Here is a 254,169-nt window from a genome sequence, read left to right as displayed (position 1 = left end):
TGCTAAATTTCTCCACACCGCATCTCTCCTTAACCTCACGTATAACAAGGAGAAGTGCGTGTTCCGCACAGGCCGTTTGGCCATCCTCAGCTACGTTGTCCAAAACGGACTACTGGGGCCCGATCCTGACCGTATGCGCCCCCTCATGGAGCTTCCCCTCCCCCACTGCCCCAAGGCTCTCAAACGATGCCTGGAGTTCTTTTCTTATTACGCCCAGTGGGTCCCACAATACGCGGACAAGGCCCGCCCACTAATCCAGTCCACACAACTTCCCCTCACGGCCGAGGCACAACAGGCCTTCGCTCGTATTCGCTCTGACATAGCCAAGGCCGGGATGCACCCAGTAGATGAGACACTGCCTTTCCAAGTAGAGAGCGACGCCTCAGATGTCGCCCTTGCCGCCACGCTGAAGCAGGCAGGCAGACCCGTGGCATTCTTTTCCCGCACCCTCCACGCCTCCGAAACTCGACATTCGTCTGTTGAAAAGGAGGCCCAGGCAATCGTTGAAGCAGTGTGGCACTGGAGGCATTACCTGGCCAGCAGGAGATTCACTCTCCTCTCTGACCAACGGTCGGTAGCCTTCATGTTTAACAACACACAGCGGAGCAAGATCAAAAATGACAAAATCTTGCGGTGGAGGATCGAGCTCTCCACCTATAACCACGAGATCTTGTATTGCCCCGGCAAGCTCAACGAGCCCCCAGACGCCCTCTCCTGAGGTACATGTGCCAGTGCACAAGTGAACCAGCTCCATGCCTTGCACGAGACCCTTTGCCATCCAGGGGTCACTCGTTTGTACCACCTAATCAAAGCCCACAAACTGCCCTACTCCGTCGAGGAAGTACAGACAGTCACCAGAGACTGCCAGGTCTGTGCGGAGTGCAAGCCGCATTTCTACCGGCCAGACCTCGCGCGCCTGGTGAAAGCGTCCCGTTCCTTTGAACGCCTCAGCATAGATTTCAAAGCGCCCCTCCCCTCCACCGACCAAAACACCTACATCCTTAGTGTGGTCGATGAATTCTCTACGTTCCCCTTCGCCATCCCATGCCCGGATATGACGTCTGCCACCGTCATCAAGGCCGTTCATTCCATATTCGCTCTGTTCGGTTTCCCCGACTATATCCTCAGTGACAGGGGATGCTCATTCATGAGCGATGAGCTGCATCAGTTCCTGCTCAGCAGGGGTATCGCCTCCAGCAGGACGACCAGCTACAACCCCCGGGGAAACGGGCAGGTAGAGAGGGAGAACGGAATGCCGGAGGTGATGGACATTCTTGGTGAGTTCGGGACTTTCTCGGGATATAAATTGAACCTGGGCAAGAGTGAGCTGTTTGTCATACACCTGGGAGATCAGGAGGAGGGGATTGGTAGGCTCCCGCTAAAGAGGGCAGTGTGGAGTTTTAGGTACCTAGGGGTTCAGGTGGCTAGGAGCTGGGAGACTCTGCACAAGCTCAATTTTACTAGGTTGGTGGAGCAGAGGGAGGAGGAATTTAAAAGGTGGGACATGCTGCCGTTGTCGTTGGCAGGTAGAGTACAGTCCGTTAAAATGACGGTGCTCCCGAGGTTTTTGTTTTTGTTTCAGTGCCTCCCCATTTTCGTTCCGAGGGCCTTTTTTAGGAGGGTGAACAGCAGCATTCTGGGATTTGTTTGGGCGCACGGGACTCCGAGGGTAAGGAGGGCCTTTTTGGAGCGGGGCAGGGATAGAGTGGGGCTGGCACTGCCCAACCTCTCTGGGTACTATTGGGCGGCTTACGTCTCGATGGTACGTAAGTGGGTAATGGATGGGGAGGGGGCACCATGGAAACGGATAGAGATGGCGTCCTGTGGAGGCACGAGCCTGAAGGCACTGGTAACGGCGCCGCTGCCGCTCCCTCCATCGAGGTACACTACGAGCCCGGTGGTGGCGGCTGCCCTCAAAATTTGGGGGCAGTGGAGGCGACACAGGGGGGGAAGTGGGGGGCTCGGTGGAGGCCCCACTGCGGGGGAACCACCGGTTTGTCCCAGGGAACATGGATGGCAGGTTCCTGGGTTGGCACAGGGCGGGCAACAGTAAGTTGGGAGACCTGTTTATTGACGGGAGGTTTGCGAGCTTTGGTGAACTGGAGAAGTTTGAGCTCCCCCCCGGGGAATGTGTTCAGGTACCTTCAGGTCAAGGCCTTTGCTAGGCGACAGGTGTAGGGGTTCCCTTTGCTGCTCCCGCGGGGGGTAAGGGATAGGGTGCTTTCGGGGGTGTGGGTCAGGGATGGGATGGTGTTTGACATCTATCAGGTAATGCAGGAGGAGGGGGAGGCGTCGGTAGAGGAGCTGAAGGCTAAGTGGGAGGTGGAGTTGGGGGAGCAGATTGAGGAGGGGACATGGGCGGACGCCCTGGAGAGTGTGAACTCCTCCTCTTCATGTGCGAGGCTTAGCCTCATCCAGTTCAAGGTGCTGCACCGGGCCCACATGTCCGGGTCTAGGATGAGTAGGTTCTTTGGGGGTGAAGACAGGTGCGTCAGGTGTTCGGGGAATCCAGCAAACCATGCCCATATGTTCTGGGCATGCCCGGCACTGGAGGAGTTCTGGAAGGGGGTGGCGAGGACGGTATCGAGGGTGGTGGGATCCAGGGCCAAGCCAGGCTGGGGACTCGAGATATTTGGGGTTGGGGTGGAGCCGGGAATGCAGGAGGCGAAAGAGGCCGATGTCTTGGCCTTTGCGTCCCTAGACCTGGATTAATGACATGGCGGGATTCATTCAGTTGGAGAGGGTCAAATTCGCCCTGAGGGGGTCGGTACAAGGGTTCTTTAGGAGGTGGCAGCCTTTCCTCGACTTTCTGGCTCAACGATAAGGTACTAGGTCAGCAGTAGCAACCCGGGGGAGAGGGGGGGGGGTTTAGGGGGATAGTGTTTAAGTTAATTTGCTTATTGTTAATTTATTTTGTTGTTTATTGGGGTTGGGGGGCGTGGGGGGGGGGTTTATTACTATTATTGTTATTGTTATTATTGTTTTGTTGATATATATTTTTCAAAAAATTCCAATAAAAATTATTTTTTTTAAAAATGAAAGGGAGAACGGGACGGTATGGAGGGCTGTCCAGTTGGCCCTATGGTCCAGGAACCTCCCAGCCGCTCGCTGGCAGCAGGTCCTCCCTTACGCGCTCCATTCCATTCGGTCACTACTGTGCACCGCGACTAACCACACACCCCATGAATGTGTTTTTGCCTTCCCTAGGAAGTCTACATCCGGGGTGTCGCTCCCGACTTGGCTCACGACTCTGGGCCCAGTCTTTCTTCGTAGGCATGTCAGGCATCACAAGGCAGAACCCCTGGTGGACAGGGTATGCCTGCTCAACGCGAACCCCCAGTATGCCTACGTGGAGTTCCCCGACGGCCGCCAGGACACAGTCTCGCTCCGGGACCTGGCTCCCTCGGGTGCCGATCCCATGCCCACGCCCCCCTCCCCCCCCCGCGCCACCCTCCTTTTCCCCGGCGCCCCCGTATTCGTCCCCACCAGGTCCATCCCTCGTTCCCCTGCCCATGCTGGAGGACATGGAAGATTTTGGCTCGCTCCCAGAGTCATCCCGCCACTGGCCAGCACCAACACCGCCAGCACCTGCACCGTCGTCACCAACGCCGCCTGTGCCGACGTCGCCACCACAGATACATCGCTCGCAACGGAACATTCGATCGCCGATCCGACTCAACCTGTGACCGGATTGCCTGATGGACTCTTGGTTTTCTTTTGTTTTTCCCATTTGTACATAGATCACTTTATGTATTATAGTTCCACGTCACCCCCGCCAGACTCATTTTTTACAGGGGGTGAATGTGGTGATCCAAACACTGTATATATGTGTGCTTGCAGTAGGGGGATGTATGGCCGTACCTGTATTACAGGTTTCTCCGGTAAGCCCCTGCCGGCTAGCTCCGCCCACAGGGATATTCGTAAGTTTCACTAAGATGCCATTCTACAGCTGCCGCCGGAGGAATAGCATCTCACTGTAATAAAGCCTCTCTTGTAGTTCATTCGAGTCTTTGTGTACAATTGTTAGCGCCACGTGCGGCAATGCCAGGGTACTAATGACTGGGCATGCCCCTCAGCTCCCTAGGGTCCATGCTTACCTGTGCACCCCCGGCGGGTTTCCTGCGCCTGGGTAGCGTCTTGCAAAACCAGCTGTAAACCTCACTGACATGAAATCACACCAGTGAGACGGGAATACTTAACGTGAGGGGAACATACAGCAGGGAAGCTCTTCAATTTGAGGAAAATTCATGGAAATTAGGTTTCTGGCTGGGAACCTCATTACATCACTGGTGGGGCAAGTGGGGAAAAGCTGAAAATAAGATCTCGTGGCCCCACAAGTCTTTCCACTATTGTTGCCATTTTCACCCATGGTGATCGGCAGCAGAAAACACCAGCCTTCATTTTAAAAGGCACAATTGCACACAAATATATACATTGACACAATCACACACATACATACTCTCACACTGTCATACATTCTACAAATTATCAGAGACCCTCTCACACACAGTCACACATTTTGAAGAGATTTTTAATGGAAGGGAGTAAACTTGGAGGAAGCTGATTTGAGAATTCCACAGTGCAAATGGGTGATGGCTGAAGGCACTGTCATCGATAGTTAAACAGTGTTGGGATTGGAGGAAACATGCAGCAGGTCAAAATCAGGAGAGAACAATAAATGTTCGAGCGTGTGTTGGGGTGACTGTTGATCAATACTTGATCTGGCATAATGGTGATACTTCCACAGCCCAAGAACTATGGGTGGTCAGTCTTTGGCATCCTCTTCTGCAAAGAGAGGTGAAGGCTGTGTCGTTGAACACAGTCAAAGCCGAATTAGACAGATTTCTAATCGGTGAGGGAGGAGTGTGTGGTGAATCACAGTCTGTGTAATTCACACTGTTATTATCTATGATGTACTGTGTCTGTGTAAGCTTGGTATACAAGCAGTTGCGCGGCTCTGCCCATAGGGGGAGATGAGGAGTTTGTACTGGGCTTCACCCTTGGCTCCGCCCATGGCCCCGCCCATGGCTCCTCCCACTAACCGGAAGTATAAAGCCTGGCAGTCTGAGCCAGCCTGACAGTTCATCTCGTCGCAGGCAGGCTCCGTTGTAACATCATTAAAACCACTGTTCACTTCCAACAACGTGTTGTGTGAATTGATGGTCACATCAGAGTGGTCGAGGGTTATGGAGGGACAGACAGGAAACTGGGGTTCAGGTCACGTCAGATCAGCAAGCAGAGTAAGTGGCCATGTGGTTGGGCAATCGGGTAAGTCACTGTGAGGTTGGGGAGGCAGGTGAATGGGGCGCAGGCTGCACAAGCGTACTTTGTGTGGGCCAAGGGAATGTCCTGAGGCTCCTGACCCCACAAATGTAACCTTTGAACTTAGCCTTTGGTGCCTCTGTTGGGTGACAGATCTAGTGATGGAATCAATGGCAGGGGAGGGGAGTTCAAAGGTGTCAGGGGAGGTTATGCCTTGTCCCTTGCAAATTTCCAAACATTTAGATGTCAACCAATGTGGCTTCATCTTCGGCCTCAACTTTCCACTCCCATTTTCAGTCTCCATTTTAAGTCAGCATGTTTGATGTTTCGCGGCTCAGTCTATTGATACTCTGATTCCCAGCTTGTCCTCCTTCCTGTCAAATTGGCTAAATCTCAAATTGGACAACTGCCCTATCCCCACTCAACAGGCTGACAAACCCCAGCTTGGTCACCGAGTGAAGGATCCATCGGAACTTTCCTCTCAGTGAGACAATTACCATACCAATTTGCGTACATTCTCCTCAGTGGCATCGATACTGTAACAATGCCAAAACAAAGGGTGGCACAGTAGTAGAATAGTGAGCACCGTTGCTTCACAGCTCTAGGGGCCCAGGTTCGATTCCCGGCTTGGGTCACTGTCTGTGCGGAGTCTGCACATTCTCCCCGTGTCTGCGTGGGTTTCCTCCGGGTGCTCCGGATTCTTCCCACAGTCCAAAGATGTACAGGTTAGGTGGATTGGCCATGTTAAATTGCCCTTGGTCTCCAAGAACGTCAGGTGGTGTTACTGGGTTATGGGTGGAGGTGTGGGTTTAAGTGGGGTGCTCTTTCCAAGGGCCGGTGCAGACTCGATGGACCAAATGGCTTCCTTCTGCACTGTAAATTCTATGATTCTATGAAAGCAATAGGGTCATCACTTGGCAATTAACCTCCATTAGGTTCCACCAAGCAGAGGGAGTGAAAGTGCACCCTCACCCCACACCACACATTTTCTCACGGGATGTTGGCATCACTGACCAGGGTAGCCTTTATTGCCAATCCCATCATTGCCCTTGAGAAGGTGGTGGTGAGCTGCCTTCATAAACCACAGCAGTCCATGTGGTGTAGGTACAGCCACAGTGCTGTTAGGAAGGGAATTCCAGGATTTTGACCCAGTGACAGTGAATGAACGGTGATGCATTTTCAAGTCAGGATGGTGAGTGACTTGGAGAAGAATTTGTAGCTGCTGCCCCTATCCTTCTATGTGGTAGATGTTGTCAGTTCTGAAGGTGCTGTTGAAGGAACCTTGCTGAGTTGCAGCAGTGCATCTTATAGATGGTATACACGGCTGCCACTGTGCGTCAGTGATGGAGGGAGTGAATGTTAAAGGTAATGGATGAGGTGAGAACCAAGCGGGCTGCTTTGTCCTGGATGCAGTCCGACTTCTTGAATGTTATTGGAGCCACACTCATCCAGGCAAGGATTTTACATTAAGCAGAATAATTTTTTCCCAGATTGGACAAGCACAATCCTTTTAGTATCCATTTCGTTCCATTACTATTGGTTTAATACGGAAAAGGTCAGTCAATAATTTTATTTGGTTTGTATAAAAGTACAAATCAATGGTTTTTCACTTCACAAAGTGAATGATACAAGGTGATTGCTTTGACAAATTGTCCTTCAAAGAAGGTTAGATTTACCTTTACCTCTGATTTCCCTGCAATGCCTTTAGTGACACCAACTGTCTTTTTTCTCCCCAAAATGCCCTGTTCCTCTACTGACGGCAGTGACTCACACTGAGACTCTGCTTCATCTCTGTTGGTATAACCATTTCCCATGTGTGAATCTATACAATGAGGTATGAGCTTAGAGACTCTGATCCGGGAGCTGAGGGGCACTGAGAATGAGATATGATGGTGTCAGGGACTAATATTCTCATTTGTGCCCCTTGGCGCGTCGGTTTCATTGCCAGGAGCTGAGTCTGCAAAACAATTACTCCAATGGGTGTTGTCAGGCTCTGTGATTGTGGAGCTTCACATTTAACTCAATCCCATTATCCCCTGTTGTTCACACAAGGCCAACCTCAATATCAAGAACATGGTAGAACCTTCCCTCCCTAGCCCAAGACAGAGTATAATTGTAGAAAACCCCAGCCCATCCCACCACCCCACACCTCTGTTTTCGCTGACCACTATTTAATTCAGTACTCATCAGGGTAGGCCCAGGGGTCCCCCCAAGCTTTTGGGGGAAGGACATCAACAACTTTTATTCTGGTAGGATTTGAGACACAATCTTCCTCCAGCCCACTTGGTACCATCCCGCAATTGGGAGGACACCAGGCAGTGTCGAAGCCATGACGACGCCATGTCTTCTGATATGGGTGTCCTTGATAATCAATCTTTATGACTTTTCCCACATTCACCCTTAACTTAAGCACAGCCTTCTGATTGTCATACAGCTCCATTGGATATCTGCTGGCTTTCCTAATGTCTCTACTGACATAGACTCCAGGGCCCAGCATGCCATCCTTGGATCGTTGGAGACCATTTTTGAGAATGGAATCGACATTACTGGCAGAGGTTCCATGGTACATCACATAGATCCTGCCATTCTCTGGTGCTATATAGCTTTGAAGCTTTGGTGGAACAAAACAAGGCCCATCCTCTTCAGCCCACATATCTCTGTAATCAGCCATGGTAATCCGGTCAACTTGTCAACTTAACCTTTAACAAAGGAAAGAAAACTTAAATGCAGAAAATACATTTTTAATTCTGTATTGAATTTTCCACAATTTGACATTGCTGTACATTTCCCTGATGCTATTAGTGCTCACTGGTGAACTCCTCCAATGACACTTACACTTAAAAATGCACAGACATAGAGCGTGGATTTAATAATAATAAAATTAATAATAATAATCACTTATCCTCACATGAGGCTTCAATGAAATTACTATGAAAAGCCCCTACTCACCACATTTTGGCACCTGTTCGGGGAGGCTGGTACAGGAATTGAAGCTGCGCTGCTGGCCTTGTTCTGCATTACAAGCCAGCTGTTTAGCCCACGGTGTTAAACCAGCCCCTGGTTTTGATCCCAAAATTGTGCTGAATTAAGAAACTTAACTGCATCGGGTGGATGCTACTCTTATTTTTGCTCATCTCTAACAATTAGGGTGAAACAGTAAGACCAGAAGAGATAGGAGCAGAATTAGGTCAGTTGGCCCATCAACGAATGGCCTCCTTCTGCACTGTAAATTCTATGATAAGTCTGCCCTGCCATTCAATTGTGGCTGATATTTTCTCATCCCCATTCTCCTGCCTTCTCCCTATAACCTCTGATCTCTTGCAATCTCTGCTTTTGATCACTTGCTGAAAAGCACTTCCTGGCATGAATATCGAGTAAAGACAGGATTCGGTTTAATTGTGAGGCCCCAGTAGCAGAATATCCTACCTGGCACTCGCCGCTATAGCTCACATATAAAGAATGAGCACGCAGGGGATTAGGGTGAGGGCTGCCAGCACCCTTGGATTAAACAAAATTGGAGGGAAATAAAGGAAATGATCGACAGCATTAAGAAGCTGTTCGAGGCATCGTGATACATTCCCGACCATCAGCAGCAATATTTATCACTCAACCAACATCACAGAAACAGGTTATCAGGTGGTTGTTACCTTGCTGGAGTTTGCTACACGCAAATTGGCAGCCACATTTTGTATATTTTAACAGTGACTACATTTCAAAAGTACTTAATTAACTGGAAAGTACTTTGACAGGTCCAGCTGTTGTGAAAGGCTGACATAAATTAATATATTTCATTTAACTATGACACGCGATTTCAGTCTTTCCTCTGCAGAAGAATATGTTTAAGTTGTCTTTGTAATAAAGAGGAGAAATTTCTCAGAATATGCAGTTTTGAAGCTTGATATTCCAATTGTTAATCACTGATTAAGTCACTATTCTCAGAGGTCCACCGTTCAGTAACGGCGGGATCCTCTCTTCCCGCCACTTATCCCCGTGAGTGGCGGGAACAGAGAATCCCAACAGCCGGAGAATTCCAGCCTCCAATGACTTCAGCGGGAGCGTAAAATCCCACCCGTGGAAAGTTCCGACATATTTGCAAGTGGTGACTCACTATGATTTACAGTTTAGCTGCCTTTGAAGTCTAGCTTGCCTCACAACACTTGTCCTTAATAACGATTACACCAAGTTTGTAAGATGTTGCACTCATTGCACAGCCAACTTCATACTCGTCCCTATTCGAACGGGAATGTAAAATTAGGAAATGCAAAAACCATATCACGGAAAGTTTAATAGCAACTGCCATAATAATAAGAATAATCTTTATTATTGTCACAAGTAGGCTTACATTAACAATGCAGTGAAGTTACTGTGAAAAGCCCCGAGTCGCCACATTCGGGTGCACAGTGGAAGAATTCAGAATGTCCAATTCACCAAACAAACGCGTCTTTTGGGACTTGTGGAAGGAAACCGGAGTGCCCGGAGGAAACCTACGCAGACACGGGGAGAACATATAGACTCCGCACAGATAGTGACCCAAGCCGGGAATTGAACCTGGGATCCTGGCGCTGTGAAGTATAGCACAACATAACTTCAAAATGTACAAGTATAAAATTTAACCTCCATAATATTTCGAACAGGAAACTGAGTTCAATACTATGAACAATGTTCCCTCTAAACCATGTGTGCGCACAGCAATCCGAAATGTACTTTGCAGTGGACCCAACAGGTATGCAACATCCCAGAGATGCATAAATGCTCAGCCCACCACCTGATGCAATAAATAAACCACAAAAACAATTGAAAGAACATTGGCTGTATTTAAACTGTGATCTAGAGGAGAGAAATAAAGACACCACCCCCAATAAATAAATGTTTTCTCAGGGATTAAACCCAGCTATCAACTTTTTAACCATATCTCTGAGTCACTTCTCTCTCTTACATTCAGTGCCTTCCCTGGTAACTAATCTCACAATGACCATCGTTAGTCTGAAAGACTGATATAGAATCTCGATAGTTCAGACGGAAGTTATTCACTCATCAAGTTAACACCGACCCATGTCCACACGCCTATCCACCCCTCCTTATCCCCGTAACTCCATAACCTAACCTGCGCATCCCTGGACACTAAGGGTCATTTTATCATGGCCAATCCACCTCACGTACCCACCTTTGAACTGTGGAACGAAACCGGAGCACCCGGAGGAAATCCATGCACACACGGAGAGAACGTGCAAACGCCACACAGACAATCACCCAAGGCCGGAATCAAACCCGGGTCCTTGCGTTGTGAGGCAACAGTGCTAACCACTGCACCTCCGTGATATCTCACAGTTCCTCTGAACTTCCTCATTTTAAATTCATAATCCTTCACCATGCGGGACAATTGAGCTACAGAAACTCCTCACACCGTTTCATGAATTGAAGACTTCAATTCTCTCAGCACAAAGATGGGTAACTTTCTTAGCTGTTTTAATCCCAGGGGACATAATTCCCTTTGTTGCTCTTCTCTCGATATTATCAAGTTAACAAAACACCACACACTATTCCAGATGGGGTCGATTGCATTATACAACAACACTATCAGTAAATCTTAGAATTAACAGCACAGAAACAGGCTTTGAACGAACGATCCAATCAATGCCACTCCCTTCTTTTTCCTCACAGTGCTGCACTCTTTTGCATTTCAAATATTTAATAATTTCCTTTTGAAAGTTATTAAATCTGCTTTCACCGTTCTTTCTGGCACAGCACTCACTGCAGGAAAAACTGTTTTCTATATCTCCCTTTTAGTTCTTTCATAGTTTATCAGGAACTGAAATGTAGGGAGTTCACGCACTCACCTCTCCCCTCGATCTGTGACACTGCAGTGAGATATGCACACATCTGGACTTTATAACCTAATGTTCAAAGTTTCAGTTTCAATTCCTCCAAAAGACCGTTACGTAGTCGATAACATCCTTGAGGTACGGTTGAATGGTGGAGATGCAAAGCAAGTTCCGCACCCTTCACATGTTTTAACAAGTTTAATAAATTTTACAGAAACCCCCCACTTCCTGCCAGCAATCCGACAGATAGGGGAGATATGCCAGTACTCTCTGTCCTTCACTTTGTCAGCATTCTTTTTTCTTTTCATTGACTGAAATGTTTTTTTATTTGTATTTGACCAATAAAATAATCAGAAATTGGGATTAAAGAGCCAATGATGGCAACACTGATCCCTGATCCTTTGGCCAGACATTGTCCACAACAGACTGGTATAGTTGTAATAAACAGCTCCAACATAATGGGCGCGATTCTCCGGCCTCATAGCAATCTCGCTCAAACGGAACGAGGCTGCTGAATAGCGGGAAGCCAAAATCTAGACCCGCGTCTAGTGTTGGGAGTGGGGGGGCCGGGGGGGGGGGGGGGGGGGGGGGGGGTGATTGGGGGAGGTGCCCGGGGTGGGAGCCAACACTGTTTGTTAGTCTAACACCTTCTCCCAATGCCTTACAGATATTGACACCACCACTATTCTTACAATTCCCCCAGACCAAAAAGGGTCAATTTATTCTAGATGGTGAGCAGGGATTCTCACTCCCTAACTCCTACGCAGACTTCGGCGGGTGCTATTCGGGTAAAACTAGTGTTTCAAGTTATTCCCCGGCATAACCTGTATGTTCATAGAAGAATTTTATTTACTTAGCACTTAGTAACTTACACACGGGTCCGGCTTGCTAAGTGAAGTAAAGTAAACTTTCTAAAGAAAATTATAATGACCACTCTTTCACGTTATCAATTTGAACTTAACTTTATGTTCAAGTCAAAAGAGAATAAGTACTTTTACAGAAAGGTAAAAAGATCTTTTCTTGTTCGGACCAGTTGCAGACTTTCACGTCTCTCTTGACAATCAGTTTTCTTTAACTTTTGGTTTCCTGCTCGCTTCTCTGGGCTGCTCGGTCTGTCGATGTTGCTTGTCCCATCACCGAGGAAGATTCTGATTATCTGCTCATTTTCCCCAGTTTCTATAGCAATTTGGGGCCCCTTAACCTGTGCACCTGACACCCTTCAGACTGCCTGCTTGACCGTTTGAAAGCTAAGTTTTATCGGTTTAGAAGCGTGGCGCTACTTTAACAGCGACAGTGCAGCTTCATCCTCACCAGCTCTCCATTCCTGACTGGAACTTTCTCGCTTTGCTTAACATGCAATTAATTTGTCTGTGTCTTAGACAGCACCCTTTTGGATTTATGTCCTTTTTAATGGGTTTTCTCAGATTCAACCCGGGTCATCTTTGGGTTAAGCTACTGTCATGTTAGGGTTATCCCCTCTTGTCTCTAACTTTATCTGCCTTGGCCATCTTCTAAAAGGTTTTAACTTCAAAAATGATAGACGTTATAGTGTAACTTTGTCACCTTCTCGTTTTCTTAATTTGTAAATCAGTTGTTTCACTTTATTACCAGTGTCAGCAACTTTTCACACTTAACAGTTGTTCCTTATCTTATACTTTAGATTCTGGCTGCTTTTCTTAATTGTTCAAAAATAATTCATTGCTTAAAGATTAGTGAAATACTGTTCCCTTCCATATAACTTTAAGAGTTTAAGTCAAACAAATGACTTTTCTAACTTGTAAATTAAAATGAAGCTCCTATCTGTTTTCTTCCCTGTCTGTGAAGTTGTCTGCTTTCAAAACAGGCTGCTGCTGTTAACCCCTTGTGGGACTTCTCCCTTTCATTTAAAAAGCCTCAGGCATTCTCAGTGTTACTTTCATGTTTCAAATGTCATATCCTTCCGAGTTTTCACAACATAGCCCTAGTGGTGTTGGGGCTACGCGATGCGGACAGATGACGGAGATGGCGGTAGCAGCGGCAGCAGATGCTCAAGGCAGCGGCCCATGTGCCGTACCCTGCCCCACACCCTGAGGACCCGGCCGCCCATCAGGTCAAGGAGGGGCCCGGAGGGGGGAGTCCCATGATGGCCAAGGGTGTACAGGGGCTGCTGTTCATACAAACAGATGACGGACAGCGCGTGCCGCAGGAGGCTCCGCCTCAATAGGAAATGGTGCAACACCTGTCCCATGTCCTTGCGGACTTGGCACCACGTGGAGGAGGTGGACACCCACCCCCTGTGGCAGGCCACGGCTACCGCAGCCCTGAACGTTTATGCCACGGGATTATCCCAGGGCTCAAGCGGGGACCTGTGTAGTATCTCACAGGCCACAACCCGCCGAAAGGTAACGGATGCTCTGTATGCCCGGGTGGAAGACTACATCATCTTTGACATGGACTAAGCCCAGCAAGATGCCCGGACAGTAGGTTCGTCCATCATCGCTGGGATGGCCCAGGTCCAGGGGGTAATAGATTCCACGCATGTTGCCCTGTGCTCACCGGGTCATATGGAGGTGCCCCATGTTAACTGAAAGAGGTTCCACTCCCTCAGCTTACAGCTCGTGTGCGACCACCAGATGAAGATAATGCAGGTGTGTGCACGCTTCCCGGGGCGTGTGCACGACAGTTAAATCCTGGGGAGGTCAGACATCCCTTCCCTCTTTGAGGGGCACGCCAGGGTAGGCAGCTGGCTCTTGGGGGATAAGGGGTATCTGCTGAGGACCTGGCTATTGAGGCCAAGACAGAGGCCGGAGACCGAAGCGGAGACCCGCTACAACAAGACCCAATCAGCCAGCCGGACTGTCACCGAGCGGTGCATCAGACTCCTCAAGATGCGGTTCCGATGCCTTGACCGCCCCGGCGGTGCCCTGCGGTACACCGCGTGGAGGGTCGTCCACTTTGTTGTGGTCTGCACGACCTGGCACAACAGCGGGGCGACGTGCCGGAGGTTGGTAATGCTGAACATGTGGCCACCTCTGAAGAGGATAAGGACGAGCACGAGGAGGTTGAGCACGAGGAGGCAGCGCCTGGTCCATCATCGCTACCTGACCCATCCCGCCACCCCCATTTCCCACTCCCCCAGGGTAGATGTCACCTCACTCCAGAGGGGCTGGGACGGTGTCGGCCGCATCAGAAGGCCACTGTCGAGGGCAGGAGGGTGATGGTAACCTGCAGAGGGCTGAGCGCTGGTGCTCCTCAATCTATGCTACAGTCTGACCCCTGCCTGTCTGCTGAGTGCTCGCTCACACCCATCACCTGCATGTGCATTGCGGAAGGGAAGTGACAGAGGCTTCCTACTGGTTGTGCCCAAGGTTGTTTCATGTTTTATACCAGACCCTACTCTCCCGATGGTGTCGCCCACCCCCACCCACCCTGCCAACCGCCTCCCTCGACACCCCTCTCACCACCTACCTATCCCCCGAGCCCACCCCCTCTCCCCCAGTGCTCTAAGTGATCTGCGCTGTATCAGGTCCTCCCAGCTCCACCACTATGTCTAGGTGTTTCCCCAGGACGCACAGCAGCAGTGGAGGGTGCCAGCTGCTTAACTTGTCCTGCGGCCTTCAATGCCCCTGGCGGGTATCCTCTGGCAGCTCTGGGACCGGCCCCAGCTCACTTGTCGACGCACATGCACAGTCGTGCCACTCTGTCCCGTGTGCTGAGTCCAAAGCGCGGCCTCATCAGAGGGGTGGAACCCGGGGGAGCTGGAGGCCAACGTCAAAACTCCTGGGGCGGGTCCAGGTTGGCACCCAGCGCCACCTCTCTTCCCGGTCAGTACCCCCTGGAGGTGGAGGGGCAGCTGGTTCGAGCTCCAGCTGCCCCTGTATCGTCTGGCTTAGCCAGCCCTGGCGGATCCCCATGATCCGCACCATCGTGCCAACACCCTCGGTGATGGTCGTCTGTGACTGAGACATGCTCTGCAGCGCCTCAGCAATCCCCATCTGAGACTGGGAGAAGCACCGCAGCGCCTCGGCCATGCCCACCTGAGAGCGGGACGTGACCCGCAGAAACTCACCAAGGTCGGCCTGGTGCTGGATGGCATCCCCCGCCAAGGCAGACATTCAGCCGAGACACTCAGCTATGGCCATCACCAACTGTGCGATGCCTTGGACACCTTCACTAATGGCCCTGACGTTGTGCACCAAGCTCTCCACCGCAGTCGCCACCTTAGCAGTGTTGGCCTCAGTGCCATGCATTGCCAGCGCCATCTCCTGTGCCCGTAGCCTCTGGGACTCCTCTAATCGGCTATGGACCTGTTGGAGTGAAACTGCCTTCTCTCTCTGAATGTCCCAGCCGCTCCCTATCGTCTCCATCAGCTCCAGGTAACCCAATGCCACAGGCTAAGCATCAGGCTGGGACCCAGCTGGATCCTGGGATCCAGCAGAACTCCGAGTGCTGTACTAAATATAAGACTTGTGCCTGTACTTAACGCACGTGTGGAAAGGTGGAGGTGCAATTTAGTGAGAATATGGAATCATTCAGTCTGTGGGATATTGTAGCTGCAGACGATAGGATGTTGAGCTTCAACATGTTGGGATTCAAGGGACTGTACAGGTGTGAATGGATGGAGGACGCCATGGTTGAGGGATGGTTGACCACCAGATTTGTGGACTGTACAATCAGGGGAGGTTATACCTTATCCCCTGCCAATTTCCAACCATTTAGATGTCAACCAATGTGGCGTTGTCTGCAGCCTCGATATTCCAGCCCCATTCTCAGCCTGCATTTTAAATCAGCATGTTTATAAGAATAATAATCTTTATTGTCACAAGTAGGCTTACATTAACACTGCAATGAAGTTACTGTGAAAATCCCCTAGTCACCACATTCCGGCATTTGTCGGTACAGAAAGGGAGAGTTCAGAATGCCCAAATGACCTAACAGCACGTCTTTCGTGGCTTGTGGGAGTAAACCGGAGCACCCGCAGGAAACCCACGCAGACACAGCGAGAACGTGCAGACTCCGCACAGACAGTGACCCAAGCCAGGGATTGAACCGCGGACCCCGGCACTGTGAAGCAACAGTGCTAATCACTGTGCTACCATGTTGTCCAACTGTTTGCAGCTTCCCGGTTCGATCTATTGATCCTCTGAGTCTCAGCTTGCCATCCTTCCTATCAAGTTGGGTAACTCTCAAGTTGGACATCTGCCCCATCCCCACTCAACAGGCTGACAAACCCCAGCTTGGTCACCGAGTGAAGGATCCATCGGAACTTTCCACTCAGTGAGACAATTACAATCCTAATTTGCGTACGTTCTCCTCAGTACTGTGCGTACTTGCGTACATTCTCGGCAACACTGTGACAAGGTGAAAACAAAACATTCGAATCATCGCTCAGCGATTAACCTCCATTAGTTTCCACCAAGCAGAGGGAGTAAAAGTGCACCCTCACCCCACACCACACATTTGCTCACGGGATGTTGGCATCACTGACCAGGGCAGCATCTATTGCCCATCCCTTCATTGCCCTTGAGAAGGTGGTGGTGAGCTGCCTTTGTAAACCACAGCAGTCCATGTGGTGTAGGTACACCCACAGTGCTGTTAGGAAGGGAATTCCAGGATTTTGACCCAGTGACAGTGAATGAACGGTGATGTATTTCCAAGTCAGGATGGTGAGTGACTTGGAGGCGACGTTGTAGCTGCTGCCCTTGTCCTTCTATGTGGTAGATGTTGTCAGTTCTCAAGGTGCTGTTGAAGGAACCTTGCTGAGTTGCAGCAGTGCATCTTATAGATGGTATACACGGCTGCCACTGTGCGTCAGTGATGGAGGGAGTGAATGTTAAAGGTGATGGATGAGGTGAGAACTAAGCGGGCTGCTTTGTCCTGGATGCTGTCCAACTTTCAGAGTGTTGTTGGAGCCACACTCATCCAGGCAAGACCTTTTATGTTAATCAGAATTTTTTTTTTTACAGATTGGACAAGCACAATTCTTTTAGTATCCATTTCATTCCAGTGCTATTGGTTTATTACAGAAAAAGACAGTCAATAATTTTATTTGGTTTGTATGAAACATTAAGTACAAATCGATGGTTTTTCACATCACAAAGTGAATGATACAAAGTGATTGCTTTGACAAATTGTCCTTCAAAGAAGGTTAGATTTACCTTTACCTCTGATTTCCCTGTATTGCCTTCAGTGACATCAACTGTCTTTTTTCTCCCCAAAATGCCCTGTTCCTCTACTGACGGCAGTGACTCACACGGAGACTCTGCTTCATCTGAATTGGTATAACCATTTCTCATGTGTGAATCTATATAATGAGGTATGAGCTCAGGGACTCTGATCCGGGAGCTGAGGGGCGCTGAGAATGAGATATGATGGTGTCAGGGACTAATATTCTCATTTGTGCCCCTTAGCGCATAGGTTTCATTGCCAGGAGCTGAGTCTGCAAAACAATTACTCCAATGGGTGTTGTCAGGCTCTGTGATTGTGGAGCTTCACATTTAACTCAATTCCATTATCCCCTGTTGTTCACACAAGGCCAACCTCAATAGCAAGAACATGGCAGAACCTTCCCTCGCTAGCCCTAGACAGAGTATAGAAATCCCCTTCCCATCCCACCACCCCACACCTCTGTTTTCGCTGACCACTATTTAATTCAGTACTCATCAGGGTAGGCCCAGGGGTCCCCCCAAGCTTTTGGGCGAAGGACTTCAAGAACTTTTATTCTGGTCGGATTTGAGACACAATCTTCCTCCAGCCCACTTGGTACCATCCCACAATTGGGAGGACACCAGGCAGTGTCGTAGCCATGACTACGCCATGTCTTCTGATATGGGTGTCGTTGATAATTTATCTTTATGACTTTTCCCACATTCACTCTTAACTTAAGCACAGCCTTCTGACTGTCACGCAGATCCAGTGGATATCTGCTGGCTTTCCTAATGTCTCTACTGACATAGACTCCAGGGCCCAGCATGCCATCCTTGGATCGTTGGAAACCATTTTTGCGAATGGAATCGACATCACTGGCACGGGTTCCATGGTACATCACATAGATCTTGTCATCTTGTGGTGCTATACAACTTTGAAGTTTTGTTGGAACAAAACCAGGTCCATCCTCTTCAGCCCAAATATTTCTGTAATCAGCCATGGTAATCCAGTCAACTTGTCAACTTGACCTTGAACAAAGGAAAGAAAACTTAAATGCAGAAAATACATTTTTAATTCTGTATTGAATTTTCCACAATTTGATATTGCTGTACATTTCCCTGATGCTATTAGTGCTCACTGGTGAACTCCTCCAATGACACTTACACTTAAAAGTGCACAGACATAGAGCGTGGATTTTAAAATAATAAAATTAATAATAATAATCACTTATCCTCACATGAGGCTTCAATGAAATTACTATGAAAAGCCCCTACACACCACATTTTGGCGCATGTTCGGGGAGGCTGGTACAAGAATTGAACCTGCGCTGCTGGCCTTGTTCTGCATTACAAGCCAGCTGTTTAGCCCACTGTGCTAAACTAGCCCCTGGTTTTGATCCCAAAATTGTGCTGAATTAAGAAACTTAACTGCATCGGTGGGATGCTACTCTTATTTTTGCTCATCTCTAACAATAAGGATGAAACAGTAAGACCATAAGAGATAGGAGCAGAATTAGGTCATTTGGCCCATCAATGAATGGCCTCCTTCTGCACTGTAAATTCCATGATAAGTCTGCCCCGCCATTCAATCGTGGCTGATATTTTCTCATCCCCATTCTCCTGCCTTCTCCCTATAACCTCTGATCTCCTGCAATCTCTGCTTTCGATCACTTGCTGAAAAGCACTTCCTGGCATGAATATCGAGTAAAGACAGGATTCGGTTTAATTGTGAGGCCCCAGTAGCAGAATATCCTACCTGGCACTCGTCGCTATAGCTCACATATAAAGAATGAGCACGGAGGGGATTAGGGTGAGGGCTGCCAGCACCCTTGGATTAAACACAATTGGAGGGAAATAAAGGAAATGACCGACAGCATTAAGAAGCTGTTCGAGGCATCGTGATACATTCCCGACCATCAGCAGCAATATTTATCACTCAACCAACATCACAGAAACAGGTTATCAGGTGGTTGTTACCTTGCTGGAGTTTGCTACACGCAAATTGGCAGCCACATTTTGTATATTTTAACAGTGACTACATTTCAAAAGTACCTAATTAACTGGAAAGTACTTTGACAGGTCCAGCTGTTGTGAAAGGCTGACATAAATTAATATATTTCATTTAACTATGACACGCGATTTCAGTCTTTCCTCTGCAGAAGAATATGTTTAAATTGTCTTTGTAATAATGAGGAGAAATTTCTCAGAATACGCAGTTTTGAAGCTTGATATTCCAATTGTTAATCACTGATTAAGTCACTATTCTCAGAGGTCCACCGTTCAGTAACGGCGGGATCCTCTCTTCCCGCCACTTATCCCCGTGAGTGGCGGGAACAGAGAATCCCAACAGCCGGAGAATTCCAGCCTCCATTGACTTCAGCGGGAGCGTAAAACCCCACCCGTGGAAAGTTCTGACATTATTTGCAAGTGGTGACTCTCTATGATTTACAGTTTAGCTGCCTTTGAAGTCTAGCTTGCCTCACAACACTTGTCCTTAATAATGATTACACCAAGTTTGTAAGATGTTGCACTCATTGCACAGCCAACTTCATACTCGTCCCTATTCTAACGGGAATGCAAAATTAGGAAATGCAAAAACTATATCACGGAAAGTTTAATAGCAACTGCCATAATAATAAGAATAATCTTTATTATTGTCACAAGTAGGCTTACATTAACAATGCAATGAAGTTACTGTGAAAAGCCCCGAGTCACCACATTCAGGTGCACAGAGGAAGAATTCAGAATGTCTAATTCACCAAACAAACGCGTCTTTTGGGACTTGTGGGAGGAAACCGGAGTGCCCGGAGGAAACCCACGCAGACACGGGGAGAACATATAGACTCCGCACAGATAGTGACCCAAGCCGGGAATTGAACCTGGGATCCTGGCGCTGTGAAGTATAGCACAGCATAACTTCAAAATGTACAAGTATAAAGATTAACCTCCGTAATATTTCGAACAGGAAACTGAGTTCAATACTATGAACAATGTTCCCTCTAAACCATGTGTGCGCACAGCAATCCGAAATGTTCTTTGCAGTGGACCCAACAGGTATGCAACATCCCAGAGATGCATAAATGCTCAGCCCACCACCTGATGCAATAAATAAACCACAAAAACAATTGAAAGAACATTGGCTGTATTTAAACTGTTATCTGGAGTAGAGAAATAAAGACACCACCACCAATAAATAAATGTTTTCTCATGGATTAAACCCAGCTATCAACCTTTTAACCATATCTCTGAGTCACTTCTCTCTCTTACATTCAGTGCCTTCCCTGGTAACTAATCTCACAATGACCATCGTTAGTCTGAAATACTGATATAGAATCTCGATAGTTCAGACGGAAGTTATTCACTCATCAAGTTAGCACCGACCCATGTCCACACGCCTATCCACCCCTCCTTATCCCCGTAACTCCATAACCTAACCTGCACATCCCTGGACACTAAGGGTCATTTTAACATGGCCAATCCACCTCACGTACCCACCTTTGAACTGTGGAACGAAACCGGAGCACCCGGAGGAAATCCATGCACACACGGAGAGAACGTGCAAACTTCACACAGACAATCACCCAAGGCCGGAATCAAACCCGGGTCCTTGCGTTGTGAGGCAACAGTGCTAACCACTGCACCTCCGTGATATCTCACAATTCCTCTGAACTTCCTCATTTTAAATTCATAATCCTTCACCATGCGGGACAATTGAGCTACAGAAACTCCTCACACCGTTTCATGAATTGAAGACTTCAATTCTCTCAGCACAAAGATGGGTAACTTTCTTAGCTGTTTTAATCCCAGGGGACATAATTCCCTTTGTTGCTCTTCTCTCGATATTATCAAGTTAACAAAACACCACACACTATTCCAGATGGGGTCGATTGCATTATACAACAACACTATCAGTAAATCTTAGAATTAACAGCACAGAAACAGGCTTTGAACGAACGATCCAATAATGCCACTCCCTTCTTTTTCCTCACAGTGCTGCACTCTTTTGTATTTCAAATATTTAATAATTTCCTTTTGAAAGTTATTAAATCTGCTTTCACCGTTCTTTCTGGCACAGCACTCACTGCAGGAAAAACTGTTTTCTATATCTCCCTTTTAGTTCTTTCATAGTTTATCAGGAACTGAAATGTAGGGAGTTCACGCACTCACCTCTCCCCTCGATCTGTGACACTGCAGTGAGATATGCACACATCTGGACTTTATAACCTAATGTTCAAAGTTTCAGTTTCAATTCCTCCAAAAGACCGTTACGTAGTCGATAACATCCTTGAGGGACGGTCAAAGGGTGGAGATGCAAAGCAAGTTCCGCACCCTTCACATGTTTTAACAAGTTTAATAAATTTTACAGAAACCCCCCACTTCCTGCCAGCAATCTGTCAGATGGGGGAGATATGCCAGTACTCTCTGTCCTTCACTTTGTCAGCATTCTTTTTTCTTCCCATTGACTGAAATGTTTTTTTATTTGTATTTGACCAATTAAATAATCAGAAATTGGGATTAAAGAGCCAATGATGGCAACACTGATCCCTGATCCTTTGGCCAGACATTGTCCACAACAGACTGGTATAGTTGTAATAAACAGCTCCAACATAATGGGCGCGATTCTCCGGCCTCATAGCAATCTCGCTCAAACGAAACGAGGCTGCTGAATAGCGGGAAGCCAAAATCTAGACCGGGGCCAGGCGCCAAACAGATTACGATGCAACCGACCCGCTCCCGTAGGTGAAATCTGGATCTTGCCGTAGCAAGGGCAGAAGCCAATTATCACCACTTAAGCCCTATTTACCGACATTTTAAAACAGCCACCCCATATCCAACAGCCTCCCATCTTTGAGCGGCCTCCCCAGAAAGTGGTCACGCCGGCGCCGATTAGCACTCCTTTTGTAAAATGGGAACCTGGCAGAATGGCTTCTGTGGGGAGCCAAGGAGGTGAGCAGCCATCTTTGCCCACAGGCTTGGTGGGGCATGGTGGACCCTGGGCTGGTGGTGGGGGACACTTGGCTGGGGGTGGGCCACGATGGGAGGTTGGGGAGGGAAGCGCTCTGGGGGCAACCAGGAGGTAACTGCTTGCGGCACCACCACGCCAACCCCTGGATCATGTGTACACGTTCAGGCAGCAAACCTTGTCTCTGCCCGTCTGCCCCACCGACCACCCATAACCCATGCCAACTGCTGAGGCCTCTGGCCGTACAGCTGAAGGCAATTGCTTATAGGGAATTGGCAATTCTAGTTAAGTGACCACTTCACACATCCCAAGTGGATTCCCATGGGTAGGGGGGGCCATGTACCATGTGGGAGTCATTGCCCAGTATCCTGAACACTGTGGGAGGCAACACCTCACACACAGCAGCCAACACCCTAACACCCAGGGGATGGGACGCAGCTCCAAGGACATGTCCACGGGCGGAGGGTGTGTGAGTGCAACGAGCAAGGGGTCAGCGCCTGGTCTGGGTGATGTTGTGAGCGGCTGTCCGGAGTACCTGTATGTTCATAGAAGAATTTTATTTACTTAGCACTTAGTAACTTACACACGGGTCCGGCTTGCTAAGTGAAGTAAAGTAAACTTTCTAAAGAAAATTATAATGACCACTCTTTCACGTTATCAATTTGAACTTAACATTATGTTCAAGTCAAAAGAGAATAACTACTTTTACAGAAAGGTAAAAAGATATTTTCTTGTTCGGACCAGTTGCAGACTTTCACGTCTCTCTTGACAATCAGTTTTCTTTAACTTTTGGTCTCCTGCTCGCTTCTCTGGGCTGCTCGGTCTGTCGATGTTGCTTGTCCCATCACCGAGGAAGATTCTGATTATCTGCTCATTTTCCCCAGTTTCTATGGCAATTTAGGGCCCCTTAACCTGTGCACCTGACACCCTTCAGACTGCCTGCTTGACCGTTTGAAAGCTAAGTTTTATCGGTTTAGAAGCGTGGCGCTACTTTAACAGCGACAGTGCAGCTTCATGCTCACCAGCTCTCCATTCCTGACTGGAACTTTCTCGCTTTGCTTAACATGTAATTAATTTGTCTGTGTCTTATACAGCACCCTTTTGGATTTATGTCCTTTTTAATGGGTTTTCTCAGATTCAACCCGGGTCATCTTTGGGTTAAGCTACTGTCACGTTAGGGTTATCCCCTCTTGTCTCTAACTTTATCTGCTTTGGCCATCTTCTAAAAGGTTTTAACTTCAAAAATGATATACGTTATAGTGTAACTTTGTCACCTTCTCGTTTTCTTAATTTGTAAATCAGTTGTTTCACTTTATTACCAGTGTCAGCAACTTTTCACACTTAACAGTTGTTCCTTATCTTATACTTTAGATTCTGGCTGCTTTTCTTAATTGTTCAAAAATAATTCATTGCTTAAAGATTAGTGAAATACTGTTCCCTTTCATATAACTTTAAGAGTTTAAGTCAAACAAATGACTTTTCTAACTTTTTTCTTTTCCTATCTGTTTTCTTCCCTGTCTGTGAAGTTGTCTGCTTTCAAAACAGGCTGCTGCTGTTAACCCCTTGTGGGACTTCTCCCTTTCATTTAAAAAGCCTCAGGCATTCTCAGTGTTACTTTAATGTTTCAAATGTCATCTTCTTCCGAGTTTTCACAACATAGCCCTAGTGGTGTTGGAATGAAAATCGCTTATTGTCACAAGTAGGCTTCAATGAAGTTACTGTGAAAAGCCCCTAGTCGCCACATTCCGGCGCCTGTCCGGGGAGGCTGGTACGAGAATCGGACCGTGCTGCTGGCCTGCTTGATCTGCTTTATAAGCCAGCGATTTAGCCCAGTGTGCTTAACCAGCCCTTTACAAATAAACCGTCAAAAGTGACCTGATTGGTATTCCGGGCTGAATTTTACAGTCTCGCCATGGAGGGAAGTTGGATTGGAAAATGCGGCGAACCATTGGAAAATCCAGATTGTCCGGTTGCCCGGCTGTGTGTTTCTTGGAGGCGCGCCGTTCGCTGACGGCGGGATTCTCTACTCCAGCCGCTTGCCAATGAGATTTTCCAATGAAGCCAACCCCATGCTTGCCTGGAAACCCGTGTATGGGTGGGCGCTGCCGGCGGCAAAAGAAGATCCCAACGTCCGGAGAATTCCAGCCGCCATTGACTTCAGCGGGAGCGTAAACTCCCACCAGTGGAAAGTTCCGACAATTATTTGCAAGTGGTGACTCACTGTGATTTACAGTTTAGCTGCCTTTGAAGTCTAGCTTGCCTCACAACACCTGTCCTGAATAATGATTGCACCAAGTTTGTAAGATGTTGCACTCATTGCACAGCCAACTTCATACTCGTCCCTATTCTAACGGGAATGTAAAACTAGGAAATGCAAAAACTGTATCAAATAAAGTTTAATAGCAACTACCAACAGGTTATGCAACATTCGTTTTGATGCATAAATGCTCAGTCAACCAACGCCCACCACATGGTGCAATAAATAGACCATACACAAAAGCAATTGAAGGAACATTGGCTGCAAGTCTGTGTTCACAATTATGAGCTGGAAGGGAAAAATAAAAACACTGGGATGGATTCTCCGTCGGCGGGATCCTCCGTTTTGCCGGCAGCGCGCTCACTCCCGTGGATTTCCCGACGGCATTGGAGTGCCCACAGTGGAAAACCCCATTGGCCAGCTGCCGGAACGGTGGTTCCCGCTGCAGGCGGGGGGGCAGATCACCCCAGGGAACAGGTGCAGCGGGATGGAGAATCCCACCTACCATCATCAATAACTAAATGTTTTCTCAGGGATTAAACCAAACTACCAACATTTCAGCCACATCTTTCAGTCACTTCTCTCTCTTCTATTCAGTGCCTTCTCTGGTAACAAATCTCACAATGACCATCGTTAGTCTGAAAAATTGATATCATAGAATCTCTACAGTTCAGAAGGAGGCCATTCAGCCCATCAAGTCAGCACCGACCCATGTCCACTCGCCCATCCACCCCCTCCTTATCCACATAACTCCATAACCTAACTTGTACATCCCTGGACACTAAGGGCAATTTAGCATGGCCAATCCACCTAATCTGCACATCTTTGGACTGTGGGAGGAAACCGGAGCACCCGGAGGAAGCACACGCAGACATGGAGAGAACGTGCAGACTCCGCACAGACAGTGACCCAGTGGGGAATCGAACCTGGGACCCTGGAGCTGTGAAGCAACAGTGCTAACCACTGCTCCACCGTGATACCTGTTATCTGCATATCTTCCTCTGAACTTTCTTATTTTAAATTTATGATCCTTCACCATGCGGAACAATTGACCTACGGAAACTCCTCAAACCATTTCATGAACTTGAGGACTTAAGTTCTCTCAGCACAAAGATGGGTAACTTTCTTAGCTGTTTAAATTCCAGGGGACATAATTACTTTTGTTGCTCTTTTCTCGTTATTGTCAAATTAACAAAACACCACACACTATTCCAGATGGGGTTGACTGCATTATACAACAACACTATCAGTAAATCTTAGAATTAACAGCACAGAAACAGGCTTTGAGCAAACTATCCAATTGATACCACTCCTTTCCTTTTCCTCACAGGCCTGCATCCTTTTTCAATTCAAATATTTAATAATTTCTTTTTTAAAGTTATTGAATCTGCTTTCACTGTTCCTTCTGGCAGTGCACTCGCTGCAGGAAGAAATATTTTCTACAAGTCCCTTCCAGTTCTTTTACAATTTATCAGGAACAGAACTTTAGGGAGTTCACGCACTCATCTTGCCCCTCAGCTAGTAACTCTGCAGTGAGATGTGCACACAGCTGGTCTTTATAATGTAATTTTCAAAGTTTCAGTTTCAATTCCCTCAAAACAGCGTTACGTTGTCGAAAGCATCCTTGAATCGAAACAATTGAGGGACAATCAAATGGAGGTGCTGCTAATCAAGTACCACACCCTTAACATTTTTAACAGTTTAATAAATTTTAAGGAAACCCTATCACGACCCCTCACTTTTTGCCAGCGATCCGTCAGAAGAGGGAGACATGCCTATTTGTGACAATATTCAATATAAATATTCTCTGTCCTTCACGTTTTCAACATTCTTATTAGTTTCTTTCAACATTCATCGAACCTAACAATTTTTTTTAATTTTTTTTTTAAATTTAGATTACCCAATTATTTTTTCCAATTAAGGGGCAATTTAGCGTGGCCAATCCACCTACTCTGCACATCTTTGGGTTGTGGGGGCGAAACCCACGCAGACACGGGGAGAATGTGCAAACTCCACACGGGTAGTGACCCAGAGCCGGGATCGAACCTGGGACCTCAGCGCTGTGAGGCGGTTGTGCTAACCACTAGGCCACCGTGCTGCCCTTCTAACAATTTATTTTAAGATTTTAAACACCTCGATCAGTTCACTGATCAAACTCTAAGTGGAGCTTACAAGATTGAAGTAGATTTTTGTTAGTTAACTGTGTCAATGGATGGGCAGCACGGTGGCCTAGTGGTTAGCACAACCGCCTCACGGCGCTGAGGTCCCAGGTTCGATCCTGGCTCTGGGTCACTGTCCGTGTGGAGTTTGCACATTCTCCCCGTGTCTGCAAGGGTTTCGCCCCCACAACCCAAAAATGTGCAGAGTAGGTGGATTGGCCATGCTAAATTGCCCCTTAATTGGAAAAAATAATTGGGTAATCTAAATTTATTTTAAAAAACTGTGTCAATGGATATCAAAGAAAGTCAGGTTAATGGAGAGAAGGTAGAAATCTGCCTCATCTAATTGGTCGCTGGAAAACCTTGAGCGGCTGAAAAGTCTACACTTGGCCCCATCTCATCAAAATGATGACACTCACTCAGTCCTGCTCTGTGTCAGCCAGGCAATGCTTTTGTGGGCCTTGAACCCCCAATTTCCTTCCTCAGACACAAGAAAATTCCCACCGTACTAAAATAAAACTTGTGCCTGTACTTAATGGACCTGTGGAAAAGTGGAGGTGTGATTTAGTGAGGATGTGGATTCATTTGGGCTGCGGGATATTGTAGCTGCAGACTATAGGATGTTGAGCTGTGGGATTCAAGGGACTGTGCAGGTGTGAATGGATGGAGGATTCCATGGTTGAGGGATGGTTGACCATCAACTTTGTGGACTGTACAATCAGGGGAGGTTATACCTTTGCAAACATTTTGATGTCATCCAATGTGGCTACGTCTGCAGCCTCGATATTCCAGTCCCATTTTCAGCCGCCATTTTAAGTCAGCATGTTTATAATAATAATGATCTTTATTGTCACAAGTAGGCTGGCATTAACACTGCAATGAAGTTACTGTGAAAAGCCCCTAGTCGCCACATTCCGGCGCCTGTTCGGGTACACAGAGGGAGAGTTCAGAATTTTCAAATTACCTAACAGCTCAACATTTGTGACTTGTGGGAGGAAACCGGAGCACCCGGAGGAAACCTACGCAGACACTGGGAGAATGTACAGACTCCGCACAGTCATGACCCAAGCCGAGAATCGAACCTGGGACCCTGGAGCGATGAAGCAACTGTGCTAACTATTTTGCTACCGTGCCACCCAACTGTTCGCAGCTTCCTGGCTCCGTCTATTGATCCTCTGTTTCCCAGCTTGCCCTACTTCCTGTCAAGTTGGCTAAATCTCAAGTTGGACATCTGCCCCATCCCCACTCAACAGGCTGACAAACCCCAGCTTGGTCACCGAGTGAAGGATCCATCGGAACTTTCCTCTCAGTGAGACAATTACAGTCCTAATTTGCGGACATTCTCCTCAGTACTGTGCGCACTTGCGTACATTCTCGGCAACACTGTGACAAGGTGAAAACAAAGCATTAGGGTCATCGCTGAGCGATTAACCTCCATTAGTTTCCACCAAGCAGAGAGAGTGAAAGTGCACCCTCACCCCACACCCCACATTTGCTCACGGGATGTTGGCATCACTGACCAGGGCAGCATCTATTGCCCATCCTTTCGTTGCCCTTGAGAAGGTGGTGGTGAGCTGCCTTCATAAGCCACTGCAGCCCATGTGGTGTAGGTACACCCAAGGTGCTGTTCGGAAGGAAATACCAGGACGTTGACCCTGTGACAGTGAATGAACAATGATTCATTTTCAAGTCAAGATGGTGAGTGACTTGGAGGAGAAGTTGTAGCTGCTGCCCTTGACCTTCTATGTGGTAGATGTTGTAGGTTCGGAAGGTGCTGTTGAAGAAACCTTGTTGAGTTGCAGCAGTGCATCTTACAGATGGTACACACGGCGACCACTGCGCGTCGGTGATGGAGGGAGTGATGGATGAGGTGAGAACCAAGCGGGCTGCTTTGTCCTGGATGCTGTCCAACTTCCAGAGTGTTGCTGGAGCCACACTCATCCAGGCAAGACCTTTTACATTAAGAAGAAGAATTTTTTCACAGATTGGACAAGCACAATTCTTTTAGTATCCATTTCATTCCATTACTATTGGTTTACTACAGAAAAGGACAGTCAATAATTTTATTTGTTTTGTAGAAAACATTAAGTACAACAATTAATAGTTTTCACATCACAAAGTGAATGATACAAAGTGATTGCTTTGACAAATTGTCCTTCAAAGAAGGTTAGATTTACCTTTACCTCTGATTTTTCTGCAAAGCCTTTAGTGACATCAACTGTCTTTTTTCTCCCCAAAATACCCTGTTCCTCTACTGACGGCAGTGACTCACACTGAGACTCTGCTCCATCTGTATTGGTATAACCATTTCTCATGTGTGAATCTCTATAATGAGGTATGAGCTCAGAGCCTTTGATCCAGGAGCTGAGGGGCACTGAGAATGGGATATGGTGGCATCAGTGACCAATATTCTCATTTGTGCCCCTTGGCGCGTAGGTTTCATTGCCAGGAGCTGAGTCTGCAAAACAATTACTCCTATGAGTGTTGTCAGGCTCTGTGATTGTGGAGCTTCACATTTAACTCAATCCCATTATCCCCTGTTGTTCACACAAGGCCAACCTCAATAGCAAGAACATGGTAGAACCTTCCCTCCCTAGCCCAAGACAGAGTATAATTGTAGAAAACCCCAGCCCATCCCACCACCCCACACCTCTGTTTTCGCTGACCACTATTTAATTCAGTACTCTTCAGGGTAGTCCCAGGGGTCCCCACAAGCTTTTGGGTGAAGGACTTCAACAACTTTTATTCTGGTAGGATTTGAGACACAATCTTCCTCCAGCCCACTTGGTACCATCCCACAATTGGGAGGACACCAGGCAGTGTCGTAGCCATGACTACGCCATGTCTTCTGATATGGGTGTCCTTGACGATCAATCTTTTTGACTTTTCCCACATTTACCCTTAACTTAAGCACAGCCTTCTGACTGTCATGCAGATTCAGTGGATACCTGCTGGCTTTCCTAATGTCTCTACTGACATAGACTCCAGGGCCCAGCATGCCATCCTTGGATCGTTGGAAACCATTTTTGCGAATGGAATCGACATCACTGGCACGGGTTCCATGGTACATCACATAGATCTTGTCATCTCGTGGTGCTGTACAACTTTGAAGTTGTATTGGAACAAAACCAGGTCCATCCTCTTCAGCCCAAATATTTCTGTAATCAGCCATGGTAACCCGGACAACTTGTCAACTTGACCTTGAACAAAAGAAAGAAAATTTAAAGCAGAAAATAAATTTTTAATTCAGTTGCAAATCTTCAGCAATTTCACATTGTTAGGGCCTCTCATAACCCTTATACTTGAAAATGCACTGACATAGAACGTGGATTTGACCCCACAATTGTGCTGAATTAAGCAATGCCTTTAGTGGCATCACGGTAGCATGGTGGTTAGCAACAATGCTTCACAGCTCCAGGGTCCCAGGTTCGATTCCCAGCTGGGTCACTGTCTGTGTGGAGTCTGCACGTCCTCCCCATGTGTGCGTGGGTTTCCTCCGGGTGCTCTGGTTTCCTCCCACAGTCCAAAGATGTGCAGGTTAGGTGGATTGGCCATGCTAAATTGCCCGTAGTGTAAGGTTAATGGGGGGATTGTTGGGTTACGGGTATACAGGTTACGTGGGTTAAGTGGGGTGATCATTGCTCGGCACAACATCGAGGGCCGAAGGGCCTGTTCTGTGCTGTACTGTTCTATGTGTAACTGTCTTTTTTCTCCCCAAAATACCACAATTGTGCTGAATTAAGAAACTTAATTACACCGGTGGGACGCTACTCTTATTTTTGATAATCTCAAACAACATGGATGAAACCGTAAAACCATAAGACATAGGAGCAGAATTAGGCCATTCGGCCCATCGAGTCTGCTCCGCCATTCAATCATGGCTGATATTTTCTCATCCCCATTCTCCTTCCTTCTCCCCATAACCCCTGATCTGCAATCTCTGCTCTCAATCACTTGCTGAAAAGCCCATCCTGCCATGAATATAGAGTAAAGACAGGATTTGGTTTAATGGTGATGCCCCAGTAGTAGAATATCCTACCTGGCACCCGCCGCTATAGCTCACATATAAAGAACGGTTATGCAGGGGATTAGGGTGAGGGCTGCCAGCACCCTTAGATTAAACACAATTGGAGGGAAATAAAGGAAATAATCTTAAGCATTATGAAGCTGTTCGAGGCATCGTGATACATTCTTGACCATCAGCAGCAATATTTATCACTCAACCAACATCACAGAAACAGGTTACCAGGTCGTTGTCACGTTGCTGGAGTTTGCTACACGCAAATTGGCAGCCACATTTTGTATATTTTAACAGTGACTACATTTCAAAAGTACTTAATTAACTGGAAAGTGCTTTGACAGGTCCAGCTGTTGTGAAAGGTCGACATAAATGAATATATTTAATTTAATTATGACTAGCGATTTCAGTCTTTCCTTTGTAGAAGAATATGTTTAAATTGTCTTTGTAATAATGAGGTGAAATTTCTCAGAATACACAATTTTGAAGCTCGACATTCCAATTGTTAAGTCAATAATTATAAGTGAAAAGTAGGTATTTTCCATTCAAATTCTTCCTTGTCCCTTGGTAAAATTCACTAAAAACACTCAAGATTTCACGCAACAATCTAAATGTAGTTTCACCAACCTGTTGTACGTCAATTTCCAACCTCCTGACACTCACCAGAAAACAGCAGGAAGAAAGCATTGCTCAGGTTGAGAGGACATTCCTTTGGACTAACAGAGAAAATGCTTACCTTTTTTTACAGGCTGCACAAAGCTTGAAAACAACCCTCAAAGAATGAAATTAACCATGATCATTTGGGGTGGGGAGGAGCAGCTAAAAATGGATTAGAAAGTGACAAATGAACCGTCAACGGTGACGTGATTGGTATTCGGGGCTGAATTTTATAGCCCCATCATGGATTGGAAAATGCGGCGAGCCATTGAAAAATCCAGATTCCCCGGTCGCCCAGCCGTGTGTTTCTCGGAGGTCCACCGTTCAGTAACGGCGGGATTCTCTCTTCCCACTGCTTGTCAATGAGATTTCCCATTGAAGCCGCGCCACATCACCTGGAAACCCGTGTATGGGTGGGCACTGCCGGCGGGAACAGAGAATTCCAACGTCTGGAGATTTCCGACCTCCATTGACTTCAGCGGTCGGGTAAAATCCCACCGGTGGAAAATTCCGACTGTGGTGAATGTAACTCCGTAATTCACACTGTATTGTATATACATGAGAACATGCATTTGTAAGCGCAGTTGCGTTGCCCGACAACTAGGGGGAGTAGCGCTGGGAATGCTTAGGCGTTTGTACAGGGGTCCACCCTTGGCTCCGCCCACGACTCCTCCCCCTGGACGGCTGTATAAATACCAATGCTCAGAGCCAGTCGTTCAGTTCATCGAGAGTTCAACGCGGAACAGGCTGGCTCTGTTGTAAGTCGATTAAAACCACTGTTCATATCTTAAAGCACGTGTCTAGTGAATTGATGGTTCCATCACCGACCTTATTTGAAAGTGGTGACTCACTGTGATTTACAGTTTAGCTGCCTTTGAAGTCGAGCTTGCCTCACACCACCTGTCCTTAATAATGATTGCACCAAGTATGTAAGATGTTGCACACATTGCACAGCCAACTTCACACTCGTTCCTATTCTAGCGGAATGTAAAATTAGGAAACGCAAAAACTATATCAAGTAAAGTTTAATGTAAACTGCCATAATATTAATAATAAGAATCTTTATTATTGTCACAAGTAGGCTTACATTAACACTGCAATGAAGTTACTGTGAAAATCCCCTAGTCATGTTTGGGTGCACAGAGGGAGAATTCAGAATGTCCAATTCACCTAATAAGCATGTCTTTTGGGACTTGTGGGAGGAAACCGGAGCATCCGGAGGAAACCCACGCAGACACGGGGAGAACGTGCAGACTCCGCACAGAGAGTGACCCAGCGGGGAATTGAAGCATAACACAACATAACTTCAAAATGTACGAGTATAAAGTATAACCTCAACAATATTTTGAATAGGAAACTGAGTTGAATACTATGAACAATGTTCCCTCTAAACCATGCGTGTGCACAGCAATCAGAAATGTCCTTTGCAGTGGAACTAACAGGTTATACAACATTCATTAAGATGCATAAATGCTCAGTCAACTAACGCCCACCACCTGATACAATAAATAGACAATACACAAAAACAATTGAAGGAACATTGGCTGTATTTGAACTGTGATCTGGAGGACACCACCCCCGATAAATACATTTTTTCTCAGGGATTGAACCCAACTGCCAACCTTATAACCATATCTCTCAGTCACTTCTCTCGCTTAAATTCAGTGCCTTCCCTGGTAACATATTTCACAATGTCTCCCATCGTCAGGCTGAAAAACTGACATCATAGAATCCCTACAGTTACGAAGGAGGCCATTCAGCCCATCAATTCACCACCGACACATGTCCACTCGCCCATCCACCCCCTCCTTATCCACATAACTCCATAACCTAACTTGTACATCCCTGGACACTAAGGGGCAATTTAGCATGGCCAATCCACCTCACCTGCACACCTTTGGACTGTGGGAGGAAACCGGAGCACCCAGAGGAAACCCATGCAGAGACGGTGAGAGCGTGAAGACTCCGCACAGACAGTGACCCAGGACCCGAATTGAACCCAGGTCCCTGGAGCTGTGAGGCAGCAGTGCTCACCACTGCGCCACTGTGATATCTCATATCTACCTTTGAACTTTCTTATTTTAAATTTATGATCCTTCACCATGCGGAACAATTGATCTACGGAAACTCCTCAAACCGTTTCATGAACTTGAGGACTTCAATTCTCTCAGCACAAAGATGGTTAAATTTCTTAGCTGTTTAAATCCCAGGGGACATTATTATTTTTGTTGCTCTTCCCTCCTTATTACCAAGTTAACAAAACACCACCAACGATTCCAGATGGGGTCGATTGCATTATACAACAACACTATCAGTAAGTCTTAGAATTAACAGCACAGAAACAGATTTTGAACGAACGATCCAATCGATGCCACTCCCTTCTTTTTCCTCACAGGCCTGGATTCTTTTTCAATTCAAATATTTAATCGTTTCTTTTTCAAAGTTATTGAATCTGCTTTCACCGTTCCTTCTGGCAGTGCACTCGCTGCAGGAAGAAATATTTTCTACAAGTCCCTTCCAGTTCTTTTACAACATATCAGGAATTGGAATGCAAGGAGTTCACGCACTCACCTCACTGCTCGGTTAGTACCTCTGCAGTGAGATGTGCACACAGCTGGTCTTTATAATGTAATTTTCAAAGTTTCAGTTTCAATTCCCCGCAAAACAGCGTTACATTGTCGAAAGCATCCTTGAATCAAAACAATTCAGGGATGATCAAAATGGAGGTGCTGCTAATCAAGTACCACACCCTTAACATTTTTTAACAGTTTAATAAATTTTACGGAAACCCTATCACGACCCCTCACTTCCTGCCAGCAATCCGTCAGAAGAGGGAGACATGCCTATTTGTGACAATATTCAATATAAATATTCTATGTCCTTCACGTTTTCAACATTCTTTTTTTTCCCGCTGACCGAAAATGTTTCTTTTATTGTATTTGACCAAATTAATTGCAGTCCTTAAATGAGCAGAAATTGGGATTAAAGAGCCAATGATGGCAACACTTATGTTTTGGCTAGACATTGTCCATAACAGACTGGTAAAGTTGTAATGAAGAGCTACAACATAATATGTAACCCATGAGTGGAGCTGACGGTCGGTCAGTCAACTCAGCACTTGTATTTGTATCGCAACTTCTAGACCTTTGCTGCCAATGACATACGTTTAAAAGTGTAATGATTGATCTACAATAGCGAACACTGGAGACAATTTGTGCCCAGCACGATCTCACAAACAGTTGTGGAAATAAGTGGGAATGAAATTGGTCTCGGTGCAAGGAGGGGCTATGACAAATCTTCAGCTAGTTTTATGTTTTTACCATTTTTCTTGCTCAGTTTGATCAATGTAAATTAGAATAAGATGCCAGACAATAGTGGCTGCCGATTTGCAATCATTGGGCTTGATTCTTCGGTCCCCCGGCCGCGTGTTTCCCGGCTGTGCGGCGTTCACTGGCGGCGGGATTCTCTATTCCCGTCGCTTGTCGATGCGATTTCCCATCGAAGCTACCCCACGCCGCTGGGAATGCTGCGGGTGGGAGTGCACTGCCAGCGGGAACAGTGAATCCCAACGGCCGGAGAATTCCAGTCATTGTTTTTGCGTTGCCGCTCAAGATCAGTTTCAACTGCTCTCTGTGTTTAGTCTTGGTTGAGGCACAAAGGTTGGTCAGATCATCAGGAAATCTCAAGGCGAGAGCAAACTGCTGCAGACACTGGAAATCTAAAATAAACGTAGGAAATGCTGGAAAAACTGAGATGCAGCACCTGTGGAGAGAGCAACAGAGTAAATGTTTCATGTTGATGGCATTCCATCAGAATGACCATATCTAACCTAACAATTTCTTTTAAGATTTTAAAGACCTCGATCAGATCATTGATCAAACTCCAAGTGGAGTTATCAAGACTGAAGTAGATTTTCGTTAGGTAAGTGTGTCAATGGGTATGGAAGAAAGTCAGGTTAATGGAGAAAAGGTAAAAATCTGCCTCATCTAATTGGACGCTGGAAAATCTTGAGCGGCAGAAAAGTCTGCACTTGGCCCTATCTCATCAAAATGATGACACTCACTCAGGCCTGCTTTGACAAAGAGTCATCGGACGCGAAAGGTTAGCTCTTTTCTCTCCCTACAGATGCTGCCAGACTTGCTGAGATTTTCCAACATTTTCCCTTTCATTTCAGGCCTGCTCTGTGTCAGCCAGGAGACTCGTGTGTGGGCCTTGAACCCCCAACTTCCTTCCTCAGACGCAAGAAAATTGCCGCCGTACTTGTGCCTGTACTTAATGGACCTGTGGAAAAGTGGAGGTGTGATTTAGTGAGGATGTGGATTCATTTGGGCTGCGGGATATTGTAGCTGCAGACTATAGGATGTTGAGCTGTGGGATTCAAGGGACTGTGCGGGTGTGAATGGATGGAGGATGCCATGGTTGAGGGATGGGTTGACCATCAGCTTTGTAGACTGTACAATCAGGGGGGGTTACACCTTTGCAAACATTTAGAAGTCATCTATTGTGGCTACGTCTGCAGCCTCGATATTCCAGCCCCATTTTCAGCCTCCATTTTAAGTCAGCACGTTTATAATAATAATGATCTTTATTGTCACAAGTAGGCTGGCATTAACACTGCAATGAAGTTACTGTGAAAAGCCCCTAGTCGCCACATTTAGGCGCCTGTTCGGGTACACAGAGGGAGCGTTCAGAATGTTCAAATTACCTAACAGTACAACTTTTGGGACTTGTGGGAGGAAACCGGAGCACCCAGAGGAAACCTACGCAGACACAGGGAGAATGTACAGACTCCGCACAATCATGACCCAAACCAGGAATCGAACCCGGGTCCCTGGAGCTATGAAGCAACAATGCTAACCATTGTACTACCGTGCTGCCCAATTGTTTGCAGCTTCCTGTCTCCGTCTATTGATCCTCTGTTTCCCAGCTTGCCTTACTTCCTGTCAAGTTGGCTAAATCTCAAGTTGGACATCTGCCCCATCCCCACTCAACAAGTTGACAAACCCCAGCTTGGTCACCGAGTGAAGGGTCCATCGGAGCTTTCCTCTCAGTGAGACAATTACAATCCTAATTTGCGGACATTCTCCTCAGTACTGTGCGTACTTGCCTACATTCTCAGCAACACTGTAACAAGGTGAAAACAAAGCATTAGGGTCATCGCTTAGCGATTAACCTCCATTAATTTCCAACAAGCAGAGGGAGTAAAAGTGCACCGTCACCCCACACCACACATTTGCTCACGGGATGTTGGCATCACTGACCAGGGCAGCATTTATTGCCCATCCCTTCATTGCCCTTGAGAAGGTGGTGGTGAGTTGCCTTCATAAGCCACTGCAGTCCATGTGGTGTAGGTACACCCAAGGTGCTGTTCGGAAGGGAATTCCAGGACGTTGACCTCGTGACAGTGAATGAACAATGATTCATTTTCAAGTCAGGATGGTGAGTGACTTGGAGGCGACGTTGTAGCTGCTGCCCTTGTCCTTCTATGTGGTAAATGTTGTAGGTTCGGAAGGTGCTTTTGAAGAAACCTTGTTGAGTTGCAGCAGTGCATCTTACAGATGGTACACACGGCAACCACTGTGCGTCAGTGATGGAGGGAGTGAATGTTAAAGGTAATGGAAGAGGTGTGAACTAAGCGGGCTGCTTTGTCCTGGATGCTGTCCAACATCTAGAGTGTTGTTGGAGCCACACTCATCCAGGGAAGACCTTTTATGTTAAACAGAATATTTTATTTTACAGATTGGACAAGCACAATTCTTTTAGTGTCCATTTCATTCCATTACTATTGGTTTACTACAGAAAAGGACAGTCAATAATTTTATTTGGTTTGTATAAAAGTACAAATCAATGGTTTTTCACATCACAAAGTGAATGATACAAAGTGATTGCTTTGACAAATTGTCCTTCAAAGAAGGTTAGATTTACCTTCACCTCTGAGTTTTCTGCAATGCCTTTAGTGACATCAGCCGACTTTTTTCTCCCCAAAATACCCTGTTCCTCTACTGACGGCAGTGACTCACACTGAGACTCTGCTTCATCTGTGTTGGTATAACCATTTCTCATGTGTGAATCTATACAATGAGGTATGAGCTTAGAGACTCTGATCCGGGAGCTGAGGGGCACTGAGAATGGGATATGATGGCGTCAGTGACCAATATTCTCATTTGTGCCCCTTGGCGCGTAGGTTTCATTGCCAGGAGCTGAGTCTGCAAAACAATTACTCCAATGGGTGTTGTCAGGCTCTGTGATTGTGGAGCTTCACATTTAACTCAATCCCATTATCCCCTGTTGTTCACACAAGGCCAACCTCAATAGCAAGAACATGGTAGAACCTTCCCTCCCTAGCCCAAGACAGAGTATAATTGTAGAAATCCCCTGCCCATCCCACCACCCCACACCTCTGTTTTCGCTGACCACTATTTAATTCAGTACTCATCAGGGTAGGCCCCGGGGTCCCCCCAACGTTTTGGGCGAAGGACTTCAACAAATTTTATTCTGGTAGGATCTGAGACACAATCTTCCTCCAGCCCACTTGGTACCATCCCACAATTGAGAGGACACCAGGCAGTGTCGTAGCCATGACTACGCCATGTCTTCTAATATGGGTGTCCTTGATAATTTATCTTTATTCCACCGTGGGAGGAGGCAGGGGTGCCCCCTGTCCCCCTGGCTTTTTGCGCTAGCTATAGAGCCTCTTGCCATGGCTCTCAGGGAGTCAAGGAGGTGGAGGGGTTTGGTGCGAGGTGGGGAGGAGCACCGAGTGTCGCTGTATGCGGATGACTTGCTGTTGTATGTAGCAGACCCGGTGGGGGGAATGCCGGAGGTGATGGAGATTCTTGCTGAGTTCGGGAGTTTCTCGGGATATAAATTGAACCTGGGCAAGAGTGAGCTGTTTGTCGTGCACCCGGGAGATCAGGAGGAGGGGATTGGTAGGCTCCCGCTAAAGAGGGCAGTGAGGAGTTTTAGGTACCTGGGGGTTCAGGTGGCTAGGAGCTGGGGGACTCTGCACAAGCTCAATTTTACTAGGTTGGTGGAGCAGATGGAGGAGGAATTTAAAAGGTGGGACATGCTGCCGTTGTCGTTGGCGCGTAGAGTACAGTCCGTTAAAATGACGGTGCTCCCGAGGTTTTTGTTTTTGTTTCAGTGCCTCCCCATTTTTGTTCCGAGGGCCTTTTTAGGAGGGTGAACAGCAGCATTCTGGGATTTGTTTGGGCGCACGGGACTCCGAGGGTCAGGAGGGTCTTTTTGGAGCGGGGCAGGGATAGAGGGGGGCTGGCGCTGCCCAACCTCTCTGGGTACAATTGGGCGGCTAATGTCTCTATGGTACGCAAGTGGGTAATGGAGGGGGAGGGAGCAGCGTGGAAAAGGATGGAGATGGCTTCCTGCGGAGGCACGAGCCTGAAGGCACTGGTAACGGCTCCGTTGCCGCTCCCTCCAACGAGGTACACCACGAGCCCGGTGGTGGCAGCCACCCTAAAAATTTGCGGGCAATGGAGGCGACACAGGGGGGAAGTGGGGGGCTCGGTGGAAGATCCGCGCTGCGGGGGAACCACCGGTTTGTCCCAGGGAACATGGATGGTGGGTTCCTGGGGTGGCACAGGGCGGGCATTAGGAAGTTGGGAGACCGGTTTATTGACGGGAGGTTCGCGAGCCTTGGTGAACTGGAGGAGAGGTTTGAGCTCCCCCCGGGGAATATGTTCAGGTACCTTCAGGTCAAGGCGTTTGCTAGACGACAGGTGGAGGGGTTCCCTTTGCTGCCCCCGCGGAGGGTAAGGGATAGGGTGCTTTCGGGGGTGTGGGTCGGGGATGGGTAGGTGTCTGACATCTACCAGGTAATGCAGGAGGTGGGGGAGGCATCGGTAGAGGAGCTGAAGGCTAAGTGGGAGGTGGAGCTGGGGGAGCAGATTGAGGAGGGGACATGGGCGGACGCCCTGGAGAGGGTGAACTCCTCCTCTGCATGTGCGAGGCTTAGTCTCATCCAGTTCAAGGTGCTACACCGGGCCCACATGTCCGGATCTAGGATGAGTAGGTTCTTTGGGGGCGAAGACCAGTGCATCAGGTATTCGGGGAGTCCAGCGAACCATGCCCATATGTTCTGGGCATGTCCGGCACTGGAGGAGTTCTGGAAGGGGGTGGCGGGGACGGTGTCGAGGGTGGTGGGATCCAGGGCCAAGCCAGGCTGGGGACTCGCGATATTTGGGGTTGGGGTGGAGCCGGGAGTGCAGGAGGCGAAAGAAGCCGATGTCTTGGCCTTTGCGTCCCTAGTAGCCCGGCGGAGGATCTTGCTGCAGTGGAAAGATGCGAGACCTCCGAGTGTGGAGACTTGGATTAATGACATGGCGGGATTCATTAAGTTGGAGAGGGTTATGTTCGCCCTGAGGGGGTCGGTACAAGTGTTCTTTAGGAGGTGGCAGCTTTTCCTCGACTTTCTGGCTCAACGACAAGGTACTAGGTCAGCAGCAGCAACCCGGGGGGGAGGGTGGGAAAAGGGGATGGGGGGTTTAGGGGGATAGTGTTTAAGTTAATTTGCTTATTGTTAATTTATTCTGTTGTTTATTGGAGTTGGGGGGGTGTGGGGGGTTTGTTATATGCGTTGTTACGGATGCCGGGGGTGTTTATTATTATTATTGTTATTATTGTTTTGTTGATATATATTTTTCAAAATATTCCAATAAAAATTATTTTAAGAAAAAGATAATTTATCTTTATGGCTTTTCCCACATTCACTCTTAACTTAAGCACAGCCTTCTGACTGTCCCGCAGACCCAGTGGATATCTGCTGGCTTCCCTAATGTCTCTACTGACATAGACTCCAGGGCCCAGCATGCCACCTTTGGATTGTTGGAAACTAATTTTGCGAATGGAATCGACATCACTGGCACGGGTTCCATGGTACATCACATAGATCTTGTCATCTCGTGGTGCTGTACAACTTTGAAGTTTTGTTGGAACAAAACCAGGTCCATCCTCTTCAGCCCAAATATCTCTGTAATCAGCCATGGTAATCCGGTCAACTTGTCAACTTAACCTTTAACAAAGGAAAGAAAATTTAAAGCAGAAAAAACATTTTTAATTCAAATGCAAATCTTCAGCAATTTCACACAATCATCACCCTTATACTTGAAAATGCACTGACTAAGAATGTGGATTTTACCCCACAATTGTGCTGAATTAAGCAATGCCTTTAGTGGTATCAACTGTCTTTTTTCTCCCCAAAGTACCACAATTGTGCTGAATTAAGAAACTTAATTACATCGGTGGGACGCTACTCTTATTTTTGATAATCTCAAACAACATGGATGAAACCGTAAAACCATAAGACATAGGAGCAGAATTAGGCCACTCGGCCCATCGAGTCTGCCCCGCCATTCAATCATGGCTGATATTTTCTCATCCCCATTCTCCTTCCTTCTCCACGTAACCCCTGATCTGCAATCTCTGCTTTCGATCACTTGCTGAAAAGCCCATCCTGCCATGAATATAGAGTAAAGACAGGATTTGGTTTAATGGTGATGCCCCAGTAGTAGAATATCCTACCTGGCACTCGTCACTATAGCTCACATATAAAGAATGGTTATGCAGGGGATTAGGGTGAGGGCTGCCAGCACCCTTGGATTAAACACAATTGGAGGGAAATAAAGGAAATAATCTTAAGCATTATGAAGCTGTTCGAGGCATCGTGATACATTCCTGACCCAGAGGGAGGTGGTTTGATTCACGCCGGCGGGACAGGCATTACAGCAGCGGGACTTCAGCCCATCGCGGGCCGGAGAATCGCCGGGGGGGGGGGGGGGGGGGGGGGGGGGGGGGCAACCGGTGCGGCGCAATTACCATCCCCTGCAGAATATCCGGTGCCGGAGAATTCGGCGGCTGGTGGGGGCGGGATTGACGCTGCCCCCTGGCGATTCTCTGACCCGGCGGGGGGGGTCGGAGAATCCAGCCCCATGTTTGAGAAAGGAATTGACATTATTGCCATTCTCTGGTGCTATATAGCTTTGAAGCTTTGGTGGAACAAAACCAGGCCCATCCTCTTCAGCCCACATATCTCTGTAATCAGCCATGGTAATCCGGTGAACTTGTTAACTTAACCTTGAACAAAGGAAAGAAAACTTAAATGCAGAAAATACATTTTTAATTCTGTATTGAATTTTCCGCAATTTTAAATTGATGTACATTTCCCTGATGCTATTAGTGCTCACTGGTGAAACCCTCCAATAACCCTTACACTTAAAAATGCACTGATATAGAGCGTGGATTTGACATTCTGGCGCCTGTTCGGGTAGGCCAGTACGGGAATTGAACCCGCGCTGCTGTTCTGCATTACAAGCCAGCTGTTTAACCCACTGTGCTAAACCAGTCCCTGGATTTGATCCCAAAATTGTGCTGAATTAAGAAACTTAACTACATCGGTGGGGCGCTACTCTTATTTTTGCTCATCTCAAACAATAAGACATAGGAGCCGAAATAGGCCATTTGGCCCATCGAGTCTGCTCCACCATTCAATCATGGCTGATATGTTTCTCATCCCCATTCTCCTGCCTTCTCCTCATAACCCTGATCCCCTACAATCTCTGCTTTCAATCATTTGATGAAAAGCACTTCCTGCCATGAATATCGAGTAAAGGCAGGATTCGCTTTAACTGTGATGCCCCAGTAGCAGAATATCCTACCTGGCACTCGTCGCTATAGCTCACATATAAAGAATGGGCACGCAGGGGATGAGGGTGAGGGCTGCCAGCACCCCTGGATTAAACACAATTGGAGGGAAATAAAGGAAATGATCCTAAGCATTAAGAAACTGTTCAATATGATACATTTCTGACCATCAACAGCAGAGCACAGCAGGTCATTTAAAGAAGATTTTTAATTGTACTTTGTGGTGTATTATTTTTAAAAGAAAATTGGATGAATTGTGGGCTTCATGTCAGCTCCTTTGGTAGAACCCTTCTCTCTCAGTGACACTTCAACTTCCATTTCAGCTTCAGCACTGAGGGAGTGTCACACTGTTGGAGGCATCGTCCTTTGAGTGAAATGTTAAATTGACACCGCGTCTGCCTGCTTGAGTCGATGCAAAAGATCCCATGGCACAATTTCAAAGAAGAACAGGGGAGTTATCCAATATTTATCACTCAGCAACATCACAAAAATAGGTTACCAGGTCATTGTTACGTTGCTGGTGTTTGCTACACACAAATTGTCTGCCCCATTTTGTATATTTTATCAGTGACTACATTTCAAAAGTACCTAATTGACTGGAAAGTGCTTTGACTGGTCCAGCTGTTGTGAAAGGCCGACATAAACAAATTTCCTTAATTTAATTCTGACTAGCAATTTCAGTCTTTCCTCTGTAGAAGAATATGTTTAAGTTGTCTTTGTAATAATGAGGTGAAATTTCTCAGAATACACAGTTTTGAAGCTTGATATTCCAATTGTTAAGTCAATAATTATAAGTGAAAAGTAGGTATTTTTCATTCAGATGTTTCCTTGTCCCGTGGTAAAATTTACTAAAAATGCTCCAGATTTCACGCAACAACCTAAATATAGTTTCACCAACCTGTTGTACACCAATCTTCAGCCTCCTGACACTCAGCAGAAAACAGCAGGAAGAAAGCATTGCTCAGGTTGAGAGGACATTCCTTTGAACTAACTGAGAAAATGCTTACTTTATTTTTACAGGCTGTACAAAGCTTGAAAACAACCCTCAAAGAATGAAATTAGCCATGATCATTTGGGGTAGGGGAGGGGTAACTAAAAATGGATTAGAAAGAAAATGAAATGAAAAAAAATGAAAATCGCTTATTGTCACGAGTAGGCTTCAATGAAGTTACTGTGAAAAGCCCCTAGTCGCCACATTCTGCCGCCTGTTCGGGGAGGCTGGTACAGGAATCGAACCGTGCTGCTGGCCTGCTTGGTCTGCTTTAAAAGCCAGCGATTTAGCTGAGTGTGCTTAACCAGCCCTTTACAAATAAACCATCAAAGGTGACCTGATTGGTATTCCGGGCTGAATTTTACAGTCCCGTCATGGAGGGAAGTTGGATTGGAAAATGCGGCGAACCATTGGACAATCCAGATTGTCCGGTTGCCCGGCTGTGTGTTTCTTGGAGGCGCGTCGTTCGCTGACGGCGGGATTCTCTACTCCAGCCGCTTGCCAATGAGATTTCCCATTGAAGCCAACCCCATGCTTGCCTGGAAACCCGTGTATGGGTGGGCGCTGCCGGCGGGAACAGCGAATCCCAACGTCCGGAGAATTCCAGCCGCCATTGACGGTAGCGTAAAATCCCAACGGTGGAAAATTCCGACATTATTTGCAAGTGGTGACTCACTGTGATTTACAGTTTAGCTGCCTTTGAAGTCTAGCTTGCCTCACAACATTTGTGCTTAATAATGATTACACCAAGTTAGTAAGATGTTGCACTCATTGCCCAGCCAACTTCATACTTGTCCCCATTTTAGCAGAAATGTAAAAGTAGGAAATGCAAAAACTGTATCAAGTAAAGTTTAATAGAAACTGCCAAATAATAATAATCTTCATTATTGTCACAAGTAGGCTTACATTAACACTGCAATAAAGTGACTGTGAAAACTCCCTCGTCACCACATTCGGGAGCACAGAGGGAGAATTCAGAATGTCCAATTCACCTAATAAGCACGTCTTTCGGGACTTTGTGGGAGGAAACCGGAGCACCCGGAGGAAACTCACGCAGACTCTGCACAGATGGTCACTCAAGCGGGAATCGAAACCGTGGCCCTGGTAAAGACACCACACCTGATAAATAAATGTTTTCTCAGGGATTAGGCCCAACTACCAAACTTTCAACCATATTTCTCAGTCACTTCTCTCTCTTACACTCCATGTCTTCCCTGGAAAAAAACCTCACAATGTCTACCTTCGTCAATCTGAAAACTCGAACCTGGATCCCTGGCACTGTGAGGCAGCAGTGCTAACCACTGCACCACCGTGATATCTCATATCGTCCTCTGAACTTTCTCATTTTAAATTTCTGATCCTTCACCATGCGGAACAATTAAGCTACAGAAACTCCTCACACTGTTTCATGAACTTGAAGATTTCAATTCTCTCTGCACAAAGACCCTTAACATTTCTTAGCTGTAGAAATCACAGGGGACATAATTACTCTTGTTCCTCTTTTCTTGTTATTACCAAGTTTATTTTTATAAATTTAGAGTACTTAATTCTTTTTTTCCAATTAAGGGGCAATTTAGCATGGCCAATCCACCTACCCTGCACATCTTTGGGTTGTGGGGGTGAGACCCAAGCAGACACGGGGAGAATGTGCAAACTCCACATGGACAGTGACCCGGGGCCGGGGTCGAACCCGGGTTCTTGGCGCCGTGAGGCAGCAGTGCTAACTACCGTTATTACCAAGTTAACAAAACAGCACATACCATTCCAAATGGGGTCAATTGCATTATACAACAACACGATCAGTAAATCTTAGAATTATCAGCACAGAAATGATCCAATTGAACGAACGATCCAATTCAGACCACTCCCTTCTTTTTCTTCATACCCCTGCATTCTTTCTCATTTCAAATATTTACAATTTCCTTTTGAAAGTTATTAAATCTGCTTTCACCGTTCTTTCTGGCAGTGCACGCGCTGCGGACCTTGAACCCCCAACTTCCTTCCTCAGACACAAGAAAATTGCCACCGTACTAAAATAGAACTTCTGCCTGTACTTAATGGACCTGTGGAAAAGTGGAGGTGCGATTTAGTGAACATATGGATTCATTTGGGCTGAAGGATATTGTAGCTGTAGACTATAGGATGTTGAGCTGTGGGATTCAAGGGACTGTGCGGGTGTGAATGGATGGAGGATGCCATGGTTGAGGGATGGTTGACCACCAGCTTTGTGTGTGGTACAATATTTTGAATGTTGAATGATGAGGCTTTGAATTAGCAGGTATGTTGAAAAGTACTTTATTTTAATATGCAAATGCATATGCAAATAGGCACAACATCCCAGCTACATTCCTATCCAGTGTTGGAACTGCCCCCTCCTTTACTGCTATATTGACAATGTCTTCCTGTGTTTCTGAAGACCTGCGATAGTAGCTTCATATTGCAGGCCAGGTGGCCTATTGTCGATGGCAAGGCAATATTCAGATAATGGCCTTCTTTGGTGTATCACTCTCTGGTTCTATGATGTTACTGCCACAACTGGTTCACTGATGTCTTTCAGGAAATGAAACCTAATATTTAATCACAGAATCAATAATACAGTCCAGAAGAGGATCTTTGGCCTATTGAGTTTGCACCGAGGCATGAAAGACACCTGACCTACCTACCTAATCCCATTTGCCAGCACCTGGCCCATAGCCTTGAACGCTATGATGTGCCATGTGCTCATCCACATGGTTTCAAAGGATGTGAGGCAACCCAGCTCTACCACCCTCCCAGGCAGCGCATTCCAGACCACCACCACCCTCTGGGTAAAGAAGATTTTCCTCAAATCCCCCCTGAATCTCATGCCCCTCACCTTGAACTTCTGTCCCCTCATAACTGACCCTTCAACGTGGCATGGTGGCGCAGTGGTTAGCACTGCTGCCTACAGCGCTGAGGTCCCAGGTTCGATCCCAGCTCCCGGTCACTCTCCGTGTGGAGTTTGCACATTCTCCCCGTGTTTGTGTGGGTTTCGCCCCACAAACCATAGATGTGCAGGGTAGGTGGATTGGCCATGCCAAATTGCCCCTTAATTGGAAGAAAAATAATTGGGTACTCTAAATTTTTTTTTAAAAGAACTAAGGGGAACAGCTGCTCCCTAGTTTAACTAGTTTATACCTAGTCTACCTTACATGTCACTCAATCCTACACTGTACAGGTGCTGGACAACTGAACACGGGCAATAAATGCTGCTTTTTCCAGCAACCCTCGATTACCAAAAATCAACTGTAAAAATGGGTTTATTCACAGAATGTCCAAGTTAGACCAAAGAAGTCAAAAGAATCTAACTTTAACTTTTTTGAATTTGAAACTAAAGAAGAAAAGTTAGCCTGTGTGCAGCAGGCCAATCAATTGGCAAGGAAAAAGCAGTTCATGGCAAAGAGCCTGGACTTGGAAGGGGTAGTATCCAGTCGGATTCTAGTAGGATTCTCAAAGCTGACCATTGGCCGCTACTTCATGCCAGAATGTGTGCAGCTGAGCACGTACGGCCAGGATTGAATTTAGGCGGAGGGCTACATCATATACCCGTGCCAGCTGGCACACAAATGAAGAGTGGCCTCTTGGAGAAAATGTGTCAAGATTGCCATTGGCTGGGGGAAACAGAACCAGCTGTAGCTCCTGGAGAGGACGATGAACTCAAATTGTGGAAGCAAAAATTGTACTCAGCAGTGGTTGCGCACCCCTGTTTTTAATTAACTGAGAACCAAAATATGTCACATCATGAAACTATGTTCATTCCGAAATAGACACTGTCATTTAGCTGAATTGAAAGTGAAACATTGCTGTTCAGGAGAAAAGAAACCCCACCCAGTGGGTGAAAAAACAGATGTTTCCTGTTGCTAACAGCTTACTTCTTAACATAAGCACTCACATTATAGAATTAAGACCTTATTTGATGCCTTTAATTTGATTCTGATCTTATTTATTCTACGAAACCGTGAATATTTAAGTTTTTTATTTTGCAGTGTTGAATTAACCCATTGCTGCATAATGGCTGTCACGTTGATTCACCAGATAGCTTACCTCTCTGTGCCAAGCTGCGGTAAACAGGCACTTCCGCAGCCTGCAAGCAATAACCGAGCATTACCCTTGCATCTCCAACAAATTCATGTTTCTCCTTTGCCTCCCTATCACACATCATCCTTTATCACTGGTCATTTCTTTAGCGTTGCATCCAAAAATGGGGAACCTCACACAATGCAGCAGTCCCTCTGTGGCACACTGGGCTGTCAGGCTACATTATGGTCTACTATACATTATGGGGTGGCACAGTCACACAGTGGTTAGCACTGTTGCTTCACAGCACCAGGGTCCCAGGTTCAATTCCCGGCTTGGGTCACTGTCTGTGTGAGGAGTCTGCACATTCTCAACGTGTCTGCGTGGGTTTCCCCCGGGTGCTCCGATTTCCTCCCACAAGTCGCGAAAGACGTGCTGTTCGGTAATTTGGACATTCTGAATTCTCCCTCTGTGTACCCGAACAGGAACCGGAATGTGGCAACAGGGGGCTTTTCACAGTAATTTAATTGAAGTGTTAGTGCAAGCCTACTTGTGACAATAAAGATTATTATTATCAATAATGGGTTATTTGGTGGAGGTCAGAGGAGCCATAAACCTGTGATTATGAGTTTGAGGCCTCAATCGTGAAGAAAAACTGAAATGGAACTTGGGCAACACCATGTTGAATGAAGCAGTCTGAGAGGTGACGGTATACAGGTCCTCAAGATAGTAAACCATGTGGAAGAGGTCAACCTGGGGAGCTACTTTTCACTAAATTATGAGGGAGGGACAAGGAGGACACTAGGTTAAACTGGCAAAATGTAAATTTCGGACTGGCATACGCACATAAGGTGTCGACCATGTTCCCCATTGAATCTGCTCTATGGTTTAATAAAATCATGACTGATTTTCTGCAACAAACTCACCTCACCTCCTGATCCCTGTATTCCTTGATTCCCTTTGTGCCCAAGCATCTTGGATCTCAGTCTTGAATATACTCAATGGATGAGCACCCACAACCCTCCGGAGAATTACAAAGATTCACAACCATCTGAGTGAAGAAATTACTTCTCATCTAAGTCTTAAATGGTCAGTCCCCTCATCCCGAGAATGTGGCCCATGTTTCCGGATTGTTTCTTCTCAGGGGCTACCATGCCAAACCTGCTAGGTATTTGAAACCTTCCCATTACCTCTTATGGCATACCTTCCATTAGGTAGTACGGTAACACAAGTGGATGGCAGCACGGTAGCACAAGTGGATAGCACTGTGGCATCACAGCGCCAGGGTCCCAGGTTCGATGCCCCGCTGGGTCACTGACTGTGCGGAATCTGCATGTTCTCCCCGTGTCTGCGTGGGTTTCCTCCGGGTGCTCCGGTTTCCTCCCACAGTCCAAAGATGTGCAGGTTAGGTGGATTGGCCATGATAAATAACTAAAAAGGTCAGAAGAGGTCATTGGGTTACGGGGTTCGGGTGGAAGCAAGGGCTTAAATGGGTCGGTGCAGACTCAATGGGCTGAATGGCCTCCTTCTGCACTGTATGATCTATGTTCTCTAATTCTCCTAAATTCCAGTGGATATTGATGTATTTTACCCAATCTCTCCTCAATGGCCAAACCTCTTATCCCAGGAATCAATCAAATGAACTTTTATTGCAGCCATTCCTTCCACCCACCCTCTCTAAGGCAAATATATTCTTCCATACATCAGACCAAACTGTACTCAGCACTACAGGTCTGTCCTCAACAAAACAACATATAATTGCAGCAAGCCATCCTTATTCTTACTTTCCAACTGCTTTGAAATAAAGGCTTCTCCAAATTAAGTTCCTTTTCACTCACAGGACCACCATTTATTTCGATTTGGTCCGCACTTCGAATGGATTTTATGGTGCAAAACTTGGCGACATTAAGGGTAACCCACTGAACCGTATTAGTTTAAATTTGCCCCAGACTACTCCTCGAAAAACAGCATCAGCCGTCCCGGCATATTTATCTGCACGCCATCACACACGGGTCGACATTAGCAATCATTGTGCCCTTCGCCGAAATGAGTCTTTGTGTAAAATTGAACTCTGGGGAAAGGGTTAAATAGAAGTTCCAATTTAGGAATGTGTGCCCTTGGAAGAGAAGAATGTGGCACGTACAGAGTCCGTTCCTGTTGTGTCAGGAGATACCATTTTGCTTTTCTGTCCTGATTTGTATTACTTTAAAATAATTGTCGTCATTTAAAATAAAGTGTAATGCTTAATACTAGTCGTGAACTGTCAGATAAAGTACATGAATTGTATGTACAGTCGTTGTACTGAGATGGCTTTCTGATATGCGACGTTATATATGAATAGTATCTTTTTCCTGTCGGGTGAAAAACCACTTCTGATCCAAGTAAGATTTTAGAAGCAACTTTGAGAAAGGAATTTAATGGTCACAGGCAAAGAAATGAGAGGAATCTAGAGGACCAGTAAGGATGACTGATGAATCAATCCCTCGGGTCTTGGGAAGCACCATGTTCTGTGTTGGAACTTTGAGAACGAGATTGTGAAGGAAAATAACTGATTAAAAGTAAAACAATCTTGAGGCTGGTTTGCAAATTGAAGAGACCCACCCATACATGGACAAGCATCTCTGGGTGTAACCACTGGGAAATGCAGAGGGGAGGGGTGTGCAGAGGCAGGGTTGTGGCCAGGTGCAAAAAGTGCACAATATTCTGTGACTCCCCACCCAAGATGGACTGAAAAATTGTCAGGGTCACGGAAACACACTCTTAAATGCATTTATAGAGAATACATTTCATAATTCACTATGTCTTTGCAGAAAGAGCAATTTTGTCTTTCCATAGCTTCATAGAATGATGTGGCACAGAAGGAGGCCATTCTGCCCATCTTGCCTGTGGCAGTTCCTCAAAAGAATGATTCAATTTGTGTCACAGCCCTGCAGTTTCCTCTCTGCTCTGTAATTTTAAAGGGATGTGTGAAGTTCTCACTTAACTACGAGTGCCAATTGCCTCTTAGCAATAGCCTCCAGCCGCATGGCCAGAGCCCTCACAATCAGTGGGGGTTATGGGTGGTCAGTGGGGCAGACAGGCAGGGACAAGGTTTGCCCCGGGAACGGGTACACACAATCTAGGGGTTGGCGTGGCATAGGTTCCCCTCCCCCCCCCCTCTGCGGAGCACCCCTTTCCCCCCCCCCCCCCCTCCCGAGCTCTGAACCCCCATAGCGGAGCACCCCAGCCAAGGGTGGATCCCCCCCCCCCAACCCAGTTGCCCTCCACCACTCTCCGAGGACAGGGGCATCAAGGCCAATGCCCCCGGGCTCAATGTCTGTGAGCGATGATGGCTACTCACCTCCTCGGACCTCCGCAACAACCCTTCTACCATTGTCACGTTCTAAAAAGGAGTACTAATTGGTGCCAGCGTGACCACTTGCTGGGGGGGGGGGGGGGGGGGTGAATGACGGGAGGCTGTTGGATTTGGGGGTGACTCCCGTTAATTGCATGGAAATGGGGTTTAAGTGGTGGTAATTGGTTTCTCATCATGCTACGGTGGAATTCCAATTTCGCCTACAGGAGCGGGCTGGTTGCATTGCAAATGGTTTGGCGCCCAGAGCGAATCTTGTTTTTGGCCTCTCTTGCTCGAGCACAATGAGCCCACTGAATCACGGCCCTCGTTTCAGTAATTCAGAATTTTTTTTTCCAGCCTTGTATTCATATTAATAAGAAATCCAACCACAACATCAAAATAGCTCGCATATTTATTAAAGATTTTAAGTTACAAATACTCATGTCTGCACACAATGTTACATAACATGTATCATAGAAAATAATCTCTTACGGCAGCTCATTTCAGTTTACTCATTCTCATCTTTTCCCCTCAAGTTATGATCTAATTTTATTTTTATTAACCCTAAGTGGTGCCAATTTAAATCCTAGGGGTTACCATTGACCAGAAACTGAACTGGACTAGCCATATTAATACTGTGGCTACCACGGCAGGTCAAAGGCTAGGGATCCCACAGCGAGTAACTCATCTCCTCACCCCCCCCCCTCGCCTGTCCACCATCTATAAGGCACAAGTCAGGAGTGTAATGGAATAATCTCCACTTTCCTGGATGAGTGCAGCTCCAACAACACTCAAGAAGCTCAACACCATCCAGGACAAAGCAGCCCGCTTGATTGCTCCCCCTTCCACAAACTTTCACTCCCTCCACACCGACACACTGTAGCAGCCGTGTGTACAATCTACAAGCTGCACTGCAGGAACTCACCAAGGGGTCCCTTAGGCAACACCTTCCAAACCCACAACCACTACCACCTAGAAGGACAAGAGCAGCAGATACCTGGGATCACCCCCACCTGGAGGTTCCCTCCAAGTCACTCACGATCCTGATTTGGAAATATATTGCCGTTCCTTCACTGTCACTGGGGCAAAACTCCTGGATCTCTCTCCCTAGCAGCACTGCTGTTGTACCTACACTCCAGGGACTGTAGCGGTTCAAGAAAGCAACTCCCACCACCTTCTCAAAGGCAACTAGGGATGGACAATAAATGTTGGCCTAGCTAGTGGTGCCCACATCCCAGTAACAAATTTTTAAAAAACTATTATATTTGGATGAAGTCAGTGTTCGGTCCAACCCCATATCCAAATATCCAACACCTATTCCCAAAGTTCCGAGAAAGATTGGCTTAGAAAGGCCTCGCAATAGAATCAAGTCTCTAGTTGGCAGTAATAAAGTGAATCGAAATGTGCCATCTGGACTTGGAGAAGGTTATAATATTGTCCTTGGCACAGATTTATCTTTTCATGTTGTCTTCCTAGTTTAGGATTCTTTAATGAAATGAAAATGAAAATCGCTTATTGTCACGAGTAGGCTTCAATGAAGTTACTGTGAAAAGCCCCTAGTCGCCACATTCCGGCGCCTGTCCGGGGAGGCTGGTACGGGAATCGAACCGTGCTGCTGGCCTGCTTGGTCTGCTTTATAAGCCAGCGATTTAGCCTTGTGAGCTAAACCAGCCCCTTGAGCTAAACCAGCCCCTTGAGCTAAACCAGCCCCTTTAACTACAGAAGTAGTCTAAAAATATAATGGATTATAGTGCAGTCTCATTATTTCAGGTAATATCCCTGGCTGGCGGGATTCTCTGTTCCCCGGCGGTGTGGGGTGTCTTCAATAGGAAATTCCATTGGCAAGCGGCGGGAATAGAGAATGACACGCCGCCGGGAGAAATACGCTGCTGGGGGGGGGGGGGGGGGGGGGGGGGGATCCAGCCTAGTGTTTCCACTGCCAGATTTCAAACTTAATCTTCAACATTTCTCCCCGTTGTGAGAACTCATATTGCTGGATAATAATAACTAATCTTCAGAACTTAAAACATGATCCTCCAGCACTGTTGCTATTATCCACATCAGATGTTATTTTAATATAATGATCCTTCTTCCTTGTCATAAATTTTTCCAATTGTGGGTCAGTGACTCGGGGAAACCCTGGGGATGTAAACGCGATATCACATACCAATAGCCACCCTCCAACTGGCAGTAAGCGGCTTCGAATTACATCATAATTGACTCATTGATCCAAACACAGAAATTCAAAATTGCTGATTGGACGCATGACGTTCGCATGATTAAACAGCTTTGATTTGGATTTGGTTAATGTCAGGTCTACCGAGGTACAGTGAAAAGTATTGTTCTGCGTACAGTCCAGACGGATCATTCCATACATGAAAAATGCGGAGGGCAAACATAAAATACACAATGCCAAGAGAACATAAAAGAGAACTCTTAATGATAGGGTTGGTGTTAGAAGTAAGGCTTGGTGTTAGAAGTAGGTTTTAAGAGATTAGTACGGTTATAGGAGGTGTAGGAAGAGGATCTGTGTGAGAGAGCTCGCAGAGAGTCTCCATGCTCAAATTGTTTATGCAATAAGTATCTTTGTCCGTTTCAACTGCTTTGGGATGTCCTGAATTTGTGAAAGGTGCTGCTTAAAGGCAGTTTCTGTATTTCTCAAAATTCTCAGCAATTCAAGAGGAATTTCTCGATCCAGGGTCAAGCCAGGCTGGGGACTCGCGATTTTTGGGGTTGGGGTGGAGCCGGGAGTGCAGGAGGCGAAAGAGGCCGGTGTGCTGGCCTTTGCGTCCCTAGTAGCCCGGCGAAGGATCTTGCTACAATGGAAGGATGCGAGGCCCCCAAGCGTGGAGACCTGGATCAATGACATGGCGGGTTTTATTAAGCTAGAGAAGGTCAAATTCACCCTGAGAGGATCGGTACAAGGGTTCTTTAGGCGGTGGCAACCTTTCCTCGACTTCCTGGCTCAATGATAGGGTACTGGGACAGCAGCAGCAGCAACCCGGGGGGGAGGGGGGGAGGAGGGGGTGGGAAAAGGGGGGGGGAACGATGACTATGTTTGTTTATTTAATTTTAATTTATTTTTAAGTTCTGTTGTTGTTCACTGGGTTTGGGGGGTGGGGGGGATGTGATACATGCGTTGATACGGTCTTGGGGGTGTTACAGTTATTATGGGGTTATTTTGTTGCATTTCATTGTTTGTTGTCATATTTTCTGTAAAAAAATCCAATAAAAATTATTTTTTAAAAAAGAGGGATTTCCCGGTTTCCCTTAATTGTGGACAGAATCTACCCCAGCAAAGTGCCTTTGATTAAACTTTGCCTGACTTATTTTGATCTGCAGGATATCAGATTCACTGCGTCGGACAGTTCCAGTTTCCACACCTCCAAGAGCCAAGCCAATCATAACTCTCTTTTCAAGGGCAATGAACCAGCAGACATGGCCAACAGGGGAGAAAGGTAAATGTGCCGAGCCAAGATTCCCAGCAGTATTTCGTTAAGCAGGCAATGTCAAAGCTGTGGAGAAAAAGACTGAAAAATAGAGGCAGGTGGCGGTCCCATCGGGTCGAGATGGTTTCAATTCGACTCGCAGAAATGACTTCCCATAAAAGGGCAGATGGTCTGTCCACACCCCCAGCAGGTCTGCAACAGGTGAGGAGGCGCCATGGTGCTTTTACAGACACCGCAGTGCTCAGCTGTCTCTGACTCAGGCGCAGGGTTACTGTACGATCTTGCTTGAAGCAAATCTTTCAACTGCTGTGTTGTTCCCGGATTGGGGGAATTTATTACATCGACTACCCGGATTCTTTGTGGATCCCAAACACAGTCTTCCTCCAATCCACTGGGAACATTTCTCATCCCACAGTTGGGAGGGACCCAAGCTGTATCATACCCCTGTTGATACCAAGTCTTTGCCATAGGATGATTTTCTTTATCTATTATCTTGACCTTTCCGACTTGTACTTTTAACACTAAGATTACTCTATCGCTTGGACTACTAATTGGATACCTCTTAGCTTTCTCTTTGTCTCTGCTAATATAGACTCCAGGGCCTAGCATGCCCTTGCTTGATTGCCTGAAGCCTGTTTGTATGATAGACCTTGCATTACTGACTGTGGTGCCATGGTACATGATGTATTCTGTCCCATTCTTCGGTTCCTGATTTGACAGCAAATGATGATTATTGTCATAAATAGTCTCCCATCCAAAAAATGTCAACGCCATCTCGCCACTTGTTCTGACTGCTCAATAGGGACCTGTAACGAAGAAAACAAAAATAAATTCAACTGTAAAATTGAACAGATATATCACCTTGAAGATTTCTTGATCTTACAATTGTATAATTTGGATAAAATCTACTCTAAAAAGGGTAGGGTACATGTGCATGTAAAAAGATTGTTATGTGATGCTGTGAACACTCTCATGTTGTGTATGTAGCTTGTTTGTGAATGTCTGTATGAATTACAATGCTAAATGTGCATGTTAGAAACATTACTTGTAAAAATTGATGTGTGTGATCAGGTACATGCCTGTGGCTGTGTGAGGCATCTTTGCTCACAAGCAAAGAACCCGGGGGAGCTGGGCTTGCCGCCCCAGTGCTTGATGGGGGGGGTGTTGGACGGTCGGCTAGGGGTGGACCACCATGGGAGGTTTTGGGGGGCGCTGGGGGGGGAATCCAAGAGGCAACCGCTCGCGGCACCATCAGCCAACTCCTGGATCGTGTGTACCTGTTCCAGGGGAAACGCTTGTTTTTGTCTGTCCGCCCCAGCCGACCACCCATGAGCCCCGCCAACTGCCGAGGCCTCTGGCCGTACAGCTGAAGGCAATTGCTTAGCGGAAATTGGTAATCGTGGTTCAGTGAGCACTTCGCACATCCCAAGTGGATTCCCATGGGTTGACGGGCCATGTAGCACGTCATTACCTAGCATCCCAATCAGACGGCTGAGACCAGAAGTGAACCGTGCCGTCAGGAACTCGGCCCATCAGAGGCTGTCTCAGTGGCGTGTGGCGCGCGACTTGACGATGCCGTTTGGGAGGAGGCGGAGCATACAAAACCTGCATTAAACAGGTGCCGTCCCCGATTTCACCGTCAAAAGGGATTCTTCTCCCGATCGTCAATTACAAAATCGGCTTCGGGGAACGGAAATCCCGCCCAAGGTTTCCACTGTTGGAGAGTTGGCAACGGTCAAAATAATCTGAGGGAAAATGAGGAGGTATCTGTATGTAGTGAGCAGTCATTAATATACTGCCTGGAAGAGTGTTGAAAAGAGATTCAATAATACTAACTCTAAAAAAGAGTTTTGATATGTAATTGAAAGGGAAACATTTGCAGGGCTTTTAGAATAGAATGGGGCTTGAGACTGTCTGGAAATCTCTTTCAAGATGCTGAAAGAGGCACGATGGGTCAAGAAGCTGCTTTCTCTACTGAAAAACTCTGCACTTGATCTTAGCCAAAAGGGCGAGAAGCGATTCTACTGAAACACTCTGCAATTCCTCGAGAATATTTATATTGCTGGGTTACTAGCTAATTAGCTGCATAAATTTCTCTCCAGTTGCACTTGTTGATTGAAGCCAGGGTACTATTTCCCGGCTGTCAAACCTACTCACCCTCCACAATGATTACCAGTGTCATAATATACACATAAGTATATGATGGTGCATAGACACACACTGACTGACACACTGCAAGACCAATCAACACACACAACACAGCAGCCAATCACCAGATTGGGCACGGTCACTATAAAGCCAGAGGGCACTAGTTTTCCCGCTCATTCGGGATGCAGCCTCTGAGACAGACAGAGCCCGCAGTCAGTAGCACAAACATCTACCATGTGCTAGCAGTATAGGCTGGTCAGGTTAGCCATAGGTCTTCAGTCAACCTAACATAGTGTAGGGCAGCACGGTGGCACAGTGGTTAGCATTGCTGCCTACGGCGCTGAGGACCCGGGTTCGAATCCCGGCCCTGGGTCACTGTCCGTGTGGAGTTTGCACATTCTCCCCGTGTCTGCGTGGGTTTCACCCCCACAACCCAAAGATGTGCAGGATAGGTAGATTGGCCACTCTAAATTGCCCCTTAATTGGAAAAAATAATTGGGTTCTCTAAATTTAAAAAAAAAACCTAACATAGTGTCAACCCACAGTGCAAGTATGTTTAACAGCTCGTAGTTAAATAAAATAGAGTTGTACTTCTACAAGTGTTGGTAGCCTGTCTATGTTACTGCTGAGGTAAACGCAGTCTCCACAGATCCAGAGTACCCAACACATCAGTAAGATATTCAACTGTTCAGATCATCATTACAAAACCGGTTCTTGGTTTCATCTGATCATTGCATTTTGTCAGGAAACTCCTCAGGATCATAATCGGGAACAAAAAGCCTGATTGTTTGTCTTGTCTGGGCACCGTGACTGATTGTAGCCCCACCCCAGTTAGAGTAGATCACTCAACACGGTGGGGAATTTTACCTGATACTTCCTGGTTTGTTAAGCCCCTGTTCAGAATATTTATGCACTAAATCAGCACCTGTGCAACACTTAGAAAACAAAACACAAAATGATTCCATGTATTGAACGGTAAAACATGTACATCAAGCAGCTGCAATGAAGGAAATATCAGGAAGTAATCATACATGTCTGCAGTGGCCACAGCTTTCAGACACCAATCAGTAAACAGTGTAAAATATTGATATTTAAAATATCAGTATACTCACCCACTTGATTTGAATTGTATTAGTGGATAAAAAACTTTGTTAGAGTAGATTCCTTTTAAAGAGAAGCACTTAGACTTCGCTCACACTAGCAATATTTAACTTTCAATTTCAGTATCCTAAAATAGAAAAAAATGCCTGCCTCGTTCTGATGCTTAAAGAGCCCAGCCATGCATTCAAAGAGGCTGGAGCTAAGTGGGAGCTGGAGGGCTGCTAATAGCAGACTTGGATCTCGGTCCCAACATCTGCCTTCGCCTTCCCTCAAACTCCAAGGGCTTGACTACCCCTCAAGATATGCAGAGGGATTTTCCTGCTTATTAATTTTGTCCCCTCCTTCAGCTGAAGGTGCTGTTAACTCTTTGCTGGGGTTCTGCTCTATGGATACCGATAGCCTTGTCCATATGGATTTTATCCCACCCTAGGCTCGACTTAAGTGTTGATCAGTTTTCTGCTCATGGGAATGTTGGGCATGAGGCTCATAATCCTGACCACACTTACTGTCCGCATACAGAATGGTTGATCTTTCCAATGCAGAAGACCATTCGGCCCGCTGCACAATGCCAGCTCTCAACAACATTCCAATAAGTGATGTTCCCCTGCCCCATCTTTTGTCTACTTTTCTTCTTCAAATATTGCTCATTTCGTTTTTAAACACTTTTCCCAACTTCTCTCTTCATACTAAGATCTTAAATTCAAGCCCTTCATTTGTTAACTCATCAACTATAGATCCTGACCAAAGTTCAGCACCTTGAAATCTTGCTGTCAGATCTTTCAACATTCTCTGCTCCAATGAAAATTTCTGGCCTTATTTCTGCCTTTGGGTTTTCAATAGCGATTGATATATGGTGCTGGTTTAGCACAGTGGGCTAAACAGCTGGCTTGTAATGCAGAACAAGCCAGCAGCGCGAGTTTAATTGGCCTCCCTGAACAGGCACCAGAATGTGGTGACTGGCGGCTTTTCACAGTAACTTCACTGAAGCTTACTTGAGGCAATAAGCAATTATTATTATTATGGTGGTCTAGTCATACTCATGTGCAGTTTCCCCAGCCAGCTTTCCCTCTTTTCTGCAACAGGTTCTGAGGCCAATTAATAATAATCTTTATTGTCACAAGTAGGCTCACATTAACACTGCAATGAAGTTACTGTGAAAATCTCCTCGTCGCCACATTCAGGCGCCTGTTCGGGTACACAGGGAGAATTCAGAATGTCCAAATTCCAGCCCTTCTATCATTTATCTTACTGACTCATCATAAAATAAAGTTTGATCCTTGGAGGCCCTATGCCTGTTGGATTTAGCTGGTCACTTGCAGGCCACTGCGGAGCATTTTCTCACACTATCCATGTGCTTACGGACACAGTGTGCAGAAGGTTGGCCAGAGAGGGAGAAAGAAAACAGGGGCAGAGTGATATAGCGGTAATGCTGCAGAACTGGTAATCCAGCGGCTGGCCTAACGCTTCACAGAGCTGATTTCAAATCTGAGCACACCTTGAGGGCATTTAAATTTCATGAATAAATGTGGAATAAAATGCGAGTGTCTTTAATAATGGTCACGAAACTACCGGAACGTTGTAAAAACTCATCATGTTCACGAATGTCCTTACGGGAGAAAATCAACCATCCTTGTGTAGTCTGGCCTACATGTGGCTGGTTTAGCTCACCAGGCTAAATCGCTGGCTTTTAAAGCAGGCCAGCAGCACGGTTCAATTCCCGTACCAGCCTCCCCGGACAGGTGCCTGGAATGTGGCGACGAGGTGATTTTCACAGTAACTTCATTGCAATTGTTATAGGTGAAAATATTCACACGAAGGCCTTTTGATGAGCAAAGAAGCAGTTTATTATATCAGAATTCTGGGAGAAAGGCCTGAGGCTCCGCAGCCTTTAGACTTCTCACTTGAGCTAAGGTTCACACGGGTTAATATACAGATTCGAAAGCGAAATCAGTTTGTAATCTCATTTACATACAGCCAATCACCTTTATTCGCATCACAATTCATTACATGCAACTAATTAGTCCTCCATTATCTCAGTCCATGCCATAAATGGTTACTAGTTTGTAATCTACAGCCTTTTCCTGTTGTTGTGAATTCTTCAGCTTGTGGCTAGCTGGGCAGAGCAGGGATATCTTCAGGCATTCAGACCTTGGGCAAAGTTTGTTAATAGTCCATTGTCTCTGAGTACGCACCTGGTGATGAGTCATTTGTTTTGCACACAGGGCTGTTATTCCAGCAGCAGACATGGAAAGTACAGCAAACTGCAGAGTTAGATACAATTTGCAACATAGTTAAGAATTAGTTATATATTGTAAAAAGCAGGATTTCCTGCCAATATGTCCCACAATCAATGTTAATGCAATAAGCCTTCTTGTGACACTAATAAAGGTGATTTTTTTTTTTTAGACACAATCAGTGGAACTGTATGCCATGGTCACTATATATATATTTTATTCGTCCATGGGATGTTGGCATCGCAGGCTGGGCCAGCATTTATTGCCCATTCCTATTTGCCCTTGAAGAGCAGTTAAGTGACCCACATTGCTGTGGGTCTGGAGTCACAAGTAGGCCAGACCAGGTAAGGACGACAGATTTCCTTCCCTAAAGGACATTAATAAATCAGATGGGTTTTTCCGACAATAGACAATGGTTTCACGGTCATCAATAGACTTTAAATTCCAGATTTTTTTATTGAATTCAAATTTCACCATCTGCAGTGGCGGGATTTGAAGCTGGGTCCCCAGAACATTACTCTGTGTCTCTGGTCTACTAGTCCAGTGACAATTCTGCCTCACTATGGAGAAGGGCCAGAAAATGCCGCAAACTGTTCAAAACTCCATTGACTCCGGGAGGAGCCATAGAATTCGGCCCAATGCCTCACCTGCAAGTGATGACATGATCCCAAAGTTATTTTTATGTCCTTCAGCTAAATAAGGGGCCCAATTTAGCTTAGTTGGCTGGACAGCTGGCTTGTAATGAGCGAGGCCAGCAGCGAGGGTTCAATTCCAGTACCGGCTGAGGTTATTCAACCTTTCCCCTCATCTGAGGTGTGGTGACCCTCAGGTTAAATCACCACCAGTCAGCTCTGTCCCTCGAAGGGGATAGCAGCCTATGGTCGTCTGGGACAATGGCGACTTTACTTCACAAATAAAACAAATGGAAAATGCTTAGACAAGAACTTTTTCACCAAAGCTGCGCTCCTTTCCCAGGATTGAGCTGTGACAATATTGAACACAAGATGACTCAAACTTGATTTCCTCTGACATTTTAATGCAGTTTTACAATATAGGCAGTGGTAATTTGCAATTGAAAAGGCAAATCATTGCAGAAAGTGGTACATCTTTGAAAATATGCATGCAGGTTATATATAACAGGTTATTAAGAGTGTATGAATTTAGTGTTGGGTTTATCTCCTCAGAACTCAGGGTTAAATTCCCCTGATGGCAGTTACGTTAATTCATGTATGTCATGCATGTGAAATTATCTTGTCAACTGTTTAACTGTTATTTGAAACAGGTTAAGAAACTATTCTGCTGTTATAAAATTGCCCCTCAGTATCCAAAAAAAAGATGTGTAAGTTAGGTTAAAGGGTTATTAGGATAGGGTGGGGGAGTGAGCTTGGGCGGAGTGCTCCTTCAGAGGCCGCTGCAGACTCGATGGGCCAAATGGCCTCCTTCTGCACTGTAGGGATTCTATGATATACCCTGGCGTTAATATTATATGCTTGGTGTAAAATGTAATTAATGTTGCTTCTCATTCTGACAACAATAGAAGGCAGTTTAGTTGAGGCTGTAAACTTGATATTGTATATGGCACAACACTATTGTAAGAGGAAAGCACTTCCACGCCTTGTGTTTCGGAGCTGTAACTGGCACTGAAACACAATCCGTACAAAGCAGTTATCACAATGGCCCAGGCCTTTGTGTGTCTTGCTCTGCTACAATTTTCTCCCTCCTCCTCTTGTTGGGGTGCACCGCCCCACTTATGGCCAGGCATCCAGTGGCCGTTGATTGTGTGTTCACTTAAATAGTCAGAGCTGGCTGTTTAACCATGGTGGGGCGTCACAACTAGGTCCAACCCATTATTTTCCTGCCTATGCACGATTCCATGGATCAGACTGGATGGTTATCACAGAAACGTTACAGCACAGAAGGAGGCCATTTGGCCCATCTTGTCCATGCCAGGCCAAGTACACCCAGGTGTTCTTTCTAATTCCACCTTCCTGCACCCGATCCATAGGCCTGTAGCTTACAGCACTTAAGGTGCAGATCCAGATACTTTTTAAAGAGTTTCTGCCTCCACCGCCAACTGGGGCAGTGAATTCCAAACTCACACTACCCTCTGCGTGAAAAAGTTCTTCCCATGTCCCCTCTACACCCTCTGCCACTGATCTTGAATCTATGTTCCTGGTTCTACAATTCTCCGTGGAGGGAAACAATTGTATCCTGTCCACTCTACCACTTCCCCTCATAATTTTGTACATCTCAATTAAGTCACCCCTCAACCTTCTTTGTTCCAAGGAAAATAACCCCAACCTATCCAATCTCTCCTCATAGCCACACTTTTCCAGCCCTGACGACATTCATCTAAACCTCCTCTGCACTCTCTCCACAGCAATAACGTACTTCCTGTAATGTGGTGACCAGAACTGCACGCAATACTCCAGTTATGGCCTCACCAGTGTTTATACAATTCCAACATTATATCCTGACTTTTATATTCTATACCTCTGCCAATGAAGGAGAGCATTCCAGATGCTTTCTTTATAACCTTGTCTACTTGAACTGCTGTCTTTAGGGGCCTGTGTACTTGTACTCCAAGATCATAAGCAGGACCCGAGCTGATGTTTCTCCTCCTACCCCAAGGTTGATTAAGCAATTGAAATGAAATGAAAATGAAAATCGCTTATTGTCACGAGTAGGCTTCAATGAAGTTACTGTGAAAAGCCCCTAGTCGCCACATTCCGGCACCTGTTTGGGGAGGCTGTTACAGGAATTGAACCATGCTCCTGGCCTGCCTTGGTTTGCTTTGCAAAACCAGCGATTTAGCTCAGTGTGCTAACAACAACCAGAGAATCACTCCATCTGAAAACTAGGGTATTGAGTCTGAAACATCCTGGGACTGTACAACTTAGTGGCATGTACAATTTGTTTGTTAACTCTTTAGGGAAGGACTTCTGCTGCTTATGTATGTTACATTTATAATTTCTTCCAGTGTGAAAACTTACCACATGGCAGTTAATATTTAAGATAAACTCTCAGGGGTTCATTTGTTGTGGTTTTGCACAGGTTAATGCACTCAATGTATCTCTTTGTATGTTTCCTCCACATAGGCAAACAAGCACTTCGAGTGGCAAGTGCAAAATAGTATAAAAAGTGTGGCCACAACCCCACCATGTCTCACCATGGGCGTGATTCTCCCAAAAGGGAACAAGGTCCCCTCGCGAGCGTGTTTAGCCGCGTGTTTCCCGATGCTCGCAGTGCCGTCTCGCTTACTGCCTTGCTCTAATGTGCAGATTTGCCAAAACGTGATCCCATTCTGGGCGGGATTTACATTGCAACATCTCGCAAGATCGCATTGGATCTCGCAAGACGTTGCGAAATGGGTAGATCCCGGGAGCAGGATCATCGGCCACGCTGCGCCACGGCGAGCTGCTGTTCGGGCACAGCGTGGCTGTTGGATCACATCCCGTGTCTCAAAGATTGGCAGGACTGCACCAGCAAGCTTAACAACCAGCTTGTAGTGAAAGGTACATTATTGGAAGGATGTTAGACATCGTTATCCAGATAGATTGGGATCTATAGTCAATATTGAGAGAAATTCTCAACACATATCAAGTCAAGCCTGTATCTGCTATATAAAAACATCTGTGATGCAGAGAAGGGAGAATGACATGAATAGAAAATGTATGTGTAAGACTGTGGGTATGTGTGGATACATGTACATATATATTTGTATATGTTTGTGTGTGCACAGATACACCACGTTGTGTGTGCATATGTGTGTTTTTTTGTTCATTCATGGATTGTGGGCATTGCTGGCTGGGCTAGCATTTATTGCCCATCCCTGAGGGCATTTAAGAGTCAACCACATTGCTGTGGGTCTGGAGTCACATGTAGGCCAGACCAGGTATGGACGGCAGATTTCCTTCCCTAAAGGACATTAGTGAACCAGATGGGTTTTTACGACAATCGACAATGGTTTCCTGGTCATCCTTAGACTTTTAATTCCAGATTTTTTTATTGAATTCAAGTTTTATCATCTGCAGTGGTGGGATTGGAACCCTGGTCCTCAGAGTATTATTACCCCGGGTGTCTGCATTACTAATCCAGCGACAACCATTGACCACGGCCTCCCTGAGGCAGTGAAGGAGGTGTTCATGAAACATTTAGAAGTTTGGGCTGAGAACGAAAGTCCCATTTATTAGTCCAAAAGGGGTTAAACTGTCTGCGACATAGGTAATTCCAATATAGAAATGAGCCCATGCTGCAATCAAATATGTTTCTGCAAAGGGACAGAATTGGTGGAAATGGTGAGAAGCGGTGAAGTGGGGTTCAGCTCTGAAAAATACAGCTCGTTGGATGTAAAGACGTTTTTCTTGTTCCTATATTCTTAATATTAATAGAGAAGAGAAAGCGTAGGACTGAAGAGACAAATAATATTCAGAAATAATGATTGAAAGAGAGCTCCCACTAAATCTATCTCCCTTTTTTACAAACATGTTTGCTCATAAAAGGGCAGACGACCGTCTCACAACCCCAGCATTTCTGAATTTCATGAGATGAATATTGTCGGTGGCCACAGACGTTGCATTGATCCTTGACATCCGCTTCCTTGGCCATCGTCTGTTCGCTTATCAGCTTCCTCAGATCTTTCTTGACCAGGTCATTTGCGTAGGCGATATCCACCACCGTTATCCGTTTGGGGTCCCAGACGCAGTCTTCTTCTTTTTGACTCGGAATGGACTGCATCCCGCAATTTGGTGGGACCCAGGCACAGTCGTAGCCTTGCTGATGCCAGGTTTTTTGCAGGGGATGGTTATCCTTGTCTATTTTCTTCACTTTTCCAACTCTAACTTTCAGCTTGAAGACCACTCTGTCAGTTTTCGGTACTGTCTTTGGGTACACCCTTGCTTTATTCCTATCTCTGCTAATGTATACCCCTGGACCCAGGAGTCCATCTACGGATGGTACAAACCCTGAACATATTATTTTTGCGGCATTGTTTTTGTGGGTCCCGTGGTACATGGTATAGCCTCTACCATCTTGAAGCTTTTGCCCCGGTTTCAGATGCCCTTTATCCTCATTGATGGCCTCCCAGCCGTAAAATGTAATGGACATTTTTTGGTATTTATCACCTTCTCCTGCAGTCGCGTGAGACCTGTAATGGAAAACATTTACATGGTATTGCTAAGGTCTCGGCCACAGACATAAGTACACTGATGCTGATGTTTAACTCCTGGCCTAGGTGATTGGTTTATTTATGGTTGACTGACAGATTAATAGATACTTTTAGATTTCCTTGGGGAGCATGCACCCTTGTTCTCGACTGTCGCCAGGTGAGGGAATTGTTTCTATCTATCTTTCCTCTCAAATCCTTCAATTGCATTAAACAGCAGGATTAGAACATTCCATAATATTCCATACATGTCTAGACTGTGTAACCTGCACTCCTGATTTAATCCTTTTAGTCCCAGTGCTTTACCAGGATGTTGCTTGGTCTGGACCGTATCAGCTATGAGGAGAGATTGGACAAACTCGGATTGTTTTCGCTGGAATGAAGGAGGTTGAGGGGGTGACCTGTTGGAGGTTTACAAAATTATGAAGGGCATGGACAGAGTGGATAGTCAGGATCTTTTTCCGAGGGTGGAAGTCAATTACCAGGCGACATAGGTTTAAGGTGAAGGGGGAAAGTTTAAAGGAGATGTGCGAGGCAAGTTTCTTTACACAGAGGGTGGCAAGTGCCTGGAACTCGCTGCTGGTGAATACGGTGGAAGCAGATATGATGGCGATGTTTAAGAGGTGCCTTGACAAATATATGAGGAGGGTGGGAATAGAGGGATACAGACCCCGGAAGTGCAGAGGTTTTAATTTATACCGGCATCATGATCCTGTTCCTGTGCTGTTCTTTGTTGTTCTTTGCCTTTTTGGTGAATATTTGAACTCCTGGGATTACTCCACTGTCAGAGATTGAGCATGCTCAATACTGTACTTCACACAGGGTGAAGACAATAGGCGGGAGGTCGGAGAATCGCCTGGGGCCGGCGTCAATCCCGCCCCCGCCGTGTCCCGAATTGTCCGCCCCCCGAGATTCTGCGGGGGCGGGAATCGCGCCGCGCCAGTCGGCAGGCCCCCCGCAGTGATTCTCCGGCCCGCAATGGGCCGAAGTCCCACCGCTGACAGGCCTCTCCCGCCGGCGTGGAGTAAACAACCTACATGACTGGTGGGATTGGCGGCGCGGGCGGGATCCGGGGTTCTGGGGGTTGTGCGGGGCGTTCTGACCCCGGGGGGTGCCCCCACGGTGGCCTGACCCAGAATCAGGGCCCACCGATCGCCGGCGGGCCTGTGCCGTGGGGGCACTTTTTTTCTTCCACCTTCGCCATGGTCTTCACCATGGCGGAGGCGGAAGAGACCCACTCCTCTGCGCATGTGCCGGTATGACGTCTGCAGCCGCGCATGCGCGGACTTACGCCGGCTGGCGAAGTCCTTTGGGCCCCGGCTGCCGTGGCACCAAAGGCCATTCACGCCAGCCGGCGGAGTGGGAACCACTCAGGCGCAGGCCTAGCCCCTCAATGTGAGGGTTTGGCCCCTAAAGGTGCGGAAGATTCTGGCCTCGGGTCACTGTCTGTAGGGAGTTTGCTCGTTCTCCCCGTGTCTGCGTCAGTTTCCTCCGGGTGCTCCGGTTTCCTCCCACAGTCCAAAGATGTGCAGGTTAGGTGGATTGGCCATGCTAAATTGCCCCATAGTGTCCAAAAGGTTAGGTGGGGTTACTGGGATAGTGGGCCTAGGTCGGGTACTCTTTCAGAGGATCGGTGCAGACTCGATGGGCTGAATGGCCTCCTTCGGCACTGTAAGGATTCTATGATATTTTTTAAATTTAGAGAACCCAATTCATTTTTTCCAATTAAGCGGCAATTTAGCGTGGCCAATCCACCTACCTTGCACATCTTTGGGCTGTGGGAGCGAAACCCACGCAAACATGCGAGAATGTGCAAACTCCACACGGACAGTGACCCAGAGCCGGGACCGAACCTGAGAAATTGGCGCCATGAGACAGCAGTGCTAACCACTGCACCACCATACTGCCCCAGGGATTCTATGATAAGGCAGCCCAGCCCAGCCCCTGTGGGGCCAAACGGGCACAGGTGGTGTTGAGGATAGCAGTGGATACATCATGCTCCCTCTCTCCAGGGGCACCCGGCTCTGAATGCAGCCGTGGTAGAGGGGTACACAGCTGGGTGTGGGCAGAGTATTATCGCGGCCTATTGGCTTGTTCACAAGCTTAATGACCCTTGATTATTTATTTGAATAGGGCAGGCGGGCTGTGGATTTCAGTTCCCACTCATCCCAAGCATCACGGGGACAAGTTTGGGGGGTGGGTGAAGGATGGTGGAGTTGGCACCCACCTTATTTTACGTGCCCTCCCCTGTCGAAAGCACGGCCAGAGGGGCACAAAACTGCAGCCTCAAGGTGATCACTGTTAATAAGGAATTCAGTCAGGAGAAACCTCCTTACTCCAAAGAGAGGTGAGGAACTCATTGCCCCAGGAATGGATGAAGTAATGGAAACAGGTGAATTTCAGTGGGATCCAGGTAGGTACAAGAGGGGGAGAAGGTAGAGAAGGATATGCTGATAGGGTGGATGAGAGACCGAGAGGAGTGAAGCACAAACAGGCCTATTTCTGTGCTGCAGAATTCAGTACAACCTACCCCCCCCCCTCCCCCCCCCCGTGTTAGTCAAGTTAACTATCCCAAATGCATCAACCAGCAAAATTAACAAAAACGTCAGACAGGAACCCGGGCGGGTTGGATACAAGAAGTTGCAGAAAGTTGTTCAAAAGTTCTCAGAGAGGAGCGGGTCTGAGAAATAGCCCATGTCTGCCACACACACACACACACACACACACAACTTTCTCAGCCTCAGTCAGTGAGACGTGTTGTCTGATGGGGTAACGAATGGTTCCTGTGGCATTTGCAACATCCCATTTTCCACTCTCTGCAATTCAGCACATCTACCCGGGAATTTAAACATCCTTACCGCTGCCAACCTTTAAACGGGTCGATTTCCCGCTCAGTGTAAAATAGCGACAGTCACCTAAAAGCTCTTTCCAAAATTCAGAATGAAAACCCCACTTTACCTCCGGCTTGGCTATTCCTGCCGACACTGATCAGAGACGGAAAACGAAACCAACTTTGTTCTCCAAACCGATTTACTTTCGGTTCTGCCAGGACAGACCTTCAATTGGCCACGATTGCAGCAATGTTGGTTCACGCTACCGATTTCCAATTGATTTCCAAATCTTTCCCTGTGATTTTTATTTCCAGTGCTCCAAATGTGCTGCACTTTGTCCTTGAAATTGAACCTTGTAAAGAGAACAGTGATCCTATTTTACAAACACCGACCCCCCCCCCCCCCCCTTCCCCTCCCTGGAGGGTACATTCAGATGTGAGCAGGAGAGAGGTTTACCACAGATTCCAGGGGTGAGAAATTTCAGTTACGAGGCACAGTAACTTCATTGCAGTGTTAATGTAAGATTACTTGTGACAGTCAAGATTATTATTAGAGATTGGAGGGGTTCAATTCCAGCTGTCTGTGCAGAGTTTGCACATTCTCCGCATGTCTGGGTGGGTTTCCTCCCACAGTCCAACCATGTGCCGGTTAGGTGGATTGGCCAGGCTAAAATTGCACCCTCGTGTCCAAGGATGTTCAAGTCAAGTAGATTGGCCATGATCAATGCACAGGGTTACAGGGATAGGGTGGCGGACTGAGCCTGGGTAGAGAGCTTTTTCGGAGGCTCGGTACAGACTTGATGTCCCAAATAGCACATAGAACAGTACAGCACAGAACAGGCCCTTCGGCCCTCAATGTTGTGCCGAGCCATGGTCACCCTACTCAAACCCACGTATCCACCCTATACCCGTAACCCAACAACCCCCCCCCCCCCCTTAACCTTACTTTATTTAGGACACTACGGGCAATTTAGCATGGCCAATCCACCTAACCCGCACATCTTTGGACTGTGGGAGGAAACCGGAGCACCCGGAGGAAACTCATGCACACAGGGGGAGGACGTGCAGACTCCACACAGACAGTGACCCAGCCGGGAATCGAACCTGGGACCCTGGAGCTGTGAAGCATTTCACCTCATTCTGCACTGTAAAGAATCTATGGATCCGATTGGGTAATGAGTCTTTTTGCTTTACAATTGGCGTAAGAAGGCAGTGAGTTGCAAGGGCGGATGTGTTGGCCGACTAATGGCTGAAACCTGGAAATAGGGGCAGGATTCTCTGATCCAGGGGCGGAACGGTGGCACAGTGGTTAGCATTGCTGCCTACGGCCCTGAGGACCCGGGTTCGAATCCCGGCCCTGGGCCACTGTCTGTGAGGAGTTTGCACATTCTCCCCGTGTCTGCGTGGGTTTCACCCCCACAACCCAAAGATGTGCAGGTTAGGTGGATTGGCCATGTTAAATTGCTCCTTACTTGAAAAAAATGAATTGGATATTCTAAATTTTTTTTAAAAAGGATTCTCTGATCCTGAGGCTAAGTGTTCACATCGTCGTAAACAGAACAAGAACAGAACAGAACACACAGTGCAGAAGGAGGCCATTCTGCCCATCGAGTCTGCACCGACCCACATAAGCCCTCACTTCCACCCGATCCCAATAACCCCTCCTAACCTTTTTTTTGGTCACTAAGGGCAATTTATCACGGCCAATCCACCTACCCTGCACATCTTTGGACTGTGGGAGGAAACCGGAGCACCCGGAGGAAACCCACGCACACACGGGGAGAACGCGCAGACTCCGCACAGACAGTCACCCAGCGGGGAATCGAACCTGGGACCCTGGAGCTGTGAAGCCACAGTGTTAACCACTTGTGCTACCATGCTGCCCGTTTCCCAACAGCGTCAACATGGCCTCAGGTTCAGCAATTCTGGCCCCTACAGGGGGCCAGCATGGCACTGGAGTGGCCCACGCCCCTCAAGCTGCCGATTCTGGCATCAATTGAGTGCCGCGGGGTACGTGCATGTGCAGTGGCCCTGGCACCAATGCACGCACGCGCAGTGGCTCCCTTCTCCGCGCTGTCCCCAACGCAACATGGCGTAGGGTTAAAGGGGCCGGCGCGGTAGAAAAGAGGCCCCCAGCCCGAGAGGCCGGCCCGCCAATCAGTGGGCCCCAATCATGGGCCAGGCCACAGTGGAGGCCCCCCCCCCTCCCCAGGGTCCGGATACACCCCCACCGGCCGTCCCCGGACCCTTACACGCTGAGGTCCCGCCGGTTAAGACCACACCTGGACGACGCTGCCGGGACTCGGATTTTTTGTTTCGGCTGCACGGCCCATCCCAGGCCGAGAATCGGCGGTGGAGGCCGCATAGAGCGGCCCCCGACCTGCACTGCGCCGACCACGCTGGTGCGATTGGCGCCGATACTCCACGCTGCGGAGAATCGCGTCCCGGCATCGGGGCATGGTGGCGCGATTCGCACCGGTCGCGGCAATTCTCCAGCCCTGCCCCGGGCTGAGAGAATCCCGCCCCTGATACCTGAAAACTCCAGGAATACATTTAATAACAGTTGGCAACCCTATTCCAATGCCTTCACCCAGTGCCCATACCATAATTAGTGTGTGCCTTAGATAGCGGCTTTGGCAAGTTATGAAATCCTTTAGAAAGAGAGATTTGAATTTATCTAGCACCGGATCGAATCCCAAATACACTTTACAGCCAATGAAGTACTTCAGGAAGTATAGTCACTGTTTAATATGAAAATGTGGCAGCTGATTTGTGCACAGCAATGACTGGGTAACCTGTTTGACCGCGACTGCTGGTGGAATAGATATTAGCCAGGATGCCTGGGAGAACATATCTGCTCTTCCTCAAAATATTCTGCCTGAGAGAGCACACTGATCTTCAGATTAACTTCTCCTCTGAAAGGTAACATCACCTGCAAACTCAATTCCAAGTCAAATGCCACCCTGTCTTGGATCAATGCGGCTGTTTCTCAGCGGCGTGCCTTTCTCTGGCGACGGGATTCTCCACTCCCGCCGCTTGTTAATGGGATTTCCCATTGAAGCCCCCCCACGTCACTGGGAAACGTTCCGGGAAGTGGGGTGCGCTGCCAACGGGAACAGAGAATCAGCTAGAGAATTCCGGCCATTGTTTTTAACATTAAAAGTAACCTTAAAATCTGTACTTTGCCTCCTACTGCTCATTTGTTAATGGGATTTCCCATTGAAGCCCCCCCACGTCACTGGGAAACGTTCCGGGAAGTGGGGTGCGCTGCCAACGGGAACAGAGAATCAGCTAGAGAATTCCGGCCATTGTTTTTAACATTAAAAGTAACCTTAAAATCTGTACTTTGCCTCCTACTGCTCATTTTGAAGATAAGGAGCAAGTTCCTAAGATACAGGCTTTATTTGGTCGATAATCTACATGTTCGGTTGCTTTGATCTGGAAAGATGGACAAGGCAACCTGACCACAATTGGATGCCTTTCCTTGCACTGGATAGTTACCCGCCTCTGTAGGCGGATTTAAAATATCAATAAGATATGAAATGATCCCTCTGGATCCACATTATACTTTCAGTTTGTTTGCCTATTCCTATGGATCACATTCCTGCAATCCTCTAAGACTCTCCTCAAAACCCACCCCCAAGCTAATGGCCACCTGCTTCTTGCACATATTGCACCCATTTTTAATTGCGTCTCGATGAATTGCTTTGTGGTTTTTTTTCCCTGTGTTAAAGGTATTATATAAGAAAAGTTGTTTTTGTTGCGATATGTTTTGGCCTTTCAGTTAATTGCATTCACGTGTCCTCTGTATTTGTTACTTCCAGCATAAACAAAGATGCTTAAATAGTGCAAATGGCTGTTATTCCACTTTGTTTAATTAGGGGATAATGGAGCTGCTGAAAGCTTCATTGTGTTGAGAGAGGAAATTAATTGATTGCCTGTAAGAAGTTCAGGTTTGCTTGTCAATACTGGCATCTTCAAAATCGAATCAGCTCACACGCCTGCCGATTTATAAATGATTTTTCAAAATGTAAACACTCCAAATCTGAAATAAAATAGGACACACAGAAAATTAACTACAGGCCAATAGCAGAGTAATGGGCAGCACGGTAGCACAGTGGTCAGCAATGTTGCTTCACAGCTCCAGGGTCCCAGGTTCGATTTCCCGGCTTGGGTCACTCTGTGCGGAGTCTGCACGTTCTCCCCGTGTCTGCGTGGGTTTCCTCCGGGTACTCCGGTTTCCTCCCACAGTCCAAAGATGTGCGGGTTAGGTGGATTGGCCATGTTAAATTGCCCATAGTGTCCAAAAAAAGGTTAGGTGCGATTACGGGGATAGGGTGGAGGTGTCGGGATAGGGTAGAGGTGTAGGCTTAGGTAGGGTGCTCTTTCCAAGGGCTGGTTCAGACTCGATGGGCCGAATGGCCTCCTTCTGCACTGTAAGTTCTATGATCCTATGAAAAACACTGTTGAATATTAGGGGGATGTGGTGGGGAATCAAGCGAAAAAGTTCAGATCTGAGATTGATAGATCTTTGTTAACCGGGAGTATTCGAGGTTACAAAACCAAGGTGGGTGAATGGAGTTAAGGTTTCATTTCAACTGAATGGTGGAAAAGGCTGGAGAGATTGAATGGCCTATTTCGTCTCCATGTTTCTAAGTGTTGAGAAGACATTCCCATCATTGTTATGACCCACCTCTGGTGAAATATAACAGGCCTGAAGTATTAACTCAATTTTTCTCTCCACAGGCGCTGACTGGCCTGCTGAATACTTCCAGCATTTTCTGTTTCTATTTCGGATTTCCAGAAGTATTTTGCTTTTGTTTCATACTTGTTACATTACCGAAAGGCAGCGACGTCGAGCGATTTACATAGAATCAATCCATAGAAACAATCCAATTGGTATCATAATTGCACAGAAGATGGCGCGCATTTTGCAGATGGCGTGCATTTTTCGGACAGAGAGGTCTCATTTCCCGCTGAATGAAGGGGTCAGCGGGAGCACATCCCTACCGATTCTGAGTGTCCCAGAGACATTTCATGCTCAAATGAGCATTAAGTGGCCGTAGGTGGTCTGCAGTGACCAATGAGATTGGCTGGCCATTGTCCATTCTTCACAGCAACAGCATTGCCGTGTTCGGAAGGAGAAACGCCAGAGAATGCCTGAGAGTAAGTCCGAGCTCCGCGGGCCCAGGTAAGTTTAAGGGGTTCCAGGTGGGTAGGGTAGGGAAGGCCTTGGGGGATGCGAAGGAGGCGATTGGGGTCTCTGGATAAAGGCCGGGCAGTGGAGGAGTGGGAGAGGGGGGGTGGGCCAAAGGCCATGGATCTTGACGAATAGGGGTACTCACCTTCAAAAGGGGGTTTCTGATGGGCGCAGCTACCCCTTCCCTTCCCGTCCAAGGTCAAACTCTGTTGAACATAGAACATTGAAAAATACAGCACAGAACAGGCCCTTCGGCCCACAATGTTGTGTCGAACCTTTGTCCTAGATTAATCATAGATTATCATAGAATTTACAGTGCAGAAGGAGGCCATTCGGCCCATCGAGTCTGCACCAGCTCTTGGAAAGAGCACCCTACTTAAGGTCAACACCTCCACCCTATCCCCATAACCCAGTAACCCCACCCAACACTAAGGGTAATTTTGGACACTAAGGGCAATTTATCATGGCCAATCCACCTAACCTGCACATCTTTGGACTGTGGGAGGAAACCGGAGCACCCGGAGGAAACCCACGCACACACAGGGAGGATGTACAGACTCCGCACAGACAGTGCCCCCAAGCCGGAATCGAACCTGGGACCCTGGAGCTGTGAAGCAATTATGCTATCCACAATGCTACCGTGCTGACTTCCGGCTTTCCCCCACACACTTTCAATCCTACTGCCAGTTATAAAATTTGAGGCTGGGTGGAAAACGGCCCTTAAGTGGCCTCAAGTGGGCCAAGTGAAAGCTTCCCGTCCAAGGGCAGCACGGTAGCATTGTGGATAGCACAATCGCTTCACAGCTCCAGGGTCCCAGGTTCGATTCCGGCTTGGGTCACTGTCTGTGCGGAGTCTGCACATCCTCCCCGTGTGTGCGTGGGTTTCCTCCGGGTGCTCCGGTTTCCTCCCACAGTCCAAAGATGTGCAGGTTAGGTGGATTGGCCATGATAAATTGCCCTTAGAGTTCAAAATTGCCCTTAGTGTTGGGTGGGGTTACTGGGTTATGGGGATAGGGTGGAGTTGTTGACCTTGGGTAGGGTGCTCTTTCCAAGAGCCGGTGCAGACTCGATGGGCTGAATGATCTCCTTCTGCACTGTAAATTCTATGATTCTATGAAGACCTTGTCTGCCCCAATATAAAATCACTGTGCTGTCAGGGCTGGCTAAAATATGAAGGTAATCCCAACATTTCAATTTTATATCCCCCTGCCTAAAATCCTGCTGGTGGAGGAGTAAGTTTCTGACCACAGCTGTAAGAATAAATAATAATCTTTATTGTTGTCACAATAGGCTTGCAGTGAAGTTACTGTGAAAATCCCCTCGTGGCCACATTCCGGTGCCAGTTCCGGCGCATGAATCAATTGCTGCTATAAAGGTCGCGGTGCAAGATGTGCAAAGTGCAGCGCGTGTGGTAGCGACTCCAAGTGCCACATCTTTGTGTAAAGCCCCAGAACCTGTGAAAAAAATACAATATGTGTGAAAGGAAATAAAGAAACTCTGCAACTCGAAGGTGCATCCAGATAAACGCCTCACAACGTGGTACAGCGATTTTTTAAAATGCGCCAAGTGAATGGTTCATTCTGAGGGCCATGCATGCACGATGGGCTGAATGGCCTTCTTCTGCACTGTGATGATTCCTGTTTTAAATGTGGAATGCGAATTAGTCACAAAAGGGTGAAATGGAGAAGGGTGGTTGAAATAAACAAGATCCATGGCAGTGTTGTCTCGGAACACTGTTTATTTAGCATATGAGGACTATTTCCAGTAATCTACAGCAGTGTCCTGTCTGATGATGAACGGATGGTGTATATGAGTCATCAAATAGAGTAATTGAGTCTTACAGCATGGAAAGAGTCCTTTTGGCCCATTGGAGCCATGATGCCTTTTTGTAAAAAGGTATTCATTTAGAGCCTTGCTTTTTCCTCATAACCCGGTGAAATTATTTTTTCACCTATTTAGCCAATTCCCTTTTGACAGTAATGACTGGATCTGTTTTTGCCACCCTTTCGAACAGTATATTCCTCAACTGCCCTCTTATTCATTCACCAATTACCTTAATTCTGTGTTGTTTGGCTACCGACATTTATGGCCTGTGGGAACAGTTTATCTCTATCTATGCTCCTCATAATTTTGAACACTTCTATTATGCCTCCTAATGGATATTGAGACAGCGCACAGTTCAGCAAACAGCATAAATTAGAAGGTAGGCAAAGATGAATGAAGGAAATGTGGTGTCGTTGCTGTTCCACTAGAGGTCCCCAGTATCATACGCCATCAGGTTTAATGAGTGGTAGTGCAGGAGGCGAAAGAGGCCGGCATTCTGGCCTTTGCGTCCCTAGTAGCCCGGCAGAGGATTCTTCTTCAGTGGAAGGATGCGAGGCCCCCAAGCGTGGAGGCCTGGGTCAACGATATGGCGGGGTTTATTAAATTAGAGAAGGTGAAATATGCCCTAAGGGGATCAGTGCGGGGGTTTTCAGGAGGTGGCAGCCATTTCTGGATTTCCTGGCTGAACAATAGGAAAAGGCCGGCAGCAGCAGCAGCCCCGGGGGAGGGGGGGGGTCGTTTCTTTGTTTTGGACCAAAGGGACGGGCATAGCTGTTCTATGCTAATGACGGGCGTTAATTTATTTCTTTGTTTATGTGTACATGGGGGGGGGGGGGGGGGGGGGGGCTCTGTCCTTTCTGCTGAAGAACGTGCGCGTGTTTTGTGCGAATGACGGGTGTTACTTTGTCTCTTCCTTTGTCTATGCACGGGGGGGGGGATGCTTTTATTTTTGTTCTACGTAAAACTTTTTGTTTCTTTCTGTTGTTGATATTTTATGAAAATTTGAATAAAAATTATTTTTAAAAAAGGTTTAATGAGTGGTGCTGTACGTTACTATTCACTTAGTGGCAACTTGCACATTTTACATGTATGTTGCCATCCGGAGCTATGGTGAAGCGATTGCAGATATTCCAACTTTCTTGCCCCATCACACAGCTGACCAGGAACCTGTCCCTGTTTTTGCCACCTCCCACTGGCGTGTGTTGGAAGGATTTGCAGGTTGTTAATTAGCCTGGTGTAAACAGGGCGGCACAGCAATGGTTAGCACTGCTGCCTCGCGGGTAGCTGTTGGGTGGGGTTACTGGGTTATGGGGATAGGGTGAAGGTGTTAACCTTGGGTAGGCTGCTCTTTCCAAGAGCCGGGGCCGAATGGCCTCCTGCTGCACTGTAGATTCTATGGACCCGGGTTCGATTCCGGCCCTGGGTCATTGTCCGTGTGGCGTTTGCACATTCTTCCCGTGTCTCACCCCCCACAACCCAAAGATGTGCAGGGTAGGTGCACTGGCCACATTAAATTGCCCCTTAATTGGGAAAAAAAATTGGGTACTCTAAAAAAAAATTTTTTTAAACCTGATGTGTGTCATGATATGCAGGCACACACACACATAATGATATACAGACAAGCAGCTAATGGACACAGAGAACAGGACATGACCAATAAGCAGGCAGTACACTCAGGGGTGGGATTTGACTATAAAAGACAAGAGGCAGCCACACTCCGCCTCTTTCCACTGATGAACATCTAGAGAGTCAGTCAGGGCTGTTGTTACAATCTCACACCTACAACACGTGGCTAAGAGCTAGTCTGGTTCAGTCAGGCAGAGTAACCACACTTAAGTTAGCAGAGAGTCAAATTCACAGAGAACTGTGCTAACTGTGCTATTAGTTCAATAAATCTGATTGAACTAACTTCAAGGTCTGGGGTATCTTTCTGATCTAAGCTGCATCCTGTTGCAACCAGTGTTAGACCAGTGTACCTCACACAACTTGACACCAGGAGACTACTAATTTAAGGTGGCTTACCTCAATCCGTTCTGTGATGACCAGCGAATGTATCCCGGCACCATGGAGAAGATTCAGGCTCTTCACCAGCTCAGGACCTCCGGCAATCTCAGTGCCATATGGCGGATATTCAAGCAAAGGTTTCTGCTGTACATCGAAGCCTCAGACCTCGAGGGTGCGTCTGATGCAAGAAAGATTGCGCTTCTCCTCTCAACAGCGGGTGATCAAGCCATCGAACGCTTCAACTCATTTAACTTCACCGAAGGCCAGGACAAGACAAAGTTTCAGCCCATCCTGGACAAGTTCGATAGTCACTGTGAAGTGGACACCAATGAAATCTTCAAGCGCTACATATTCAAACAAAGCTTTCAAGGTAAAGTTGAATCTTTCAATGCTTTCTTAACTAGCCTCCACCTGCTAGCGCTGTCCTGCAATGTTGGTGATATTGCTGACTCCATGATCAGAGACCAAATCGTGTTTGGAGTTCACTCTGATCCTCTGAGAGAGCAGCTACTGAAAATCAAGCATATGATCCTGCCAGTCACGATTGAAACATGTACAGTACATGAGCACGCAAAAAATCAGTATTCCCAATACAAATCAGCCGAAAATGAGAAACTTGCCTCCCACGAGGCAGTGAGTGTGCAGGCCATCTCCCGGATGCAGCGCCTCAGCATTGAAGACAGCGGCCATCTCGCGCCCTTTTCCCGGAGCCCCACGCATGCGCGATGCGAACGGGATAACGAAGCAGCCGACACCCACACTGCGCAGGTGCAGACGTCTGCCGACTGCACTGCGCATGTGCGACGACGTACACCATGTCACGACGCCGACATCATGACGTGCCCGAACTGTGGCAACGCCCACTTAAAGGGACACTGCCCTGCAAGAGGCAGGCGATGTTTAAACTGCGGGAAGCCTGGACACTATGCCGCCTTGTGCAGGTCTGCACCACCAGTCAGGGTCCAGTGCTCCCAATTCCGACGACGGCGTGTCCAGAATGTGCAACGACGATTACAGGATTCTGATCCTGGCAGTACAACGGATCCAGAGGACGAGTGCCTGGAGTCCGCCTACCGAGTGGGCATCATTACCACACGTGAACATGCCACACCTAACTCATCTCGCATTCAGTCCATCCTCACTGTGGATTCGGAGGACGAATGGCGTGCAGTGATGTAGGTCAACCACTGCTCCATCCGGTTCAAGCTGGACACAGGTGCTTCTACCAACCTCCTCTCACAGGCAGATTTCAAACACATCAAGAAGCCCCCCAAGGTCCTTCCTGCAGCCTGCCAGCTCCTTGACTATAATGGTAATGCCATCACGGCACTGGGGTCCTGCCATCCACTCGTCTCCAACCGGAGCACCCGTGCATGGCTAACGTTTGAAATTGTCAAGCCGGACAGGGCATCCCTACTGGGCGCGCATTCCTGCAAAAAGCTAAACCTGGTGCAGCGGGTTTATTCAACGACATCCTCCAACGTGGATCTTCAAGCTGGCATTGACGACATCCTCGCTCAGTATCCAGATGTGTTTGATGGGATGGGCACTTTGCCATATCGGTACAAGATCCTACTGCGACCTGATGTCAAGCCAGTGGTCCACGCACCACGCCGGGTCTCGGCTCCGCTGAAGGAGCGCCTGAAGGAACAGCTCAAGGAGCTGTAGCAGTAGGGGATCATTTCCAGGGTAACTGAACCAACTGACTGGGTCAGCTCGATGGGGGTGGTCAAAAAACCCTCTGGAGACCTGCACATCTGCATTGATCCCAAGGATCTCAACCAGAATATAATGCGTGAACACTACCCAATCCAGAAGAGGGAGGAACTCACCAGTCAGATGGCACATGCATGGTTTTTCACGAAGTTAGATGCGTCACATGGATTTTGGCAAATCCAGCTGGATGAGTCCAGCAGAAGGCTCTGCACCTTCCACACACCGTTTGGCAGATACTGCTATAACCGTATGCCGTTCGGCATCGTCTCGGCATCGGAGATATTTCATCGCATCATGGAGCAGACGATGGAGGGCATTGAAGGGGTTCGTGTGTACGTGGACGACGACATCATATGGTCCATGACCCCTGAGCAGCATGTTACCCGTCTCCAGCAGGTATTCCGCCATGTCCATGCCAATGGCCTGAAGCTGAACAGGGCCAAATGTTACTTTGGCATGTCGACACTCAAGTTCCTAGGAGACCAGATCTCTCAGCAGGGCATGTGCCCCAACACAGACAAGGTCAAGGCCATCGCAGCCATGAAGGTCCCGGAAGACAAGGAGACGGTATTGCACTTCCTGGGTCAATTTTCTGGGCAAGTGCATCCCAAACATGGCTTCACATACCACGGCCCTATGAAACCTAGTGAAGAAGTCCACTGCCTTCGAGTGAAAGGTGGCCCATCAGGCAGAGTGGTTGGAGCTGAAAGCCAAGCTCATCACTGCACCCGTATTGGCATTTTTCGACCCAAACAGGGAAACGAAAATCTCGATAGTTGCGAGCCAGGATGGCATCGGTGCGGTCCTGCTGCAACTCGATTACACTTCCTCCTGGGCACCAGTTGCCTACACATCAAGGGCAATGACGTCCACCAAACAAACGTATGCACAAATCGAGAAGGAATGCCTGGGCCTTCTCACTGGCATTCTCAAGTTTCACGACTATGTCTACGGTCTGCCGACATTCACAGTCGAGATGGATCACAGGCCTCTGGTCCGCATTATCCACAAGGACCTTAATGACATGACGCCTCGGTTGCAGCACATTCTCCTCAAACTCAGAAGGTATGACTCTGACCTGGTCTACACGCCTGGCAAGGAACTCATTATTGCCAATACACTGTCCCGCTCCATCACCATGCCTAGTGAACCACCGAATGTCATCCGGCAAATTGGGTCACAGGTTGAGTGACAGGTGCAGCTGTGCGCTAGCACCCTCCCGGCATCTGATGAGAAGGTGATTCATATCCGTGAGGAGACAGCCAAAGACCCCCTCTTGCAGCGTGTAATGCAACACCTAGCCAATGGCTGGCAAAATGGGCAGTGCCATCAATTTTTCAATGTAAAGGACGACCTGACGGTGGTTGATTGTATCCTCCTCAAACTGGACTGGATTGTAATTCCACGCAGTCTCCAGAGCTCCGTCAAATCCATGAGGGCCACCTGGGTGTGGAAAAGTGCAGACGCAGAGCCAGGCAGGCTGTCTACTGGCCTGGGATCAGCCAGGACATCGTGAACATGGTCCTTAACTGTGCGACCTGCCAACGCTTCCAGCCAGCGCAGAGTAAGGAGACAGCATGAAATCAAAACCTCGCCGTCGTCCAAGGCTGGCATCGACCTCTTTCATGCAAATGGTTGTGATTACGTGTTAATCATTGATTACTTTTCCAATTACCCTGAAGTCGTGAAGCTCTCAGACCTCACATCTCAGGCCGTCATCAATGCCTGTAATTGGGCATTGGTATGGTATCCAGGCATGGTATCCCACTCACTGTCATGAGTGACAATGGCCCGTGCTTCAGCAGCCATGAATGGTCCCTGTTTGCTCAGTCGTATCAGTTCAAACACGTCAGTTCCAGCCCACACTATCCGCAGTCAAACAGAAAAGTTTAGAAAAGGGTACACATAGTAAAGCAGCTCATCTGCAAGGCCGCAGATTCTGCGTCTGGCATTCACCTTGCGCTGCTTGCGTACAGGGCAACCCCACTGTCCACTGGCATGTCACCGGCTCAACTCCTGATGAACAGCAACCTGCGAACGACACTTCCAGCCATACACGTGCCCGACCTGGATCACCTCCCGGTGCTGCAGAAGGTGCAGCAACTCTGAGACCAGCAATAACAGGGCAAAGATTCTCATGCCACCGATTTGCCCGTGTTATCGCCGTCAGACACTGTTTGGGTCAAGATCCCTGATGGAGGCTGGTCAGCTCCAGCTGTCGTTGCTCGACAGGCTGCCCCCCACTCGTATGTTGTGCGTCTGGCTGATAGTTCTCTTGTGCGATGAAACAGACGGGCACTGCGGAAAGTTGCCTGCCCGCAACCACATTCTTCTCCGTTTCCTTCTGTTGTTTTGCCACCTCCTGATACCTCGACTCACGAGGCCACCAGTCAGGCTTCAATCCCGCCTGTCAAGGCACTTTCGTCCCCACCACCACCTCTCCGACGGTCGACCAGGATCAGACACAAGCCACAGAGACTGGACTTATGAACATTTGTTCTGTTTGTTATGTTCTGTGTTCTCGCATTAGATAGCTGTTTTCACATGTACATATGTTCACATCCACTGCATGTATATATGTTAATATTGGCCTATTCTTGTAAATACGCTCACATATGTCATCCAAACATAAAAAAAAGGGGAGATGTCATGATATGCAGGCACACACACTCACACACACACACATAATGATATACAGACAGGCAGCTAATGGACACAGAGAAACGGACATGACCAATAAGCAGGCAGGACACTCAGGGGTGGGATCTGACTATAAAAGACACGAGGCACTCACACTCCACCTCTTTCCACTGATGAACATCTAGAGAGTCAGTCAAGGGTGTTGTTACAATCTCACACCTCCACCACGTGGCTAAGAGCTAGTCTGGTTCAGTCAGGCAGAGTAACCACACTTAAGTTAGCAGAGAGTCAAACTCACAGAGAACTGTGCTAACCGTGCTATAGTTCAATAAACCTGATTGAACTAACTTCAAGGTCTGGAATATCTTTCTGATCTAAGCTGCATCCTGTTGCCAGTGTTAGACCAGTGTACCTAACACGACAATGTGAACACACATTCCTTGGCCATCAGGTCCTGGGGTGGGACCCAAACATGGAGCCTCTAGCTCAGGGGCAGAGATACTATCCAGTGCGTCACAAGGCCTCCGCAGTTCCATCGAAACGCCCAAATAATTTCTGAAGAAAAGTAAGTGAGAGTCAGAATATGCATCCATCGGGACTCAGAGACTTTCAATTCCTTGGACTATCAAAACCATTTCTCTCTCACTTAGCAACCGGAGAGAGCAATTAAATTGAATTACAGCTTTCTTTCCGACTCCTCAGCACTTTTTGTTACATTTCGGAACTGGGTGAAATGCCTAGGCCTAAATAACAGCACACACCATTAAGGGTTGAAAGAATAAAAGAGAGGAGCTAAATCAATAAGCTGTGGTTTCTTGAGAACAAGCTTTGTGTTTTAAAAGCCTATATATTGGAGGAGGGAGTGGAAACGCAAGAACATAGGGACAGAGGAACAGGAGTAGGCCATTCAGCCCCTCGAGCCTGCTCTGCCATTCAATGGGTGATCTGTGGCTTTGTTCCATATCCCTTCATATCTTTGCTGAACAAAAATCTATCTATCCCCGCTTTGAAACTAAGAACTGACTTAGCATCAATTGCCTTTTCTGGGAGAGAGTTTCAACCCTTTGAGTGAAGAAGTTCTTCCTAGCATCTTCCTTGAACGGTCTGGCCCTAATGTTTAGACTATGCCCCCGAGTTTTAGAATCTCCAACCAGTGGAAGCAGTTTACCGTCATCACCCCTGTCTTTTCTTGTTAATATCTTGAAGACTTCATAGAACATAGAACACTACAGCGCAATACGGGCCACTTCGGCCCTCGATGTTGCACCGACCTGTGAAACCATCTGAAGCCTATCTGACCTACACTATTCCATTTTCATCCATATGTCTATCCAGTGACCACTTAAATGCCCTTAAAGTTGGCGAGTCTACTACTGTTGCAGGCAGGGCGTTCCACACCCCTACTACTCTCTGAGTAAAGAAACTGCCTCTGACATATGTCCTATATCTATCACCCCTCAATTTAAAGCTATGTCCCCTCGTGTTTGGTCATCACCATCCGAGGAAAAAGACTCTCACTGTCCACCCTATCTAACCCTCTGACTATCTTATATGTCTCTATTAAGTCACCTCTCAGCCTTCTCCTCTCTAACGAAAACAACCTCAATTCCCTGAGCCTTTCCTCGTAACACCTTCCCTCCATACCAGGCAACATCCAAGTAAATCTCCTCTGAACCCTTTCCAAAGCTTCCACATCCTTCCAATAATGTGGTGACCAGAACTGCACGCAGTACTCCAGGTACGGCTGCACCAGAGTTATGTACAGCTGCAGCATGACCTTGTGGTTCCGAAACTCAATCCCCCTGCTGATAAAGGCTAGCACACCATATGCCTTCTTAACAGCCCTATTAACCTGGGTGGCAACTTTCAGGGATTTATGTACCTAGATGCCGAGATCTCTCTGTTCATCTACACTACCAAGAATCTTGCCATTAGCCCAGTACTCTGCATTCCTGTTACTCCTTCCAAAGTGAACCACCTCACACTTTTCCGCATTAAACTCCATCTGCCACCTCTCAGCCCAGCTCTGCAGCTTATCTATGTCCCTCTGTATCCTATAACATCCTTCAGCACTATCCACAACTCCACCGACCTTCGTGTCATCTGCAAATTTACTAACCCATCCTTCTACACCCTCTTCCAGGTCATTTATAAAAATGACAAACAGCAGTAGCCCCAAAACAGATCCTTGCGGTACACCACTAGTAACTGAACTCCAGGATGAACATTTGCCATCAACCACCACCCTCTGTCTTCTTTCAGCTAGCCAATTACTGATCCAAACCGCTAAATCACCTTCAATTCCATACTTCCTTATTTTCTGCAATAGCCTACCGTGGGGAACCTTATCAAACGCCTTACTGAAATCCATATATACCACATCAACAGTTTTACCCTGATCCACCTGTTTGGTCACCTTCTCAAAAAACTCAATAAGGTTTGTGAGGCATGACCTACCCTTCACAAAACCGTGTTGACTATCGCTAATCAACTTGTTCTTTTCAAGATGATTATAAACCCTATCTCTTATAACCTTTTCCAACATTTTACCCACAACCGAAGTAAGGCTCACAGGTCTATAATTACCAGGGTTGTCTCTACTCCCCTTCTTGAACAAGGGGACAACATTTGCTATCCTCCAGTCTTCCGGCACTATTCCTGTCGACAAAGACGACATAAAGATCAAGGACAAAGGCTCTGCAATCTCCTCCCTGGCTTCCCAGAGAATCCTAGGATAAATCCCATCTGGCCCAGGGGACTTATCTATTTTGACATTTTCCAAAATTGCTAACACCTCCTCCTTTTGAACCTCAATTCCATCTAGCCTGGTCGACTGAACCTGAGTGTTCTCCTCGACAACATTGTCTTTCTCCAGTGTAAACACTGACGAAAAATATCCATTTAACGCTTCCCCTATCTCCTCTGATTCCACACACAACTTTCCACTACTATCCTTGATTGGCCCTAATCTTACTCTAGTCATTCTTTTGTTCCTGATATGCCTATAGAAAGCCTTAGGGTTTTCCTTGATCCTATCCGCCAACGACTTTTCGTGTCCTCTCCTCGCTCTTCTTAACTCTCCCTTTAGGTACTTCCTGGCTAACTTGTAACTCTCAAGTGCCCTAACTGAACCTTCATGTCTCATCCTAACATAAGCCTTCTTCTTCCTCTTGACAAGAATCAGGCAGATGATCCAGAAATGAAAAAGGATTTTCCTAGTTGGGGGAATGTAAAATCTTTGAAACAACAGCGAATTTGAAGCATTACTCTCAGCTCTTCAGACACGAGCAAGGGCAACATTTATTGCTCAGCCCTTAGTCCAACCATCTCCATCTATTTAATCAATAACCTTCTCTCGACCATACGGTTAGAAGTGAGGATTTTTCGGGCTTGGGAGGGGAATAAGCTGCGGATTTACCAGAACCCAGGTGCGGAGCTGGCCAAGCCGGGTACAATTGGATAAAGGCTGCCCTCTACAAGAAGGGGTGAAGTCCAGGGTTTTGTACACTGCCCTCTTGTGGGCGGCGCCTTAAAAGCAAGAATTTTATATTGACTTGCCAGAGGAGGCGATGGACTTTATGAGAGACGATGGACTGGGAGGAGTGTGAGGACATTGACCTTTGGGCAGGAGGTCTGTACAAACTGGGGACATATTAGGTGGGTGGATTTGGGAAGGCTACGGGTGGAGGAGTTGGTAGTGGGGCATGAGGATTGGTTGACCTCGATGGAGGGGGTGATGGGGAAGGTGACGAGCAGCCAGAAGAGGCTGATAGATAAGCTGAAGGACCTTGAGAACCGCCCCAGGAGGCAAAATTTGAGGATCGTTGGGATGCCCGATGGCAACAAAGGTGCGGAAGCGGCAAGGTTTGTGGCAAGCGTGTTGGAGAAGGTGACGGGGGGGGGGGGGGCCTGTGACCGTCGCCTCGAGGTGGATCGGACACACAGGGTGCTGAGGGGCATGCCGGGCGCGATGGTGGTGAGGCTGCATTGGTTCCTGGATGAGGAGAAGATTTGGAGATGGGCACGGCAGACCAATAAATGCATTTGGGAGGGGAGTGAGCTGCGGAGCTGGTGAAGCAGAGGGCTGGGCACAATCGGATAAAGGCTGCCCTCTCCAAGAAGGGGTGAAGTCCAGGGTTTTGCACACTGCCCTCTTGTGGGCGGCGCATTAAAAGCAGGAATTTTATTTTGACTTGCCAGAGGAGGCGATGGACTTCATGAAAGACGATGGACTTGGGAGGAGTGTGAGGACATTGAACTTTGGGGAGGAGTTCTGTGTAAATTGGGGACATATTGGGTGGGTGGATTGGGAAGGATGCAACTGGGGAGCGACGATAGTGAGTGTGCCTATTGTTTCTCTTTGTTTGTTGGTGGTTGGGAGGGTTGTGGGGGAGGGGTGGACTGTGAGGGGAAGTCAGAGGCCTTGGGCGGGGCCACCGTGCTAGCTGGATGAGTTAGTTAACGGTGTTAAGTGGGGGTTGTCAGGATAAAGGTATGGGGGGGGAGAGGAATTGGGTTGTTTTTTGTTTGGTTGGGAGGGAGGAGGTTTGCTGACATGGGTGTGGTTGGTGTGGCGCAGTTGGGAAGGGAGAGATGACGGCAGACATCTGGGGGCGGGCCTGGAGGGATGCGTGACACGGCCCAAGGTCTGGCTTAGAAAGGGGTATAGCTGATCGGCAGGGGGCCAGGGAGCCCCTTGACCAGGCTGGCCGTGAGGATGTGCGAGGGTTGAATGGGCCTGTGAAGCGATCATGTGTTTTCATGTACTTGAGGAGCTTGAAGGCGGACGTTGGGTGCTTCCAGGAGACACATTTGAAGTTGAGGGATCAGACGAGGCTGAGAAAGGGATGGGTGGGGCAGGTGTTCCACTTGGGGTTGGACATGAAGGCGAGGGGGATGGAGGTAATGGTTAATAAGAGAGTGGCTTTTGAGGTGGGGAGCATTGTGGCCGATCCGGGGGTAGATATGTGATGATCAGTGGGAGGGGATGCCAGTGTTTCTTGTGAATGTTTATGCCCCGAATTGGGACGACGGGGACTTTATGAGCCTGGTGTTAGGGAGGATCCCGGACCTGGGCACACATAGTCTGGTTATGGCGGGCAATTTCAATATGGTCTCCGATCTGAGTTTTGACTGGTTGAGTCCGAAGCATCAACAGGTGTCGGCGGTGGCTACAGAGTTTAGGAGGTTCATGGATCGCATGGTGGGGGGCGAACCTGTGAAGGTTTGGGACGCCGAGGGCGAAGGAGTTCTCATTTTTCTCATATGTGCACTGGGTGGACACCTGGATCGGCTTCTTTGTGATGGATAAAGCGCTGCTGGCGGGGGAGGTCGACTCTGAGTGCTCGGCGATGGTGGTTTCTGACCATGCGTTGCATAGGGTGGATTTGCGGATAGTTCAGGGAGAAGCCCAACAGCCACAGTGAAGGTTTGATGTGGAGCTGTCGAGGGAGCGTGTAAGTGGGCGAGGGCTGCCATTCCAGATTATGTGGAGTTGAACGACATGGGGAAGGTCATGGCCGCCAAGCTGTGGGAGTCACTTAAGGCGGTAGTTAGGGGTAAATTTATGTTGATCCGGATGCCCAGGGAGCAGGTGAAACAAGAGGAGAGGGTAAGGCTGAGGAGAATCTGAGGCTGGATCGGAGGTACTCGGATGCGCCAGAGGAGGGGTTGTTGAAGGAGAGGCAGAAGCTCCAGATGGAGTTTCGTAAGTGCCCACGGTGAAGGCGGTGGGGCAGTTGCGGGGGGCAATAGGGGCAGTGTTAGAATGTGGGGAAAAGGCGAGTGGGATGCTGGCCCATCAGCTGAGGAAGCAGGCAGCGGATAGGGAGATTGGTAGGGTGAGGGACGAGAGGGTTTAGCTGGTGATGTACCCAGAGGGGGTGAATGGCGCAATTGATGCCTTCTGCAGGAGGCTGTACGAGTCAGAGCCCCTGCCTGGGGGGGGGGTGGGGGGGGGGGGGGGGGGGGGGTGGGGGGGGGGGGGGGGGGGGGCAGGGTAAGAGATGTTCCAGGACGGATTGGATTCCCAAAGGTGGAGGAGGAGAGGGCGCAGAGGCTGGGGGCTCCAATAGGGCTGAGGGAGGTGATGGATGCCGTGGGTGAGTTGTAGGTACAGAAGGCCCGGACCGGACAGGTTCCAGTAGTTTTCTAAGAAGTTCGGTGAGCAGCTGTGGCTGCTGCTAGTGAGGATGTACCATGTGGCGAGGGATAGGGGGTGTTCCCCCCCACACTGTCGCAGGCTTCCATCTCGCTGCTTTTGAAGAAGGATAAGGACCCGGAGCAGTGTGGATCGTACAGTCCGATATCCCAGCTTAATGCTGATACAAAGTTGTTGGTGACGGTGTAGATGTCGCGGGATAGAGGGCTGTGTGCCGGGGGTGATAGGAGACGACCAGACGGGATTTGTGAAGGGGAGGTAGTTGTCAGCAAATGTGCGTCGGTTACTTGATGTGATTATGATGCCCTCGGAGGGGGAGGTGGTAGAAGTAGTTGTGACGATGGACGCAATGAAGGCTTTTGATCGGGTGGAGTGGGCGTATTTGTTGGAGCTGTTGGGCTAGTTTGGATTTGGCCAGGGGTTAGTGAATTGGGTTCAGTTGTTGTACAGGGCGACAATGGCGAGCTTTTGGATGAACAGGGTGAGTTTGGGGTACTTCAAGTTGCATGGGGGGACAAGGCAGGGGGGCCCACTCTCCCCTTTTCTTTTCACCTTGGCAATTGAGCTGTTGGCAATTGCACTTAGGGCGCCGAGCAGATAGAGCCGGGTTTGGGGGGGGGGGGGGGGGGGGGGGGGGGGTGCCGAGCTTAGAGTTTGAACATGGGCAAGAGCAAGATTTTCCCGATTAATGCTAGGGGGCAGGATTAATGCTAGGGGCGGCTCTGGCATTGCTGAATTTGATAAATTATTATTGGGTGGAGAATATTGCAATGGTGAGGAAATGGGCGATGGAGGAGGGTTCGCTGTGGGGGCGGATGGAGGCAACGTTGTGTAGGGGGGCGTGTTTGAGGGCACTGTTGTTTTGCGCCCCTTTCCGTTCTTGCCAGTCAGATACTCCGTGAACCTAGCGGTGGTTTCGGCGTTGTGGGTGTGGAGCAGTGCAGGAAACATTTTGGGTTGGAGGGCATGTCGTTGGGCACCAAGATGTGACAACCATAGGTTTGTGCCAGTGGAGCTGGATGCCAGGTTCCGGGGTGACAGCAGGTGGGTGTGTCCATAGAGGGCAAGTTTGCAGGTCTGGAGGAGTATGAGGAAATGTATGAATTGCCCAAAGGGAATGGTTTTAGATACCTGCAGGTGAGCGATATTTTGAGGAGAGAGATGCCGTCCTTCCCGGGCTGCCGTCTCCGATGTTGCAGGACCAGCTATTGTCGGAGGATGATATTGGGAAGGGGAGGGTGTCGGACATCTACAGTGAGATGATGGAGAGGAACGAAGCTCCAGTGGAGGAGATTAAGCATAAATAGGAGGAGGAGTTGGGAGGGGAGGTGAGGGCCGGGGCCTGGGAAGAGGCCTTGCAGAGGGTGAACGCATCCTCGTCATGGGCGAGGCTGAGTTTCATCCAGTTTAAGGTGATGCATAAGGCCCACATGACGGTGGCGAGGATGAGCCGGTTCTTTGCAGGGGTGGAGGAGAGGTGTGGGCAGAGGGGCCCGCGAATCCCGTCCATATGTTTTGGGCATATCCAAAGCTGAGGGGGTTCTGGCAGGGGTTCTCGGTGTGTCGCAAGATCCGGGAGTCCAGGTGGGAAGAGAGGCTGATGTATTGGACTCTGACTCCCTGATAGCCCGGAGACGGATCTTGTGTTGGTGGGACTCGGAGCCGTCGAAGGCGGGGGTGTGGGTGAGTGACCTGGCAAAATTCCTACAGTTGGAGAAGGTCAAGTTCGCTTTCGGGTTTCGGAGGAGGGGTTCACCTGGAGGAGGAAACCGTTCATTGATTTCTTCAAGGTGGATTGATGGATCAACAGGGGGAGAGTGGGGGGGGGGGGGGGGGGGGGATGTTTAGCATCATTCACAACTTCTCAGATACAGAAGCAGTCCAAGTCCTTGTCCAGGTGCAGCAAGATCTGGGCAACATTCAGGCTTTGGCTGATACGTGGTAAGTAACATTCATGCCACACAAGTGCCAGGCAATGACCATCTCCAACAAGAGAGAACCCAATTATATCCCCCTTGACAATGGCATTACCATCGCTGAATTCCCCACTATCAATGTCCTGGGGGGTTACCATTGAGCAGAAAATGAACAGGACCAGATATAAAGACTGTGGCCACAAAACCTTGTCAGAGGCCGAAATTCTGTGGTGCGCAACTCACCTCCTGACTCCCCAAAGCCTGTCTACCATCTACAAGGAACAAGTCAGGGGTATGATGGAATACTCTCCCCTTGCCTTGATGAGTGCAGCTCCAACAACACTCAAGAAACTCGACACCATCCAGGACAAAGCAGCCCGCTTCATTCTCACCTCATCCCCCACTTTCATATTCACTCTCTCCAACACCGAGGTACAGTGGCAGCTGTATGTACCACCTGCAAGATGCACTGTGCGACTCGCCAACAGCATCTTCCAAACATGTCATCTCTGCCACCTAGAAGAACAAGAGCAGCAGATGCACATGGAAGTTGCCCTCCAAGACATACACCATCCTGACTTGGAAATATATCGGCGGTTCCTTCACTGTCACTGGGTCAAAATCCTGGAACTCCCTCCCTAACAGCACAGTGGGTGTACCTTCACTGCATGGACTGGCGGGTTTCAAGAAGGCAGCTTAGCACCACCTTCTCAAGGACAATTTGGGATGGGCAATAAATGCTGACCTAGCCAGTGATGCCTATACCCTGTGAAGAGATTTTAAAACCTAGTTGCTCAGTTAGGCACCATTGAGTGGTTGGCAAGGGTACAACTGGGAATCAATGATATTAGTGTGAGACTGGAATCCACAGACAAGGATAGCAGCTATGTTTCTCCAAAGGAGATTCGCTAAACAGGTGATTTTATGACATAAAATAGCTTCATTATCACTTTTACAAATACCCATTTTTCGAATGCATAAACTGAATTCCAGAATTAACATGGTGGGATTTGACCTCACGTTCTCTGGGGTAACAAGGGTAGGCTTTCTGGGCTTTTAGCCCAGTAACATGACCACAATGCTATCTGACCCATGATCACCGCAGAGCAGAAGAGTTTACAGGTGAGGCTTTGAGGGGACGGACATGATCAAATAGGGCGAGACACGGCAGCACAGGAGTTAGCACTGTTGCTTCACAGCGCCAAGATCCCAGGTTCGATTCTCGGCTTGGGTCACTGTCTGTATGGAGTCTCCCCGTGTCTGTGTGGGTTTCCGGGTGCTCCGGTTTCCTCCCACAAGTCCTGAAAGACGGCGCTGTTAGGTGAACTGGACATTCTGAATTCTCCCTCCGTGTACCCGAACAGGCGCCAGAGTGTGGCAACTAGGGAATTTTCACAGTAACTTAATTGCAATGTTACTGTAAGCCTACTTATGACAATAATAAATATTATTATTAGGATGCAATCCACAGTTGAATAGCCACTTCAGTGGAGTGGGGGGGGGGGGTTGCTGTGCAGTTATGCCTAAGCACCAATTAACGCCTACCAGTGTAACAAGGAAGGAAAGTAGAGAGAGAGAGAGAGGGGGGGGGGGGGGGGGGGGGGGGAGGAAAGAGAGATAGTACTGCTGGTTTCCACCTGCAGAAAGGCAGGGGCGAACGCAGATTCTATTGCTGTAAAATATTGAATCTGCGCCTGGATCCTCGATGAATCCATATCATCAGCGCGCTCGTGTGTGATGCTTGGCTCAAATCTCCGGGACATTAAAAGCATTCACTTCGTGGGTGATTAAAGAGAAAAACCCTCTTTTGCTGCACCCAAAAGCGACAGAAACACAGAGAGACCTCGGGAATCTGTCCGGGGTACCAGAGTAACCCTCATGGCATCGTCTTGTTTCATCTCTGCCATATCTCCCAACAGAAAGGTGCAGTATGGAATATTTTTGATGTGCATACATATTGGATGCAGAAAAGAATTGAGCATCGCAATCTTTGCAAACCCCGCAAATGTATTCTGAAAACTGTGCTTATTAAAATTGAGGGGGGGGGGGGGGGGTAGTTTAATGTGTTGTTGATACTGAGAACGGAGTGTTTACAGTATATGCATGCATATAAACATTGAGATAATCTACCATTTGGTGGCTATACCCAAGTTAAGTGTTGAAGCTTGCAATGCGTTTCTAGTGGAAATACATTTTATACAATGTCACACAAATGTATCCAATCCTTTATTTTGCGGTTTGCGCAGAATTAATGCTGCCCCAATATTTTAGTGGGTTGTCCTTCCCTCTTTCCTATTTATTGCGCCTCTCCGCTGGGGATTACAGGTTGCAGACAAGCGAGGGCTGGTGACCGAGAGTAACCCCGGATTTCTTTCTTGACCGAGAGTAACCCCGCGGTCTGCAGAGAGTTGCAGATGGAGAGAAGCTCCTATCAGCCGCTTGGCACATTAGAGCGCATCGTTCGGTCCACTTCCAGCCCGATACCAGGCTGGGTCTCTGACCTGGGAGGTGGATACCAGGCTGGGTCTCTGACCTGGGTGGTGGTCGGTCTGTGGCTGGTCCAGAGACCCTGGGGCAGTCCTCTGGGGACCTGGCTTCCAATCATAGAATTTACAGTGCAGGTGGAGGCCATTCGGCCCATCGAGTCTGCACCGGCCCTTGGAAAGAGCACCCTACTTAAGCCTCCACCCCCCCATCCCTGTAACCCCGTAACCCCACCATAACATTGTTGGACACTTAAGGGGCAATTTATCATGGCCAATCCACCTAAACCTGTGCATCTTTGGATTGCGGGAGGGCAGCACGGTAGCATTGTGGATAGCACAATCGCTTCACAGCTCCAGGGTCCCATGTTCGATTCTGGCTTGGGTCACTGTCTGTGCGGCGTCTGCACATCCTCTCCATGGGTGCGTGGGTTTCCTCCGGGTGCTCCGGTTTCCTCCCACAGTCCATAGATGTGCAGGTTAGGTGGATTGGACATGATAAATTGCCCTTAGTGTCCAAAATTGCCCTTAGTGTTGGGTGGGGTTACTGGGTTGTGGGGATAGGGTGGAGGTGTTGACCTTGGGTGGGGTGCTCTTTCCAGGAGCTGGTGCAGACTCGATGGGCCGAATGGCCTCCTTCTGCACTGTAAATTCTATGATCTATAAACCGGAGCACCCGGAGGAAACCCACGCAGACACGGGGAGAACGTGCAGACTCCGCACAGACAGTGACCTAAGCCGGGAATCGAACCTGAGACCCTGGAGCCGTGAAGCAATAGGGATAACCACTGTGCCACCTTGCTGCCCCGGTGGAGTTTATACTCCCAAGAAGAACATCCAGGTGTCAAGAAAAATCTTAACCCAACCACCACCGGTTGCTGTTGAAAACCCCTCCGGTTCACCTTCGGGCAGGGAATGTGGCGCTGCCCTTGTGGGTGACTCCAGACCCACGGCCAAATGCCCTCTGGTATGGCCCGGCACCCCACTACGTTGTATTCAACCGCTACAGACGAATGAAATTGGACAGACCGCCTGGCAACCGACAACAGCAAACTGTTAGTGGCTGGCGGCACAGTGGTATACAGTCGGGAGGGAGTTGCCCTGAGAGTCCTCAGCATCGATCATGAAGTCTCGTGGCTTCAGGTTAAACATGGGCAAAGAAACCAGATTTTCCGCTCCCTCCACCCCAGCTGATGAATTAGTAATGAAATGAAAATGAAAATCGCTTATTGTTACAAGTAGGCTTCAAATGAAGTTACTGTGAAAAGCTCCTAGTCACCACATTCCAGCGCCTGTTCGGGGAGGCTGGTACAAGAATTGGATCGTGCTGCTGGCTTGCCTTGGTCTGCTTTCAAAGCCAGCGATTTAGCCCTGTGCTGAAAACTACTTAGGTTGCAAGTGCGCAGAATGTACTCTGGGTGAGAAACGTCAATGCCCATCACCATGAGCGGCTGGGTAGTACCACCACAGACCGAGCTGGGAGGGTCCTAAAGACTTAGCTGCTAGACTGGTACTGTGGTAGGTGCTGAGGGAACCAACAAGAAGGAAAAACATACTTGACCTCATCCGCACCAACCTGCCTGCCACAGGTGCATCTGTCCATGACAGTATCGGTTGGAGTGACCACTGCACAGTCCTTGTGGAGACAAAGTCCTGTCTTCACATTGAGGATACCCTCCATCATGTGTGGCGCTGCCACCGTGCTAAATGGGATAGACTTCAAACAGATCTAGCAAGTCCAGACTGGACATCGTTGGAGCGCTGTGGGCCATCAGCAGAATTGTGCTCAAACGCAATCTGTAACCTCGTGGTCTGACATATCACTTACTTTTCCATTACCACCAAACCAGGGGATCAACCCTGGTTCAGTGAAGTGCAGGAGAGCATGCCAGGAGCAGCACCAGGAGGTGCCAACCTGGTGAAGCTACAAAACAGGATTACTTGCATGCCAAGCAGCAAGTGATAGACAAAGTTAAGCGATCCCAGAGCTAAACTCTGCAGTCCTGCCACAACCAGTCGTGAATGGTATGATGGACAAGTAAACGACTCGCTGGAGGAGGAGGCTCCACAAATATCCCCATCTTCAATGATGGCGGAGCCCAGCACATGTGTGCAAACGGCATTCCCAACAATCTTCAGCTGGAAGTGCTGGGTAAATGATCCAATGGGGTCGCCTCTGGAGGTTCCCAGCATCACTGATGTCAGACTTCAGCCAATATGATTCACTCCAGGTAATATAGAGAAACTACTGAAGACACTGGAGACTGCAAAGGTTATTGGTCCTGACAATATTCCAGCAATAGCCCGAAATATTGTGTTCCAGAATTTGTTACGCCGCTAGCCAACATGTTCCAGTACCGCTACAACACTGGCATCTAATGTGCAAAATTTCCCAGCTATGTCATGTACACAAGAAACAGGACAAGTCCAACCCAGCCAATTACCACCCTATCAGTCTACTCTCCATCATCAGCAAAGTGATGGAAGGAGTCATCAACAGTGCTCTCAAGTAGCACTTACTCAGCAATATCCTGCTTACAGACGCTCAGTTGGTTCCGCCAGGGTCACTCAGCTCCTGACCTCATCATAGCCTTGGTTCAAACATGGACAAAGGTCCTGAATGACAGGGGTGAGGTGAGAGTTACTGCCCTTGACATCAAGGCAGCATTTGGCCAAATATGGCATCAAGGGGCTCTAGCTAAACCCTAGTCAATGGGAATCAGGGAGAAAGCTATCTGCTGGTTGGAGTGATACCTGGCACAAAGGAAGATGGTTGTGGTGGTTGGAGGTCAATCATTCCAGCTGCAGTACATCATCGCAGGAGTTCCTCAGGGTAGTGTCCTAGGCCCAACCATCTTCAGCTGCTTCATCAATGACCTTCCTTCCATTATTGGGTCAGAAGTGGCGATGGCAATATTCAGCACCATTCGTGACTCCTTAGATATGGAAGCAGTCCATGTCCAAATCAAGCAATACCTGGATAACATCCATGCTTGGGCTGACAAGTGGCAAGTAACATTCACAGCACACAAGTGACCATCTCCAATAAGAGAGAATCATACCATTGCCCCTTGAAATTCAATGGCATTACCATCGCTGAATGCCCCACTATCAACATCATGGGGATTACCATTGACCAAAAACTGAACTGGACGAGCCATATAAATACTATGGCTCCAGAGGAGGTCAAAGGCTAGGAATCCTGCAGCGAGTAGCTTCCTCCTGCCCTCCCAAAGCTTGTCCACCATCTGCAAGGCACATATCAGGAGTGTGAAAGAATGCTCTCCACTTTGCTGGATGGGTGCAACTCCAACAACACTCAAGAAGCTCAACACCATCTAGGACAAAGCAAACTGCTTGATTGGAACCCCTTCCACAAACATTCAGTCCCTCCACCATGAAGAAACATCTGTCCCATCTACAAGATGCACTGCAGAAACTCAGCAAGGTTCCTTAGGCAGCGTCTTCCAAACCCACAGCCAGAACCATTTAGAAGGACAAGAGCAGCAGAGACGGGAACACCACCACTTCCAAGTCACTCACTATTCTGACTTGGAAACCTATCACCGTTCCTTCATTGTCACTGGGTCAAAATCTTGTACCTCTCTACCTAACAGCACTGTGGGTGTATCTACAATGGTTCAAGAAGGCAGCTCACCACCACGTTCTCGAGGGCAACTAGGGTTGGGCAACAAATGCTGGCCTAGCCAGCAATGCCCACATCCCATAAAATTAATTTAAAATCATGTATAACGATCAACTATTGCCATTGCAAGCTGTCCCCCCACCAAATCCTTCCCGTTCACATGATCAGTAATTAATGTTTCATTTCCGATGTGGTTTTGTTCCATTTCACATATTTTATTTCTTTCTCTTGTCCCCCCCCCCCCCCCCCCCCCCCCCCCCCTCGAAATGCAGTTTACCCAGAAGCTAATCCAAAATTTAAAGGAGGGAGGGAGTGGCCACTCTCAATGATCCAGAGCCCTCTACTGAGCCTCTGAGGGGGGATAAAGAAACTCTCTTTTTTTTTTTTTTTTAAATTTTTTTATTGGAATTTTTTGCAGAAAATATAACAAAAAGTATAGCAAAAAGCAGTAATATGCAACTAACAGCCCCATAACACCCACAATTCCCCCCATACCGTAACATCACATGTATCACATTCCCCCACCCCCCCCCCCCCCCCCAAACAAGAGAACTTAACCATAAATTAAAATTAGATAAATCAAATTTAAATAAATAAGCTAACATAATCACGCCCCCCCCACCCCCCCCCCCCCCCTCCCCCCCCCCCCCCCCCCCCCCCCCCCCCCCCCCCCCCCCCCCCCCCCCCCCCCCGGGTTGCTGCTGCTACTGTCCCAGTACCCTATCGTTGAGCCAGAAAGTCGAGGAAAGGTTGCCACCGTTTAAAGAACCCTTGCACCGATCCTCTCAGGGCGAATTTAACCTTCTCAAGCTTAATAAAGCCCGCCATGTCATTGATCCAGGTCTCCACGCTTGGGGGCCTCGCGTCCTTCCACTGTAGCAAAATCCTTCGCCGGGCTACTAGGGACGCAAAGGCCAGCACACCGGCCTCTTTCGCCTCCTGCACTCCCGGCTCTACCCCAACCCCAAAGATCGCGAGTCCCCATCCTGGCTTGACCCTGGATCCCACCACCCTTGACACCGTCCTCGCCACCCCCTTCCAGAACTCCTCCAATGCCGGGCATGCCCAGAACATATGGGCATGGTTCGCTGGACTCCCCGAGCACCTGGCACACCTATCTTCACCCCCAAAGAACCTATTCATCCTCGTCCCAGTCATGTGGGCCCTATGCAGCACCTTGAATTGGATGAGGCTAAGCCGCGCACACGAAGAGGAAGAATTTACCCTCTCCAGGGCATCAGCCCATGTCCGTCTTCGATCTGTTCCCCCAGTTCCCCCTCCCACTTCGTTTTCAGCTCCTCTACTGACGCCTCTTCCTTCTCCTGCATAAGCTTGTAGATATCGGATATCTTCCCCTCCCCGACCCAGACCCCCGAGAGCACCCTGTCACTCACCCCCTTCGCGGGGAGCGCAGGGAATCCCTCCACCTGCCGTCTAGCAAATGCCTTACCTGCAGATATCTAAACATGTTTCCCGGCGGGAGCCCAAATTTCTCTTCCAACTCCCCCAGGCTCGCAAACCTTCCGTCGATAAACAGGTCCTTCAGCTGTCTAATGCCCGCTCTATACCATCCCCGAAATCCCCCATCCATGTTCCCCGGGACGAACCTATGGTTCCCCCTTAACGGAGCCTCCATCGAGCCCCCCACTTCTCCCCTATGTCGCCTCCACTGCCCCCAAATCTTGAGGGTAGCCGCCACCACCGGACTCGTGGTATACCTCGTGGGAGGGAGCGGCCACGGCGCCGTTACCAGGGCCCCCAGGCTTGTATCCCCACAGGACGCTCTCTCCATCCGTTTCCATGCTGCCCCCTCCCCCTCCATCACCCACTTACGCACCATCGACACGTTGGCCGCCCAGTAATACCCCGAGAGGTTGGGCAACGCCAGCCCCCCCCCCATCCCTACTCCGCTCCAAGAAGACCCTCTTCACCCTTGGGGTGCCATGCGCCCAAACAAATCCCATGATGCTGCTGGTCACTCTTTTAAAAAAGGCCCTAGGGATAAAGATGGGCAAGCACTGGAAGAGGAACAAGAACCTCGGGAGAACCGTCATTTTGACGGATTGCACTCTGCCCGCCAGCGATAGCGGCACCATGTCCCACCTTTTAAATTCCTCCTCCATCTGTTCCAGATAAAGAAACTCTCATCAGCTCAGTCTTAAATGGGAGATTCGAAATGTGTAAACTGTGTCCTCTAGTTCTGGAGTCACCGACAAGGGGCAACACCCCCCCCCCCCCCCCCCCCCCCCCCCCCCCCCCCCCCCCCACCACCACCACCAGCGTCCACTCTGTCATGTCCCCTCAGGATCTTATGTTTCTGGAAGATCACCTCTTATTCTTCTGAACTCTGATGAGTAGCGGCTCAGGCTGTTCAGCCTTCCTTTATAAGGCAGCCACTTCATCCTCAGAATCAGCTAAAGGTGCCGTCTTTCAGATGCGACGTGAAACTGAGGTCGCGTTTGCTCTCTCAGGTGGACATAAAAGATCCCATGGTACTATTTCAAGGGAGAACAGGGGCCAATATTTATTCCTGAGCCAACATAACAAAAACAAATTACCTGATCATTTCCGCGCTGATGTTTGTGGAGAGCTTGACGTGCTCAAATCGGTTTCCGACATGACAGCAGTGACTACAGTTGAAAAGTGCTTTGACCTTGGCATGTCCTGAAGAGTGCTAAATAAATGCAAGTCTTTGTCACTCCAAACCTGACAAGCTGGTGACCCCCCCCCCCCCTCCCCCCATCTCCAAGGTCAAGGGAGCAGGTGGTGTTGAAGTGTCCAGCCCTCCATGTTGCTGTGTGGTTGGAATAGAGGGAGACCGTGCACACCCATGTCCAGTAAAATCAAATTGTATTCTTTGGCGTTTATTGGGTTTTTTGTTTACATTATGCCGTGAGTATCACAGCTCTGCTTATTTTTAAAACATTTTTATTCTCCTTTTTCACCTTTTCTCCCGATTTTACACCCACCAACAATAAACCAATAATCAGCAACAAACTTGTCAACCCCATAATAATAACAACGATCCCATCCTCCCACAAACATTAACCCGCATGTTTACATAAATAAATGACAAAAAGGAATCAGGGATTACCCATAGTCACCCTTAACACATACAGCCCCCCTCCCCCCCAACCCTCCCACCCATCCCCCCCAAACTAATGTTCGATGTTATCCAGTTCTTGAAAGTGCATAATGAATAATGCCCACGAATTGTAGAACCCCTCCATCCTTCCCCTCAGTTCAAACTTAACCTTCTCAAGGGTCAAGAATTCCAACAGGTCCCCCCCACCACGCTAGGGCACAGGGTGGAGAGGCTGCTCTCCAACCCATCAGGATCCGCCTTCGGCCGATCAACGAGGCGAAGGCTACAACATCTGCCTCCGCACCCGTTTCCAACCCCGGCTGGTCTGACACCCCGAATGTGGCCTCCCGGGGACCCGGGTCCAGTTTCACGTGCACCACCTTGGAAATTACCTGAAAAACCTCCTTCCAGTAATCCTCTAGCTTTGGACAGGACCAGAACATATGAACGTGTTTAGCCCCCCCCCCCCCCCCCCCACACACACATCTTCTACTCCTTCAAAGAATCGGCTCATCCTCACCCTCGTGAGGTGTGCTCTGTATACCACCTTCAGCTGTATCAGCCCCAACCTCGCACATGAGGTGAAGGCATTTACTCTCCGTTGCACCTCACACCAGACCCCCTACTCTATAACCTCTCCCAACTCTTCCTCCCACTTTGCTTTGATCCCTTCCAGGGTGCCTTATCCTCTTCCAAAATAGCTCCATACACCGCTGACACTACCCCCTTCTCCAGTCCCCCTGTCGTCAGCACCTCACCTCCAGCAATGTGGAGGCCGGTTAGCTGCTTATTTTATACCTCATACTCTACTCCTACCTACAGCTGCCTTTACTGATGTATACTGAAGAATCCATACCGCCATTTGGATTTGTTTCTTTGTCCCTGTGGGCCCACACATTTATTTCAGTGCAGTTGAATTGGTAAATGGATCCATTCAATTAAATTATTTTTGATCAATTTTGCGCAGGCAGTACCGGTGACATCAGGAAAATCTCCATTGCCAACAATTTTCTCCCTTCATCTCTTGATTCAGCTTGGGCAAAGCTTCACCTGTGTAACAATTCCTCCAGTAACTTGCCGAAGTGGCGCTTTGATTTGTCTCTGATTCAGTTCATAGAATCCCTACAGTGCAGAAGGAGGCCATTCGGTCCATCGAGTCTGCACCGACCCTCTGAAAGAGCACCCCACTCAGTTCCACTCCTCCGCCCATCCTGCCCTATCCCCTTAACCCTGTAACCTAACCTGCATATCTATGGACACCAAAGAACAATTTAGCCTGGCCAATCCACCCAACCTGCACTTCTTTGGACTGTGGGAGAAAACCAGAACACCTGGAGGAAACCCACGCAGACACGGGGAGAACGTTCAAACTCCATACAGACAAGGCCGGCAAACCCGGGTTCCTGACGCTGTGAGGCAGCAGTGTTAACCACTGTGCAACCCTGCTGCATTCTTTTTGATGAAACGTTAAGCCGAGGCCCCGTCTCTCCTGAATGATACCATGGTACCACTTGGAAGAAGAAGAGGGGAGTTATGTCCAGTGTACTGGCCAATATGTATCCATCACTTAACCAAAAAAATCATCTGGTCATCATCAGGGAGCTTGTTATGCATAAACCAGCGGATACATTCCTACATTACAATGTAACTTCACTTCAAGAAAAATGTCATTGACTGTTGAGTGGTTTGGAATGACTGCGGCCATAAAGGAGCTATATAAATGCAAGTCTTCATCTTTTTGCTTTTATCACTGCTGAAACATTTTGACTAGGCGTCTCCGATACACTCCTCCTCAAACCCTGAGAGCTGCACTTTTTACAAACTCCGTCTGGTCTGAAGCTCTGCCACTTGCTTCTTGTCCAGGATTGGGTTTCACTACTGGAGTTTAACGGACAGGAAAAATACCCTCTTGTCCATCCAGGCTATCGCCTCTATCTTTGCCCGCCTCCATTCTCTTCCTGTCAAATCTAACTCTCAGCCTCATTTACAAATCCTCCATGGCCTCACCCTCTTGTTCCTCTGACCCTGCCACAATCAACAACAGGGCCTCCTACCATTTTGGCCCTTCTCTTTGTAAACCAATCCATTTCTTTTTTTAAAATATAAATTTAGAGTACCGAATTATTTTTGTTTTGCTACTGAAAGGGCAAGAAAGGCTGGTTTAGCTCAGTGGGCTAGACAGCTGGTTTGTGATGCAGAGCAAAGCCAGCAGCGCGGGTTCAATTCCTGTACCAGCTGAGAATTCTGAATTCTCCCTCTGTACCCGAACAGGCGCCAAAATGTGGCAACTAGGGGCTTTTCACGGTAACTTCATTGTGCCTACTTGTGACAATAAAGATTATTTAATTTAGCGTGGCCAATCCACCTATCGGCACATCTTTAGGTTGTGGGAGTGAAACCCACACAGAGAATGGGGAATGTGCAAACTCCACATGGACAGTGACCCAGGGTCAGGATTCAAACCTGGGTCCTCAGCGCCACAGGCTGCTGTGCTAACCACTATGCCACGTGCTGCCCCCAACCAATCCACTTCTAATATTTTCCCTACTTTCCAAAATGTTTCAAAGCCCATCTTTTTGATTGTGCATCTTCACTACCCTCTCTAACTCTTACCAAACTGCTTGATGTCGTACTGAAGTCATCAAATCAGATCTTAGCCATCACAGACATTACAGGTTCTCTCTGCTTTGACCTGGTTTTGCAGCAGTTAAGATGTTGCTTCCACTCATATCTAACCCAATGTTTAATTTGAAATGTTTGAAATATCTTCCACTTCTCTGAATCCAGAATTTTCCATATACGCCATTAATACTGAATTGGATACTTTAATAGAGGAAACATCAGTGTGCATTGCTTCCGACATATCTTACTAATTGTAATTAAAAGTATAAATGCGACAAACTCTGACCCTTTTGCACCCATGGAATAGATGTTGCTACTATTTTGCCTTTCAGTGGTCATTCGGCAATGTAATCATAAGGGAGTGACCACAAAGGCTTATTCCGTTGTGACCCTAATCCATAAACCACCAAACAGACTTAACTGTTCCTGGAAGAGATATTGGATTGGTACCAGAAATGGGAGCCAAAACCGTATACAATTGAGGAAAAGAAATAACCCTTTTGCAGTCCAGAGAAACTGAGGCCAGATGTAGTACTGCTATTGGAACTAGAAGAAGGAGAGGTAACTCAGTAGACTGGGGAAACGTAGATTTGCGTAATGTGGTTGAATAAATTGCGTTTCTCTTTCTCATGTATGTAGAGGTTTGACACTACTTGTGATATTCTCTCTGCATTGCACTGATTGTTCAAGTGAGAGAACAAAAGAATGGTGCTGAAATTCAATAGGCTGTTGGGCCCCACCATTCAGAAAGCCTTATGGGAAAAGGTGGCTCAGCTGCTGTCTGTTTTTAGGGGATGAAAAGCCATGTGTTAGTGCCCTTACCGCCCACCTCTCTCATTAACCAGCTGAACTGATTTATTGATTACTCTGCCTCTTTATACAAGACAGCATGATCCGAAGAACAAACGAGAGACCCCCACATCCCTTCTGTGTCTTGCATCTCCATAAATAAATGATGATTAAGGTATCTTCAAAAGAGACATTCTCCCAGTGTGGCAGCTAATTATTAAAATGTTGTTAACTCTAATCTGACTTGACGCATTAAGGGAGATCGAACATAACGCATCTGGTACTGGGGCCCATGTGTGTTGTTTGAAAGGTTTGGATGAACTTTAAATAATTATTAAAGGAATACAGTGTCTTATCTTTGTGTCTTAATCAATATGCTTTCAATGCCAATTAAAAACATGGAGCCAGTTATTCATCTCATTGTGTTTGTGGGATTTTACTGTTTGCAAAATGGGAATACTTGTGGTGAGTAACTCTCTTCCCCTGAAGCCTGTCCGCCACCTACAAGGCACAAATCAGGAAGGTGACGGAATGCTCTCCACTTGCCTGGATGCGCTCCAACAACACTCATGAATATCAACACCGTTCAGAACAAAACAAACTGCTTGATTGGCACCCTATTCACCATCTTAAACAATAACTCTCCCAGCTCCAAGGCACAGTGGCAGCACTGTGTAACAGCTACAAGATGTACTGCAGCTACCCACCATGGTTCCTTCGATAGCACCTTCCAAACTCGCGATCTCTACCATCTAGAAGGATGAGGGCAGCAAATACATGGGAACACCACCACTTGGAAGTTCCTCTCAAAGCTATACGCCATCCTTTCTTGGAAATATATCGCTGATCTTTCACTGTCACCGGGTCAAAATCCTGGGACTCTCGTCCTAACTGCACCGTGGGTGTGCCTACACCACATGAACTGCAGTGGCTCAAGAAGGCGGCTCACCACCACCTTCTCAAGGGCTGTTAAGGAAGGGTAAAGAAATGCTGGCCTAGACTGTAATGCCCACATCCTGTGGATGAATAAAAAAAAGTTACTTTATTTCAGATGTGCCATTAAACTGAGGGACAGTCAACCCTTTCAGGTGAATCTAGAAGACTCCATGGTCCTAGTCAAAGACGGGCAGGAGATTTACCCCAGTGTCCTAACCAATATTTATCTGTTAAACAATTCCTAGATAATGTATGATCTGGCCATATATTTACCTGTGCTTTGTGGAAATATGTGTGTTCTAATTAGCTATTGTGTTTCCAGCATTTCAACATTACCTCCATTCCACAAGTACCTCACTGGCTGCACAGTGCGTTAGACTGTCCTGAGGTTGTGAAAGGCTCAATATAAATTTTACTTCTGCCTTTCATAGAGTTTCAAACTGGGCTTTTTGGATCTTTGGGAATTCGCCAAGGATTGCCAAGAGGTTCGCGAGCTCTTTAAAACTCTTTGTCCATCTGAGTCAGACCTATCAGGGCTTTGAGTGGGGTCCCAAAGACTCTGCATGTTTCTGTGATTGTTGAATTGCTAACTATGTTATTTCTGCATATTGTCATCGAGTGAGACGATAAAAGAAAGAGTGGGAAGGAACAAGAGAAGGAGCTATTTCCTCCAGTCACCAACCAGTTCAGGAGTGGGTATTGGTAAACCCACCAATTTGTGTGTTGAACTAATGCAATAGAGAAAAAAAACAAGGATCACTTGGGAGAAATATCATTTAGATTGTGCTCAACATTCTGGAAAAACTGTCTTTTTGAATCCAGTCAGACTGTGATATCTGACAGATCGCCTCTTTTCGTTGATTTTATTAACTGTGCAGTTTTGGCTTTTGTCCCTCATCCAATTTTATTCCCTTTATAAAGTCAGGCCTTTTGAAATATACTCCTCAAAATATTGCGTGTAAACTATTTTCTAATGTTACTATGTGAGGTAGAAGGCATACAATAACTGTAACCTCTTGGAAAAAACAGAATTGGTCCAGTGCCTTTTGCCATTAGTCACATTGCTAAAATGAGTATGACGATACTGTTGACATTGAATGTCAATTTAATAGTCTGATCCCCAGAATGTAAGCTCCCCTCCAAGCCAAACACCATCCTGACTTGGATCTATATTGCCATTCCTTCACTGTAACTGGGTCAAAATCCGGGAACTCCCTCCCTAACAGCACTGGGTGTACCTGCATCACACGGACGGCAGCAGCTCGAGAATTTCAATTCCCAGTGGAGAAGGTCCTACGTTGAAGACTACTACTCTCCGTAATAAGCTCCGCTGGGACGAGGCAACTCGATCGTCAGCGACAACTCGTATTTCGTAGAATCATAGAATTTACAGTGCAGAATTAGGCCATTTGGCCCATCGATTCTGCACCGGCTCTTGGAAAGAGCACCCTACTTAAGCCCACGCCTCCACCCTATCCCCGTAACCCAGTAACCTCTCCTAACCTTTCTTTTGGAGACTAAGGGCAATTTATCATGGCCAATCCACCTAACCTGCACATCTTTGAACTGTGGGAGGAAACTGGAGGAAACCCACGCAGACACGGGGAGAACGTGCAGAGTCCACACAGACAGTGACCCAAATCGGGAATCGAACCTGGGACCCTGGAGCTGCGAAGCAACTGTGCTAACCACTGTGCTACCGCGCTGCCCACGGTAAAGGACTAAAACGGTGCTTCAAATCATCATAAAACAACATTTGTACATCCCAGCATGATACTGTGGCTAAAAGGATTAAATTATGAGGACAAGTTGCATAGATTAGGTGAATATTCCCTTCATTTTTAAAGATTAAACATAGAAAATGGGTGCAGGACTAGCCATTTGTCCCTTACTTCCGATACTTACTGCTGATCCTCAATGCCTGAATTTGGTTACGTTTCAGCTCCCATCGAGAAAACTCCTCATCTTGATGAGCACAAAATGTTTGCGTTACAAATAGAGACTAGCTTTCCCATTAAACGGAGGAACCACATGAGGATATAATAAACTCAAGCCTTTCATCTTCGTCTTCTTATGGACTTTATTGAACAACAACATTTAAGACCAGAAAACAAGCCATCAATGGATTGGAAATGGTGATTAACAAGGTTCAGCCCACGAGAAATACGATTGACTATGAAATGAAAAATGAAATGAAAATTGCTTATTGTCACGAGTAGGCTTCAATGAAGTTACTGTGAAAAGCCCCTCTTCGCCACATTCCGGGGCCTGTTCGGGGAGGCTGGGAATTGAACCGTGCTGCTGGCCTGCCTTGGTCTGCTTTCAAAGCCAGCGATTTAGCCCAGTGTGCTGAAGAAATAAACAGGAGATAGTAAGATATCTTGAAGCACCAGTGCATGATACTATAAAATGGTACTTGCTCAATCCCCATGCTACTGAATATTTAATGACTTAAACAAACTAGGGTTGTATTTCCTGGAATGTAGAAGGTTACAGGTTAATTTGATCAGAATTTCACACAATTGTTACGTGGCAGAAGGAGGACACTCGTTTCACCGTGTCTGCACCAGCTCTCCGAATGAGCATCATAACTTTATGCCATTCCTCTGTCTTTTCCCCATAACCCTACACATTGTTTCTAATCAAATAATCATCTAATGCCCTCTTGAATGCCACAATGAGCCTGCCTCCACCACACTTCCAGGCATTGCATTCCAGACCCCAATCACTCGCCGTGTGAAAAGGATTTTGCTCACATCACATTTGCTTCTCCTGCAAATCTCTGCCCTCTCGCTTTTGATTCTTTTACGAGTAAGAACAATTTTTTCCTGTCTACTCTGTCCAGCTCCCTCATGATTGTGAACATCCCTATCAAATGTGCTCTCTCCAGCTGCCTTCTCTCCGAAGAGAAGGTTCCCAATGTCTCCATCCTGAAGTTTCTCATCGCTGGAACCATTCCTGTAAATCTCCTCTGCACAATCTCCAATGCATTCACATCCTTCCCACAGCATGGCGCCCAGAACTGTACACAATACTCCAACTGAGGTCTAACTGTCTTATATTAGTTCAGCATAACCTCCATTTTCTTGTATTCTATGCTCCCATTAATAAAGCCAGAATGCTACATGCTTTATTAACTGCTCTCCCCACCTGTTCTGCCACATTCTGCTACCTGGGCGGCATGGTCGCACAGTGGTTAGCACTGTGGCTTCACAGCTCCAGGTTCTATTCCCGGCTTGGGTCACTGTCTGTGCGGAGTCAGCATGTTCTCCCCATGTCTGCGTGGGTTTCCGCTGGGTGCTCCGTTTCCTCCCACAGTCCAAAGATGTGCAGGTTAGGTGGATTTGCCATGCTAAATTGCCCTTAGTGTCCAAAAAAAAAGGTTAGGAGGGGTTACTTGGTTACGGGGATAGGGTGGAAGTGTGGGCTGAAGTGGGGTGGTCTTTCCAAGGGTCGGTGCAGACTCGATGGGCCAAAGGGCCTCCTGCATTGTAAATTCTATGTTCAATGATCTATGCGTATAAACACCCATTTCCCTCTGCTCCTGCACCCCCTTAAGAATTTTACCCCTTACTTTTATATTGTCTGTCCATATTCCTCCTATCAAAATGCATCACCTCTTCGCATTAAACTTAATCTGACGCTTACCTGCCCACTCCACCAACTTGTCTGCTGTTAAGAACCCAGTTGATATTAAATGCCATGGTATTCCAAATCCCTGAGTGGAAACTTGGAATGCCGATTCCTAACTGTATTTTTTTTGCAATTTAGTATAATGTGAGGAAAGAGATAAAGACCAGCGAGGAAGGTTCCAGCTTGTTGTGATAATTCAATAAAATAAATGTTTCTTTAACAGTAAAACACAATAATGGCTACACAATATCATTAAATTGACCCAGTTCCATCACCTCTATTTTCTTAAAATCTGAGATAAACCCTACACAAACAATTTCGCAAAGGTTTTAACACTATAGGCAAAATCCAGCAATAACTACCACACTTGGCACTTGTATCTCTTTTGGAAATTTCTTCTGGTTTAGAATAGCAACAACTGGTGGTTCATCAGGAGTCCCCAGTAACGGCTTGTTTGGGAGTGAACACAGCTTCTGGCCGTGCGTGGCTGTGATCTTGGGCCAGCTCAGCTCTCTTCAGCTTATAGGATGAACCCTGCCACTGATGTCCTGCTTTTTCTGTAGATCTTTTCTTTTCTGAACTACTTAGAGGTCTCATAATGACATTTCTTCTATGAGCTCATCCCTTAAACGTGAAATTCACCCTCATTTTCTCGTTTGTACTTTTACCATCTGTGCCTTTAATTCCTGCAATTCTATGCCCTATTGCTGGGTAAATATCCGTTTACAATGTTGCTAGGCTAATACGCATATCAAAGCCCTCAGTACATCTGTCTCCTTAACCAATTCCCCTTTATTAGATCCCTTTTGAAGTTCTGCAATGTCCTCCTCACAGTTTACAGTATTTCCAAGTTTCGTATCATCTGCAAGCTTTGAATTTTTCCCCTGCAAACCAAGATCTAGATCATCAATACATATCGGGAAAAGCAATTTGATTGTGAGGAACTGGACCTGTTAGTTGTGAAGTCCAGGCTGGTGGGTGTAGTCCACAAATTAGCGGCAGATCTTTCAGGATTGAAGTTAGGAAGTATATCTTCATGCAGGGGATGGTAGAGGTTGGAAAATCTCTTCCACAAATGGCAATTGATGCTCGAAGCAAATGAGGGGCTGAAAGGAGAACTGTACTCAGCTAAGGTAAGCTGAATAGACATGATAGGCAGGAGCCCGGCAGGGAGCGGGGAAAACATGCTGGATTAAATTGCATCTATTTCAATGCAAGCGGGCTGACAGGTAAGGCTGATGAACTCAGGGCATGGATAAGTATGTGGGACTGGGATATTATAGCTATAACAGAAACATGGCTAAGGGAGGGACAGGACTGGCTTAATGTTCCAGGGTACAGATGCTTTAGGTGAGACAGAAGTGGAGGAAAGAGAGGAGGGGGAGGTGAATTTTTGATTAAGAGGAGCATCATGGTCGTAGTCAGAGATGAAATAACCGAGGGATCATCCGGCGAGGCTTTGTGGGTGGAACTAAGAAATAAGAAGGGGATGGTGACCATACTGGTGTTGGACTGTAGGCCCCCAAATAGTCAACAGGAATTAGAAGAAGAAATATGCTGGGAGATTGGGGAGATTTGCAGGAGTAACAGGGTTGTCATAGTTGGGGCTTTTAATTTTCTTAACATAGACTGGGACTGCCATCTTGTTAAGGGCTTAGATGGGGTAGAATGTGTTAAGTGTGTTCAGGAAAGATTCCTCAGGCAGTATGTGGAGGGTCCTACTCGGGAAAGTGAAAAAATAATAATAAAAATCGCTTATTGTCACAAGTAGGCCTCAGTGAAGTTACTGTGAAAAGCCCCTAGTCGCCACATTCCGGCGCCTGTTCGGGGAGACCGGTACGGGAATTGATGAAGTGACCAGGAAGGTTGCTAAGGGCAGGGTGGTAGACGTAGTCTACATGGATTTCAGTAATATCTTTGATAAAGTTCCACATGATGGGCTGCTGTGGAAGGTTAGATCACATGGAATCCATGGAGAGCTGGCAAATTGGATATACAATTGGCTTGATGGTTGGAAGCAGAGGGTAATGGTGGAAGGATGCTTGTCGGACTGGAGGCCTGTGACTAGTGGTGTGTCTCGGGACAGTGCTGGGTCCATTGCTGTTTGTTATCTATATTAACGATTTGGATTAGAATGTTTTGGATTAGAATGTACAAGGCATGATCAGTAAGTTTGCAGTTGACACTAAAATAGATGGTATTGTAGACAGTGAGGAAGGTTATCAAAAATTGCAGCAGGATCTTGATCAGCTGGGAAGTGGGCTGAGAAATGGTGAATGGAGTTCAATACGGATAAGTGTGAGGTGTTGCATTTTGGAAAGTCAAATCAACGTAGGACTTCCATGGTGAATGGTAGAACCTTCAGGAGTATTGTGGAGCAGAGGGACTTTGATGTTCAGGTGCATGGTTCTCTAAAGGTAGAGTCACAGGTAGTTAGGGCAGTTAAGAAGGTTTTTGACATGCTTGTCTTCCATCAGTCAGGGCATTGAGTATAGAAGTTGGGAAGTTATGTTGCAGTTGTACAGGACGTTGGTGAGGCCGCACTGGAGTATTGTGTTCAGTTCTGGTCACCTTGCTATTGGAAAGATGTTATTAAACTGGAGAGAGTGTGGAAGAGATTTACAAGGATGTTGCCAGGACTTAAGGGACTGAGTTATCGGGAGAGACTGGACAGGCTAGGACTTTTTCTTTGAAGCGTCGGAGACTGAGGGATGATCTTATAGAGGTGAATAAGATCATGAGAGGCATGGATAAGGTGAATGCACTCAGGCTTTTTCCCAGGTTTGGGGAATCGAGATCAAGAGGGCATAGGTTTAAGTTAAGAGGGGAAAAAATTAATGGGAACCTGAGGAGCAACTTTTTTACACAGAGGGTGGTACGTATGTGGAATGAGCTGCCGGAGGAAGTGGTTGAGGCAGGGACATTGACAATATTTAAAAGACATTTGGACAGATACATGGATAGGAAAGGTTTAGAGGGATATGGGATAAATGCAGGCAAATAGGGTTAGCTTAGATGGGCTTCTGGTTGGTGTGGCCAAGTTTGGGCCGAAGGGTCTGTCTCCGTGCTGTAGATTCTATGGTTCTATGAATTGATAAATTTAAAATTGAGATTTATAGATTTTTGTTAGTCGATTATATTAAGGATATGGAGTCAAAATGGGCATATGGAGTTAGGTTGCAGATCACCCATGGCCTCATAGAATAGTGGAATAGGCTTGATGGGCCAAATGGCATGCTCCTGTTTCTGTGTCTAGAAGGTCACCGCTGGGAAGCACCAAACACACACCATACGTGTTCCTACATAAGAGGACGAGAAAATCACATCCCCAAGTTCATTTTCAGAGGAGGGAAAGCAAGATAGATTCCCTACAGTGCAGATGGCCCATTGAATCTGCACCGATCCTTCGAAAGAGCACTATCCCATCCCAAAAAGCCCTCTTACCCATAGCTTAGCCTGCAGTTCTCTGGACACGAAGGAGCGAATCCACCTAACATGCACATCTTTGGACTGTGGGAAGAATCCAGAGGAAACCCACGCGGACACAAGGAGAATATACAAACTCCACACCGGCAGTGACCCCGGGCCAGAATTGGACCGAGGTCCCTGGTGCAGTGAGGCAGCAGTGTGCCACCGTGCTGCCCATATCAATTGGCCCATTTGATACAATTTGAATTTAGGAAACATATATGGAGTTCTTGGACTGCAGTAGGTGACAAATCCTCAATTGTGATTGTTTTGTGTGGAATGTTAAAGGAATACACATGATGAGTTATGAAGTGTTTTTCTCTTTCAAGCCTTCCTCTGTTTAATAAACGTCAATGTGGCGTAAGTCAAGACTTGGACTAAAAACGTTCTCACCCTCTCATTTGCAGTTGATTTAAAACTCATGAAAATCAGGGGACAAGGTGAAACCTAAGAAGAATTTAATCTTGTGATTTAAAAATAAATGACAAGTGAAAGATACAATGCTTTAATCATGGGCCATATAAATAATAAATTGACGCAGTAATTGAACATTAGCAAAGTCCCTGATTTAAAACCGGTTCTCATAATTAGGCTTAAAGTTAAATTTGGCCACCTGCAGTTTGGCGCTTGTGTAATACATTAGCACTTAATTCATGAGATGTTGCAATATTTATAAAGAGTCTATTTTTAAGCACAGGCAGTTTCTCTTTGACAGTCCATGCTGCCGTATCGATCATCACTGCAGGCGTTTGTTAGAAATAAAAGGAGTAAAACATGAATGGAAGAAAAACGTGAGGGGCTAAAGGAAAGGCAAAATCAAAGTGCTGAAGAGAAGTCAGGATTTGAATATGTAATTGAGGTTGGCTTACGTCAGCTTGGCTCAGTGGATAGCATGCTGAGCTCAGTGAAGTAACTGATAGGTTCAAGGCCCGCTCGAGGATGCAAGTGCAAACAGGAGACTGATACTCCAGCTCACTGAGTAATTGTGATTGTTGGAAGTGTTGTCCTTCAAGTGATCAAATTAACCCATGTTCCATCTGTCTGTTCAGAAGAATGGCCGTAGATCCTATAAAACCATTTGATGGGACGCAGCAAGCTCTTTTGGCCAACACAATCCTCCTTCGTCCAATTGCCAAGAAAAATAGATTCCTTTTTTTAATACATTCATTGGATGTGGGTGCCAACTGGCTGGACCATCATCCTTAATTGCCCCTTGAACTGAGTGACTTGGTTGGTCATTTCAGAGGGCAATTAAGAATCAACCACATTGTGGTGGATCTGGAGTCACAGGGAGGCCAGACCAGGTGAAGACGGCAGATTTCCTTCCCTGAAGGACATTGGTGAGCCTGATGGACAGTGAGTGGATCAGCTTTCAGATGTTTGAGAAAGAAAAGCTGCCATATTGGCTTCTATAAATCAATGACTGCACTTTGAAATAATAAATTATCTACAAAGCAGGTTGAGATGTTTGAACGTAAAGAGCTATGTCAGTCTACACAAATCCAAACCCCTTCATCGCTTCTCTTTAACAAAAGAAAAACAAAGGGCTTTTATGCATGATAGAATTTTTATGCGCTCAACAGTGCATTCCTTAGGTCGATGGTTTTTGTAGCATTTGTATCCAAGAGAGCGTGAGGACAGACAGAGCTAATTGGAAGGGCAGGGGGGGGGGGGGGGTGGGGGGCAGTAGAAATCAAAGAGGTGAGTTTCTAAAGTGGGGAACAACAAAATGCAAGGAGCAGCACCGGTCAACATCTTACAGTCAGATAGATTATGGCTGGAGATACAAATATGCAGTGAGTAGCAGGTTTGAGGACCGGCAGAGGTGAAGGAGATTTGGGCTTGGATGTGGTGTTATGGGCCAGGGCTTAGAGAACCCCAAAGTGTATCATGGAGTTCACCTGACCCACAACTTTTACTAGATTGTGGTATGAGGAGCACACGGCCCACTCTACAGGTGTGGTACAGCAGAAATGGAAAAGTATTTTTTTAAAGCAAAACAATGTTTATTCTATGAACTCAAGTTAACCTTTTAAAAATATACAGTGAACATCTTGGCAACCACTTAATTCAAATACAATCCCCAAAGAATACAACACTAAGTAAGCCTTGATGCTTTCATTTTTAACATCCATACGACTTAAAAACAAAACCTTTATCAGAAGCACATTAGGTTAAAGTCACTACTGAAAACATTTATAATTCTGAATTCGCCAAATGATCAAGAGATAGTCTTTTGATGGCAGAGATAACAGCAGTACACCTGCTTGGTCTGGCTTCAGCTCCAACACTGAAGACAAAACTAAAACACACCCTGCCGCCTGCTCAAAAATGAAAGTAAAAAGCTGACAGGCAGCCCAGCTCCACCCACTCTCTGACATCACTGCAGTAGTAAACGCCCATTTTTTAAAGGTACTCTCACTACAGATATTTATATACATACCTATTAATAAACAGCCATTTCTTAAAGGCACTTTCACATGACAGTGGTCATATCTGATGTGCCTACCAATCTCAGTATATCAGCCACAGTAGTAAGCCTATTTGTCAGACATTTTTACAAATTAAATGACCCTATTTCTTTACTATGTGGTGAGGAGTTTTCAATCCTTGATTGTTGAGTGAGACAAACATTCCCATTTCTATTGTACATTATAACGCCCCACACAGGGACAACATAGTCCTTGCATTTAAAAAAAATAATTTTAGAGTAGCCAATTCTTTTTTCCAATTAAGGGGCAATTTCTTGCGGCTAATCCACCTGCCCTGCACAACTTTGGGTTGTGGGGGTGAGACACACGCATACACGGGAAGAATGTGCAAACTCCACACGGACAGTGACCGGGGGTTGGGATCGAACACAGGTCCTCGGCGCCATGAGGCAGCAGTGCTAACCACTGTGTCACCATGCCGCCCTAGTCCTTGCATTTTTTAAAGAAAGCCAGAAAACGTGCTTCAAAAATGTACAGTCTGTGAATTCATTCTTACTTCAGCTTAATGCCCCAAACTTCATGCTTGTTCAAAGCAGTGATGCTTACCATTTATTTCAGTAGAAATACCTACCGTTATCCCAATTCCATTTACACGGGGTCTTAATTTCTGGGCTCCCCAGTATTGGATTTGGGGGGGTATCCCAACAATGAACTGGGGAATCTCTCTTGGATCTTACCAGGTAGGCATTTGCATGGCAATTGTCCAGAAGGACTAGCTTCCCCTGGCACTTTGGGCTGCACGAGGAACTATCGAGAAAGTGATTTGAATTGCTAACTTCGGATGATTCTGCCAGGGGTATGCTGATCGTTGCTTTGAAAAAGTTGGAAGAAATAAAACCTCTTCTAACTTCCAGGTAATTACTTTAAACACCCAGACTGATCCCTGCACAGATTCCGCACCCCGACCTGGCTGGTTCCAACCCTCCCTTCCCAGATCCACTCCTCGACGTCCGATCCCCTCATCCACCTGACCTATGATTACCCCCCCTTAGCCCCCGAATCCCACCCACTTGCCTTGCTTTTGACACTTAACGTCTCCCTGGCCTGTTAGTGTCAATGGAAAGAGCAAACGAACCTGCTTTACCGCAGCCAGTGCAGTAAAAAAATGGGGTGTGACTTCCTTCACCCCGAGTCTGTTAGACCTCGATGCTGAGCCTCGTGAACGGCTGCACTATCTGGATTTTGCCCGACCTGAGTCAAGAATGTCAGGCGAGACAGGCACGTAAGAGGTTTGCCGCAGGTATGGAGTGGCAATCCGACGCTGACTGTCACTCTGAGGAAGTTACAGCCCATGTATAAACAAAAGAAAATCCATTGCATTGGTTTGGGTCATTTTGGAGTAGAATTCTGCCTGTCAAATGAAATAAAGATTTGTTTTTTACAATGCTTATATCACCTGCTGTACAAAATTGCAAATTATATGAAACGAGGCTGCAATTGCTACAAATCTATATGGCTTTGGTGAGGTCACATTTGGAGCACTGTGCACAGTTTTGGTTTCCTTATCTTGAGGAAGGATGTGTGTTGCAAAGGTTCACTGTATTGATTCCTGTGATGACAAAGTTGGCTTATTTTTTTTTCCTTTATAAATTTAGAGTAGCCAATTCGTTTTTTTCCAATTAAGGGACAATTTAGCGTGGCCAATCCACCTAGCCTGCACATCTTTGGGTTGTGGGGGCGAAACCCTCGCAAACACGGGGAGAATGTGCAAACTCCACACTGACAGTGACCCGGCCCGGGATTGAACCTGGGACCTCGGCGCCGTGAGGCAGCAGGACTAACTCACTGCGCCACCATGCTGCCCTAAAGTTGACCTATAACGAGAGGTTGAGGAGATAGAGCTCATAATCTCTGACGTTTAGAAGAAAGTGATCTCTTTGAATCTTAATGGGTTGTCAATGTAGCTGCTGAGAGGCTGTGGAGGGGCTAGATTCTTCCGCTGGCCGCAAGATTGCCACGGGTGATACACGGACAATGGAAAAGTCCATTGACTTTGGGCGGGATACTCTGGTCGCCAGGCGGCTGCAGCCAGGGAACCCCGCCCAAGGAGTTCACCATTTGGAACTGAACCGATGAGGAATATCTTCCCTCTGAGAATTTGAGATTCTTTACCCCAGAGGGTTGTGGGTGCTCAACCATTGAGTATATTCAAAGTTTTTGAATTTTCGGGGAATCGAGGGATATGGGGATTGGGAGGGAAGGCGAGTTGAAGTCCGAGGTCATTCAGGAGGTTGAGTGAGGGAGCAGGCTCTAATCCCACTACTATTTCTTAACCTTCTTATCACCAGTGACATTGCCGATTGGAAATGGAGACCAAGTCGGTTTAACATTTGCCTCCGGGTTAGGGTTTGCCTCAGGGCAAATGGATCTGGATGTGGACATAATTCAGCTACTATTTTAATGTCATTTATTCTGTACTTTTTTGTTAGATTATGCTTTGTTTGTATTCTTGCTCTCCCATCATGTTGCAAACCGAGAAAGAAGAACCAGTAAAATCACCTGGAAATCACACCACAGAAACAGGCTGCCTGTCCCAACTAGCTCATGCTGAAGCTTTTTTTGCTCCACATGTAACCCCCCCCCATTGATCTTTCCTAGTCCCAACCATCTTCAGCTGCTTCATCATAAGGTCAGAAGTAGGGATGCTTGCGGATGACTGCACAACGTTCAGCACCATTCGTGTCTCCTGAGATAATGAAGCAGTCCGTGTCCAAATGCAGCGAGACCTGGACAATACCCAGGCTTGGGCTGACAAGTGGCAAGTTACATTTGCGCCACACCAGTGTCAGGCAATGACCATCTCCTACAAGAGAAGATCTAACCATTACCCCTTGACATTCAATGGCATTTCCATCACTGAATCCCCCCAAAATCAACATCCTTGGGGTTACCATTGATCAGAAACTGAACCGGACTAGCCACATCAATACTGTGGCTACCAGGGCAGGTCAAAAGCGAGGAATCCTACAGAGAGTATCTCACCTCCTGACACCCAAGCCTGTCAACCATCTACAAGGCACAAGTCAGGAGTGTAATGGAATAATCTCCACTTGCCTGGATGAGTGCAGCTCCAACAACACTCAAGAAACTCGATACCATCCAGGACAAAGCAGCCCCCTTGATTGTTCCTCCTTCCACAAACATTCAAACCCTCCATCACCAATGAACAGTGGCAGCCATGTGTACCATCTACAAGATGCACTGCAGTAACTCCCCAAGATTCCTTTGACAGCACCTTCCAAACCCACAACCACTACCATCTAGAACGTCAAGAGCAGCACATACCTGGGAACCCCACCACCTGGAGGTTCCCCTCCAAGTCACTCACCAGCCTGACTTGGAAATATATCGCCGTTCCTTCACTGTTGCTGGGACAAAATCCTGGAACTCCCTAATGGCACTGTGGCTGTCTCAACGACTGCAGCGGTTCAAGAAGGCAACTCACCGCCATCTTCTGACGGGCAACTAGGGATGGGCAATAAATGCTGGTCTAACCAGCGACGCCCACATCCCCTAAATGGATTTTAAAAAACATAAATCTTCTTCAGCTGAAATAGAACATGGAACATTACAGCGCAGTACAGGCCCTTCGGCCCACGGTGTTGCACCGTCCTGTGAAACCCTTCTAAAGTCCCTCTACACTATTCCCTTATCGTTCATATGCCTATCCAATGACCATTTGAATGCGTTTAGTGTTGGCGAGTCCACTAGTGTTGCGGGCAGGGCATTCCACGCCCTTACTACTCTCTGAGTAAAGAACCTACCTCTGACATCTGTCCTATATCTATCTCCCCTCAATTTAAAGCTATGTCCCCTCGTACTGGACATCACCATCTGAGGAAAAAGGCTCTCGATATCCACCCTATCTAATCCTCTGATCATCTTGTATGCCTCAATTAAGTCCCCTCTTAACCTTCTTCTCTCTAACGAAAACAGCCTCAAGTTCTTCAGCCTTTCCTCATATGATCTTCCCTCCATACCAGGCAACATTCTTGTAAATCTCCTCTGTACCCTTTCCAATGCTTCCACATATCCTTCCTATAATGTGGCGACCAGAACTGCACGCAATACTCCAAATGGCTTTAGAAACGCTTGTTAATTAGTCCAATGGTTCATAATTCAATTCCAACTCTGTCCAGTATAAGTTCTGATGTTCAAATTAATAAGGAAATATAAGGGTAAACGAGCTCGCTGCACAGGTACATATTGTGGAGGTTTAAGATCCCAGGAATTTGCCAAATTGCTAGAAGGATATACAGACTGGGTTATATAAAGTGGCCCCCTCTGGACCAATTGGGCTGAATGGCCTGTTGGTTCTATGTGATTTCAGCTCTCAGTGGGACCCAGTCTTGACCAAGCAGTTGCCTTTAAATGTCTGTTGTTGCAAGTACTAAGGGGCAGTTGTTGGACGTTCATCACATTTTAAGGCGGTGTCCTGCCCCATTCCTTTCATGACATCCCCTGCCCCTTTTCTCTCATGACATCCCCACGCCTCCAGAACGTCCTCAGTCCCGCACAGATTAACAATCTGCTGCTGTCTGCGGGAATAGAGACAAAAAAAAAATGAACAGGAAGAAAAAGAGAATTGCAGCAGCAACCTCCCACATCTTAAACCCTCCAGCTCTTGATGCTGCTTGGATGCTTTAATATATATTGAGGAGGGGGGGAGGGGGGAGAAAACCCATTTTGTTCTTGCTGGAGCGATCAAGAATTCATCCCGCGGGATCAGCAGCAATTTAACTGGGATTATTCTGGGTCTTGTATTTTTAAACCGTGGTTTAGACCAGGAAGGATTAACGCTGGTTTGCCCATGAAAAGCCCCGCTTTGTGAGCAGGCTGGAGGGTGTGTGTGAGAGAGTGCTGGCAACGGGAGAGGGTTGGAGCTACAGTGTGGACAGAGAGAGAGAGACAGGGGGGGAATCGACCACAGGACTGTTGGCATTCTCCACACTACACTCAGCGCAGGAAGGTAGGTGCACAGATTGATTTGTGATTTGACATTCTCTATCGAAATGTGTGTAATGCAAGATTTCCGCGGCTTTGCCCTGTTTAGTTTACACCCAGGCAAAGTGAGAATGCTGCAAAAAAATACATTTGCATTGTTTCTTGTGTGTCTCCGAATGGAGCAACACAACGAGATCCGGATTCAACTCTCATTGTACTTTGTTGCACATCATTCCCAAGGACATCCATCCACCTTCCTCGTTTATTCCCGGGAATGCCCATTCTCTCAGCAAGCTGCTTATTGAGAAGGTTGATGCCTTGTGTTCGAGTAGTTGGAGCAAGAACGCGCCGTAAATGCAATTTTAACAGCCAAGTTTATTTCCGAATAATAACCCCCTTCCTCAAACGCTGCCCCCCCCCCCCCCCCCCCGTGTGTGGATCGCCGCGTTACCATGTTGCTATTCCGCAGCATGCATTCATGACTCTCTGGCTTTCAACTAAACGCTGCCCTGTAGTTTGGAGATGTATTATCATTTGACCGTCGGGGTTGCTGCCCTTTGCTGAGGATGTTGCATTTTGATTGCGAGTGTCCCGTGTTTGGCAACCGTGCCGCCAATTAATAATTCAGAGTTCTATTTAAATCAATGTTCTTCCACCAGATTGTGTCTCCCGTTTGCTGCCGACCCCCTCGCTCAGTGTCCAGCCACACCCAGTCCCATCTGACCATGGGAGGATGACTGGGAGGAGATGATGGAAGTGTTCCTGGAGGGAGGTGGGGAGGGGCTGTTCAAAGAGGTTCACCTATCACCTGTTTGACGACTATTATTTTAAATTAATAATCTTTATCATCACTACTCGCCTTACATGAACACCGCAATGAAGTTACTCTGCAAATCCCCGAGTCGCCACATTTTGGCGCCTGTTCGGCTGCACGGAGGGAGAATTCAGAATGTCCGAATTACCTAACTGTACGTCTTCCGGGACTTGTGGGAGGAAACCGGAACACCCGGAGGACACCCACACAGGCACGGGGAGAACGTGCAGACGCCGCAGCCGGGTATCGAACCTGGGACCCTGGCGCTGTGTTGTCAGTGTTCGCCCACCGGTTAAAGGATGACCCATACAATGGGGAAGTGGGCTGGTGTGTGACCCAAGCACTGGGTCAATGTATGCAATGTTGAGCCTACAAATGGGCGGGTTCCTTGTTTCAATCCCAAGTCTACTCATTCACGGAGGGGAGTCCTTAGGAAAGGGAGCACTTGGTGTCCGCTGGCGCCATTGGCCATTGGCCATCACAGGGACTGGGGTGCTTATTGGCCCTTTCAATCACATTTCAGTTTGATGTTTTTAAGTTTCATTTTGCGATCTCTTTCTGTTTGTGGCTGTGCCCCTTTAAGAGGCTGCCCCTTTAATGTTGTCCCCTCAGTTCCTTTGATTTAGTTTAATTGGCTGGACACAGAGTAGTTCAATCCCAGGTCTGTGGTGTGTTAGCTGATTTCAGTTTATGCCCATGGAGGTCTTCCTGTGGGCAGAGGAGGGTATTACCTTACCCACTATCGGGTGGCTGACACTGGGACTGCCTGTGTGCCCACAGAGCAGGACTGGCCTGAGCTTTTCTGCGCTGCCCCCTTTAGTCCGCAGCCTCCACTCAAATCTGAAGTGAAGCGCTGGAGAGAGCTGCTGACATCCACTGGCTGCTTCCCCAGCAAGTAGGACCAATGTATAGGAACAGGAGTAGGCCATTCAGCCGTTCGAGTCTGTCCCACCATTCAGTGAGATCATTGCTGATTTGTGACCTGCCTCCATATACCTGCCTTTGGCCCAAATCCCTTAATATCTTTGCGTAACAAAAATCTATCTCCGATTTAAAATGAACAATTGTTGTAGCTTCAACTATTGTTTGTGGGAGAGAGTTCCAAACCTCTACCACCCTTTGAGTGAAGAAGTGTTTGCTAACATCTTTCCTGAACAGTCTGGCCCAAATTTGTGGACGATGCCCCCTAGTTTTAGAATCTCCAATCAGTGGAAATATTTACCCTGTCTTTTTCATTGAATATCTTGAAGTCTTCGATCAGATCACCCCTTCACCGTCTAAATTCCTGGGTAACTAAGGAAAACAATTCGAAAGTGAACCAGCTTGTTGTGGAATGCCATCTGGGAATTTCAAAATAATTTTGCTTTATTTGTTTCTAGAAAGACAGAGGGCGGCCAATGGTGCCGAGTGTTAATGGTGTCTCGGCCAATTGCCTGTCTGATGGGTTGAACAATTCCTTGTGATATTGGTGGAGAAGGTGCTGATCTCCCATTGAATAAATTGGTAGACTCTGACTTATGTGTCCTATGAGCTGGGCTTTCTGGTGAAATGTATTCAATAAGATAGTCACAGGAGAGTGCTTGCTTAGGGCAGCACGGTAGCACAAGCGGATAGCACTATGGCTTCACAGCGCCAGGGTCCCAGGTTCGATTCCCTGCTGGGTCACTGTGCGGAATCTGCACGTTCTCCCCGTGTCTGCGTGGGGTTCCAACGGGTGCTCCGGTTTCCTCCCACAGTCCAAAGACGTGCAGGTTAGGTGGATTGGCTATGATAAATTGCCCTTAGTAACCAAAAAGGTTAAGAGGGGCTATTGGGTTACGGGGATGGGGTGGAAGAGAGGGCTTAAGTGGGTCGGTGCAGACTCGATGGGCCAAATGGCCTCCTTCTGCACTGTATGTATGTTTGTCATATGTTCTATGCTCTCAACCTTTCTATTTTAATTATTCTCATTTGTTTTTCTCTCTCTTCCTCCCCACCTCTTCCTTTTATCTCCTGCCCTTCAGTCTGTTGGCTGCAGTGATTCCTGCAGGGTTGTGGTTGACCATTTCTTCATGCCATTTCTAATGGGTTATCCAGCTCTGCAACCATTGTAGGGATGAGGTTATCGGACGTTTCTTTTGTTGCATATGCAGTCTCCATCTCAGACAGCATATGCAAACTCCAGACTTCAAATCTGACACGGCACCTGATTTGTAACACGGCATGCCCTGACAACACCTACAGCAGCTCCAACTGTTGGAAATAGCTTTCCGGTTACACAGGACAAAGGGTGGTTGTTGCGAAGTGCTCGGCTTGTTTTGCAGGACTTGCATTTCCTCGCTTGGAGTCGGGGAACAATGATCAAAACAGAGTGGAGGAGCTAGAGTGCTCTTTGAAAGAGCTAGTGCAGATTCAGTGGGGGGAAATGGCCTCCTCCTTTGTACTGTTCTATCATTCTAAAATTTACTTTGCATCTGTCTGGCTTTTAAAAAATTCTTTAATAGGATGTGAGCACGTCCATGTGATGCAGTCAGCAATTGTTGCCCTTATAAAATTGCCCTTGAGAAGGGGAGAAATGCTTTATAGCAGGTGAAAAACAAAACTATGAAACTTTGCTGCAATGTCGGTTCAATGGGTAACTGCTTGAGTTAAGGGATGTGGGTTCAAGACCTGCTCCAGAGAGTTGAGTACATAATCTAGGCTGGCACTTCATGCAGTTCACAATAAATGCTGCACTGTTAGAGCTGCTGTCTATTAGATGAGGCGTTCAAACAAGGCCTCATCTTCCCTCTCAGGCGAATGTAAAATATTCTACAACGCTATTCAAACACTGGGAAGGAAGTTCTCCTGGTGTTTTATCCAAGCTTTATCTCTCAACCAACTCATAAAATTACGTGGCCCGATTATTTATTTAATTACTGTCTATGGGAACTTGCTGTGTGCAAATTGGTTGCTGACGTTCCTACATTACAACCTGGACGATACTTCAAGGGTGCAATTCAGTGGGGTGTCCCTAGGTGGCTGCAGCGAGAAACATCCCGTTATTCAATGGCGCTCTGCCTGGAGGAGATTCTCTCCACCAAGGTCGACCTTAGAGGGATTTCCTGCTGGCAAGCCCCTCGTAGATTGGGGTGCCATTTTGGAGGGCTGCCCCGATCTTTCCATCGCCCTTCAGGACCCTCCCCTTCCTGTTTTTGTGACCCTCATCCCCCAAACATTGGGCTTGCCACTGGGAATCCCCCCCCCCCCTTCCATTCCCCATTCTACCTGGCAAGGACCCCCCGAGCCTGACCCCTGGTAGTGCCAAACTGGTATCTGGGCACCCAGGCACTGCCAACCTGGCACCCTGGCAGTGCCACCCAGGAACCCTGCCAGGGTGGCTCTGCCAGGGTGTCCAGATGAACTGCCAGGCTGACTGGACAAGATGCCAGTGGGAGTGCCCAGGTGCCCATATGCCATCCTGCCCTACTCTTGACAACCCAAGGGTCTCCAGTGGCCTGGAGAACCCCCCGGGTACAGGTTACGACTGATCCATGTTTGTGCTGACCACTACTAAACGGAACCCTGGCCAGGTCTCCAGACATGGCTGGTGAATCCCAGGCACTGGGTGAATCCGGCATTCGGGTATTTAAATGAGGAATTGTGCTCTATTAAATATTTAGATCTGGATCACGGCCAGTGAGGGCAAGACCCAGATCACGACATCTCCTACGAAACATTTCGAGCTTCGCAAATATCGAAAGAGGCCGCTCATGGGATTCAATGGCCTTGTCCTGACGCCAAGTCAGGTGCGACGAGGAAGCTGAAGCGTGCCCCAAATTTCCTTAATTGGCTGTAAAAACTATTTGGATGTCATGAAAGGAGCGAATGAATGCATGTTCGTTCATGCATGGAGCCAGTATCCTAGGGGATGCATGAGGGATCCATTAGGCATGAGGGACCCATTAGGCAAACTCATTGTATTTCTGCCCATCTGGGATTGACTGGCCTGTCAATCCTGTAAATCTATGTTCTATATGTTTATAATTTTTTTCCCACTTTTCCTAACATGTTATTTCTGCTTTTTGCCATCGAGTGTGACTACATGAAAGTGAGGTAAGGAACACCAGAAGCACGCTATTCCCTCCAGCAAGGAGTTCAGGAGTGGTATTGACAGAGCCACCTCTCTGTAGGTAAAACAAAAGACCACCTGAGAGAGACGTGTCTAGATTACACGCAAACCTAAAGATTTTGGAAAGAATGTCTATTCTAATCCAATTGGATAAATCTCCGCCCTCTTTGTTGACTTCATTAGCTGAACAGTTTTTCTCCCTTATCGAATTTAATTCCGCCTCTCAAGGATCCCTTTCGAAATAGACTTCAGAAAATCTTTGTGGAGCAATCATCTCCCCATGCAACGTTGAGTTTCTGCAACTTTACACAGCGAGGAGGTTATGGAAATGAGGAATATTTAAATTTAGTCAACAGGTTTCTCTCGTCTCAAAAGCTTCAAGAGCTAGTCAGGATGGTTCTCAAATTTTGGAACTATAGTGGGAATTCAAGTCTCAAAGGCTATTAGCAGCTGCTCAGATCTTTAATATGGATTTGCATTTGAAAAGGAATGGAGAAGATGGCAGAAGTGCCCTTGGGAAGGAAGTAAGCAAGCTTCAGAGAGAAGGACTAGTTGTGGTAAGAGAGGTTAGCTGGTGAAGAACACAACAGCATTAGTCTGCAAGAAGTGGTACAGTTTTCAATATCCAGTACTCTGCATGCTATTTAACTGGTGCATACACTAAGAGCACAAATTGAGGAACGTAAAGGCATAGATTTTAATCTACCGGGTATGTCACTTGGACAATAATCTGATGGCACAATGCTCCTGCCTGTAGTAGAACCTGCCGAGAAGCTGACTTGGTAGCTGGCCTTCTGCATTACCACTCCACCACGACCTCCCTTGAATGTTGTATGCATGTCTTGCATTACAGGCATGTAATGGATTATCTACCCCTCAGTTGCGTCTCTTTCCAGGGCACACACTCCTCCTGCCTTTCTCCAATCTCCATGGCCTTGTTGAAATGCAGACACCTTCATACAGTCCCTCCATCTTGCCAGTTGAGCTGGTGAAGAAGCTCCTAGTTGACTAAAACAATGAAACGTGCCTTTACGATATTTTCCGATGGACAGACTTTCCTCCTTTTAAATTTGTTGCCATCCACCATTTGAGCAGGTGGGGAGATGAAGGCTCATCTCCATGGTATTTAAATGGCTAGTCCAGTTCAGTTTCTGGTCAGTGGCCCCCCAAGATGCTGTTAGCGTCATTTTCACCGCACACTCTCCATCTCAATGTTATCAGGCTCCTTTAAGCTACTTCATACAGGCCTCATCACCACTGTCAATCCCTCGCCATGGCCCGAGTAAACCAGACCCTCAACATCTCCACATTCTCCAGTCCACCTAGACCCTCTGAAATAGATTTAACCCAATTAGGAGGCCAGTCCTCTCAATAGTACCAGAGTTTACCATCAGTCCTCCTAGAATGGGGGGCCTACCCTTGCTCCCCTGATGATATGAGTAAAGTTGCATGCAGTTGGAAATTGTGTGGCATTTTTCCAGAAAGAGAAAAGGAGTTTGCATCTGTAACCAAATGGTATGTCCTCCACATTCCAACAACAGAAATTAAGTAAATTAATTTGTTGATGTGGATTTAGTTGGGGGAAGGAAGGTTGATCAGAAAAGACTTGGGCTGACAAGTGGCAAGTAACATTTATGCCACACAAGCGTCAGACAATGACCATCTCCAACAAGAAAGAATCGTACCATCACCCTTTGATATTCAGTGGCTTCACCATCGCTGACCCTAACAGCATCTTGGGGGACCATTCACCAGAAACTGAACTGGGCTAGCCATATAAATACTGTGGCTACCAGGACAAGTCAAAGACTAGGAATCCTGCCCCCCCCCCCCCCCCCCCCCACCTCTCCCCGGCCGACACAAAGCCCATCCTCCACCTATAAGCCACAAGTCAGGAGTGTAATGGAATACTCCCCACTTGCCTGGATGAGTGCAGCTCCAACAGCACTCGAGAAGCTCAGCACCATCCAGGACAAAGCAGCCCCGCTTGATTGGCACCCTTCCACAAACATTCACTCCCTCCACCACAGACGGACAGTCCCAGCCGTGCGCACCATCTACAAGATGCACTGTCGGAATTCACCAAGGCTCCTTAGGCAGCACATTCCAAACTCATGACTGCTACCATCTAGAAGGACAAGAGCAGGCAGATATATGGGAACACCACCACCTAGATGTCCTCCTCAAACAATCCTGACTTGGAAATATATCGGCCGTTCCTTCACTGTCACTGGGTCAAAATTCTGGAACTCCCTCCCTAACAGCACCTGTGGGTGTACCTACACAGCATGGACTGAAGCAGTTCAAGAAGGCAGCTCACCACCACCTTAAGGGCAATTATGAATGGACAATAAATCCTTAGCAACGCCCACATCCCGTAAAATGAAGAAGGAAAAATGAGTGGGACACTTGCCTTTCTTTCGGGATGGGCAATGAATGCCGAACTAGCCAGCAAAGCCCACATCCCTTGAATGAATTTTAAAAAAAGTGAAAGAGATAGAATGTAGTGAGGTCTCATTAACACCAGCACAACTCCAGAACATAGCAATGAAATGTATTATGGAAGGCGGACTTTTTGACATCTTCTACATTTAAACATACAAATTCCTGATGGCAAAATGCCACAGAAATACTCTAATTTATAATCCAATTTGAAAATAGTTCCTCTGAGTCTCTCCCTTCCCCGAAATGCAAACTGGAATGGGAAAAGCATGGATATCACAAGAAGATCAATTTAAATTCAGTTCTGGATATTTAACATTTTTCTAAGCCAAGATTAAAAAGAAAACTTAAGTGTTTCTGGTTGCTGCAAGCATTTAAGTGAGTACAGCTGATTGATCTGCGCAAACGTTCTTTTGGACAGAAGAAGCCAGCAGTCTGGTGAGCTTTCAAACACAAACTTCATTGACGGGGAACCAAATTGAAATAAGCTGATGGATTTCCAGCTTTTATATCTCGAGAATCGGAGTATAAAGACACAGAGGTTATACTGCAGCTTTACTAAACCCTGGTTAGACCCCACTTGGAGTCACTGTGAGCAGTTAGCAAGGATATTTTGGTTTTGAAGGGATTGCAACGTAGATTTAGAAAAATGATACCTGGACTACAGGGGTTAAGTTATGAGGAGAGATTACACAAATTAGACTTGTTTTTGCTAGAATTAAGCAGGTTAAGGGGTGATCTGATCGAAATATCCAAGATAGTGACAGGAAAAGTCAGGGTAGGTGAAGATAAACTGCCTCCACTGGTTGGAGATTCGGAAACCAGGGGACATGGTCTGAAAGATTAGGGCCAGACCGTTCAGGAGAGATGTCAGGGAGAACTTCTTCACTCAAAGGGTGGCAGAGGTTTGGAGCTCTCTCCCACTAACAGCAGTTGATGCTAGATCAGTTGTTCATTTTAAATCTGAGATAGATAGATTTTTGTTCAGCAAAGAGATTAAGGGATATGGGCCAAAGGCACATGGAGTTGGGTCACAGATCAGCCATTATCTCATTGAAGGGCGGGGACAAGCTCGATGGGTTGAATGGCCTACCCCTGATCCTCTGAAGTCAGCATCTTCCTGATGACTCATTCCTCTTCAATTGCCCACAAGTTCCCATAAAGAGAACCATTATTAATACATATATCTCACTGTCCATGCATTTTATAACTATTGTGTACATAATCCTATATGTATATATACATGTGTACACATATTTTATCATGTGAGAGAACCTTTAAGAAATGGGTGTTTAGAAATGGGTGTGTATATAAATATCTGTAGTGAGAGTACCTTTAAGAAATGGATGTTTATTACTACAGTGATGTCAGAGAGGGGGGTGGAGCTGGGCTGTTTGTCAGCTTTTTACTATCGTTTTAAGCTGTTTGCTGCAGGGTGTGTTTTAGTTTAGTTTTCAGAGCTGGATAGCTGCAGTCACAGCCAGAAGGTGTCTGAATCTCTCTCTCTAATCTAAAGAGTGTAAATCGATTCTGGTGATTTAAAACTAATAACAGTAGTGACTTTAACCTGATGTGCTTCTGGTAAGAGGTGTTTTAAGTCTTATGGATGTTAAAAGGAAAGCTTAAAGGATTACTTAGTGTTGTATTCTTTGGAGGTTGTATTTGAATTAACGGTTGCTAAGATGTTCACTGTATGTTTTAAAAAGGTTAACTTGAGTTCATAGAATAAACATTGTTTTGCTTTTAAAAAAAAACTTTTCCATTTCTGCTCTTCCACACCTGTAGAGTGGGCCGTGTGCTCCCCATACCACAATCTATTAAAAGTTGTGGGTCAGGTGAACTCCATGATACACTTTGGGGTTCTCTAAACTCTGGCCTATAAACAAATTATATATGCATTTATCATAATATATAGAATTACAGCACTGACACAGGCCATTCAGCCCAACCTGTCCATCCTGATATTTATACTTTACTGGCTTCCACCCACACTTTCTCATGGGTTAGAAGTCACTGCGCAATTCTGCACTTGTTCAGCACTTCATTCGTCATAAGTAACCCTTGTCAATGAGTGATTGGAGACCATGTGAAATGAAAGACATCATAATCGATCCCAGCTCTCTCCATACCCGGCATCAATAGTCACACAATTTACAACTGGGTTTACGGAATACTCATTAGGCTACGTGCACCTAGTTCTCATGAGATTGATCCAATGGACCAAGTGGTAAAATGGTCCTCAACCCAGAATTGTTTCTTCATAAACATGTTAAAACTACGTGAAAAATTATGACATATAATGTTCATCAACGGGTAATGTTGTAGTCATCCCTTCCTCAACTCCCCCCCCCCCCCCCCCCCCCCCATTTTCTAATTACTTGCGAACGTACCAGACATGACGGAGAAGAGATGACGGAGTGATCCATCCAGTCAGTCCCCCATATTTGTCATCTCTTGTATAACATATAATTTGTTGTGTTCGCAACCACAGATATTATAAAAAATCAAAGCTCAATTGAAGGTAATCTCACCCATCTGCTGGGTAAAATGAAGATAATAGGGATAAACTAAATACGTGTTTCGTATGTCAGATACATAGTTGGCCTATAGCCTTCATCTTTAATGGTTAAACATGAAATTCTTATTTTACATGAAAAATATTAGCTCCCATTAACCTCTAACCAAGGCCATTAAACAGCCTGGAGTTGCTTCATAGTTGGCAGCAGAGTAATTATACATGCCTATACTTGGGAATTATTTATTTAATCCTGGCTACCTGCACTATATCCTTACATTCCTATTTTGGAATTTCCTTATAATGTGCCATTCCCTGGTGAGAGATAAATGGGGCTGTATTCCATGGACTCCAAATAAATTGGCCACCAGATTGAGTCCAAGGGTTATCCACAATGAGATGTACAGCAATTTCTCTGCCCACTTTCTTTGCTATGGGCGGTTACACGGCGTGCGATTTAACCAGAAAACTCCAAGTGTGGTAGCGGTCGGCTTCACGCCGCTTGGACGGTCACCGCTATAGACGTTAATTAGACCACTTAACGAGGACCCATGGGCTTCACGCCACAGGTGATGGTCCTGCCGGCTGATTCGCCGGGACTGCGCTCGCCAGCTCCCTGCTACCAAGGGAGAGCAGCACTTAAACCGCTTCTGCCCAGCCGAGCCCACTCAGCTCGCAGCAATGCCACCGAGGAGATCAGCCCCTTGATTCGGGGATGCTGACCTCGGCAGATGGCTGATCGAGGGAGTAGGTCTGAGGGTCAGCTGCAGGGCAGCCAGTGCCACCTGGGAGGAAGTGGCAGCGGGAGTCAGCTCAGGGAGTGTCACCTAGAGGATCAGCACCTGGTGCCGTATGAAAATCAACAACCTCCATCAGGCTGCATGGGTGGGTTAGCACCAAGCCCCCCTCCCCCCAACCACATTCCCCGCCCCCCCACGCCACACCCTCGCGGGTGGCTCTCGATGCCCCCTCTGTGACCCCACAGTGGAAGTTGGCCCACAACAGATGGGAGAGGGTCCGGACGGGCGGCAGTGTGCCAGACATTGGAGTCCTCACCCCCTGCGAGGAACAGGTGCTGGAGGTCGCGGGGCTGGCCGAGGGCAGATCTGTCACTGATGTAGAGGTTGGCATGTGGCACAGAGGTGAGGACCCACCAGACCCTACCCAGATGTCCTGTCAGACGTGAGTTGTTAACGCCATGCAGATTGACCCATTCCTCCCACCGACCACATGTCCATTCTCCCGCAGGATTTTCACCCGAACGTGCTGGCCTATCCGGGGTGGTCCCTCCCTTGCCTCCCATGAGAACACCTTGGTGGGGAGCTAGAAGTACACCACTGTATTCGCGGCACAGCTGTCACCCCTTACCCTCCAGGTGGACCTTGAAGAGGTGCCGCGGGGCATGTCTCAGTTTCGGATGGGCATTGCCAGGGCTCTCTGGAGCATGTCCCGGTCACTGGGGCAGGTCTCCCAGTCCCGTGGGAGCATAGCCGGGCGCAGCAGAGCATGTCCAAGTCACTGAGGAGCTTCACCGAGGATGGCAGCACTGTGCTGCAGACCATGCGGAGCCGCCAGGGCTGGCAGAGCCAGCTGATGCAGGGGCAGCTGGGCTCGAACCAGGTGTCCCTCCATTGTGAGATGAACCCCTATAGGCATTGACTGTGAGAGGGGGGGCACACTGGGTGCTAATCCAGAGCACCCTACGGAGTGGCAACGGCATCCACCAGCATCTCGGAGTCAATACGCGAAATAGGGTGGCATGGTGGGACAAGTGCTGCCGGCAAGTGAGCTGGGCCCTCCAGAGCTGGCGGGTGTTGTTGCCACTCCGTAGGGTGCTCTGGGTTGTCACCCAGTGAACCCCCCCCCCCCCCTCCCACTCGCGATCAATGTCCTTGACAAAGAATCATCTGGACTTGAAACGTTAGCTCTTTTCTCTCCTTACAGATGCTGCCAGACCTACTGAGATTTTGCCGCATTTTTTCTTTTGGATTCTATCTTCGGATGTGGGCGTCGCTGGAAAGGCCAGGATTTGTTGCCCATCCTTAATTGCCTTTGAGAAGTTGGTGGGGAGAAGTATTCTTGGACCGCTATGGTTCTTGTGGTGTAGGTACATCCACTGTGTTGTTAGGATGGGATTTTCAGGACATTGATAATGAAGGAATGGTGATATAGCTCCAAGTGTCAATGGATTTTGGCTTGGAGGGGAATTTGCAGGTGGTGGTGTTTCCATGCGTCTGTTGTCCTTGTCCTTCGGGATGGTAGAGGCTTCAGGTTTGGAAGGTGCTATCGAAGGAGCGGTGGTGAGTTTCTGCAGTGTATCTTGTATATAGTACCCACTGCTGTCAATGTGTGGGAGTGAATATTTAAGTTGGTGGATGGAGTGATGATCAAGCAGGCAGCTTTGTCCTGGATGGTGTCAAGCTTTCTTTTGTGTTGTTGGAGCCGCACGCATGGAGGAAAGTGTTTTCTGTTTTTGTATTGGATCTTCCCAGTTTTTTTTTCAGAAGCTAACCGCTTTATTAGGCATGGTAGCACAGTGGTTGGCACTGTTGCGTCACAGAGGTCCCAGGTTTGATTCCCGCTTGGGTCACTATCTGTGCGGAGTCTGCACGCTCTCCCCATGCCTGCGTGGGTTTCCTCCGGGTACCCCGGTTTCCTCCTACAAGTTCTGAAAGACGTTTTTGTCAGGTGAATTGGACATTCTGAATTCTCCCCCCGTGTACCCGAACAGGCGCTGGAATGTGGCGACTGGGGATTTTCAGAGTAACTACATTGCAGTGTTAATGTAAGCCTACTTGTGACACTAATAAAGATTATTAACTGAGAAAAAAGGGTACTTTCTACAGAATCTTTTTAAAATCACAGTTAAGCTTATTCGCTGTTGGTGTGGTTGGAAAAGATTCTTCCCAACCTGCAGCCATTTTATATAACGGCACACTCGCCATTTGCCATCGTCAGGGTTGGCGGCATAATGGTATTACTATGGGATGGTAATCCAGAAGCCTGCGCTAATGCTCTGAAGAAGTGAATTCAAATCCCCCACCGCAGCTGGGGGAATTTAAATTCAATTAATAAATCCACGATAAAATGCTGGCCTCATTAATAATGATCACAAACCTGCTGGATTGTTGCAAAAATGCATCTGGCTCACTGTAATCTCATTTGGGGGGGGAGGGGGGAGGGGGCAGGGGGGGGAAAGAAATGTCTCATCCTTACCTGGTCTGGCTTACACTTGACCCCAGGTCCAAAGTAATGCGGTTAATTTTTAACAACACTCTGAAATGATCCTGTTGTACCAAACCCCTACAGAGAACAGGCTGACACCGCATGGGACTGCCGTTGCTCAAGAAGGCAATTGGGATGGGCAATAAATGTTGGTCTTGCCAGCAATAGCCACATTCCAAGAATGAATTAGAAAAAACATGCTGGCCAGTGAAACCTAACAACGTTACTACTTTTTAATAGGAAGGAATTAGATATAGCTCTTGGGGCTAAAGGCATTAAGGTATATGGGGGGGGAAGGTGGGATCAGGGCATTGAACTTGATGATCATAATGAATGGTGGAGCAGATCTGAAGGGCTATGTATGTTTCTATTTTAGAGATGTTATTTCATTGTTCCCGCGGACGTTCAGTTAGTAAAGGCATTGAGTGGCAGAAACATACAGACCAGAAGGTATCAGACTCAACCCTCAATCTGTTTGATTTAGCTAGTTTCAATAAGACGGGCAGTAGAGCACTACAGTTGTCTGGGTTTGCACATCAGAAAGGAACCACGACAAGTGCTTGCGGATATCTATGTCTCAGCAAGGGGAGATCCTTCCACCCATCAAACCTGCAATTTTGGAACATGAACTGATTTCGCTGTCTGCGCGGAGTCTGCACGTTCTCCCTGGGTCTGTGTGGGATTCCTCCGGGTGCTCCGGTTTCCTCCCACAAGTCCCGAAAGACGTTCTCGTTCGGTGAATTGGACATTCTAAATTCTCCCTCTGTGTACCCGAACAGGCGCTGGAGTGTGGCGACTAGGGGATTTTCACAGTAACTTCATTGCAGTGTTAATGTAAGACTACTTGTGACAGTAATGAAGGTTATTATTATCAATATTGGTGCATGTTATGGAGGCACTGAAAGAACTTGTGTAGATTGAATTAGTGAGAAGTGACATTCATTTGCACCTGGAAATGAAATGGCAGAATTTAAAAAGGGGCCATCGATGCTCAAGGAATTTGCCTTCTTGAGGAACTGACTCGGTTTGCATTAACTGCTAAGTGCTTCTCCTGGGTGCCTCCCTCTCGGGAACCTCTTAATGGTCCGTGGGGAGAAAAGAAAACAGCTCTTGTTTCACTCTTCATTAGGTAGGCGGAATCTGGCAAGTTGTGTGTGTTGAGAAGCCTAAGTGGAGATATGGGGGTATCAATATCAGATGTAGCAGGGGTTGGCGGGAAGCAAGCTGAGGGATTTTTTTAAGCGGCTGTCGTTTGCAGGAAGCAGAGAAAACGGAAAGGTGAGTAGTTTGAGTGTTTTGGGGGCCTGGGAAAGATTGATTTAGAGCAGGAGGCCAGCTTTCTGAATGCCACTTGATTGTACCTCTGGCGTCAAAACGTTGCTGAACTTTCACCAGAAGATGTCGCTCCCACCGGCAGTGGGAGCAGGAGAACCTGCATTAAATCCCACTAAAGACCGTCGACGGGATTCTCCATTCCCGAGATTAAGTGTTGATGCCAACGCAGGATTTGTGGACTTCCACGAAAGCACTGGCGCCATACCTGGACCGATTCCGCTACTGTGAAGGGGCTAGCACCGGCACCACATGGAACACCATTGATGAGAAAAGGTGCCAGGTTTGGGATTGACACTCGGTGACTGACAAGCTGCAGCCGCACATACACACACACTCCTCACACACACTCATCCCAGCCAACAAGATGGCAGTGAGGGGAGCAGCACCATGCTTCACCGACGCCCAGCTGGAGACCCTCCTGGACGTGGTGGAGGAGAGGCGGATGACCTTGTACCCCGGCCCAGGAAGGAGGCTGCCAGCCGCTGTCCACCGTGCCAGGACGCAGGTGGCAGAGGCAGTCAGCACCTGAGCAACACCGCCCGGACCGGCCAACGGTGCCTTAATGAGCTGCACAACCTCCTCAGGGCAGCCAGAGTGAGCAGGCAACACTGTGCCCATGGCACTAACCCGCGTCCCACACACCTGTAGCCCAACACCCCATCCCCCAAACTGGAGGGTGGCCGAATCCCCACCCTTGACCACATGCCGGCACCCATACCGGCCCCATGGCCGGGTGTCCTGGCCACTGAGGCCACCAGCTATCCTCGCCGTGCGCTGTATGTGTCAGACAGTCTACACTGTCATTTTCTGTTCCTCCCCCACACATACCCTAGGAGAAGGTCACTCATAACCATCGGGAGCAGGAGAAAACTGGAGGGGAACCAGGTCACAGGGCGCGGATCACAGTAGCCTGCCTCCATTGCTGCTGCACCAAGGTGAAGCGTTAGTGCCCGTAAGGCCAGTGGGTTAGACACCAATTAAGTTGGCACGGGTGCAGGGCACAGTTTAGTTATAGGGGCTAGTGCACAAAACTGGATGTGTTGTCGCATTAAACACCTATTCACAACTTGCCTTGGTGCTCTGTCAGATGGGTGTGAGGGGTGGGCTGGTCTGAGCTGGCCAGAGAGAAGGGTGCGGGGGGGAATGTGCGGACATTGTGGGTGGCCTGGGGTCCCCCAACCCCGCCCCGCCAGACCATCCCCACCACCGTCACCCCAGGGAATCAATGGCACCGTGTGATGGAATGGCCAGCTCGCATTCCGGGATAATTCAGGTGGATGGTGGAAAGTGCTACTTTGGGCGGGAGTCAGACGTTGTCATACGAAGCAGAGCACCAGAGCCCAACGCAGAGTGGGCTGTCGTCGACCTTCATCCCATGGACCAGACCCCGTGTTATTGCCAACCCAGGGCCCGCGCCTCGCAGGTATGTATCACGGAGAGTGTCGCCTCGGTTAACGGTTCGGCACCGACTGTTAAGACCCAGTTGGGATCTACCGGGAGCTGTGTATGATAACCTTGTAAATAAACCTACACTTCTTTAATACAAGTCGGTGTGAACTCTCCGTGGCCTCATAAAACTTGGATAATGAATTTGGAATCTGTGGTGCCTTGTCCTGCCACCATAGCCAATCTGAAAGTAGTGTATGTGAAATGAAAATCGCTTATTGTCACGAGTAGGCTTCAATGAAGTTACTGTGAAAAGCCCCTAGTCGCTACATTCCGGCGCCTGTCCGGGGAGGCTGGTACGGGAATCGAACCGTGCTGCTGGCCTGCTTGGTCTGCTTTAAAAGTCAGCGATTTAGCCAAGTGAGCTAAACCAGCCGCTATGTGGTTTCTCTACGTCAGTAAAGGACCTCTATAGGATCCTCGTGGGGATATCTCTTTCTGAGTTTGCACCTGAGGAAGTGTAAAGTTTGACAGCAAGTTCTTTTGGGATTTGTTATTTAAAAAAGTTCATGCAAAACATGAATTTACACTGCGAGATACAAGGACATTTTTGAGTCATTGACGGGACTTTCATACAAAGTGCACTAATCCATAAAATTGCCTCTTGAAAGGTAATTTGCCAGTTGACATAGCAACTTCAACAAGTGCCTTATAGATCACAGATTCCTATTAACATGCCCGAACTTACAATTTAACCTATTAAAGGAACTAATACCTTTGTTATCGAATATGATGCCTTCAATTGCATCTTTCAGACTCCTGGACATTAAATCAGCATGAAGGAAAGAAAGCAATGATGTCTTTGGGAGACTCAAATATCTTTGAAACTCCTTTTAATAGTGTTAGAGATGTCAAAATGCGACTCATTAATTCTGTTTCTCATTTTCTTTGACTGATAGGCTCCTCAGCTTTTGGTAAGTACGACCGAAGGCTGTGAGTAAGAACATTAGATCCTTTTTCCTCTTGTAGTAATTGCAGATCATTTACCCTGATGGTTTCAAGGTGACATTTGTTTTGTGCCAATGTGACTTTGCTTTCCCTGTACCCATTTTGCATCTTTCCCTCATGGAGGAGGCAAAGAAAGACATGCATTTGTATTTTTATCTCGTCTCACGAACATCTCAGTGTCCTACGTACAGTGCAGTTAGTTTGAACTGCCATCAATGTTCTGTGGCCGCTTGCTTTAAACAAAATATACATGTCTGCTGGGCAGACATCCTGGCTGTGCATTGGGTTTGCTGTGCTGTTGTTGAGCTGTGCAGCGTACGAGCAGGGAGTGAAATCCCTTCTTAGGAAAGGAAACGCACCTAATAATAATAATCATCATCTTTATTATTGTCACAAGTAGGCTTACATGAAGTTACTGTGAAAAACCCGGAGTCACCACGCTCTGGCACCTGTTCGGGTACGTGGAGGGAGAATTCAGAATGTCCAATTCATCTTAACAAGCACTTTTGGGACTTGTGGGAGGAAACCGGAGCACCCGGAGGAAATCCACACAGACACAGGGAGAATGTGAAGACTCCACATAGGCAATGACTCAAGCCGGGCATCGAACCCGGGTCACTGGAGCCGTAAAGCACCAGTGCTAACCACTGTGTTACCGTGCCGCACTTTTCTCTCCTTTCTTCGCTCAGTGCACTTACTATGTGGCTACACCACATGGATTTTACTCCATGATACCGTGTGCCAGCAGACTATTCCACTGCCCACCTCTTTCAGGATATGTCAACAGCCTTGGCGAACAATGCTGTGAATAAAGTTGTGGTGAATGTATTATCGCTACCATTCACCATTGTATTACATTACATTACATTGTATTATCTTGGTGCCCTTGTGGGCTCCGCCCATGGCTCCGCCCCCTCGAGGGAGGTATATAGATTTGCAGCCTATAGGCTGCACTCAGTATAGAGCAGTCACAGGCAGGCACAGTTCTACCGGATTAAAACCACTGTTCGCTTCAACTCTCCGTCTCGTGTGAATTCATGGTCGCATCAGAAATGTGTGCTGATTTTTTTTCTTGACATGAGAGTATTGTGCACTTTGAACCTCATCACATCTCCACTTGCTGCATCTTCCTGCAGACAAACTGATTGAAGAACGCCTGGCTGGCACATTTTGGAAGTACGCTGTATGATATAGCATTGAGCCATTCTTTTCCATGGTCGAGAAGCCTATGATATGCACCCCAGTGTTTAACCGCAGGTAATAGTTATAAAACCAATTAAGTCAGAGGCAGATCTGTTCAATAGACCAGGTTGTGCAATGGTTAGGGAAAAATGCGAATGGATTTTTTAATAGTGAGAATAACATTTTATGAATGATACATTGCAGATGGAAGCTTTGGCAAAGAGGCATCTTGCGTACACAAACATATTTACATGTATATGAAATATCTCCTCCCTTTGTACTTCAGGGGTCAGTTAGATAACTACTCACTGACTGACCCAAACTTTGGAAAGTTTTGATCGTATTCAGATTGTGTTTGAGAGGAGTCTTTCTGTTCCTGTGCATCTAGGCACTGCTGTTGAAGGTGAAAGAGTGTTCTCATTTTCCTTGAGTTTTTAATGTTTCTGCTGGTGAGAGTTGGGGTGTCTGACGGTGAGCCCACAGGTTAGATTTTGTGATTCACCGCTGCTTTCGATCAGAAGGTATGGGGTTTACTGCGCTTTTTCGATGGGCCATGGTACACAGAACTGTTTTTGTAATTATCAAAGAGATGTGGGCTTCACTGACAACGTGAGCATCATGAATTGCCCTTGAGAAGGTGGTGGTGAGCCACCTATTTGAAAAGAACTGAGTTGTTTACTTGGCCATTTCAAAGGAGAGTTAAGAGTCAACCATGCTACTTGAAAAGCTGACTGTTCCTTCAGTAAATCATACCAGGAAAGCCGAGGGCACAGCAACCCTGGGAGTTTAGTCAGATAAAAGACACCCCATGCATTAGGCTTTGAGTATATTATTCCCTTATTATCTTTAATTATAGTTTAGCTGAGGTGGGCTAAATGCATTTATGAAGGTTTGTTCAGAAACTCTATAAGCTGGAGATAAAAATACCCAAGTCTTTGTACCAGTGCCAAGTTAACCATTTGTTTACTGACTCAGTACAGATGAAACCAGCGGAAAACATCAACCGAGGTCTACAATTTACACATAATTGGTTATATTCTTAAAACCATCACTGTTTCTGGATGGAATCTGGCAATTAAGTAGGATATATGCTATTAAAGCAGACCAATGGATCGGCCAGCATTTGTGCCCCTCTCAAGCCTCCTCATTTAAATTTGTCATTGTAACCTTCTATTCCCTTCTCCCTCATTTGCTTATTGAACCTCCCCTTAAATGCATCTACCTATTTGCTCCAACTGCTCCCGATGGTAGCGAGTTCGAAAATCTCGCCAGTCTTTGGGTCAAGAAGGTTCTTCTGAATATCCTATTAGATTTTATAGAATCCCTACAGTGCGGGTGGCACAGTGGTGCAGTGGTTAGCACTGCTGCTTACAGCACTGAGGACCGGGTTCAATTCCAGCCCTGGGTCACTGTCCGTGTGGAGTTTGCACATTCCCCTCCGTGTCTGCGTGGGTCTCACCCCCACAACCCAAAGATGTGCAGAGTAGGAGGAATCGAACCCGGGTCCCTGCCGCTTTGAGGCAGCGGTGCTAACCATTGTGCCACCATGCCACCCAGGAACCTGGTGACTATCTTACATGGATGTGCTCTTACTCACAATAGGAAACATTCTCTCTACTCCATCAAAGCTTTTCAGAATTTTTAATAGATATATTTAGTACGTTATACCTCAGCTTCCTTTTTTCAAGAGACTAGACGTGGTCTGTCAATCCTTTCCTGCTAAATATACGCAAGTATTTCCGGTATCATTCTTGTAAATCACAACCCCCCTCCCCTCTATATTCTTTTTATAACATGGCATCAAGAACCACACGCAATTCTCTAAATGTCGTTTAACCAAACTTTGGTACAGGTTAAGCATGATTTTGCTACTTTTCAATTATAACCCCCATAAATAAAGCCAAGAGCTTGGCTTGCTTTTCTATGGCCTTGCTAACTCGTGTTGCAACTTATAATGATTGTTATTTGCACTCCGAGATCCCTTTGTTCGTCTACCCCACCTAGACTTGCACCTTTGAAGTATTGTGACCTCCCTATTCTTCCTGCCAAAATGTGCTACCTCATATTTATCTGTGTTGAAGTTCATTTGCCAATTATTTACCCATTGCACAAATTTGTCAATGTTCCTGTGTAACTTGTTGCGGTCTTCCTCAGTATTTACTTTACACACACACACACCCCCCCCCCCCCCCCCCATTGTGTTCTTTGATCCCAAGGTCAAAATCATTAGCATCAATTGTGAACATCGGATTGGCTGTTTTAAATCCTCTGTTCAATAAATGTAGGAAATTGAACAATCCAAATCAAGAAGTCGAGTAATAGGGACTGAACGGGAAGTGGATATAATCCCTTAGTGATATTCATTCATGGGTTGTAGGCATCACTGGCTAGACCAGCATTTATTACTCATGATTCATTTATTTCCATTACTAGATGGTAGGGGTTGCATGTCTGGAAGGTACGATCTAAGGTGCTGTGATGAATTCCTGCAGTGAACCTTGTAGATGGTACACATGGCTGCCACTGTGCGTTGGTGGTGGAGAGCGGGGATGTTTGTGGAAGGGGTGCCAATCAAACGGGCTGCTTTGTCCTGGATGGTGTTGAGCTTCTTGAGTTTTGTTGGAGCTGCACTCATCCAGGCAAGTGGAGAGTATTCCATCACACTCCTGACTTGTAACTTGTAGATTGTGGACAGGCTTTGGGGAGTCAGGAGGCCAGTTACTCACAGCAGGATTCCTAGCCTCTGACCTGCTCTTGTAGACACAGTATGGTAACAGCACGTTGATAGCAGAGGATTCACGACGGTAATGTAATTTAGTGTCAAGGGGAGATGGTTAGATCCTCTCTTGTTGGAAATTGATCATTGTTGGCACTTTTATAGTTCAAATGTCACTTGTCAGCCCTGGAGTCCAGCTCTTTTGTCCATGTTTGAACCAAGGCTACAATGAGGTCAGGAGCTGAGTGGCCATGGTGGAACCCAAACTGAGCGTTATTGAGAAGGTTATTGGTCAGCAAGTGCAGCTTTATTGGCACTTCTGGCTGAAGATTGTTGAAAAAGCCTCAGCCTTATCTTTTGCAATGATGTGTTGGGCTCCCCCCTCATTGAGGATGGAGATATTTGTGAAGCCTCCCCTTCCTGTGACTTCTTTAATTGTCCACCAGCGTTCGCTGCAGGATCTGAACTGTTGGTGTGGAATTGCACAGCTCCGTCTATCGCTGTTTTGAACACAAATACTCCTGTTTTGCAGCTTCACCAGGTTGCTTCTCATTTTTAGGTGTGCCTGGCACTGCTCTCTTGCACTCGCCATTGAAAAAAGCTAATTACTGGAGAATAATTTTAAAACACTGATCTGTAGTGATACATCTGTTGACCCCATTGTTTGACAAAGTCCCACAGCACTTCACACCGGTTGCAGTAATTACTACTGTTAATTCGGAAGGTAACCAAGCCAGTTTGTTCATAGGAAGATCTGTGTACAACATTAAGCTCAATGTCCAGTCTGCTTTTGAGAGAACAATGACCTCTGGGGTGATCCTCCCACAGTAGAGACCTCTGCCAGTACAGTACTGCAACAGAGGCTTAACTTGGTGCTGGAGACCTGAGCCCACAGCCTTCTGACTCAAGGGTTAAAACACTACCAACAGAACCAGGCTGGTTTGGCTCTTTGGCATTGCATGCTGGGGCTGGAGGCAGAACGACAATTGGATTAGAGTTCATTAACGCGGAAGATGGTTGAACATTCTTGTCACCGTGTCACCTGAAGTGAGAATGCCCATTGCCACATGGGGTGACATCACCTGTCCACAGGAGGGTCATTTAGCAAATACTAGAGTCGTAACCATATCTTAACCCTGCAATATTCATTCTGTTGTGCCCTCTCCACTCTGTTCATGGATACCCGTGTTCAGGACTGTGAAAACTAAGGAACAATGAAAATACTTGTCCGAGTAGAGCTCATACCAAACAGCAAAGCACTGGTTGACTCATGTCATAGAAACCCTACACTGCATAAGGAGGCCCTTTGGACCATCAAGTCTGACCAACCCTTCGATGTAACCAACCCTATCCCTGTAACTCCATCTAATCCTTGAACACCAAGGGGAAATTTAACGTGGCCAATCCAGCTAACCTGCATATCTTTGGACTTTGGGAGGAAATCAGAGCACCCGGAGGAAATGCCCGCAGACATTGGGAGAATGTGCAAACTCCACACAGTCACCCAAAGCCGGAATCGAACCCGGTTCCCTGGCTTTGTGAGGCAGCAGTGCTAGCCACTGTGCCGTCCTAATCATGGGTAATCTTGTGATCACAACCTCAGGACATCTCAAAAGTACTTTACAGCCAATTAAATACTCAATGCAGAGAATATGGCAGTCAGGCAGTTACTTTGTGCGCAGGAAGCTCCTAAAGACAACCATTAGATAAATGACGATGCGAGAGTGCTACCACTGGGCTGAGGCTAACACCATTTTAATCCCAAATTGTTTATTTTATGCAAAAAGCGAATTTCCACAGTATGTTGAAAGAGAGGACTATGCTTTTCCATTCATCCATCCCAATTTAACCTTTTTTCTTTCTTGTCGCACAGTGTGGAGTGATGGCCGAAAAGCCGGTTGATCCTGGTTGTGTGTCGATTGCGTTGGAAGATGCTGTGTGCAACGGAGGGTCCCAGGATGCCCCTCTGCTGACTACACACCTCAAGAAGGTGGAAAACCATATCACAGAGGCACAGAGGTTCTCCCACCTGCCCAAGCGCCCAGCAGTGGACATTGAGTTCAATGACCTCTCTTATTCTGTGAGCGAGGGATCTTGTTGGAAAAAGAGAGGTAGGGGAAGGTTTCCTTTGCTTTTTAATTCTTCTGTAATACATTTGTTCTTCAGTCCAGAGTTTTTATTCATTCATGGGATGTGGGCGTCGCTGGCTGGGCCTGCATTTATTGCCCCTCCCTGAGGGTATTTAAGAGTCAACCCCATTTCTGTGGGTCTGAAGTCACATGTAGGCCAGACCAGGTACGGACGCCAGATTTCCTTTTCGAAAGGACATTAGTGATTTTTTACGACAATCGACAATGGTTACATGGTCATCATTAGACTTTTCATTTCTGATTTTTATTGAATAAAAATGTCACCATCTGCCATGGAGGGATTCGAACCCCGGTCAATTACCCTGGGCCTCTGGATTACCGGCCCAGTGACAATACCACTTCCCTGGAACAGGAGTAAGCCATTCCATTCCTAAAACCTGTTCCACTATTCAATTAGATTAGGCTCGATCTGTATCTTAACTCTATTTACTTGCGGCATGGTGGTTAGCACTGCTGCCTCACGGTATCGAGGACCCAGGTTCGAATCCTGGCCCCGGATCACTGTCTGTGTGGAGTTTGCACATTCTTCCCGTGCCTGCGTGGGTTTCACCCCCACAACCCAAAGATCTGCAGGGTAGATGGATTGGCCACGCTAAATTTCCGCTTAAATGGAAAAAAATAATCAGGTACTCTAAATTTATTTTTTAAAACCTCGATTTGGTACAGTTCTGGACCCCTTAATACTTTCGCTGGAAAAAAAAATCTTTGCATCTGAAGACAACAGAAAATTTCAAAACTAACATCAACAGTTTTTTGAAGGAGAGTGTTTTGATTCGCTCAGTGCGAAGGAATGTTTCCTACATTACCTGTGAATGACCTAGTTCAAATTAGTAGGTAAGGCTGTAACTGGATTCAATTAAGCTCATTGAAGGAGGGAAAAATACGATGCTGTTTAAACACATAATCCAACATAATCCATTGTTTAATCCACGGTCGATAATGAATTGCTTTTTAGTACAGAATGTCTTGAGACTGATACAGAGAAGGAGAGAATTCTGCCTGGTCAATTTCCTTATCCTTTTTCGACCGAGTGGGATGTGAGAAATAGTTCACAAAAGGATAGTCTTATAAACTCGAGATTGTGGGTAAACTGGAAGAGCGAATAGGAATTGTCTGGAAGGTAGGAAGCAACAAGTACAAAATAATTATGCCAGAATATGTGGGCGGGGGGGGGGGCAGAAATGAGTGGGATTTATGTGGGTCCATAGTGGAACTACCATTTATCTCTATTTTGTGTAAATGACCTAGATTCAAAGATCTTGATCGAATTTGTAACCGACATCAAACGAGGAGGTCTCGGAGCAAGCAGCTCCGGAAGTACAGAGTGAATTGGACAAAATTTAGGGGCCAATGAAATTTAATGCAGGCAAATGTAAAATCCTGCATGAACGATTGGAACTCGAGCAATATTGACTTTGTGAATGCTGCTGATGGACCATAGTTCATGTGGCTATGCCTAAAGGTGAAGCCGAGATAGGCCGAGGAGTCTTAATGACTGTTCACTGGGTTCCATTTAATAGGATATTCAACTCCACGGGTACAACAGCTGCATTTATTTTGAATGGAAAAGCAGTACAGTGTGGACGCTGGAAATCGGAAACAAAATGGGAAAATGTTGGAAAAGCTCAGCAGGTCGGGCATCTATGCAGAGAGAGAAAAACGGAGCTAATAACCAGAATTCCCATTCTGCGGTCTAGGTGCAGAAGTGGGAATGGATATCTACGAGGGAGGAGGGGGTGCTTGAAGCGGGACAGCTGAACTTATGCAATCCACCTCATTAAACATACATCCACAAGGAGCTTGCCGATCTTGTGGCTGGGGTAGGTCAAAGGTTGCTGCGCCCACTGTTACCCCGTGGGGTCGAAGGCTCTGGCGCCATATTTAAAGGGCACCCAATAGTGTGCGCTACCCCTTCCATCGTTTCCCAGCTGCTGCTCCACCCTATGCCCGTTGACACACTCTTCCCGTACCAGCCTCCCTGAACAGGCGCCGGAATGTGGCGACTAGGGGCTTTTCACAGTAACTTCATTTGTAGCCTACTTGTGACAATAAGCGATTTTCATTTCATTTCATTCATCGGTCATCCTCCACGCCACCTGCACTGCCACCAGCCGGTCTCAGGTACAGGCTGGCATTTACAGACACTCCCCAAAGCGACAACTCACGGCTCATCGTGGCAAAAGTCACCTCGCCAGGTCCACGTCACTGAAGTGCAGTTGTAAAAGTGAACATTCTAATTTCTTATTGGCGGGGAGCTTAATTTGGAGGTGATCTCAATTCCGGTGAGTAGACATTTGATGAGTATGCGCAACATGCAAAAGCCTGTGAAAGGATTCCCAACATTGTTTGTCGGGAAGCTCGACCTGTTTCCGAAGTCCCAGGAACAGAATTCCTAAAGTTCATCTCACTGCTGAGACTCCCGATTTTTTGGCTTCCCACCAGACCTTACACTGCTGGTGAGACCGGACTATTCCAGCCATTGTTTCAGGTCTGTGACCTTTCATCAGAAATGGGAATGGTTAGAGATGGGATAGGGTTTGAGCAAGGGAAAGGTGGGACCAGGACAGGGCAAGAAAAGACGCAAAATACATGCCGATTGTAGCGAGTTGCTGTCTGAAGAGGAAAACTGAAGGAAGCAAAGAAAAGGAACTAGAATGGGAGTGAGATTACAATGTGACATTGTTTAACTCAATGTTGTGTTCAGAAGGCTGTAAAAGCACCTAATTGAAAGCTGACGTGCTGTTCCTGAAGCCTATGTTGAGCTTCACTGGAACAGTGCAACAGGCCGAGGACAGAGATGTCAGCGCGAGAACAAGGTGGAGAATGAAAATGACGAGCCACCAGAAGATCAGGGTCATGCTCGTGGACAGAATGGAGGTATTCGACAAAGCGGTCAGCAGACGGTATTCGACAAAGCGGTCAGCAGACGGTATTCGACAAAGCGGTCAGCAGACGCGAAGAATAAGGTTGATGTTAGTGCAGGTTGAATTACGACCAATGCCAGAAAATTCTTCTGTAAACTAAACATAACCGACAAATGAAATGGGCTCCTAGGCAGAGCATTGGAGTCGGAAACCCCCCCCCCCCCCCCCCCCGCAAGGAAATCTTTTAAGAAAAATGGAATGTTATAATTCAGGGATTTTAGGATCTTTGAAGGGGTGAACTAAGGCGGGCTGGAAAAGATTGCGTAACTGTTTAATGATCTTGTGCTGATTTCTTTTTTTTAATATAAACATTTTATTGAGGTATTTGTGATTTTGTAACAAAAACAGCAGAAACAGTGTTGATACAAATATAAACATAGTGCTAAGGCCGTCTTCCTCCGTCACAGATCCTACCTTTCTTTCACACTAAACTAAACCCCCCCCCCCCCGTCTCTGCTGACGGTTAATTTCCTCTAAAGAAGTCGACGAATGACTGCCACCTCCGGAATAATCCTGACATTGACCCTCTCAAGGCGAACTTGATTTTCTCCAGACAGAGAGAGCTAGTGATGTCAGTGAGCCAGTTCTCTGACTTCGGGAGCTTTGAGTCCCTCCAAGCTAATAGTATCCGTCTCCGGGCTAGCAGGGAGGCAAAGGCCAGAACGTCTGCCTTTCTCCTCCTGGATTCCTGGAGCCTCCGACAATCTGAAAATCTCCACCTCTGGTGCCACCCTTGTTTTTAACACCTTGGACATGAGATCCGCAAACCGCTGCCAGAATCCCCTAAGCTTCGGGCATGCCAAGAACATATGGACATGGTTCGCTGGGCCTCCTGCACACCTCACACACCTGTCTTCCATCCCAAAGAACCTGCTCATCCGGGCCGCTGTCATGTGTGTCCGGTGAACGACCTTAAATTGTATCATAGAACATAGAACATAGAACGGTACAGCACAGAACAGGCCCTTCGGCCCTCGATGTTGTGCCGAGCAATGATCACCCTACTCAAACCCACGTATCCACCCTATACCCGTAACCCAACAACCCTCCCTTTAATCTTACTTTTTAGGACACTACGGGCAATTTAGCATGGCCAATCCACCTAACCCGCACATCTTTGGACTGTGGGAGGAAACCGGAGCACCCGGAGGAAACCCACGCACACACGGGGAGGACGTGCAGACTCCGCACAGACAGTGACCCAGCCGGGAATCGAACCTGGGACCCTGGAGCTGTGAAGCATTTATGCTAACCACCATGCTACCGTGCTGCCCAGGCTGAGCCTGGCGCATGATGTGGATGCGTTGACTCTACTCAACGCATCCGCCCAGAGACCATCCTCTATTTAGAACATAGAACATAGAACAGTACAGCACAGAACAGGCCCTTCGGCCCTCGATGTTGTGTCGAGCAATGATCACCCTACTCAAACCCACGTATCCACCCTATACCCGTAACCCAACAACTCCCCCCCCCTTAACCTTACTATTAGGACAGTACAGGCAATTTAGCATGGCCAATCCACCTAACCCGCACATCTTTGGACTGTGGGAGGAAACCGGAGCACCCGGAGGAAACCCACGCAGACACGGGGAGGATGTGCAGACTCCGCACAGACAGTGACCCAGCCGGGAATCGAACCTGGGACCCTGGAGCTGTGAAGCATTTATGCTAACCACCATGCTACCGTGCTGCCCCATCTAACTCCTGGTGGTAGAGTACCGTGCCGGCGGGAACGGCAGAGGCGCCGTTACCAATGCCCCCAAATTGCCCTCCCCCCCCCCAACCACCACTACCACCACCATCACCAACACCACCACCACCCACTTCCTAATCATGGCTATGTTTGCCGCCCAATAGTAATTGCTAAAGTTCGGCAGCGCCAACCCGCCCTTTCCCCGGCTATGCTCCAGCATCCCCTTTTTTACTCGCGGGGCCTTGCCCGCCCAACCAAAGCCAGAGATCACCTTGTTTACCTGTTTAAAAAAGGCCCGTGAAATGAAGATGGGGAGACACTGAAAAACCAACAGGTATCTCAGGAGGACCATCATTTTCACTGTCTGCACCCTTCCAGCCAGTGATAGTGGGAGCATGTCCCACCTTCGGAAGTCTTCCTTCATTTGGTGCACCAGTCGGATCAAATTTAGCTTATGTGGCCGTTCCCATTCCCGTGTTCCCTGGATGCCCAGATACCGAAAGCTTCCCCCCAGCACTCTAAACGGCAACTCCCCCAGTCGCCTCTCCTGCCCCCTTGCCTAGATCTCAAACATCTCACTTTCCCCGTGTTCAATTTATAACCCGAAAACCGGCCGAATTCCCCCAGAATCCTCATAATTTCTCCCATTCCCTCTAGTGAGTCAGAAACATACAGGAGCAGGTCATCTGCGTATAGTGAGACTTTGTGCTCCACCCCTCCCCGAACCAGCCCCTTCCAGCTCCTTGAGGCTCTCGGCACAATTGCCAGCGGCTCTATGGCCAGCGCAAACAGTGGGGAGAGGGGGCAACCCTGCCTCGTCCCCAGGTACAGCATAAAATAGCCCGATGTCAACCTGTTCGTCCGTACACTCGCCACAGGCGCCTGATACAGCAGCCTGACCCAGTCGATGAGGCCCCATCCAAACCCAAACCGCCCCAGCACCTCCCACAGATAGGTCCATTCCACCCGGTCAAAGGCCTTCTCTGCGCCCATTGCAACCACTACCTCTACGTCCCTACCCTCTGGGGGCATCATGATCACATTCAACAGTCTTATAACATTGGCCTCCAATGCCTGCCCCTGTGTGATCCTGTCTGGTCCTCCCCAATCACATCCGGAATGCAGTCTTCGATCCTTGAGGACAAGATTTTGGCCAATAGTTTGGCGCCAACAATTAATAACGAGATCGGTCTGTAGGACCCGCATAGCTTCGGGTCCTTCTCCTGTTGTACTGATTTCTAAATGTATAACCTCTTAATTGTATGAGAGCTGCCTTTTGTTTATATTCATAGAATCCCTACAGTGCAGGACAAGGCCATTCAGCCCATTCAGTCTGAATTGATCCTCCGAAATAGCACTCTGCCGAGGCCCATTCCATTGCCCGATCCTTGTAACACTGTGCAGTGATCGTGGCCATTCCACCTAACCTGCGCATCTTTGGACTGTGGGAGGAAACTGGAGCACCCGGGGGGGGGGGGGGGGGGGGGGGGGGGGGGGAGTGCAAACTCCACACAGTCACCCAAGACTGGAATTGAACCCGTCTCCCTGGCACTGTGAGGCATCAGTGCTAACCATTGTGCAACCATGCCACCAGAATGGTTCGCCATGGGCTCTTTGTATTGGTTTCTTGTCCGTGCTGCCTTCTTTGCTTTATGGCTTTGACATGGGTAGCACAGAGACTGAGATATTATAGCAGTGACCTTTACACACGCAGAATGGCAGCCTTGTGTCAACCTTCACAGAGGAGGGGGTCTGATTGAGTTCCAGTCCAGTGGCGTCGCCCGGTGAAGACTGTCATTTCCCACAGAGTGACGAAGTTGAGCTTCACTGGAACAGTGCAGCAGGCCGTGGGCAGTGATATCAGCGCGAGACCGAGGTGGAGAATTAAAGCGCCGAGCCACCAGATCGGGGTCATACTTGCAGACAGAATGGAGATATTCGACAAAGCGGGTCAGCAGACGGTATTCGAGAAAGCGGTCACCCAACGTGAATTCCTGCTGCAATCAAAATATGAAACCGGGTGTCTGCTTATGAGGAAAGACAAGTATACACAGGCCTATTCTGCTTTAGTGCGTGTTCTCACTCCAAGATCCTTGGGAATTAGTAAGTGAATCCATCGGAATGGGCTGGCGGCCGAAAGCAGTTGGTGGGCGTCATTGTCTTTGCAACACGCCCTCCAAGCTCAGTGAAGGGACAAGCAGCCAAACTCGGCAATTTCATGCCGTTGTGCTTTGTAATTTGAACCTGTTTTGTTTTGTTCTCCAGGAGCACAAATTTAAATTGATGGCCTCTGTTTTGCTGTTGGCCTGCGCTGAAAATTCCAATATTTTCACAGAAAGGGTAATGTTTCATTGCTCACCTTTGATCCTCAACCATTTTTCTTTGCTAAAGCCGTCTGAAATAATTGATAATGAGAGAATTCATGGGTAGTCATAGTCAAGAGCTACCAGCTCTGCCTCTGGGGGGGGGGGGGGGGGGGGGGGGGGGGGGGTGATATAGGTAGTCATTTAAAGCTCTCCGTAACGCATCGCTGCTTAAAGCCTTCGCGAAAAACATGCGTCAAAGCATTTATTTCCCTGAAATAGTTGGCAAGAGTGTGCTAGTGCATGATGGGTGAAAGTTCTGCTACCGTGGGTGGGGCAGAGGGTGAAGAGGTTGTGCAGGAGGCTGGAGTCGGAAGAGCGTTGACCAACTATAAGCAAGGAGATAAGGCTGGGGAATAGTGTGGTTTACAGGAAATTGCTGACAAGGACAGGACATAATGACTAGGCGTCTATCCGATTGAATAAAGCCATTGAAATATTCTCCAAAATGTTATTGGCTGACACACCTCATCAAGAAGGCAGCATGGTGGTACAATGGTTAGCACTGCTGTCTCACAGCACCAGGGCCCCGGGTTCAATTCCAACTTTGGTGACTGTCAGGTGGAGTTTGCACTTTTCCTCGTGTCTGCGTGGGTTTCCTCCAGGTTCTCCGGTTTCCTCCCACAGTCCAAAGCTGAGCAGGTTAGGTGGATTGGCCATGCCAAATTGCCCCTTAGGTTCCTGTGAGTGCAGGTTTGGTATGACTGGGGAGTGAACGTGGGTAGGGCGCTCTTTCAAAGGGTCGGTGCAGACTTGATGGGCCGAATGGCCTCCTTCTGCACTATAGGAATTCCATGGTTGTAAGAATGTGCACAGCTTCACATTGTGACATTGCTGAAGACCAGTGACTGGAATCAGCTACTGATCTTGCTAGTAGTTCTACAGCCTGAGGTTTGGGCCCTGTTGGACTGTTATCCTGGTTTATTGATGAATGCAGTAAAGAATGGCAGGAAAGGACCTGCTGACCCATAAGGCCTGTCCCAAATCAGTCTTATGAACATAAAAACATAAGAACAGAAATAATTGTGATGAATGTAGGAATTTCAGATACATTGTATTATTGGTATCTGCTGCAGCAAGGGTTAAAAGCCTGGGATAGTATTTGACTGCCGCAATCATGTTTGAAAAGAGATCCAAGTTCGAAAGGCAACTCAGGTTTTGGGAGCATGGGGTGCCATCAAACCATCGTAAAAAGCTTGGGCTGATGCAGTTTTGTTTGGATTAATGGGAGTTTATTCGATTTCAGCTTGGTAAGATGATGTCATTGCTGGGTGGAGCTAAGTTATCAGGCATTTTGCAGGTCAGTGGAGTCTTATATAAAGCTGTAGGTTTCTATGAGCCCCCCTCTGCTATTACTCTCAACTCCAGAAAATATAATCCTAACCAATTCGAGATATCACGGGAGTCAGTCAAGTAAACTTCCACTGCACTCCCTCTATAGTTAGAACATTCTCCCTCAGATGAGAGCAAAACTGCGCACAATATTCCCGCACAATAATCTGCCTTCCTGTTCTTGCTACAAAGGTGGTTAACCTCACATTTATCCACATTACGCTGCATCTGCCATGCATTTGCCCACTCACTCAACTTGTCTAAATCATACAAAAGCATTTCTGCATCCTCCTCACAGCTCACCTTCCCACCCATCTGCAAATTTGGAGATATTACATTCAATTCCCTCATCCAAATCATTAATATATATATTGTGAACAGCTGGGGTCCTAGTGCTAATCCATGTGGTATCCCACCAGTCAGTGCCTTCCATTTGGAAAAAGACCCGTTTATTCCTACTCTTTGTTACCTGTCTGCCAACCGGCTTTCTTTCCATTTCGATACAGTACCCCCAATCCCATGCACTTTAATTTTACACATTAATCTCTTACGTGGGACTTTGTCGAAAGCCTTTGAAAAGTCCAAATAACTGGCTCCCCTTGTTGACGCAACCCCCCCCCCGGGTAGGGGAGAATACCGCCCAAGGAGTTCACATAAACTCATCTTCCTTTCAGTTGATGGCTTAGTCACAGTTCCGTGACTAAACAAAGGCAGCAGAGCTACACATACGTGTGCGGGCACGGGGGAGATTTATAAGGATGTGCCAGGATTGGGGAATTTTAGCTGGGATGGCACATTGGATAGATGGAATTGCTTCCTTTAAAACTGAGGGAAGCTGAAGGAAAATTTAATAGAGGCGAGTCCAAGTATGAGGGCCCTAGCTACAGGGGATAGGGATGACCATCTTCCCTTAGCAGAAAGGTCAATAGCCATGGGGCATAGATGGAAATTGGTGAAAGGATTAGATGGTAATTGGAAGCGAGCTTTTTGGCACAGATGCTGGTGTTGCCCTAGAAAGCGCTGCCTGGAAGGATGATAGATGTGGAAACCCACTTAAAATGTGCCTGGAAATGCTCTTGTTGTGCTGTAACTTTGAAGACCAAGATCTGAGTGGAAAGTGGGAGTAGACGGGATAGCTCCTTTTGTGGCCAACACTGAGATATTGAATCCTTCTGCGGCATGAATTCCTGTGTCAAATTATATTCCCCCAGGCATCACTGGACATGATTGACACAGTTTATATTGTTATACTGTGAATCTGGAGGTTTACCAACTGTTTTTTATAATGCAACTCTGCCAACATTCAAGGTTTGGCGAATGGTACCTGAATTTTAGTTATTATCCATGTTTGTCTCAATTCATCAGGCGACAAAGTAGAGAGAGAAAGAGAAACTTTGATTTTCTTAACTCTCTAAATCTCACACATTTTCGATCAAAACAACTTGCTACGTTTAAAGCAGAAAACCCTTTATTTCCCCTTGTTTTGCTAATTATCTTCAGTCTGTGTCCCCTGGTTACTGACTCATTCACCCATGACGGAACCGTTCCTCCTTATCAAAAACCATCATCATTTTAAACATCTCTATTAAATCTAATCTTAAACTGCTCTGCCCTAAGGCCAGCAATCTAGTTTCTCTACTTTCTGTGCCTCATGGAATTAAGTGAACCCAGTGTACTTCCTTCCACACCCTACTTTTATAAGGAAGCGGCTGAAGTCCTGTGACATTGTACAGAGATCCAAAGCCATTATTATTATGTGTGGAGAAGCGTTAGACAGTAGCGAACACTTTGACCAGGATGTTACTCGAACCACATTTTTATGTCATTACTTTTACTGAACTGTTTGAATTGGTACAGTAGGTATATTTAACTGGAAAAAAATGTGGGAAGCAAAGGTTGCTGGGAATTGCGATGTTTCATTGAATTGAGGAGTTTGGTGATTTAGTTATTTTTTACAGTTGAGGTTGATAATTTCTTTGCTCACTAAAACTATTGAGGAACATGGGGCAAAGTTGGGTATATGGTGTTAGGCCATAGATCAGCCATCAAGACGTTGAATGGATGAATAGGCTCAAGAAGCTGAATGGCCTCCTCCTCCTCTTTGTGTTCTGACCACTTAAGCACCAAAGCGTTCCCTCTGGCTGCAGGATATAATTACAACGTGATTTGGGCAGCTTCTCATTATAATAAATGTGACACGTTGTCACTCACTCAGAAGAAGGTGGCTTTGAATTCTGAACCGGGGGATTCAGCTCATAATTCCCTATGGGATACTGTCAGAAGCAGCACCCTTCAGATGAGGGGCGGAATTCTCCGCTCCCGCGCGGCATCGGGAAGGCCGTCGTGAACTTGGCCGAGTTTCACGACTCGCGGCCCTATTCACCCCCCAGGGGGCTAGGAGCGGCGCTCCGTAAATCTCGGCCGCCGGGCCTTGATGCTTGCGTCAAGGCGGCGCGCTGAGAATGACGCAACGGCGGCACCTAAGGGATGTCAGTCGCGCATGCGCAGGTTGGCCGGCTCCAACCTGCGCATGCGCGGCTGACGTCACGACGGCAGCCGGCTCCAACCCGCGCATGCGCGGATGCCGTCTTCCCCTCCTCTGCCCCGCAAGACGTGGCGGCTTGATCTTGCGGGGCAGCGGAGGGGAAAGAGTGCGTCGCTTGGAGACGCCGGCCCGACGATTGGTGGGCACCGATTGCGGGCCAGTCCCCTCTCGAGTCCGGCCCTGGTGCTCACTCCCCTACCCACCCCCCACAAGCCACAAACGAAGATTTGGTGCCATGTTCACGACGGCAGCGACCAGGTGTGGTTGCCGCCGTCGTGAACCGGTCGGGAACTTCAGGCCGCTCGGTCCATCCGGGCCGGAGAATCGCCGGTCGCCGTTAAAAATGGCAAGCGGCGATTCATCCCAGCGGGGGGTGGGAGAATCGCGGGGGGTGCCAGGGCGGCGTGTCGTGAGTTGCCCGGCCCTCCCGCGATTCTCCCACCCGGCGTGGGGAGCGGAGAATCGTGCCCGAGATGTTGAACTAAAACGCATTTGCCGGATTAATAAGGGGACCAGGGGTTACGGGGAGAAAGCAGGGGAATGGGGATGAGAAACATATCAGCCATGATTGAATGGCAGACTCGATGGGCCGAATGGCCTAATTCTGCTCCTGTGCCTTGTGTCTTATGCTAGCTCAGTTGGATTCAGTGACACTGTCTGAAAAAGATCAGAAGTTCTCCCAGTGCCCGCAGAAACAGTCCTTCCTCAACCAGTTTGTCTTAAAACAGCTGAAATCATCACGGCACATTGGTTAGCACTGCTGGCTTACATCGCCAGGAACCCGGGTTCAATTCCAACCTCGGGTGACTGTGAAGTTTGCACGTTCTCCCCGTGTCTGCGTGGGTTTCCTCCGGGTGCTCCGGTTTCCTCTCACAGTCCCAAACATGTGCAGGTTAGGTAGATTGGCCATGCTAAATTGCCCCTTAGTGCCCAAAAAGGTTAGGGGTTATGGGAATAGAGTGGGCCTCGGAAGATGCTCCTTCAGACGGTCGGTGCAGACTCGATGGACTGAATGGCCTCCTTATACGATTACACGCATAGTTCTTTAATCGGATCTTACTGTTTGCAAAGTGTACAAGTAACAATAGTCACTGCAGGGCGGCACGGTGGCACAGTGATTAGCATTGCTGCCTGCGGCGCTGAGGACCCGGGTTCGAATCCCAGCCCTGGGTCACTGTCTGCAAGGAGTTTGCACATTCTCCCTGTGTCTGCGTGGGTTTCACCCCCACAACCCAAAGATGTGCAGGTTAGGTGGATTGGCCACGTTAAATTGCCCCTTAATTGGAAAAAATGAATTGGATATTCTAAATTTAAAAAAACAAAAAAAAAAACAATAGTCACTGCATTAAAGAAATCGTTATAAATACAGAACTGGAAGGTAACTCTGAAGCATTATGTAACTACAAGTCCCTTTTTTTTATACGTTTCTTTCTTTCTCTGTCGCATCTCCCTCCATCTCTCTCTTTTCTTGTCCTGCTCACTTGTTTTCTTTCTCTTTCTATCTCTCTTATTTCCCTTTCTCAGTCTGTGTTTCTCGTTTTTCTCATTTACCCGATGCTTGCATCCGGGTGGGATAGAAATGAGCAAGCAAACTGTGCGCCTGTACAGTAATTTATTCTCAGCATACTGTCCCCTTTCTAAGCGATGGTCGTTTCAATCCACTTCATCGCAGATCTCAGTGTTAGCTTGCCGAGTGAATACCTGATGCACGTCCATGCTGGGAGAGAATCTGCCCTCTGACTGTCATTGAGCTCTCTTCATAGGCTGATTTGGAGCCGCCTGTTTGAGCTTTAAATGAGTTGTCACTCAGCGTTGCCACGTTGTCTAGTCAAATTTACTTTGAACCTCCTCCTGATATGTAGCAGCATATACACCCAGAGATAATGTATGATTGTTGATGCGCTGCGATGACATCATCCTACTGGTCGAATGCCAACCCATTAAAAATAAAATGTAACCTTCATCGTTGTGTAACCAATACAGAAACAGAAAAGAGGCCACTGTAGAGAGGTCAAATACTAAATGCAATTCCTGATGCCAAACTGAGTCATCCAGACTCAGAAGACTCCAGCTTTGATCTCCAACAAAGTTAACAGATGATGGTAGAGTTATGGTAAATGTCCATCATATCACGGGAAGTCAAAACTATTTTTAAATTTGTTTTTGGGATGTGAACATTGCTGGCGAAGCCAGCATTTATTGCCCATCTCTAATTGCCCTTGAGTAGGTGGTGGTGAGCCACCTCCTTGAACCTCTGCCGTTCATGTGGTGTAGGTGTACCCACAGTGCCCTTAGGGAGGGGGGGGGGGGGGGGGGGGTGTGCCAGGATTATGGAAAGTGAATAATATTACCAGGTCAGCCAATGGGATGGGGCGGACCAAGCTCAGTGGGCAGGGCCCGGAATGTTTTAGCCTTCGCCTCGCTGATTGCCCGGAGGAGGGTCCTGGTGGGGTGAAGGTCAGCTTCTTCACCCTGGGCCTCGGCTTGGCGGGGGGACCTACTTGCATTTTTTGACTCTTGAGAAGGCAAAATTCGAGCCTGTGGGCGGTGAGTGAAGGGTTCTACACTTCATGGGGACTGCTGATTATACACTTTCAAGAATTAGATGCCATTGAGCATTGGGGAAAGGGGGTGCTAGTTTTGTTGACTTTGATTACACTGTTTACTGATTAACTATACCTGAAATGTACAAGGGGGTCGTTTTGGCCTGTATATTGAGTATGGTGCTGTTTGCGTTTGGGGGATTGTTCTTGTATTTGTTTCGTTTTTATTTGGTTGTTTATTTGATGAAAATGTTGAAAATGAGGAGAATAAAAAGATTGAAAATATATATATATTTCCAGCTCAGCGTAGTGTGTGGCTTGGAGGAGAACTTGCAGGTGGTGGTGGTTCCCATGCATCTGTTGCCCTTCAGCTCCTGGCTGGTAGGGCTTGCGGGCATGGAAGGCGTTGTGGAAGAAGGCGGGCAAGCTGCTGAGATGCATCTTGTAGATGGTACACAGTACTGCCCCGGTGGTGTGGAGGGATTGAAGGTTTAAGGTGGTGGATGGGGTGTGTAATTAACCTACCTTCAGGATCAGAAATTCTTCTTGGGCTTTCTTACATTTTTCAAACCAGTCACAGGAGTCACGCCTCCATTGTTGGATCATGGGGCAGCACGGTAGCATAGTGGTTAGCATCAATGCTTCACAGCTCCAGGGTCCCAGGTTCGGTTCCCGGCTGGGTCACTGTCTGTGCGGAGTCTGCACGTCCTCCCCGTGTGTGCATGGGTTTCCTCCGGGTGCTCCGGTTTCCTCCCACAGTCCAAAGATGTGCGGGTTAGGTGGATTGGCCATGCTAAATTGCCCGTAGTGTCCTAAAAAGTAAGGTTAAGGGGGAAGTTGTTGGGTTGCGGGTATAGGTTGGATATGTGAGTTTGAGTAGGGTGATCATTGCTCGGCACAACATCGAGGGCCGAAGGGCCTGTTCTGTGCTGTACTGTTCTAAATTCTAAATTCTAAATATTTTCAGTCGGTCAGCACACATTTCTCACTGCTCCCCATGTTACATTTTGCAGAATTCTCACAAGCATTCTGCTTTGTAGCAATTTCCATTTACTGCCTGCATTGACACCACATTAACGTTTATAAACGTCAGCCCCCTTCCTCCCTCACTTTAACCCCCTCGTTCTTCATTCTTGTCCTCGCAGCCTCCATCTTTGGCAGTCGATGACACCATACTTCTTCCTGGTCAAAGTACCATGTAAGCCAAGTGTCCATTCTATACACGGTGAGGTTTTTTATTTTGACACATTGTAAGCAGAGCCAAGAGAACCCCCTGCTAGGAGGCAAAGGACATCTCTGCACCCCCACCAGTGCATGTGGTTGTTAGCCCCCGGTAACATTTCCCTTGATGCAACGTGGTGTGACCATCAATTCACTAGAGACACGATTGGAAGTAAACTGTGGTTTTAATAGTCTTACAACTGAGCCAGCCTGCGACCAGAGGAACTGAGAGCAGGGCTTACGGCTGCAGTACTTTATACTTCTGGTAGTGGGAGGGTCCATGGGTGGAGCCCTGTACAAGCTCCTCATCTCCCCCTATGGGCAGAGCCGCGCAACGGCTCACATACAGAGCCCACATGGACATAATACAATGCAATGTAATACAGTGTGAATTACAATGCAGTATAATTCACCACACAACGTATCAGGACACCAATTTGGAGGAGATTGCCAACAAGGAAACAGACAGACATGTCACTGAGATTCACATGTACCCCGATGAGAACGATCTCCGGCAGATCTGTTGATGTGCGTGCGGGGGGACAGGTTAAGACTGAGGGGTGTTCACTCTGAACAAAATAAATACAGACAATCAACAGACTCTAAAAGGCAAGAGCTCCGGAAATTGGCTTGTGCGGAATTTTGTTTTCATAATGGCATTTTTAGCCTTGTATTTAATTTGATTGGATGCAGCCCAGATATGGCTGTCATCCATTAGTCATACTGTTCAGTTCCTCAAAGTCCTTATGATACATTACCTAAAAGCTGTATGGATTTTTATGACCACTTGAGAAATCCAATCACTTTGCTTTGTAGGTTGGGGAAGTGAAACTTTGTCATTTGGATACAGGTTGAAGTTTTGACCTGTGTATCTCCATATAGTCATATTGTTGAAGGGGAAGCGAGATGTAGACAGTGACCTATAGTGCCAATTTCTTCATCGATGTACTTTAATGAATCATGTAAAACGCTGGTTGCATATCATAAGAATGCTCAGAAAAAGAAAAGGGCACATAGACCATTGAAGCTGCCCTTTCCAGGGGCTGGTTTAGCTCACTGGGCTAAATAGCTGGCTTTTAAAGCAGACCAAGCTGGCCAGCAGCACGGTTCGATTCCCGTACCAGCCTCCCCGGACAGGCGCCGGAATGTGGCGACGATGGGCTTCTCACAGTAACTTCATTGAAGCCTACTTGTGACAATAAGCGATTTTCATTTCATTTTCAGTGAATCGTGAGCTGTTTCTGCTGTGATAAATTTGCCCATTTTACTTAATCTCTTCAGAGAAGCAAATAAAGAGGGAAATGCATGTTTTTCCTGATCGCTGATGATTATTGAGTGAGTCTGCAGTTGTCCAGATGATTTGACCTGGCATTGCTGCATGATCATGTATTCCTGATTAACATTATAGACTGTTCTTTAACTTTGAAAGATGTAAACTTTTAAAAGTTCACACTGTCCATCTGGCACACTTCAGGGTTTCTCTTTCCAAATGAGTTGTCCTAAGGTAAGCAATCTGGTCACATGTGAAATCCCAAATGGCGGCCGAACTTGTCTCTCAAACAGCAGCTTGTGCAATCAAACGTCTTTTGCGACAAGTTGTCACATATGAAAGTATTGCTATTTTTTCCGATTAAACTTGTACTTTTGTGACGGGGCCAGTAAGGTTATTATGAACTCGAGGGATTTTGAGCTAATAGGATAACCTTGGATTTATGCCAGGTTGTCGTAAGATCTCAGTGCATAACCAGCGAGTTATTTATATAAGCTGTTGCCATTTGATGAGGTCAGACAAACTTTGCTCCAACACCGGGAATAATAAAGGAAGAAGAGAGAATTCCGCGCATTCTCAGCAGGTCTGACAGCATCGGTGGAGAGAGAAGGGAGCTAATGTTTCACGTCTGGATGACTCTTTGTAGGAGCCCTTTGTCGAGCTTTGTCAACTCTTTGTTGAGTCATCCACGACTCGCAACGTCAGCTCCCTTCTCTCTCCACAGAGGCTGTCAGACCTGCTGGGTTTGTCCAGCATTGTTTCGGATTTCAGCATCCACAGTAATTTGCCTTCATTTACAATAAAGGAAGATTTCCATTTATTTGGCACTGTTCACATCCACAGGACGTCCCAAAGTGATTTGCAACCATACGCGCGCAGCAAGGCTCCATGAACAGCAATGTGATAATGATCAGAAAATTTGTTTCTACATGTTGTTGGGGAATAAATATTGTCTAGGATGCCAATGGCAACACCACTGCTTTGCTCGTAACATGAGATCTTTTACATCATGCTGTGAGGGCAGATGCATTAGTTTAACATCTTATCTGAAAGACAGTTCTTCTGACAATGCGGCACCCGATGCAGCAATCAAGTCTAAATTCTGTACTCGAGTGACTAGAGTGGAACTTGAATCCACAATCTTTTCTCAAGTGAGAGAGACGACTACTTACTGAAGCAAAACTGACACCAATGTAATAAAATATCATCACCAAAATATTACATGGTTATTTGAACTAGCTGAAGGATCCAAGCCCAGAGGACATGATGCAGTCACATTTTAAATCTAATAATAATCTTTATTGTCGCAAGTAGGTTTACATTAACACTCCAATGAAGTTCCTGTGAAAATCCCCTAGCCGCCACACTCCGGCACCTGTTCGGTTACACAGAGGGCGCATTCAGAATGTCCAATTCACCTAACAAGCACGTTTTTCGGGACTTGTGGGTGGAACCTGGAGCACCCGGAGGAAACCCACACAGACACGGGGTGAATGTGCAGACTCCGCACAGGCAGTCACTCGGGAATCGAGCCTGGGACCCTGGCGTTGTGAAGCAACAGCGCTAACCACTGGGCTACCGTGCCGCTTATATGGGATGTGGGCGTCGCTGACGAGGCCAGCATTTGTTGCCCATCCCTAATTGCCCCTTGAGAAGGTTGGTGCTGAGGCGCCGCCTTGAACGCTCTTCAATCCCGCGAGTAATGGAAGAGAAGAGGCCCGACAAATGTGAGTTGTGAATTATGTTCATGGCCCAACGAGGAGCAGGAGATCCTCGAGGCCCCTCAAAAACACAGCCTGATTTCTGAGGCCTCAATCCAGCAAGTTGCAGTGGGGATGCTTTTTTTTTTTGAAACCCCGGCTGCTCATTGCGGGGTGGGGGGGCCTCTTCAGCGTCCAGATGTGCCGGCAACCCCGTGTGCCCCACAGTCAGTACCCCACAAAACCAAATGGACCCTATTAGGTTGAAGACTAACAGCGAGATGGATCATCAGCTAGCTTCACACACAAAAGGGAAAATAATTGACTTTTCCTAAAATTCACAACCACTGTGGAAGGGAATTCAATCTGTAACCATTATTAATGCCATCGGCTCGGGAGAACATTTTTTACATGGCTCGTTGTAATGACCTGGAATGCGCTGCCTGAAATAGGGTGAAAGCAGGGTCAACAGTAACTTTCAAAAGGGAATTGGATAAATATTTGAAGTGGAAGAGGTTGCGGGGCTGTGGGCAAAAGAGCAGGGGAGAGAGACCGATTGGATAGCTCTTTCAAAGAGCTGGCACAGGGACAATGGTTGAATGGCCGCTTCCTGCGCTGTATCTTTCTGTGATTCTTTTCCAATTAAGGGGCAATTTAGCGTGGCCAATCCACCTACCCTGCACATCTTTAGGTTGTGGGGGTGAGACCCGCACAGACACTGGGAGAATGTGCAAACTCCACACGCACAGTGACCCCGGAGCCGGGTTTGAACCCGGGTCCCCAGCGCAGTAGGCAGCAGTGCTAACCACTGCGCCACCGTGCTGCCCATCTTTCTGTGAGTCTAACGAAGAAAAGGGACGAGATTCTCCGACCCCCACCGGGTCAGAGATGCGCTGGGGGTCGGCGTGAATCGTGCCGCCCCAGTTGGCGGCCGCTGGCAGCGCCCCCCCCCCTCCCCGGCGGTTCTCCGGCCCGCGATGGGCCAAGTGGCCGCCCATTTTTTACCAGTCCCGCCGGCGTAAATTGGGGTAGGTCCTTATCGGCGGGACCTGGCGGCTCGGGCGGTGCCCCCTCGGTGGCCTGGCCCGCGATCTCTGACCACCGATGCGCAGGCGGACCTGGGCTGTGGGGGACACTCTATTCTTCTGTGGCGACTGTAGCAGTCCGCCATGGCCGGTGCAGAAACTAAACCCTCTGCACATGCGCGGGGATGACGCCAGGACACGCTGGCGCTCCCGCGTATGCGCCAACTTGCGCCGGCCGGCGGAGGCACTTCAGCGGCGGTTGGCGTGGCGCCAAGCCCCTTCCCCGCTGGCCGGCAGGGCGCGAACCACTCCGGGGAGGGCGTAGCCCCTGAAGGTGCGAAGGATTCCGCACCTTTGGGGTGGCCCGTCGCCGGAGTGGTTCACGCCACTCCTCGGCGCCAGGCCCCGCCGGGTAGGGGAGAATCCCGCCCAAGGTCTCTGGGCGTACACTTTTGATTCCAATTCTGCGTGTCTCGTAGATATCATGTGAGTAGAAGCTAAATGAAAACAAGCCAGTGAGTTTATTCATCTGCCCAGTTTTGTTGTTTGCATGTGGTCGGGACCAAGGAAATGAAAATGTTGCTGCGAAGCTCACAAGTGTTTTTCTGACAAACTGCATTGAGTTCAGCATATGATCTTCATCCAATGAAAGCTATTTGGGTCATTGCTGGTTAATGACATACAGAAACTTCCTTGCAGATGCTGGTAATGATCTACAGTCAGCTCGCTGCAGCTAAATCTTAATTGAGGTAATCGGCTTATGAGTATTGAGCATTGCAGTAAAGCTGAGGAAGAGGGGATTTGGAAATGTGCAGGTGTCAGTAAATCAAATAAAGGTGTTGATGATGATGGATAATTTACTTTGCTAGTCGGGTCTCAGTCAAGGTTAATGTGAAGTGTTTGCGATTTAGTTATGTCACAAGGACTCGGGCAGCTATTATAACAAGTCTTTAAGGGATAGCAGAGTGACATTACTTGAAGAGAAGTGTGTCATGTGATCCAACCTTCGTTCCACTTTGACCTGTGAGCAGAGTATTCAACATCCTAGAATCCCTACAGTGCACAAGGAGGCCATTTGGCCCATCAAGTCTGTATTGACCCTCTGAAAGAGCACCCTACTCTGGCCTACTCCCACACCCTATCCCATAACCTCCAACTAACCTACAGATCCATGGACACTTAAGGGGCAATTTTAGCGCGGCCAATCACCTAACCTGCACATCTTTGAACTGTGGGAGGAAACAGGAGGACCCGGAGGAAACCCACACAGATAAGGGGAGAACGTGCAAACTCCATACAGTTACCCAAGGCTGGAATTGAACCCGGGTCCCTGACACTGGTTGGTAATAGTGCTAACCAAAGTGTCGCCCTTGTACCACTGTGCAGCCGTACAAATGTTTAAACAGCATACAGAGCTAAGATTTCTCAATTCGGGTGTAACTGAACCAGACGAGCAAGCCATAAAAAATAACATGGCAATTGGGAATGGAGGTGTACATGGCAATTGGGAATGGAGGTGTACACGGCAATTGGGAATGGAGGTGTACATGGCAATTGGGAATGGAGGTGTACACGGCAATTGGGAATGGAGGTGTACATGGCAATTGGGAATGGAGGTGTACATGGCAATTGGAAATGGAGATGTACACGGCGATTGGGAATGGAGGTGTACATGGACTGAATACATTAGGATTAACAGCAGAAGAGCTAATGGATTTCCAAAAGATTTTGACTGCATTGGAAGACTGGTTCAGAATCAGATTAATCTTCCATATTCATCGACTAGAGTTCTTGGCATTTCAACAACAGCCAACAGAATCCATAGACCACTTCATCAGCAGGTGCAGAGCTAGCAGACTACATTGTTGAGTTGATGATTGCATTCACTCCCATGGAAGCACTCCAGAAGGATCTGCTAGACAAGCCCAAAACATACAGCATTGAAGGGCCTCTTGAATGGATGGAAGTGATCCTCACAGATCCACAAACTTATAGGTCCTAAGTACAACTCCAATGTTGACACACTTGCCAAAACACCCAAACCTAGCAGGACATGTGGAAGCTGTGGCCGCCTGTGTTCTCCTTGGAAATGTCCAACTTTCCAGCAATTTTACAAGGCATGTGGCAGAAAGGGCCATTGGCAGCACAGTGCACTAGAGCAAAGGTTGATGCAGCTGCAAACAGTCATGCATTGATCTCAACAAACCATACACTCTGTGTACTTTCAAGCCATAAAAATGACCATCTGATATCCCGTCAGAAACATATACATGGGATGATTGATGAACCAGAAAATGACGATAATATGCGCGATAAGATGAAGAGCAGTGAACACTGGTTTCACACCATCAATTTCATGGATAACATTGAATCCGTCACACCATCCAAAGTAGCCATGATGTGGAGATGCCGGGGACTGGGGTGAGCACAGTAAGAAGTCTTACAACACCAGGTTATAGTCCAACAGGTTTGTTTCAAACACTAGCCTTCGGAGCACTGCTCCTTCCTCAGGTGAATGAAGAGGTATGTTCCAGAAACATTTATATAGACAAAGTCAAAGATGCAAGATAGTGCTTAGAATGCGAGCATTTGCAGGTAATTAAGTCTTTACAGATCCAGAGATAGGAGTAACCCCAGGTTAAAGAGGTGTGAATTGTCTCAAGCCAGGACAATTGGTAGGATTTTGCAAGCCCAGGCCAGTTGGTGGGGATGAATGTTATGCGACATGAATCCCAGGTCCCGGTTTATAGCCAAGTTCCGTACACATGAGTGCGGCCTCAACCGGGAGCTGGGATTCATGTCGCATTACATTCACCCCCCACCATCTGGCCTGGGCTTGTGAAATCCTGCCAACTGTCCTGGCTTGAGACAATTCACACCTCTTTAACCTGGGGTTACTCCTATCTCTGGATCTGTAACAACTTAATTACCTGCAAATGCTCGCATTCAAAGCATGGTGTTGCATCTTTGAATTTGTCTGTATATATGTTTCTGGAACATACCTCTTCATTCACCTGAAGAAGTGCTCCGAAAGCAAGTGTTTGAAACAAACATGTTGGACTTTAACCTGGTGTTGTAAGACTGCTTACTGTGCCCATCCAAAGTGTTTGCCAAGATTAAAATGACCTGTCCTCAGAAAGTTGGCAACTATTCGTTATTGGCCAAGATTGATACAGGGGCATGTGCCAACGTACTACCGCTGCGAATTCTAAAGGACATTTATCAACAAATGTGTGAAGACCATGGCGCAAACTAGTGCTGTGCAACTTTCAGCATACAATGGGGCCCACTTATTCCATGTGCAGGATCCATGGTCCTGGAATGCAAGCACAAGCGAACCATCTGGGTGCCACAGAGGTTCTTAGTCATGGAGAATAAGATTGCAGGTCATGACCTCGCACTAGTGACAATCATGGAATCTGTCAGGCCTCGTCCAGCAGAATAACGTCAGAACTGCTCCCAGTGCCTCAGTTCACAACCTGACACCGAAATAGCCAGGGTGATTTGACAAAACTGAGAGTTTCAGATGGTCATGTGATGGGAGGGCTGGAGCGGCTGAGATTTCACAAGAGAATGGGCTGAGTTGCAATGTCATGCCAGTGCACGTTTGGTATTTATCTTTTCTTTAGTTACTTGGCTTGTCCTAATTCCCAGGAAGTGTTTGGTAGGTTTCTTTGTGAGAAACAGCTGAGATAAAATGTTAAAATCCACGTTTGTTTGTATCAGCTGGAGTGGGCTAGGATTGGGCCCTGCTTGCATTGGCATGGTTGATGTTGAGTGGGCTTTCGTCTTGACAGTGCTGCGTGCCTCAGCACACACCCAGCTGTCTGCATCGATCCATTCATCTCCTTTCAGCTTGATTGGCTTTGAAGTAGTCGGCTGTGAAATGAACCTCAATGTTTATATGATGTTGAGATGCCAGGGCTGGACTGGGGTGGGCACGGCCAGAAGGAGCTGCGCTCCGAAAGCTAGTGATTCCAAACACAACAGTTGGTCTTTAACCTGGTGTCGTAAGACTTCTTTCACTGTTTATAAATATCAAGCTATGATTGACAGCTCCTGAACCACATCAAAGAGAGTTGCCTGCTTTCTGTCAGGTTCACAGCTGACTACTTCAAAGCCACTCAAAGTGAAGGGAAATGACTGAATCAATGCAGACAGCTGGTTGTGTGTGGAATAATAATAATCCCTAGCCGCCACACTCCGGCGCCTGTTCAGAGGGAGAATTCAGAATGTCCAATTCGCGTAACAAGCACATCTTTCGGGACTTGCGGCAGGAAACCGGAGCACCCGGAGGAAACCCACGCAGACACGGGGAGAACATGCAGACTTCTCACAGACGGTGACTCAAGCCGGGAATCGAACCTGGGACCCCGGCATCAGTCACGGTCTAGGGAAAGCAATTTCACAGGGAAGTGAATAAATGGTTTTCAGATCAAAGATCTGAGGGGTTTAAAACCAGCTGACCGGTGTTCTCTTTCCAGGAATTGACAGCTGCTGCTTGCAGTGCCTGAATTAACAGGTGTATTGCGCAGGTGAGTGTTAAAGCAGTGATTATCTTTCACGAGCTTCCAGACAGAGTTTCATTGTGAGAGGGGGATGGGACCCAGCTGCTGGACCTCGCGATTGAGCCGCCCCTTCAAAATGGCGGCCTGATAACAGGATTCCCTATAGAATCCTTCACTATTCCCACCATGCATAAATCTGCATTTGTTGGGGGGGGGGGGGGTTAGAGAAGCTGGGTTTGGTCCCAGGGTGCATGGAGATTTGGGGATGGGCTGAGTGCTGTACTGAGTTGTTTTATTTCCCCCTCGGGTACCTGCGATTTCCCCCCCCCCCTCCCCCTCTGGCTGCCTCTCCTCGTTGGTATGTCGTGCGATGTCCGTTCATCCATTGTCGCAGCATCTGCATGGTGCCGCCAATGTACCGTGCCTCGGGACAATCGCCAGGCAGGAATCAGGGAATCCAGTCGGGGAACACTTCAGTAGTCAAGGGCATTCAGCCTCTGATCTTTGGGTAAGCGTTCTCCAAGGCGGCCTTCAGGATGCGCGAGAACTCAAAATTGCCGATCAGAAACTAATAGCTAAGTTCCGCACGCATGAATATGGCCTAAACCAGGATCTTGGATTCAAATCTCACTACATTTAACCCCTCCACCATCTGGCCTGGGCTTGCGAAATCCTACCAATTGCCCTGGCTTGAGACAATTCACACCTCTTTACTCGCATCGTCTGGACCTGTAAAGACTTAATTATCTGCAAAAGCTGGCATTCAAAGTGTTATCTTGCATCATTGGCTTTGTCTCTATATGCTGTGTTTGTGTAACCCACCTCTTCACTCACCTGATGAAGGAGCTGCACTCCGAAAGCTAGTGATTCCGAATAAACCTGTTGGACTTTAACCTGGTGTTTTAAAAAGAAAGGGGGATGATGTGATATGCCATCAAGGGGAATATGTCACGTAAACCGGTCTGTTTCACTTTGGCCTGTGAGCAGAGCACAGCACACACAGCTCAGATGCTGATGTCTTCAAGCTTTCTACCTTTTGTATAAATGTTCCTGGGTCTGACTTCCATAAACGAGCCCACAACGTATATGTACGTTTGAGCAATTGGTACCTTTTATATCATTGTCAATACACAATAGCAGCAAGAGAACCAAGTTTCAAGGTCTGTTTCCACAAAACATTTGTTTTGATGAAAATGTGCATCAACCAAAAATGTGCCCGTCCGTCAGAAAACCCTGAAGTGTGAGACCTGTGTGGGGGACACCCTGCCGAAGTCCCAAAAGAGTGCAATTTAAACCCAACCTCAGTTTGCAAGTTTATTGAATAAAATTTATAGAAATCTTAGCAGTGTTTATCAAACTTTTTTTCCGGGGACCCATTTTTACCAACCGGCCGACCTTTGGGACCCAACCTGGTCGACCTTCGCGACCCACGCCAGCCGACCTTTGTGACCCACGAGGGCCAACCTTTGTGACCAACGCCTGCCGACCTTTGCGGTCTGCGCCGGCTGACCTGCACGACCCAGCATTTTCTCTTACCTTGTTTGCTGCTGACAAAAATGGAGGAAAGTGTCCCTTTGGCCCTTGTACAGTCTCCTCCAACGGAACCTGTTGGATGAAGGTGAAGCCTTCCTGTGTCGGAAAGTATGATGTCTCCATCTGTCCAAAGTTATGCATTTTTTCCTGTAAAGCTTTGTCAAATAAACCGCCCCCCCGAACTTGTAAAACAAAAAATTAAATGAATAAAATAAAATGAATAAAATAAAATGAATAAACCCCCCCCCCCCCCGAACTTGTAAATAAAAAGCTGCAACCGTATAAAAAAAAGACGGCCGTGCTGCGCATGCGCGCCCGATCACAGGTATGCATACGCATAGTTTTGCTCATGCGCATCGAAGATATGGCACGCATGCGCAGTGCGGCCACTTTCTTTTACATGGTAGCAGCCATTTTGAAGGCCGCTTACAGCCGGCGTACTTAAAAGCCGGCTGCTGTGGCTGTTGTGCGCGGATTTGCACGATCGGGAGTGCAGCGACAGACGGCTCCGCGACCATCACGACACCCGCCCACGACCCACCCGCAGGTCGTGCCCCCGAGATTGACAATGCCTGCCTTAGGTTGAATGTACAGAAGCAGATTCAGCAAGCTGACGATACAAAGTTGTCCTTAGTGCCACTTTCCAGAGAATCAAGCAGCAGTAACCATGCCAACCTTAAGGCAAGCTTCCGGTGTCCTACTTTGGGGGATTTGCTGCAATGGGTGATTGATGCTTTGACAGAATTAACACAGAGTCTGGCCTGCACTGTACTGAAAACAAAACTTTTATTCTTCACTGCAGTCTTGATTATTCTTTGTTTATTTTCATATTCATCTCGATGAAAGATGCTGCTTTCGGTAACAGTATCAACCATTCTTCAGGCAAAGTGGTCAGATGTAAAGTTCCTTTCACTTCACCCAATACCATCGATGGGAGAGTAACCCACTGCGCTCGCATATGCTGTTGTTCCAGTGAGAAGAGAGAAGGCAGCATGATGAGTCAGTAGTGGTCTTTAATGATGAAGGCATTTAATAAGGTAGACGTAGAGAAGATGTTCCCAATTGTGAGGGGGGTTGAAAACTAGGGGTCATAAATATTTTTTTTTAAATTTAGAGTACCCAATTAATTTTTTCCAATTAAGGGGCAATTTAGCATGGCCAATCCACCTACTCTGCACATCTTTCGGTTGTGGGGGCGAAACCCACGCAAACACGGGGAGAATGTGCAAACTCACCACAGAGCCGGGATCGAACCTGGGACCTCGGCGCCGTGAGGCAACAGGGCTAACCCACTGCGCCACCGTGCTGCCCTATGGGGTCATAAATATAAGATAATTGCCAGTCAATTTAGTTAAGAATTCAAGAGAAATGTCTTCACTCAGCGTGTGGTTAGAATGTGGAACTCGCTACGGTGGTTGAAGCAAGTAGCAAAGATGCACTTAAGAGGAAGCTAGATAAGCCTTAGGGGAGAATGGAATGGAAGAAAATGCTGATATGTGAGGTGAAGAGGGATGGGATAAACGCGTGTTGCAGGGCAGAAACACTAGCATGGAGCAGTTGGGTTGAATGACCTGTTTCTGAGTTTTAAATCCTTCGAACTATGTAGTTCGGCATAATGTTTTCATGGTGAATTCCAGACCAAGGAGAAACCCACTGTCTCACAGCTGTTACCCATGTTTGACGCTGTTGTCAACTCCAGTGTCTTGAGGTGGGAAGAATATAGTTCTTTTCTCCCCTTTCTTCCTTACGAGAACTCCCTGTGCCTCCATCATGAACTACAAAACTGTACAGAAAGCAGAACTCTGAAATTTGCAAACTCAGTGTTGGTCAGCACATTTGAAATGGAGAATAAATGAATGGAGTGGTAATGGTTTGTTCCAGGGCAGTGTGAGCAGCCAGAATTAATTATGCATCAATATAAGTAAAGCAGCCTCCTACAGTATTATGCATTTTACAATAAGTAGTCAACTTATTACTGGAAGTAGACCGTTTGCCCAAGCTAGTGTACGTTTTTCCAGTAGTGCATTCTCCAAATAGAATTTTAAAAATGAAAATCGTTTATTGTCACGAGTAGGCTTCAAATGAAGTTACTGTGAAAAGCCCCTAGTCGCCACATTCCGGCGCCTGTTTGGGGAGGCTGTTACGGGAATCGAACCGCGCTGCTGGCCTGCCTTGGTCTGCTTTCAAAGCCAGCGATTTAGCCCAGTGTGCTAACCAGCCCCTAAAACTTTCCAATCAAATTACTATTGCGTTGGCCGGGAATCGAACCCGGGTCAACTGCTTGGAAGGTAGCTATGCTCACCACTACAGAAGCCGTGGATTCACAAAACAACCCATGGCATAATCATAATGAGGTGATGAGAAAATATTTGGATGTCAAGAAGTCAACAAATAACACCCAAAATGATTGTGTTTGTGTGCGTGTGCGTGTTTGTGTGCATGTTTGGCACTGTTGCCACAGATGACATCCTCCACCACCCAGTGCCGGTGGTTAGGCCCTGATGCTGCCTGTCCAATCAGAGGGTCGGCATCAGCAGACGCCACTGGGAGAGGTATTCACTGCTGAGCCAGTCTGAAGACCTGGAACCTTGACAGGGTCAGTCAGGATAAAACATTTTTAAAACTGTGCTTCAGAGGAAACCCCTCTTTAAAATCTGGGATTCACTCAAATCTCAATTGTAATATTCGACTCAATTATGATTGCCAGAAGGAGTTGGGAAAGTTGTCCCAAATGAGCCTGCAGTTCCCGACTAGCCACGGACCATACCGGGTGCAAGTACGGGAGGCAGTGCCATTGTGGTATTGTCACTGGGCTAGTAAATTACTGGAACAGTAATCCACAGACCCAGGGCAAGGATCTGGGAACTTGAGTTGGAATCCCGCCATGGCGAAAATGGAATCTCAATAAATATCTGGAATTAAAGTCTCATGATGGCCACAAAACCATTGCCGATTATGTTAAAAGCCCATCTGGTTCACTAATGTCCTCAAAGGGATGAAATCTGCCGTCCTTACCCAGTCTCGCCTATGTGTGACTCTAGATCCACAGCAATGTGCTTGACTCGCAAAAGCCCTCTGAAATGGAGGGCATTTAAGGACAGGTAATAAATGCGGGCCTAGCCTGCCCCCATCCCATAAAAATGAATTTAAAAAAATAATTTTCGCAGAATTTATTAACTTAATTGTAATAAGTACAAAATTACAATTCTTAACAAAGCAGTGGATCAGTCCGTTCTGGAACAACGCCACTTGACTTCCGGTTGACTGGCATTGTCTCTTGCACTGTTAACCGAAGTGCATCTTTCTTCCTGTTGGACACCTAGTTATTAAATATTGGTGCCAGCAACTGCCTCTATGTGTGGTCAGTATCCTTTATTTCTGCTTGACCCACAAAGCACATGCTCAGTCCCTGATTGGTTATGTGGCATTAAACCAAAGTCTGATTGGTCTAATTAAGGATGATGGTCATCCACCTGATGTCACTTCCCAGTGACTCCTGACGACTGCTTCCTGAAAAGAGCCTTGTGAAACTATCCTTCTCTTTATAGCTTTTCCCTGTTACTTGATTAGGTTTAGAGCTTTTCCACTAAGATAAGGTCACTTGTGTTTCTGCTTACTTGTGATAAGAGAATGTGCGGTGTCACTTCCAAACAATGTTCTCTCTGAGTCATTTTAAAAATTATTTTATGGGATGTGGATGTCGCTGGCTGGGACAGCATTTATTACCCATCCCTAATTGCCTTGATGAGTATTAAGAGTCAACCACATTGCTGTGGGTCTGGAGTCACGTGTAGGCCAGACCAGGTAAGGACGGCAGATTTCCTTCTCAAAAGGACATCAGTGAACCAACTAGCTTTTAATGTCAATCGACAATGGTTTCATGGTCATCATTAGACTTTTAATTCCAGATTTTTATTCAATTCAAATTTCACCATCTGCCGTGACGGGGTTGAACCCTGGAACCCCAGAGCTTTACCCTGGGTCTCTGAATTACCAGTCCAGTAACAATACCATTACACCACACTCCTCCTCCTCCCCCCCCCCCCGGAAAGTTAAAATGCATACACGTAACTTCTGAGTGACTGTTGATGCCTCAAGCAAGTTACTTAAAAACAAACAACTAAAAGTCCAAGAGGTTCACAATCTCAAACTAATATAACTATTACAAAATTACCACAGTACATATGGAATCAATGCCGAAAGATGATTGGTGTGCTAAAGTTGAGGTGCCAGTAGACACATTACAAAATACCATTGTCCTGTTCATATGTTACATGTTCGTAAGAAATAAAAGTCACAAAAGCTGCATAACTACAACACCATTACACAAACTGGATAATAAAAACCACAGTAATAATAGAATCATAGAATTTACAGTGCAGAAGGAAGCTATTCGGCCAATTGAGTCTGCACCGGCCCTTGGAAAGAGCACCCCACCCACTTAAGCCCACATCTCCACCCTATCCCCATAACCCAGTAACCCCACCTAACCATTTTGGACACTAAGGGCAATTTATCATGGCCAATCCACCTAACTTGCACATCTTTGGACTGTAGGAGGAAACCGGAGCACCCGGAGGAAACCCACGCAGACACGGGGAGAGCATACAGACTCCACACAGACAGTGACCCAAGCTGGGAATAGAACCTGGGACCTGGAGCTGTGAAGCGATAGTGCTAACCACTGTGCTATCGAGCCGCCCTTAGTGTACAAAGCCTGTTATATACTTGGAAGGAAAATGACTTTTTCTCATTAAGGCACTTTTAAATTTCAAAGCAGACCTAAAACTGTAGTTTGAGGCCTAAAGTCCCGTACCAGCCTCCCCGGACAGGCGCCGGAATGTGGCGACTAGGGGCTTTTCACAGTAACTTCACTTGAAGCCTACTCGTGACAATAAGCGATTTTCATTTCATTTAAAGTAATTTCACATATCACAGACTTCGAGAGGAATGAATGTCAAACTCCTCAATATGGCCTAATATCAGTATTACTGCATTTACTTTCACAATTAAACTACAAGATAGTATCCTCTAATCAAGCCATAGAATGTAACATTGATTCTCTTAACATTTGCCCTAGTAAAACCATAAATCGTAACCTTCTTTGGCTGTTGGCAATATGACGCGCATCGCTTGTCAAATAGGAATGCACCTAGAGACAAAGTTCACATAGTATGATACCTACAGAAGGTAGAATGACAAGTGGATACGGTGTTTACGAACACACGGGATACTTACCTTTACAGGCCAAGCACGGCTAAAAGTGGACATTGCAGCTAGAGAATTGCGTACAGTTATGGTGGTAAGGATTACAGCGTAGATGTGATTGCTCCGGAGAGGGTACAGAGGTAATTTACAGGAGTGTTGCCTGGAGAATCTTAGCTATGATGAAAGATTGGATGGGCTGAGGTTGCTTTCTTTGGAAGAGATGCAGAGGGACGGCTTTAATTGAATGTGTAAAATTGATGAGGGTCTTAGATAGCGTGGCTAGGAATGGCATATACCATTAGCAGAGAGGTCAGTAGGCAGAGGAATAGATTTAAAATAATTGATGGGAATATTAGAAGGGAGAGGAAGAGCAAACATTTTCACCCAGATGGTGGCTGGAGTCTGGAAATCACTGCCTGAAAGGGGCACAAACCCATATGGTATTAAAAAAAACCACTTGGGTAAACACTCGAGGTTTCATCCTGTAGGGCCACGGACTAAGGGCTGGAATTAGTCTGGATAGCTTTTTGTGTTTGGCTGGCAAGCACGTGATGGACCAAATGGTCACCTCCTGTGCCACAAATCCTTCCATGTTAAACTTAAACTCTGTCTACCATCTCGGGTTGACAGGAAAGATTCAATGAGATGGCCTCGGAAAAGAACAGGGGGGTTTATCTCCCATGTCTTGGCCCTCCATGTATCCCTCAAGCAACAACTAAAACAGATTATCTGGCCGTTGTCACATGGCTGTGTCTGGTAATAATAATAACAATCTTTATTATTGTCTCAAGTAGGCTTACATTAACGCTGCAACAAAGTTACTGTGAAAATCCCCTCGTTGCCACATTCCGGCGCCTGTTCGGGTACACTGAGGGAGAATTCGCAATGTCCAAATTACCGAACAACACATCTTTTGGGATTTGTGGGAGGAAACCAGAGCACCCGGAGGAAGCCCACGCAGACACGGGGAGAATGTGCAGACTCCGCACAGACAGTGACCCAAGCCGGGAATCGAACCTGAGACCCTGACACCTGTGAAGCAACAGTGTCATACCGTGCCACCCTGTGCTTTGCTGTGTGCAAGCTGGCTGCCACATTTCCGACATATAACCTCAAAAACATTGAAATCGCTTGAAAGAATTTTTGTAACGACCTGAGGTCACGAGAGGTGCTATAAAATTGCAAGCCTTTTCTTTACCCAATAAAAATGTTTATCTGGAGTTATGTTTACTTTCCAAGTAGCTGACTCAGGGGGTTCTTGGTCTGTTTTCCCTTTATGACAGATTATGACAGAGTGTCTGAGGTGAGATTGGCGTTTAGCCAGAACTCGAACTAAGCACATTCTGGGAAGAGGGAGTCTCACAGTCACAAGTCCCTTTGACCACTCACAGATGGCTGTTCATTCTGACCAGTCAAGCTTCCGTGAGCCAGATTATGGTGGTAGTGTAATGTGGCTCCCAATACAGTTACAGACAGGTAGCTAGGTTGTGATCAATACAGTGGAAATGTTAGCTATGACGACCTAATGTGACGATTAGGGGCTTTTCACAGTAACTTCATTGCAGTGTTAATGTAAGCCTCCTTGTGACAATAATAAAGATTATTTATTATTGAATTCTGATTGAATAGTAATAATTACGCTTGTAAAAGTGCAAAGCTTTACTTTTAATTAAACTGCCACTGTAAAATTGATAATCTTACTTTTTTTCCAGTTTTACATTCATGGTACAGCAGACAACCCATTAATTAATATACTTTTATAGGATGTGGGCATCATTATCACAATTTCTTGGGATGTGAGTATCTGTCTAGGCCGGCGTTTATTCTCCATTTCTAATTGCCATTGAGAAGGTGGTGGAGAGCTGCCATCTTGAACCGTTGCATTCCATGTGCCATGCAGCACACCCACAGTGCTGAGTAAGGAGGCAATTCCAGGAACTTGACCCTGCGATGGTGGGGGAATAGCCGATAAATTTCCAAGTCAGGATGGTGAGTGACATGGAGGAGAACTTGAGCTGATGGTGCTCCCGTGCATCAGCTGCTCTTGCCCTTCGAGGTGGTAGGGCTTGTTGGGAAGGTGCAGTCCAAGGAGACTTTAACCCATCATTTATCTGCCTGTTACATGCAAAACGAAATATGCAGGACAAAATATATTTTTTTTTCAAAAAGCTAAGTTAAGGAGATAAGAAACACCCTTAAATCATTTTTGGAAATTTAGGGTGATTTTAATCTAACTCTGGGGGAAGATGACATTAGATTGTGCTGTTGTCTTGCTCTCTGTGTGGTCAATTCAATTGCCCAATGTCTTCAGTGGAAAGTGAAGTTTTTGTGGAGTGTAGGTTCTGTTGTGTTATGCTTCTTCATGTAGCATAAGCTGCTTCCTTGATGTATACTCTGACAAAGGAAGGCTCAGACTTGGAGATAGGTTTAACACATTTATTGAACAGTTAACAATTCTCCTACTTGAGTTTGACTCTCCTGCTAATCTTGCTATAGTAACTCAGTCTAACTAACCAGTCTGTTCTAAGCCAAGTGGTGGGTGTGATGCTTCTGATCTGCCCCTGTCCTACTCCCGAAGTGTTGCCTGTGCTAAGAGAAAGAGCATGTGTGCCCTGTCCTTTTATATGGGTTGTGTAATGCCCCCTTGTGGTAGTGTCACCTCTGGGTGTCTTGACTGCCCATTGGTCGTGTCCTATTCTATGTGTTCATTAGCTGTATGTCTGCATGTCGTGACATCTCCGGTGCTCCCTCTAGTGTTTACTTAGTCGTAGTGTATTTACATTAACCCCTTGTGTATTTACAGTGATGCATATCACCACAGGTTCGGAGGTCAATTTGATGCCATCAGATACCTGATGGGAAGATGAGGTTAAAATAACTCATTGGTACACCAATGTCCTTTCGGGGAATAAAACCTTTTCTTCTCGTCACGTCTAGCTTATATGTGACGACAGTCCCACTGCCAGGTGACTGCCCTTTGACGTGACCACTCAGTTATATTAAACTGCTACTATTCAAGAAGCCATGGGTAATAAGTGCTGGCTACATCCGGAGAATGAATATGAAGCAGTAATATCCCTGGAGGGTAATGCAGCAATGTGGAGCCCAGTTGCATTATCGATCTGCAGCTTAGTAAAAGCTGTGTAATTCAGTGCAAACAGGAGGGGAAAGCGTCTGATCATTGATGAACTCAGACGACCATGTTAAACCAGCAAATGCATTTCTTCCCTGCCTCAGGAAATGGGTGTCAGTCCCAGCATCGTGCGGAGTCACTGCCTGCCTGCTGCGAGCAGCGTGCAAGCTGAGCTTAAATGCAGAAGCCGCCAGCAGTGACAGCAAACCTGGCTTGCTGGCAGCCTGTCGACCTATAGTAACCCTGTCTGCTGCAGAATGCGTGAGCTATGTTCAGCCGCAGGAAGCTGGGTTGATGGAACACAAATAAATTCTTAAAAGGATATCGTCACAGACTTTCTTTTCCCTCCAATTGGTTTCTATTCAGTTCCAATGGTAATTATCCAAATATTGATTCTATACACAGGCACACTGTTTGCATTCAATAGCTGAACTTCAATTTTTTAAACATTAATTGCATACATTAAACAACAATGTTCCCTATTTCTGAGGGGCCAGCTCTGCAGCTGCTGATTTGCACCAATTTCCCCAGTTGGCCACACAGAGCTCACTCACTCTGCAGCAGGCAGGGTTACTACAGGTCGACAGGCTGCCAGCAAGCCAGGTTTGCTGTCACTGCTGGTGGCTTCTGCATTTAAGCTCAGCTAGCACGCTGCTCGCAGCAGGCAGGCAGTGACTCCGCACGATGCTGGGACTGACACCCATTTCCTGAGGCAGGGAAGAAATGCATTTGTTGGTTTAACATGGTCGTCTGAGTTCATCAATGATCAGACGCTTTCCCCTCCTGTTGCACTGAATTACACAGCTTTTACGAAGCTGCAGATCGATAATGCAGCTGGGCTCCACATTGATGTATTATCCTCCAGGGATATTACTGCTTCATATTCATTCTCCGGATGAGGGTCGTTGCAGGCAAGGTTGGCATTTATTGCCCATGCCTTCTTGAATTGTAACTATTATATGTGACGGCTTCAAAGGGCAATCACGTTGTTGTGGGGCTGTGGTCAAGTATATATGTATCTATTGTTCACTCTTCGTATTGAATGCTGGAGAAGATACTGAGGGATAGGATCTATTCCCATTTGGAAGAAAATGGGCTTATCAGTGATAGGCAACATGGTTTTGTGCCGGGAAGGTCATGTCTTACCAACTTAATAAAATTCTTTGAGGAAGTGACAAAGTTGATTGATGAGGGAAGGGCTGTAGATGTCATATACGTGGACTTAAGTAAGGCGTTTGATAAGGTTCCCCATGGTAGGCTGATGGAGAAAGTGAAGTCTCATGGGGTCCAGGGTGTACTAGCTAGATGGATAAAGAACTGGCTGGGCAACAGGAGACAGAGAGTAGTAGTGGAAGGGAGTTTCTCAAAATGGAGAACTGTGACCAGTGGTGTTCCACAGGGTGTTTGTGATATGCATAAATGATCTGGAGGAAGGTATATGTGGTCTGATTAGCAAGTTTGCAGATGACACTAAGATTGGTGGAGTAGCATGTAGTGAAGGGGACTGTCAGAGAATACAGCAGAATATAGATAGATTGGAGAGTTGGGCGGAGAAATGGCAAATGGAGTTCAATTCGGGCAAATGCGAGGTGATGCATTTTGGAAGATCCAATTCAAGAGCGAACTATATGGTCAATGGAAGAGTCCTGGGGAAAATTGATGTACAGAGAGATCAAGGTGTTCAGGTCCATTGTACCCTGAAGGTGGTTGTGCAGGTCGATAGAATGGTCAAGAAGGCAAATGGCATGCTTTCCTTCATCGGACGGGGTATTGAGTACAAGAGTTAGCAGGTCATGTTACAGTTGTATAAGACTTTGGTTTGGCCACATTTGGAATACTGCATACAGTTCTGGTCGCCACATTACCAAAAGGATGTGGATGCTTTGGAGAAGGTGCAGAGGAGGTTCACCAGGATGTTGCCTGGTATGGAGGGCACTAGCTATGAAGAGAGATTGAGTAGATTAGGATTATCTTCATTAGAAAGAGGGGGAACCTCATTGAGGTTAACAAAATCATGAGAGGTATAGACAGGGTGGATAGCAAGAAGCTTTTTCCCAGAGTGGGGGACTCAATTACTAGGGGTCACGGGTTCAAGGTGAGAGGGGAAAAGTTTAAGGGAGATATACGTAGAAAGTTCTTTATGCAGAGCGTGGTGGGTGCCTGGAACGCATTGCCGGCGGAGGTGGTAGAGGCGGGCACGATAGCATCATTTACGATGTATCTATACAGCTACATGAATGGGCAGGGAGCAGAGGGATACAGAACCTTAGAAAATAGGCGACAGTTTTAGATAGAGGATCTGGATCGGCACAGGCTTGGAGGGCCGAAGGGCCTGTTCCTGTGTTGTAAGTTTTCTTTGTTCTTTGAAAGATGGGTGTGGAGGGATATAGGCCAAATGCGGGCATTTGGGATTGGCTTAGTGATAAAAAATGGGCGACATGGACAAGTTGGGCTGAAGGGCCTGTTTCCATGCTGTGAACCTCTATGGCTGTAATAGGATCAATGCAGGTTATAACAGTGCTGGAATGTCATTCAGTCACAGAGAATCACACAATTAAGCTAGATCCTGCTCTCGTTTTGTGCCACTAACACACATTTTACATCAACAGTAGTTAAGATAGAGATTAAGGCCAGGAACCCAGGCCGATTTGTCCCCTTGCTGGTTGAGAAACACTGAGACCCGTTGTGGTGGGTGTTATGCCAACTCAGCACAAGACGAACAATTGACCCTGAGAAAGTCTGGTGTTTGCACCATTGCCGACTGAACCGTCAGGGAACAGAACTATCCTAATCTGAGGGAGAGTGGGATGCCAACATCCCATTCACAACTGTGACAAATGCCGTGGTCACATGCATAATATGCAATGTATATAACCCGATTTTGTTTTAAAATGATGAGTTTGTTTGGCGGAACAGATGATTGTAAGGACAGCAGCAAATAGTGTAGGATTGAGTGTTCAGCAGCTTATGGATCAGCTAAGTGTGGCTTTGTAACAGCGTTGTAAGAAGCTTTGGATTATCTAAGGACCATTGTTTAACTGAAAAAGGCACGACCATGGAAAAGAAAAAAGAACATCCATTTCTCTAGCATCTTTCGCACCTCAAAGCACTTCACAGCCAATGATGGGCTTTTCGCAGTGTTCTGCTGTAATGTGGGGGAGGCCATACTGGAGGACATTTTAGTCAACGCATAGTAGGTTGGCACGGAGTCTGGGCATGAAGTGCTTCCCATCAATCCTGATCTCAGTCTCTCTGCCAGTGATTGTGGGTGGTGAGGAAAGGGGATTCCCGGGCTGCATGCCCTTGCACAGCACTTTTTACATCCCTTCAAATAATAAGGTTGCTGTCTGACAGTGGCTACGATGCTAGTGGAAGTACTGCAATGCATGTGAAATGGTCAGGACATGGGAGGAGAATCAACAGTGAGTGCCGTCACTTGTGCGACCGGAAACAGATCTGGACCGTTGTAGAGCCGCATCACGGAGGTGTACACAGGGAGAGTGCGTGAGCTTGAGATGAAAATCTTATCTCTGTTGTCCTTCCTCCAGAGAGGGTCAGTTTGGCTCAGTTGATAGCACTCTTGTCTTCAATAAGTAATCAGTAGGTTTGAGTCCAGCAGTAATCACGGCTATCACTCCGGTGCGTTGCTGAGGGAGCAGTTTACTCGTCTTTTGGAACGGAGGTCAGCAGGTCTGGCAGTATCTGTAAGGAGAGAAAGCAGAGTAAACATTTTGAGTCCTTTGGTTCTTCAGCAGAACTGAAGAGAGGGAGAAGGTGTTAGATATTAAAGTGTAGCTGTGAGAGATTGTAACAAGATCTAGCAACTTTAAGAACAAAAGACAAGTGGAGGGAGGGGAGGGGGGACTGCATTGAGGCAACGCATGTATGGGATTTTTATAAGAGAGGGTTTAAGATGGAAGAGAAATGTCACTGTGGCGATTTGAGGTGATTGTGCCTTTAAGGGCAACACAGACGAGTAAGAATCACCTGGCTTGGGCGACCAAATAGGACTCAGAGTAGGCAATTGCCACAGGGGGCTGTAATCTGCTCTTCGGCAGGAGAAATGTAGAGAACTGGTTGCCGTTGTGTGGTGGCTGCTTTCTTACGAATAAATCCTTTTTGTTTTCACAAATGAAGTCTGTGAAAGAGCATCATTACAGTCACGGTCAGTATTTTGTTGCAATCTCTTCCAGCGACAGATTAATGTCCAACACATCCTCCTTCTCTTTAGCTAACAAAGAGCAAAATAATAATGGGGCTGGATTCTCCGATCCTGCGGCTATGTCCGCAGGATCCATCTGGTCTTACGACCAGAAAGTCGGCGCCACCCCCGCATTGATCCTCTGCCCGGTTGGCGGGGGGGGGGGTGGTTAGCAGCCACGCTGCGTAAAGTCCCCGGCCTTACCTGCCGATACAGACGCAAAATGGCCGGGTCCGAGGCCGCTCATGCGCACGGCGGCGTCCTGCGACGGCTGCGTCGTACAGCATGGTCCCGGCCGCGCACGGACCCAGCCTGCTAAAAACTGCCCCCCTGTGATCCCCCTCGCCACACCCAGACCGTGCCCCAACCGTCTCCCCCCAGTTCGCCGAAGCCCCCCCCCCCCCCCCCCCCCCCCCCCGTGCCAGCAGAATGGCTCACCCCCCCCCGAATGTGGCGGCGCTGGACACAGTCTGAAGCCTCCACGCGAAGTCCCTGAACATGTGAGCACACGCGAGCGACATCTTTGGGAACTCGTTCGAATCCCGACCCTGGATCACTGTCCGTGTGGAGTTTGCACATTCTCCCCGTGTTTGCGTGGGTTTCACCCCCACAACCTAAAAGATGTGCAGGTTAAGTGGATTGGCCGCGCTAAATTGCCCCTTAATTGGAAAAAATAATTGGGTGCTCTAAATTTATTTTTTAAAAAAGAAGAAAAAATAAAATAGAAATCTTTGGGAACTCGGCCCATCACGGGAGGGCGTCAGGTGACGTCCTGAGGCTGTCCTGACGATGTGCGGTGTCGAGTACACTATTTATGAGGGGGCGGAGCATTGCAAAAACGGCGTTGCCCCGATGCCAACGTGATTTCGGCGTCAGCGATCGGAGAATCCAGCCCATAATCTTTATTGTCACAAGTAGACTTACATTAACACTGCACTGAAGTTACTATGAAAATCCCCATGTCGCCACATTCTGGCGCCTGTTCAGGTACACTGAGGGAGAATTCAGAATGTCCAATTCATCTAACAAGCACATCCTTCAGGACTCGCGGAAGGAAACCGGAGCACCCGGAGGAAACCCACGCAGACACGGGGAGAGCGTGCCGACTCAGCACAGTTAGGACTGATATGTTAACTCTGTGTGTCTCTCTCTCCTTACAGATGCTGCCAGGCCGGCTGGGCTTTTCAGCAGCCTCTGTTTTCGTTTACGATTTCAGCATCCGCAGTATTTTGCTTATTTTACACTTGCATTTTGGATTTGCCACAAAGCTGAGCTCCTGACCATTTCAGGCGTAGGTTAAAAGTTGTAATCTACGGACAATAAGATAGACGTGTAATGATGTGAATAAAATGGAGGGAAGGGTTTGCACAATCCAAACCTACCCCGTGGTCAAAGCAGCAGCAGTCCCAGCACGTTGTAGAATTGCTTTGCATCAAGGTGGCCTTTTGGGAAAAAAGGGCATCACAGTGAAGGAGCAATAAAGTCCTGGGACCAAATTCCCGGCCCAATTCCTGAAGGTTCAAATTTAAATAGGTACGCAGTCTGCCTCCTCCTTCAGCACCCAGGTGTATACCGTCCTAACTACAAGTCACCATTTACTGAAAAATGAAGATTTGTTTTCAGCATGTTCCGTTTTTATTATAAATTTCTACCGTCCACGTTTGACGCAGGTGTATTGGTTCCTCTGGTTAGGCAATCTGTCCCACCTCTAAAATCACAGATACAGTGTTACTCATTGCAATAAGCACATTTCTACCACTATGCAGCTTGATTGAAGTTCAACCAGAGTCGGTGATTATTGTGCTCAGTGTTATGGGCCAGGGCTTAATCAACTCCAAAATATATCACGGAGTTCACCTGATCCACAACTGTTTATAGATTTTGGTTATGAGGAGCATAAGGGCCTACCTTTCTGGTGTTATTCAACAAGGCCATAAGCACTTTTAATCAAAAACAAAGATTCTACGAATTTAGTTAACATTTCTATAAACACACACAGTAAGCATTTTTATCAACTTCAAACATAAATACCCCACACAGCTACAGTTCTCCATATATATCACCAGTAATAACTTCCCTTTCAACTGTTTCAATTTGATAACAACACCCAATAAACCAGAAAACCCCTTTTACCAAAACAGTAGGTTTGAATTCTTTCCAGAAAACAGATATCACTTTTAAATTATCAAGTGATCTGGACACCTTTTAACATGCAGAGAGAGACAAGACAAACCTTCTTTGTCTGAATCCAGCTTCCAACTGTGTAAACCGAAAGTAAAACCCAGTGCCACAGCCCAGCTCCCACCTCAAAACGAAAGTAAAACCCACAGCCACAGCCCAGCTCCCAGCGCAAAACGAAAGTAAATCCCAGAGCCACAGCCCAGCTCCCACCTCAAAACAAAAGTAAAACCCAGCGCCACAGCCCAGCTCCTAGCTCAAAACGAAAGTAAAACCCAGAGTCACAGCCCAGCTCCCACCTCAAAATGAAAGTAAAACCCAGAGCCACAGCCCAGCTCCCATCTCAAAATGAAAGTAAAACTCAGAGCCACAGCCCAGCTCACAATGACATCACTGAAGCCATGTGATAATACGAAACATTTCTTAAAGGGACAGTCACATGACACCAGTTATAGCCCTATCAGCCTTGTGGAAACTCGAGATGCTATTCAGTGGCTCGACGGATTAACGTACCATCGGCTGTGGAACTGAGCCTGTCAGACTGGGGGCTCCCAGCTTCTGTGACCAGTCGAAGCTGAGTCTCCTTTTCAAACAGGGCTGTGACACCTCCCTCACATCATAGTTTAATTAGTGGGTGTTGATTCTCTCTGATGGTCTTTGTGCTTAGCGTGCTGGTGATGACCAGTCCCCATGCATCAATAGGGCAACAATTAGGCAGTGCAATTGACCCTTGCCCAGTGGGTTCTTCAGCATTGAATGTGTTCATCGATGTCTGGTGGGGTCCTGATCGCATTCGTCTGCGGGTCGTCGTGTCCCCTCACCCCCCCCCCCCCCCCACCCCCCCCCCCCCACCCCCAACATTATGAAGAAGACATGGGAAGTTTTCTCCCTTCCCCACCCCCATACCCCCACAGTGTCTGGCCCAATGTTTATTCTGTAACCAACACCTGAAACTAATTGTCTGGTTGTTTATTTAATTGCCGTTTATCGGAGCTTGCCGTGGGCAAATTGGCTACCACATTTCCCTACATTGCAGCAGTGATTAAACTTGACACCAGTATTTACTGACTGGAAAGCTCATTAACCAATCCCGAGGTTGTGTAAACCACTACACAAATGCAGGTTTGATGGTCAGATATCGTGCTATCCATCCCCATGGGGAGCGATCACTTGGGAAGATATTGCTGGGTCTCTGGTATCCACGGAAACCAAGATATATCAGCACCTTAAATGGGAGAAAGCAAGAGAAAGGTAGATTACTCGTTCTGAGGACAGGTCACAGATCTGAAACATGAACTGCTTCTCCCTCCACAGATGCTTCCAGCGTATTTGCAGCATTTTCTCTTTTTATGTCACATTTCCAGTATCTGTGGACAAAGAAGGTTTCTCTTGTCTCTCTCTCTCTCTCTGCATGTTAAAAGGTGTCCAGATCACTTGATAATTTAAAAGTGATATCTGTTTTCTGGAAAGAATTCAAACCTACGGGCTTGATTCTTCTGGCCCGCCGGCCACAAGATCGCCACGGGCGAGCCGCGGACAATGGAGACGTCCATTGACCTCGGGCCGGGATTCTCCGGTCGCCGGGCGGACGCGTCTGGAGAATCCCGCCCTACACTTCGATTCTAGAGCGTTGGAAAAACAAGGAGTTGGGCTGTGCGAGGTGGGGGGGGGGGGGGGGATGAGTAGTGCCTGTCATCATGGTCTACGCCTTACCAGAATGAGTGACATTGGAGTATTTAGCTTCACCATGCTGCAGTTACCCAGCAAGATCCCACGAACAATAATGTGATAACAAATAATCTATTGCAACGATGATGGTTGAGAGATAAATATTGGCCAGGATACAAGGGATAACTCCCCTGTTTTTCCTAACAGGCAGATAGGATTTGTGTATCCACCCAGGTGGAAAGCCTTGGTTTAGTGTCTCATCTCTGGATTAGAACTCAAACCCACGACCTGCTGACTCAGAGGCTGCGAGTGCTGAGCTAGTGCTGACCTGAGCATAAAAACTGTTTGAATTATCGGCGACACCCTCAAATCCTCCCATTGAAAGTTCCCCCCCCCACCAGCTGTTTCCCACTCCTCTTCAGGTTTACGCACGAGACCTGTGTGTCGCTCTCGTGCATGATTTAGGGAGCAGTTTTCAGTGGCGACTTTCAGGGCTAATGCAGACTGGAATCGGAACCCCTGCCACAATGCTCAAGGCAACAGGACCCACATTGGGCCTACACAGTGTGGAGCAGAGATGTTCATTCTAAACGATGGCAAACTGCTTTACTAAAGGGCTTCCAGATTGAAATGTCAGGAGTAATGATTCAATCACGACTCCATGCCGAAATTATGTAAATCTATGAACAAATTAATATTTCATCACTGCTGAGCTAGTTAGGGCCTACTGATGGCTCAGCTGTGCTTTATAAAGAGAAGTGTGCTGGCAGGCATTCTTCTTCATTTCAATCTTGCTTAATTATTAATAAGTGAAATCGTCTTTTTCTCTTACCGTCGACATCAAAGTCCTATTTTTCATGCTTTAAAGCATCAATTCTCCCGTTCCTATTAGAACTTTCTTTCATCTAGTATCAACCCCATTAACATGAAACCCGTTTGCCCCATTTCTTTGGACTGTTGCCATTTCTTATTATTCTATTATTCCCATCTGCCCCCCCCCCCCTTCCAGGCCAATCTTTTGATTCTATTTCATTACCTTCTCTTTGTGACTTCTGTCATTTAATCCATAGAGAAGATTCACCCAACCCCTGCTGACAGTGAGAATATCTGCAACCCTAATTATTCACCTTCTTAATCACTAAAGCAAAGTGGGTTCTGAACTGTGACCCAAAGAAAATCTAGCTCCAATTACCCGTGGTTGTATTTGCCTGACAGGGGTTTGATTTTGTGCCCATAAGGGAATGTAAGAGCAGAATCATACATTGTGCGTTGCGTCAGAATCAGATATTGTGCATTGCATAGCATAACACAGGATCCTTATTACAATAGTGTGATCTCTGATTCCCGTGAGCTGTCTTCTGTTTAACAGGCTTTCATTGCACATCAGCCATCAGAATGCCACCTTTTATAGGGGATCCAACAGAAGCTGTAATTCAAAGGAAGGATGTCCTTGACCTGCAGCGTGAAACTCAGAAGCCTGTATAATTCCTCTTCAAATTACCTCAATTTATAGCCAGGCGCAGTTATATGGCATTTCCGCTTAAGAGCAGCTGCCTGCAAGTAGCCAAAGCAAGGGTGAAATTGTCTGCCTCGCAACATTGCAAATGTAAACTGTGATCGGGCAGAGAATTGGGGAAATCGACGTTCGCGCCTGGCTGATTCAGGCGCCATGATCCGGTCCTCCGCTGGCGGCGATAACGAGGTTTGCGACCAGGGCTGGCAGTGGCATACAAAGCCGGCATTGCCATGCATTTGAATGTGATCAGCAGGTTCGACACAGTGGGCTGGATTCTCTGTTTTGGAGACTTAAGTCCCCACGCCGGCGTGAAAACGGTGGTTTTTTACGCCAGGAAAACTGGCACAAAACAGCCACCGATTCGCCGTTTTGCTGGGGTCCAGCAGAGAGGCAGTGTAGCTGCCGATACGGCCCTGAGCATTTCCGGTTCCGTGGCCGTGCATGATCACGGCGGAGGCCTGCAGCACCGCGCCGTGCTTAATGCAGACTCAGCCCGCGGACACGGACCGCAAAGGTAGTGCCCACTTTGGCCGCTCGCGCGCCCCGGACCAGCCGACCACAGTGCCCCAGCCTCGAGTAAAGGCCCCGCCCCCGCAGATCGGCCCTCCCCCGACTGGGGCGGCGCCGGACTGAGTCCGCAACCACCACGCGAGGTTCCTGAATGGTGTGAGCACATGTAACCCACGCCGTCAGGAACTCGGCTGGGTGGGGACGGAGCATCACGGGGCCGGCCTCAGGCAATGGCCTGAGGCCGTGGATACTTCGCAAGGCCTACTCCTGGAGTACGCCACTTTTCAGGGGGTGGAGAATAAAAAAACCGGCGCCGCCCCCGATATTGGCGTCAAAACGGATTCTCCACCTCGTCGCCGAACGCGATTTCGGCGTCGGAGAGCGGACAATCCGGCCCAGTATGTTCCGCCCTGCCGCGATGCCCCTCTCCTGACAGGCGCAAATCTCCGTGCGCGTGAATTACCAAAAGTATCTACAAACGTGGACTGGGCGCCATGGCTACGGAGGGGGAGCGGGAAGCTAAAAAAACACAGAAAAACGTTTGAAAACTGTCAGGCTTGGTGGGGGTGGCTGCCCGGGCCGAGAGCAGTAGCGGGTAGTGACTTGGTGCCAATTCCGTGGACTTGACGTGTCCATCTCGGGTTCGGGGTGGCCTGGCTCAGACCTCCATTGCTGCAGTCTCCCTTTTAAATGCATCCCTTTGGTGCCACGTACAGGCTCCTGGCTGCTCACACTGCTGAGTGCTGCCTGTGTCGTTTGAATAATCAGAAGGCCTCTGGTCATCTGGGAGCCCACCCAGGCCACCCCTCTGGACACCCTCATCCCCCAGCTGTATCATCAGGGGCCAATCTCAATCAGGAGGTCACCAGGTATTGGCACTCCTCAGAAGCACTGCCCCATTGGACATGAAACAGGAGATCAGCAGAGATCAACCCAACCAGAGGACACCCGGACCCCGGCCTATGGAACCCACCCCCCCCCCTCCCCCGCACCGGTTCTCTGTCCCTCTCAGTGGGCCCCAGTGACCCCCAGCTCTCTGGAGAACCATTTATCTCCTCCTGGTGAGACTGGCATCGCTGACTGCCTCTGCCACCACCTCTCAGGCAGTGTTCAGGAGGGCAGGCTTGAGTCTGCGGCCCACCAATTCTCCGTTTTCCTGGGGGCTACCAGGGAGGGAATGCAGAGCTTGCAACTCTAGCTGCCGATACGGCCCTCAGCATTTCTGCTCTTCACTGGCATGGAGCAGTGAGTCCACCTCGGACTCTCGACCTTGGGGGGCAGGTCTTCTTTGAGCTATCCTGGTGGCTGTACTGAGTGTGTGGTAGGTGGGGTGCTTCAAATCAGCTGCCAGGCTCTTTGGCGTTATTTCTGGCCCCAGCAGTTAGAATGCCCAATGAGCTGGGAGTTACTTGAAATTCGCACCAGTAGAGTGCTCGCCCATTGCCATGTCCTGAATTGCTCCAGAAATAATGCCCCAAAAGGGAACGTGAACCACATGCTCTTTTGTCCTGGCATTAACGCTTAAGGCTGGATTCTTCATCGGCTGATGCCAGTACTGGAGTCCACGATGCGGATGAAAAATCGGGATCGCCGCCAGGCGTCGGTGAGAGCTTATCCAAACGCAATGTCCCGACCCCCACCCTTGCTGGTGCCAAGATCGAGGTCCACTCACTTGAGCAATTGGAATGTACTCAGTGCTTGGAATGCACTTACCTGTCTTTGGTGTGGTCAATGTATGTAAACATTGGGGTTTCACCACTTAGAGTCACTCATCCATGAAGGGAGATGAATGAATCAAACCTGCAGGTGGTGTGTGGAAGCTGTCAATCACTGACCACTACTAGATAGTTCTGAACGACTTGTAGCTAATGGATCTGAGGGGTTTAGACGCAGGTCACAAACATTCTTCTTCCAGGAATGGACATTTGTAGCTTCAAGCTAAGTGTTATAGCTATAATTATTTTCGCTTCCCCCGCCTGGGCTGCTCTATAGCTTCCAGACAGGGGTCTTTATTACAGGGGTCCCAGGGGGTGGGGGTGGGAGAGTTGGGTCGGGTAACCCTTGTACTTGGGTAAGGGTGGTCACCCGGGCAATCTGGGGGTGGGGGGCTGCTTTGCAGTGCGGAGAAGGGGGTGGTGGAAATACGGTTTGCGGTGCGGCGGGGTGTGGCCAGCCGTGGGACTTCACTATCGGGCCACCCGCTTAATACTGCGGCCCGCTAGTGGTATTCCCGAGGGAATCCCTCCTACTCCTCACCATGCATAAGCTTGCAGGGCAAGGGATACGGAACTGCATCCCGCTTTGCGCTCCCATGGGGATCGTAAAATGGGTGCAATTCTCCTCCGGCGGGAGAACATACTCCCAGATGGAGAATTCTGTCCCCAGTCTGCAACAGTGTTCATGACCAGTGAACGATGCCGGGGAAATATGCGGACATGAGGAGGAAGAAGAGTGAAGAGTTTTGGGGTGGAGAATGAATAATCCAGGTTCTGGACAATCCCCTGTGTTCCGCAGCAGATCGTAAAAGACAGATTTAGGCTGGAAAGTGAAGTAAAAGCCAGTGAAGTCACATTCAACATATTTTGATATTAAAGTTTCAATTGTTTAGTAATACATGTTTTTCTGGAGCCGCTTGGTGACAGTATTCGGAAGAAGATTCATTGGGTTAGTTGTTGTGCTGTTTGTACACCGGCGGATGGTGGGCTGTGTATAATTACTGCTTGGTCTTGGCTCCCAAGGTTTGACTGCTGGTGGAGAGAATCCTGCTGTTGTTCAACATGATTGAGTTTACTGAGCATTTGTTATTCCCGTTCAAACAACAGAAACTCAGGAATACAAGCCAGATCTATCTCAGCCCGAGGCAAACTGAGTTTCCTCACATTGTCATTTTGCTCTTTATTTGATGTAAAGCAGGATATATTGTACCAGTAAGGCTTGTACCATTCCATTTGGACTTGTACGCTGCACCACCCATTATTCGCGACTTGTTCGACACCCATCTGCTTCGATCCTGTCGACACTGAATCATAATCACCCCTCACTCCAATTGCACTGTCCACCAGAGGATTAATTTCGAACATCCTCTTTCTCGTTTTTAAATGCCTCCATGTGGTCGCTCCACCCTAACTTTGGTAATCTCCTCCAGCCTTACATTGCGCTCCCCATGTCCTACAGCCTTCCAATTTTGAACTTTAATACTCCCCCACATCCTGCATTGCATTATTGGTTCAGAGCCGTCTGTTGCCTAATCCCTGTCCACATCGCCATCCCCCACCTATTCCACTTTCCACTCCATCTTTCGAAACCTTTTTGAAACCTAGCTTTGAGATGGAGGATTGGTATCTTCCTCTCACTCACGTGTCTTGGTGTCTGTTCTTTTATTGCTGTTATCTGTAATTCCCCCCCCCCCCCCCAATCCCTGCTCCTGCTCTTGTTATGGGCCAGAGTGTATCATGGAGTTCTCCTGACCCACAATTTTTAATAGATTGTGTTATGGGGCGCACACGGCCCACTCTACAGGTGTGGTACAGCAGAAATGGAAAAGTATTTTTTAAAGCAAAACAATGTTTATTTTATGAACTCAAGTTAACCTTTTTAAAACATACAGTGAACATCTTGGCAACCATCAATTAAAATACAACCCACAAAGAATACAACACTAAGTAATGCTTAATAACTTCCCAAACAACATTCAGAAGACAGAAGAAACACCTTTCAACAGAAGCACATTAGGTTTACATTCACTACTGAGAACATTTCTAATTCGGAATTCACCCAATGATCAAGAGATAGGCTTTTGATGGCAGAGAGAACAGCAGTACACCTGCTTGGTCTGAAAATGAAACTAAAACACACCCTGCATCAAACAACCTAAAACAAAAGCAAAAAGCTAACAGACAGCCTAGCTCCACCCACTCTCTGACATCACTGCAGTAATATGAGCAGCCAAACATTTCTTAAAGCGACATTCTCATGACACTCTCCCCCTAAGGATAGAATGGTGATATATTAATGCAAGTAGATGTGTCACTTGAGAGTCTTTCCCAGTAGTGTCTAGTTAAGGAACGCTTAGGTTCTTTATTCTGTGATCATAATACAAGGTATACACGGCATTGCTAAGACAGCACCTGGAGGATTGTGCACAGTTTTGGTCCCCTTATTTGAGGAAAGATGTAGTGGCATTGGAGGCAGTTCAGAGGAGGTTCACTAGATTGATTCCAGATTTGAGGGGTTTGTCGCATGAGAAGAGATTGAACAGTTTAGGCCCATACTCTTTAGAGTTTAGAAGAATGAGGGGAGATCTAATTGAGGTATAAAGGATGGGATTCTCCGCGAACCGGCGGGGCACCTTCAGGGGCTAGGCCGGCACCGGAGTGTTGCCAGCTGGCGCGGAACGGCTTGGCACCCCGCCAACTGGCGCGAAGGGCCTCAGCCGGTTGGCGCATGCGCGGGAGCGCCAGCGTGTGCTGGCGTCATCCCAGTGCATGCGCAGGAGGGTTCTTCTCTGCACCGGCCATGGCGGAGGTTGACAGCGGCCGGTGCGGAGGGAAAGTGCCCCCACGGCACAGGCCCGCCCGTGGATCGGTGGGTCCCGATGTGGGGCCAGGCCACCGTGGGGGCCCCCCTTGGGGCCAGATCCCCCTGCGCCCCACCCCCCCCCCTCCCGAAGACTCCGCAGGCCACCCGTGAAGCCAGGTCCCGCGGTAAGGATCTGTTGTGATTTACGCCGGCGGGACCGGCCAAAAGCGGGCTCATCGCGGGCCGGAGAATCGGCAGGGGGCGGGGCTGCCAACGGCCCCTGACCAGCGCGGCGCGATTCCCACCCCTGTCAAAACCCCGGCGCCGGAGATTTCGGCAGCCAGCAGGGTCGGGATTCACGCCCCCCCCCCCCCCCCCCCCGGCGATTCTCCGACCCGGTGGAGGGTCGGAGAATCCTGCCCCATAGTCTAAGAATAAGAGGTAGCAAATTTAAAATAGATTTGAGGAAAAAACTACTTCTCCCAAAGGATTGTGAATCTGTGGAATTCGCTACCCCAGAGTGCGGTGGATGCTGGGACAGTGAGTAAATTTAAGGAGGAGTTAGACAGATTTTTAATTTGTAATGTGTTGAAGGGTTTGGAGAACGGGCAGGACGGTGGAGTTAAGGCCAGGATGGGATCAGCCATGATCACATTGAGGGTTAACGTTTCGAGTCCGATGACTCTTTGTCAAAGCTCAGACCTGTTGAGATTTTCCAGCATTTTCTCTTTCGTTTCAGATTCCAGCATCCGCAGTAATTTGCTTTTATCACATTGAGTGTGTTAGGCTCGGGAGGCTAAATTGCCGACTCCGGCTCCTCGGTCATGTGTTGTAGGGAGGAGATGCCCTGGCTGATTTCGTAATCCAGCTCCTGGCCTGTAACATTGTAGGTAGCAGATGAGGAACATATCAGCCATGATGGGCCAAATGGCCTAATTCTGCTCCTATATCCGGGGAATTGAGGGCTTGAATCTCTTTGTTTCAGTTCGATATTAATCACAATAGCTAAGGTTTGCTGTCTCATCTCTCAGTGCCAATGCTTGGGGCAAGGTTGCTTGATTGCAAACACTGTCAGTGTCACAAACAACATCTCTAATACTATAAGAGCTCAGAGAGGACAAATGGGGGGAGGGACCATTATGACAGAAAAGGTATCATTGGAATTCTGTAACACATCTTCATGGACCAGCTCAATTAGACAGCAGTTCAGTAATTTTATTTATGGATGAATTTTCAGTTCTCACACGGAGCATAATTAATTTGCTCATCAGTAACACGCAAATCGTTGCAGATCCGGACATGACAAGCTGATTATGTCTCCGCGCAATCATCAGGGGCTGACTCATTCCAAGAAGAACCCGTCCTTGCTGAGAAATTTGTTGTCATGGAATCATAGAACCTCTACAGTGCAGAATGAGGCCATTCAGCCCGTCGAGTGTGCACCGGCCCTCTGAAAGAGCACACTGCCGAGGCCCACTCCCCGTAACCCCACCTAACCCACACGTCTTTGGACTGTGGGAGGGAACCAGAGCACCCGGGGGAAACCCTTTGCAGACACGGGGAGGACGTGCAAATTTAGACAGTCACCTGAGGATGGAATTGAACCTGGGTTCCTGGTGCTGTGAGGCAGCGGTGCTAACCACTGTGCCACGTGATAATGTGGGGAAATGTGAATGTGATCACTTCGACAGCCTCTGGGTGTCCAATAGCAATGTACAGTGAGACAGTCATGATAGCAGCCACCCAGCATGCTTTGTCATTAATCCTTACAATCACATTGGCTGGATAGAGGATTGTTGAGCTGACAGGAAACAGCGAGTAGGCATAAATGGGTCATTTTCAGGTTGATAAGGTGATGGGTGTGATCAGTGCTGGGGCCTCAATTATTTCCAATTTATATCAACGATTGTTTAAAGGGACCCAAGGTTTTGCTAAATCTGCTGATGACACAAAGATAGGTAGGAAAGTAAGTTGTGAAGTGGACAGAAGGCCCCTGCATTGGAACATAGATAGGCTATGTGAGTGGGCAGAAAATTGGCAAATGGAGTACAATGTGAATTTGATCACTTCAACAGGTTCTGGGTGCGCTGATACATGGAACGCACAGTGCAGAAGGAGGCCATTTGGCCCATCGAGTCTGCACTCACCCAATTAAGCCCTCACTTTCACCCTATCCCCATAACCCAGTCACTAAGGGCAATTTATCACAGCCAATCCACCTAACCTGCACGTCTTTCGACTGTGGGAGGAAACCGGAGCACCCGGAGGAAACCCACGCAGGCATGGAGAGAACGTGCAAACTCCGCACAGACAGTGACCCAGCGGGGAATCGAACCTGGGACCCTGACGATGTGATGCCACAGCGCTATCCACCTATGCTACCCACAAATGCATGTATCACAAAAGGTAAAGCAAGTGACTCGAAAGGCAAATTAAATATTGTCATTTATTGAAAGGAGAATTTTTTAAAAATAAATTTAGATTACCCAATTCATTTTGTCCAATTCAGGGACAATTTAGCGTGGCCAATCCACCTACCTTGCACATCTTTGGGTTGTGGGGGCAAAACCCACCCAAACACAGGGAGAATGTGCAAACTCCACACAGACAGTGACCCAGAGCCGGAATCGAACCTGAGACCTCAGCGCTGTGAGACAGCAGTGCTAACCCACTGTGTCACCGTGCTGCCCTGTTTATTGAAAGGAGAATTGATATACAAGTAGGGATGTTTTGTTACAGTTGTGCAAACAAATCCCGCAGAAGGAGTTTCCCATTTAGGAGAATGTTTTCCTCTCAAGAGGTTGTGAGTCTTTGGAACCCTTTCCCAGAGAGTGGTGGAGGTGGAGTCATTGAAATTTTTTAAGGCAGCGGTAGACAGAACCTTGACTAACAAGGGAGCCCAGGCTTATGGGGGAGTGAGGCAGACTGGAAAGTCGAGTTGAGGCCACAATAAGATCATTTTATGAATGGCCGAGCATGCACGAGGGGCTGAATGGTCTGCTTGTTCGTATAGAATCTGACAGTACAGAAAGACTGTACAACCACTCGACACATGAAAGGAAATCTCCACCTTTTTCTTTTTACTGGTTTTGTGAATTATTTTAAATCCGAGTCAATTACTCCTGGTTTACCAACCCACTTCCCAGGGGAAAATGTTACTCCCTAATTGCTCGGTCCAAACTTCCCACAATTTTGAATAACTCGATGAGCTCTCTCAACCTGCCCCATTCTAAGGAGAACCATTGTATAATCTCCAGTCTCTCCACATAATAGTGTTCTAGTAATATGTTTTTATAGTGTTCTCATAGTATGTTTTTGTTTTAGAGCGGTTGCTGAAACATTTTTAAAAATAAATTTAGAGTACCCAATTTTTTTTTCCAATTAAGGGGCAATTTAGCGTGGCCAATCCACCTACCCTGCACATCTTTGGGTTGTGGGGCGAAACCCATGGAAACACGGGGAGAATGTGCAAACTCCACATGGTCACTGACCCAGAGCCGGGATCGAACCTGGGACCTCTGCGCCCTGAGGCAGCAGTGCTAACCACTGCGCCACCGTGCTGCCCCCGGTTGCTGAAACATGCTTAGTTTAAAACACAAACAAACCGTTGCTTCGCTAACTCCCCCTCACACCCTTGCCCCCCCCCACGCACATCCCCACTCAACCCCACCGCACACTTCCCCCACTCACACACTTCACCCACTCACCCCCCCCCCCCCCCCCCCCCCGCCCGTGGGAGTCGGTATTAGGGTTATTACGGTACCCAGGTTGAGGCTGTAAGACCATTGGTGTGGGAGGTAACTGAGGCAGCAATATCATTGGTGAAGTCTGCCTGCTGGTTCTGCCCAGTAAGGCGGAGTATAAGAGTCTGTGTCTCCCCAGCTGCTGCATTCTGTACCTGTGCTGCTGGGGGAAACATCTAGTCCAATAAAGCCTTCAGTTGTACTCCAATCTCGCTTCGAGAGTTATTGATCATACATCATCCCCCCACAAACACTTCCTCCACTCACCCCCCACACACTTCCCCCACTCACCCCTGCCACACACTTGCCCCACTCACCCCCCCACACACACTTCCCCCACTCACCTCCCACACAGCTCCCCCACTCACCGCCCCATACACTTCCCTCACTCACATCCTCACACCCTTGCCCTCCCACCCCCCACACACTTCCCCCACTCACCTCCCCCACACACTTCACCCACTCACCACCCCGCACACCTCCCTCACTCACACCCTCACACCCTTGCCCTCCCACCCCCCCCACACACACTTCCCCCATTCCCCTCACACCCTTGCCCCCACACACTTTCCCTAATCACCCCGCCCACACACTTCCCCCACACACTTCCCCACACATTTCCCCCACGCACACACTTCCCGCACTCACTCCCTTTACACCCCCACTGACACACTTCCCTCACTCACACCCTCATACCCTTCCCCCACACCCCCCTCACACACTTCTCCCACACACACCCCCCTCTCACCCTTGCCCCCCCACACATACTTCCCCCATTCACACACCCCTCACACTCTTCCCCCACCCACCCTCCTCACACCCTTCCCCCACTTTATTTTCATTTAATATACTTTTTTTAATGAGAAGTGGTAAACAAGGAACAGCTGTATTGGTAAACAGAGTGGGATTCACTTTCTTGCCAACTCTACCTTTCACTATGCTTTTCATATTGCCACTAAATATTCTGAGTAGATCAATATCGAGACTTAGATTCCTGGCACAGGGCAATGATGTCATCTTCTTTCCATCTCTGAAGTGCTGGAGAATTTTCAGACATTAATCGACGAACAAAATGTGCTTCTACGCTGAGATTTACTTTGCTCTTAGCAACTAATTGAATCGTCCAAATTTTGTCCGGTTGAAATAAAGCAAAGTGTTTAACAGCTGACCAACAGGCCTGCCATCAGAAGTTTAATTGCATTGTGAAATCTCACCGTGAGGTATTACAGGGAAACGTCTTACAGAAGTTAAGATCTTGAAAGGAAACCTCATCTTCAATTCGATGTAAAAGTCCTTGGGACTACTTTGGAATATTAGCACAATCCAGCTGAAATGGGGGTCAAAGAGACCACACTGAGTGGGGGGCAATAATTCACCTGTGATTTTCCCCGATTTGGCGAATTAGAGGGCAGAGTGTAGGCCAATTAACGATGGTGGTGGGGGGAGGGGGATGGAGGGGGGGGGGGGAAGGATTTCTCTAAGCTGGAGAGCCAATAGGCTAAATGTTCAGCCTCCGATATCTCTGGACCAGCACGGTAGCACAGTGGTTAGCACTGTTGCTTCACCGCTCCAGGATCCCAGGTTCGATTCCCGGCTTGGGTCACTTTCAGTGCGGAGTCGGCACGTTCTCCCCGTGTATGCGTGGGTTTCCTCCGGGTGCTCCAGTTTCTTTCCACAGTCTAAAGATGTGCAGGTTATGTGGATTGGTCATGCTAAATTTGCCCTTAGTGTCCAAGGGGGTTGGGTGGGGTTACTGGGTAACAGGGACAGGATGGAGGTATAGGCTGGGGTGGGGTGCGCTCCAGTGCAGACTTTATGGGCCGAATGGCCTCCTTCTGCACTGTAAATTCTATGATTCTACAGATAGACACACAGTTGCAGCTAGGGTCATGGGGCAGTGATCAGGATAATGACTGATATCCCCCTGCAGCCAACCCTTTCCTCAATTCCGGAATGTCGAGGTTATTCAGACTGCCCATACCGCCCAACTTGACATTGAACCTATCGAAAGAGCCACCAGGACAGGGCAGCTAGTTCTGAGCAAAAGGAAAAGGCATCTTGTTGCTGACAGTGATGTACTAATATTCGACAATCTTCAGCCAGATACCATTCGGAAGCCACCAGCTCAAAGCAACCCGGAAAGACTGTTTAGTCCAAATGTTAAGGCTGACCACTTCTGACCAATCAGCGTTCCACTCCATATTACATGGTTGAGTTAGCAGCCTTGATATAAAGTAAAGAGGCTCTAAATGAGAGAAACAAGTCTCAGAATATTCTTCCTTACTCTAATGTAAGGACATTTTCAATATTTTTGTAAACCAGAGTTTAAACGATGGTTTCACTTTAACTGTGCAGCTCAATAAATTGTAAATATTTATTGCCTTTGCAATTCCCAGCTCTCTAGGCAGTTGACTAAATAGCCTTCCGATACTGATCTATAATTGGCTTCTTATGGATGCCTGAGGCGAACGACTGAATTTCAGTTTTTACTCCCCAGTTGCCATTCTGCTTTTCCCCATAAAGTGGGCACGAGCTTCACGAGAAATGCCCTGCGTCAATTTCATCTTGATCACAGCAAGCAAAGGGTTGTCATAGATGTTTACAACATGGAAACAGGCCCTTCGGCCCAGCTTGTCCATGCCGCCCAGTTTCTATCACTAAGTGAGTCCCACTTACCTGCATTTGACCCATATCCCTCTATACCCACCCTGCCCATGTAACTGTCTAACTGTTTTGTAAAGGAAAAAATCATACCCGCCTCTACCAACGTTCCAGATGCTCACCACCCTCTGTGTGGAAAAATTTCCCCTCTGGTCTCTTTTGTATCTCTCCTCTCTCACCTTAAACCTATGCCCTCTAGTTCTAGACTCCTTTACCTTTTGGAAAAGATGTTGACTATCTACTTTATCTAAGCTCCTCATTATTTTATAGATCTCTATGAGATCACCCCTAAGCCTCCTACACTCCAGGGAAAAGAGTCCCAGCCTATGCAGCCTCTCCTTATAACTGAGACCATTAAGTCCTGGTGGCATCCTTGTAAATCTCTTCTGCACTCTTTCTAGTTTAACAATATCCTTCCTGTAATAGGGTGCCCAGAACTGAACACAGTATTCCACGTGTGGACTTACCAATATCTTGTACAACTTCAACAAGACGTCCCAACTCCTGTATTCAATATTCTGACCTATAAAACCCAGCATGGAGAATGCCTTCTTCACCACCCTGTCCACCTGCGGCTCCACCTTCAAGGAGCTGTGAACCTGTACCCCCTAGATCCCTTTGTTCTGTAACTCTCCCCAACTCCCTACCATTAACTGAGTACGTCCTGCCCTGATTTGATCTACCAATATGCAGCACCTCACATTTATCCAAATTAAACTCCATCGGCCCGCTGGCCCAGTTGGCCAAGATCCTGGTCTTCACTATCCACTAGGCCACCAATCTTGGTGTCATCTGCAAACAATGACAAAATGTCCACACCAAATTAAAAAGCAACATCGGATTGTTCAAACACTATTCAGCTGCCATGGGTATTCTGTTAATCGGTGATATGTTGGCAGCATCGGTGGTACGATCACAGATTTGTTTGATATGCCGAGGCAAGGTGGTAATCTGATCCCAAGTCAGTTGATGAAATATGAAACGAGACACAAATTTGTTTTTGCACAGTTCCTTAATTTGCATTACAAATGTCTGCCTCCGATCCAGTACCCAGTGTCCCAGCGGTCTCTCTTTCTAAGTGCTCTGAGTACTTAATGAAACAATGCCCTTCACCTACGTATTTCAGCAATGTAATTGATACACTATTAACGTGAGAGGGCAAAGGTTCAAGTTGTGAAGGGGAATTTTAGGGGAGATTCCAGGAGGAAGTGTTCCTTTGCGTTGCTCAAAAAACAGGAACTGTGAGTGAAGCCATTTCATTAGGAACCCAGCTACATGCGACAGTGGGACACACTGTTATTCGTAAACAGAAGATAAACACCTTCTGAACCAAATTTATGGTGATGTAATCTCAGCTCGTTTGAGGGAATTTTAATTAAAATAAAGGGGCTGGGCTAGCTCAGTTGGCTGGACAGCTGGTTCGTTATGCGGAGCGACGCCAACAGCGCGGGTTCAATTCCCGTACCGGCTGAGGTTATTCTTCTCAACCTTGCCCCTCTTTTGAAGCTTAGTCACTGATGCAGCGGAAGGAATTTGACAGTTAAATTGTGATAGCCAGGTGCCAGAACCAATCAGTTAACTTGCTTTTAGATGATGATGGTTGAGGGATATATGGCTGAGTTAATTGGGGATAATTACGTTGGCCTTAGTAAGACTCACTTTAATAAAATGTGTTCATAGGATGTGGGCCGCTGACAAAGATTGAATCAATTGTTAGTTTACGGAGGCTGGAAATATTTCACCCCCCCACCCCAGGGCACGTTTTCCCACGGTGGAGGGAGCTCGCCATGGTCCACCAGTGGAATCTTCCGGTCCTGCCCAAGTCGTCCGGAAATTCCGCACAAAAGACGTTTCACATCCACATGGGCGGGCAGACCTTCGTTTAATGCCTCATCCTAAACACGTCCCCTCTCTCGATGCTACACTGGGACGCTGCTCCGAATTGCGTGCTCAACTCACTGGAGTGGGACTTGAACCCACAACTTGTGACTCCGAGCAAAAGTGCTACCCGTTGATATTCACGGATTTATTAAGCTTCTGATAATTATTTACCTTGCCTCAGCAATGTGCTTTACCCTCGCCCTCAGAAGAACATCCTGCATTGTACCCGTCTGACCTTTCCATTCCCCAGACTACATCCTTCTGGAATGTTACTCACAATTTATTGATAATGCAACAGCAACGGGAACATTGTAACTAAGAGTCAAGGACAAGATTGGCTAGTCCCTTCTCATAGGCTGTGTACCACCTTTGTCAATCCTGAATTCAAATAAATGTCTATGGCATGAATAAATGAAGTGCTAACCTGCTTTCCAGTACGTTGAATGCCACGCTCTTGTCACGCATATTTTAACTTTTGTATCTTAGGGTACAAGACTCTCCTAAAATGCCTATCGGGAAGGTTCTGCAGTCGGGAACTCATCGGGATTATGGGTCCTTCAGGTGCGGGGAAATCAACCTTCATGAACATTCTGGCAGGATACAGGTGAGTCTTAAAAATAATGGATCCTTACCAGGAGGCTGGTGTAGAACATAAACATGACTGTGGACGTATTGGGACCAATATGGCTGGTTTCCGTGCTGTTGGTTATAATGACGAACGGAAATGGTAATTTTTAACACTGCCTTCTTATTCCTTGCAGGAAAACGGGGATGAAAGGCCAAATCCTGGTCAATGGGCAGCCTCGGGACCTGCGAACCTTCAGGAAGATGTCCTGTTACATCATGCAAGATGACATGCTGCTCCCGCACCTCACCGTTCTGGAAGCCATGATGGTACGTGGCCAGCACAGACACGCCATTTCCCATCTGCCCCATAGCTACCACAACCTGCATTTTGCACAGTCTCTGTAATGTGATAAAATGGTCCCCAGGGACTTGACAGGGAAATCGGCAGAACAATAAACTGACCCTGAGTCGAGGAGGGAGACATTAGGATGAGCGCAATGCCAGGTTTTACAGAGCTGCTTAACGGAGGCCAGGCAGAGAAATTTAGAGAGGGAATTGCAGAGCTTGGTGCCGAGATTGCTGAGGGCTTGGCCACCGATGGCGGAGTGAAGGAAGTGACACTGGACAAGAGGCGAGAGTGTGAGCAGCTCGGAGATTTTGGAGGGTTGTGAGTCTTCAGGGATTGTGAAACGGACTCCACGGAGAATTTTCACTTTGAGGCATCAAAAGAGCAACAAAACTCTAATTGGGGAGAAGTCTTACACTCTGGGGAATGTATCATCAGTGGGAACCATTTTTATTTACCCCACATTTTAAATACTGACAAGATGGAGAGCAATGCTGGATTTAACCCCATGTACCTTTATCCTCTATTGAAGTCAATGGCAGCAACATTGGACTGTGTAAAGATGGGAAAGGTGATTGGTGCTATGTGGGTTCAATAGGAACGGGGAGATCTCAGCGTCAATGATCTGGGAGGCGCCAAAGGCGGCGGTAAGGGGCGAGATCATCTCGATAAACTCAATTGGACAGGGGGGCGAGAGAGGAACGGCAGGGGCTGGCAGGGAAGTCTTTGAGGTGGATGGGAAGTATGCGGAGGATCCGACTCCAGAACGTCTGGTGAGGAGAAAGGAATTGCAGGTGAGGTTTGACCTTGTGTCCACAGGAAAGGCGGTTCGGCAGTGGGGGGTAGTATTTGAAGATGGGGAGAAGGCCAGTTGCTAGCTGGCAGGCCAGCGCTGGCAGCAGGTAGGTACACGAGAGATTGTATGGGTCTGGGATGGGCCAGGAGAGCTGGTGGCATCCCATGAGCATGTGAACAAGGTTTTTGAGGAGTTTTGTAAAAATCTGTACAGGTCAAAGTCCCTGGGGAATGAGTCGAATATGAGGGATTTTTTGGGGGGGGCTGGAGTGTGGTGTAAAACAAGCACCCCAGCTGATCAGGTGAGCTTCTCCATTCCGAAGCAGAGGAATATTGGGCTCGAAACGTTAACTCTGCATCTCTCTCCACAGATGCTGCCAGGTCTGCTGACTTGTTCCGGAATTTTCTGTTTTAATTTCAAGCTGTTCCGCAGACCTGTTAGTTTAAAGTTACCCTCTATTTCACTTTTCGGTGAACCTTTTCACCCCTACACATTATTCCACTGTTTGTAGGGCTCCAGTTTTTAAAATATTTAAAGAAAGTAAATAATTTCCTATTTGAGGCCAAACCTCTGCTGCCTTGGGTCAGAGCCGATGAAGTCTGGTCCGGTTGCCAATCAAATGGATTTCTTCCCCCAATGCCGAGGACAGGATTTTCCGGCGCCCATCCCCCTCCCGGAGGTGGCTTGCCATTGGCTGCCGATGGGATCTGCCCCACTGAGGTGTACGCTGTTTTGTGTGGCTCGCCCCACCCCAGCAGTAGGACCGCAAGTTCCTGCCGGCCAAGTCCCCCCCCCCCCCCCCCCCAAGACTTCCGAGGCTCATGGGAATCATTTTTATCTTCAACGCGGGTGGAAAACCAGCAATAATGGGTCGCCTGCTTCACGCCCCACCAAATTCCCATTCCCAAAGGTGTTTATGGGGTCGCATGCTGCATTGGCAGCCATTGTTATGGACACTCTGTGCGTTAGTGCAGAATTGTGCCCTGAACTTGATTCTGCCCAAACTAATTTTGCATTGGAGGTTGAAAGCCAATCCAACGAGGCGATTCATATGTCATCCATCTGGGCAGAGTATGAACCCAGAACCTAGAGATCGAAAGGTAAGCATCTAACCTACTCTGCTAACCACTTCCCTGTAGTTTGCTGTGGGACCGTGACATTTTCCGTGATCCATGAAAAGACAAAGTCCATCCTGACATCTTCACCCTGCACTGCTTGATTTGCTGATCTGCAGATCCGCATTGCAGAGCAGTTTACCGCGTAAGATTTAAAGCCGTACCTGGCTGGCTGTGGGTGCTGCTGATGTGTTTCACAGGTAGAAATTGTTTGCCAAAGAGATCAGCGTGCAAGTATTCAACTTCCCCCGCTTGCATACCCACCTGCTGGTTTTGTTGTTTTGCACCGTTCCCTGCCAGTTTCACAGGCCTAATGGGTCTTGAAGGTGAGCCAGAACAAGCAACAGCCTGTTGAAATTAAACCACCGTTTTTACAACTATTCAAATACAAAAGGGGAAAGAATGCACAGGCTGAACAGGACACAAAGGGGTACGACTAAATACCTCCAGCTAAGAGCTGCTGCGTGGGAAAAAATATAAAGAAAGTTGGAATCTGAGCTCCAGATCTGGCCTCAAATGCTAAAGTTGAAAAGTTCACCAGCGACATGTGCCATCCTGATTCCTGTTCAGTTGCATATAAGCAGCATCTTTGCACAGGTGACTTTGCATCAGTCGACCCACTTCCCTTTTGAGTCTGAAGACAGTGGGTTTTGTCGGGGATGGTTTAGCACAGTGGGCTAAACAGCTGCCTTGTAATGTAGAACAAGGCCAATAGCATAGATTCAATTCCCGTACCGGCCTCCCCGAACAGGCGCCGGAACGTGGTAACTAGGGTATTTTCACAATAACTTCATTGAAGCCTACTTGTGACAATAAGTGATTGTTATTATTATTTAGTGTGCAATTTGGCTAACATTAGATCAGTATTGAGAGTGGCTACTGCACTGTCAAAAGCAGGGTCTAGTCTACTCGGTCCATGGTGGTTCAAGAGCATATTTTGCTCCATTGAGTGTCCCAGTGTCTCAATTGGTCAACATTCCTTCAAAGACATATTGTGATCTTTTGTTGCTTTTGTTTTGCACATTGAAGACACATGGAATGGTCACTGTAGTTGGCTATAGTACAACAGTCCTTGTATTTCCAAAGTAACTCGTAGCAGCATAGGAATTGATCGATGACAGAAAGCCAAAGTTGATCTAGCTCACCTTCCACCACCCTGATACTAGCCTGTTACAATGATAATACAATGATTGACTAATCATAGCCATTAATCTCTATCAATTAGCCAAGAGCACTTTCCCCTCCCCAATAGATTCAAAGTAATCTTTTTCTTCCCAAGCACAGTGTCACATCTCAAATTATTCCGCACTAAATCCCAGAATGTTACATTCTGAAGGAGTCGGGGCATGGTGGCAGCTTACATGACCAATAGAGTGTGATGCATAATGGCATCAACTGCACGGGTTCAATACCCGCACCGGCTATGGTAATTCATGGAGCCCCTGCCTTCTTGCAAAGCTCCATGATGGTGCAATGCTACCCCTCAAGCAACATGTAGGCAAAAATGCCTCTTTCTAATGGAGCAAGTTGCCGATGGTCCCTTGGGCGTACGGCGAGATGATATCTGAAGAAAATCTATCATGGCGACATGTGGGTGACATTGTAAGGTGCTTTGTAAATGTCAGGTTAAGAAAAGGCAAGTGCTGTGATTTGAGGAGACATTGATCAGGACGTTGATAAAGGCAGTTGATTGTAGAATAATTGTATTTATGAGCCTGCGATTGAATTGAAGGAATTTGGGTTACATCATAAACCAGCAAAATGACCTCATACCACTACAGCGCCTGTTTTTTAACAGAGTACCATTTATACATGCATGATGCCACACATATCAGATAATCTCAGGCGGACATGGAGCCCCAAATGCCATTGCATGTTGGGAAAATTTGTTATTGTGTCAAATTTAAAGGATGAAGCATTTATCTGACTACCAGGCTAGCATGTGATGCTCCCACCAGATTTTCTTCAATGCACTGCACCCACCTGATCCAAAACCATTAGTTGCAAAAACAGAGAACCCTGCCCAACGATACCCTCGACAGCTAAAGCCTCTATCCTCCCTTGTGAAAACACCCAAGAAACTAGATTGGGGAGTGTATGTTGAAGGGTAAACACAAGCTGGTCTGATGACTGATTCAGCTGTATTCATGACGTGATATTTATATACAGGCAATCTCCGCTAAAATGTGCCAGGCGGCTGCTTTCAATAGAATCCCTCTCTGAAGGAGATATAAATGATGTGACCCAAAACACACACAACAGATGCTAACCTGACAGTCTCCTCAAATTACTTCCTTCAAGGACGAGGTACAGGTATTATTCTATCTTGCCTGATTTTCTCTGGCATTGAAGTTAATGACCGTCAGTTACTGAAACACCATTTTTGCCGTCATTTCCACGGGCAGTTTAGAAACGTGCATTTTGCAGGATGTTTGAAGACAATTCAGTGCCAGATAAGGTCAAATTCCTCATGGAATGAAGGTTTTGTTACTTGTTTTCCATTGGAATTGAACATTATCAGTCTGCCAGTGTGAAATAGAGGTGGTTCCGTGTCTCACTAAACATTGAATCAAATAAATTTGAGGAGTGCCTACGGCTCCTCTGTTACAGGTGTTGTGGCTTTGGAGGGGGCTTCCATTGGAAACAGCCTGGCTAACCCACCAGAGGTTCCCTGTAAGTAAACATCTCAACAAGGATGCAGCTAACCGAGCATCTGCTTATCCTTCAAGCTGTTTTTTTTGCCCGTCTAGTTCCTTAGTGGTTATACTGTCTACCTTTCCCATTTGGTGCATTGCCTCCAACTTTTCTTTTCCTCAGTCTGTAAGCTTTGTAAGCCAGTCTGTAAGCCAGGGGCTGGTTTAGCTCACAAGGCTAAATCGCTGGCTTATAAAGCAGACCAAGCAGGCCAGCAGCACGGTTCGATTCCCGTACGAGCCTCCCCGGACAGGCTCCAGAATGTGGCGACTAGGGGCTTTTCACAGTAACTTCATTGAAGCCTACTCGTGACAATAAGCGATTTTCATTTCATTTTCATTTCATTTTTCTTCCATCACCCTTTCCCATCAACAATCTGGCGTCAAATAGAGCAATTAGCACTGCTGCCTCAGAGCACCGGGGACCTGGGTTCAACTCTGGCTTTGGGTCACTGTCTGTGCGGAGTTTGCACCTTCTCCCCGTGTCTGCCTGGGTTTCCTCCAGGTCCTCCGGTTTCCTCCCACAGTCCAAAGATGTGAAGGTTAGGCGGAGTTACAGGGATAGGATAGGGGAGTGGGCCAAGGTAGAGTGCTCTCTCGGAGGGTTGGTGCAGATTCGGTGGGCCGAATGGCCTCTGTCCATATGGATTGTTAGTTGGTGGTCTTCCAACTAGCTGCTCTCTGCCTCAACTGATAGTGGTGTAGATAGACCCTGTGGGCTTAACAACTACATCATCGGCCAATGAGCCACAAGAGGGAACTTTCAAGGAGTGTCTTAAAGAAATAGAGGGAGGTGGAAAAATTTAGGAAGTTAATGCCAGGAGTAAGGGTCTTGACAGCTGATGGGTGACCACGAAGGGTGAGGTGATTAAAATAATGGATACACAACAGTCCAGAATCCTCAAACTCCAACGGGAAAGTGAGGGTTTCAGCAGTTCATTAGAAAAACAAATTAGTTTTAAGGGATTTATATTTATCTTGATACATATTAGAAATAAGGTACAGTTTTCAAGTGTTTCATTTAATGTTACTGTGCCTGGAACGGTAAAACCTATAGTTAGATTCATGCTGGACAAAGGTGTTTGTATGTGTGGGGTTGGTTAGTTCCAATTGTGATTCTATTGTGCTCCGAGAGGGCTATGATGTAAAAAAACCAAGAGAAGGCATAGGCACATGGGTGTTGCTTAACCGCTGGAGTGCCTGTTAAGGTAAACACATTTAGTTTAGGCAATTTGAGAGCAGTTGGAGGCAGGACCTCAACAAGTGAACATCTCTCAACTCTGCCAGAAGACTGAAAAAAGGTAGACTTTTGAAAGTACAAGTTACAGTCCAGATAAACAGGGAATTGGGATGGAACAAAAATGTTTAAGACACCTAAAATTAAGAGAACAGAGACCAAAGTATCGTTCAGAAGAATTCAAGGAAAAGTGAACAAAGTTTTCTGAGTAAAAGAGGCAATTTAATCAGATTTAAAGTGGGACAGCAGACCTCAAGAGGTATATTAAACATTTGATGTCATTTTAATACAGTCTGGGAATTGAGAGTTAGAGCAATTATGAGCCATTTGCACAGCAATCAAGATGAACCCTAAAAAGGTTGGTGTGAAATTCAACCTTTGGATTCAAAGTTTGCTTTTTTTTGGAAGTGTCACATGTAAAACCTGGACTGGATTTGGAATTCAAACCGCTAAGGGAAAGCATTATTATGAGAGAAAACCTTAAAGAATGTATTTGGGAGTGGAATTTGGAAACTCTCACGTGACCGTCATCTGGGAGGACTGTGAGGAGAAATCTAAATACACGTTAGGTTCAGAGTGTGTATTTGACCGCAGTCATCTTGTGAGCTTCAAAGGGACTTTTTGTGTTAATGAGACCATTGAAGCTTAAGATGCACTTTGTGATCCATGTCTATCTTTAAATCTGTGTGCATTTTTTAAGGTAAGGGGGGAGAAAAGAAGTATTGTATAATAATCCAACTTTTCATGTTTAACAACTTTTTTCTTATTAAAACTAATTAGTGGTATTGTGCCTCTTCCTCCACAATTTAATAATCAAAAGGTCTTTTGAGCCAGGGTCTGCTCGCAGCCCACCCTGCACCACATGCCAACACCCAAACGCCCGCCAAGGCTGGGTGCCCTGCACACACGGACCACTAGCTGCGCACCCAGCTGTGCTACCCACATCCGACTGCCTCAAACTGTGCCTTTTCTGTCTCCCCCGCCCATGGGAAGGCGGTGCACAACCACAGAGAGAGCAGACTGGATGGGGACTACCAGACCTGCGGCCCCTCACCGTCGTAGAGCGGCAGGCATTGGGCAGGATTGGTGGGCCCAGAGAATGGGCAGTCGCCGAGGTGGAGGGCGGCATCGGGGAACCAAGTGAGCCCGGCTGAGTTGTCGTATCCCTATGGAACGCCTGGCATCACCTGCACACTGCCCCCCCACCCCCACATCACCCAATGCCCCCCTCACCTCAGCACCCTACCACCCCACCCCATCGCCTCCACACCACTCCTCCGCCACATCCACCCCAGCACCCCATCACCTCCACACCACTCCTCTGCCACATCCACCCCATCACCTCCACACCACTCCTCCGCCACATCCACCCCATCACCTCCACACCACCCCTCCGCCACCTCCACCCCAGTACCCCATCACCTCCACACCACTCCTCCGCCACCTCCACCCCAGCACCCCATCGCCTCCACACCACTCCTCCACCACATCCACCCCATCACCTCCACACCACTCCTCCGCCACATCCACCCCAGCACCCCATCACCTCCACACCACTGCTCTGCCACCTCCACCCCATCACCTCCACACCACTCCTCTGCCACCTCCACCCCACCACCTCCACACCACTCCTCCGCCACCTCCACCCCATCACCTCCACACTTCTCCTCCGCCACCTCCACCCCAGCACCCCATCGCCTCCACAACATTGTTCCCTCTGATGATGAGAACGTTTTCACTGCTGTTCACATCACACACCCCCACCCAGCACCCCACTGCCTCCACACAACCCCTCTGCCCCCTCACCCAGCACCCCATCACCCTCACCCAGCACCCCATCACCTCCACACCACTCCTCCACCACCTCCACCCCATCATCTCCACACCACTACTCCATCACCCCCACCTCAGCACCCACCGACACCACACCACCCCTCCGCCACCTCCACCCCATCACCTCCACACCACTCCTCCGCCACATCCACCCCAGCACCCCATCACCTCCACACCACTCCTCTGCCACCTCCACACCACTCCTCTGCCACCTCCACATCACTCCTCTGCCACCTCCACCCCATCACCTCCACACCACTCCTCTGCCACCTCCACCCCATCACCTCCACACCACTCCTCTGCCACCTCCACCCCATCACCTCCACACCACTCCTCCGCCACCTCCAACCCAGCACCCCATCGCCTCCACACCACTCCTCCGCCACCTCCACCCCAGCACCCCATCGCCTCCACAACATTGTTCCCTCTGATGATGAGAACGTTTTCACTGCTGTTCACATCACACACCCCCACCCAGCACCCCACTGCCTCCACACCACCCCTCTTCCCCCTCACCCAGCACCCCATCACCCTCACCCAGCACCCCATCACCTCCACATCATTTCTCCGCCACCTCCACCCCATCATCTCCACACCACTCCTCCATCACCTCCACCTCAGCACCCACCGACACCACACCACCCCTCCGCCACCTCCAACCCAACACCCCAATGCCTCCACAACACTGCTCCACCCCCCCCACCCAGCACCCCACTGCCTCCACACCACCCCCCTGCCCCCTCACCCAGCACCCCATCACCCCCACACCACCCCTCCATCAATCTCACCCAGCACCCCATCACCTCCACACCACCCCTCCACCACCTCCAGCCCAGCACCCCATCGCCTCCACACCACCCATCCACCACCTCCAACCCAACACCCCATCGCCTCCACACCACCCTTCCATCACCTCCACCCCAGCACCGCACCACCTCCGCACCAACCCTACCCTACCAACTCCATACTGCCCATCCACCATCCCCTACCCGTGATCCAACCTTGAGTCATATCTTGGGTCTTGCAGGATCACCTGGCATTGAGGCGGGCCCTTCTGGTGTTACCGCTTCTGGCCGCAACCCCAGGACTCGTTGAGTAACAAGACAGGACCGGACAGTGATGCAAGCCCCCATAATACTCATAATACCCCAGAGCGCCACTCTTGGGGTCATCACCGCACATCGTCCTGGGAACTGGCCCCACCCCCTCTCACTCCACCCCCCCACCCTGGACCTTTGGGAACATGTCCTACCTCCTCTCTTTCTCCCTGAGCAACCACGGCACCTGTTTCCCAATTTTAAATACCACGAGTGAGCCTCGCTGTCGGTAATTCCTCCTGGCGGAGGCGGAGAATCGCTGGAGGCCCAGAGAATACCGGGCCGGCCCGTTAACGATAGGCCAGCGGATTTACTATACGTGCGGCATCGAATGCATTCAGGCCGCTGTTGAGGCACCGGGGCAAGGCATTCCAGGCGGTGCCTAGTGTCAGACTTGATTTTCAGCTGACGTGCTGTTCTCCGCCAGGTCGTGCTTCGTGATTCTGCCACTGGACGGAGAATCCCGCCATTAACCTTCGGAGATGTTATCTGTCGTGTCATATATTGGTTTCCTTGGCCGTTTAGCCACCTTGAGTAAATACAATCAACATGGACTGCAGGATTCTCTGTTGGCGGCATCTTCCGCTTGGCTGGCAGTGCACCCACTCCCGCGGGTTTCCCGAATACGTAGGATGTCCATACTGGGAAAACCCCATTGGCAAACTGCCGGAACGGAGGATCCCACTTCCGGCGGGGACGCACCACACCGGAAAACAGGGCTAATGGGACAGAGAATCCCGGCTAGTGGGCGCGATTCTCCGCTCCCCAGGCCGGGTGGGATAATCGCGGGAGGGCCGCTCTGGCACCCCCATCGATTCTCCCACCCCCCACCCCCCCCAAAATGGCATGTCGCGTTTTGCGACACGCCGCTCGGAGAATCGCGGGTCGCCTTTTTCGCCGGCGACAACCACACCTGGTCTCTGCCGGCGTGAACATAGCGCAAAAGGTAAGTTTGGGGCCTGTGGGGGGCGGAGAGGGGATCGAGCACCATGGGCGTGCTCGGGAGGGGACTGGCCCGCGATTGGTGCCCACCGATCATCGGGCCAGCGTCTCCAAGAGACGCACTCTTTCCCCTCCGCCGCCCTGCAAGATCAAGCCGCCACATCTTGCGGGACAGCGGAGGGGAAGACGGCAGCCGCGCATGCGCAGCTGACGTTATTTGGCGCCGCCGGCCGCGTCATTATTGGCTTGACGCCAGCGTCAAGTCCCGGCAGCCACGTTTCACGAAACGCCATCCTAGCCCCCCGGAGGGGGGGAGAATAGGGGGCGAGGAGTGGGCTCCGACGCAGTCATGAAACACTCCGGGTTTCACGACGGCGTCGGCCGTTGCGGAGATTTCCGCCCAGCGTCTTTACCTGGAGCATAGGCAGTAAAATTATTTGTGTTGTAGACCTGCCAAGACCCGACTGATTGAGTGAACAGCCCTGAGCTGTTGAATGGCAGCCATTTGTTCCTGCATTCCGAGAACCACAAAAACAACCGAGTCAAAGGTGATTCATGAAATACTTCCATTTCTGCAAGAAAGATTTTGAGTTTGACATGTTTCTGAAGGAAAGTTGCCGTTATTGTAGAAATCCTTTCCTCCGCACTTGTGCTTGTTGCATTACTGGGTGACGTGAATTAAACCACTCACTTAAAGGTCTTTGCGAAAATATGCAGCACAGGAGCTTATCTTAACCTTTCTGTTGTCTGGTTTTTTTAAAGCATCTCAGCATTTTGCTTTAACCACCTCCTTTGTTATTGAGTTCCCCTTTCCCGAGTGCTGACACGTCTTCTTAATTCCCTATTGAATTAAATAATAATAATTAATTAATCAAATATTAATTAATATATTACTAATTCATAACAATTGCATTCTCTAATTTATTCACGGGACGACGGCACAGCTGACCAAACCAAGCATTGAAAATAGAAGCAGGAGGAGGCCATTCGGCCCTTCGAGCCTGCTTTTCCGTTCATTATGATCATGGCTGATTTTCAAGTTCAGAACCACGATTCCTACATCTCTTGATCCCTTTAGCCCCAAGAGCTATATCTGATCCATCTTGAAGTTACACAATGTTTTGGCCTTGTGTAATTTCAAGAAGGAATTAGATACAGCTCTTGGGCCTACAGGGATCGAAATTTATTGCCCATCCCTAATTGCCCTTGAGATGGTGGTGGTGAGCTGCCTTCTTGAACCGCTGCAGCCCGTGGGTTGCAGGAACCCCCAGAGCCCGTTAGGAAGGGAGTGCCAGAATTTTGACCCAGCAACAGTGAAAGAACAATACAGCTCCAATTTAGGATGTTGTGTGACTTAATAATAATAACTTACTGTCACAAGTAGGCTTCAACGAAGTTACTGTGAAAAGCCCCTAGTCACCACATTTCACTGCCTGTTCGGGGAGGCCGCTACGGGAATTGAACCCGCGCTGCTGGCATTGTCCTGCATTGCAAGCCAGCTATTTAGCCCACTGTGCTAAACCAGCCCGTATGATTTGGAGGGGATCTTGAAGGTAATGGTGTTCCCGTGACCTTCTGCTCGTGTTATTGTAGAGGGTGAAGGCTGTGAGTTTGGAATGTGCTGCCAAAGATGCTTTATGAGTTGCTACCGCCTGTTTTGTGGATGGTACACACTGCCATTGCGTCTCAGTGGTGGAGGGAGTGAATGTTGAACCTGGTGGATGGAAGTGCTAATCAAGTGGGCTTGATTTAACTTGATAGAGATGATAGTATAGTGGTAATATCACTGGACTAGTAATCCTGAGGCCCAGGTTAATGCTCTCAGGAAACCAGTTCAAGTCCTGCCATGGCACCTAGTGCAACTTAAATCAATAAACCTGGAATATCAAGCTGTTCTCAGTCATTGTGACCATGATAGTTATCATCAATTGTTGTTAAAACCCATCTGATTCTGGTTTAGCTCACTCGGCTAAATCGCTGGCTTTTAAAGCAGACCAAACATGGTTCGATTCCCGTACCTGTCTCCCCGGACAGGCGCCGGAATGTGGCGACTAGGGGCTTTTCACAGTAACTTCATTGAAGCCTACTCGTGACAATAAGCGATTTTCATTTTTCATTTCATAATAAATACATTTTGGTGAAGGAAATCAAATCATTACTTGGTCTGGTCTACCTAAGAGTCCAGAGCCACAGCAATGTGGTTGACTCCTAACTACCCTCTGAACTGGCCTCGTAAACCACCCACTGGGGATGGGTAACAAATGCTGACTTCTCCAGAAACATGCACATCCCGGGAAAGAATTTTAAAAAAACGTAATGGTCTTATATTTATATCCTCCTAGTTTATGTTGTTCATTTGTTTCTCCCTTACTCAGATTTGGGGAGCTTATGGGACTCATTAAGTAGCCAGTACTCCATACGAATGGCTAATGGTTTAACCCATCGATGGCCTGGTAGCCCAGAATTATCACTGGCTGCTTTCTGTGAATATCTCCTCAGTTATGTGGCAGCCGAGGTATCTCCAGTGTCTATATTTAGAGAATCTTAATTGGTGAGGACGAGGATTCAGCTCAAATACTTGTCAGATTACATATGTGGGAGTGAAATGTCTCTCAAAACAAATTAATTAATAACCTGGTAATGAAATCGTGAAAATGTGTTGCGATGAATGTGGGAAGTTTTTATATAGATTGTATTTCATATATATATATATATATATATATATCTGTTTGAGAAATGCTATTTGGAACTTAGGTTAAGGTGGCCAGTCTGTGTAATTGCACAGCTGCAATTAAGATGTCATAAAAGTGAGATAATCATTCATTCCAACCATGTACTTGTTTACCTATATTGGGTTAATGGAACGAACATTTCCTGGGGTATATATTATTAAAGGGACTGTGTTTAGCCTCAGTTAAGGTGGTCATCAGACAATTAGTGGGAATCTATGATTCTATGAAAGGGACTGTGTTTAGCCTCTGTTCAGATGGTCCTCAGAGATGATATAATTAATGGGAGGAACCAGGTCTGTAGCAAGCGGTTTTGGCTGCAGGATTTTTGAGTCTAAAAAGACAGAAGTATTTCCACGTTGTGCCTGAAAGGGTCTCTCATTTTCTGAAAGGAAATTTCTACGCAAGGGTACAGCAAGTAATTCTGTGTTTGCTAACTTTATTTGTAAGTGGCTTTTGATCTGCAATTGGCTTTGCTTAATTGGAACTAGAGATGGTACAAGTTCTAAAAGTGCTTCCCTGTTTTTTTTTTAGAACTGTTTAACTGATAATTGCAAGCTATTTTTCTGTAATGCTGATGTGCTTAATACTTTGTTAAAGATAATGTTTATTTCAATATAAAAGATCCCTATTTGTCACTCCTGGGGGCGAAGAATCCATTCCTCAGTTTTACAAATTGAAAAATCGCTGGGGTCTTGTCCGGTTTGCTAACAAGTTAGGGTCTGGTTCAACACCGTAGCACTGTGGAATTGAAACCTTTGATTTCTGAGTTTGTTAGTTATTGATACCAGACATATAGGGCTGAACTTTCCAGTTCTTCTTGCTGGTGGAACCTTGTGGTCCTGTCGATGGTGACCCCCGCGCATCAGGTTCTCCGCCAGCGCAACCGCCAACGGGAGCGAAATGCCGTTGGCGTCGGCAGAATCGGAATTTCCTGCCGCCAGCCCATTAAGAGCTGTTTTCACTGCCAGACAATCCCGCCCAGAGTTTCACAAGTAAGACCTTGAACGCTAAGTTATTTAAAACATTGTTTTTCTTTATTTTTACAGGTTTCGGCCCACCTTAAACTGAAGGAGAAATTGGAAGTTAAAAAGGAACTGGTGAGTCACAGAACTCTTCGGGTAATTCAATTTGAAATTGATTGGGCTACAGTTTAGTCGATCACACCGGCGAAGGCGCTATTTGCACGTGGCTCCAAATAATGCATTTAAAAATTGAATTCAGGAGAAGTGTAAATGTATTTGCACCAAAATAGACTTGCTAAATGTCAGTCGAGCTTCCAGCCTGGGTTGTCTGCGTGTAATTATGCTGCAGTCATTTTCTAGTCCTATTCTGGGTCCCTGAAACAGGAGGTAATCTGCGAGATAACAATACGTTTTATTAATTAGCACTCCCGCGAGAAAGCTTTGCATAATGTGAGCACATGTCGAGAATTCGCTGGAGTATTGTGTTCAATTCCTGGCCACCACATCTTAGGAAGGATGTCAATCCCTTTGAGAAGGTGCAGAGGAGATTATTTACCAGAATTGAGAGACTTCAATTATGTCAAGTGACTCGGATGTTCTCCTTTGAGCAGAGAGCGTTAACAGTAGATTTGATAGGGGTGTTGGATAGAGCAGTAGTTCCCAACCTTTTTACGTTGTGGCGCACCTTTTATCCTGTAAAAGGTTTTCAGGCACACCTCTTATTCTATCCAACTGAACTGCTCTCTTGCAAAAGGAGGTCTGTAAAACCTCCAAATAAATACTTCAAGCCACCATTTAATCTAATTTTCAGCAGTTTAATAAGTTTACAATGACTGTTCACATGCCAAAAATAATATTAGCGCCTGTTGCTCCTTTTCTTAACTCTTATTGGTTCCTGTTTCTTACCTTTGTCTTCTTCCCTTAATGGGAACTTATTTTTCATCTCTTCCTCTCTTCTCTCCGGTTTTTTTCCACCAACTTCTCCACCTCTCCCTCGCTTCTCCCATTCTTTTGCGCCCTTTTTGTGTTTTTGATTTTTGTGCAGGCACATGGGCCTTTGTCTTCACCTCTGTGGTCAGCATCCGCAGTTCCCCAACAAACCTGGCATCTCCTGTGCATGAGCCAGCCGGAAAGGGCCATGCATGCCTAGTTCTGATTTTTTAACATCAGTTCGGCCTATGCGTCTCACCAATGTAAAAAATACAAACTGGGCATGTACGGCCTGTTCCCAGACGGTGCATGCACAGTTCGGATTACCAACATAAAACAATTTGGAGATAAAAGCAAATTTCTGCGGTCGCTGGAATCTGAAACAAGAACAGAAAATACTGGACAATCTCAGCAGATGTGACAGCATCTGTGGACAGTAAGAAGTCTTGCAACACCAGGTTAACATAGAACATAGAATAGAACAGTACAGCACAGAACAGGCCCTTCGGCCCTCGATGTTGTGCCGAGCAATGATCACCCTACTTAAACCCACGTAACCCGTATACCCGTAACCCAACAATCCCCCCATTAACCTTACACTACGGGCAATTTATCATGGCCAATCCACCTAACCCGCACATCTTTGGACTGTGGGAGGAAACCGGAGCACCCGGAGGAAACCCACGCACACACAGGGAGGACGTGCAGACTCCTAAAGTCTGTTAAAGTCCAACAGGTTTGTTTCAAATCACTAGCTTTCGGAGCACTGCTCCTTCCTCAGGTGAATGAAGAGGTATGCTCCAGAAACGAATATATAGACAAAGTCAAAGATGCAAGGTAATGCTTTGAATGCGAGCATTTGCCGGTAATTAAGTCTTGCAAATTACCTGCAAATGCTCGCATTCAAAGCATTGTCTTGCATCTTTGACTTTGTCTATATATACGTTTCTGGAACATACCTCTTCATTCACGGGAGGAAGGAGCAGTGCTCCGAAAGCTAGTGATTTGAAACAAACCTGTTGGACTTTAACCTGGTGGTGTAAGACTTCTTACTGTGCTCACCCCAGTCCAACGCCGGCATCTCCACATCATAGCATCTGTGGAGAGAAAGGGGAGCTCACGTTTCGAGTCTGGATGACTCTTTGTCAAAGCTAGCGAGAACTGGAAATGGGGTCAGATTTGTGAGGGGATGGAGCGGTGGGGCTGGATCGAGGGCCAATGATAGATGGAGATTGACAAAGATGCTGTGGACAGAAAGACAAAAGGAATGTAAATGGGGGTGATTAAGGCTAAGAAGGGCGCTGATAGCAGAACATAAAGAGATTAGAATGTGTGAATGTCAGAACAGAGGGGAGCAGTGTGTCAAAGGGCAACGAGGAACAGGTGGCCCAAGTGGGGTGGGGGGGAGGGGAGGAACAATGGTGAGGGAAAAACAGATCAATGGAAGAAATGAAAATAAACTGATAGAAATAAAAATGGGGCGAAGGTGGAGGAACTGAGCATGTGCAGCCCATTCCCAGTCGGCACGTTCGCGGGAGGCCTGAGGTTCTTCGGGACTTGGAGATGCCGACCATGAAGCTGAAAACAAAGATTAGATTGAGTTTATCTACATTAATCATGAATTATTTTGAAACTTATTTTGTGCCACACTTGTGGAGCCTTCACGGCACATCAATGAGCCGCCGCATACCGGCTGGGTTAGAGTAAATAAGGGGAAACCGTTCACTGACAGGGCGGTAAATGGCTAAAGAAAGGAGCGCAACAGCCTCAGAAGGTGATGGAAGCAGATTTAAGGATAACTTCCACAAAGTGATTAGGTGAATACTTGAAGGAGAAACGTACAGGGAGAGAGGAAGGGAAGGCGACTCGTTGGATAGCTCTGTCAAAATATCTGCTGCAGGTACAAGAGGATAAGAGCCCTGCTCTGTGACGTCTCCTTCCTTCGTTCTAAGCTCAGTGCACAAGGGATGATTACATATGGCGCAATTCCTGATAATAATGCATTCCCACTTAACAAAGCTTCCGGTGGAGTTTCTAATTCATGAAATTACCTCAGTGTGCCTGTGCAACACATCAGCTGCCTTTAAGCTGAATCAGGGCCTTAGGGGAGAAATCTTAGCCCAATTTGGTTTCACTCCTCTCCTGTGTTTTGTGTGGCCACCTGCTTACGTTGACCTGTAAGGACACGAAAGGGAGTCACTATGAATAATAAAGAACTGGTTTTCTGTGCTCTAAAAGTACAGAATGATACCAAAAACTGTTTCTCTTCTTTGAAGGGGAATTGGATAGAGAAAGGGCATAGAGGCTCACTCCATACAACTACTTGCATTTATATAGTGCCCTTGACATAGTGACAAGTGGTCCATAGGGGTGTTGTCAAGCAAAAGTATTCACCCCAAATTAAAGGAGGGCCATAATTCTACTTGCCCCTCCCGATGGGTTCTGAGATGGGGGTGGGGAGCTTAAAATAGCACGGACGGGTTTCCCTCCAGGACCCTACCTACCCGAATCTGAATGCAATTTTACAGTGGAATGGACAGGGTTCGAACAGGAGGCCCATGCCCCAAATAAGGGCCCACTTAACTTTTAGGCTTTTGGGCACACAATGGCTGAGGGTGGGAAAGAGAAATAGTTTGCACCCTCAATCTTGGGTTGGAAGGGGTTAGGTGGCTCCAAGAGAAGGCCCCTTCAGATTCGGGGTTCCCTCCCTTACAGAGACCTCCGGCCCTCCCTCCCCTGTCGGTTACCCCAACAGCGACATCACACCCCTCACGATTCCCGGGAACCCTTGGTACTTACCAGCACCCTAGTTCCAGGGTCTTTGTCTCCGGCATAGCGCTGTAGTACCTCTTCCAGCCACTACAGCGCTGTGCCTGGATAGTTTGGAGAGCTGCCGGCCATTTGAGCACAAAATGGCAGTGGACTGTTGAGGTTGGCGGGGGACATGTTTACCCTCTGACTCTGTGGGTGACAGGTGCCCAGCGCTTGCCATTTTGAAAATCCAGGCCAAGGAGACACGAGGACAGACCGTGGTAACTTTAAGGGGTGTTTCAACAGAAAAGAAAGAGGTGGTGGGGTTTAGGAAGGAAATTTCAGAACTTTAGGGGCTTGGCAGCAGAGGACACCACCATCAAAAATGGCTGGCGGAAATGAGGGATGTGCACTAGTCCAATATCGGAAGAGCTCAGTGATCTTTGAAGTTTGTCGGGCTGTGAGAGGCTACCTTGATTTGGAGATGTGATGTCATGGAAGGATTTAAACACCAGGATGAGTGTTTTAACATCAAGTTGTTTGGGATTCTTACAAAATAAGGACAGTACGGATAACTGCGTTATGAAATGACTCAGTAAGGTTATTTGGGAAATATTCCAAATGGCCATGTGGTTAGTTCACATTTAGTGAGCAATAGGAGGGGATTTCTGTTCTGATGACTAATGGACACAACTCGTGGGCCTGCTTTGTACATCAACACGCTAATGGTTGATTTGTTTCAGTTGAGGAATTCTGTCGACGGCTGAGGATAGCTGAAAAAAGTCCCTAAGAACTACCCACCACACGATGGCCGTTAAATCTACACTCTCAAATCTGTGTTTAATGCTAATTAGACACAGAATGCTTCATACTAAAGGAAGGGGCCACTCTGTCCTTCAAGCCTGCTCTGCCATTCATAATGATCTTTATTGGTACAAGAGGCTTACATTAACACTGCAATGAAGTTACTGTAAAAAGCCACGTTCCGGCGCCTGTTCGGGTACACAGAGGGAGAATTCAGAATGTCCAATTCACCTAACAAGCACGTCTTTCGGGACTTGTGGGGGGAAACCGGAGCACCCGGAGGAAACCCACACAGGCACAGGGAGAACGTTCAGACTCCGCACAGATAGTGACCCAAGCCGGGAATCGAACCTGGGACCCTGGCGCTGTGAAGCAACAGTGCTAACCACTGTGCTACCATGTCACCATCATCACAGGAAGTGTTTCAATGTCTAATGATCTTCTTCTTCCTTGTAGACCTCATGGCCACTGTAGGATGCTTATTAATAAATGTAATGTTTTCATTTTCTCATCCCTGTGTTAGTACAATGAGACCAAGAATATTATAGTACCAGTCTCCTGCCCACTCTCGACCTGTCCAATTCTGGACCAAAACATCAAAGGAATGCACAATAATAGTGACAATTAACATATTCGCTAATCAGGAGCCTTAGGACAACAAAAGTCACCCTTAATAGCAGTGGGAATAATTAGATGGCTTTTTCACAGCTGGCACAGAGTACTGTTAAGAATGGGGGAAAATTAAGATTAAAAAACAAAGTATAACAGGGAAGTGATTGGAGGCAGACATCAGGAAAAGTGTTGAGATGCAAATTTGCCTGTCAGTGGGAAACAAGTGCTTTACATCTGTGACTAGAGAAAGCAATGGGGCTACAGAGGTGGTAAATTCAAAGTGGAGAGTTAAGGAAATGGACACAGACCTGCCATAAGCCAACTGCACAGGGTGGATAAGATCAAAGGAAAAGAAATAGTACAACCATAGAACCCTAACTAGAGAGAGAGAGAAAGGCAGCTAACATCAGAACTGCATCAAGCTGCAGTAGTCTCCCAAAAGAAGCAGCCATTTGTTTGCCTTTGCTGCACCTGAAGACTTGTTCTCAGGTGTGGCCACTGTAACCTGGTTGTGGTAATTACTGATTGGATTTAGCTCATAAACTTTAAAATTGGATGTTGTTTGGGAAAAGGGGGGTCTCAGAGTTTAGGTAGGTGGCTGGGTCCAAGGGATAGTTTCAAGTAGAATTCTGTGAGTATAGTCATTAGTCCACTTAAGTGTCACAGTATAGTCAAGTCTCTGGGCAGGTTTAGCTCAGTGGGCTAGACAGCTGGTTTGTAATGCAGAACAAGGCCAGCAGCGCAGGTTCAATTCCCGTACTGGCTTACCCGAACAGGCGCCAGAATGTGGCGACTAGGGGCTTTTCACAGTAACTTCATACTTGTGGCAATAAAAGATTATTATTGTAGTCCTTCTTGTAGTGTGTGTTTGTCTTTTAATAAATATCCTTTATTAGTTGTTCACACAACGACCGACTGCTCCTCACTGGATTTCCAATTACCCTTCTGGGGTATGGGATACCTTCGCATTTAACGTCATTGTGGCTAGTAACAAAATTGGATTGAGGGCTCTTGTCCCAGTGTTTCGAAAAACGTAATTCCTTGAGACAAGGGAATTTGTGACTTTTTAACTATATTGAGAGTGAGGAAAGCGTGGTTTGTAGCAGTACGATGGGCTATGTTTTGTATGATTCTGTCACCATTACCTGGTTCACCTTCTACCTGGTTCTAACACTTTGCACCCTGCTTAAAGGTAAATGAGATTCTGACCGCCCTGGGCCTCCTCGACTGTTCCAACACCCGTACTCTCTCACTGTCTGGTGGACAACGCAAGCGCCTAGCCATCGCTCTGGAGCTGGTCAACAATCCGCCCGTTATGTTCTTTGATGAGCCAACCAGGTAATAACAAGGGCGCGTCCCAGAGGTAACTTTACCCACTGGCGCAATGGCCTAACTGAGTCGGCCCATTTGGAGTTTCATTCTGTGTTGGTTTGTGCTACATTCCCACTGGAGGCTGCAATAAAGAAGCCACCAACAGCACCTCAGATAACACCCAGTGCCACGTCCAAAAGTATTCCCCTGGGCCATTGGAGTTACCGTGTAACCATGGTAATCCCAAAAGGCAGTGGTGCAGGGGATGATCAACCTTTTGCTCTGATTTCTTTCTTGATTAATAAGGGGGTTAGGGGGAGAAGGCAGGAGAATGGGGATGAGAAAAACATCAGCCATGATTGAATGGTGGGGCAGACTCGATGGGCCGAGTGGCCTAATTCTGCTCCTATGTCTTATAGAATTTACAGTGCAGAAGGAGGCCATTTGGCCCATCAAGTCTACACCGGCCCTTACAAAGAGCACCCTACTTAAGCCCACACCTCCACCTTATCCCAGTAACCCCCACTTAACATTTTTTGGACACTAAGGGGCAATTTAGCATGGCCAGTCCACCTAACCCGCACATCTTTGGACTGTGGGAGGAAACCGGAGCACCCGGAGGAAACCCACGCAGACACAGGGAGAACGTGCAGACTCCACACAGACAATGACCCAGCCGGGAATCGAACCTGGGAGCCTGGATCTGTGAAGCGACTGTGCTAACCACTATGCTACCGTGCTGCCCTGATTGGACATTGAGCACAGTGTTATAGGGCAGCCGTGTTGGTCGATATTCCAGCGACAGATGATTAACAACAACATACATTTCTATAGTGCCTTCAGAATTGTAAAACACCTGAAGCACTTGGGGCGGCTCGGTAGCACAGGGGCGGCAAGGTGGCACAGTGGTTAGCGCTGTTGCTTCACAGCTCCAAGTTCCCAGGTTCAATTCCGACCTTGGTGACTGTGTGGAGTCTGCATCTTTTCTCCGTGTCTGCGTGGGTTTCCTCCGGGTGCTCCGGTTTCTTCCCACAGTCCAAAGATGTGCAAATTGGGTGGATTGGCTGTGCTAAATTGGTCTTAGTGTCCAAAAAAAAAACAGGTTAGGTTAGGTTAGGGAGATGGGATGGAGGTGTGGGTTTAAGTGGGGTGTCCCCACCAGGGGCTGGTGCAGACTCGATGGGCTGAATGGCCTCCTGTGCACTGTACATTTTATGATAACACGAGCAACATAATTTGACATTGAGCCCCTGAAGGGATTATTAGGGCAGATGACCAGAAATTTGGTCAAAGGAGCCGGGTTTAAAGGGTGTCTGGAAGGAAGAGAGAGGTTGAGAGGTTTCAGGAGGAAATTCCAGAGCTTGGGGCCTTGACAACTGCAGGCAAGGCCGCCAGTGTTGGAGCCATTAAAATCGGGGACGTGGAAAAGGCCAGGATAGTAGGAGTACAGGGATGTCGGAGGGTTATAGGGATAGCGGAGATTCAGAGATAAGGAGGGGATGAGGCAATGGAAGGATTCTTAAAACAAGGATGATATTAATGTCACAACTGCGTCAAAGGTGTTTCCCACACACTGCGTCTCAAAAACCTGCTCCTGCAGGGCGAACAAGGCGGAACGTTGTCTCAGAGCAAAATTGTGAATGAGTCATCCGAGCCATTCTCTCTGTGGCCATCTGTCGCCTTCCATTTTTTTTCTCTCTGGCTCTTTTCAATGAAAATGGTTTGGACAAACAGCAAGAGCCACCATTGTACAGCACTGCGCACATAGAAGAGTATCTCGGGAGTGCTGTGCAAAGGGGGAAATGCTGAATGGGAAAGACAGAAATGAATACAGGCAAGAAAAATGAAACCACGGGCAAACAAAGCCGGGCATTTGAAGAAGGAATATGAGATGCGAAGGGAGTGGATGCCAAAGAACAGGCTTCCCCGCCATCGAGAAATCCACTTGTGAGGCCCGAGCCAAGGGTCTGATTGCAGCTTCCTGGAGTTGTGCCAAGCAGCCACCTCTCTACCTGACTACAGCGGTGAAACGTCCTTCCTTCAGCTCTGCGTTGTTGACTCAAGTGAGCCCCCAGATTAAACAGAAGCCCCATTGATGCAGCATCTCACCGTCATTTTAGCACTGGCGAATTTGCAGGTCACAGACGAGCCAAAGAAGTGGGATGGCAGCTTAAGGCTCTCCAGTTGTCGGAGATTGAAATTCGCCAACTTACCATCAGAGGCTGAAATCTAATGCTTGAAGGCCATTCTCAGTACGTGCAGCGCTGCGCAGTAAAATCATAGAATTTATAGTACAGAAGGAGGCCATTCGGCCAATCGCATCTGCACCGGCCCTTGGAAAGGGCACCCTACCTAAGCCCAAATCTCCACCCTATCCCCATAACACAGTAACCCCACCTAACATTTTTTGGACACTAAGGGCAATTTATCATGGTCAATCCATCTAACCTGCGCATCTTTGGACTGTAGGAGGAAACCGGAGCACCCGGAGGAAACCCACACAGACACGGGGAGAACGTGCAGACACCGCACAGACAGTGACCCAGCGGGGAATCGAACCTGGGACCCTGGAGGCGTGAAGCAGCAGTGCTAACCACTGTGCTACCGTGCCACCCTAGCAAGAGTAGCAAGATGCAGCTCTCAGGTTCAGTAACAAAATGAGCTTCTGTCCCACAGGCTCAGAAGCAGTCTCCAATTTAAAATTGCGGGGGCATAGTTTGGGAGAGGTGGTGGATGGTGGGGAGGGGTTGTTGACACAGGCATGATGCATGCGAGGCCTGAAGCCAGGGGCACAGCCAGGAGGAATGGAAGTGATGGGTCTGAGGTTTTGGGGGTCCGACCAATCTCAGAGGCAGGACCATGGATTTTTTCCGACTCTCAGACAGATCCACTTCTGGCTCGACCAGCCGGAGCCCAAATGCAGTCGGCAGGGTGGCATAAAACGGGGTACCCATGGGATGACCCTTGGGCAATCAGCTGGAGGAGCCGATTGGACAACTGCTAAGTGAAGACCTGCCATTTATCCACTGGGATGGAGGAAGAGGATGAAATAACCTGGTCAAAAGTTTAATTCAACAAAGCTCGCAACAATTATCACACACAATTTGACCATGATCGGCGGAAGGAGACATCAGGACAGGTGACCAAACGTTTGGCCAAAGAGATGGGTTTGAAGGTGGAGGGAGAAATAAAGAGTCGGAGATGTTTAGGGAGGAAATATCAGAACTTAGGGCCCAAGTGACTGCAGGCAGGACTGCTGTTTGTATATCCCCGCTTCCTGTATCCCAGCAACAGCCTGATCTCGAAGGGGCTGGAGGAGGTTACTTACAGGGGCACGGAGGAATTTTGTACACCAGAATGGGAATTTTAAAATCGAGGCATCAATGGAGCGAAAACCAGAGTCGGTCACTGAGCAGAGAGAGTGACGAGTGGGTGGGTGATGGTGTGAGTAGAAAAACAGACAGCAGGGGTTTTGGGTGAGCTCAAGTTAAAGGGGTTTGCAAAAATAGACGCTGTTGCTTTCCCACATGTCAATCCTCTGTCCACACTTGAACTTCTCTGATCCTTTCTCCTTTGCTACCTGTGCCTAAGGCTTAACTATGGCCCTGGGAAATTGTATTGGTCCCTATTGTGTTGGCAATGAGTGCAGAGTTACCTTCTCCATTGTATCAGACACAGAAAGTCCGCTTGTATTGCATTTTCAGTTGTTTGATTGGAAGGCTGCGAAACATGGTGACGTCTTCTGGATATGATCGAGCCACAACTAAGATTGCCAACTCTGATTGGACTTATTCCTGGAGGCACGTTATAGGACGTCCCAGTTTCTTACTCACCCAGTCAAACAACCGTTTTCCCATCTCCAACATGTTGCTGACCAATAAACAGAAGAAATAAAATGTAAAGGGAACTCAATATTCTGCTCCTGCGTTAGCTTGAGGCAGTAGCTTTTCATGCCGGGAGACTTCAGGATGACCAACGGCGGGGGGGGGGGGGGGGGGGGGGGGGGTGTTGACAACCTAAACCCGACTGACCAAAAGGGAAGGGAAAGGTCACTGGAGAGCAAGAAAAGCAGTGGGAATAATGCAAAGTTCCAGCTTTGTCAGGCAGGCCGTGAATGGGCAATCAGCCACACACCACTACTCAAGGCTCAGGAGGTAGAAATGGTCATTAGGTTTTATTGTGAGTGCCAGACAATTTTTACGCTCTTTTTTTAAAGCTCTACTCACGATGTCTCCCTGTTTTTCTCCCCCTCCCTCCCTCTATCACAGTGGCCTAGATAGCGCCTCCTGTTTCCAGGTCGTATCGCTGATGAAGTCACTTGCTCAGGGCGGGAGAACAATAATCTGCACCATCCATCAGCCCAGCGCCAAACTCTTTGAGATGTTTGACAAGGTACAGTGTTTTCCTAATCCTCTATCAGTGCAGCAGAAACCAGTTTCTAATCGGCGAAACATGCTTTGTGGGTACGTGGGTTGTGACTTCCGATCTAACGGGAAATGGGAGCAGGAGTATACCGATGGACCTTCAAGCATGTTCTGCATCAAGAAAATTTTATGTTACTTTTTTCTATTTAATAATGGAATGTGTGCAGTGCTGGCAGAATCCCCTGAGAAGGTGGTGGTGAGACACGGCCTTCAACTGATACAGTGGTGTAGATACACCCAAAGTGCTGGTAGAGAGGGAGATGTAGGATTTTTACCCAGTGACAGTGAAGGAATGTCGATAATACTCCCAAGTCAGGATGGGCGAGTGACTTGGAGGGGACCTTGAAACCGGTGGTGTTCATATGGGCGGCACGGTAGCACAGTGGTTAGCACTGTTGCTTCTCAGCGCCAGGGACCCGGGTTTGATTCCCGATTTGGTCACTGTCTGCGCGGAGTTTTCACGTTCTCCCCGTGCTTGCGTGGCTTTCCTCCGGGCGCTCCGATTTCCTCCCACAAGCCCCGAAAGACGTGCTTGTTAGGTGAAATTGGACATTTGAATTCTCCCTCAGTGTACCTGAACAGGCGCTGGAATGTGGCGACTAGGGGCTTTTCACAGTAACTTCATTGCAGTGTTGATGTAACCTACTTGTGACAATAATAAAGATTATTATTATATGTCTGCTGCCCTTGGCCTTCTTGGTATAGAGGTCACAGCTTTGGAAGATGTTGGCGAAGATGCCTTGGAGAGTTGCTGCAGTGCATCTTTTAGATGGCACACATGGCTGTCACTGAACATCGGTGGTGGAGGGCGTGAATATTAAAGATATTGGGTGCGGGGCTGATCAAGTGGCCAGCTTTGTCCTGGACAGTGTTGAGCTATTTGAACTCAGAAACCAGGGGTGGGAATTTCTACGTACTGGGGCCTGGTGCGGACGAGCTTTGAAAATCGCTGTCCCATAGGTTGTCCCAGGATCCCAGAGACAGTTTTGGATTTTCAAAGGACCAGCAGGTGGAGGGAAACGGGAAAGGTACTCGCCAGCAAGTAACGGCTCCTTGAGCTTCCTTTTCAACTTCTGTTTCGGCGACTGGGCATGTTCACTGCCTTGGAAACAAATCGGCGGAGCCAACTAGCAGCAGTGTATGATGGCTATCCGCCTCATTCCACCTCCATGGCCTCCCTAGGAGCTGTCTGTTCGAGCTGGCAAAACAACAGCAGCCTCCAAAATGGCTGCCGCCTGACTTTGCTGCTGCTCCGGAATTGTAACTAACAGACACCGCTTTCCTAAGGGTCAATGAGGGATTGGCAATAACCAGAATAAATGGCCCTACGAACGATGACCACATCCTGAGAATAGATAAAGGAAATAATGAGTAAGCCAATCAATTGAGTCAAATTGCTTTAGGGATGAGGGGTAAGTGCTTCTCCTTGCGAGCAAGAAGGAATTAAAAACAGGCATGAAAGGATTCAACTCCGCGCTTTGAAGATGTGCCAAATAATATTCTAATGAGAGATGGAATCTCCTCCAACTCTCTTTCAGATGATCCATTGGTTCTTTTTCTTAAAAGCTTTGCAGATAAATTTCCAATTCAGGGGCAATTTAGCGTGGCCAATCCCACCTAACCTGCACATCTTTGGGTTGTGGGAGTGAGACCCACGCAAACACGGGGAGAATGTACAAACTCCACACGGACAAAGACCGACCTGGGGGCGGGGATCCAACCCGGGTCCTCGGCGCCGGGAGGCAGCAGTGCTAACCAATGCACCACCAAGCCGCCCCCTCCTCCATTGGTTCCACTGGGCTTTGAAGATCACATCACACTTTCTGAAGAGCGTCCCCCGAGCCAACCTTTCATTTCTCAGCCAACACCACCAAAGCCGTTCAGGCCTTTCTTTATTCTGTTTTGGGATCGTGCTGTGCTCAAACCGGTTGCTGAATTTGTCAACATAACAAACATATTTTAAAGTAATTAACTGTGTGTGGTGCAATTTGAGCTGGGTCCCGGTAAATGTGATGAAGTGGCTGGATAAACATCACTCTGTCTATCGCAGCCTCTGTGTTATCTCTACGCACCAATTCTCTGTAGCCAGAGAGTACCACACCTGCCTTATCAGCAGCATCCTGCCTCGCTCTTGCACTAAATTGATATACAACCCCGCAGAATCTCACAGTGACTCTGCAATAACCAGTAGCACTGCCCATCTCCGTGAAAATGGAAAATTAGTGAAACAAAGACTTTTACCAACACAGCTGCTGGTGGACAATCTAGTTCCATTTTCCCTCCAGCTGTGAGCTTTCTTATTTAGAGGAATGCAGTCCACTTAAAAAACACACACACACAAACTTTTCTCAGTTAATAAAATTTTCGGGACAATTCCTGAAGAATTTCAGATATGATGATGGTGTTGGGAAGGGGGGTCGCGAGTGTAGGATGATCGGAGAGACGGGTGACATAACCTTGACTGTTCCCATATCTCTCCACTGCTGGGGATTGTCCTGACCTCAGATCTGGCTCTGCTGCAGACTCATTTTTACAGAGATTGATCTCTTGCATTAGTCAGCAACTCAATTCTCGTTGTATCACGTGACCACCAGAATGGGAGTCGATAGACCTTGGTCTTTTGCTCGTTTAGCAATTTGTGTGCTCTGCACCGAATGATATAATTCATGACATATTTTATTGCTTCTTTGTAGAGCAGAGGAGGGAAGAAGTTCTGTTTAACAGGGTGCTGGATGTTAATGATTGGAAATGCCTTCCGTTTCAGGGTTTAGTGTCCTATCAGACACACCCAGGGCAAGTACATCATGGGTTAAGAACAACAAAGAACAAAGACAAGTACAGCACAGGAATAGGCCCTTGCTGCCCGTCAAAACTAAAATCTTCTACACTTCCGGGGTCCGTATCCCTCTATTCCCATTCTATTCATGTATTTGTCAAGACGCCCCTTAAACGTCACTATCGTCCCTGCTTCCACCACCACCTCCGGCAGTGAGTTCCAGGCACCTTACTGAAGTCCATATGGACAACATCCACTGCCCCACCTGCATCAATCATCTTTGTGACCTCCTCAAAACTCTTATCAAGGGCGAAATTCTCCGACCTCCAGCAGGGTCGGAGAATCGCCTGGGGCCGCCGAAAATCCCGCCCCCGCCGTGGCAGAGATTCTCCGCCACCGGGAAGTGGCGACGGCGGCGGGAATCTCGCCACTGCCGATCGGAGAGGCCCCTGCGGTGATTCGCCGGCCCGCATGGGCCGAAGTCCCGCCGCTAGGAGGCCCTTCTCCCGCCGCCGAGGTTTGAGCCACCTCTGGAACGGCGGGATCAGCGGCGCGAGCAGGCCCCCGGGGTCCTGGGGGGGGGGGGGGGGGGGGGGGGGGGGCGATCGGACCCCGGGGGGGGTGCCCCCACGGTGGCCAGGCCCGCGATCGGGGCCCCCCCGCTCAGACTCTGGGCCAGTGCCCTGGTTGCACTATTTCTCCTCCGCGGCCGCCACGGCCTTTGCCATGGCGGAAGCGGAAGAGAACCCCACATCGTGCATGCGCCGACCGGCGAAAGCCTTTCGGCCAGCCCCGCTGCCGGGGGCGCCGGTTTTTGCGCCAGTCTTCTGGTGCCAACCGCTCCGGCGCGGGGCTGGCCCCCAAAGGTGGGGAGAATTCCCCACCTTTGGGGAGGCCCGACCCCTGAGTGGTTGGCGCCACTCCCCTATGCCGGGACCCTCCGTCACGCCGGGTAGGGGAGAATCCCGCCCCAAGTTAGTAAGACACGACCTTCCCTTCACAAAACCGTGCTGCCTCTCACTAATACGAACACTTGCTTCCAAATGGGAGTAGATCTCCCTCTGCTCTGTCTCCATCAAACACCCTCAGGGCAAATACATCAAGGGTTGGAAAAAGCTCCCTCTGCCCTGTTCTGCATTGTTGCTGGGTTAAAATCCTAGAACTCTCTTCTCCAAGGCAATCGGGGATGGGCAGTAAACGATGACTTAGCCAGCGATGCACACATCCCATGAATGAATTTTTAAAAATCACTGGCCCAGCAAACAATTCCAGGGCAGCTACAGCGTGAGTTAGATACAAAGTAAAACTCCCACTAAACTGTCCCAAAACACACATAGCAGGTTCAGCACAGGTTAGATAGAATCATAGTGTAGAAAAAGGCCATTTGGCCCATCGAGTCTGCATAGACCCTCTGAAATAGCACCCTATGGAGGTACACTGCCCTGCAAACCCGTAACCTCACCTAATCTTTGGACACCGAGGGGCAATTTATCACGGCCAATCCACCTAACCCGCACGCTTTTGGACTGTGGGAGGAAACAGGACACCGGAGGAAACCCACGCAGACACGGGGAGAAAGTGTAAAGTCGCTAGATGGAAATCAACCCGGGTCCCTGGCGCTGAGACAGCTAGTGCTAACCATTGTGCCACTGTGCTGCCCCGGATATACATTTCTCTCCGCCTTCCATCAAACACTCCCAGGACAGGTACAGCACGGGGTTAGATACAGAGTAAAGCTCCCTCTGTACTGTCCCCATCAAACACTCCCAGGACAGGTACAGCACGGGGTTAGATTTAGAGTAAAGCTCCCTCTACACTGTCCCCATCAAACACTCCCAGGACAGGTACAGCACGGGGTTAGATACAGAGTAAAGCTCCCTCTACACTGTCCCCATCAAACACTCCCAGGACAGGTACAGCACAGAGTTTAGATACAGAGTAAAGCTCCCTCTACACTGTCCCCATCAAACACTCCCAGGACAGGTACAGCACGGGGTTAGATACAGAGTAAAGCTCCCTCTACACTATCCCCATCAAACACTCCCAGGACAGGTACAGCACAGAGTTAGATACAGAGTAAAGCTCCCTCAACACTGTCCCCATCAAAACTCCCAGGACAGCTACAGCACGGGGTTAGATACAGAGTAAAGCTTCCTCTACACTGTCCCATCAAACACTCCCAGGACAGGTACAGCACGGGGTTAGATACAGAGTAAAGCTCCCTCTATACTGTCCCCATCAAACACTCCCAGGACAGGTACAGCACGGGGTTAGATACAGAGTAAAGCACCCTCTACAGTGTCCCCATCAAACACTCCCAGGACAGGTACAGCGCGGGGTTAGATACAGAGTAAAGCTCCCTCTACACTGTCCCCATCAAACACTCCCAGGACAGGTACAGCACGGGGTTAGATACAGAGTAAAGCTCCCTCTACACTATCTCCATCAAACACTCCCAGGACAGGTACAGCACAGAGTTAGATACAGAGTAAAGCTCCCTCTACACTGTCCCCATCAAACACTCCCAGGACAGGTACAGCACGGGGTTAGATACAGAGTAAAGCTCCCTCTACACTATCCCCATCAAACACTCCCAGGACAGGTACAGCACAGAGTTAGATACAGAGTAAAGCTCCCTCAACACTGTCCCCATCAAAAACTCCCAGGACAGCTACAGCACGGGGTTAGATACAGAGTAAAGCTTCCTCTACACTGTCCCCATCAAACACTCCCAGGACAGGTACAGCACGGGGTTAGATACAGAGTAAAGCTCCCTCTATACTGTCCCCATCAAACACTCCCAGGACAGGTACAGCACGGGGTTAGATACAGAGTAAAGCACCCTCTACAGTGTCCCCATCAAACACTCCCAGGACAGGTACAGCGCGGGGTTAGATACAGAGTAAAGCTCCCTCTACACTGTCCCCATCAAACACTCCAGGACAGGTACAGCACGGGGTTAGATACAGAGTAAAGCTCCCTCTACACTATCTCCATCAAACACTCCCAGGACAGGTACAGCACGGGGTTAGATACAGAGTAAAGCTCCCTCTACACTATCTCCTTCAAACACTCCCAGGACAGGTACAGCACGGGGTTAGATACAGAGTAAAGCTCCCTCTACACTGTCCTCATCAAACACTCCCAGGACAGGTACAGCACAGGGTTAGATACAGAGTAAAGCTCCCTCTACACTATCCCCATCAAACACTCCCAGGACAGGTACAGCATGGGGTTAGATACAGAGTAAAGCTCCCTCTACACTGTCCCCATCAAACACTCCCAGGACAGGTACAGCACGGGGGTATATAAATATTAAACTACAGGTTTTAAATCTCTCTCCAATCTTCACTAGGTTCCAACATAGCTTGCTTGCTGAGAAGGGTGGGGAGGGGGGGGGGGGGGATAAAGGGGATAGGAAACAGGGGTAGAATCTCTCACTCCCTATCACATGTCTTGACAAGTAGCCGGAGCAGCAGTGGTCCTGGTCTTGGGGTGGGATGGCGGCTATCCATGTTCGAACACAGCCTGTGCTCAGTATAATCAGCAAAGGTTTCATCAAGAACAAGTAAACTGACCTCTGACTTCTATATTTAAAGAGGATCATCTCAGCTATAGCCCAGACCCGAGTCCAAAGGATTTCTCAGCATCTGCCTCGCGTAAAATACATTTAAGAGAATGGAGGGACAATGACCCCAGCAGCTCAATCATAGACTGTAGTGTTGACTGCCACCTTCTGTCATGATATGGCATTGCAGCTCATTAAATATTGATCAGAGTTCTAAGTTTCCTTCCCTCTCTTTTCTGTTCCTTCCAAAATTAAAGCCTCTCTTTTTTTCCCCCCGTGGAGCGGGTTTTCTGTTGAAGGAATGCAAATATGTTTTTCCAAGTCCCGGTCGTTCAGGAGTTGTGAATGACAAGACTGTCTTAGTAGCATAGGGACTGGGTTCAGGTGGAGCAGAGGCTGAAGGAAGGGACAATAGTTTTCTCCACCCTCAGATGATGAAGGGAGCTTGAGAATTGGAATAGAGACCTCAATTAAATCAGCCGTAATTGGGAATGCCCCGCTCAGTCACACACACACCTCACAGGCGCCTTTATTAGCCGAGGCATAGAATATAAGAGCAGGGAGCTGGAGCTGTATAAAACGCTAGTTAGGCCTCAGCTGGAGTATTGTGTGCAGTTCTGGTCAGCAGACTATAGGAAGGATGCGTTTGCACTTGAGAGGGAAGATTCCCCAGGATGTTGCCTGGGCTGGAGTGTTTCAGCTATGAAGAGAGGCTGGTTAGGCTGAGGGGGGACCTGATTGAGGTGTACAAATTTATGAGGGACATAGATAGTGTAGATGAGAAGAATCTCTTCCCCTCAGTCGAGGGGTCAATAACCAAACTTAAGAATTTAGATGAGCACTTGAAACACCATAGCATACAGGGCTACGGACTAAGTGCTGCGAAATTGGGCTAGAATTGATAGGTGCTTGATGGCCAGCACAGACTTGATGTGCCGAATGGGCCTCTTTTAGTGCTGTAATGGACTGCGATGTGCAGGTTAGATGGAGTACTGGGGATATGGGACTAGGGCAGTGGAGTGGGCCGAGGTAGGGTGCTCTTTCAGAAGGCCGGTGCAGACTTGATGGGCCGAATAGCCTCCTTCTGCACTGTAGGGATTCTATGGGATTGACTTCACAAACACTTAAGAACATAAGAGATAAGAGCAGGAGTAGGCCAGGTGGATACTCAAGCCTGCTCCACCATTCAGTAGGGTTATAGCTAATCTTCTATCTCAGCTATAGCTTCCCACCCATGACTCCCTTTGCATTCAGAAGTCTATCAGTCTCAGTCTTGAATATACTCAACAACTGTGAATTCTGGGTAGAAATTCCAAAAATCCACAAAACTGAAGAGATTTCTCCCAGTCTCAGCCCTAAATTGCTAAGACCAGGCCCTAGGGTATCATGTACGGTTTTGGTCACCTGACATAAGGAGGAACATCCATTCCTTTGGAGCAGTTCGGAGAAGATTCACTCGGCTGATTCCTGGGATTTGCCTTCAGCAGAAAGGTTGAGCAGGTTGGGCCTACACAGTTGAGAGGAATGAGATCTGACAGAAACATCTAAGATTCTGAGGGGACTTGACAGGATGGATGCTGAGAGGATTTTTCCTCTTGTGCGGGGGGAGGGGGCATTTAAAACTAGAGGGAACAGTTTAAAAATAAAGGGACGCCCATGTATAGAGCTGAGGAGGAATTCCTTCTTTAGAGGGCCATTAATGTTTGGAATTCTCACGCAGTGGTATTTGGGTCATTGAGTATATTCAAGGTTGAGTTAGACACATTTTTTTATCAGCAAGGGAGTCAATGGTTATGGTTGGCAGGAAAGTGGAGTTGAGGCGACAATCCGATTACCCGGCATCTTATGGAATGGTGGAGTAGGCTTGAGGGGCCGAATGAACTAATTCTGCTCTATTTCTTATGTTCTGAAATGGCTGTCTTCTTATCCTGCGGCTGTGACCCATTGGTTCCAGACCAGTGGTGGGCAACTTGTGGCCCCCTGTGACCCATCTGGGTTCTGAATGTAGCCCGCCAGACATTTTGTTGACTGTTGCCCACAAGCAGGGTTTCCACATTCTGTTGATTTCCATTCAAAGAACAAAGAACAATACAGCACAGGAACAGGCCCTTCGGCCCTCCAAGCCTGTACCGGTCATGACCCAAACTTGGCCAAAACGCTCAGCACTTCCTTGTGCCGTATCCCTCTATACCCATCCTATCCATGTGTTTGTCAAGATGCCTTTTGAATGTATCTGCTACCACAACCTCCCCTGGCAACGGGTTCCAGGCACTCAACATTCTCTTTTTTGAAAAAAAAACCTGCCTCGCACATCTCTAAAGGTTTCCCCAAGGACCTTAAATCTATGCCCCCTGGTGACTGACCCCTCCACACTGGGAAAGCGTGCCTGCCCATCCACTCTATTTATGCCCCTCATAATCTTGTAGACCTCTATCAGGTCGCCCCTCAACCTTCTAATGAAAACAGTCCGAGTCTATTCAGCCTCTCTCCATAGCTAACACTCTCCAGACCAGGCAGCATCCTGGTTAAGCTCCTCTACACCCTCTCCAAAGCCCCCACATCCTTCTGGTAGTGTGGTGACCAGAACTGTGCTCAATATTGGCAGAGTTTTTTTTTTCCTGCCGGTGTGACTGAAGCGACATGCACGTAAAGCGAGGGCCAGTGAAGTGAGCAAGCCCAATTTCAATCTTGCGGCCCACTCATATGAAGACGGGCCACTCATGCGGCCCACTCACTGCCCTAGGTTTCCCATCACTATTCCAGACTGTCCATCCAGGGGACACTCAACGTCTACCCGCTCCACCCTCCTGAGTCTTATATACATTTCAATAAGATCAGCCCTTAGTCAAGGGTTCCTCAGGGCAGCCCTGTCATCCCATAAATCAATCTAGTGAACCTTAGTTACGCTCCCTGTAAAGCGAGTAAATCTTCCTCAGGTAAAGAGAACAAAACTTTTTTTTTCAATAAATTTAGATTACCCAATTATTTTTTCCAATTAAGGGGCAATTTAGCATGACCAATCCACCTACTCTGCACATTTGTGGGTTGTGGGGGCGAAACCCACGCAGACACGGGAAGAATGTGCAAACTCCACACGGACAGTGACCCAGAGCCGGGATCGAACCTAGGACCTCAGCACCGTGAGGCTGCAGGGCTAACCACTGTGCCACCGTGCCGCCCTAAGAGAACAAAACTGTGTACAGTAGCCTAGGTATGATCAGACCAAAGTTCAGAATTTCCTTACTCTTACAATCCAATCCACGCGTTGCCAAAATGGGTTAATTAGCACTTGCCTTGTTCTGTAAGACTCAACATCTTCCATCTTTAGCTTGCTGATCATTGTCCATTGATCAGGAATCTTGAAAAAGAGCAGGGGAAAGGGGAGTGGGTTTGAAAATGTAGGACAAGGTGGTAGGCATTTGACGGATATAATAACGGCAATCTGCCTTTGGTCGTTGAAGGAGGACTGTTGGTCAAGGCATCAGCAGAGCTCCCCAGTTGTCTTCCAAGTTGGCTGTGGTGTCTTTGGAAGCTCACATAAAGAGATAGACAAAAGTCGTGTTTAACATGACGTGCAAAAGCCCTCTGACAGTGCAGCACTCTCTCGGCACTGCAGTACAGCGTCAGCCTGGGTGTTGAGCTCGTGTCCTTGAGTAGGACTTGAACCCACAGTTTTCCTTAAGCAGGGGAGAGGGTGTTGAGCCAACCAGGCAAAGCCGAGCACACCAAATAGAAAAGTAAAAAAATGGTATAGCTTGGCGACTAGGCCAGCAGTTTAATTGAAATGAACAATGTCAGACAATTGAATCGATGTTAGTTATGTGCGTTGAGCAACACTGGGTTTATGATTATTGCTTCATTCCAGCTTCAGAAACGAATTCCATTAAGTTAGTCATCCTATAAACACAATATTATGTCATCTATTTAAACAAGTAACAAACAGTCGTCAGCAGAAAGAATAAAACAGCGCAAAAAATAATTGATGTTTGTAATCTGGTTAGTTTGGGGTTTTTTTAAACAGCATTTCCAAGTTTAGAAGAGTCTTTAACACATTTTAATTTGAATCTCCTTTCTCTTACAGCTGTTCATCGTGAGTCAAGGACAGTGCATCTACAAAGGAAGCGTTCCCAGTCTCATTCCCTTTCTTAAAGGACTGGGATTGCATTGCCCAACCTATCACAACCCTGCTGACTTTAGTAAGTGACAAAGTCAATCCTCTATTAATACGCTTCCACCACGGGGTCGAAATCCCGTTGAGTGGATTGAGGGGGAAAGATACGGGGCTATGGGGAGAGAGGTGGACAGTGGGATTAATTGGATAACATTACCACGGTGGCACAGGTATAATGGGCCAAATGGCCTGCAGCTGTGCTGGGTCCTTCTGTGGCTAAATTAAGCCCGGATGGGAATCCGGATGCTGCAACTGGGCTCAGCACATCTTATGAAAACTAAATCTGCTCTTATTCCTACCCGCTCGAGTGCATGTGTGTCAACATCGGCTGAGACCAGGATAATGTGAGGAATATAGAAATTGTTATATTTTATGTTGTGGCAGTAATGATATTAAAATACCCTGTTTTAAAATCCAACAAACTGTAAGTAAGGTGTCGTAAAGGGTGCGGTAACCGTTTTTTCTGTTTACATGTAGAAGGCTAATGGAATATTGTTTTGATAGCTGGAGATTCCCTGGAGAGTAGACCGTTTGTGGATAATTTCTCCTAGCTACGCAGGTCATGGAACATCTTAGTGGGAAACAGATGATGTAATTTACAGGAGGAACCAGGTCTGCCTGCAGTTTCAGTTTTGCCAGATGCTGTTAGGTTGAGCTGAAGGGTCTGGCAAGACAGAAGTGAACTGGATCTGCTTTTGAAAGGGTCTCTCTCCAAAAGGTCTACACAGATATAAGCAAATAACTGTTTTGTTAACTTTATTTATAAGTGGCATTTGAACTGTATTGAATTGCTTGGTTGGAGTATTTATAGTGAAGGTGTAAGGCATAAGTAAAAGGTTTTTTTAACATTTAAGAACTGTTTAACAGATCATTGTAAAGCTATTTTCTTTGATGTTAATGTGCTTAATTTAATGTTTAAATTGAAGTTTGTTTTAACGTAAAAGATACATTTTGGCCAGAGCCACCACTCCTGGGTGGAAGTATCCATTCCTTACAGTTTTACATATTGCAAATAATTGGGGTCTAGTCCGGTATCCTAACAATTAGGATTGATGAATATTTGGTGACATGAACCATCTAAGCTCGTGCGTGAAGAGAGACTTCGCCGGAATGAGGGTTCCAGAGGGCTGCCACTGTACCAGTGGAACTGCACTCTGGACTCGACAAGGCACAAGGGGAAAATGTGGAATGTCTCTGACCAAACTCCCCATCCAGGCGTTGCCACCTTGTTTCAATGGTTCCCTCTTCGTCTCCGACTGACCTGAAGGTGAGAGAAATGAAATGAAATGAAAATGAAAATCGCTTATTGTCACGAGTAGGCTTCAAATGAAGTTACTGTGAAAAGCCCCTAGTCGCCACATTCCGGCGCCTGTTACAGGAATTGAACCGTGCTGCTGGCCTGCTTGGTCTGCCTTCAAAGCCAGCAATTTAGCTGTGTGCTAAACAGTCTCTAAATTAAATGGAAGAAAAAGAAGACAAATAATGGAAAATCAGCAAGATTATTCAATAATTATTAGAAACTCCAACTCCCCAATTAAATTCTGCAGCCTGTTTAATGCTACTTCGATACATTTGGGCTGCTTTTGGTGCTAATTCTGTGACTATATAGCAAGTGCTTTGGTAACTTAGTGTTGTGATCAATTTTGTTGCAGATTTGTTCAGCATTTACTCTTCTGGTACTGGTAGCCCACGGAATTGTTGGGAACTTTTGGTTCAGTGCGTATTAGTTTAGCAATAATGACTCATTTGCTTGTGACATGCATTGACCGTACTGTGAGTGGTAGTTTATTGAGTTGGTCCAGGGAAAAGGCACTCACTTTCGTATTGTTTTACGGAGCAGAAAGGACTGTTTCCCTGTGTATGCTGTGTTCAAATCCCTGGCACAAACCTTCTCTGCTGCCTTTCCACTTGCTCCGTGGGCTTTGTCGTGTAAAGGCTGCCTTTGTCACTCCTCCACATCCAAATTCGGAATGTGCCGGGTTTATTCCCCTCCCCAGGCCATCCACTACTGCATCTTAATCGGCTTTCAAATCCGTCCTGACCACCCCCCACTGATTGTTTTAGTTGTTGTTTCCTTGCTCAGTTATCGAAGTTGCCTCGGGCGAATATGGAGATTTGAACCCTCTGCTGTTTAACGCTGTTCAGGATGGAATGTGCACCATGGCAGAAAAGAAGAACCCATCCAATGGGAATGATTCATCAGCCTGGACGACCCAGAGCCTGACGGTAATAGAGTGAGACTCAAACTTTACACTTTCTGAACACCGTAATGAAGAGTATTCGGCCAGACACCAGCTTGGTAGAGTTTTCAATGGGTTCTTATCAATGGGTTCTTATGGGTGGGGGGGGGGGGGGGGGGGTGGAGGTGGGGGGGGGGGCTGATTTTGGCGGGGCTGAAGAATTCTGCCGGCAAGAAGGGCTGGAAAGAGGGCAGCATGGTGGCGCCGAGGTCCCAGGTTCGATCCCGGCTCTGGGTCACTGGAGTTTGCACATTCTGCCCGTGTCTGCGTGGGTTTCGCCCCCACAACCCAAAGATGTGCAGGGGCGGTGGATTGGCCAGGCTAAATTCCCCCAGAATTGGAAAAAAATGAATTGGACACTCTAAATTTATATTAAAAAAAAGAAGGGCTGGAAAGTCCCACCCTTAGAAAATGCTGGATAGGTGATATACGGATTTGTGCAGTGCCTTTCCCCACTTCATGGGTGTTCCAAACTGCTTCACAAACTGCTTTTGAAGTGTAGTCACTGTTGTGCTGTCAGGAACAGAGCAAACTGCCACAAACAGGAACATATTTGTGACCAGATCATGAGAGGGATAGATAGAGTGAACGTTCAGAGACTATTTCCTCGGGTAGATGTAGCTGTTACAAAGGGGCATAGCTATAAGATTCAGGGTGGGAGATAAAGGAGGGATGTCCGAGGTAGCTTCTTTACTCAGAGAGTGGTTAGGGTGTGGAATGGACTGCCTGCTGTGATAGTGGAGTCGGACACTTTAAGAACTTTTTATTAGATGGGCACATGGGGCACACCAGAATGACGGGAGTGGAATAGCTTGATCCTGGTTTTGGAAGGGCCGAAGGGCCTGTTCTGTGCTGTACTGTTCAAAGTTCAGATCATGTTTTTTTGTGATGTTGGATGATATTGGCCAGATCTCCCGTGTTGGAGAACACCACTGCTTCTGCTTTGAAATAATCCCAAGGGATCTTTACTGTCCATTTGAGGGGTGGCATGGAAGTCCATGAATCCTGCCCCGGAATGGGCGGGATTCTCCGACACCCCCCCCCCCCCCCCCCCCCCCCCCCCCGGGGCAATTCTCCGGGCCACCTGATTTCGGCCAGTCCCACACTGCCGTGAAATGGACATGGTCCATCCCGGCAGGACCTGGCTTGGAGGGCGGCTAGCGGGGTCCTCGGGCGGGGGGGGGGGTGGGGGGGGGGGGGTAGCTGCGGGGGGATCCGGCCCCACAGTGGGGCCTGGCCCGCGATCAAGGGCGCGCCAATCTGCGCGCGGACCTGTGCCGTGGGGGCACTCTTTCCCTCCACACCGGCCTCTGTGGCTCCCCCATGGCCAGCGCGGAGAGCAAACCCTCTGCGCATGCGCATGAAACACGCCGGCGGTTCTGCGCATGTGCCAGAACACGCAGGCAGTCCTGCGCATGTGCCGTCCTGCAGCGGCCCTTCGGCACCGGTTGGGACGGCGCCAACCCCTCCAGCGCCGGCCTAGCCACGGGAAGTGCGGAGGATTCCACAACTTCCGGGCGGCCCGACGCCGGAGTGGTTCACGCTGCTCTTGGCACTGCTACGGGCCACCCCGCCGATTGCAGGAGAACCCCGCCCTTAGTCTCAGGAACGGAGAATCCCGCCACACAGCTCACAGCAGTGCAGCACTCTCTCTCAGCATTGCAACTGAGAAAAGGTCATCGGCATTAAGCATGTGGAAAATAGGAACGGTCAAACTGCTGTGAAGGGCAGGCCTCAAATGGCGGAGTCACAGTCCTATTGCTGGATTCAGAAGAACTCTGCCCTCCATTAGACTGTCCACATGACATTCAATACTGAATGCCAAAAATGGTAATCTCTTCCATTCAACCGCACTGCACCCTTCAGAACGAGCGGGAAAACTGAAAACGTAAAGGCGCCACTGATATTCTCTTATTCTCTCTTTCTTCGTGCAGGACATAGGCCCCATCGAGAGCCGCACGTTTGCAATAAGCTCCTTCGTTCAGTTTTGTATCCTCTTCAGAAGAACCTTTACTTCTATATTGAGAGACATGGTAAGGTCGGCTGGAGTTGTTGCTCTGTTTTAGAATTACAAGCTAATCTCAGTGTTGGGTGCAAGGGGTGGGGTGGTGACAATTCACTTCAGCTCTTAGGGAAGTAATGAAGTCATCCAATAAAAGATCGGCTCTCCCCTGCACCCCCCCACCCCCCAACCAGAGTGGCTACATCTGACTGTAAACGTCCCTGGTGGGGAAGGGGGAAATCACCCAATGTTTCCATTCCTGAGTGCTCGCCATTGACCCCTTGTGGGCAGAGGGCGGCATTGCGTTTTTGGCTTCCACAGTCAAACCACCACCTTCATCAAACCAGGGCAAAATATTGTGGAAAGAAGGAGAGGGAAAGCTTTGTGACGTGTTTGGAGGACTTATAATCATTTAATTACTCCTGCCATTCACCCAGTCACAGAGCCTTCGCTGCTCTTTCCCTGGATCCTCTTCACTGGCACGCCGCTTACTTTAAAATGCTCATTGCCGGCATCTTGCAGATTTGTTGAAAGGTCACCGACTTGAAATGTTAACTGTGTTTCTCCCTCCACAGGTGCTGCCAGACCGACTGAGTTTTCTGTCATTTCTCCAACCGTCACCATCTGGGCTCCCACACTTCACAGACTTATAGGATTCTTACGGTGCAGAAGGAGGCCATTTGGCCCACCGTACCTGCACCGGGTCTCCTAATGAGCATCATGGCTTAGTGCCAGTCCCCTGCCTTTACCCCTTACCCTTGCACACTGTTTCCATTCACGTAATCATCTAATGCCCTCTTGAGTGCTTCGATTGAATCTGCCTCCACCACACTTCCAGGCAGCGCATTCCAGACCCCAACCACTCGCTGTGTGTGATTTCCAATCACCTTAAGCTTGAATAAGATTCTGAGAACAATGGGCGCAATTCTCCCATTGGGAGACTAAGTCCCGACGGCGGAGGCCGCTCCCAGCCCCCTATTCTCCCAACCCCAGGGGGCTAGGAGCGGCGCCACATCATTTACGCGCACACGCAATTGCCGTCCTCCCTGCTGCAGCCCTGCAAGAAGATGTCGGATGGATCTTGCGGGGCGGTGGAGGAAAGGAGGTCCTCCTTCAGAGACGCCGGCCCGCCAATCGGTGGGCACCGATCGCGGGCCAGACCCTTTTTGAGGCCCCCCCCCCCCCCCCCCCCCCGTGCAAGAACCCCCCTCCATCGTTCCCGCGCTGTTCCCGACGGCACCGACCAGGTGTGGACGGTGCCGACGGGAACCTGTCGTGTTGGGCAGGCCGTTCAGCCCATCTGGGCCGGAGAATCGCCGCTCGCCCGTTACAAACGGCGAGCAGCGATTCTCCCAGCGGCCAGCCGTGAATCTCGCCGCGCTGGTTTGGGGGTGGGTGTGGGTGCCGGGGCGGTGTGGTGGGACTTGCACAGCGCCCCGGCGATTCTCCCACCCGGCGTGTGGGAGGGTAGAAATCCGCCCAATATGTTTGCAATGGTTGAGAGAATTGGAAAATTGATCACATTATGTGCGGGTGTTTGTTGAGTTGCATAAACTTGGCTCTTTAGGGTGCTCTGCATTGGGAATCTCACAGTGGGTTCCGTCATCTTCTCTCCTGTAGGTTCTGACTCATTTACGGTTCATGTCCCACATCTGCATTGGCGTCTTAATAGGTCTGCTCTACCTGAACATTGGCGATGAAGCAGAGAAAGTGTTCAACAACACAGGATGCCTCTTCTTCTCCATGCTCTTCCTCATGTTTGCTGCTCTAATGCCAACTGTACTGACCTGTAAGGAAGAATCTTATTTTCATGTTGTTTGATTTTTTTCTTCTTGGATTTTGTGGTGCCATGCCTGTGATATGCCTGTGCACAGTTCTGCATATAGTTAGTAATGCGACCTCCAACCAGCTGGTGGCGATAGAGATCCATCACGTGACTCAACACCCCCGGTGGTTGGTAGTAAGACGTACAAGAAGACAGTCGCACCAGAGTAGCTCCAGGCGAATTCACTGAATTCATTTAGTAGCAATTGGCTGTATAGAAGGTTCTTAGTTATCTTTTCCATGTGTTTATAAATAAATCATCAACTATGTATTCTGTGTACATCATTACAACGGTTACATCACAGACACAACATGTTTCTCCTGTGTGGAGGTGCTTAAACAATCGGGACAAAGATATACAGAGCCTTTCACATCATTGTTCTGTCCCAAATAGAGAAGCGATGAAGGAGCGAACTGGAGCCAATCTTTGCACACTTATAAGATTTATTTTCAGACACACACCTCACATACATCTCCAAACACAACATTAAACACAATTACAATCACAAAGCACTTTACAGCCAATTAAATGCTTTTGAAGTATCGTAAATACTGTAAAGTAGGTGATGCAGTGGCAACTAACAAGTAGTAACATGCTAATAATCAGATTGTCTGTGTTTTTTTAATGCTATTTTATTGGAGATAAATATTGGTGTAATAGATGTAATAATAATAATCGCTTATTGTCATAAGTAGGCTTCAATAAAGTTATTGTGAAAAGCCCCTAGTCGCCACATTCCGGTGCCTGTTCGGGGAGGCTGGTACGGGAATTGAACCCGCGCTGCTGGCCTTGTTCTGCATTACAAGCCAGCTGTTTAGCCCACTGTGCTAAACGTCAGGGCGAATTCTCCTGTTCTTCTTCGAGATAGTGTATTGAGGTTCTGAAAGGACAGGGCTTTGGTTTAAAGCCATCCCTGATGAGCAGTACCTCTGACAGTATAGCATTGCCAGCGACACCCTAGATTTTCGACTCAACTCCGCCCAGTTGAAATGAAATGAAAATCGCTTATTGTCACAAGTAGGCATCAAATGAAGTTACTGTGAAAAGCCCCTAGTCGCCACATTCCGGCGCCTGATCAGGGAGGCTGGTACGGGAATTGAACCATGCTGCTATGTAATGCAAATAAGCAGGTCATTAAATACAGTGAAAAATATTCTTGTGCCATATTCCATTTTTACCATTGATGCAAAGTTGAGCAGCTCTATTCCCCAAGAGCCACAGATCCCATCGAGGAAAAAAAAACTACTTAGCCATTCAGACTACAGAGAGCCAGCATGGAGCTGATGGGCCAAGTGGCCTCATCCTGCGCCATAATGACTCTATCCCCGTGTTTTCATTAAATAGTTCTCCAGCAAGTAGCACTGTTGTGTTAGTTATTTAAAACGTGCACCGTGGAAAGTCCCAGTCGCTAATTTTCTTTTCTCACTTCAGTTCCACTTGAGATGTCTGTTTTTCTACGAGAGCACCTCAACTACTGGTACAGCCTGAAGGCTTACTACTTGGCTAAAACGATGGCGGATGTTCCTTTTCAAGTATGTAGCGCTTAAATATCTATTCAATTTTTCCATTGAAGAAGTATTAAATCGGGACTGTGTGTCAATCGTGACATAGGTAGGAACAAGGGGCGGCCATTAAGCATCTTGCGTCTGATCTGCCTTTCAACGAGATCTGTATCATAACACCATGCACTTTCCCAAATGCCCCAGGAAAACCTATCAATCCCAGATTTTAAATTATTAATTGAACTATTATCTACTGCTATTTGTGGAAAGAGTTCCAAACATCCACCCTTTGTATGAAGACGTGTTTTCTAACTTCTCTCCCAAATAGCTGGACTCTGGCTTCTAAAGGTAATTTTCAGGAGCATTGGGGTTAATTCCAGTGAATCTGAGGAAGCTAAAGGGGAGATTTAATAGAGATTTTTATTCTAAATTAGGAAGGGTTTTGATAGTTATTGGGAAACATTGTTCCCTCTGATTTGAGAGTTCAGCAATAAAGGATCAACCGTACAAAAATTGTCACTGAGAGATTGGGGAGAGATCTTAAAATGAATTTATTTAGACCTAGGGTTGCTGCAAGCAAGGAATGCTTGACTCGGGAGTTATTGCTTCCTTGATGGGAAAATTGGAGAAATATTTAGAACATAGAACATAGAACGATACAGCGCAGTACAAGCCCTTCGGCCCTCGATGTTGCACTGACATGGAAAAAAAACTAAAGGCCATCTAACCTACACTATGCCATTATCATCCATATGCTTATCCAATAAATTTTTAAATGCCCTCAATGTTGGCGAGTTCACTACTGTTGCAGGTAGGGCATTCCACGGCCTCACCACTCTTTGCGTAAAAAACCCACCTCTGACCTCTGTCCTATATCTATTACCCCTCAATTTAAGGCTATGTCCCCTCATGCTAGCCACCTCCATCCGCGGGAGAAGGCTCTCGCTGTCCACCCTATCTAACCCTCTGATCATTTTGTATGCCTCTATTAAGTCACCTCTTAACCTACTTCTCTCTAACGAAAACAACCTCAAGTCCATCAGCCTTTCCTCATAAGATTTTCCCTCCATACCAGGCAACATCCTGGTAAATCTCCTCTGCACCCGTCCCAAAGCTTCCACGTCCTTCCTATAATGAGGCGACCAGAACTGTACGCAATACTCCAAATGCGGCCGTACTAGAGTTTTGTACAACTGCAACATGACCTCATGGCTCCGGAACTCAATCCCTCTACCAATAAAGGCCAACACACCATAGGCCTTCTTCACAACCCTATCAACCTGGGTGGCAACTTTCAGGGATCTATGTACATGGACACCGAGATCCCTCTGCTCATCCACACTACCAAGAATTTTACCATTAGCCAAATATTCCGCATTCCTGTTATTCTTTCCAAAGTGAATCACCTCACACTTCTCCACATTAAACTCCATTTGCCACCTCTCAGCCCAGCTCTGCAGCTTATCTATGTCCCTCTGTAACCTGCAACATCCTTCCACACTGTCTACAACTCCACCGACTTTAGTGTCGTCTGCAAATTTACTCACCAATCCTTCTGTGCCCTCCTCTAGGTCATTTATAAAAATGACAAACAGCAACGGCCCCAGAACAGATCCTTGTGGTACGCCACTTGTAACTGAACAGTTATAGAGGGATATAGATATAGAGGAAGATACAGAGGGTGGGATTCTCCAATAATGGGGCTATGTTCCCACTCCAGCGTGAAAATGCGGGCGAATCAGTCTGGACTTGCCTGAAGAAAGTCCAGAGTGATTCTCCTACCTGGAGGGGACTAGCAGGGCCCAGGAGTGGTCTTCACAGCTCCGGCTGCCGATAGAGGGGCCCTGCACGTCCGGTCAGGGTCCGCGCATACGCAGGGCGGCAGCCTGTGCTGGCCGTCCCTTGCGACATGGCGGACATACCGCCGTCCGGCAGCAAAAAGATAGACGGCAGCACCCCCCCCCCCGAGATCGCGCGCGCCCACGGATCGATGGCCCCCGATCGATAGCCTGACCGTCAGTGAAGCCCCCCACCCCCGGTGAAGGATCCCCCCCCCCCGCCCCCCACCAGGGCAGCCGCAGACTGAGTCCGCACCCGCCACGCCGAGTTCCCGACGAGTGGGACCATGAGAGTCCCACGCCATCAGGAACTCGGCCAGTTACACTTGGAGAATTGCCAGGGGGCCTTTGTCAATGGCCCCTACCTGCGGCGCATAGATCGCCCGCGTGCGATTCGCGGCGATTCGCCGATTGCGATTTTGCTGCGGAGGCTTGGAAATTCCTGCTCAGGGCTTTGGGGGGAGAACAGAGCAGTGGAATAGGTCTTAATATCGCTCCAGTGATGCGCTGAATAGCCTCCTCCTAATACTACCAAATTCTTGTATTTTTAGCCAAAGCCATGTTCCCGCTCCTGCATTGTTATCTAATGCTCCGAAGACACGAGTTCAAATCCCGCCACAACAGCTGGAAGAGTTTAAAATCAGTTAACAAATCTGAAATAAAGGGGGAGTCTTAATAATCATGAAACTACCAGATTGTCACTCAAATCCACCGGCTTCCCAAGTGTCCTTCAGGGAAAGAAATCTGCTCCCAACACCTGGCCTGGCCTCCATGTGACTCCAGACCCACAGCAATGTGGGTAACTTTAACTACCCCCTCAAATGGCCTCGCAAAGACGCTCACTGCCAATTTCAATTCTCTTCCCGCACCTAGTCTGTCTCCATGGCGAGTAATTCCCGAAACAGGTACTAGTCTGTTGCCAGGGGCTTATAGCCTGAGGGGCACCCCAAGCATGGCTCCGGGAATCTGTACCACCAGCCATTGGCATGTTTGGAAGGTTTTTGCAGATTGACACTCAACGTGTTTGGCCGCGCTATGAACACACTTTCCTTGGCTATCATGTCCAGGGCTGGGGTTCGAACACAGCTTCCGGCTCAGGGGCACGGACGCTACCCACAGCGCCACAAGTAGTAGGCGCCTGAGTATTAGATGGCTTAAAGGGGGCAATTAGGGATGGGCATAAATACTGGCCCAGCCAGTAATGTTCACATCCGAGAACAAATTTCTTTTAAAAATAGGCCTCGTATCGGTCTTGACAGCAGATTCTTCTGTCCCCCACGAACTATTCTATTGACAAATGGAAGAGTCCTAATTTGGGAACACCACTTGGCACCAAAGGTCTAGAGTTGAACAACAACAAGCGGAATTCTCCAGTCCGTCAGCCGCATGTTTGCCAGCGGTGCACCAGTCTCTGGTGACGGGATTCTCTACTCCTGCCGCTTGTCAATGGGATTCCCCATTGTAGCCACCCGACACCGCCGGAAAGCCCGCTGGCGGGGGTGCGATGCCGGTGGGGTAAGTGAATCACAGCGACCAGAGAATTGGGCCGACAATTTAGGATTTATTTTGCAACAGCAGTGAAGCTGAATGATGTTTTGAGTTTCGAAACCAGAAATGATGCGACAGGATTGGAGAGGAAACATTGGGTCGATTCCATTGTTAAGCCGATGTCTTCCTTCCTCCAGGTGATCTGTCCGATTGTGTACTGCAGCATTGTTTACTGGATGACAGCACAGCCACCCGAAGCTGCGCGGTTCCTCTTGTTCTCCAGTCTTGCCACAGCAACGGCATTAGTGGCCCAGTCACTCGGACTCTTGATTGGCGCTGCATCCACATCCTTACAGGTAAGAAACTGCCTCGGTGTAGAAACCACGTGAACTTACCCAAAGATTGTCGATCATGGAATGAAACAGGGCCGTTCAGCCCATCGAGCCTGGGTCAGCTTTTTGAAAGAGCTACCCAATTAGCCCCACATCCCGACTCTTTCCATCGCCCTGTAAATTCTTCCCCTGCATGCATTTATCCAGACCCCTCATGGAAGTTACTATTGAGTTAACTTCCACAGCCCCTGCAGATCATCAAAACTCACTGCATTAGAAAAAGTCTTCATCTGTTTCTTTGGCCAATTATCTTATGTCCGTGCCCTCTGGTTACAAACCTTTCTGCCTTTGGAAACAGTTTTCCCTTATTTTTTTCTTTCTTTGAAGAAATATTTTTATTGAAGGCATTTTTCATATATACAAAAGTACCAAAGCCAATCCTCGGCAACTGGTAACAAAACTGACAACCCCCACTCCCCATCGTCCTTCCCCCCCCTCAATCCTCATCCAGTCACCCCAGGCCTGCCTCCTTTTTTTTCTTTTCTGCCCCAAACAAAACAAAGCACCCAGAATTGACCCCCCCCCCCCCCCCCACCCCCATTTACTCTATCAGTTCCTTTCACGGTTCAAAGTTGCGGATTCTTTGGGTGTTGTAAATTATTGACATTTCTGTTGTGTGAGGAGGGATAAAATTCCATCTTGACCCAGGAACAAAATCTGCTTGGAATTCCCCTTTGGCCCGGCGAAGATCCTGGCCTCCGTTTGGTGTCTCCCACTACACGACATCTGATTGGGACGTAAAACCCACTTGACAAACCCCTCCCCCGGGCACCTTGTTGGAGATCCAACACATTGCACCACTGCACCCGCCAACCAACTCTCACAAACCTAAACCGAGAAGCGTTCAACAATATGTATTACATGTTAGTCTCCTGAAATAGTTGTCAACTTAGCAAAGTCTGTGCTTTTAATTTGAATGTTTGTTCTATATCTCGTCACCTACCTCTAGGTTGCCACGTTTGTGGGTCCAGTTACCGCTATTCCAGTGCTCCTGTTCTCTGGATTCTTTGTTAGTTTTGACACCATCCCCACCTACCTACAATGGAGCTCCTATGTCTCTTATGTCAGGTAAGTGTTTTTCACTCTTTTATCAAAGTGTTATCAAATGTCCTGCTCTCTCGTAGCTTAGTGTGTTACCAGCTGCCCGCTCGTCGGAACTGGCTCCAGTCGCATGCATGAATCTAACTGGAGACTGATTGGAAAATCCCAGTTGGCCCCCTTTAATTGGCCTCAAGTGGGTCTCAATTACCTGGATTAGTTGCCCAATGCATCTGTTCTTTTGGGAAGGAAACCTGTCATCCTTATCTGGCCTGACCGACTTGGCAAGCAATGGTGAGCTGGTCAGCCAAGCCCACATCCCAGCAGAGAATAAATGAATAAATCCGTGCTTGTCTCCTCCGATGGCTGGTTATGTATCCTGGGGAGGACTGGGTTCCTTCTGACTTTTCCTTGTGGTTCGAGTGTTTTTTTTCGGTATTTTTTTCTTTAGAGCTGTTAGAAGAGGAGGAATTGAGTGGTGGCGCATGCCGAGGTGCGTTTGGTCAATCCTTGATTGATTTAGAGAGACTGTGTGTCCTGTCTTTACATTTGCTGGAGCCCTTCCCTCATGTAGGGATAGGTTTCAATGGAGAATTAGGCACCATCGTCCAAAGGTCTTGTATGGTGGTTTCCTGAGTGTCCTCCTCGTTGTGGTTGGTGTTTCCATGTGGAAGCAATGTTTGCGTCTCTGTTGAGGAAGCGCTGTTGTTTCCCACTATATCTTTCTTCTGATGGTGTGCAATTCAGGGCGGTGGCTAATCTTCCTGGATCAGTGCAGACCTTCTTCCCTTAGGGGTTTTTCTCTTCATCTGGATGAACAGTGTGCTGTTATAAATCCTGATGTGCAGATGCCGGCTTTGGACTGTGGTGAGCACAGTAAGAAGTCTTACAACACCAGCTTAAAATCCGACAGGTTTGTTTCGAATCACTGCTCCTGCACCTGAGGAAGGAGAAGTGCTCCGAAAGCCAGTGATTCAAAACAAACCTGTTGGGCTTTAACCTGGTGTTGTAAGACTTCTTACTGTTATAAATCCTGGTCTTGTCCAGTGGTCTATGGAAGGCTTCCCTTATTGTACCTGGGGGTACTGATTCCTGTGTGTCATAATGCGCTGGGCTAAGCCAGGTCTGGTTGGTATCACGTCGCCCCCTGGAGCTTGGGATGTCCCTTCGCGAAGGCACTTAGTATAGACCTCCTGAGAGGCTGGGTTATGCTTCCTCTGTGCACGGGGACTTGGGGTTTAGCAGAGTCCTGCAATTTGGTTGATAACCTGTTGCACCCTTAATGGTCGGGACGCTTTCTTGTTTGAATGAACAGCTTGTTCACGTCTTCATTAATGGGTGATGAGCATTCAGAGGGGAGTACGGACCCATGGTAGGGTCCTGATCCTTTGTTACCATGTGGTCCACGCCATCCTTTTGTTTTTTTTTGGAAGTGATCATAATTGCTGCTAGTCCTCTGAGTATAAATGTATGGAATGATGTTGGTTCTTTTCTGGGCCTAAGACTAGGGTTATGTTGGGTTGTGTGATATATATGTAACACCCTTTTAGAATTTGGATTCTCAGGTATTTTTGTTGTACGTTAACTTTTTTTTGTAAGGTTGGGTGTAAAGAATCCGTGATTGGTTCCTGTATGGGTACAGATAGATCTGGTATCCAAGGAGAGGAGGTGTAGTGTGTTCTTGCTGCCTCTGGTGCTGCTGGAGTTGAGGGAGATATATATTGGTGCGCGCCGAACATGGCACCAGAGTTTATCCTGAACTCTCAGGGCAATTGCTGTGTGGGACGTTGCGCAGCATTTTACCATGTTTTCATGGCCTTAACCTGTTTCCCCCAGTTCTCTGGTGAGGATTATTGAGGCATCAAGTTACGTCTAATGGTTGCATTGAGCTAGTTATACCTCTGTTCTCCTGTCCCCTCTCTAGTCATGTATGCAGAGTGATTTTTTTGCTTGCTGTGCTGAATCATTCTTCTGATTTTGTTGCGGTTTTCTCAAAATGTAAAACCTCAAGAAATATACTTTAAAAAAAAAATGATATTGCCAATTCTGACCCATTGGTTCCATCCAGCTTAACCAACACAATTTAGGGGAACTGAGCCCATCTCCATGTTTTGCCCGGTTAGTTGCTTGTCTGCCCTTGGTAAACAGGAGCACTTCTGATTCTAGAGTATGGGTCACTTATAAGGTCGTATGGATTTGCTCAGACACATGCAAAATGGGGTATTAATCTGGAATATTACAATAGCAATGCAGATGCAGGAAATATGAACTAAAAAGAAGAAATGCTGGAAGTACTCAAAGTCAGCTTCTGAGTAGAGAGAGAAATAGAGTTATAGATTTCAGGCAGATGGTGCTTCGATAAACACCGCCAACACTCTCATGCCAGCTGATCTACATTGCCTCTTTGTGATGCCATACCTCCGTTTTAAAATGCTCATCGTTGTTTTCAAATCTCTCCATGGCTTTCTTATCTGAAACTTCCTGCATTCCCAACAAACCTTCAGGATCCCTGAGCTCTTCCGATTCTGACATCTCACAAAACCCCAAATTTTAATCTCTCCACCTGCAATTTCAGCTGTCTTGGCGCTAAGCGCTGGAATTCCCTCCTTCAACCCTTCCACCTTATGGTAGAGATTTTTACCCCTCTCTCTTCCTTTAAGACACTCCTTCAAATTTACCTCTTTTCACCATGTTTGAAGTCATCTGCCCTGATGTCTCCTTCTATGACTCAAGAGCTCAAGAGTCAAGTTTTGATTGATAATGTCCCTGTGAAGGGCCTTGTGATGATTTGTTATGTTAAAGATGCAGCATAAATACAAGTTGTTGTTGTGATCGGGGTGGAACCCCTCCAGCCCTTTCGAAACCGAAGGATGCTGACGGCAACTATATTGATTCCCAACTGCTGGACCTGCTGAGTTACATTGAATTACATTAATCCCACAGAACAAAAGCAGGCCAGTTGGTTCATCTGGTATATGCCACTTTTAATATTCTACTTCAGGTTCTCCTCTTCCCTCTTTCCCTAACCCTGTCAGCATATCCTTTCTCCCTCATCTCTTAATCTCGATTCCTCGGAGTTGACATTGATTTTAATCAGCAAGATCAATAAGGGTGTAAGATCAGACTTCAGATCTGATGGTGGGACAAGATTCTCTCTGGATCATGTAGAGATTAAGGCTTTCTAATTTTGGTGCGATCAAGGACGTAACAGAAACAAAATACATTTGCAATAGTAATTTATTTCAAAAGAGTAACAATATTGTTTGCGTGTTCTTTTTCTCGCTGAAACAGATATGGCTTCGAGGGTGTCATCCTGTCAATATATGGACTGGAGAGAAAAAATCTGACCTGCAATACTGAGTTTTGTCCTTTTAAGGAACCAAAGAAAGTTCTGCAAGAGTTGGATGTGCAGGACGGCAAGCTTTATATGGATTTCATCGTCCTCGGTATTTTTTTCATTATTTTGCGTCTCTTGGCCTACCTCGTCCTGCGATACAAAGTCAAGTCCGAGAGATAGAGAAATGACTGCATTGCAGGTGAATATTCCTGCAGCATTCAGTCACGTCGTCAGTGGGAAGGATTCACTCTGCTGGACTTTTGTTTCAGGCTGCGGCCTGTTAATTGGGCCCGCAGTGAACTAGGCCTCAAAGCCTGAACAGCTAAGACTCCAAAGGTCGCGGCGGCTTGGGATGAACCTGTGGGTTTAATCATTTCATTTTTGTCACTCCAGTTACTTTATCGAATTTTGATTAATTCTTGCCCATCTGGAAAACAATTTGTCAGAGAAAACAACCTTTTTGGAGCCACAATGAATCAATTCTGTCTGGGTCTTCCGCACAGTCAAAATTCCAGAATGTTTCACCTCCTTAGTACGTGTTCGAAGAAGCCCTGTTGATGAGTTGAAGATTATGTGCTACTCTCAAGTATATAGTTTTTTCTAAAAAAAGAAATGAAATTTTGATTTTTGATCAGGACTGTAAATAAGCACAGTTTTTGTAGGGCAATGTATGCTTTACCTCTCACCTGGAGCATGTTAGCTTATAGCACGTCTTGTCAAATTATAATAATTGTAAGTTTTTAAAAAACTTAAGCAAGGCTTTACGAACCAGGCTTTAACTGTTATAATAGCAGGCATTGTGGAAAGTCTACATTAGTTTCTGAAATTTCAAAAATATATTTAAAAACAAGTACAGTCTTGAAAATGTTAAACATTTAGAGTAGCTGGAGCATAATTAATTTTTACAGAATTTTGTACTTCTCTTAATTTTCTTATGTTTTGGTATCTGGAGATTCCCTTCCTTCATTATTTAAACAAAGGATCTGAATTATTCAAGTTTTCCTCCTCCTCCACATCCGATCGTAACTTCCAGACGTTTGGACCATTCTGGTCCGTGACAGAACCCCTGCTCCATTTGTGTAGCTGTGTCGAACAAATGAAATGAAAATCGTTTATTGTCACGAGTAGACTTCAAATGAAGTTACTGTGAAAAGCCCCTAGTCGCCACATTCCGGCGCCTATTCGGGGAGGCTGTTACGGGAATCGAACCGTGCTGCAGGCCTGCTTGGTCTGCTTTCAAAGCCAGCGATTAAGCCCTGTGCTACAATTTTTATACTCAGCACAGCGGAATCGATCTCAAACTGTGCAATTCCTTTTAAAAGCTAAATATTTTGTCAAATGTTTGATTTTTTTTTTTAAATCTGATATTTCTCTGGTTTTATTTTTTAAAAAATCACTTTTCACCTAATATTTTGTTGGTGCTGCAGACTACCCACCAAATTGTGATGCTGTGGTCGCTTCCCCCACACCAGTGTCACAGTCTATATTCTCCATGAGTTGATTATTATAAAGACTTGAGATATCCTTTGTATCCAACGAGTCGTGGTGATCACGAGCAGAATGTTGGCTTTTGAACCAGCTGCGTGAACATTTCTAAAGTGTATCCCAAAAGCCATAAGTCCTATTTTTTTCAGGTGCAGTTATTTTTCTCTCTGCGTATCTCTGTATTTAACGTTGCACAAGTGTTAATGAGTTGTTGAGGGTTTTTCTTCCAGTTAAATCACCACCAAACCAGTTCATGAGCACCAGCCCAGTTGATATGCCCTTGTGTTCTCATCCGACTTTGGGTTTGGCAAATTGACAAACCTATTGTTGTCAGTGACCCAAGTTGTACGTGAAGTGTCGCTGCTCTTTGTGGTGCATTCTTGTTAATCCCATCTATTGAGTAAAGAGTTGAGCCTTTACGTGCTAATTAGAAGATGGGTTTCATGGCGTCTGCCTTCCTTCCTTAGTCTCACTGTGACATGAATAGTAATCAGTATCTCACCTGGGGCATGTGAGTTTAGAATAGTCCCACTTCGAACCTGTTCCAGTAATTATAACGTGACATCTCCACGAAGCATGAAAATTCATGGCGGTGACCCGACCTCGTATTGTACAGAATAACTTCTTTTAGAAATATCATTGTGAAGCTCTGTGTAAAACAGCGCTGCAGTATTTCACAGTCAATGACCTATTGAACCTTTAATCTCATCGGCATAGCAGATTGTCATGTGGGGGAGAATGTTTGCTTGTATAGTTTTATAGTTTTAACTTTGGTACACTTGAGTTTAGCTTCCCTATCAAAGGCTCATACAGATCATATTGGATCTCCCACAGTCACAGTTTTCGATATGCCTACCTGAGGCTTCACAGCGCTTTAGGGGCAATAAAGTACTTTGGAAGGATGGATACTTTCGCAGTGTAGCAAAACCCATTTTGGTCACTCACTTTTAGTCTGTTATTTGTCGGCAATATTTTTATTGCCAGATTCAATTCTCCAGTTATTCCTCCTCTTCATCTTTTTTCTTTTGCCTTCAGTCACTTACTTGAGCCCAGCTCACCTTAAATGTGAAATTCCCCCCATCTGGGTCTCACATATAATTTTAGGTCAGAGGGTTTTGTAGCTATAAAATGTCCTCTCCCCCAAAGTGAAATATGAGGCAGTTTAACTTTAATTTGATGATGCTCTTTTCAATCCCCAAAAGTATCCATTTGGCGGCGCACTGGTTAGCACTGCTGCCTCACGGCGCTGAGGACTCGGGTTAGATCCCATCCCGGCCTCGGGTCACTGTCCGTGTGGAGTTTGCACATTATTCCCGTGTCTGCGTGGCTCCCAGCCCCACAACTCAAAGATCTGTAGGTTAGGTGAATTGTGAACGTTAAATTGCCCCTTAATTGGGGGAAAAAAAAAGAATTGGGTACTCTAAATTTATATTCAAGAAACAAGTATCCATTTAACTACCTGAGTATTCTCTGTTGTGTGCCTGAAGGCAGTAGACTTGAATGCAAATTATGGAACAAAACAAATGTCAGTTGAGCCATCAGTGTCATTTTGCTTCCACGGTGTATAACCTAGTCTCTCGTGGGCTCTACCCAAACCAATTTATTTCTCAAAGAAAGATTCTGTAAATATTCTTCCTTCTCGACCATTCCTAACAAGAAAATATAAAAATCGGGCAAATCTCCTGTCGCTGGATTGCACGACTTGAACCAGTCGATTTCCTCAGCTTGAGCGGCAGATGGTCCCATGAAATAAAGGCGCCGTCATATTCCGTCATATTCGGTCATCTAGGTGTACTTGCAAGCCTCAGAAACAAGCCATCTGTTTTGTGTGTCCCTCCCCCATTGATGCATAGCTCCATCCATCACACGGGTGATTTTTCTGAGGTGCTTAAGGAGGGTGGGAATTCTATCTATTTCTTTCTCCTCTGAGATTAATTCTTGTGCACCATGAGTTTCAACAGCAAGGCAGAAAACCAAAGAAAGGTCAGCGGACAAGGGAAGGTGAGTTTGACCACTTCAAGCATCTTGCTTAGCCACAGTTTGGCGAGGACAAAGATTGGGGCTTTTGGTGGGGAAAACGTGGTCCATCCAGTCTAACATTCAGTCTTGAAACTTCTCCGCCCACCACTGAGACCCTGTACTTCAAGCTCGTTTAAAATAACTTAAAATATATTTGCAGAACATAAGTTCAGAGGAATTTGAATGTGACATAAAACATTTCAGTACTCTTCAAGAACCTAGGGGGTTTAAAATATAACTGTGTGAGCCTGGTGCGAGGGAGGCTACCTCTATGTACTCACAGAAGCAATGCAATTGTAAGATTTAACTGCCATATATGTGTATATAAGAGCCAAACAGTCTGCAACGATGTCAAAGAATTCAGCACCTTCACAAGACCAATTTGTATTGTACAGCTCACTTGAAAGCTAACGCTATAGATTTCTGATACCAGTCTTTCATAGCAACATTTGAATTAGCTCTTTGTCATCCAGAAAGTGGGGCCTCAATCATCAGGACAATCCTTGGGCGGCACGGGTGGTTAGCACTGCTGCCTCACGGCACTGAGGATCCGGGTTCGATCCCAGCCCCGGGTCACTGCCCCTGTGGAGTTTGCACATCTCCCTGTGCTTGCGTGGGTCTCACCCACACAACCCAAAGATATGCAGGGTAGGTGGATTGGCCAAGTTAAATTGCCCCTAATTTGGGTACTCTAAATTTATTTTTTTAAATCAAGACAATCCTTCTCGAAAACTCACAAAGTTAAAAGAAATTAAAATCCGCAAAAGCAGGAAATCAGAACGGCAAGCAGTCTACATTGAATTCCAAGTTGCTTAATCCGTGTTATCTGGTAATTCAAATCAAAGTGATTCAATAAAAACAAAACGTTTTGTGTTGTTTATTAAAAATGCTTAATTCAAACAACCGGGCAATTTCATTTTTTTTGATCAAGCAAAATACCACTTGGAATTAACCGGAATAAGTTGAATGTGCCAGTCAGGCTATTCTGAGCAAGATTGTTTAAAATACAGGTGAATACCATTGGTGTCATTGATGAAGCGTCAAACTGACAACCTCTGGTTTACAGTTCAGGTGTCAATCATCCTGCTTTGTTTAAAGAATTAGGAAAGAATTGTACAATTTTTTTCTGCTCAAAAAATACTTTCTGAACTTACTGCTGGTTTAGCAGGTAGTTCGATCGATGCTATGTCTCAGCAGTTTAGATGAATTACTGAAGCCAACACTGAGAGAATTCATTGAGCACTCCCATCTCCCACGGCTTCAAGTCTCGTTGCACCTCTTAGGAAAAACGTTTTTGGTTTTACTTCCGACCACCCGTGATCTACAACAGACTCTTGACGCAGGAAAACTAAGAGGTTTAGCAGTAAAACTCTGATGAGTCAACACCTTTAGGAGATGGAAAAGGGCAGAAAACCTGCAAAGCACCAACTCTGCCCTTCTGGTTGAATTGGGAATGGTCACAAGGCCTAACTTTGACCAGAGGCCAATCCCTGTGGGCTCGCTCGGTCACTGCGGATATACGGCACGGTCAGTGTCGAGTTAATGTTAGGAATGCGATTCAGGATCATAATGTGACAAAGATTATTATTATGATTGTTAAGTGTGGGCTACTCTCTAAGTGAATCTGTAGCTGCAAGACATTGGATTAGAAAGTAACTGTAGGAAATAGGGTAAACATTCTGGAAGGATCAGATCAAATAGGCTGAATATCCTACATCCGAGCTTGTTTTAATCAATTGGTATTTGTATTCACTGCACTTACACGCTCGACTGATCATGGTTTGTACATTCATTTGAAGAAAAGGTTGAGTTCGGCACCTTTGATGGGTAGAGTTTGTCTCAGTACAATCATTCTGAAATTCCAACATATTCCATGACATTCGGCCAGCGTTCCTGCCCTTTATCGGTACCCATTGACTAGAAAATGCCCATGTTAGGTTTGTGACAATTAGCCAGTAATGGCATTGGGCGGGGATGTGATGCTGACAACTGTTGAATAGTTGACTGAAACTCATTGGGCTCACATGTGGCTATTTTGGTTAGCTACACAGGGAGCATTGGAACCCAAGTGATTGTATGACGGAAACATCAGTGATTTCTGGAGAAAGCACTATACAAAAATATACTGAAGGGATTTGAGGCGTGCATACTCTGAGAATGTTTTATCTTTGTGAATTAACCAAAATTATTTTTCTTTCCATGGCTTATTCTGTTTACATTGCACGTGCTAAAGACTTGACTGTCAGGCTGATTTTTAAGCAGAATTAAAGTCAACACACGGGTCACATATTAATAATGTTTATGCAAATCAAAGATGTGATGTCCAAAATTGCTAATGAATATTTATACGAGTGACTTTTGTTCTACTGACTGTTACTTTCTGTAAAAAGTTTCTGTTACCATATATTACTAATAAAATGACTATTTATATCCTGATCTTTGATCTCTATAATGCTGAGGACTTGTGGCCCACTCACCAGCCTAGGTTGTCCATCACTGCTGTGGTGTTAATTGTGTTGCTAAATTCAGGCTGGTTGGCGTAGTGTTCACAAAGACCACAAAATAGCTTTAACTTGAATAAAGCTATACATTTATTAACACTACTAATTTGGATTTGACACGTACTCCTAAATAATACACAGTTGATAATTAACATATACTCTACACGCACAACTAATCTCTACACTATAATAAACTACGATCTGCTCTCACTCACACTATCCTTTAGTCTATGCTCTAGCTAACTCCTTCACTTCTCTCCCCCATAAGGCTCAGCATCAATGTCTTATATACTTGTAAATCTAGCTCCCTCTAGTGGCTGATCTAGACACTTCGTTAACCCTTGCAGTTCTCATATTTATGATAATATCTCAAGTCTGTGCCCTTGCACCGAGCCCCGTTCATATATCACCTCCGTGCTTGAACTAAATTGGCTCCTAATTAAGCAAGTGCTCAATTTTAAAATTCTTATCCTTGTTTTCAAATTCCCTCCATGGCCTCACACCTCTGTAATTTAACCCAGATCCTCAGCGTGTGAGGCAGCAGTGCTAACCATCGTGCCACCCCAAGTTTAATTCTTTAGAAGCTGCTGACTCACGCATGGATATCGGACAATGAGGCCATGCTACTATCGAATTCAACTGACCATTCTTCCATTAAGTTTCAATCTAGGTTGAGAGTGAAGAATGCTATTCTTCCAGCTGACCCCCGACCCTGATGCTCATTGGGGTCTTTCATGAAATGTTGGCCGGAATTCTCCAACTGTTGGGATTCTCTTTTTCCGCTGGTAGCGCACCCCAGCCTGCGGGTGTCCGGATGGCCTCAATGGGAAATCCCGTTGATAAGCGACGGGAAGAGAGGAACCCGCCGCCAGCGAACGGCACACTGCCGAGAAACGCGCGACTGGGGGACTGGAAAATCCCGCCTGTTATTTTCTTTGAACTCTTTCATTTATCTGTTATGAAAATATTGGAAAATGGGAGAAGGAGGTTGTTCAACTGGATGGGGCAGTTGGAAGCGAGAGAGCGCACATGCTCTCGAACAACATCCAACCAAAGTTTGCAACTCAAAGAGGAGGCAGTAGTCGAGAGGAGAGCGCGGGTGGCCAACTATGATGGAACGTATTCCTGGAGGTTTCCTCACATGACCTGTCCCCCGCATTCCAGCTATTAGTCGGCCAAAGCAACCATCCTAGTGACGCACTGCATCCAACACCAAGTGGAAAGCAAAAAGACCCTTTACCCAATTGGATGATGTCCTTCGGTCAGCCAAACTGCCATTTTACGCCCCACTTTCAATATTTTTATAATGGGAAATGTCGAAGAAAATTTCAA

General features: G+C 47.4%; 4 protein-coding genes across 9 annotated transcripts; 1 reads left to right on the top strand and 3 right to left on the bottom strand.

Moving 5' to 3' along the window:
- Nucleotides 1-6,802: 6,802 nt before the first annotated feature.
- Nucleotides 6,803-40,289, bottom strand: gig2e (grass carp reovirus (GCRV)-induced gene 2e). The gene is given in 7 exon segments (XM_038778806.1): nucleotides 6,803-7,873; nucleotides 17,755-18,228; nucleotides 19,688-19,774; nucleotides 29,269-29,778; nucleotides 37,189-37,334; nucleotides 37,727-37,886; nucleotides 39,976-40,289. Coding segments are annotated over 7 exon segments (2,100 nt in total). The 5' UTR covers nucleotides 40,264-40,289; the 3' UTR covers nucleotides 6,803-7,438.
- Nucleotides 40,290-53,543: 13,254 nt separating this feature from the next.
- Nucleotides 53,544-57,098, bottom strand: LOC119954306. 2 transcript variants are annotated; one of them, XM_038779418.1, is made up of 2 exons: nucleotides 56,989-57,098; nucleotides 53,544-54,534 (listed from the first exon to the last, which is right to left on the bottom strand). In XM_038779418.1, the coding sequence occupies exon 2, from the start codon at nucleotides 54,500-54,502 to the stop codon at nucleotides 53,855-53,857; it is 648 nt and encodes a 215-aa protein (XP_038635346.1). In that variant the 5' UTR covers nucleotides 54,503-54,534; nucleotides 56,989-57,098; the 3' UTR covers nucleotides 53,544-53,854. The 2 variants fall into 2 exon arrangements, with proteins under 2 accessions (XP_038635346.1, XP_038635347.1); XM_038779419.1 differs by lacking the exon at nucleotides 56,989-57,098 and adding an exon at nucleotides 56,744-56,757.
- Nucleotides 57,099-63,586: 6,488 nt separating this feature from the next.
- On the bottom strand, nucleotides 63,587-67,487 carry LOC119954307. Of its 2 annotated transcripts, none has more exons than XM_038779421.1 (2): nucleotides 67,334-67,487; nucleotides 63,587-64,357 (listed from the first exon to the last, which is right to left on the bottom strand). In XM_038779421.1, the coding sequence occupies exon 2, from the start codon at nucleotides 64,315-64,317 to the stop codon at nucleotides 63,676-63,678; it is 642 nt and encodes a 213-aa protein (XP_038635349.1). In that variant the 5' UTR covers nucleotides 64,318-64,357; nucleotides 67,334-67,487; the 3' UTR covers nucleotides 63,587-63,675. The 2 variants fall into 2 exon arrangements, with proteins under 2 accessions (XP_038635349.1, XP_038635348.1); XM_038779420.1 differs by having other exon boundaries at nucleotides 67,234-67,480.
- Nucleotides 67,488-90,303: 22,816 nt separating this feature from the next.
- On the top strand, nucleotides 90,304-252,772 carry abcg4a (ATP-binding cassette, sub-family G (WHITE), member 4a). 4 transcript variants are annotated; one of them, XM_038779898.1, is made up of 15 exons: nucleotides 90,304-90,588; nucleotides 139,350-139,587; nucleotides 195,990-196,107; nucleotides 196,265-196,397; nucleotides 209,908-209,958; nucleotides 216,113-216,258; nucleotides 220,500-220,623; nucleotides 231,081-231,195; nucleotides 233,254-233,396; nucleotides 235,345-235,443; nucleotides 237,033-237,201; nucleotides 238,669-238,769; nucleotides 242,263-242,421; nucleotides 243,407-243,525; nucleotides 246,787-252,772. In XM_038779898.1, the coding sequence occupies exons 1-15, from the start codon at nucleotides 90,544-90,546 to the stop codon at nucleotides 247,010-247,012; spliced, it is 1,986 nt and encodes a 661-aa protein (XP_038635826.1). In that variant the 5' UTR covers nucleotides 90,304-90,543; the 3' UTR covers nucleotides 247,013-252,772. The 4 variants fall into 4 exon arrangements, with proteins under 4 accessions (XP_038635826.1, XP_038635827.1, XP_038635830.1 ...); XM_038779899.1 differs by lacking the exon at nucleotides 90,304-90,588 and adding an exon at nucleotides 116,536-116,788; XM_038779902.1 differs by lacking the exons at nucleotides 90,304-90,588; nucleotides 139,350-139,587 and adding an exon at nucleotides 140,574-140,742.
- The last annotated feature ends 1,397 nt before the right edge of the window (nucleotides 252,773-254,169 follow it).

The sequence above is a fragment of the Scyliorhinus canicula genome, chromosome 19 (genome assembly GCF_902713615.1).
Source record: "Scyliorhinus canicula chromosome 19, sScyCan1.1, whole genome shotgun sequence".
NCBI classification, from domain to species: domain Eukaryota; kingdom Metazoa; phylum Chordata; class Chondrichthyes; order Carcharhiniformes; family Scyliorhinidae; genus Scyliorhinus; species Scyliorhinus canicula.
Note: the sequence above shows the minus strand (reverse complement) of the source record. Positions and strands in the feature narration are given on the sequence as shown.

Bases quoted from the DNA above. Each gene is read 5' to 3' on its own strand.
- LOC119954307 (XM_038779421.1), bottom strand. From the start codon at position 64,317: ATGTCCATTACATTTTACGGCTGGGAGGCCATCAATGAGGATAAAGGG.
- LOC119954306 (XM_038779418.1), bottom strand. From the start codon at position 54,502: ATGGCGTTGACATTTTTTGGATGGGAGACTATTTATGACAATAATCAT.
- abcg4a (XM_038779898.1), top strand. From the start codon at position 90,544: ATGGCATCGTCTTGTTTCATCTCTGCCATATCTCCCAACAGAAAG. The intron at 209,959-216,112 runs GTGAGTCACAGA...CCCTGCTTAAAG, and splicing joins TGGAAGTTAAAAAGGAACTG to GTAAATGAGATTCTGACCGC. The intron at 235,444-237,032 runs GTAAGGTCGGCT...TCTCTCCTGTAG, and splicing joins CTTCTATATTGAGAGACATG to GTTCTGACTCATTTACGGTT.